Genomic DNA, 288358 nt, shown 5'->3' with positions numbered 1-288358 from the left:
TAATCAATAAACATATATATTATTTTTTTTGCACAACTTAAATCTATTTATTTTTGTTTTTATAGAACTTTTATTTATTTATTTATTTTTATTCATTTTCTTATTACACAAACATCCAAATAAATTTAAGGCAAACACAAATATTTTGGAATGGTTACCAAAATATTTGCTAACAAGGTCTTGGTCTAAATGTACTCTTACATGAACTATTTTTTTTTAAAAAAAATGTCAGCATATTTGTATCAGTCTTCTGCGTGGAGAGTCAGAACCACATGTAATCATTATACCTGAAATATATACCGCTACATTATTTTTCTTCCCTTCTAGCTAAGACCATGTGCCTGCTCGCTGCGCCACTTATTCTATTTACAGGGAAAAAAAAACCCTACAGATAAATGTGAAAAGAGGTAAACAGGCTGCTATTGTCCAGGAATCTGGCAGTTTTGAAAGAACTGTGCCTCTTATCGCTGGACTGCAGCTCTCTAATTCACTGCTTCGCTAAAGTGGCTGAGAGGAAGGAAAAGAAAAAAAACACAACAGACCTAGCATTACATTGCAAGTACAATCCAGAGGCGGATTAATATTTGACACACGCTTCCTCAGAAACTAATCAATCAACTCATGTAGTCATATGAGAAATCTCCTCTTAAAGAGGGTGTTTAATCTCTTCAAGGTTTAGTTCATTTATATATTTACTTCTTTGGCGCAGCGATGGTAAATGTGGCTGAAACATTAAGATGCAAAACAGCAGGAGACTGGGAAACTTTTACAATGTGTGTTTTTTAAGATAAAAATAAAGTTCCAATTGCACTTATGTGATGCTCATGCAAATTAATTCAACTGTTCAGCAATGTAAACGCCTCATAAAGTTTCTGGATGGATTTTTCTCCTAAACCTGACACACGTGAGCGTGTAAATAAATATATATATATATATATATATATATATATATACACACACACACACACACATACACACGTATGCTGTCTACCACTGCTATCACATATCTATCTCCTTCATTTAATCTTACCTATCTTATATCTATATCATTACTATATCATAGGTAGATACAACGATATGAGATTAAAAGGTAGATAGATATGATGTAGATATATATTAGTTTGAGAGAGAGAGGAGATAGTTAGGATATAGCAATGATATAGATACAAGATAGATATGAGATAGATAGGTAGATAGATATGACTTAGATATATAGGAGTTTGATAGAGAGGAGATAGCTATCTATCGCATATATTTCGATCTGCCTATCACCTATATTTCTTATCTCTATAAAACGCCTATATATCTACATCATAGCTATCTACCTCTCATATCCATCCAACTCATATATTTACATCATATCCAACATCTATCCCATATCTATATCATTGCTATATCATAGCTATGTCATAGCTATCCATCTCATATCTTTCTATCTAACTATCTCTCTCTCATATATATCTAAAGTTATATCTATCTATCTATCCATCTCATATCTACATATAATTTCTTTGCGTGGTAAAATACTTGATTTATATGGATGGTATAACATTGTATTGTTGGAACTGTACAATGATGGATTTAATGTGGGGTTAGGGTAGGTTTGGGTTGAAATACGTCTCAATCTCTTTACCGTCACCAGCTAAAGTCTTCAAGAAAATCTGGTCTTGCAGTTGGCCTGATATCACAGATACGACCCCGTGACCCAGGATACCCTTGTTGTATTTAATATATGTGGTATAATACATCACACCTTCCAGCCCCTATCTGTTCCCACATACAGTATATACCTGTGAATCAGGGGTCCCTGGGGCAGGGGAGCTGGAAGCCCAACAAATATTACGTCATGTGACCTGCGTGCTTCTGTTTTTAAGAACCAAATTTACCATAAGTCATTTTCATCAGGTCTTGTCAGTCTTATTATCGTTCAGGAAAACTGTTCTACTGGCAGTATCTGGGATACACTACATAATGGCTTCCGTTCTGTATAGTGTGTTTTAGTGCTGTTACTCTACTTAGTAACTTGTGATTTAAGTCATCTGAACATATGCTGAATTATCAACGTTAATTAAATGCATAACCAAGTACATATTTTTGTAAAGGATACAATGTATTTCTCTTTGCTGCTTACAATGTTTTGAAATATCGATTTGTAATTTCACCAATCTGTGTCCTTAATTCCCATTCACACCTATGTTTTTATATATGGTTACATAATTAAGATATATTTTGTACTCCCCACCACCAAACTGTTGAACGACTACTGAAATTAATCTGCTGACTAAGGGTCGAGGGCCCAGAGGGTAATAATCTATTGTTTGCCCATTTTCTATAAAAAGTATCAACTAATGTATTGTTCTTTTGTTAAGTCTCTTGAAACATGAATTCTATTCTTGAAAAGCTGCACAAGGGATCAGAATATTATTGTAGGATTACTAATGTGGAGTTTTTAGTACATACTTGAAACTGAGAACATAAGAGATGCTAACGGGTCTATAAATTATAATAAGTTATAATAATAAAAACAGAAGTCATGTGACACACAGTGCCACAGATAAACAATGGCTTGGATACAAACTACTGATAAGGATTCTTAAGTAGAAATACTTATAATGTTGACTATAACCACTGAGCCATCTGCTCTTTCCAATAAACAAATTAATGTTTTGTCTTCTGGATAGACCTATACAATTGTCCCAAACAAATTATTTTACAACCGTTTCATCTACTAGTGTCTTTTTGTACATCTCTATTACCGTTTAAAGAATAGAATTAATCCAGAGGTTCCTCCACACCAGCTTCAGCCTGTAAAACCTTTGTCTTGATTATGTTAAATAAAAGCCTCCCCTCTCAAGCCTTGCTGAATCCTTTAATTTACTTTAATAATATTTAAATCTTAAAACAAATTACAATCATACCCAATGGGTATTTCTGATGCGTCACTTGAAAAAAACAGCAACTCGGTAGTAAATAAAAATACAGCGTTGCATTTTATCATTTTCTAAATAAAACGTACCATAGAGCTCAGTATTAGTTTACAAGGGTATTAAGTTTAAATGAACAATTATTGACACTAATTAAAGCTGTCAGCCTTCTGGGTAAGACTTGTGTCTAATTCACATTGCCAGCACTTAATGGGTGCATCTATAAACTCACAGATGAATATCATAATAAACTCTGAAATTAAATATATGACAAATATTTGGACCACAAATTATGCTACTCAAATGACAGTATGCAGACAGTTCAAATGTACAAAACGTTTGATAGTAAACCTATTTGATGCAATAGCTTTGTTACCTTAATCAAAAGGGAGGACTGTTCACAAAATTGCTTTAACCAAGTTGTTTTTTATCCATATCACCTGTCAGGTATAATTTTACCAGCACATTCTGCAATATTTGCTGCCCAAATGTTCTTAAAACAGGTTTAATATCATGGTACTTTTGAAAAACATTACACAGATGAAACTTACCAGATGCAGGAGACACTTCACCAGGAGAATGGAGAAGAAATGCAGCTCCATAATTTTTGCTTGGGGTGTATAAGAGATTATTTAACTTTCATTCTTCACCATAGCCACATTTAGGAGTCTGAATTGCTGATAAGAGACTTTAGTTTTGCGACCTAAAATACCAAACACAACCATACAATAATAAACAGCCAATAAACAGCCAACAAATAATTAAGTACTCTACAGCAAACAGACTACTTGCTAAAACATGCAGAACTCTTTAAGGACATTGCAATATTCTTACCCTTATCTCAGGCTCGGACTCCAAGACAATACATTTCTCCTTCAAGGTCCCATCCAGAACTTAAAGGCATAATGTCCTCTTGTCTGCAGCTAATAAAATATATTTCATCCAATGGAGACAATGAATGGTTTTTTTAATGACGAGTTCCAACTTTCTCTGTTTTTTTGCGTCAATGAGCTTTGCAAGAAAATATTTAGGGATTGTTTTAACTAGGTATAAAGAGGCATTGTAAAGTCAGTTGCAGTTCTGTGGGTCTTTTTTCTTGGCTAATTCCAAATCGATTTTGCACCCAGGCTCATTTCAGGACTACCATCCCCACACAAGCAGCTGTTAGACAGCAGTGCACGGAATTAAAGAGCAGGATCCAGCTCTCCCCCATTCAGTGTAACATTATTGGCTAGGCACACCTCCAAGCCTGTCACTGGCAGCCTGTTCTTGTGCAACACGGTTGCGAATTGGATTTTACAACGTATCCATCTGACCACAGCAATGCACACACAGCCCGACTGCTGCTTAAAGCTTCCAGTACTGACTTTTTAATTCCTCTGCCAGTACATGGTGGAGTCTGCTGATTATCTGGCATCTGGAATTCTGTTTCTGGAGCACAGTTATGCTGGCAAGGCTGTGATTGGACAGTCTGCATCCTAATTGCTGGGACTGACCAACTCTTTATTAATACACCCCAATTTTTTTTTTTTGCTTAAAAGTAAACCCTGTGTTTAAAGAGAAGTGTGCACAAAGGACTCATTTATCTTGATTTGGCATTTATTTTTAAACAAAGGGTTTACTTTTTTTTTAAACAAAAAACTGGGAACTATTAATAAGTAGCTAGTATATAGTAATATTATACAAAACATTGCAATACATTTACTAACAAATAATGCTGTGTGTATATAAATATATATTTATATATATATATATATATATATATACACACACACACACACATCTCTCTCTCTCTCTCTCTCTCTCTCTCTCTCTCTTTATTATGTAGTATTGTAAATGTTTTGCATTGTTTTCTAATATTAAAAAGGGGTTCCTAATCTGAACAGATTGTGACTGCTCATCTAACACCATGATGACCTCAGAATAATCACCCAGGGCAATTTTTTTTTTTTAGTGAATTTACCAAAACATCTCCATTCTCCTGCAGACTACAGCTGCCAAGTTGCACAGAAGCAGGGTTAATGCTTTGCTGATTAAAGCACCTATGCAGAAATGGAAGGGGCACTGAGTTAAATTTATAACACAATATGTAAAATACTGTACACAGAAGGGTGCAAGGTGAGGGATGCTTATCACCCTGTTTTTTTAAAACCTAAGAAGGCTTAATAACACCAGACCAGGGAATAAGGAATACAGGGATCTTAAAGTGCAGCAACATTGCAACAGAGTAGTATATTTGGAATGAAAATTAGGTCTTAATTTTTGGATCAGCTGCCCCTCCCATCAGGGTTCCCACCAGGTTGTGAATTCTGGAAAGGGAAGAGATAAAAGGTCAATTAATGAGGACTCCACCCTAAGGGGCTGCATTCTCCATCTGCTGGATTATACTGGCAAGTTACATTTTAACACTATCATTTCCAGACGGCTAAGGGCAGAGTGAACAGCCCCTCCCATCTAATAGATTTAGGATAATTAGTGTCACCAAATCATTAAATAAATCGGGACACATGTGAATGACATACACTGCATGTCTGCACTGTATATATAGCTCACACGGATGCAGACTGCCTACCAGATATACTGTATAATATTTACTATTTACCATAACTTGTTGCATACAGAATCACTTAGAATCACATAAAGGCAAATTCTGTTTTCCAGAAGTATAGTGTCCAGGATTGTAGCATAAGGAGCTAATTGAACCTAGGTCACCATTACCTGGTAGACTGTCTTCCACAATTTGGTGAAAATGAACCATAATTTGCATTTGAATGTATTGTATGCAATGTTGCAGGTACCACTGTGCTTTTTGTGTGTGATAGGGGCTTAGCACTTTGAGTAGCTGGTGTTTTTATAGCCTGTCGTGCAGTGTGGATGAAACCAAAGTCTATATATTTGTTTTCTGCTAGTTTCCCTGTCTGATGAGGCTACAATTTAGTTTTTGTTTCCTGGGAAGAAAGAGCAAAGGGGGTAATGTACAATATGCAGTGCAGATGCAGAGCAAAGCAACAGCCAACACTGCCTGTTTGTCACATCACTGGATCTGCACTTTTTCGACCCTGCACAAAACACATGAGATGCACAAAGGAGCCTTAGGGGGAGATTCGATCAAACTGCAGGTCTTCCTGCCTGTTGATGTGTGGTTTGTAGTCACAGTGATTTACTAAAAGCCAAATCTCACAGCAAAGGGCATAAACATCAAGGTTTAAACCAGGATTCACGATTTTTATATATGCAAGGTATAGACAGTATGAGACTGCATGGAAATCCGCTAGTCAGCAATTGGGCCCCTGCGTCCAGAGAGTACTGGCCCAATGCTGACTAGTGCTGGGCTCCTCTTGGTACCTCTGGGAGGAATAATACTAGGGTAATACAGTGAAAATATAGTGCTTACTCGTGTGGCACTACAAGTGCCAGCATTCACTGACAGCCTTTGACTGTTCTTCCATGCTGGCGGTAATAGAACCACAAGCGCCAGCATGCACATGGGTGGGAGTGCATACTTGCACTTGTAGTGCCACAAGTGTGCACTACAAGTGATGTCCTCTTAATACAGTAAATAAATAGTATTGGCCCCTTTATCTATATAATAGGTCAATAGGGGCACAATTAATTAAATAATTAATTGTGCCCCCTTAGAATCAATAAATAATCAATTGTGCCTTCTTTTAAAATATAAATAATTTTGGCTGAATTAAAAATGTGATTATTTTTGGCCCCCATAAATTTTAATCCAATGTTTTGTCGCTGCATACATTTGTTCTTTATAAAATCTTCTTCTTTTCATGATCCAACGTAATCCATATGAGGAATAAAAAGAAACAACCAAATGGACGGAACGGAAAGCTAAAGAGCACCCCAATGGGGTAACCTCTGCTGAGACCGCCTACTTAATAGCCGGGCACCAATCAGCAGCGGTCTCCTATCTGTGATTGGGTGATCTTACCTGTGATTGGTTGAGTGGTGTGACGTAATCTCTTTCATGTAAATAAACAGCACTACATTGTATAGTAAACTGTGTCATTGCATGCAGGGATACATACCATTGGATAAATACACATTATTTTGTTATACCCTAAATTTAAATTACACCATACAGAAATGACATGAATTTAAAATAATACATACCTGCCAACATTCCTGATTGAAAAATCAGAACACTTTTAGCTCCATAATCCGCCTAAAACGACTCCAAGATGTGCCCAAAAAACGTCTGTTTTGGGCGAGGCCAAATTTCTTGTGAATGCCAGAAATACACTAACACACACATTAATGCATATGTCATTTCATATTTCATTTAATCAACAGATTTTCAAATAAGTCAATTCTGCCTCAGCATAACATATTGTATATAGGAAACAATTTATTTTGATGACAAACTATCATGATTTTGGCAATACATTATATTTGTTTTTTTTATTTTTATTTAAAGTCCAACATTGCTATGTTTAAAGAACACTCCTATTGTAACGTTTTTGTAGTTGTTGTAGCCTTTCAGTTATATTTTAGTTAATAACTATAAAATATCTTATTCATACTGTATTCTCTGGATGAGATCTTTAGATACCTACAAATAGACAAAGCTCTCTTTCTAAAACATATCTGATCAGTTGTGTGCAGATAGGGTTATTTCCCTTCTCTTGTGTACAGTTGGATTTCTATGTAGAAACTGCTGATCTTTGATTTGCTTGGTAGATCAGTATGTAGTCATTGTTTCTTTCTGTATACCAAAATAAGCAAAGCAGCAGCCTTAGAAAATCCCACAATTGGGCCATCTATTAAAGAATAGTCACTTCTAGCGATGATTTTTCCAGTTAGAAGACATTGTTCCATTTTAAATGGTGCAAAAGGGGATATTAAAGGTCATTTACATCCTGGAAATGATATAGATGCAGTCTGAGCAAGTCCAGAAATAGAATAACCCATGACAATTTGTTAAAGCACCCCCGACTGACGCATTGGGTGACTATTTGTGGGATTGCAGTCTGTGACCAGGTCCAGCTTCTTGGTGAACTGCGTTTCAAGAGCTTTACTCATCTCATATCGTGTGTATAGGAAACAGGCTGTGATTTTGTTGATTGTTGTGGCATTAGGATCAGCGTTCTAAGAGGTGAAACCTATGGGAAATTTATAGTAAAAGCCCACAAGTAGTGGTGGACATCATTATAGTTACGGTTGTTGACTTGTAAGGAGCCACAGTGCTCCGCAGTGCCGGCTAGTGGGGAAATCAGGACATGCATAAAACAGGGACATACAAGGATAACAGTTGTGAAAAAAAAGCGCCGCTCATGGGAGAGCTTACATTCTAATTTGAAGAGGGCACAGCTGAGACAAGAGAAGCGAGGGTGGCTCGGAGTGGAGGTTGGGACAGCAGCGGGGGATCACCACAGAGTTGTATAGTTTGGAGTAGAGTAGGACGTAGAAAAGAGATGGATCATCAGAGTGTTTAATGATTAGAACTCTGGGGGGGGAGAGTCTGTGGCAGGAAATTTAATGGGTGATTAGCGGCATCTGAGAAGTCTTTTAGGTGGGAATGAGAGATGATTATCAGAGAGAAGGTGAGGTGCAGGTCAGAGGTCTAATAGAACATCAAGGAGAGTAATTCGAGAGGAAGTTTGAGATGTATGAGATGGTGGTCCTGTGAGGGTGAGTTATTTGATTTGGATTCTGCAGGATGAAGAAGGGGTGTGGTGGTGGTGGAGAAGGGAATATCTTCTGATACGTTGCTAGGTGGAAGACCAACTATTTTTTTTGGGGAGATTTGAGGCAGTCATTGAACAGACAGCAGGGCAGAATCTCAGGTTACATCAGGTTACTCCATAACTTGCTCTCTACTTCTGAATGGTCAGTAATAGAAAGATTATCGATTCTGCTAAACCCACCTAAAAAATTCCCCTCTGTCCAGCACGGTTAGTGGTCCTCAGCCTCAGCAATGCACCACAACTAGAAATGGTTCAACTCATAACTGTGCATCTTGGGTTAGTAGACAGCAACTATTAGCCGCCAATTACAAGAAAACGAAAAAGATATTTATACAATGAAATAAACGCGGAGGCGCAGGACACACTGTACCTATTTGAGCAATTTCCCCTATTCATCCACAGTACATATAAAGGTACTATCCCGCTGCCCATTTTAAAATGCACCCATGCAGACAAAAATTTACTGCAATCAGGGATGTAATTGAAGTTCTGAATTGAGTAAAGATAAATAAATCACTACAAATTCTGCCTATTATCATGTTTGGACCAACTCCTTAACTAAAATCAATTTGACATTCTTGGATAGTGCAAACAAAACACCCTCAATCTTTTGTAAAGACCCCTACTTGGGTCAGGTAACTGGTCACAAATACAGCAACAAGATATAACAGTCTAGTTGCGTTGGCTTTTGCCCTGTGTTACACCTGCATGATAGAATGGCGCAACTTTCTGCACTTTGTTCATAAGAGAGCACAGCTAGTAAAACCTATAATATGCACAATGGAGAATTATCCCTATTAATTTAATGCTCTTTGTTTACTCATAAGTAGCAAAAAAAATCAGTAAATAATTCAATTTTTTTTAAATTATATTTCCAAGTGTCCGTTTAAAGTGGAATACCTTCTGAAAACATTTTCAGAACCTTGACCCTTGTCAGGTTTATCATACAGTCAGCCAAAACTTCCTGTAATCTCCCATGATCCTCCTGGCTCGCTGTCTGGATAAGTTCCAGCTTAAGTCTATACCATACTTGCCAACATTTTGGATTTTGCTTCCGGGAGCTGCCGTGGGGGAGGTGGGCGTGTGAGGGGCGGGGCTCTGAAATCACGTCATTTTGGACCCACCCCCCCGTGACGTAATGATGCAAACGCATCATTTTACAGCGGGGGGCGGGGGCCAAATGCCGCGATTTCAGGAGAATCGAGGGTATTTTGGTCCTAATTCTGCCCAATGCGGGAGATTGCCATACTCTCCTGGGAGTCCGTGAGACTCACCCGAAATGCGGGAGTTTCCCGGACATTTCGGGAGAGTTGGCAAGTATGTTCTACACTTAGGGCCTGAAGTAGAGTTGTATGCCATTTACACTGATATCGTAAGTGTAAATTGCATCATGTAATTAACACAGTATTCCAGATCCATCGCAACTCAGAATACTATGCAAATTGCACAAACACACCTCTATATCCACCTTATGGGTCGGTGTGCATGACACACTTAAGTCACATTGGCCCTGTAAAGCAGATAAATGAATAATTAAATTAATGTAAACAAAAGCACACCTTTTTTTAAAATGTAATTACTTTTTTTTTTACTTCTTTTTTCAATAAAGCAAGGTCTGTTGCACCAGCAGAAAGCACTCGCTAAAGATGCGTCTCCTAAAGACCTATGTCTGGTTGCTTTCAACTGAGCATAGCATGTAACGTGTGCGTGAAGACGCCTTTACATTGCTAGGCTCGCCCACCACCATCCCCGTTCCGACTCTCGAAGCGCAGAAAGGTATTTGGAGATTTTGCTCACGCTTCGTTCCAAACAATATGTGACTTCAGTAAACTGCTTCAAAAATCCTATGCTGCCTATACATGGGAACTGCAAAGAGACACAAGTACCAGGATCAATGTCCGTGTTGTCTTCACAATATTCAGACTTGTTTGCTCTAGAGATGACTGAAGTTGCGGCAAATTATTGTACGAATCGCATTTTGATGTGAGAGAGGCTGTTTCATAGTGTTGCAAAGTTCCTACCATAAAATCTTCTAGATTCGCTTATATTGGTCATTCTGCAATGAATTTGTAAATTCAACATTTATAGTTAATATATTGAGCTGAGTTGATGGTTATGGTAATTCAGTCTGCTCTGTGGTTTATAAAGAGAGAATTTAATCTGGAAAAAAATTATAAGGAAAATTCCACGTGGCACAATTCGTCTGGAGAAACGGGCAAAATTTTGCACCAAAATGCGGAATGAGCAGATTATTCTGCAGAACAGTTTCGTATCTCTAGTTTGCTTATGTTGCGAACTGTATAGGGCATGAACACACTCTTTAAAGCTGCTAATCTGAACAAGCCCTAAGATAAGGTCAATGCTTAATGTTGTGTAACATAACGGAGAAGCATATTCACTGTGCCAAATATAATTAAACACAATGGGCTGATTCATTAAGGAAAGTAAGGCAAAAAAATTAGTAACTTTGCACCTCGGTAAAACCATGTTGCCTTAGGGCGAGGTGAATTTAAAATGTGGGGACAGATTTATGATTGGGATAGGGCATGTCCTAGGTCAACTTTACATTTCAGTGTAAAAATAAAGCTATCAAGTAATTGTGTGCTACATGAAAAATCAGCCAGTATTTAACTTATGTGCAAAGTAATAAACTAATATTCACCCCTTACATTGTAACATGGTTTGCCCAGCATAAAACTCTCTCATTTTTTGCCTTACTTTCCTTAATGAATCAGGCCCAGTTTATAAAATGATATATCCCCGAAAAAATGTCATCTCTGGTCATCCGGCATTTTACATTTTTTCGTCATGCAAATATAATGCCACAGAAACGCTGTTTGCCTCTAACTGCACCACTACGGGTGTCCCAACAACACACGTTCCATTGTATGTATTCATACTCAGGGATGTGATACACAAAATGGTTTGCTGTTCTTGCTTTTTTCAAAGTTGATTTTTGGAGTGAACAATGTACATCTTAACACTGTAGTACAGCGCAAATTGGCATGTTATCAGAACGCATAGAGCTGGCTTCGACATCACGTGACCTCCTCAGGGAGGTCATATGGTATACCTGGGGGAGGGGGGCACTGTGCAGGGAAGTCACATGGTATACCTGGGGGAGGAGGGAGTGCACTGTGCAGGGAGGTCACATGGTATACCTGGAGGAGGGGGGAGTGCACAGTGCAGGGAGGTCACATGGTATACCTGGAGGAGGAGGGAGTGCACAGTGCAGGGAGGTCACATGGTATACCTGGAGGAGGGAGTGTACAGAGCAGGGAGGTCACATGGTATACCTGGAGGAGTAGGAGGAGTGCACAGTGCAGGGAGGTCACATGGTATACCTGGAGGAGGAGGAGGGAGTGCACAGTGCAGGGAGGTCACATGGTATACCTGGAGGAGGAGGGAGTGCACTGTGCAGGGAGGTCACATGGTATACCTGGAGGAGGAGGGAGTGCACAGTGCAGGGAGGTCACATGGTATACCTGGAGGAGGGAGTGTACAGAGCAGGGAGGTCACATGGTATACCTGGAGGAGTAGGAGGAGTGCACAGTGCAGGGAGGTCACATGGTATACCTGGAGGAGGAGGAGGGAGTGCACAGTGCAGGGAGGTCACATGGTATACCTGGAGGAGGAGGGAGTGCACAGTGCAGGGAGGTCACATGGTATACCTGGAGGAGGAGGGAGTGCACAGTGCAGGGAGGTCACATGGTATACCTGGAGGAGGGAGTGCACAGTGCAGGGAGGTCACATGGTATACCTGGAGGAGTAGGAGGAGTGCACAGTGCAGGGAGGTCACATGGTATACCTGGAGGAGGAGGAGGGAGTGCACAGTGCAGGGAGGTCACATGGTATACCTGGGGGAGGGGGGCACTGTGCAGGGAGGTCACATGGTATACCTGGAGGAGGAGGAGGGAGTGCACAGTGCAGGGAGGTCACATGGTATACCTGGGGGAGGAGGGCACTGTGCAGGCAGGTCACATGGTATACCTGGAGGAGTAGGAGGGAGTGCACAGTGCAGGGAGGTCACATGGTATACCTGGGGGAGGGGGGCACTGTGCAGGGAGGTCACATGGTATACCTGGAGTAGGAGGAAGTGCACAGCACAGGCAGGTCACATGGTATACCTGGAGGAGTAGGAGGGAGTGCACAGTGCAGGGAGGTCACATGGTATACCTGGAGTAGGAGGAGTGCACAGTGCAGGGAGGTCACATGGTATACCTGGGGGAGGGGGGGCACAGTGCAGGGAGGTCACATGGTATACCTGGAGTAGGAGGAGGGAGTGCACAGTGCAGGGAGGTCACATGGTATACCTGGAGTAGGAGGAGGGAGTGCACAGTGCAGGTAGGTCACATGGTATACCTGGAGGAGGGAGTGCACAGTGCAGGGAGGTCACATGGTATACCTGGGGGAGGGGGGCACAGTGCAGGGAGGTCACATGGTATACCTGGGGGAGGGGGGCACAGTGCAGGGAGGTCACATGGTATACCTTGGGGAGGGGGGCACAGTGCAGGGAGGTCACATGGTATACCTGGAGGAGGGAGTGCACAGCGCAGGGAGGTCACATGGTATACCTAGAGGAGTAGGAGGAGTGCACTGTGCAGGGAGGTCACATGGTATACCTTGGGGAGGGGGGCACAGTGCAGGGAGGTCACATGGTATACCTGGGGGAGGGGGGCACAGTGCAGGGAGGTCACATGGTATACCTGGAGGAGGAGGAGGGAGTGCACAGTGCAGGGAGGTCACATGGTATACCTGGAGTAGGAGGAGTGCACAGTGCAGGGAGGTCACATGGTATACCTGGGGGAGGGGGGCACAGTGCAGTGAGGTCACATGGTATACCTGGAGGAAGGGGGCACTGAGATCTCCCTCCTTCCTCTCTGTGGCCCTTTTGAAAGCTGGAGGACCACACATGCAGCCTCCACCTCTTTCACATTGCCCCTCACTGATCCCAGATGATATTAAAATAATTCTGTCAACATCCAGTCTCCATTATTAGAAGTTACTTTTAATGGAACTTAATGTATAGACGTAGAAATATCAACACTTATAAATCCTCTTTTCCAGAATGTTCACCTACAGACTAATACTTTGCATGGTATCAATTTACTAATCTGTAACAGTGTGAGCCTGTTTCATTAAGGAACGTAAACGCGATACATGATGTATTTTATGTACCATTGCTCTGCGCCTGCTCAGACACAGACCATGCGCCAGAGAACGCAAGTACGTTCAATTAATCTTCTAATGCAAAGTACACTCCTGTTACCCTATGATTTCATGGGTGGAACGCGGGAGAGACTGGGTGTGTGCACGTAGTCAATGTACAGTAAGGACGTGCCCAGGATGAGCGCACACAGCAGTGTCCAATTTACGCTCCGGGCATCTCTCAGATACGTGATTTTCAGCCGTACCACTTGCTCCAGCTACAGGTCCGGTGTAGGTGCTGACTGATGACTGTATCGTATTCATGCTAGAACATGTGTTTGCAATAAAGAGCAACTGTAAAAATGTATTTTATGTGCAGAAGGCTTTAATAACGTCCTGATAAATGTATTTCATGTAAAAAAATATGTAAATTTCTTATTTTTTAAATTTTCGTTAATAACTACATTGTTAACAGGTGTTAATGAGTTAAGTGCCGTATGGCCAGAATGTACTTACACCTGTATGTAACTAGAAACGTTTCTGGAGAGCCTCTTCTTGTTGAATTTGGGCGTACCCGCTTCACTTTGCGTTGTACCCACTACCGATGTTTTTGTACCAATTCATAATCGGTGGTAGTCATATTTGCAACGCTAATTATTCCGACGCCACTAATTTAGATGCGAAAATACAGATCCCTAATATTTAGACACGATATATTAGCCGACCCAGTCAATGAAGACACTAATGTATAATGCAGATGTGTTTGACCCATGAGCAATTATCATATTTATATGAAATACAAAATCCAGCAAAATCTTCTCCAGTTATAACTACTTTTTCATGGTTATATATTGGCTTTTTTACACATAGCCCCCAAATCAATCTAGTGAAATGATTTGCTTCCTGAAAATCTGCTTTTTTAATGGAACTCTGTGCCTGAAATTTACAGCTAATGAATTGTACTTTATAAGAACAGCTGCAGCAACATTTTAAATTAACACTTGGGGATTAGGTAAATAGCTAGCTAAGCTCCATCCCAGGATTAGTCAGCCGGCTTTCCAGCTGTTGTGGAACTACAAGACACAGCATGCCATCGATTGGTGTGTGAATGCATATGTGGGCTGCAATTCATCAGTGATCCAAATATGAGCTGAAATAGTACATGTGAACTGAAATATATCTATTTATCTTGTTAATGATAAAATATGGTATCAGAAGATGCATAGAGTATACAATCTGTGTGTAAAGAACTCGTCTGTTGTATCTTTTGACAGCACCATATGCAAAATATGCAAAATAACAGCACATGCAGATACAAATATTTATATACAATATGATTTTTTTTTCTCAATTAATGAGATAAACAACATTGCAAAACTAGCAGATTTCGGAACTCTGGAAGTGGATGCTAATCTGTGACTACAGCGCCACCTGGTGGAACAAGTACCACTCTGCATCCAGTTTCTCATTCAGTATTTCTTGTATCTGTAGAATTACAAACAATTTCTCTATTTAATTATTCAAGATAAATCAAAAGTAGAGTATACAATTGTATATTATATATTTATTGCATTTATTAACAGTTGTATAAGTCACCTAACAAAGATATGCAAATTCATCACTGATAAAAAGATGTTATATTTGGTATAACATCAAGCAGGGCCATCTACTGGGGGAAAAGTAGATTACATTACAGTAACCTTTTGTCTAAGCTTCATGGTCACTGATTAAGGGACATTTAGGGACTGTTAAGGGTGAACTACGGAACTTCTTTATGTATGTAAGTGCACCTACTTGTCTGCATGGTGGATTTCAAGGTACATGCTCACTTCACAGTCTTTGTAAACAACACAGTAAAATAGATCTGCTTTTAGTATTTAAGATACTACGGAAAATATGCAAAGTGGGGTCAATAAAACTATCAGATCAATTTTAGGACTATTTCTTTATTAATTTATTTTAATATTTGCTTCATTTACATCTTAAATTGATCACAAGAGAGAGGGGACACAAGGCCTATGCACTACCTGTTTATAAAGTGTTATTTCATTGGTGTATGTGCACCTAGAAATTTGCTTTCCCCAAAGATGCAAACAGGAAGGTTCTAAATGCAGGCAGTTATAAGTACAGGGTGTAAAAATAAATGCTTGTGTGTATGTCCTTATCTGTGTGGAGTTTGTATGTTCTCCCCGTGTTTGTGTGGGTTTTTTCCAGGTGCTCATCCTACACTCCAAAAACATATGTTAGAGAATTTAGACTGTAAGCTCCAATGGGGCAGGGACTGATGTGAATGAGTTCTCTGTACAGCGCTGCTGAATTAGTGGTGCTATATAAATGGCTGCTGGTGATTATGTGTGTTCTCAGCAAGGGAATGCCGATCCCCATATTTGCCTACACACTCATGCATTTTCCCATAAATCCAGGTTTAATTGTGTAAATGTCGGTGTGTGACGTCCCAAAAGATGCATCAGTGTTCAATTTTTGCAGTTTATAAAAGACGTACTGTTTAGCTAAGTTTTCTCCTGGAAAAAAAACATGTTACAATACTAGGGATGCATATTAGTTTATTATTTTGCACATAAGTTAAAAACTGGCTGTTTTTTAATGTAGCTCACAAATACTTGATAGCTTTATTTGTAAACTGACATTTATGGTATATTTACTAAACTGCGGGTTTGCAAAAGTGGAGATGTTGCCTATAGCAACCAATCGGATTCTAGCTTTCATTTTGTAGAATGCACCAATTAAATGAAAGCTAGAATCTGATTGGTTGCTATAGGCAACATCTCCACTTTTTCAAAACCCGCAGTTTGGTAAATATACCCCTAACAGTTGACCTAGGACATGCCCTTCCCCAACTATAAATCTGTCCCCACATTTTAAACTTACCTCCCCCTCTAATGCAACATAGTTTTGCCAAGATTCAAAGCTACTCATTTTTTTTTGCTTTACTTTCCTTAATGAATCAGGCCCTTACAGTGTAGGTAATATTATTCAGACTGCAAGCTCTTTAGCACAGGGACATCATATTATTTCTTATTATTTGTAGTTTTTCTGTATCCAGTTTTGTGTACTAGCTGTTTACCCAGATATTGTACTCCAGAAATAAATTATGTGCACATCTACATACATTTTTTTATTCGCAAGTGTAATATAATATAATATAAGACATTTCTGACATCCCAGTTACATAGCAAAGCCTGAATACTGAAGCTTTTGCGTCCTAAAATGCAGGTACAAGTTGCATTCACACACATTTACCTGTATATGCTGAGTCACATTAATGTTAATACAATAAACAAAATATGTAAATAAAAAATAGTGTACCCCCCACAACCCCAAATAATGTGTTCTCAACACCAACGCCCATAGCCAACATTGCCTGGGATGGTAGCAACAAAATTGGGGGGGACAAATAATATGCGGTCACCCGCAGAGAAGCAGTTACCAGCACTGGGCTATGATAGGTTGGGCTGTTAACACTATAACATGAAAAGCCGCAGTGTGGAGTCCTCCCTGTGATAATGTCACTCAGCCCCAGTCTATTCAGCAAAGGGCAGACAACCCTAGCAGAATCGGGCCCGCAAAATAAATCGGCCCCCCCCCCCCTACAAAGAAGAAAACAGCCCAGTGCTGAAGCCCTAGTCCTTCAAAAGTTTAAATTGATAGTTCAGTATTTTTTTTTATTGCTAGTGTTCTACTGTACTGGCGCACCTAAACTGTTTGGGCGTGCAGGCGCTTGTAGAACTACAAGTGCCAGCATACTCATGACTGCCAGAGCATACTGTCACTTGTAGAACTACAAGCACCAGTATACCCTGGCATCCAGGACCCGCTTGGACCCGCTTTGACCTGTAAAAAATACTGTAAAATAAAAACACACACACCATGAAAAAAATAGTTTATTAAAAAATAAAAACTCCCCCACGTACCTTCGTTCACCACTTTATTGCTCACCTAAATCCTGAGGGGATTCCTGTGCTTCCAGCTTGCAATCCAGTGGGAAACAAATAAAGAAACCATGTGGAGTGACGAGTACAGGCTCCTAGCAAAGTCAGACTGGGGGGCCTGTCAACCCCTAATCATTCGTGAGGATACCGGGGTAATGTTTAGCCATGCTCACACTGCAAGTTGACTGGTCTGCGGTATCTCAAAGTGGGTTAAATAAATCACAAAGGCAAATTGTGGGTGAGAGGCCGTAACTAGGGCTGTGCGACAGGGGCGACCGCCCAGGGCGTAACGATGAAGAGGGACGCAATTTAGGAATATTTTAGGTTCATTTGGTTAAAATTGAGGACTAGGGGAGCGGCATTTGTCTTTCTCACCCCAGGTGCTAGAATTCTAAGTTACTGCTCTGCACAGCACACAAATTAATAGCCAACATGTAACAATACCAGAGGGTTTAGCACACAGAGAACTACCCACTTCTATACCTCACCAGCGATTTTGTGTCAGGGACTTTGATGCACAATCCTAGCTGCTGAGACATGCTCTGCAATCCTCTACCTATGTGGTAGGGATTAAGTTCAATGTCCTCCTGCTTTTCACAGGTCCAAAAAAAAGCAGCCTGAAGCCCAGTAGTTTCAATATCCTGACAACTTTAGGATATACCCTAATATACACCATAGGAAACATAAAATAAACACCCTCCTGTAAATGATAAGGATATAAGTGGTCATCGAAAAGTCCCAGAGTCATATAAAGGGTTGGAAATCCATAATTCATAATAATATGCAGTTGTGAACTTCAGTTTTCTGCAGAAAATGAAAGTTCACAACTCACCCATTATAAGCGATGACATCAAAACTAACTATTTATACAGATATTAATTACAGGTGTTTATCCACGTACTAGCATCACTTGTGTATTATTATTTTGCATTATCCTCAAATATATTTATAAAAACCTCATACTGTATATAGAGGTTTCTTTGTTTTTTTTAACCAAAAATCCTATGAACATTTTCAATCTATTTTGCCCTTTAAATCACTGAGAAAGTTCAGGTTTCTTTGTACTTTATTAGACTGAAATTTGAGGAATCTTTAAATTCATTTCTGACCTTAGTCTAGGATAACAATTAATATCATATCTGTCTGACTGCTTAGAGGATACAAATTTTATGCTCCATTACATTCTACATTAATGTAACAATTCAAACATTATTAATAGGTTGAGGTAAAAGTTGCATTTCAATGGCCTCATTAATTTCACAGTATATTAATGATGACTCATTCCAAAGGTTTAATTTAAAAGAGATCTGCTGAACAGGTAAAGCCAAATGACTTTTTCCTCTACGCGTTTTACTGATTTATAACACTGGTTGAAAGTCTGTAGAACTTCTTTCAAAGGAGTTAAGTTAATCTGGTTACTTTCCGAATATATTATTTGCCCATGGGTCGCAGCCTTGGATAGAAGTGTACCTGTTACATTTTCACAGGGGAGGCAGTTTTTTTGTAGTATGCATTCCTGAGAACAGCAGAAAATAACCTTTTTTGTGTGTGTGCCCTTTTCTGTGTGTGCTTGTGCTTTTTTTTAGGGGTTGGTGGATATTTTGGGAGTTGTTGTGTTTGTACTCTTTTGTTGTTTTTTCCCTAATATTTTCCAAGTCTACAGCATTATTAAGTTCTGCTCGAAAGGTACATGATTCACAGCTTAAGCACAGTGCCTCAGATAATTAAAAAAAAAAAGTATATATTATTTACTTAATTGATTTATAGCAACTTGTATGATGCACTTAAAGCAGCAATTCCATATAAAATATTAATTTTTTTCTTCTCTAAATAACAAGTTAAATACCTTTTAAGCATGTATCTGTCATTTGACTTAGCTTTCCTCCTACAAATCATTATCTCCATTTCAAAAGTTCTCTGGTTGGCAAATAAAAATGTCTGCCAGACACAGACACAGTCAGTCTGCTACAGAGACACAGGCTCACAGCTCTTGACATGTCATATAATAGCAGAGGGGGAAGGATTTCATAGTGCAGATAAAACTCAGAAGGGCATTCCAAAGACCAGCTGCATCATGTGTCATGTGACTGTGGCTGCCATGGTAGTCCAGAACCATAAATCATTAATAGCAGCCTGAAGAAGAAAAACTAAGGAAAATGGTAAATACTGACATGTTTCTTATAGCCCACACACCTCATTTTTTTCATGGATTGCTGCATTAAACTTTTTGTTTGACTGCAACACAAGTATAGCTATAATCATATGTTCCTCACATTTTAATAAGCAAAACTGGCACAAACTAAGCCAGACCCCCAATCCACACAAGCTTTGGAACTCTTTTGAGACCCTGTACAGTATGCTGGGACACCTGGGGTGGCAAAGTTGCCACTCAAGTTTTACCAATTTTACCCATGCACTCTGTATTTAGTGGTGGCGGTCATAATTCAGACAGTGGAAATGTCAGCACTTAACCTGCCGACACTTCCATTACAGGTTGACAATGTCGATAGTGTGATTGGCAGCATTCACAATGCCGTCAATCACAATTAGAGATGGTCACTGACCCTCGTGTTTTGGTTTTGGATCTGGATTACCTTCGGGTTTTGGTTTTGGTTTTGTTTGGTTTTGTTTTGCAATTTTGTTTAAAAATCAATTTTTTTTGCCCTAAACTAACCTAATTTAGAGCTCCACCTGTTTCTTGGATAAGTAAGGTAATTCTAAAGCTAATCAATTAGAAAAAAAACAGTTTAATCCCTGGTAGGCCATCCTTAATTCTGCACACAAACCTGATTATCTTCCTCTCCATCTTAGCCTATTGGCAATGCAGCCATCGTCTTTGGGTGTATATTACACCCTACACTTATAGTTAAATATAAAAAGAAATGGACAAAGGCAGTTTGGTTTCTGTCCGCATCAGCCCCCCCCCTCCACTTGTAGTAAAATAGAAAGAAAACAGCCAATATAGACTGTACAATACAAATAGAAATGGACAAAGGCAGTTTGGTGTCTGTCTGTATAGCCCTCCCCCCCACTTGTAGTTAAATAGAAAAGAAGCAGCCTCCATAGACTGTAGAATATAAATAGAAATGGACAAAGGCAGTTTGGTGTCTGTCTGTGTATGACACCATACCCTTATCGTGAAATTGACAAAACAACAGCCTTTCAAGACTGTACGTGATATAGAAATGCCCCAAGTCCCTTTCCTATTTGGGGGTAGATTGCACCCTACACTTCTACTTCTACTCATAAGTATACTTATCTTTTTTTGGGTGTGTTTTTTCCCTGATTTAAGAAGACTATGTACTTTTACATAGGCTTTAACAGATGACGTACAGGGAAGACTACCATCAGGACTGGTGCCAGCACCTGCTTGCTGATCCTGCTCATTTGTGGACTGCTTTAAATCCATTTTAATGAGCCCAAAGCACTTGTAGTGCAAAATATTAAATAGATAGTGCTGCTAGATAAGACTTTTTGCAGCCAGAAAAATGATTGTTTCACACTGGGGAATATGAGACACCCCAAAGCACTTGTAGTGGTACATATTATATAGATAGTGCTGCTAGATAAGACTTTCAACACCAGAAAAATTGTGGTTTCACACTGGGGAATATGGGACACCCCAAAGCACTTGTAATGCAAAATATTGAATAGATAGTGCTGCTAGATAAGACTTTTTGCAGCCAGCAAAATGATTGTTTCACACTGGGGAATATGAGACACCCAAAAGCACTTGTAGTGGTACATATTCTATAGATAGTGCTGCTAGATAAGACTTTCAACATCATAAAAAGTATTGTTTCACACTGTGGAATATGAGACACCCCTTAGCACTTGTAGTGCAAAATATTAAATAGATAGTGCTGCTAGATAAGACTTTCAACACCAGAAAAATTGTGGTTTCACACTGGGGAATATGGGACACCCCAAAGCACTTGTAGTGCAAAATATTCAAAAAAATGCCTCCTCTATCCTCCTCTCTTCCTGCTTTAACAATTGCTAGAAGAATTGCTAGAAGAATTTCAATAATAATTGAAAGAATAAGGTATACAATAATTGTTCTGTCCCTGCTCTAATTCTGCCTGCGACCTAACCCTGCTCTCTCCCTCTGTCAAATGGCGATGGATTGCTGTGTAGACGGGTATTTATGTATTTCAAATATTGCGAGAACCGAGCTCTGAGATCCGACGACGTCACAATGACGTTTTGCCTCTATTTTGAATCCGAATGTGCGAGAGGTGAAGTTCGGGCAGGTTCGGTTTTATGGGAACTGAGCCCGCCCATCTCTAATCACAATGCCGACAATAAAACACCAATGCTGCCGATGGCTGTACCTGGGATCCGATGGCATTGCTCTTTTATTGTCGGTATTGTGATTGGCAACATTATGAATGCTGCAAATCACACTATCGACATTGTCAACCTGACGGAACAACGGAAGTGTCGGCATTTAGCCTACTGACATGTTCATGTCGGCAGGATAGGTGCAGACATCTCCACTGTCGGAAATTAGGTACCCTACCCGTTTATAGTGCACTTATAAGGCAAATCATGTCTACTTTCCAATCCCTCCACATGTCTCTGCCATGTAGTAGTGAGCCTAGGTGTGGAGGGCAGAAAAATCTGAAGAGTCGCACTGTGTAAAAGTGTAAATGTTACATTAAAGTCCAACCTAACCCGTGTCGTTAAACTTTTAACTTATTCTCCTCAACTACTGCAGGTTTTAGCCTAATGCATGGCTTAAATTATCATTACATTGTGTGTAGGGAGAGACCTGACCTGCATCATTTCACAGCTGTTGCATAAGTCCATTTGCAGAGCAGAAATTACAGTATACACCTCTGAACACTGTGGAGTACACCAAACTCTGCACTTAGGCTGGGTACACACTACAGAAAATTTCTCCTGAGTCTCATGGAAGTAGATATTTTCTATAATAAATGCACTGCCAAATGTCAGTAATAGGGGGGAAACTTGACAACATCATGTTACTATGTTTTCAATACGATTATGGCTTTCTCTTTCTTTTCTCTTGGGAACACTAACCTCTGAGTTTATTATGTTCAGGAGCAGCTCTCTTAAATGGGATCCTTATGTCAGAGTGCTCTCTGATGAAGTCATCTGTACTTTGCTTTTAATAAAGGAACCTTCATTCAACATTCTAAAAATATGTGTTGGATAATTTCAAGGACGATTAATTGGTGTTCAAACTGGGTGAAGCTGAAGAGAAACAATATATCAGACTGCCCTTAGTCAAACCCAGATGCACAACTAGGTAGGAGAAATGTTCTCTAAGGATTTTGCCTCAGTGACTGCCCTTTGTCTTCCCTCTAACCTCCCAACTGATGTTCTGTAATGTGTTTTATACACCCTGACTTCCCTTGTTCAGGAATCTTTATTGTAATAATATCAGGAATAATTAAGACTTCTCGCATGGAGGATAAAAATAATTGCTATAGGTTATGCTGATATGATGAGTGCACATTGTATCTGTGGGCTGTGATTGTTAATACGGTGACCAGGTCTGGGGCTATACATGGGCATGTCATCATGAATCAAAGGAGGTGTGTGGTACCCTTCAGCCAAATCAAGTCATGTGGGATGTGCTGTCTGGGTGGAACTTTGGGAAAAGTCATATGTTCTGGCATGGCCGGGATATGTCTAACATCGTTAGGCTATAAAAGTGAATCCTGGCTTGCCTTCATTTTGTGGGATAAGATTATTTAAATGAGTTAAAGGGACGGTACAAACACAAGGAGGGTACACTGCCTTTTTCTCCCTGAAAAAGGACTTGATCGGGCCCTACACTTTTAAAGGGATGCATTTCACACCACCTAAGCGCACTTCTGCAGTAAAACGCATTCCTAGGTGCATGCAAACTAATGTAGTAAAAGTCTCCAAACACAAAAGTGACAGGTCCTGCGTAACTAAATGGTACTGAATAACGGAGTGTGGAAGTCAAATAATTGGATGAAGTCGTTCTTAATTAACAAATGTCAATTGTAATAGTTTTCGTTGCGATTGCGATTAGTCCAATGTGTCATAACAGGGCTAATAACGCAATCGAACGGCTGAACACCATACACTTACATTCACACTTACATTTTATAAATTGTACACATTTATAAAAGTTCCAATCCATGTTCATTTATTAGTAAAATGTTTTAGAGATTATTAATACATAGATAATACTACAGTAAAGGTAATTATGATTCAGGTCCGCAGGAATGTGTGGAGTTTGGTCTCATATCTACTATATAAAAGCCTAGTGGCGTGTGTCCTTGTGTGGAAAAAAAAAAAACAAGCTTCAGTGCCACCTGCTGGGCGAAGTTATACACTGACCTATTAAATTCTTAGTGTGTGTGGGGAAAAAAACTCAGAAAGGGCTGAAATTTGGTATACTAAGATGTTTTTAATTTGTTAATTTAATTTGTTAATTGTTAAAAGTGTTTATAAAGATTTAAAAAAAATATATATATATATTTCTTGAAGGAGAAGTGACAGTTGGGAGTGGTTGGTGGTTGCCGGGGGTGACAGTGGGGAGTGGTTGGTGGTTGGGGGTGACAGTGGGGAGTGGTTGGTGGTTGCCGGGGGTGACAGAGCGTGAGGAGTGTGATACTCAGGACCGCTGAGAGAGATCCCTATGTCTGGATAGACATTTGGATAGATGTGGCGATAAAGATGAAGGATGAAGTGATGGAGAAAAATTATGAGGTGGTGACATGTGGACAAAACCACGTTAAAAAAGGGCGCTTACGTCGGGAAGTAACGCTCTTCCCCTGAGGAGGCCTGGCCTAGCCCCAAATGCATGACAATAACCTTTTTAACACCTTAAGTAGCTTGATTTGACTAGAATGCATGAGTATCATGCACGGGTTAACTTGTTAATCTATATTTAACTAGCTGAAATCCGATGTCAATAGGGAAATGATCGCAATTTATGAATGGTATAAGATTAATACTCAACAGTACTTTTTTTATGGGTCAGTTTAAACCGGTTCTTTGGCGGGAAGACATGTAGGCAACAGTTGGGGTAACTTGCCCCTTCTTTGAGAGAAGATCAAATGAACTGACCTATGACCTGCAGTCTACTGGAACATCGTTAACCCCGGACCAATGAAGACCTCTCTTAGTGTTATCTGTGTATATTCGTGACATCATCACTGTTTATGTTAATTCAAACTATATGTAAGCAAGTCTTGGGCCAGTGTTAAATTCTCTTTGACTGCAGACTACAATACTGAATCTGAACCTGGGCCCAGGGAGGCTTGCGTAATGTATTCGGATTATACTTTCCTGTATATTGCTATACCTTTTATGCATCATCATGGCTGTTATCCTGCTATCTTTTGCTATTAAATCTCTTAGTGCTTTGGAACCACAAAAAACCACATCAGACAATATTTATTGGTAGAGACAAAATGAACATTACATGAGAGTTCCTAAAGTGGAAGTAAGTTAGAGTAAAATGTGACCTATTAACTGTGACCACCTTGCACAGTTACAATTGTATTTAATTTCTAGGAGCAGTTTAAAGGATGGGAAACAGAACATGCACAGGGAAACGCGCTGCGCTGACGAATAGGTAGACTTGGACACATAAGAAATCTACAAAAATCCTAGATTGTTCTGTTTAAAGGCTCCATGTGGTTTAATGATAGGATGACTGATATGTTTTAAACACATCCTGCTGGTCCTATCCATGAACTACTACACTCACAACGACTTAAATGGACAAATTCATCTTTAATGTGTACTACACCTATACAAAGGGGGACTGGTATGATGCATATGCATAGTTTTCAAAATTTTAAGTAATTTTCAGTGACGATTTGCTGCATTTTAATAAATCATGCCTGATATTGTCTTGGTGTATGTTAGTGCACAGTAATCCCCATCTCAACGTTTTTACGGAGCGTAATTACAATGTACTTATTGTATTTTTAAAATAACCTCCTTGAATAAACATTTTTAAAGCCTAGACAATAAAAACAGAGGTATGAGAAATATGTCCAACATGCAGAATAGCATTAATGTTATTGTGCTGATGTAGCTAATGCAAAAAATAGGAACGTTTCAATTGACAAATCATTAAAACTTGGCACAGTAAGAGTTAGCGAATCTGCATTGGTCATTTAATTTAAAATGCCACCACATTTGACAGGCGATTATGCGTCCTTCAGTGTTTAATATTTAACAGTACATTGATTGTTTTATTACCCGTGCTATGTTCAGCAAATGGAAAAGAAGTGCAAATCTTTAATTAGTAAAATAATGAATGGTGCATTGCCTGTCTGATTTGTGACAATGTGACTACTTGAGATTTCCTGCTACTTGCTCTTCAATCAGGTCTCTGCTGCCACCTACTGGTGGAATATGATATTGCAGGATCTTTTGTGCACAGAGTTTTGTGCTGATATGGACAAAGAAAGAGGAGTCAGTGACATATATCACCATTGTCAGGCTACCTTTTTTTTTTTTTTTAACCAGAAAGAAAATAGAAAGACATTGATTTTTGTATGGCTGAATGTACATGATATCCAGTCCTGACAATGCAGCCATTCCATAGAGAGGATCTATGTTGCTTGTTATGACCTGTGAACAATTTACTCGGTGAAAGCTCAACTATCTGTATAAATGTCACAGTGTTCAGGGAATATCTTTCTATTTGCAGACTGTGTACATTGCTGTCAGATGACTTTTTTTTTGGGGGGAGGGAGGGAGTGAGGGGGGAGGGGAAGTGAATGTAGCGTTTTTAACTACATGCAGTTTTTACCCACTGCTAGAGATGGGCAACAGTTTCAGCCCACTCTGTGATGGAACAGAAGCAAATTAAATTGTTCCGATTTGGCAAAACTTCAGCGAATAGACAATGCAGACTGGGGAATCGGGCCAATCACAGTCACAGGAGGCCAAGAAGCCAATCAGCAAGCATCAATAAGTGTCACATGTCTATAGCCTTATGAAAGGAGTTTAAAGCCCCTCGGACGCTCAACTAACTGAGACCGCATCCGAGATCTGCCTATCGACTCAAATTACCACTCTGTCAGTCTCTGCATTGGTTATTTGTTTTTTACAGAATCTAATATAAAATTCTTCTATTAACCTACAAGGCCATCAACAACACAGCACCAACATACATCTCCTCCCTTGTCTCAAAATATCTCCCATCTCTACCCCTCCATTCTGCACAAGATCTGCGTCTCTCTTCCACTCTCATCACATCCTCCCATTCCCAGTTACAGGGCTTTTTTCGGGCTTCGTGAAATTCCCTCCCTCGCACAGTAAGACTTTCCTCTGGTCTTCAAACCTTCAAGCTTTCTCTGATAAACCACCTCTTCAGGCAAGCTTATAATATTCCTCAACCACCCTCTTAATCTCCCTCGGTTACCCAATTACCACCCTTTACACAATTCACACAAGACAACAACCCTCTGACCCCAAACCGACATTGCTGTGGGACTGATCATATAGCATATGAATCACTTTTTACCTTTAAAATATGCAATATGCAATATGTAAATTTAACCTTGTCTATCTGACTCCCATTGACCCATAGATTGTAAGCTTGCGAGCAGGGATGTCTTACCTCTCTGCATTACCCAGTATTGCTTATTACTGTATTTGTCCCCAATTGTAAAGCGCTACACAATTTGCTGCCGCTATATAATTAAATGTTGATGATGATGATGATGATGATTATCACCCTTTTTGAGATGGGGACACACTTATTTTCCCAGAAGGTCACAGAAAAACCACCAAATTAAGTGTTAATGAATATGAAGAAATGAAAAAATAATCAGATTTAATCTTAGTGATTATATCCAGTTCATGTCAGACCAGCGCTGGTTGAAAGGGTTAAATGGTCTTAAAGACAGGGCCTGCGAGAATTCCTTGGCATGTTTACAGAGGCTGGATAATGACTGCAGTTATACAACAATACACAGGCGCTGTGCGCTGCGCCGCAGGGATGAGAATAATACAACGATAAAATAACAACACCTGGAAGAAAATCAAGACCGTCTCCTTTGTTGAAGCAATCTCTCCCTCTCCTCCTCGCGCTCATCTCTGAGTGAAACTTTCTCAGTTTTATTTAAGTGGTGATATAAGTCGTTCCAGCAATATGATTGCTTGGAGCGGGAGAGGTAAGCAGTCCCAAAACATATGTACGGTTGTACTAACGAAGGTATTTCAATACCCTGGTCTACGGCACAGAGGCACAAACTGTTTTCAGAAGAGAAACACTTGCGGTTGTACTGGGAAATCTTTCCAGAAACATCTAATTTTTGGCACATTTTGCATAATTCCAAAAATTGACCTAAAGACATTTACATTTTATTATTCTGAGAGCCAGGAGGGAATAACTGGTTTCAGCACTGAAGCTTCAATGCTCATCCATGTTAATCCTGGATAACACAATTATATCGTTGCCGCGAGGATTAATTACAAAAATATCTGGGGTGTTTAGTTCTCTGAGTATTTTATTGTCTTTAATTGAACATAGCATTTGTCAGCCTGTAAATCTGTCTCCATGGAAAGAGTCTGGCTGAACAATTTAGTCATCATTCCTGATGGAAAAAATTGGTTTAATTGTATTGGATCTGATCCTGTATAGTACAGAAACAGGTTAAATGACGACACCAGACATCACTTTATTTTAGGGTTTCCGTATAACCTGGGAATACAGCGGGAAGGAGGTGGCCTGTGATTTGGATATTCCTTATGGAAACTGAACATCCAGATCAGTACAATTTGGACACATATGTGTACTGGGGCCTAACAAGGATCTAGAGGGAACACCCGCTAAAACCCCCATCCATGTTGGCACAAAAGCGCTCAGAGGTGGCACAGCAGCAATGGGGGCACTGCCAGTGTACAGAGGGGGTGTGGCCAGCATGCAAGGGGTGTGTCTAGAGGTTTAGAAGGGCTAGGGCTCCCACAAGTCACCTCCCCCTCCAAACTCCCTGTGCTGGTTTTGTGTGTGTGTATATATATATATATATATATATATGTTGCGAGTTTCCGGGCGGTTTGAAAAAGTGAAGATGTTGCCTATTGCAACCAATCAGATTCTAGCTGTCATTTATTTAGTGCATTCTACAAAATGACAGTTAGAATCTGTTGCTATAGGCAACATCTCCCCTTTTTCAAACTGTCCGGAAACTCACAGCTTGATACATTTACCCCAACTCTTTATATTGTTTAAAATATAACCAGAGTGTTGCTCACACTTTTATCTATTTTGACACCCAAACCCCTTTACATCAGACTGTGTAAAGTGAATTCACTAATGGAAGCTAATGTATATCTGACTCAGTAGATCTATTATTTATAATTATTTGAATTGATGTCATTATATTCAAATACAATCATTTTTTATATATTATAAAGTATAATTTATACATCCAATTATTTATTTATTAGTATCTGGTGTTTCAGTTCACTGGTGTATAATATTCTACACAAGAACCCCCCAGGCAGATACCTGATTTAGGGGCTCATACTTCATTTGCATAATCAAATACTGCAACTTTAATGATGTTAGGTTGTAACGACTAATACAATTCTATCACACCATCATATGTCTAATACTAATAACAGTCCTTACACGGGAACTAATGCAATCAGCACATGATTGTATGAGAGTTTTATTAATATAAATGGGTGACACTCTATGTGGGTTCAATTACCTATTATATGTTATAAAGCATCACTCACACATTTCCTTGATTGATATGTTTCGTATTTCTGGTGCTATAATTAACTTAAATAATTATTCTGACACAGGAGCCTCCCAGACACACAGAATTGTTTAAATGATTACTAGGAAGTGTTACAATAATATTAGGTGGTAAGAGCCAGTTTAATTTATTCAACACATATACTATTTCTAATTATCAAGGCAGCAAGAGATAGTAGAATCTTTTAACACTTCATTGCCTAGAAAGTTTTCATGGAAGCCTGATATGTGATTTCTTTTCTTAGACATGTGGGCACTAGGGATATTCGCTGAACCACGTGTTTTGGTTTTGGATCTGTATTTTTGGGGAAAACAAATTGCTAAAAAATGCTAAAATCACATAATTTGGCTCTTTTTTGTTCCTACATTATTATTAACCTCAATAATATTAATTTCCAGTCATTTCTAGACAATTTTTGGCAAGTGACAAGAACACTGCTACCCCTGTTTCTGTATGAGCAATGACACTCAGCACTGTCACTGGAGACTGGAGAGTGACAAGAACACTGTTACCCCTGTTTCTGTGTGAGCAATGGCACTGAGCAATGTCACTGGAGACTGGAGAGTGACAAGAACACTGTTACCCCTGTTTCTGTGTGAGCAATGGCACTAAGCAATGTCACTGGAGAATGGAGAGTGACAAGAACACTGTTACCCCTGTTTTTGTGTGAGCAATGGCACTAAGCAATGTCACTGGAGAATGGAGAGTGACAAGAACACTGCTACCACTGTTTCTGTGTGAGCAATGGCACTGAGCAATGTCACTGGAGAATGGAGAGTGACAGGAACACTGCTACCCCTGTTTCTGTGTGAGCAATGGCACTGAGCAATGTCACTGGAGACTGGAGAGTGACAAGAACACTGTTACCCCTGTTTCTGTGTGAGCAATGGCACTGAGCAATGTCACTGGAGAATGGAGAGTGACAGGAACACTGCTACCCCTGTTTCTGTGTGAGCAATGGCACTGAGCAATGTCACTGGAGACTGGAGAGTGACAAGAACACTGTCACCCCTGTTTCTGTGTGAGCAATGGCACTGAGCAATGTCACTGGAGCCTGGAGAGTGACAAGAACACTGTTGCCCCTGTTTCTGTGTGAGCAATGGCACTGAGCAATGTCACTGGAGAATGGATAGTGACAAGAACACTGCTACCCCTGTTTCTGTGTGAGCAATGGCACTGAGCAATGTCACTGGAGAATGGATAGTGACAAGAACACTGCTACCCCTGTTTCTGTGTGAGCAATGGCACTGAGCAATGTCACTGGAGAGTGACAAGAACACTGTTACCCCTGTTTCTGTGTGAGCAATGGCACTGAGCAATGTCACTGGAGACTGGAGAGTGACAGGAACACTGCTACCCCTGTTTCTGTGTGAGCAATGGCACTGAGCAATGTCACTGGAGCCTGGAGAGTGACAAGAACACTGTTGCCCCTGTTTCTGTGTGAGCAATGGCACTGAGCAATGTCACTGGAGAATGGAGAGTGACAAGAACACTGTTGCCCCTGTTTCTGTGTGAGCAATGGCACTGAGCAATGTCACTGGAGAATGGAGAGTGACAGGAACACTGCTTCCCTGTTTCTGTGTGAGCAATGGTGCTGGATCTCCTGGGGAGGGAGGTATTTATGGAATCCAAAACCCGCGAGATCCGACGATGGAACAATGATGTTTTGCCTCGATTCAGATCCGAGGAAGCAGGAATATACCGAGCTGGCGAAGTTTAGGGGGGTTCTGTGTTCGGAAAATCGAGCCTAAACAACTCTAGGGGCACCAAAGAGATTTGGACATTGTCATATACTCCTTTCTATGCTTAAAATTATCCCTACTATCCCTATTGTAACGAAACCCACGCAATGTATTGGTCCAGTGTGGTCATGTTGGCGTGAAGGGCTGGGTGTTACCAAGACGTCGATAGCGACAAGCTCATGCTAAGTAATAATGGACCAGGAACAGATTGGGATATTGGCCAAGGCTCAGCTTTGACCCCAGTGGATTAAGATCGCCCTTGCAGACTCATGGTATAATAAGCACAAGACAAGGCACATGTCGTGTTTGTCATCATGAATAACATTTATTCAGGAGTACAGAAATAAACCCAAATGACCCCACTGACAATTAATAAGCAAAAAAGGACCAGCTAAATTCATCTCTGTTTTATATGTATTCATTCTTGGTATTTTAATGAGTGTTTCTAACCCAAATATTAGCATTCCCTGTAAATTGCACTCCCTGGTCTGGGCGGATCTTCAGAATTTTGTGATGGTTTCTATTTTTGTGCCTATTTTTTCTCTTGTTCTGTCGATTCCTGGCTTTCGTTATTTTGGAGGTCCTGGATAGTTGTTTTTTTGTTGCTGGAAAACACTGTGCAGTAGGGGACCAATGCTTGGTGAGTGCACATTATGTTGGTTTGGGGCATTCTGGACCCATTTCCCTTCAAAGAGAATAGTTACGGTTGAAGTAACGCCCTTGTGGGTCGGCTGGTGGTTGCGCTCCTTTCAGCCCAGAGGGGTTGCGGGTTCTGGATTCCCCGGGATAACTGATCCCCGTTGAATGTGAAGGATGATATTTGCGCCCTGGTGAAAATACTACCCACGTTGTTTGATATCCAAAGGGTGGTTGACCCATGTTGGGGTTACTGGCTTAAGCCTTGTCTCACTGCCTGCTGTTTTCTCCTCCACCATGCAGGTTTTTTGGTACCAAAATAAACTCCTTTATTTTGCCACAATTAAAAAGGCAAATGTTAAGAGGGTAAGAGAGGTTATGTAAGGAAAGAACATTGACCATTAAGTTTCTATCTATCTATCTATCTATCTATCTATCTATCTATCTATCTATCTATCTATCTATCTCATATCTATCTATGTATCTCATATCTATCTATCTATGTATCTTATATCTATCTATCTATCTATGTATCTTATATCTATCTATCTCTCTATCTATCTATCTATGTATCTCATATCTATCTATCTATCTATCTATCTATCTATCTATCTATCTATCTATATATCTCATATCTATCTATCAATCTATCTATCTATGTATCTCATATCTATCTATCTATCTATCTATCTATCTATCTATCTATCTATCTATCTATCTATGTATCTCATATCTATCTATCTTTCTTTCTATCTATCTATCTATGTATCTCATATCTATCTATCTATGTATCTATGTATCTCATATCTATCTATCTATCTATCTATCTATCTATCTATCTATCTATCTATCTATCTATCTATCTTTCTTTCTATCTATCTATGTATCTCATATCTATCTATCTATGTATCTCATATTTATCTATCTATCTATCTATCTATCTATCTATCTATCTATCTATCTCATATCTATCTATCTATCTATCTATCTATCTATCTATCTATCTATCTTATAACTATCTATGTACATATCTAACTCATATCTATCTATCTATGTATCTCATATCTATCTATCTATCTATCTATCTATCTATCTATCTATGTATCTCATATCTATCTATCTATCTATCTCATATCTATCTATCTATCTATCTATCTATCTATCTATCTATCTATGTATCTCATATCTATCTATCTATCTATCTATCTATCTATCTATCTATCTATCTATCTATCTCATATCTATCTATGTATCTCATATCTACCTATGCATCTCATATCTATCTATCTATCTATCTATCTATCTATCTATATATCTATCTCATATCTATCTATCTATCTATCTATCTATCTATCTATCTATCTATCTCATAACTATCTATCTATCTATCTATCTATCTATCTCATATGTATCTATCTATCTATCTCATACTTGCCAACTCTCTCGGGATGTCCGGGAGACTCCCGAAGTTCGGGTCGATCTCACGGACTCCCGGGAGAGCAGGCAAGTCTCCCGTATCCCGGACCTGCCTAGCCTAAGTGACGCGATTCTGTCGCAGGGGCGGGGCCAAAATTGTGCCTTTGGCCGCACCCGCCCCCTCCCTCCCTCTAGTCATGCCCCTCTCCCGGAAGACTCTTACCGAAAGTTGGCAAGTATGATCTATCTATCTATCTATCTATCTATCTAGCTATCTATCTATGTATCTATCTATCTATGTATGTATCTATCTATCTATCTATCTATCTATCTATCTATCTATCTATCTATCTAGTTAGCTAGCTGGCTATCTGTATCTATATATATTCATTCCTTCAAAATATTTAAGTCTTAATTATATAAATCATACTTTCCATTCTGCATTTAAATAGTAGCAGACTCTGTACTTGATTTAATTGCACGGATAGCAGTGTTTGATAGTCTTCTGGTGGTAAAGATAGATTAATCAATGTGAGCTATTTTTGCCGCTAGTAAAATGGAATAAAATGTTCCTCTTGAACACTTTTTCTGCAATTTAAATCATAGCAGAAAGAACACCAGTACCTGTGATCTACACCCCTCTTATCTTCAGCTGCACCTACCGTATTTCCTGGGGGTTGTATTTTTACACCGCGTCTGTCTAGACAGTGAAAAAAAAAAAAGAAAAAAAAAGAAAAAGTAAAAAATTACTTTACGAGACATAAAAATGCAGATTAACAACACGAGAAGACCAAACAGAAGTTGCAAAGGTTATACTAGCCCTGGGGCACAGGAGAGTACAGGAGCGCAGGTCTACTTGTAATATCGCCGAGCACACGCTGTCCTTTGTATTTCATTAGCATAAGAGAGTCTATTATAAAAGCAATTGCAGACCATGCCACTAACTGTTTAGATTTCAATGTAGCAAAACTTAATTTTTCTCCAGCCACAATTTCCATGCTCTGCATGTCTCCGATAGATTAGCAGATATTCCTCTTCGGCATGCCGTGCTCAGACAGACAGTAACAATATATTGCCTGTGCCCTCCCTCGCACCTTTTTGAAGTTCTGAGATATATTGGCAAAACAGAGATTTTATTGGACTTTTCATGTTGTATAATTTCCTGTGTTTGAGGGCTTCCGCCAGTCGTGGAAACATGTCCTGGAATTATTTTTTACTAATTCTTAATATCCAGATCCGTAAAAAGGCTAATGATATCGTTCACTGATACTCTCTCTGAGACCCATAATGGGTTAATTATAGCCATTAGCGGCTTTCCCGTTGCTATTTTATAGTGTTGGTTATGTCGCTGTTTGCAGTTTAATTAAAAAAGTCATATTGTGTTATTGTAATCATCTCTTCAAATGCATATTCCTAAACCGTTATGTGTCTCCCTCATACCTTTATAAATACTCAGTAACAGGGATTGTCATTATTAGTCAGTATATGGAGGAACAAACCTACTGTTTGGTGGCAGAAATAAAATTATGTTATGCTATTTCTATTTAATTAAAATTTTTCCTTTTGTGTTTTATTTTTGCTGGTCACTTGTGTTACTATTATGTTCCTGATTCATGTTTGGAAGTCCGTCCGTTTGCCTAGCGCATCTTGTGTGATTCAGCACTGCGCGTGGCCAAAAATGCATGCAATTCATGCCCGCAGCAACTGACACTTCTCGCTCTCGACAACCTGAGAGGCGGAGCAGGGAGGGTGGGGTGGGGGGGGGGCTAATGTAACGGGCTTTTGTAATATAGAAATAAACAAATGATATTGAATTACAAACCACCAGCAGGAAATTAAAGGCTAACTCCACCTAAAATGTATTGTTCAACCTAATATCCCCTTCCCTCTTTCTAGCAGATCTGTAGATTTGCTAAGGGCTCCCACAATTCAAGATAAAAGTCTTGATACTTTTCCAATCTATGCGGGACATTCCAGATTTGAGGGCTCTTTCCCACCGTCAAGACCGGGAGAGAGTTGTCCCATGTACCGGAAAATGTGTATCAATCTGATCTGCCACGAGATTAGTTCATATTAAAAAAGCACCGTGCCAGTTACTAATATAATGGGTGCAGTTCTATCCAGACAGGGTCAATGTTAGAAATCGGCAAATCATAATCTAAACATCCCTTCACTTAGTTGTCTATGTACAGACAATAAACTTTGGGCACCATCGGTGGAGTACTTTCCTAAACTGGTCTTCAGCGAGGAACGCTCACGGTTTTATTAGTTTGGGTGAGGGGGTATGTTAGGTAAAAAATACATTTCAGGTGGATTTATTCTTTAAAGGGTATCCTGTCGTCTCTCTCATGTCATCCCAAGATGCCATCAGAGTGAATACTTACTCCCCACGATAGCGCAGATTTGGCTGACAGTGTAGTAGCTGGAAACGGCCAGGTAATGCCGCTGATTGACGCCATTGGTAGATATTGCTGCAAATCTATACACAGACATGTGTGTGTGCACTTTTTGGGCCTGGTTCCTCAAAGCATGCATCTGCCAATTTTAAGTGTATCGTGCTCAAAATCACTCTGCGTATGCCCAGAACCAGCAGAAACATCCGTGAACGAAGCCCTGTTCCATGCACTGGCGAGCGCAAAGAACACTTCCGGCAGCCTACGATGTTGGGGAGTGAACGTGGTAAGGAAAGGGGCATTTTGCAGTAGTCAAGGTACAATATCGGTGTGCCAAACTTGAGCGGATCCAGCCACGTCCGAAGCAAGCCCTACGCACGTCAAAGTTGCTAATTTTTCTGTTGTATCTCAGCTACAGGGATAGTCTGAGTCCTGATCAGTAGTGATGACAGTCTTGTATGCATGCTATAACATATGTTTGCAATCAGGAGCAACCGTAATAATGTATTTTATGCTCAGTAGACAGTTACAGCCTTCTAAAAAATGTATTTCAATGTGCGATCTTTCGCTAATTTATAATCCACATAGTTATTGGACGTATCCTGCTGTATCTTGGGGTCCGTGCCTTGCTGATTTTGGGGGCACACACAAAGCCCAGGATATGTGCCTTAATGAATCATGTTCTTTGTGCGTATGCACAATACAGGAACAGCGTATATTATGCAAGACAATTCCAATACTTCAAATTCTAAATTACACCGCTAATCATCAGTAACATTCTGAGCTCCCTACAAACGTAAGTGATTCATTTTGGGATTTCTTCTTTAAAATTAATGAGCCCAATCCATCTGTCCGTCTGTGTGTACTTAACAAACAGGCCCCATGCTCTTCTATCATATCAATCTTTCCGAAAGTGATCAATATTTTAAAAGCATAACAAGAACAAATAGACTATTGATTGAGGGTTGGTTCATATATACAGCTTGTTAAAAAAAAAATGGTTTGATAAACTCTCTCTATGTCATTATCATCATTTTATACATGTGATGTAAGGGAAAAATAATATATCTAATATATAAATGCTTAATGGCGTCTGTGTGTGTGTGGAAAAAATAAAACCGAGCTGCAGCGCCACCTGCTGGGCAGAGTTATACACTGACCTACTAAATTCTTAGTGTGTGTGGGAAAAAAATTCAAAAAGGGCTGAAATTTGGTAGGGCTCAAATTCATTTTCGTGAGGTAATTTTACCTCATGAACACACATGTGTAGAGGCGTGCGTTAGTGTGTGTGTGTGTGTGTGTGTGTAAAAAGCTATTTTCTCAGAAAGGGCTCATCTAATTGACCTGAAATTTGGTATACTGACATTATTTGACAAAAAAATTAGAATAGTCAAGTCAGTTAACTTCCACGCCTCCCTTCCCCCCGTGGCAGGGGTAGTAAAGGCTAAATTTACGAGTTGAGGGGTCAAACTCATTTTCGTGAGGTAATTTTACCTCATGAACACACATTAAAAAGGCCGCTTGCGTCGGGAAGTAACGCTCTTCCCCTGAGGAGGCCTGGGCTAGGCCCAAATGCATGACAAGAACCTTTTTAAGACCTTAAGTAGCTTGATTTGACTAGAATGCATGAGTATCATGCACGGGTTAACTTGTATATATATATATGTATATATATATATATATATATATATATATATATATATATATATATATATACTGTATATATTTATATGATAATATAGTGTTTTTTTCAGAACAAGTCATGTTCTTTGATTAAAATACAAAGTAATAATAGCACAGAGTGATGGTTGTCCTCGAGCAACCTTCAGTCACTTTTAAATGGGACACAGCTATTGAAATATCAACCAATTTCTGTGAATTGTCCGCTCCTTGGATTTGATTCAGGGATGAACACCAGCAATACTGGCAATTTTATTCCTCCTGCAAGTCTGGCGCTGTATAAAACCCTAATGTGTGCTTGAACAGAACGCCTCTGTTTAAATTGCAAGTTTTATTAAAGTCACATCTGCTACGGTTCACTGATGTCTAGAGAGGCGCTAACGTTTTAAAGTCATAGATCACAACTTTCTTTTTTTATTTTTTTTTAGAAGGAATTAGGATGTGGTCAGTATTGCTCCGATTACAATGTTATTTCAAAGTCAATAAAAGGGTTTTTAGAAATATTAACAAATACATATGTAAACGTGCAATGCACTGATGGCAACTGTAGATACTTGCGGGAGGAAGATCGTGTCCTATGCACACCAAACTTCCTATCAGCAAACCTATTCAGTCACTTTGAACTTAAGAGAACAGTGGTCTACAATCAGCTAAACACTATTTATTAAACAATTGGCAGGAAAAGTCTTACATATATAGGATACGGGTATAAGTACGCTATGGCTAGAAGTCATTTGCTGTATGCAGCCAGACATCACACACTGCTGGATACAGACCATATATATGTGCAAAATCAAGTTACATCAGACTTGTCACCTGTTAATTATATAGGGCCTGATTCATTAAGGAAAGTTAAGTAAAAAATTGAGTAAGTTTTCTCCTGGACAAAACCATGTTACAATGCAAGGGGTGCAAATTAGTTTTCTATTTTGCACATAAGTTAAATGCTGTCTGTTTTTTCATGTTGCACACAAATATCAACTTTAAATTTCAAATAAGCTATCAAGTATTTGTGTGCTACATGAAAAAACAGACAGTATTTAACTTATGTGCAAAAATAATAAATTAATTTACACCCCTTGCATGGTAACATGGTTTTGTCTAGGAGACTACTTACTCAATTTTTAACTTAACTTTCCTTAATGAATCAGGCCCATAGTCATTAAGAAAAAAAAAAATTCAAATTTTTTTGTTTGTTAACATGACATATATTTTTGGGGATGTTCGCAATACGTACTATACATAAAATTACTTTTTACAGTTGCTCCTAATTGCAAACACATGTTATAGCATACATATACGTCCAGAATCACTATCAATCGGCACTTACACCTGCCCTGTGCAAGCGATGCAGCTAAAAACCTCAAAATGTGTTTAATGCGCTATGCTCTGCATTTGTGGTCTCAAATTGCATTAAAGTGATGGGAGATTGGGGCTGTTATTTTTTCATGCGTCACATTTGTGTACTTGTATATTTTATAATACACTTAGATTTCTGTACACAATAACAAAAATTCCTGTATGAAGAGCTTTCGGTTGGTGCAAAATATGTTGTATTGAAAGCATACTAAGTTGTAAATTTGGGACAAAATATACCCTGTCCCCAATCCACCCAGAAATGACCACTTTTATGCATAACTCCGCCCTTTTTTGTGTGTAAGTCCCACCTCTTTTGAGGTCTACCAATTGGGACCAGCAGGTGGTATGTGAAACTATACGATAACTTATGATTACTTGAGAGTCCATAAAAGGCATTTGCGCAGAGAGGGGGGGGCCAGATTCATCTTCAAACCCAAAAATGAACGCAACTTGCGTTTAAAAAAACTGCACAGGAACTTGTACGCCCACATACAAATACAAGCAGATCTCAAGAATCTGGGTATAACTACGTTCTGGCACTACGTTACTTGCTGTATGTAGACAGACAGAACCCACTACAGAATACACACATGAATATGTGGAATATAAAGTCCTATCAAAACACACCAAATAAAAAATTCTATAAAATACATTTACAACTTTTAATACTATAATCATTAATAAAGATACATATTTATTTTTACATGAAATAAATCAGGATCTCCGTAATGGTAACCGTGCATAAAATGCATTTTTATAGTTTCTCTCACTTGCAAACACATAGGGCCTGATTCATTAAGGATCTTAAATTAAGAAGTTTCTTATTTCAGTCTCCTGGACAAAACCATGTTACAATACAAGGGGTGCAAATTAGTTTTCTGTTTTGCACATAAGTTAAATACTGACTGTTTTTGCATGTAGCGCACAAATACTTGATAGCTTATTTGTACACTGAAATTTAAAGTTCATATTTGTGTGTTACATGAAAAAATATTCAAAATCAGCTCTAGACCCCACCGCTCCCAATCTAGTGGCTTCTTGTCAAAATTGACACATTTACGCAAAAACTAGTCCCATGAGATCATAATCTGGCAATTATGTTACCGATCTGAACTGACGCATTTCGCTTTTTATCTGGAGTTTTAAAAGAAGCGCTTTCATTTATATTTACTTTAGTTCCACTCTAATCTTTATTGCGCTCTTTCTCTGTGCATTTATTACAACAAAATGGATTAATTAAAGCTGAATACTTCTTGCGATTTTTAGCCTCCAGTGACTTTATCTTTTATAACTCTTATGATTGGCGGTTTTTTCTTGCTTTCTGAAAGCTTCTAAAAATAAGTTTCTACAGAACTCGCTCTTCAGAAGCTTTCACGGTTCTTGCAAATTGCTTGACTAGAAATAACAGTCTCCCCAGTTTCCCCATCTCTGAGCAGGTCAGATAATCTCTACAGGTATTCCTGATATACGAGATTCGGCATCAGTATTCCAATTTGACCATGCGTGCGCTGAGAGGGGAACGAAAAATAGGCAAATGTTGTTGATTTGGAAGTGAGATGTTATGTGTGCAGGAGAAGGAAATGCTTTCAGTTCTAAAGAGACACAAAACGGTGTATTTGGTGATGCTTAAAAAGTACCACAATCTATTAACCCCTTTGGGGACATCAAGAGAATTCTAGGAACGTAACTAAAATTTATGAGCATGTAAACCTGGGAAATAAATAATGGGATAGGAATTTAGTCAAATCTTAACATAATCTCAAATCTGTGGTTGATAACCAATTGCTCGAACCCTGGTTTACAGACCCTATGATAGAGATGAACAAAATGGCGGTGGAGTTTTTACGAACATGCAATTTTTGCAGTGTGAAGTTTCGGCGATACAATCTGCAAAGTCTACTTTAACTTCTCCATTATATGGGATGGCATTCCTGACTATTTGATAATTCTGCATTTCACTAAATTTATAGACCCTGATGCAGAGCTAAACGCAACTTGGGCGTCGTTTTTGTGCCAAAAATTGCGCACGCAAAAAATAATATTTCTGCCCAAATGCTGAATCTAACTCATCTCAAGATGCATCTGTAACATATTCGCCAGGTTACGTACTTACACATACATAGAACCAGGGGCTGGCTGGGCCCATAGTGGGCTACCTTGGGCTGGATCATTGGGCTACACTAGATCGCGTCTTCTCTCCCAGCCACTGCTCCTCTTCACGTGCAAGCCGGTGCAAGTGTGGGTGTGCGCAACTTAGGCGTAGGTACTTGCTTTTTGTCTCAGGGCGAAATCAGGCCATTTACGCTACGTAAACAGGGGTACGTTCATCTCTGCGTCAGGCCTCTAGTCTATAAATAGAGCTGCTCTCTGATTGGGCAGGAATAAGGAAATCCATGCAGAACATGTAAGGCCCAATTCGGCCGGGAAATGTGCAAAATTTTGCACCCAAAATGGGGTAATCAGAATATTTCACAGAACAGGTTTGGAAATGTCAATAATCTCTATAGTATAGCATTTTAGTATTGTAATTCAGTGTTAGTGATAAGTAAAAGTGTAACTGTGAAGTGAAAGCCCCGATATAAGTTCTGAGTGGTAAGTATAAAGATAAGAGTAAACACTGGAGGTCTTATACAAAGAGAAAAACGCCCCCTCCGCAGCACAAATACAACTGTTTACCTGCTGTGCGTTTCCAATCTCTGCAAAGGTTTATCCCTGGGGCTCCTAGGCACACATTAGGCCCCAACCGAGCATTGCTTAAATGCCACAGCCTACCTGAGTATTGTTGCCGACCATGTGCATCCCTTTAAGGCCACATTCTACCCTCTTCTAACGGCTACTTCCAACAGGATATTGCGCCGTGACACAGCTAATGTCACCTCAATTGGTGGTATTCGTAATTCCGCTTGCGTCAACACCGACACAGACAAAAAAAACCGAACATAAACAAAATATAGACTTACCAAGAAATAGACAGAGAAGATTTTCAAAACGCCTTTCAATCGGCCTCTATGAATTGTAACTAAACAAAATGCCTGCACCTCAAATTGATGGCAGTTACCATAGCAACATTACCATTTCCTGTTTTAAAGCGGCAATGCCTGGACTTGATATCCCAAACTAAGGGTTAGGGTAAGCGTTACAGTTAGCTCATACTTGCCTGCTTTTGAAGGCAGCTGTCTGGGAGGGGGGGTCTGTCGAGGGGGGCGTGGTCATGCGTGGTGCACCGTTAGGCTCCGCCCCTGTCAATCTTAGGCAATTTTGGCCAATCGCAGCAGGGGGTGGGGCCACAATGGCGCATTTAGCCCCCCGCCCCCCACCATCTTCAACAATGGCAACAGCTGGATCCGGGATTTTTGTCTGCTCTCTCGGGAGTCCGGGAGAACTCCCAAAAATTTGGGAGTCTCCCAGACATTCCGGGAGAGTAGGTAACTATGAGTTAGCTTTAGGGATAGGAATAGGGTTAGGATCAAGATTAGGTTTAGGGTTATGGTTAATACCGTGTGGCACAGAGTCCTGGCATTGCCGCTTTAAAATAGGAAATGTTAATATTGTTATGGTATACTGTATTTATGTATGTACGTATGTATATATATATATATATATATATATATATATATATATATATATGTGTGTGTGCAGTATATATATATATATATATATATATATATATATATATATATACTCACAGTATACATATGTGTACATACACGTGTGTCAAACAGTGGGTCTTCTTGCTCTTTAAGTTGTAACACTGATCACATTTTTTCTCAGAAGTCTATTCTAAAATATAACAATAGTTTGCCTGCACTCTTTTGAATTTGAGAAAGAAATAAAATTTCAGCCCTAGACCCGTAGTAGAATTTCTGAAAATGATCCGTAGTAAATAAAATTCCTTAGATTTGTCAATGCTAAGAGAACTCCGGGGTAAAGGAAGAAATGTGATTCTTAGCTATGATTTACAGCCTGTGCTTCCTGTGGGCCAGCAAATCATTGCACAGAAATGGGCTGCGGACCCTTAGGCAGATATTTTAATAGTCTACGACTCTACATTACTGTCAAACCACTTCATTACGAGTGACAATTTGCAAATAAAGGAGATATAGTGCATTTGGAACAGAAAACTCTGGAGGTTTAACAAGGTCTGTGTGTAGTTTTCATTAACTGTGAACTGTGACATTGATACACCTACAGGTAGTTCACCTTCAATAATTTGTATTAAACAATCAACGATGACCTAAAATATGTCATTATAATGGCCATGTACCTAAAAGGGTCAAAATAGTTTTGAAATTGTAATTATATTACACTGGAGAAGTATAGCAAGCCTATAATTTGACTAAAGCTAATATATAATTTTTATATAACGCGGTTCTAAGGTAGGAAATAATATTGAAGAATGTTCCGATATTTCAAGGTACAATAAATATGTTAGCGACATGTTAATACTGACCTTTCTTAGTACTGTTGGTTTCTTTCTTTGTTCTGCCGCTGGCGATTTTCTGGAATTAAATTTATTAAGAAAAAAAAGAAAAAATGATTGGTTCTGTTTCAATAAAAATGAATTTCATGTTTAGAGACAACCCCCCCCCCCCACACTTTTTTTTATCAATAGCTTTTTTCTTTTATTCTTAATAAAACAGGAACAAGATAAAACGAACTAGTAGTTTGCAAACCAATTATAAAATGCAAATGTAAACTTGTGTAACTTAATTTATACCATTTTTATGTACATGTTGGTTGTTGGCTGTGAATTGCGGGATGTGAGAAAATGAAAATGTTACAAGTGGCGAGCCTCGTGGGATGAATGGAATTCACAGAACAAAAGTGTAGCAATTATCTCCTTTATAGTAACGTTATTTCATAACCGGGGCTCGAAAAAGTTGTCCTGTGTCATTTGAGCGCTGGCTGTGAAGCTGTAATATATCATAAATCTGTAATAAAATATCAGCAGGCATTTTAAACAATTGTTACATGTTATGAGAAATTAATCTAACAATGAGCTAGGAAGGAGCTGGGAGCTGCAGGTGAAGGCTTGGAGGTCTGTCTGTTGTCCATCACTGGTCTAGACAGGGACATTTAACCATCCTCAAACAAACTAACATTAATTCTTCAGAGAAATACAATACAGTTGGCTATGTGTTTATAATTTATAATTCTATTACATTTATTGTCTCACTATGCTCTTAACGGGTCTGATTCATTAAGGCACGCACATGCCGATACGTGCCATATTTTGCGTAATATCGCACTGCGCAAGCCTAGAAACGAGCCATACGCCAGAAAACGCAGCAACATTCCATTAAGCTTCAAGCGCAGCGGACACTTACAGTAGCCTCTGATTTCAGAGGCGGAACGGAGAGGGGACTGGGCGTATGCACGTAGTGAATGTGCCGTAAGGGCGTGACAAGCTCAAGTGCAAGCAGCAGCATTCGAGTTAATCTTTGGGCATCTGTAAGGTACGTGTTTTTCTGTTGTATTGCTTGCAGGTCGGGTGTAAGTAGTGAGTAATAGCGATGGCGGTTTCGTATGCATGCTATAACATGTGTTTTCAATCAGGAGCAACTGTAAAAATGCATTTTATTTACAGTAGACTTTAATAACATCCTAATAAATGTATTTTATTGGAATTTTTTTTATGTTTTGTGGATGACTATATTATAAACAGGTGACATTAGTTAAAAAGTTTTTGGGTTCTTTTGTGACTTTATATTCCACATATGTATTGGACGTATCCTGCAGTGTAATGTCTGTTAGAGCACCTAGAGCCGTATTTATCAACAGACGTATCTTCACATCCGCTCCTTCTTGAATACGGAGGTGCGTATGTCCAATGTACAAGCATTTTTTAAAACACACACATTATATGTTTGTTTTGTGTTTGTTAATGAATCAGGCCCAACATGTTTTTGTCTCTGGTTGTCAGAGTGGGCATTAGATTGTCTGGTGTTATCTGCTTTTGAGGAATTATGATGAACATTGTCATCTCCGTCTGAGCACCCACTTATTCGCGGCAGTAATGTTGAAAATAAAGAATTATGAGTTGCTTTTCCAGAGAATGTTTTCAAAAGATACTACAGCTGCAGGAAACTGAACAAGTCATCATCATCACCATTTATTTATGTAGCGCCACTAATTCCGCAGCGCTGTACAGAGAAGTCGCTCACATCAGTCCCTGCCCCATTGGAGCTTACAGTCTAAATTCCCTAACACACACACACGCACACACACACACACACACAGAGACTAGGGTCAATTTTGATAGCAGCCAATTAACCTACCAGTATGTTTTTGGAGTGTGGGAGGAAACCGGAGCACCTGGAGGAAACCACTAAGCCACCGTGCTGCCCTACAAGTCCAACATAAAACCGCATTTTAGAAGACGTAGGTTGAAAAGTTGACACAAAGAATATACTAATTTCAGTGCTCTTCATTGTTCCCTGTATATGGGCAGTAACTAGATGCTACTTAACTTGTAACAAAATGTAGCAGATATCTTGACCACCCCCTAAGAGTTTCCCCAATTTTTCTCAACCTCTAAAGTTCCAATCACCCACAGAGTTATTCTTTGTTCAAAATTAATACTGAACACTTCAGTGCTCTAAGTATGTCTTTCCCAATGTGAGGAATGGATATGAACTATATATATATTTCTTGCAGCCTTCGTAGCAGTCAAATTTTATTGCATTTTTCAATAAGTCACCTTGCAGTTAGGCTAGGTGGGCTATCCAAATCACGTTTTCCTCTGAGTCTTGACCCATCAATAACACTGAGCCTCATGTCAGCCCTACTGGAGGTACAGACGAGCTAATTCGGTTCATTCACAAATATTTCATTGCAAGTTCAAACACTATCAACAATCTAAGTATATTACATTGCATTTAAAACAGGCCTGTCCAACCTGCGGCCCTCCAGGTGTTGTGAAACTACAATACCCAGCATGCTTTGCCAGTAGACAACCAGTTGATAGCTGGAAGGGCATGCTGGGACTTGTAGTTTCACAACATCTGGAGGGCCGCAGGTTGGACAGGCCTGATTTAAAATGTAAATATGATGTTTTTTTTGCCAAATGAATCGCCAGCCTCACTGGAAGTTGAGAATCTAGAACTTTGCCAACTTGTTTCGCACATTGCCACTCTTTTTGTGCTGTTAGAGTTACACCAAGGGGTCTTAGTAGGTTCTCCGATGACCTAGGACTGACCCCATAAATAACACTGGTAATTGCACATACAAGTAGCACTTAGCAATGAGGATATTTCATTTTACTATCATCATCATCAATATTTATTTATATAGTGCCACTATATTTATAATATCGAGGATTCGTACTAAGCTGTTATTTGCATTTTTTGCTGTGTCAGCTCTTTCTGTTCTATCCTAGTAAATGTTATATTTTTGGTGGACAGATAAGACTTTTCTGACAGTAAATTCATTATATTTTTATCAGCTTATTTTGGTATAGTGCACCCTCCCCCCGCATGCCGGCAGCTTCCCTAGTAAAATGGGTGGTGGCGGGGCTTGGTGACACAATTCACTGTGACCACACGCCCCTACCCTTGGCACTAAGATCGCCCCTATGGTACCTCCCGAGGTGGAGTCCTTAAACTTTGGAATGTATGTTGCACTGTCGTTTCTCTATGTCTGATATTTTATTGGTAGAGTGATGGTTTATAATCTGCTCCATTATAATATTTTACATTGTTATAATATTTTACATCCTGCTTAGCAGGATAAATACCTCATCTAATATTTACTTATTTACCAAGTAAGCGTTAGTTAGTAAATAAAAACAACAATAAGTAGTGATGTGTTACATACCCAAAAAGTCAACATTTTCCTCTTCTCGTTCAGTGTTTCATAACTAACCGTATATTGCTTATTTGTTTAAATCTCCTGTGTTCTATATATTATGTACACTGTATATTGCTCCATGGCAGTATAGTACAAGAAAAACCGTACTATACAGGATTACATTTGTGAGGTGTCCGACCAACTAAAGTGTTGGTCCATTCCATCTGAACATTACAGATTACATCCCTATCTGATTCCTGAGTTGCCGTCCGGTATTATTACTTTTACAGCAGATGTGCAATTTCCGTGAAATCCAATCACTATCTACCAGCAGAGAATTCCCTGGTCATAGATGTCATATCTTTACGTTTTTTTTAATTACAAGAAACTTTTTAATTTTGATATGATGTTTGACCTTGGGTCATCTGTACAGTCTTGGACTTGGTATTTTTGCTCTCCTACTATTATTTATTTATATCGCTCTTGTTGTTTTATTTAGACTCTTGAGTTTGTCACTCATACACTAGTAAATGTTGAATATATTGTGACATGAACTAAACTTGTATCACAAACAACAGGCTTTTCCTAAAAAATCCCCAAAGGGTCTATGAAGACTACAAGAACATCCATTCTTAATCATTCTGCTACAAAACCCAATAAAATATTTTTTCAATTGATTTTTTTGTGGTTTGAACTACAAATATAAGATTTAGAAGTTGAAGGTTTTACTGGTTCAATATTGCAAATATTGCAAAAGTTCCTCTCCTCTCTCTTCTGTGCAGCCTCACCTGTCTCCGCTGCTATCTTGTGTTCTCCATCCTCTGGGATTTTCAAGGGTAAAGACAGAATACTTTTATTTGGTCCAGTGTGGAAGCTGCCAATTGCTGTTGGTGAAAATTAAAGAGAGAGAGAGAGACAGGAGTCATTAAAGCCACACTCAATCTCCATCAACAAGAGGAGCAGGTCGCCATCAGATTTGGCTAGAGAGCTAATAAATGTTTTAGCAAGTGTCTCCCTGAGTGTTCAAGCCAGGAGATATCACGTATCATCATCAGCTATTTATATAGCGCCACTGATTCCGCAGCGCTGTACAGAGAACTCACTCACATCAGTCCCTGCTCCATTGGAGCTTACAGTCTAAATTCCCTAACATACACACAGACACACAGACCGAGAGAGACTAAGGGCATTTTAATAGCAGTCAATTAACCTACTAGTATGTTTTTGGAGTGTAGGAGATAACTGGAGCACCCGGAGGAAACCCACACAAACACGGGGAGAACATACAAACTCCACACAGATAAGGTCATGGTTGCGAATCAAACTCATGACCCCAGTGCTGTGAGGCAGAAGTGTTAACCACTGAGCCAACATGATGCTTGACCTGACGCAGCTAGTGTATATAAGTTGAGACTTGCATCATCTAGAAAACCACCTTGAACACTGAACCTTTGAATACTTCCATATTCTAATGTTCTAGTATGTTTTTCTCCTCTCTCAATAATATACTAATAGATTAATTGGCTGCTGACAAAAATTAACCCTAGTCTGTGTGTATTAGGGAATTTAGAGTGTAAGCTCCAATGGGTCAGGAACGGATGTGAGTGATAAATATTCACTGTACAGCGCTGCAGCGCTTTATAAATAAATGATGATGATGGACATCTGGGGCTAAGAAAAGAACAGGTTAAAGGGAGTTGTGGGACATTTAAACCTCTCTTGGTGATAAAATCCTTTATTAGAGCAATCAGTTGTTGACAGTTTCAAATTTTAAATGCTGGTTATTCATGAGCCGGGTGTCCGGTATACTTGGAGGTCAGAGACCATCTCAGTGTTCCCTCTTTGTCCCTCCCTTCAAAGATCTATGCGGTATATCCAATAATGTAAATACGGAGAGGCCTCAGGACCAGTGTGGAAGACTTAGAGCCAGGATGTCCATTGGCTGCCAAAAGAATGGCAAGTGTTCTTGGAGGTGGGCCACTAACCCATTCCTAGTGGGGACAAAACAAAGGGTGGAACCCTATCGTTAGGATATCTCCCTCTCAATATAGGACTCTGGTCAGAGGAATCTTCTATGTTGAAGGATGAAAGTAGATATGGTCTGTAGGATGCAGACTTTTTGGACTTTATCAGAGATGTAAGGCATCTATTTGACTCATGATCTTTTCTGCCAAAATAAAGTTGGCTCTACAACCCACCGCGTTTCGTGATGGAGCTTCTGTTGCACCTTTTGGTCTGCAGGTCCCATCAGCGTTAGCAAAATCAGTGGGAGACAGGGCTTGCTCCAAGCTATTATTAAAAGTGCTTTTAGAGAAGCCTTCGAATGCTTTGGGAGAAAGGATTTAGGGATCCCATGCTCTGTGTGAATTAAGTCCCCTTTTGACTAAGGCCTCCAGGTGCCTGTACATCATGATTAGATGCCTATGAGAGGTGTTTTGCAATTCCTGAAGAGAATTAATATGCAAGTCACAATCATTTCCCAAGTCTCACAGATGGGCTGAGATTTGGGATCGGATGTCTATGACAGCTGCTTGCAGGGTATTTTTAATATCAGTCAGTAGCTCAGAGATATCTGCTTTAATAAGTAGCTATTTTATATAGTCTAACAGCGCTGGATGGTCAGTGTCACTAGTGAAACATTTGCCTCTCATTCTGCTTTTATCAGGCAAGGTTCTCTCAATGGCATTTCGGAAGGGCTTTGTATACAGTTGCTGACCTGTTATGAGCAAATATCTCGGTAATGTGAGTCACTTTTACCTTTGCAGTCTGGCTGGGCCGACTGCAAATGTAGACTTAACCTCATGTATCAAACTCCCATTGTCCCAAAGATTGTAAGCTTGCGAGCAGGGCCTTCTCACCTCTTTGTCTGTTTTACCCAGTTTGTTTATTAGTTTACTATGTTTGTCCCCAATTGTAAAGCGCTACGGAATATGTTGGCGCTATATAAATAAATGATGATGATGATGATGAATGAAGGGGAATTATTGGCTCGAAGAGGGCTTGCGGGGACAAATTTTAGATCTTTTTAATTTGCCCTCTATATGGCACGGCAGCACGGTGGCTTAGTGGTTAGCACTTCTGCCTTACAGTACTGGGGTCATGGTTCAATTCCCGACCATGGCCTTATCTGTGAGGAGTTTGTATGTTCTCCCCGTGTTTGCGTGGGTTTCCTCCAGGTGCTCTGGTTTCCTCCCACACTCAAAAAACATACTGGTAGGTTAATTGGCTGCTATCATATTGACCCTAGTGTCTGTGTGTGTGTTAGGCAACTTAGACTGTAAACTCCAATGGGGCAGGGACCGATGTGAGTGAGTTCTGTGTACAGCGCTGCAGAATTAGTGGAGCTATATAAATAAATGATGATGATATAGGATACTAATCTAGCTACTTTTTCATTACAGGTTAACTCAGCGCTATTGGGTCCAACCAGCACGGAGCTAAGCCACGCCCCTAATCGACTGGTTTAATGTTGACTAAATGTTGGCTGTTTGCTGAATTAAAGAAAAATATTTGCTTCTGTCATTTAACAAATACAACTTATTATAGATCAGTTAGAAATGTAGATCAGTGGCGCACGCAGTGGGGGTTTCTGGGTCTCCAGAAACCCCCTCCTCCGCTAACTAAGTGACCACCATAGCGGCACTGTCCTATACAGCAGCCGCGGCGCTGTCAAAAAAGCGTCCACGACGTTGCTGTATTGTATACAGCACCGCCGCGGACGCTTCTTTGACAGCGCCGCGGCTGCTGTATAGGACAACGCTGCCGAAACGGAGCTGCTGCGCCCTTCCCCCCCTGACATTCCTGCGTGCGCCCCTGTAGATACTTTCCATTCCAGTGAATGGAATATCGCAACCAGAGCATAACTCCTTGCAACCTTTTTTTTAATATATATGTCTTAAATGTTTGTATTTTGTTATTATAGGCATTGGATTTATCATCAGGAAATCAGTTATCCTGTTTCAAAAAACAAATTAAAAAGGTAAATAATTGTTGCTAGTCAGTGATATTGATCACCTTCAACTACAGCCACTATGAGGAGCTCTGCTACACAATTTAGTGATGAAGGACATAACATTCACACAGACATGATCACAGAGAGCCTCTTTTAGTCTCAGTGAGGAGCACTGCTACACAAAGAAATGAGCAGGGTGGTTTCATACACACAGACATTATCACAGATAGAATCCTAGTACAGCCACTATAGGAACATTACTATTTAATATAATGAGGGGAATGGCATGCACACATGTATGATCCCAAAGAGCCTCCTTCTACAGTCACCTTGAGGAGCACTGCTACACAAAGAAATGAGGAGAGGGATTTCATACACACAGACACGATTACAGAGAGCCACTACTAGGAGTACTGCTATACAATATAACAATGAGAGAAATGGCATGTAAACACTAGGGATCAAAGAATGCTTCCTCCTCCAGTCACTATGAGGAGCACTGCCGCTCGGTATAATCACAGAGAGTCTCCTCTTTAAGTTAGGATCATCCTTACACAGTTTAATGAGAATTTCAATGCAAAATTATCCCTGTCTTTCCCCACGAAAGACAGGGATAATTTTTTGAGTGTACTTGCCATATTCTAGGCACAATATTCCAAATACGGTCCCAAACTTTACAGATTATAGACCTCATACTTATATTGTCTTAATAATAATATATTGGTAAATGTGCTGTGCTTTTTACCTAACAATATTTAGACTTAATAAAGAAATAATTACACTTGTACTTATGTGTAACGTTTATCGAATCATTCTTTAGGGAAATAAATATAGTTACATTACACGCAAAAGAAAATAAAGTGAGGATCAGGTAGAGGTCTTGGGTGACTACACAACAATAATACATTGGTATGGTACTTAGCCAGCCATTATTCAGTATATTAATCATCTCATCATTCATTTCATAACACCTCATCTGTGTAGGTCACCATATCTAATAAAAGAACTATTTATCAAATAAAATCTAATTCCTGTAGAGAAATGAAATTATTTCTAGTGGGTAAAATCCTAAACAAGTTCACTCGAATGAATATAAAAATCCCAGTGCTATTGTACAATAATTGCAGATAATGATGTACTGCGGCTGGTTTACAATAACCTTATAAAATAATTGTACAAGCTTGTTGATTATGCGGTATAAGAATATAATATAAGTATTAAAGGAATCCGGCAAGTAAGAATTTAAAATATTACCTTTATAGCGTGAAACTATTCAGTCTTTTTATGTACTTAATTGCAGTCTGCTACAGTTTCTTCTTAAAATACCTGAATATTGCAACAGGGGGCTTTCAGTTTTCCGGACGGCAAGGCTGGAATTATGTAGCCCCAAAAATGGAAGTGTTATATAAGAAGCATAAAAGTAAAATGCCATTTTCGGTCATACCCTGAGATTCTATTACAGTTGGTGGCTAAAATGGTCCAATCCTTGGGCAAAAATATAAAATGAGAAAGCATAGCATGTCAGTTATGTTTCCTGGGCTTAATAGTAAAATGTAAGAATACCTGGATAATGTTGATATGTTGATATTGATATCTGAATGTTATTTATAACATTGATAGTGATAGACAGACTGTTACCTGTCTGGGTAACCAGGAAACTACAACTTGCTTAATGAAATTGAAGCCCACCCACTATCCTCCATTCATTCCAGGGACCCTGTAAACCAACTTTTACTTGAGCTGAAAAAAGTGGAAAGAAAAGGCAGCTTTTCACTTCCAAACTTTCATTCACTGGAGTTTAAAACACGAACGGCAGAAATCAAGGACAAATGTTGGTTCCATCAAGCAGATTTCCAGTACTTTTCTCACACTCTCTCTGAACCATACTTTCTTCCCTATTCCAGCAAGTAAGGTGCAACTGGCCTGAAACTAATTTTATTTTGCAGGATACGAATACGCAAATAAAATAACATCAAAAATAATTTCTTGGCCTAACCATCTCTAACCAAATATTTCGAATTTCCCTCTATACTATGGAGGGAGTTAGTGCCCAGTCTATCCAAAATAACAATCACAGTAAGCAACTTAAAGGTTACAGATCTCTCACTTATGTTTATCTTCCTTAATTTTTCTCAGGCAGTGAGACAAAGTTTCATTCAGACTGTTAGTTGACTGGATAACTAATAAATTACAGTAGGCTTAATAGAATGGAGGCCCACCCACTCTCCTCATTCATTCCAGGGATCCTGAAAACCAGCTTTTACTTGAGCTGAAAAAAGTGGAAAGGAAAGGCAGCTTTATATTTCCAAACTAACATTCACTGCAGTGTAAAACGCGTATGACAGAAATTAAGGACAAATGTTGATACCATCAACCAGTTTCCCAGAACTTTTCTCACACTGGGGCATATTTAAGACACACCGCAAAAAGTTAGTGAAAGTTAGTTTTCAATCCTCCTGGCATTGATAAGGATTGAACTAACTTTCATATTTATCAAAAAACTTCAACAGGGACAGTGTCATGAAATTCTTTTTGTGACACACAAATCAAATGTTCACTGCTACTTCACTGCTACCTTCCTGTCAGATGTTCTTAGTCTTCTTTATTATTCATGAAGTGTAACTTTCGTAATAGCACATCTGCTACACTCGGGGAAGTGCAGTTAAAAAAGAAAGTTTTTTAAATGTGTATTGGATTCTATTATGTGTCCACCAGGTATAAACTCCAAGGGGTAAAATTACTGAAAATTTTAAGAAAAAAAGGAAAAGTGGAGATGTTGCCCATAGCAACCAATCAGATTCTAGCTATCATTTATCTAGTACATTCTAGAAGTGTTGGCTAACCTGTGACACTCCAGGTGTTGTGAAACTACAAGTCCCAGCATACCCTTCCAGCAATAAGCTGCTATATATTGGCAAAGCATGCTGGGACTTGTAGTTTCACAACATCTGGAGGGTCACAGGTTAGCCAACACTGTTCTAGAACATGATAGCTAGAATCTGATTGGTTGCTATGGGCAACACCTCCCCGTTTCCTTTTTGAAAGTTTTAGTAAATCTATCCACAGCTGTATTAGAATTACAGATAGAAACATGTTTCCTAAACACTGCTTCTAAGCTAAGCTTTCTAGAGGCACTGGTTAACTAGCGGCAACATTTATATCCACTAGCAGCAAATAAAAACTCTCCCTCGGGGCTACGTGACCTTTAGTTTATAGCGCACTCCTTCGAACTATCTTCAACATTAGTACTTATCAAGATAGACGGCCTCCTGGTCTGTGCCTAACCTCTATACATTCTGCTGGTTGTCACCCACTCTCAATAACTATCCTTTTGGTATTACACTTTGATAATGCATTTCTTCCATTATTTCTGTCAACCAAAGTGAATATTTATATTTTTCCAGCCTAGAAATGCCAGAACAGTTTTGTGAAGCATCTGTACAAAATCGCTAATTAGTGTTCAGCCTACAAACTAGGAGAAGAGAGCAAACTTCAGGTATTAAAGCTAGGAATTAATATCACAGGGGTGTGAGAAAAAGGAAATGGATCTCTGGTTGGGTGTTCTAGCGAACTGATAAATAATTTCATAACAAGATCGATACATCCACGGGTGACATTGCGGCACAGTGGTTAGTATTGCTGCCCCGGAGCATTGAGGTGAAGAGTTCGCTTCCAACCAGAGCTCTATCTGCGTGGAGTTTATTTGTTGTCCCGGTGCTTGCATAGGTAAGACAGAATAGTAGGTTAATGGGCTTTTGACAAAATTAACCCTAATGTGCTGGTTTGTTAGGGATTATAGATTGCAAGCTCTTCTGGGGCAGGGACTGACGTGAATAATTGAAAATTCTCTATAAAGCCTATACAGTAGGCACTATATAAATAACAGCGAATAAATCACAAACGATGATGCTTAGGTCTTTTTAAAATATACTTATTTGCTAACAAACAGTGGAGGCTGCCATTTTGTGAGCTTAATTAATATCCATAACCATGCACACTATTGCAAAGAACTAGAGAAATTACTGAGGCATGAGGCATACATGCCTCACTGGGAGGTATTGCCTCATGCCTCAGTGATGTCACTAGTTCCTAGCGGATAGATGAGCTACAATGTCTTAGATATTTGTTCAGCCGAACGTTGAGGGAGAGGGGATCTGTCTTCTCTTTATAGTGAATAATTGCAAGTTTGTTTTTAAAGATCCAGATGAGAGTCCATGTAGGGCCAAATTTCATGTCTGTGTTTGGAAGACGGCAAACAGGGAAACTGCCTGTAGTCCTGAGCCCCTGGCTCATCTCCAAACTTCTTTAATGTCCACTTAATAAAAGTTAGAGGCGTTTAGGCAGCGTGTGCTACCGATCCCGCACCTCCTCCTCTGTTAGCCCAAATAACTCTCAGTGCTGGCAGGTAGCTTTATGTGCTCCATTCTGATGCTGAACTGTGTCTAGATCCAGTGCAGGCAATTACCTGATAGCAGCTGAAGGAGTCAGTACTCAGAGGCAGAGAGTGTGGGAGAGGTCTGTATAATAGTCTTAGAGCCAGATATGACTCTGTATATTAGTCTTAGAGCCAGATATGGCTCTGTATATTAGTCCTGTCACCAAATATGGCTCTGTATGTTAGTCTTAGCACCAGATATGGCTCAGTATATTAGTCTTAGCACCAGATATGGCTCTGTATGTTAGTCTTAGCACCAGATATGGCTCTGTATGTTAGTCTTAGCACCAGATATGGCTCTGCATATTAGTCTTAGCACCAGATATGGCTCAGTATATTAGTCTTAGCACCAGATATGGCTCTGCATATTAGTCCAGTCACCAGATATCACTCTGTATATTAAAGTTAACACCAGGTATACTCTGCGTGCCGTTTACTGAACTGAAGCTGAATCTGTAATCTCCTGTTCGGTGTATATGGTCAGTTCTGGTCCCGTAAACATACAACAAGGCAATTCTATGAGGCAACAAGGAATCTTGCAGATATGGACAGCAACTAATAATTTTATTTTAATGTTGCAACACTGCTCTTTAGCTGCATTTTGGGGGGTGTAGTTATAAAACAGGCGGAGGCACACTAAAATGGGTGGTTTATGGATTGGGGTTTGTATAGTGCACCCGGCAAATTTTATATGTGCAATATGGCTGCCAATTGGGCTGTCAAAGAGGTATGTAAAATTACATTTAGTCGCTGGTCCAGGATTCGACATACAGCGATTTCCACCTTGATTTCTGCCTGGGTTCTATTTTGCCTACAACTAGTCCTACCCAGATTACTTCCATAGTAGCAAAGTAACTTGTGTGTGCATTAATACAACAATTAGCTGACAGTGTAATGTACTGCAGTGCAAATGTTAAAGTTAAGTAAGAAAATGAAACAAGGTTTAATAGAGTCCTGTTTCCAATAAGCCAAAAGGGGGTGTAGTCTACAGGTTGGGGTTGAAGTCAGGCCAAAGTCTCTAGAACACAATGATTATCGTTGCTGGAGAGAGCACTGTCTATATACAGTACCAATGAATACCTCAACAGATTCAAGGAAGTTAGAAGTTTTCTTGTTGACCACCAGATGGCAGTGTATTCATTCTGTATGTACATACCTTTTATTGTACATACACAAAAATACTTGGTTTTGAAGTGTAAATTAGAAGGTTTTAAGAGTGTTAAAAGTCTAGGAATTTTAGAATCGTAATAATTTAAGCACCAATTTCATATCTTACCTTGGTAACCTCCAACTACTCAACTATGGCTATATACAGCGATTTATACAAAGTTAAAGTATTTAAAGGGCTTTTGTGTCAAGCATTTTGTTTGCATGAAAATATCAGGTTTAATGTATTTTTATGGATCTGTAAGTGTATGCATACCTTAGAGATCCTACGCATGGGATAATAAATTATATTACCTACGCAGGTCATACAGGGTAAGGATATTTCACTTAAGAATGAATAAACAGACCTTACAATGTATGATTTTTATTCTTATTATATTTATTATTATTATAGCACCAGCATACTTTGCAGCACCGTACAATGCATATATATATATATATATATATATATATATATATATATATATATATATATATATATATATATATATTATATCACACACATTATATTACTATTGTCAACATTTTTTAATTATGGGGATGCGTAATAAGAAAAATAAAACCCCAAACTACTTTCTACTATTAAGTCATCTCAGTCTCAGCGGTATGTTGTTTTTTTGGCCGCAGTAGCTTGCTGTCTTAGCTAAGATGCTGATAGTACTGTCTGTGGTCTAAGTACCTCAAACCAGGCTCACTGAGTGATTAAAGGAAGAGATGTTATCAAGTTAGACCTGACTGATGTACAGACGCAGCGGATTGCCTTTAAACACATTGCCGTTTTACATTTAGCTGTCAAAGTCATCGAATACCGTTGATTTGCAAAAACCACTCCTTACTGTGTTTACCCCCATGTGTGAATGTAACAGGATGACTTTCATGCTCCGACCCTTTACTGCAACCCTGCTGTTTGTGATAGCAATGCATGGACTATTCTAACTGATTTGGCCTCCGCTTTCCAAAGCAACTTTGTTCTATATAGAATGCTGCATATATGTGGTCAGATCCTCACCCACCGAAAAGAGCAAGAGTCTATGAGTTAATAAGAACCTGATAGACTAATGTAGGTCTGAACTGCAGAGTTATCTTTGGCCAAAGCACATAGCTGTGTGGAGCAAGGGAAACGAAGTTTGCCACAGCCAATGGTAGGCGTGGAACGGAGTGAGGTCGTTCCTGTATGGAGCAGGTGCTTTGGTGCGGCTCTTTGTAGACCGTTCAGTTATGGCGCTTTGCTGTGCACCTTAGGTGTGTTTCACAAATGACCTTCACTATCTCCTATGTAGCTCTGCTCTTATTAGATTAATTACATCCTGAGGCTGTAAAAGCGTCAGGTTGCCTCCTCGTGCTGCAGAAGAGTAGTACATACACATTGAAACCCACATTTTCGTTTTCCCCTTTTACATTATAATCATATCAAAGCTTTTCAAGTGTTTGACTTCAGTCATAATATCCTACTCATCTATTTGTCCTTAAATGGGCTGTGATTAAAGGAACTGTAGCCAGATCGTCAGAGTGCTCACAGTTCCACAGAGTATTTCAGGAGATCAATGACCTGGTCTTGAGAGGGAAGTAACCTCTTTACTTCTGTGATTGTGTTAGTGAAGACAGGGTGGCATATCATAGAGGTAGCATCATCATATGAGGAGAGTACTGGAGGCAAGAAGGGAGCCAAAGACTGACAGATAATGAAAGGAACAGGGTTCTCAAACAGCACAGAATAGAGAAATAAGTCTACTGTAAATCTTCTTGTTATCATTCTTCGTTTTCTGCTTATCCATGTTTCAAAAGTTTTTAATTATGTGGAAATCTCCATTTCCTTCTAATCCATTATGTCCACAGCTTGGAAGTGGGTGGAGCTAGAAACTGCCAGTAGCCTATCAGATCATCAGAATTCGCACAGCAGCACAGACTATTTCAGGAGACAAGTGTGTTCATGTGAAAGCAGTGACCCTTCCACTTGAGTGATTTTATAAAGGGGGGCAGTGGACAAGGGACAAGGCCAGGGGCATGATGTGAAACTGGTAATAGTGGAAAAGCAGGAAGCCGCAGAATTATAGTTAGAATTTGGAAAGAATAGGGCCCTTTAGCAGAACAGAAATTGATAATTTATATGAGACTGCAAATGTGCAGTGCAGTCGTTGCTGTTTGACATGATGTAGGGCCCTCACAGCACTGGGGTCATGAGTTCAATTCCCAACCATGGCCTTATCTGTGTGGAGTTGGTATGTTCTCCCTGTGTTTGTGTGGGTTTCCTCCGGGTGCTCCGGTTTCCTCCCACACTCCAAAAACATACTAGTAGGTTAATTGGTTGCTATCAAAATTGACCGCAGTCTCTACCTGTCTGTCTCCCTCTCTGTCTGTCTGTATGAGTCTGTCTGTGAGTGAGTTCTCTGTACAGCGCTGCAGAATCAGTGGCGCTATATAAATAAATGGTGATGATGATGATGATGTACGTACATTTGCACATATATACTTGTTTTTTATAGGGAACCACATGGATATCCGGGCCAAGAGGTTGTGTGGGTCAAAGGAGTGCAAATGTTAGCACTTCCCAATTGGAGGTTCGTCCTACCTTGCTAAGTGAAAACCGAGATTCCATTCTACACACCAGGATTATGTAAATGAGCTGGCAGGGGTGGATGATGTCCATATGTTTTTAAAGGGATGCAATTTGGAACTTTAGGGTGCACTTTTACACATCTAGTCGCACCTCAAACCAATGTAACAAAAACATTCAAACACATGAAACATAATAAATCACACAAAAAGCAAATGTGTGTCCCATCCCACTTTTATGTGGGTGGTTCTGTCAAAGTCGAATAATTGGATGAAAGTATATTGATCAATATTGTTTTACTGTGCGATTGCATTCAGTACACCACGTGTCATGACGCAATCGCACAATAAATAACGCGCACATACACTCGCACTTACACATTTACTTGTACATAGTTCATATTTATTAAGGTTCCAATCCACATTTATTTATTAGTAAAATGTATTAGATTATTTATTTATGCATATATAATACTGTGGTAAAGGTATTTATGGTTCAGGTGTTTGAAAAGGTAAAGAGTCTCATATTAAAGCTTATTTCACCAGCATTAACCCGGTGTGGACGAATAGCGATCACATCTAGTGATCGCAAGGTACAAGCAATTAATACTCAAAAGTACTTTTGTGTGGGTTAGTTTGAACTGGTCATTCAGTGATAGCATGTGGACAATGAATGGGGGAAGTTGCCCTTTACCCTGTAAAGGATCAAATGAACTGACCTATAACCTGCAGGAACTGGAATATCATTAACCCTGGACCAATGAAGACCTCGCTAAGTGTTATCTGTATACTATATACAAGCATGCTGGCCATTGTTCTCATTCTCTTTGATCCTGGCAACGTGAGAGCATGGCTGCATGCCCTGGACCTGGATGAACACTATAAAGAAAATGTAATGTATTCAATGCTTTTATACTTTCCTGCTTTATTGTAACCTCTTTACGTAAAATGTGTTTGCTGCAAATTCTGCTATAGTTTGCAATTAAATATCTTTGTGCGTTGGAACCACAATAATCGCATTGGACAATGGTTATTTGTAAGCGATAAAATGACTTTAACAGTTCCAAAGACCAGGAAATGGATGTGTTTTTTTCATTGAAAGCCTGGGAACGTGCTTTCGTGATCCAAAGTGGTCATAAAAAAGTGTACAAGGGATGCGGAATGTGGCCCTCCTCAAGAGAGGAAGGGTCCTAGACCCCGACCCCTGGTATCAAAAGTTCCCTTAGGAGGCAAAGATCTTCAGACCCCCTTCGCCGCAAGGCTATGGGGGCCTCTTTAGCCCCTGGGATCCACCGAAGCTTCACCTAGAGCTCAACAACTAGTCCAGCCCCAGGAAGGGAGGACCAACCTGCATGCTCAAATTCGTGAAACAAAAACATAAAAGTGAAAATGACAAACGTGGAGAAAAAATAAATAGTGCCGAGTGGGTACGGCCCCAGCCTAATGGCTGGGCTGGTTATAAAAAAAATTTCGCCCAGCCAAATGTCCAGGGCAAAGAATAAGGGTGGTGCTAAAAGAAAGTGGTCAAAAGAGCACAGGTTCCAACATAATCACGTGATATCTGTTTTAAGGTTCTTGCCCGTGATTTTTGGCACCCCCGGGTCACCACTTCGGAGACTTTTAAAGCGGCCTACCCGGCCCCTGGCCAGAGGACCAAGTGCAGCTCTGCCACAATTGCACTTGATCTTAGGCAAAATGCAGAGAAGCTTGAAATGGGCTGTTAGGCACTTTGATGCATTTGCACAGAAAGAAAAGTACAGGTTGACTCCAGCTACTTCTACCATCCGTTCCTGGCATAACTCTTACAGCAATGATGGAGACAATTTATTAAGTGGTGAAAAGACTTATTGCCACCCAAACATGATAGTACACAAGTATAACGTTGTTACTGCCGATGATAGTAACATTAAGCAAAGCTAGCCTTTGCTGGTGAAGCTTTTGCGGAGCCTTTCTATCAAGTTATCTCGGGAATGGCGTAAACAGAACTATTGGACTGAAAAACAAATTTATTGAAATAAATTATTTTTGCCCTCTGGATAAATGTATGTGGTTATTTCCCTGAAATGAATAATATTTTGTGAAACGCATGTATATACATACATAGATAACCCTTATTACTCAGGATAGAAAGAGTATCGTTCAGCTTCCACAATAAACAAACAATGTTAAACAATTTTTTAGCCTGTAAATTGTGTGCACGTTTAGACTGCAAAATTGAGACAGTAAATGTATAAATTGATCCACAAAGACATCAGATAACATGTTTGCTGGTTGACCCCCACCCACTGATGATACTTTATTCATTAGTGCGGTTGCTATGTTATACGAAACAGCAGACGCCTATTTGCATTGTTCAGTTGAGATTTTCATGTATGACTGTGGCAGGAAAGAAGATTACCATTTGACTTTCAAAGTATTGAATGTAATTAAATTAAACTTAATTTGTAGTTTCATTTATGTTTGCATTCAATTATTTTTTATATAGAAAATGTGATTTTTGTGCGTGCGGGAAGCAAATACGACCATTCGTGGTGCAAATACGCCCAAATCACATGATCCCATTTGCATTTGTACTTCTATTTTTTTAATTTGTGTCTCACATCGTACTTGTAGCGAAGTGCAAACTATTAGTAACACCCATTGCAGATTTTAGCGACCTCTTGCAGTGTCCTTCAACAGATTCACAGATAGGAAAATAAAATATATTCACTACAGTCACAGCTTTATCTTAATCAGTTCTGAAAAGCTCATGAAATGTCGACATATACTTGTGTGACTGTACCTCGTACTTCAGTTCTTTTATAAAATACAAGGTACAGTTTAGCCAGTTTAGTTGTCCTTTAAAGACAAACTGAACCTCTGTCTTGTTTGGTACAACCTGCAAAGTAACTGGACTTCCATTAGTAATTTTGCTGAAGGATCACTGTAGATGTCTAAACTGACTTCTTTGACATATATTCCCCTTGGTGCTTATTTTCACATTCAGAAATAATGGGATCTTGTCGTCACAGGATGAAATTACCCACCAGACACAAATCATTGATAAACACCTTATATTTCAGGCTTCCAAGATTGTCTCTATCTATAATGTCCTGCAAGATAGGGAACTTCAAAGTAAATTCCAGGAATCTGAACATATTATACAGTGTAACACTTAAAAAGAACTAATGCTTTTCTTACTGAAGTTTCTGGCTGCAAATTCTGCTGAAATAGAGTCAGATTATGAACAGAATAGGGTTCCCAAAATTTACAAATGAAAAATCAGGAGACCCAGGTGACCTGAAGTTTGCCCAGGTCTTTAAATCCAACCCATACTTCCTTCTAGGTTCCAAATAATGTATCGGAACTTATTCCCATGTCTAATGTTAATTTAGGTTCATCAGGAGTTTAATTTGTGAAAAAATAATGGGTATTGTGTGTTAAAGATGTTTGGTAGGAAAATGGGGACTGCCCTGGAAAAAGTGGGACATCATCATCATCATCAGCTATTTATATAGCGCTACTAATTCCACAGCGCTGTACAGAGAACTCACTCACATCAGTCCCTGCCCATTGGAGCTTACAGTCTAAATTCCCTAACATAGACACAGACATACAGAGAGACAGAGAGAGACTAGGGTCAATTTGATAGCAGCCAATTAACCTACTAGTATGTTTTTGGAATGTGGGAGGAAACCAGAGCACCCGGAGGAAACCCAGGCAAACACGGGGAGAACATACAAACTCTACACAGATAAGGCCATGGTTCGGGAATCGAACTCATGACCCCAGCGCTGTGAGGCAGAAGTGCTAACGACTAGGAAACCCTAGAATAGAAAGACATGTGAGGTAAAATTCTTTCTGTATTGTGACATAACTCGCTTTCGTCCTGGTTTTATGTCATTGTACGTAAGATGGCAGATGAATGATGCGAATTAGCTGACGACCCATCAACATGTCAATTTTCCCCTCTACAATGTCTGTAGGCAACACAACACAGGTAGGGGATACAGTGAAGGTCCTTATAAGTTGAGTAAAGTGGGTATAGATCTCTTTAAAAATAAAACAGACGAGATACTTGCCATCTCTGATCTGCACAAGCAAATTCCTGAAATGATGCAGACTCTTCAAACTTGAAAGGCATCATTTCTAAAGCTGTAATTGATGCTTAGTGCACGTTTCAGGAGAGTGCCATATTGCTGTGCTCCTTCCCTCTGTCTAACGCATCTAGAAGCCTTAGCTGGTTTGGAATTTTCTCATGGAATTATTATGGGGCAGATTCAATTAAGTGCGAGGTCCCGTTGGAGCCTTGCGTGCTGTGCTCCTTCATGTATTTCCCGGTATTATGGTACATGAAACATTGCTTAATTTTTCTTGCCTCTCTATGAGGTGTGAGCAAAAATAAACTATGCTTCAGTCTTCTACCATCAGTGTGAGGAATATTCTGCTGAGTTATTGGTTGCTGCGTGCATGTGACTCTTGTCACCTGATCATGTGCACTGCTAGCAAAAAATATATATAATAAATACTGGTATATTGTCCATCTTTAGGGCTGGGGCGGATGAGCCAGAGCAGTGGTTTACGCTACAGCTTTGGGCTCTAGGTGATCCTAACATAATCCTTTATTATTAACATTTACGACTTGCGTGTTTCTCCCAAAGGATAATGTGATGACTTTAACTAAGTTGAACCAGGGCTGACGTCCTGAGATTTTCTCGCTGGTGGCCTTGCCTGACCCTTTGTGCACATGCTAAGCACTTGACCAATGTCATGTTATCCATTTCACTGTGTACAAATCTCTAGGCCAACAATTTTCAGTTTGCAGTAGCCACTGACCCTTTCCATCAGGTATGTATTTTATTTCTTCATTTGGGAACTTTCTCTGTTCCTGTTTGTAAGATTGTAGGTGACGGAGAACAAGGGTCATAGGTGATGGAGAACAAGGGTCATAGGTGATGGAGAACAAGGGTTGTAGGTGATGGAGAACAAGGGTCGTAGGTGATGGAGAACAAGGGTCATAGGTGATGGAGAACAAGGGTTGTAGGTGATGGAGAACAAGGGTCGTAGGTGATGGAGAACATGGGTTGTAGGTGATGGAGAACAAGGGTTGTAGGTGATGGAGAACAAGGGTCGTAGGTGATGAAGAACAAGGGTTGTAGGTGATGGAGAACAAGGGTCGAAGGTGATGGAGAACAAGGGTTGTAGGTGATGGAGAACAAGGGTTGTAGTTAATGGAGAACAAGGGTTGTAGGTGATGGAGAACAAGGGTTGTAGGTGATGGAGAACAAGGGTTGTAGTTAATGGAGAACAAGGGTTGTTTGTGATGGAGAACAAAGTTGGTGAGGGAGCAGGCAATTTTTCCTACGTATATTATATGCCGGCTGAACGTTAGCTGGATCTAGTTACACCAACATTTTCTCTTCATCATCAACGATGATACACTTTCACAAACAGTTTCCGACAATAGGCTCTTAAAATAATGTTGATAAGACAAGCTAAGAGTTAACATTTAAACTTTTAATAAATTTATTTTGTAAGTAGATTTTCCATGGATGCAGGTATAATTGTTCCAAATTTATTGTACTAGTTATTATTTCAATGTTTATATATACATAGTTTACTCCTACTTTTTTTGTATCTGTGAGTCAAGGATAGACATTGTTCTTCTCCTGTTTTGCTTAGCTGTATGGTTATTGTCTCCACTCGATAGTGGTAATTTGGCCATGCCCCATATTTGCATATGTATGATGTTACTATAACTATGTGTGACAGACAATTGTAATCTTACTGATTGTAGACTCTATTGCACTAAACTTTATCTTTACAATACCAGGGGGTAAAAGTATCAAGCTGAGAGTTTGCCGGCAGGTTTGAAAAGTTGAGATGTTGCCTATAGCAACCAATCAGATTCTAGCTATCATTTTGTAGAGTGTACTAAATAAATGATAGCTAGAATCTGATTGGATTCTCAAACCCGCCGGAAAACTCTCAGCTTGATACATCTACCCACTGATTTCTAAAGGTAAATAAGTTTTTTAACACTGTAATTTCATTTCCCGAGTCACCAGAATCTGCAAACAAAAAACTAACATGTTTGCCATCCATTACATTTTGTTTTATTGTAAATTAGTTGTGAATAAGAATAAAAGAAATAAGCGCCTGATTGATTTGTAGTAATTATTTGGAAAAAGTCCAAATATAATAAGATGCTCTGTTAGATGCGTACTATATGTATGAACAGTCACTCTCAATAAGTTGGGCAAGCATTCATCACCACTACTTTCGTTTGCTTCTTTACCATTTCCACTAGCATTGCTTCTTTCCTTGTATATTACACTTAGCAATGTGGGGTTTTCTGATTAGAATTGTCCTTCTTTGTCTGTGCCTGAGTTAGGCACTAATTGAGATGACAATGTATTGCCTGGGCATTTTGTAGAAATAACTAGCTAATGCCGATGAAGACAAGTGAAGAAATAGTTGTTTGGACAACTTAGTGCGTTGTAAAAAAAATACATCTGCTGAGAAGACAAATGAGTGGCAGAAAGAGGTGGAACATCCGTGAAGGACAGAAGACATTGGGAAAGAGTTTGACAGAACTAACTTTTGCATATGTGTGCATGAGAGGTAACATGAACAAGCTGCTACTCAGTCCGAAAACAGCCAGGACTCCTGAATTTCTGCTATGATTCGTTCAGTCTAAAACTGGTCCTGTATACATCCTGTTTTTATGTGTTTCACATAAGTTGTATGTATGAGGAGGCATCACCGCTACTTTTCTTTGCTTCATTACCACTGACACTAGCATTGCTTCTTGTAGATGTTGTCTGAACAGATTTGCCCTTTTTATCTTTGAAGATTGAGGTTTGTACCTTTGTGATACATTTCCAACGTCATGTGACCACCATTTAGCTAGGACAAGAAAGCAATGTTTATCCTTCTCAGAATGACTTCCACATCACAATACTACTGTCTCATTATGCTCATCCTACATCTGTTGGGAATAGTGGCTGGCATGCAATTGTAAGTTCAGATATAGCTCATTTTCACCACTGCTAGTACCTGAGACATTGTACTCAAAGTCTGCAAATATGTGACTAAATAAATAAAAGTCTAAATCGTGATTTGAAAAAGGGGATAATAGAAATGTAAATGTTTAATTACCGACGGAACTGCCAACAGTTTTTGTGCAGTGAAGTCAAAACACAAAACTTAATATTAAGACTCCCCTACACAGTAAGGGTTTCAGATAGGAGGGATGGACAGATTGACTCATGATAGTGACAAGTGCAGAAGAAAATCGAGCATTCTGTTGTAAAAAAATACATCAATTGAGATGACAAATGACAGAAGGAGGTGGAAATTCCAAGGGGTAAGGGAGACAGTGGAAGAGAGTGTGACCGGACTAACTTGTGCATGTCTGTGAATGACAGGTAACATGGACAAACTGCTCGGTCTTTGGGATGCAAGAAATGGACAGAAACCAGGACTTCTGAAACTAAGCTGGGCTTTACTAGTCTAAATGTGGTTCTGTCTACATTCTGTTTTTATCGGTTTGTACTGGGTTTATCACATCAATATGGCGGGGTGAAACATTTTGTTCCTACTGTTTGGAAGAGTTTGGCGGTCATATGTTATTTGCTGTAAGGGTGCTCGGTGCAGGACAGGTCCTCACTCTACATTAATAATTGAAAATAGATTTTTTTTTACTACATGGCCCCATCACATTTTAAATTTCTCCCCCCCCGCCAATGCAACATGGTTTTGCCCAGGTGCAAAGTTACTCCTTTTTTTTGCTTTACTTTCTTTAATGAATTGAATTGCTGTGAGCACTCATGATTGGCATGACCTTACAATACATTGACTACGTGCATACGTCCCTTACCCTCACCGTTCCGACCCTGAAATTATAGTCTGTAGTAAGGGTCATTTGCGCTTGAAGATGAATTGGATATTGCGCCGTTCGCTGGCTTATGTTCCCGTGCTGGACATGCGCGGAGCGATTTTGTGCACAATACGGTATGTATCAACATTTACATTGCTTGATGTTTCGGGCCCTAAATGTGTTATTTTATTTTATTACTGAGATTAAGGATAATGTGTGGCCCATTTGAAGCTTAGAGGACGCCCCACATGGCTCCTGGAGTGTCTCAGGTTGTCCGTCAAGAAAGTGCTCCCCAGTCTCTGAGGGCCTGAGTCATTAAGGAAAGTTAGGCAAAAAGAGGAGTAGATGTTCATCGGGACAAACCATGTTACAATGCAAGGGGTGCAAATTATTTTATTATTTTGCACATAAGTTAAATACTGGCTATTTTTACATGTAGCACACAAACACTCAATAGTGTTATTTTTACACTGAAATTTAAAGTTGATCTAGGACATGTCCTACCCCAACTATAAATCTGTCCCCACATTTTAAATTTACCCCTCCTTCAATGCAACATGGTTTTGCCCAGATACAAGGTTACTCCTTTTTTATGCTTTGCTCTCCCTAATGACTCAGGCCCTGAATGTTCATCCATTCCCAAATCATTGCTAAACGTGGCGGAAAGGAGCACATTTCAAACTGCCGCTCTCTTCTCCATTTACATCATCACAGGTTATTTATTAAAAGGAATAGTTGGACAGCAAGAACTGCCAGGGAGCAGTAGGAATCTTGTAGTTCTCCCGCGACTCATCTAAGGAGACAGATATAGTGACGTAGACATAATTGAGAGTGCATATTGAATAATATACAGATACTGTCACACTCTCTACCCTGCACAGCTTTAAAAATAAACACCACTATGATTGATGTAATGTAATATTGTATTATACTGAGTAAATATATACACAGTTTGACTCAAAATGTTCACCTTTATACAGACATTTTTAGAGGGCGATGGCTAGTGATAAGCACCAGGGAGGCTGGAAGAAAAAAAAAGCAATTACTTTGAATAAATTTCAATATCTGTGTGAACTCAGTCCTATAAATCTCCATGGATGTCATCTCTTTTATGGTGCGTGAATCAGTTATAATAAATACGCCTTAGATACAGTGCCTCCACCTTCGCATATTTTATCCCACACGGAAATTAGAATATCTCCTGTGTAAATACGCCACAAATGTAAATTTAAAATCGAACTGTAATATATGTGATCGTAATTAAGATTGTTACCAGTTAGCTTAACCTTTGGAATGTCTTTTTTTCTTTAAATACGGGTGTGAGATCTTTAAAGGTGAGCAACATTTTGCACGAATCAAGTTTTGCACCGTTTCACAAAGGCTTGGGGCTAGATTTACTAAACTGCGGGTTTGAAAAAGTGGAGATGTTGCCTATAACAACCAAAACAAGCTGAGAGTTTTCCGGCAGGTTTGAGAATCCAATCAGATTTTAGCTCTCATTTATTTAGTGCACTCTACAAAATGACAGCTAGAATCTGATTGGTTGCTATAGGCAACATCTCCACTTTTTCAAACCCGCAGTTTAGTAAATATAACCCTTGGAGACAAAGGAACAGACAAAATATTGTAGTTTATTAGAGATGGGAGAAGCTGCGGTGTAACTTCTGCAAATAAAAAAGCTTTGCGCTTTCCCACTTTTGCAAATGACCTTTATTGAGTGCAGGAGAAGGCGCTTGATGATCACGTCTGTGTGTGATATTATCACAGAGCAATTATTTCCCTTTTTTCTGCATTTCTGTTTTTCAGAGCTTTTCAGATAAAGGTTTCTGAACAAGAGATCACATAGACTTGTATGTGAAACAGCACAGAGATAATGTACCCGAATACATCAATTATCAGATTACAAAGACGTAGCTGAGATACGGTAAGAAAAATGGGTACGGCGCCATATTTAAGAAGAAAGATGTCACCCAAATTAAATCTAAACATGCAACTTGGGTTTAAAAAACCTGCACGCAACTTGTACGCATCTATGCCCGTATTCAAATACAAGCGGATCTCAAGATTCGTTACGTTTCCATTTCAATCTGGATATCTGAATATCTGGCTATCGGTTACTTGCCGTAGGTAGACAGAGACAACAGACTACAGGATGCGCACGATGCATATGTACAGCATAGAGTCCCATCGCAACACATGCAAAAAAATATATTTAAATTTTTTTTACAACTCTTAATACTGTAGCCATTACTAAAAATATAAGTTTTAAAAAATAAATATATATATATATTTTTTACATGAAATACATAACTCAGAATGTTCTTAATGCGTACTGCACCAAAAATGCATGTTTCTAGTTACTATTGCTTGCAAACACATGTATGAAAATGTTCTAAGTCTATAAACAATGTGTTGTTGTTCGTAGCAACCAATTAAATTCTGTTATCTTTCTAGCACCGTTAGGAGTTTACAGCAGACAATTGATTGGTTGCTATGGGTGACAGCACCTTTTCTACACCCCGATTGGAGAGGTTTTTTTTAAGTGTCTCCAGCATTTTGTTTGGAATTCTGAACTTTTTTTTTCAGCCTGACTTTATGAGATCATTACATAGGAACTAGGAATTAGAACATCTATTTTGCTTTTGTCTAGTTTTAACTATGCAAATCGTCTTGCTAAATTATTTTTCGCGGAAGTAAAAGCGGTCTGCTCAATAAAGTTGTCTAAGGAGTTGGTTCTAATTCGCCCATGTAATTAAAGTGTGCTTTAAGGTGTCATTTAAGTAGGACCAGAGGACCTTTTTGTTATTGATGTTCATCTTGTGCCCCTCTGTGTATTTTGAGCTGGCATAGACTAACCAATAGGCCAGAGGTTCCCAAACTGTGTACTTAGGCTCCCTGGGGTGCCTTGGAGATCTGACAGGGGTGCCTTCGGCCAAGGCCAGTGGTAAGCAAGGCGGGGGACTACTTGGTAATTATTTTGGCTTAGGGGTGCCTCGAAAAAAATTTGGAGACCCTAAGGGTGCCTTGAACTGAAAAAGTTTGGAATCACTGCTATAGGCATTTAAATCATTGGAAAACTCACTGCAGCACAGAGTATATCAGGAGATGAGGGTGACTATCGTGTGGGAGGCAGTGACCTGTCCACATGGGTGTTAATGAGGACAGGACTGCATGTGACATGGGCAGTGTCATTATGTGAGAAAGTAACAGAGATAGGTTTGGAAGCCACAGTCTGAGAGATAGATAGCAGAAGGAGCAGGGTCCTCCAACAGCGCAAACTAGTGAAGTTAGACTGCTGCTATACTGATGTGGAAAAGAGGTGGCATTCCTCCCACCATTTCAGTACCCGGGATCAGGACAGGGGGACAGGGTCCTAAAATCGGCACAGTTGGGACGTATGGAGTTGTATTAAACACAACTCTATATAAAGTAGGGATGAGCGCGCTCGGATTTCTGAAATCCGAGCCCACCCGAACGTTGCGGATCCGAGTCGGATCCGAGACAGATCCGGGTATTGGCGCCAAATTCAAAAGTGAAACTGAGGCTCTGACTCATAATCCCGTTGTCGGATCTCGCGATACTCGGATCCTATAAATTCCCCGCTAGTCGCCGCCATCTTCACTCGGGCATTGATCAGGGTAGAGGGAGGGTGTGTTAGGTGGTCCTCTGTGCTGTTTAGTTCTGTGCTGTTTAGTTCTGTGCTGTTTAGTGCTGTGCTGTTTAGTGCTGTGCTGTGCTGTGCTGTGCTGTGTTCTGCAGTATCAGTCCAGTGGTGCTGTGTGCTGTGCTCTGTCCTTCTGAGGTCAGTGGTGCTGCTGGGTCCTGTGCTGTGTCCTGTTCAGTCCAGTGGTGCTGTGTCCTGTGCTCTGTGCTTCTAAGGGCATAGTTATTTCCCCAATATTCCCCTGTGTTTAAAAAAATAAAAAAAAGTTTTTTTTATAAAATACCAAAAACTACTTTAATATTTTTTAATTACCACAAAATTTTCACAACCAATCCTGCAGTATAAGCCCATTGGTACTGCAATATTACCAAGTTCACACATTCAGCAGTAAAAGTCCAGTGGTACTGCAATATTACAAAGTTTACACATTCTGCAGTATCAGTCCAGTGGTGCTGTGTCCTGTGCTCTGTCCTGCTGAGTTCCGTAGTGCTGCTGGGTCCTGTGCCGTGTCCTGTTCAGTCCAGTGGTGCTGTGTCCTGTGCTCTGTGCTTCTAAGGGCATAGTTATTTCCCCATTATTCCCAAGTTTGTAAAAAATAAAAAAAAAGTAAAAAAAAATAAAAAAATTAAAAAAAAAAAAAAATATATAATAATTATAACCAAATTTGCAAAACCAATCCAGCATTATAAGTCCATTGGTACTGCAATATTACCAAGTTCACACATTCAGCAGTAAAAGTCCAGTGGTACTGCAATATTACAAAGTTTACACATTCTGCAGTATCAGTCCAGTGGTGCTGTGTCCTGTGCTCTGTCCTGCTGAGTTCCGTAGTGCTGCTGGGTCCTGTGCCGTGTCCTGTTCAGTCCAGTGGTGCTGTGTCCTGTGCTCTGTGCTTCTAAGGGCATAGTTATTTCCCCATTATTCCCAAGTTTGTAAAAAATAAAAAAAAAGTAAAAAAAAATAAAAAATTAAAAAAAAAAAAATATATATAATAATTATAACCAAATTTGCAAAACCAATCCAGCATTATAAGTCCATTGGTACTGCAATATTACCAAGTTCACACATTCAGCAGTAAAAGTCCAGTGGTACTGCAATATTACAAAGTTTACACATTCTGCAGTATCAGTCCAGTGGTGCTGTGTCCTGTGCTCTGTCCTGCTGAGTTCCGTAGTGCTGCTGGGTCCTGTGCCGTGTCCTGTTCAGTCCAGTGGTGCTGTGTCCTGTGCTCTGTGCTTCTAAGGGCATAGTTATTTCCCCATTATTCCCAAGTTTGTAAAAAATAAAAAAAAAGTAAAAAAAAATAAAAAATTTAAAAAAAAAAAAATATATATAATAATTATAACCAAATTTGCAAAACCAATCCAGCATTATAAGTCCATTGGTACTGCAATATTACCAAGTTCACACATTCTGCAGTATCTTGTGCTACATATAATGGAGACCAAAAATTTGGAGGATAAAGTAGGGAAAGATCAAGACCCACTTCCTCCTAATGCTGAAGCTGCTGCCACTAGTCATGACATAGACGATGAAATGCCATCAACGTCGTCTTCCAAGCCCGATGCCCAATCTCGTAGTACCGGGCATGTAAAATCCAAAAAGCCCAAGTTAAGAAAAAGTAGCAAAAAGAGAAACTTAAAATCATCTGAGGAGAAACGTAAAGTTGCCAATATGCCATTTACGACACGGAGTGGCAAGGAACGGCTTAGGCCCTGGCCCGTGTTCATGACTAGTGGTTCAGCTTCACCCACGGATCTTAGCCCTCCTCCTCCTCCCCCCCCCTACAAAAAATTGAAGAGAGTTATGCTGTCAGCAACAAAACAGCAAACAACTCTGCCTTCTAAAGAGAAATTATCACAAATCCCCAAGGCGAGTCCAAGCGTGTTGGTGGTTGTCAAGCCTGACCTTCCATCACTGTACGGGAAGAGGTGGCTCGGGAGGAGGCTATTGATGATGTAGCTGGCGCTGTGGAGGAACTTGATGATGAGGATGGTGATGTGGTTATTGTAAATGAGGCACCAGGGGGGGAAACAGCTGATGTCCATGGGATGAAAAAGCCCATCGTCATGCCTGGTCAGAAGACCAAAAAATGCACCTCTTCGGTCTGGAGTTATTTTTATCCAAATCCAGACAACCAATGTATGGCAATATGTAGCTTATGTAAAGCTCAAATAAGCAGGGGTAAGGATCTTGCCCACCTAGGAACATCCTCCCTTATACGTCACCTGAATAACCTTCATAGTTCAGTGGTTAGTTCAGGAACTGGGGCTAGGACCCTCATCGGTACAGGGACACCTAAATCCCGTGGTCCAGTTGGATACACACCAGCAACACCCTCCTCGTCAACTTCCTCCACAATCTCCATCAGATTCAGTCCTGCAGCCCAAGTCACCAGCCAGACTGAGTCCTCCTCAATACGGGATTCATCCGAGGAATCCTGCAGCGGTACGCCTACTACTGCCACTGCTGCTGTTGCTGCTGTTAGTCGGTCATCTTCCCAGAGGGGAAGTCGTAAGACCGCTAAGTCTTTCACCAAACAATTGACCGTCCAACAGTCGTTTGCCATGACCACCAAATACGATAGTAGTCACCCTATTGCAAAGCGTATAACTGCGGCTGTAACTGCAATGTTGGTGTTAGACGTGCGCCCGGTGTCCGCCATCAGTGGAGTGGGATTTAGAGGGTTGATGGAGGTATTGTGTCCCCGGTACCAAATCCCCTCGAGATTCCACTTCACTAGGCAGGCGATACCAAAAATGTACAGAGAAGTACGATCAAGTGTCCTCAGTGCTCTTAAAAATGCGGTTGTACCCACTGTCCACTTAACCACGGACATGTGGACAAGTGGTTCTGGGCAAACGAAGGACTATATGACTGTGACAGCCCACTGGGTAGATGCATCCCCTTCCGCAGCAACAGCAACAGCTGCATCAGTAGCAGCATCTACAAAATGGCTGCTCATGCAAAGGCAGGCAACATTGTGCATTACAGGCTTTAATAAGAGGCACAACGCTGCCAACATATTAGAGAAAATGAGGGAAATTATCTCCCAGTGGCTTACCCCACTTAGACTCTCATGGGGATTTGTGGTGTCAGACAATGCCAGTAACATTGTGCGGGCATTAAATATGGGCAATTTCCAGCACGTCCCATGTTTTGCCCACACCATTAATTTGGTGGTGCAGCATTACCTCAAGAGTGACAGGGGTGTGCAGGAGATGCTTGCGGTGGCCCGCAAAATTGCTGGACACTTTCGGCATTCAGCCAGTGCCTACCGCAGACTAGAGGCACATCAGAAAAGCTTGAACCTGCCCTGCCATCACCTCAAACAAGAGGTTGTGACGCGCTGGAACTCCACCCTCTATATGCTGCAGAGGATGGAGGAGCAGCAAAAGGCCATTCAGGCCTACACAGCCACCTACGACATAGGCAAAGGAGTGGGGATGCGCCTGAGTCAAGCGCAGTGGAGACTGATTTCCGTGTTGTGCAAGGTTCTGCAGCCATTTGAACTTGCCACACGAGAAGTCAGTTCCGACACTGCCAGCTTGAGTCAGGTCATTCCCCTGATCAGGCTGTTGCAGAAGCAGCTGGAGAAAGTGAGGGAGGAGCTGGTAAGCCATTGCGATTACAGCAAGCATGTAGCTCTTGTGGATGTAGCCCTTCGTACGCTTTGCCAGGATCCGAGGGTGGTCACTCTTTTAAAGTCAGAGGAATACATTCTGGCCACCGTGCTCGATCCTCGGTTTAAAGCGTATGTTGTGTCTCTGTTTCCGGCGGACACAAATCTACAGCGGTGCAAAGACCTGCTGGTCAGGAGATTGTCCTCTGAAGAGGACCGTGACATGCCAACAGCTCCACCCTCATTTTCTTCCACATCTATGGCTGCGAGGAAAAAGCTCAGTTTTCCCAAAAGAGGCACTGGCGGGGATGCTGATAACATCTGGTCCGGACTGAAGGACCTGCCAACCATTGCAGACATGTCTACTCTCGCTGCATTGGATGCTGTCACAATAGAAAAAATTGTGGATGATTACTTTGCTGACACCATCCAAGTAGACATGTCAGACAGTCCATATTGTTACTGGCAGGAAAAAAAGGCAGTTTGGAAGCCCCTGTACAAACTGGCTCTATTTTACCTGAGTTGTCCCCCCTCCAGTGTGTACTCGGAAAGAGTTTTTAGTGCAGCGGGGAACCTGGTCAGTGAGCGGCGAAGGAGGTTGCTTCCTCACAACGTTGAAAAAATGATGTTTATAAAAATGAATAATCAATTCCTCAATGAAGTACAGCACTGCCCTCCAGATACTACAGAGGGACCTGTGGTTGTGGAGTCCAGCGGGGACGAATTGATAATGTGTGATGAGGAGGAAGTAGACACTGTAGGGGGAGAGGAATCAGAGGTTGAGGATGAGGACGACATCTTGCCTCAGTAGAGCCTGTTTAGTCTGTACAGGGAGAGATGAATAGCTTTTTTGGTGTGGGGGCCCAAACAAACCAATCATTTCAGTCAAAGTTGTTTGGTAGGCCCTGTCGCTGAAATGATTGGTTTGTTAAAGTGTGCATGTCCTATTTCAACAGCAGACCTCTCAACTGCAGCTCATCCCTCCTCTGCGGGGATAATGTCTCCTGTGCTCTGACACGTCACTCTGTGTACTCTCAGCCTCAGGATCTGACACTACAGCTACCATGCCTCTTGTAGCAGCCCTCACTCCAGGGCCTCTTCCATGTGCAGTGTCCCCCTCTCTCTTGGGTTCACTATAGTGGCATGGAGTTCTCCCCCTCATCCAGGGCACACATTCCTTGCCCTGGCTCAGTCACCACGCTCAGACTTCCAGGCAATGCTGGGGGAGCCTGGGAGCTTCCACCCCAGGTCCCCAGCTACAACTCTCCTCTCCTGTGTCTTCTCTCTCTTTCTGACACTTGAAAGATCGTGCCTTTAAATGAAAAAGTCAGTCTTGATTGCACGACTATGTGCAAGTGCAACAGGGACATTTTTTTGGGTTTACAAAGTCAAACAGTAACACTACGACCCTGTCTGTCTGGGGTCTGTCAATGACGAATTGTCTGGAGCATGTTTTGAGGAGGTATTGTGGCCCCGGTATCAAATTGGGTACCGGGGCCACCCCACTATGCAGTCCAGATACTTGTTTGGTGGAATTCCGACACGTGGAGGGTTTTTTAATTATATTGTGGCCTCGGTACCAAATTGTGTACCGGGGCCACCACACTACGCAGTCAAGATACTTGTTTGGTGGAATTCAGACCAGTTGAGGGTTTTATTATTATATTGTGTGGACCACTCTATCTATACCACACTACAACTCTATACCACTCTATTTCCTACTTTAATTCTATTTAATTCTATTTCCTACTTTAATTCTATTACTAATTAATTACCATAAAGAGGAACCAAAAAAACCAATTTTACCAAAAGTATAATATGACTTAGACTTACAAACACTACACTTGAAAGATCGTGCCTTTAAATGAAAAAGTCAGTCTTGATTGCACGACTATGTGCAAGTGCAACAGGGACATTTTTTTGGGTTTACAAAGTCAAACAATAACACTACGACCCTGTCTGTCTGGGGTCTGTCAATGACGAATTGTCTGGAGCATGTTTTGAGGAGGTATTGTGGCCCCGGTATCAAATTGGGTACCGGGGCCACCCCACTATGCAGTCCAGATACTTGTTTGGTGGAATTCCGACACGTGGAGGGTTTTTTAATTATATTGTGGCCTCGGTACCAAATTGTGTACCGGGGCCACCACACTACGCAGTCAAGATACTTGTTTGGTGGAATTCAGACCAGTTGAGGGTTTTATTATTATATTGTGTGGACCACTCTATCTATACCACACTACAACTCTATACCACTCTATTTCCTACTTTAATTCTATTTAATTCTATTTCCTACTTTAATTCTATTACTAATTAATTAACATAAAGAGGAACCAAAAAAACCAATTTTACCAAAAGTATAATATGACTTAGACTTACAAACACTACACTTGAAAGATCGTGCCTTTAAATGAAAAAGTAAGTCTTCATTGCACGACTATGTGCAACAGGGACAGTTTTTTTCTTTACAAAGTCAACTAATAACACTTGGACCCTGTCTGTCTTTAACATACTTAATGGGATCTCAATGACGAATTGTCTGTAGCATGTTTGGAGGAGGTATTGTGGCCCCGGTATCAAGTTGGGTACCGGGGCCACCCCACTACGCAGTCCAGATACTTGTTTGGTGGAATTCTGACACGTGGAGGGTGTATTTATTTTATTGTGGCCCCGGTATCAAGTTGGGTACCGGGGCCACCCCACTACGCAGTCCAGATACTTGTTTGGTGGAATTCTGACACGTGGAGGGTGTATTTATTTTATTGTGGCCCCGGTATCAAGTTGGGTACCGGGGCCACCCCACTACGCAGTCCAGATACTTGTTTGGTGGAATTCTGACACGTGGAGGGTGTATTTATTTTATTGTGGCCCCGGTATCAAGTTGGGTACCGGGGCCACCCCACTACGCAGTCCAGATACTTGTTTGGTGGAATTCTGACACGTGGAGGGTGTATTTATTTTATTGTGGCCCCGGTACCAAATTGTGTACCGGGGCCACCACACTACGCAGTCAAGATAGATAGATGCGTATCATAGATAAAGTACATTCAGTGGTGTGGGGCAAATTGAAAAATATTCAAAATGCACTGACATTATCAAAAACAAGAGGTTGTCACATGCTAAAACTCCAACATGTATATGATGGAGAGGATGGAGGAGCAGCCGTATGTGTAGTGTAATGCAGACCTGTTGAAGGTTTTTTATATATTTTATTGTGGTGCCCAGTGCCCACTCCTCTACGCAGTCCAGGTACATTTATTGGTGCGAATCAAACAAGTTGATGGTTTTCTTATTATATATATTGTGGTGACCCACTCCTCTACGCAGTCCAGGTACATTTATTGGTGCGAATCAAACAAGTTGATGGTTTTCTTATTATATATATTGTGGTGACCCACTCCTCTACGCAGTCCAGGTACATTTATTGGTGCGATTCATAAAAGTTCAGGGTTTTTAAGATATTGTGGTGACCCACTCCTCTACGCAGTCCAGGTACATTTATTGGTGCGATTCATAAAAGTTCAGGGTTTTTAATATATTGTGGTGACCCACTCCTCTACGCAGTCCAGGTACATTTATTGGTGCGAATCAAACAAGTTGATGGTTTTCTTATTATATATATTGTGGTGACCCACTCCTCTACGCAGTCCAGGTACATTTATTGGTGCGATTCATAAAAGTTCAGGGTTTTTAAGATATTGTGGTGACCCACTCCTCTACGCAGTCCAGGTACATTTATTGGTGCGAATCAAACAAGTTGATGGTTTTCTTATTATATATATTGTGGTGACCCACTCCTCTACGCAGTCCAGGTACATTTATTGGTGCGATTCATAAAAGTTCAGGGTTTTTAATATATTGTGGTGACCCACTCCTCTACGCAGTCCAGGTACATTTATTGGTGCGAATCAAACCAGTTGATGGTTTTCTTATTATATATATTGTGGTGACCCACTCCTCTACGCAGTCCAGGTACATTTATTGGTGCGATTCATAAAAGTTCAGGGTTTTTAATATATTGTGGTGACCCACTCCTCTACGCAGTCCAGGTACATTTATTGGTGCGAATCAAACAAGTTGATGGTTTTCTTATTATATATATTGTGGTGACCCACTCCTCTACGCAGTCCAGGTACATTTATTGGTGCGATTCATAAAAGTTCAGGGTTTTTAAGATATTGTGGTGACCCACTCCTCTACGCAGTCCAGGTACATTTATTGGTGCGAATCAAACAAGTTGATGGTTTTCTTATTATATATATTGTGGTGACCCACTCCTCTACGCAGTCCAGGTACATTTATTGGTGCGATTCATAAAAGTTCAGGGTTTTTAATATATTGTGGTGACCCACTCCTCTACGCAGTCCAGGTACATTTATTGGTGCGAATCAAACCAGTTGATGGTTTTCTTATTATATATATTGTGGTGACCCACTCCTCTACGCAGTCCAGGTACATTTATTGGTGCGATTCATAAAAGTTCAGGGTTTTTAATATATTGTGGTGACCCACTCCTCTACGCAGTCCAGGTACAATTATTGGTGCGAATCATAAAAGTTCAGGGTTTTTAATATATATTGTGGTGACCCACTCCTCTACGCAGTCCAGAAAGATACCTTGTTGCAACGTTTTGGACTAATAACTATATTGTGAGGTGTTCAGAATACACTGTAAATTAGTGGAAATGCTTGTTATTGAATGTTATTGAGGTTAATAATAGCCTAGGAGTGAAAATAAGCCCAAAAACTTGATTTTTAAACTTTTTATGTTTTTTTCAAAAAAAATCCGAATCCAATACCTTAAATCCGAACCGAGACCTTTCGTCAAGTGTTTTGCGAGACAAATCCGAACCTCAAAAATAACGAAAATCCGGATCCAAAACACAAAACACGAGACCTCAAAAGTCGCCGGTGCACATCCCTAATATAAAGGAAGGTTTATAAATCCAACTCATTCTTAATAGACCTGGAACTACAAGGCAAGTGAATAAAATAAAATTCCATCTCTCATCCATCACTGTCTGATCATCTAGTAAGGATCAAACCCCCGTTCTCACAAACAATATCCCTGACTGATAGGTGTATAGTAAATACAAGCGCTGTAGGTGAAGTTTGCAGGGAATTTTATATATATGTTTGCCACCAAAGAAGTGACTTTAGCCTGCGATGTAATAAACAGCAGATTTATGGAAGAGAATTCCGTTAAATATTATAATTTATTCAAGAAAAGGTCCCATGCCATACATCTCTGTTCCTTGTCACCGTAAGGTGAACAGCATGAAGCATTAGGGTAGTTATAAGGGCAGGGGATATTATGAATTATATGAGGTGGGTTGTGTCTCTTGTGGGCTATTCTATGAAAAGTATCTCACACTACATGATCACCTCTATTAATCAAAGATCCTGTATAGTGCGGAGGAACGTGTGCGCTAAGATCAAAATAAATTCACATGTATGTACTGTACCATAAAACAAAGTAAGGGAAATAATACGTCATCCTGTAATAATTAGGAACATACAATAATATATTTATATATATATATATATATATATATATATTTTTTTATTTTTTATTTTTTTTATTTTCTTACTAGTATATATGTGAGATAACAAAATAACAATATAGATTGAAACTGCATTTAATGTTATTTTAATGTTAACATGAAATTTCCTGATCATTATGACAATTAGAGGTACACTGCTTCCAAATGTAAGATTCAGTCGAACACTAGTAGGGGGTAAATGTATCAAGCTGAGAGTTTTCCGGCGGGTTTGAAAAACCAATCAGATTCTAGCTATCATTTATTTAGTACATTCTTCAAAATGACTGCTAGAATCTGATTGGTTGCTATAGGCAACATCTCCACTTTTCAAACTCGCCGGATAACTCTCAGCTTGATACATTTACCCCTGTGATCCTTTTGCACAGGTTTTGGACTAATGCTATACTGGAGCCGCTAATCTGAATCTTTAAAATTAAGTAGGAGTTGTCTAAATGATGAATATATTAGCTACTAAATTAGACTAGAGTCTGCACATTTTATTATTTCACAGCCAGCAACAAAGTAACAAAATTGTCTTTTAAAATATCTTTCCTTAAAAGCAAATTTTATAAAAACAACAGCAATTTGAAAAATATTAATTTGTAAAGGACTTTTTATGGCCTTAAAATTACTTTTTTTGCTAGACCTGACTTCATATCTAAATTGATTTGCTGACAATAGAAACACTGACAAATTGTTTCAAATCATCCCCATGAACTGAAAAACTGAAACAGAGAATATTTGATCATGTCCACTGTATGAAGTTATATGACTGCCGATAATTCTTACAGGCCACACTGTCTGTGAGCATTCTGTTCCTCCTGTTGTGAATAATGTATATTTACTAAACTGCGGATTTGAAAAAGCAGAGATGTTGCCTATAGCAACCAATCAGATTCTAGCTGTCATTTTGTAGAATGTACTAAATAAATGATAACTAGAATCTGATTGGTTGCTATAGGCAACATCTCTGCTTTTTCAAACCCACAGTTTAGTAAATATACCCCTTAGCCTTTCCCCCTGTACTGTCATCTTCCCTGCTTCCAGAATTGCCCTACGGACTGACTGTTCCTTCGTCAGCTATTTATATAGCGCCACTAATACCGCAGAGCTGTACTCTGAACTCACTCACATGAGTCCCATAGTACCTTACAGTCTAAATTCCCTAATATGCACACATACAGACCGCATGAGACTAAAGTCAATTTAATAGCAGCCAATTAACCTACCAGTATGTTTGTGCAGTGTGGGAGGAAACTGAAGCACCCGGAGGAAACCCACGCAAACACGGGGTGAACATCCAAACTCCACACAGATATGTTCATGGTCGGGAATTGAACTCATGACCCCAGTGCGGCGAGGCAGAAGTGCTAACCACTAAGCCACCATGTTGCTTTCCTCATCCACCAATTGCACACAATGAAATGAGCCACAGCAATTGCTGGCGAGCGATTGTCTGGAAAGTAACGTCACTACTGTAGACTTTTATTAAGAGAATGCACCTTTGTTATATTTATAATCTTCATTTTACTGCCTACAAAACGCACTATCTCAATCTGGCTCATTTTAGGCACACCAAAGTATTACTGATTCTAGAGGAATCTCATTAAAATATTCTGCCCTGTATACATATTTTAGGATGTTTTAGGTCGACACACTGTGTCATCATCTGGCCTAAACTCTGCTCCTTTCATTAGAACTCATTAACCTCATTGCTTTAAAAGCTGTGTAATAACGATCCTCTGAGAACATCCCTGTACTGCACAGGAACGCACCACAGAATATAGTTTTTTTTATTTTTTTAAATAATAATTAATTTTTACAGCAGTATCCGTCTGATGCTGAATTTCTTCCTCCTCATGTATGATGTCAGACAGCCGAATGTGAAAGTAGTGAAAGAATTGTTGATGTTGCTGCAAAAGAACTACAAATTTTACATTATTACTAATAATGCATCACAGGTAAATGCAACAACAGTTTTGTAGATAACTATAGCACGTTTAATTGTTTAAGAATTCCTAAAGAAACCATTGAAGCCGAAAATAAAAACTCTGGACCCTCTAAATAGGAACTGATGACGTACCACTGCCCCGGCAATAGAAAAATGCTGCAATATTCGTCACATTACGCTGCATCATCCAACTGATTATACAAACGATTCCTGTGTACAGATAATTTTAGATAAGCAGGCTTTGTGAAAGCATTGTTTGAATCTGTAGGCTGATTCAATCCTGCTAATGTTTCAATCAAAATAACACAATTCCCCGTCACATCTGGGTAATGCAATCATTCCTAAATTATGACAATTAAAGCTTTGCAGAATCCTAGCCAATTATATATGCTGCATGTACGCTCTTCTCTCTCCTGTCTGGAGTTGCAGTTTCTGTTTCCATCTGGCTGAATTAGATTACTTGTACTCCCACTACACATCCTTGTATTTTGTGTATGTAAAACTATGTAAATCACATCTTCTGAAATGAGAGATGCGATGTTATTCCGGCACTTAATTTTCATAAACAAATGTGATCTGAAAGGCTGTATGAAATGAAGTACATGGCTGCGGGATCCAAGGCCCCTTCTACGCGGCATTCCACACTTGGAGGATGACAGTGACGATAATGGCTATATGATTTTAGGAGCTTAAGACGTCCACTTTGCTGCGTACCATCTGCTATGCATTGTTAATCACCACTTCTTGCTTTACTCCTCCTGATAAATGGAACTGGTACTGTAATAACAGCCGTAGATGAGAGAAGGAGAATTAAAAAAAAATAAAAATAAAAAAATAGCAGAAACATCTTTACTGATATTGTAAGGATTTTTCTTCATTAAACCCGTTTCATCTTTCAGGAGAGGACAAAACACAGCATTGAGGTCTGGTGGATATTTCGATTACCGTAATGGAAATTGTAGATTTAAATGTGCAGTAGATGATGGTATCGATTTACAAGTGAAGTGGTTCAAGGGTGTATGGGACACTATTAACCACTTACCTTTAATTTAGGCAGGTCTGTTTGCTGTTAGGCCTCTTCTGCTCTTAGATTCAATCCATTGCTAAAAATATCTTCTCACTAGGAAAAATACTAATGAATTAACAGAAATACTAATGTACAACGGCAGCAGTGGGTGGATGGACCAGTTCAAATCCGCATGTGTCACTTAATGCCATGGAGACCACTTTTGTGGAGCCTCTCTAGGCCCTAAAAGGCATTACATCTGCTCATTTGTCTGCAAACCATGACCTAATTGCATATTTATCATTAAATTTTTTTTTTTTGCTAGTTTGACCCTAATGTGAGTCTTCACAAACAATTAAGGTGACATTCTTTTAATGTCTGTATACATAATTGTAGTTGGTAATATCAAATATGTTCTTGTAATTGTAATATCAAAGTGCACCTCAAATAAAGTATATTATAGTGTTGCCAACATGGTGCATATAAACATAAAGGTCTTTTGTTTGGTGAAGAAGTTCTGTAGTAACCCGGAATATCAGAAATACCTGCAAGTTTGTACGCTACCCCACGTCTTCCTCATGTAGTTTATTTCAATAACTCGTGTTCATAGAATCTTGTAACAGTACAAACAGGATTATAATTGTGATTGGATAGTTATAATCAAGGGCTTAGTAAATTCACCGTGTTGCTTCAGGTGTATGCTCAAACCTCCAGCTATTAGCCCAATTTGTAGATTTTTATCTCCAGCAACTAGTAATCGCTACCCCTATGCATCTTAAAGATATAACATCAGATTTACAGAAACCTGATGACCTTTTACCAACACAAGGGACAACCATGGGATCAACAGTAGCTGCAACATTTGCCAATTTTTTCAAGCATTCGCTACAGTGTAAATCACATGAAATAAGTGCTGCTACACATTGAACTATATTTGCAGTCATTTTAGCCAGATGGTAGAGGGAGCAAATTTAAAACACCCTACTATTACATTTCCCAGTGAGTATTTTGACTCAATTGTTAATCATCTTGATTTGAAGGTTAATTTACATGATGGTCGCATTTCTACTGAACTATTACAGAAAACAGCAGAATGTAATAACATACCAAGAGTAGATTGTTTTCTATATTCTCTAACGATATGCATTATCCATAAAATTCAGCTTTCATGGCTACGTAGACTATCATTAGACTTTGCAAAATATTTAAAATCAGCAAACTTGTTGATTAATACGTTTTGCTGATTGGGGATATGATAGACAGGATTTATTGTAAGAATAAACTTGTGAATAATTGGACCCTGTTTGTAAGTGTGTTATATTCCCAAGTTAGGTATATTAAAAAAAAAAGTTATTTCTGTTCATGCATTTAAAGCTTGTATAACTGATAGAAATTGTAAGAAATAATGTAAATGTAATCTATGTGAGCATACTGTGAAACATTCAAAGTTTATATGAACCTGTATGTTGCTATTATTAACAGTTTAATAGTAACGACTTATCATTCACATTGTAACTATATATCTAGCTCTCTTATCACTTGATTGGTTTCAAAACAGTCTTAAATGATTTTAAAAGTCGATGTAGAATATGCATTGAATCCAATTAACACGTGGGCCTATCAGCTGAGGTTTCTATTTAATCAAGACGCTTTGATTGACCTATAAATGCTTTATTGCAAGATGGGGTATTTAAACCTGGCCACAGTTGTCTACTCGACCTGTTTCTTATTGCTTGTGTGCTGCAACCTGGTGATTTGAAGTTGAGATGCAGAAATTTCCCACCTGTTAGTTCATGGTGTCTTGGAGTGTGAGACGTATATCTTCTTCAAAGTATGAGCGTGCATTGGTGTAAAGACCAGGAGCAAACTGTGCAAAAGGGGTGACGTGCTGCCACAACAGGGGATCATTGTCTTTTTTGGCGCATAAATAAATCCTGAGTATAATGATTGTGCAGTACAAACAGCTGATTTATGAAAAAATGGCATGTAGATCAGAGTATGTTTTTAGGGGCAATAAAAAAAGTGGCAGGTGCCATACAGAGTCTTTAAGTTACTTTTTGCATAACTTCTTTTTTGCACTAGATAGCAGATTAATAGTTTACTCCTTCCTCTAGAGACCTGCAGAACACCTTCTGTTTCTAGTACTCATTGACAGACTATTTCTATCATTTGCACAGAGCCGTAACTTAGAATTCTAGCGCCCGGGGCGAGAAAGACAAATGCCGCCCCCCCTAGCCATCATTTTTAACCAAATGAATCTAAAATATTCCTAAATTGAGCCCCCCTTCAGCGTTGCGCCCTGGGCGGTCGCCCCCTGTGGCACAGCACTAGTTACGGCCCTGCATTTGCACACTTACAAATCAGTGTTGAAATGAATCAAAGTGGATTTATTTTGACCCAAAACATATACACAGATCTAGCTGCCAAGAACTGTCTAAAGGTTCTAAAAGTCAGTTGGGGGAAGTAGGGTTAGTCTATTAAAGTAAAAAAAAAGTTTAAGCAGGAAAATTAAAATACTGACAATCAATTATCTGTTATTGTTATGAAACCTGAAAGCACATATTATCATTAACAGTACGCCACACATCGACCTAGAAAATGTGTCAGAATTTTATTTTTCTTAGAGACTCTCTCTACCGCCATATCTCTCTCTCTCTCTCTCTCTCTCTCTCTCTCTCTCTCTCTCTCTCTATCTCTCTCTCTCACTATTTCTACCTCTCATTCTCCCTTTCTCCGTTCCTAGATTCCCCATTCTCTTTCCCCCATCTTTCTCTCTCTCTCCCATCTTCCTGTCCCATCCCTCTATAGCTCTCTCTCCCTCGCATATTCTCTGTCACTCTATTTCCTGTGCCCCCCCTCTCTATATTGATCCCTCTAGCTTTCTATCGAAATCTGTCACTTAAATTCTCCCAACCCCTCTCTTTGCCTCTCTCATTTTAATAACTTCATACCCCCTCTCTCTTTCTTTCCCATCTTCCTGCTCTCTATCTTTCTCTCTCATCTTAATGCCCCCTCTCCCTTCATCCAGAGCTGGATTAAGGTTCTGGGGGGCCCGGGGCACTTAAGACAGGAGGGCCCCCTATGTGTAATATGGTTTTCATTTTAGACAAATAAACAGGCAATGCTGTGTGCACTACTGTTAGATGCAGGCAGCTCTGCCACCACAGCATAACAGTGTGAAGCAGGACATACCTCCCAATTGTCCTAGCGGTCAGACCAAATCCTGACTAAGTGAGACAGTCACCCACATTCTGGACTGTCCCACTATATTGAGGTCAGTTAGAAGATGGTCCTGCTCTCTCCTACCTGCTCTTGTCACGTTCACCACCTGTGGCTGCTGGTGTCTTAAGCTCAGTTGCTGCTTGTGTAGATTTTGGGATGTTGGGGCCCTATTTTGAAAAAAACCCATAAAGTTTAGGAGTCCCCAAACAGTCCTGTTAATAAATCAATAGGCCTCCCTTACTGCAACCAGCCCCAAATTTGAAATGAAATAAAATTAATACTATTCACCTTTAATAATAGAACTATTTTTCCCAAGCAGCCCCAATATTAAACTAATAGTGTACACATTTAATAAATAAACTTATTTCCCTCCATACCAAACAGCCTGGCAATAAATTAAATAGCATTTCCATTTAATATAACCATTTCCCACAACTATCACCGGCATTAAATAATTCAAATTTACAATTACAATTAATAAATAGCCCTCATCTTAAATTGCCTCACCATCACCCCACAAATAAAATAGAACTCATTAAATAATTAGCTCCCCCATTTTGCACTCCACCATTAAATAGCCTACCTCCCACACTATATTAAGACCCCCCGTTCCCTTACATATATTAACATACTGAACCCACGCACACTATATTTATATACTGGCCCCCCACACTCACATTCTATAGTTTATATACTGCCCCCACACACAATATATTTACTGCCCACACACACACACAATATATATACTGCCCACACACACACATACAATTTATATACTGCCCACACACACACACACACACACACACACACACACACACACACACACACACACACACACACTAAATACACTGCCCACACACACACATTATATATACTGCCCACACACACACACACACACACACAATATATATACTGCCCACACACACACACACACACACACACACACACACACACACATAATAAATATACTGCCCACACACACACATACACACACACACACACACACACACACACACACACACACACACACACTATATATACTGCCCACACACACACTCTCTCTCACACACACACACACACTTTCCCATCTTCCTGCTGCCCTCCCTCTCTATTTCTATCCTGTCTTCGTGCCCCCTTCCTTTCTCTCCTCTCTCCCATATTCCTGTCCCCCTTTCTCTTCCTCTTTCTCTCCCCCTTTATTTCTCTCTCACACGCTCTCTCATCTTCCTGCCGCCCTCCCTCTCTCTTTCTACCCTCCCCTCTCTTTCTCACTGTCATAACAGAGGAAACTTTTTACAACAACTTTATAAAGTGTTTAAGTTCATAATTTGCAAAGCTAATCTACATGTCTGTCTTCCTGGTGTACTCTCCTTTCTCCTCCTGTATATATTAGCTGTCAACATTTAGTTATTTACAGAATACTGCACATGTCATCCCCGCTTATCTTAATTCTCTTCTAATGTCTGCCTGTTTTACATTTATCACATTACCCATCCTACTTTAACATCTATAATTCCTATTAATTACATCTATCAAAGAAGTGCTCAGGTAATGGAAAACACATTTTACCAGCATATATTATTAAAACAAAGACCAAACTAAGATTACTGTTTATAAAATGTAATTTGTAGGTTTCCAAGAAACATAAACAAATTAGCATATTGTTCCTAGCAGCCATAATATTCTGAATGTATGTTATTATTAAAGCCTATACTATCATAAAAATATATTTATTTAATAGAATTCTAATACAGTTTAATTGTAGCTTTACATTATATTTTATACCAAAATGTCACTGCATAATTTAATTGGCTTTAACGTCCTTTGGCAGTCTACAGGCCTAGCATCACTGCATAATATTGAGCGTGAGTCACCGTAACAACATGTGTTATTAGTACTAATATTGTCAATGATTTGTAAGGCACCACGATGCTCCATAGAGCTGGACAATGGGGAAAATGGTGCCATAAGGATTGCTGTAGACAAAATATGTGTTAGAGCAGTGTTGGCTAACTTGTGAGACTCCAGGTGTTGTGAAACTACAAGTCCCAGCATACCCATCCAGCAATAAGATGCTATATATTGGCAAAGCATGCTGGGACTTGTAGTTTCACAAACACCTGGAGTGTCACAGGTTAGCCAACACTGTGTTAGAGTATGGCTGTCCAGCAGTAAATATAGAACCATTATATTGTATACAGTATAGTGAGAGCACAACCGTTTCCATGACAACGGAATCCTTGCTTTAAGTAGATATTTTAAGTATTATTATTATTATCTTTTATTTATAAGGTGCCACAAAGGGTCTGCAGAAAAATGACCTATACAGAAAGCAGTGATCCATAAAACATAACAAGATACATGAAGAACAAAATACAAAGACCAGACATATTGTAAATATACAGGTAACACGATAATGTAGATTAAATTATAAGATGGACAGTGAGTGAGAGTGATGGTAGTGACCAGCGGGAAGTAGGACTGAGCTTAAGAATACAGGACTAGGGTAGCAGCCTAGAGGTACAGAGGGTGATGGGATATTAGAAGGAGAACACAAGGACAGCGGCCCCTGCTCCTGAGAGCTTACATCCTAAAGGAAAGGGGAAGACAAAAATAGGGTGGTACCGACTGGGGGAGTGGGGTATGACCCCTTACCACAAATGACGAAAGATTATTACATGAATCCATCACTCTTTTTTCTTTCTTATATTATCTTATTATTATATATCTATCTTTTGGTCTTTTCCTCTCAAAACGTGTTTCCTTATTCTAGAAATTCTCTAATTGTAAAGAATACGACCATACTAAACTATTAATATCTTTATGTTTCTATCACTCTCTTCTGTCCTCTAAGCAGTACAATATTTAGCATGTAGTCTCTCCTGATAATTCTTGTTATATAGCGCATGCACCATTTTAGAAGCCCTTCACTGAATAGTTTGTAATTTTTTTGACTTTTTGATGATATGGCCTCCAGAACTGTACAAGTATTCCAGGATCGGGAACTGCGATTTGTCACATCCCTCCATGCTCCCTTACCCACTTAAAAGGATCTATAAGTCATGCTTCCATGACAATGGTGAGAGATTGGGAAGGAGATGTCTGCAGGAAGCTGTGTATTTGGCAGGAGACGGCCAATGTTCTGATTAGGCATGTTGTGTATATTTCTAGTATGACATGTGTTGCACTGCTGTTTACTTTCAAAAAATAGCTTCTGTAATCCATATCCATAACTAACACCCTCTCCAAAAAGTGACCCTGCCCCCTCTTCACTAGGGTCACATACGCTTTTAATCAGAAAAAAAAAATCGGGTCACCATAATATATGAACCCCCATAATACTATGAATATTGAGCATGATTATAATGTAATATTTTTTATATATACTGAAGAGTATTGTAATTAAAATGCACTTACACGGTCAAGGGAAAAAAAGATTGCAAGCATAGGATTCAATATGTAAAATAATTGGAATTATAATGTACACTTGATCAATATTGAAAAATAGGAACATTTTGATGGGACAAGAAAAAACTTTAAAATTTGAGACTGTCCCTAGAAATTAGGGATGGCTGCAAACAGCCACACCCACATCAAACAGCCACACCCATATCAAACAGCCACGCCCATATCACAGCTATTACCTAAGACGTTCGTCACACCAACCAGCCACATCCATTGCATCACAATGACTGACATCATAGTAATAACTTGCCTATATAAGAAACTACCAAGCTACCAACCCTCATTTGGGACTGTGAAGAGAAGGTAAGTGGGGTGGGACAGTGTGGAATTAGTGCCTCGGGGGATACTGTGGGGAATTTGGTCCTCGAGGGGATACTGTGTGGAATTGGTGCTCGGGGGGATACCATGTGGAATTAGTGCCTCGGGATATACTGTGGGGAATTTGGTCCTCGAGGGGATACCGTGTGGAATTGGTTCTCGGGGGATACTGTGGGGATTTTGGTCCTCGAGGGGATACCGTGTGGAATTGGTGCTCGGGGGCATACCATGTGGAATTAGTGCCTTGGGGGATACTGTGGGAATTTGGTCCTCAAGGGGATACCGTGTGGAAATGGTGCTCGGTGGGATACTGTGTGGAATTAGTGCCTCGGGGGATACTGTGGGGAATTTGGTCCTCGAGGGGATACCGTGTGGAATTGGTTCTCGGGGGATATTGTGGGGATTTTGGTCCTCGAGGGGATACCGTGTGGAATTGGTGCTTGGGGGGATACCATGTGGAATTAGTGCCTCGGGGGATACTGTGGGAATTTGGTCCTCAAGGGAATACCGTGTGGAAATGGTGCTCGGTGGGATACTGTGTGGAATTAGTGTCTCGGGGGATACTGTGGGGAATTTGGTCCTCGAGGGGATACTATGTGGAATTGGTTCTCGGGGGATACTGTGGGAATTTTGGTCCTCGAGGGGATACTGTGGGGAATTTGGTCCTCGAGGGGATACCGTGTGGAATTGGTTCTCGGGGGATACTGTGGGAATTTTGGTCCTCGAGGGGATACCGTGTGGAATTGGTGCTCGGGGGGATACCATGTGGAATTAGTGCCTTGGGGGATACTGTGGGAATTTGGTCCTCAAGGGGATACCGTGTGGAAATGGTGCTCGGTGGGAAACTGTGTGGAATTAGTGCCTCGGGGGATACTGTGGGGAATTTGGTCCTCGAGGGGATACCGTGTGGAATTGGTTCTCGGGGGATACTGTGGGGATTTTGGTCCTCGAGGGGATACCGTGTGGAATTGGTGCTCGGGGGGATACCATGTGGAATTAGTGCCTTGGGGGATACTGTGGGAATTTGGTCCTCAAGGGGATACCGTGTGGAAATGGTGCTCGGTGGGAAACTGTGTGGAATTAGTGCCTCGGGGGATACTGTGGGGAATTTGGTCCTCGAGGGGATACCATGTGGAAATGGTTCTCGGGGGATACTGTGGGGATTTTGGTCCTCGAGGGGATACCGTGTGGAATTGGTGCTCGGGGGGATACCATGTGGAATTAGTGCCTTGGGGGATACTGTGGGAATTTGGTCCTCAAGGTGATACCGTGTGGAAATGGTGCTCGGTGGGATACTGTGTGGAGTTAGTGCCTCGGGGGATACTGTGGGGAATTTGGTCCTCGAGGGGATACCATGTGGAATTGGTTCTCGGGGGATACTGTGGGAATTTTGGTCCTCGAGGGGATACTGTGGGGAATTTGGTCCTCGAGGGGATACCGTGTGGAATTGGTTCTCGGGGGATACTGTGGGAATTTTGGTCCTTGAGGGGATACCGTGTGGAATTGGTGCTCGGGGGGATACCATGTGGAATTAGTGCCTTGGGGGATACTGTGGGAATTTGGTCCTCAAAGGGATACCGTGGTGTGGAAATGGTGCTCGGTGGGAAACTGTGTGGAATTAGTGCCTCGGGGGATACTGTGGGGAATTTGGTCCTCGAGGGGATACCGTGTGGAATTGGTTCTCGGGGGATACTGTGGGAATTTTGGTCCTCGAGGGGATACCGTGTGGAATTGGTGCTCGGGGGGATACCATGTGGAATTAGTGCCTTGGGGGATACTGTGGGAATTTAGTCCTCAAGGGGATACCGTGTGGAAATGGTGCTCGGTGGGAAACTGTGTGGAATTAGTGCCTCGGGGGATACTGTGGGGAATTTGGTCCTCGAGGGGATACCGTGTGGAATTGGTTCTCGGGGGATACTGTGGGGATTTTGGTCCTCGAGGGGATACCGTGTGGAATTGGTGCTCGGGGGGATACCATGTGGAATTAGTGCCTTGGGGGATACTGTGGGAATTTGGTCCTCAAGGGGATACCGTGTGGAAATGGTGCTCGGTGGGATACTGTGTGGAATTAGTGCCTCGGGGGATACTGTGGGGAATTTGGTCCTCGAGGGGATACCATGTGGAATTGGTTCTCGGGGGATACTGTGGGAATTTTGGTTCTCGAGGGGATACTGTGGGGAATTTGGTCCTCGAGGGGATACCGTGTGGAATTGGTTCTCGGGGGATACTGTGGGAATTTTGGTCCTTGAGAGGATACCGTGTGGAATTGGTGCTCGGGGGGATACCATGTGGAATTAGTGCCTTGGGGGATACTGTGGGAATTTGGTCCTCAAGGGGATACCGTGGTGTGGAAATGGTGCTCGGTGGGAAACTGTGTGGAATTAGTGCCTCGGGGGATACTGTGGGGAATTTGGTCCTCGAGGGGATACCGTGTGGAATTGGTTCTCAGGGAATACTGTGGGAATTTTGGTTCTCGAGGGGATACCGTGTGGAATTGGTGCTCGGGGGGATACCATGTGGAATTAGTGCTTTGGGGGATACTGTGGGAATTTAGTCCTCAAGGGGATACCGTGTGGAAATGGTGCTCGGTGGGAAACTGTGTGGAATTAGTGCCTCGGGGGATACTGTGGGGAATTTGGTCCTCGAGGGAATACCGTGTGGAATTGGTGCTTTGGGGGATACCATGTGGAATTAGTGCCTCGGGGGATACTGTGGGAATTTGGTCCTCAAGGGGATACCATGTGGAAATGGTGCTCGGTGGGATACTGTGTGGAATTAGTGCCTCGGGGGATACTGTGGGGAATTTGGTCCTCGAGGGGATACCATGTGGAATTGGTTCTCGGGGGATACTGTGGGAATTTTGGTCCTCGAGGGGATACTGTGGGGAATTTGGTCCTCGAGGGGATACCGTGTGGAATTGGTTCTCGGGGGATACTGTGGGAATTTTGGTCTTCGAGGGGATATCGTGTGGAATTGGTGCTCGGGGGGATACCATGTGGAATTAGTGCTTTGGGGGATACTGTGGGAATTTGGTCCTCAAGGGGATACCGTGTGGAAATGGTGCTCGGTGGGAAACTGTGTGGAATTAGTGCCTCGGGGGATACTGTGGGGAATTTGGTCCTCGAGGGGATACCGTGTGGAATTGGTTCTCGGGGGATACTGTGGGGATTTTGGTCCTCGAGGGGATACCGTGTGGAATTGGTGCTCGGGGGGATACCATGTGGAATTAGTGCCTTGGGGGATACTGTGGGAATTTGGTCCTCAAGGGGATACCATGTGGAAATGGTGCTCGGTGGGAAACTGTGTGGAATTAGTGCCTCTGGGGATACTGTGGGGAATTTGGTCCTCGAGGGGATACCGTGTGGAATTGGTTCTCGGGGGATACTGTGGGGATTTTGGTCCTCGAGGGGATACTGTGTGGAATTGGTGCTCGGGGGGATACCATGTGGAATTAGTGCCTTGGGGGATACTGTGGGAATTTGGTCCTCAAGGGGATACCGTGTGGAAATGGTGCTCGGTGGGATACTGTGTGGAATTAGTGCCTCGGGGGATACTGTGGGGAATTTGGTCCTCGAGGGGATACCATGTGGAATTGGTTCTCGGGGGATACTGTGGGAATTTTGGTCCTCGAGGGGATACTGTGGGGAATTTGGTCCTCGAGGGGATACCATGTGGAATTGGTTCTCGGGGGATACTGTGGGAATTTTGGTCCTTGAGGGGATACCGTGTGGAATTGGTGCTCGGGGGGATACCATGTGGAATTAGTGCCTTGGGGGATACTGTGGGAATTTGGTCCTCAAGGGGATACCGTGTGGAAATGGTGCTCGGGGGGATACCATGTGGAATTAGTGCCTTGGGGGATACTGTGGGAATTTGTTCCTCAAGGGGATACCGTGTGGAAATGGTGCTCTCTGGGATACTGTGTGGAATTAGTGCCTCGGGGGATACTGTGGGGAATTTGGTCCTCGAGGGGATACCATGTGGAATTGGTTCTCGGGGGATACTGTGGGAATTTTGGTCCTCGAGGGGATACTGTGGGGAATTTGGTCCTCGAGGGGATACCGTGTGGAATTGGTTCTCGGGGGATACTGTGGGAATTTTGGTCCTTGAGGGGATACCGTGTGGAATTGGTGCTCGGGGGGATACCATGTGGAATTAGTGCCTTGGGGGATACTGTGGGAATTTGGTCCTCAAGGGGATACCGTGGTGTGGAAATGGTGCTCGGTGGGAAACTGTGTGGAATTAGTGCCTCGGGGGATACTGTGGGGAATTTGGTCCTCGAGGGGACACCGTGTGGAATTGGTTCTCGGGGGATACTGTGGGAATTTTGGTCCTCGAGGGGATACCGTGTGGAATTGGTGCTCGGGGGGATACCATGTGGAATTAGTGCCTTGGGGGATACTGTGGGAATTTAGTCCTCAAGGGGATACCGTGTGGAAATGGTGCTCGGTGGGAAACTGTGTGGAATTAGTGCCTCGGGGGATACTGTGGGGAATTTGGTCCTCGAGGGGATACCGTGTGGAATTGGTTCTCGGGGGATACTGTGGGGATTTTGGTCCTCGAGGGGATACCGTGTGGAATTGGTGCTCGGGGGGATACCATGTGGAATTAGTGCCTTGGGGGATACTGTGGGAATTTGGTCCTCAAGGGGATACCGTGTGGAAATGGTGCTCGGTGGGAAACTGTGTGGAATTAGTGCCTCTGGGGATACTGTGGGGAATTTGGTCCTCGAGGGGATACCGTGTGGAATTGGTTCTCGGGGGATACTGTGGGGATTTTGGTCCTCGAGGGGATACTGTGTGGAATTGGTGCTCGGGGGGATACCATGTGGAATTAGTGCCTTGGGGGATACTGTGGGAATTTGGTCCTCAAGGGGATACCGTGTTGAAATGGTGCTCGGTGGGATACTGTGTGGAATTAGTGCCTCGGGGGATACTGTGGGGAATTTGGTCCTCGAGGGGATACCATGTGGAATTGGTTCTCGGGGGATACTGTGGGAATTTTGGTCCTTGAGGGGATACCGTGTGGAATTGGTGCTCGGGGGGATACCATGTGGAATTAGTGCCTTGGGGGATACTGTGGGAATTTGGTCCTCAAGGGGATACCGTGTGGAAATGGTGCTCGGGGGGATACCATGTGGAATTAGTGCCTTGGGGGATACTGTGGGAATTTGTTCCTCAAGGGGATACCGTGTGGAAATGGTGCTCGGTGGGATACTGTGTGGAATTAGTGCCTCGGGGGATACTGTGGGGAATTTGGTCCTCGAGGGGATACCATGTGGAATTGGTTCTCGGGGGATACTGTGGGAATTTTGGTCCTCGAGGGGATACTGTGGGGAATTTGGTCCTCGAGGGGATACCGTGTGGAATTGGTTCTCGGGGGATACTGTGGGAATTTTGGTCCTTGAGGGGATACCGTGTGGAATTGGTGCTCGGGGGGATACCATGTGGAATTAGTGCCTTGGGGGATACTGTGGGAATTTGGTCCTCAAGGGGATACCGTGGTGTGGAAATGGTGCTCGGTGGGAAACTGTGTGGAATTAGTGCCTCGGGGGATACTGTGGGGAATTTGGTCCTCGAGGGGACACCGTGTGGAATTGGTTCTCGGGGGATACTGTGGGAATTTTGGTCCTCGAGGGGATACCGTGTGGAATTGGTGCTCGGGGGGATACCATGTGGAATTAGTGCCTTGGGGGATACTGTGGGAATTTAGTCCTCATGGGGATACCGTGTGGAAATGGTGCTCGGTGGGAAACTGTGTGGAATTAGTGCCTCGGGGGATACTGTGGGGAATTTGGTCCTCGAGGGGATACCGTGTGGAATTGGTTCTCGGGGGATACTGTGGGAATTTTGGTCCTCGAGGGGATACCGTGTGGAATTGGTGCTCGGGGGGATACCATGTGGAATTAGTGCCTTGGGGGATACTGTGGGAATTTGGTCCTCAAGGGGATACCGTGTGGAAATGGTGCTCGGTGGGAAACTGTGTGGAATTAGTGCCTCTGGGGATACTGTGGGGAATTTGGTCCTCGAGGGGATACCGTGTGGAATTGGTTCTCGGGGGATACTGTGGGGATTTTGGTCCTCGAGGGGATACTGTGTGGAATTGGTGCTCGGGGGGATACCATGTGGAATTAGTGCCTTGGGGGATACTGTGGGAATTTGGTCCTCAAGGGGATACCGTGTTGAAATGGTGCTCGGTGGGATACTGTGTGGAATTAGTGCCTCGGGGGATACTGTGGGGAATTTGGTCCTCGAGGGGATACCATGTGGAATTGGTTCTCGGGGGATACTGTGGGAATTTTGGTCCTCGAGGGGATACTGTGGGGAATTTGGTCCTCGAGGGGATACCATGTGGAATTGGTTCTCGGGGGATACTGTGGGAATTTTGGTCCTTGAGGGGATACCGTGTGGAATTGGTGCTCGGGGGGATACCATGTGGAATTAGTGCCTTGGGGGATACTGTGGGAATTTGGTCCTCAAGGGGATACCGTGTGGAAATGGTGCTCGGGGGGATACCATGTGGAATTAGTGCCTTGGGGGATACTGTGGGAATTTGTTCCTCAAGGGGATACCGTGTGGAAATGGTGCTCGGTGGGATACTGTGTGGAATTAGTGCCTCGGGGGATACTGTGGGGAATTTGGTCCTCGAGGGGATACCATGTGGAATTGGTTCTCGGGGGATACTGTGGGAATTTTGGTCCTCGAGGGGATACTGTGGGGAATTTGGTCCTCGAGGGGATACCGTGTGGAATTGGTTCTCGGGGGATACTGTGGGAATTTTGGTCCTTGAGGGGATACCGTGTGGAATTGGTGCTCGGGGGGATACCATGTGGAATTAGTGCCTTGGGGGATACTGTGGGAATTTGGTCCTCAAGGGGATACCGTGGTGTGGAAATGGTGCTCGGTGGGAAACTGTGTGGAATTAGTGCCTCGGGGGATACTGTGGGGAATTTGGTCCTCGAGGGGACACCGTGTGGAATTGGTTCTCGGGGGATACTGTGGGAATTTTGGTCCTCGAGGGGATACCGTGTGGAATTGGTGCTCGGGGGGATACCATGTGGAATTAGTGCCTTGGGGGATACTGTGGGAATTTAGTCCTCATGGGGATACCGTGTGGAAATGGTGCTCGGTGGGAAACTGTGTGGAATTAGTGCCTCGGGGGATACTGTGGGGAATTTGGTCCTCGAGGGGATACCGTGTGGAATTGGTTCTCGGGGGATACTGTGGGAATTTTGGTCCTCGAGGGGATACCGTGTGGAATTGGTGCTCGGGGGGATACCGTGCAGAGGTGGTGCGCGGGGGGTTTTGTGCGAATGATACCGTGCGAAGGTGGTGCACAGAGTAGTATGAATGTCAGTGAAAAGAGACATGAAAAGTGTGGGAAAGGTGTGTGAGTGGTCAGTAACAATGGTTGAAGCCTTGACGTGGCGTTACTGCTCACATGGAGGATATCCATGTGCTAATTCAACCTGTATGTGTGTCTGGAACATCAGTATGGTTTACAGGTACCCGGAGCTGGCTCACGTAGCAGCAAATAGTTACTAGATTCAGAGCTGACTCAGATATAGACAACTATGTATTGCCTACAAAACAGCACAGAACAAAAGCACTCAATATATATTCACTTCTACCACTAAAAACACAACATTAAGGAAAAAATAACGTGTAGAACTATAGCTGTATGCCTCTAACAATGACCATGTGGCTTCCGTACATGGGCCAAACAATAATCTGCAGACGAGAATTGCAGAGCACTTCAGAAACCGTGCAAAGAAGCACAAACACAGCGTATTGGAACATTTCTAGTGTCTTAGCTTTTTGCCCCAAATTGTTTATGTATATGACCTGGGGGAGTGACATGGGGAGAGAATAGTGAGAGCCGTGTGTGACTCTGTCAGTGGAAGGAGATATGAAAGGTGTGTGAATGGTCAGTAACAATGGTTGAAGCCTTGGCGGGGCGTAACTTTTCTTTTCTGTCTTAACACCAATTTGTCTCCATGGATTTCTTATCTTTATCTCTCCTCTCTCTTCCTAGCGCAGGATTAGTTTATCCTGCGCCCGGCTGAGCGTCCCGGCGTAGAACATATTATTTAAATTTTAATAATAGATGTGCAATAACTGAGGCCATCTGCTGCTATAAATAGCATTTTCAAAGTGGAACTTAAATAACCCACACGTGTGAAGCAGCTGGTCATACATGTGAAATGGGTGTTCTACAGCCTGACATACAGCAGGTTTGTAATTGCAGCCTTTGCTGACAGCTTCCAGAATTATGTGCCTGGAATTGGACGATTGTGTAACGTATAACATCAATAAAAATAGTGGATAAACTGAGAGGCGCCAATCAATATGGGAGAAGATAAAACATCTTCAAGACATAAAATAGTGAATAACGGAGTGAAATGTACATGATGTTGCCGTAGAAATCACCAGTAAAGCTCCATAGGTAAAATACTCCTTATGCCGTTCACATACACCAGTATCACATGATAAAAATAAACCAGGGACCTCTCTGTGTAGGTATCTGTTGTCACATCCAAATGTTATGGAAAATCTATGGTTACTTCTCGTGGGTCTGTCGATCAATGCCCAGATCGTATCAGATCATACCAAAAATGGATAACACGGACATCCAAGAGTCCTCTCGTGGATCTATCGATAGGTTCTCAAATCGGGTCAGGTCATACCAGAATTGGTCAACACGGACATCCACGAATCATATGGAGGAAAATAAAAATATCTACATAGTGTGATTCTGTATCATAACATTAAAAATCCTTTAATTGTTACAATAAAATCAAACTAATAGCGACTAGCATCCTTAGCTATACAACATAATGCCCGTACCAGATATATGACAAGAATGAGCCTTGTAATATCAGTCAATGCTTATGCCCGGGATAATGCAAAGAAAGGCACGGGCTCCAGAATTTTACTTGAGGTCTTAAAGAAAACAAAGTCTTTGTCTAGTAAATTGATTCTGTTGATAAATTTCTGATCATTATACAATCTCCTCTCCCGGTGCCAAAAACAACATTTTAATAAATTGTCAGTGTGTTGTTTTGTAACTGAATGCACTTTCTAAGACAGTAAAAAGTGTATGCAAAGAGATTGTATTGTTCAGACAATCTAAGTGTTTGCCAGGCCAGAATTTATAAGAGAAGACTCTTCTGTCTGCCAACTAAGGCTTCATTTTCCAGGAGTGAAGGAGGTATCCCCAGGGGATAAGACCTCCAGACCTCAACAAGAATAATGTGGGGAAATGCAGAAGAAAGAATCTCAGTCTGTGAGGAAATACATTGAGCATGAAAGAGTTGTTCTTCGAGTTAGACTTTAAAGTGGAAGCTGACTTAAGTCATTACAATAGGGCATAAAGCCTATATTAATGATGCCAAGGGACCTCTCCGGAGGCTGCGATTGCCGTATGGACTGTAGCAAATGTCATGGAAATAAAACTCCTTGAGACTTCAAGAAAGTCTCATACAAAGTAGACTTCAAGCAGATGCAGGATGCATACGGGATAGGAGTGCAACTTATATATATATAGAATATAAGAAAAGATATTGTGCAGAAGATAAGTCGAGAGCTGGCGAAGTTTTATAAGCTCGGCTCTCTGTTCCTGGACAGTGGGGAATCTGGGAGTTTGTTCACTTGTTCTGTCCTCCAATAATTACTATCACCTCCAACTATGTCATAGGATTAACAGTGGGAAAGTGAAACAAATAGAGTCTGCAACTATCAGTATTATATGTACTTAAAGTATTTTTTTAAACATGCAAAAGTCGTCAGAATTTCACATGAAGAATAATTACTGAAAAAAATACACATGCTCGTGGAAATAATAATTATTGTTTTAGTAAAAGTTTAATATTATAATTTATAATATATGTTTAATATAATCTTATGTTCTTGGTGTGTTGTCACTTTTCAGAAAACGCTAACTAATCTAGATTTGTGGTCAATTATGGAGCTGCTTTAATAAAGGGCCATTTGGTGACCAAGACAAGCGGCTGACTCTATGGGGCATATTTAATAAAGCACGGTAGTGCTTTTAACGGGTCATTAAGGTCCCACAGTGTCCTCCGCAAATTTATTAAGGGTGCATCGCAGCAGATATCATGGTTATCTGCTGCTTTGCATTCCTCTTCGTTTTTGGGAGCAGTCACCATTCAACAGAATGGTGACTGCTCCTGGCCGCAATCTAACAAGTCCCGAAAAAACATTTTTTTCGGGAACTTGTCATGTTAATGTACGCCAGCTGAATCGAATTGAAGAAATCTAATGCTGTCAGCTCTGCTCCGAAGAGCAGAGCTGGACAGCGCATGTGTGGAGGGATCACATGATCCCTCCCTGTCACTCAGCGCGCTCTCTCTGCAACTATCGTTGCAGAGACAGAGAGGGGATCTGTGTGCGCATGTCCAGTCCTTGGAACTGGACATGCACAATTGAAGAGTGAGGAGAAGACCCGGAGACAGCGCTTCCGAAGAGGGGGGTAAGTATGATTTTTTTTATCACTGAAACAGCAGTTTTTCGGAACTGCTGTTTCTCTGCACGGCTGTACATAAATGTGAGAAGTAGTTCAATCCTTATCATTGCGATAAGGATTGAAAACTACTTTTCACTTTATGTGAATATTGATAAATGTGCCCCTATGACTTAGTAGGTGCGGAGGTTGAGTAGTGGAACCTTCTATATATCTCAGTCCCTTAGTGTTCTAGGATGAAAGGTTCCTCTATACCAAAAAGTTAAACCCCTCTTACAATTGTGGTCACCTAGATGGGAAAGCGAAATAACCTCAAAATATCTTAACCTAAACCCAAATCCTAAATTGTAACATCCATGCTTTACCCCTGGACCTAACTAACAGTAGCCTAAACCAGAACATATCATACGCTTTAACCATGGACCTAACATTAGGCTGGACTCTAATCCAAGCATAAATAGTAACAATTAACTAAAACACTCACAACCATTTAAAAACATAAAAGAAAAACATTTTGTTTGACTTCTACTGCTTTCTTGAGAAATCATATGCTCACATTTTTGGACATTTCACTTGTGTTTTGCAGAAGTGAGAGGACCAACTTATGTCTCAGTGCGTCCTGCAGACCTATGATCAACATTTCACATGTTCACCTTTTATTTTCTGGAGGGATTTCAGTTGCTGGTGATGCTGCACTCGAACATCGCGCATCGCCGGCAATTACAGTAAAAATCTCCACTCATCTTTCCTCGCACCTCTAAGGTTCAAAATCTCCGCTACGAAATGTCTCCGGAACGTCCGTGAGACACTTCACGGATAATTGAATTCCCCCGTCTAAATAGAAAAGATGCTCAGACTGAGATCCTAGCAAACAGCATTTACACTCGCTTAGCAAGAGGGTGTGCAGCTAGTACTCATTATTCTGCATATGTGGATATTGCTGGGATTTCAAAATAAATGTATTTATATAAAGTAATGACGAAAGTGATGTCTGTCATATATTTCTAATGGACATATCCCTTAACATTCCTTAACATTGCGTTACAGAAAGTCACCAAGTAATTTTGCAGCATTCTAATGGGTTTTATCAAACCCAATTCTATCTGTGTACACTTTTAGGTCACACTAATCAGCAATGTTAATAGGAAATTAAAAACTGGCAATTGTCAAACCGGTTTTCTGAATGTTACATTTTTGGACATTTTATGATGAGCAGTTTTTATAACGCAATTATAAGCACTGGTGGGAATCAAGCCCATGACCTCAACACTGAGCCACTGTCCTGCTTGCCATAAAGGCGAATAACAAGGTTATATTTTATATTTTACTTATATGTAGCCAACAATTTATTGACAATCTGAACCTGGGTATAAAGGCATACTTAATGCTCTATGACCATTTGTGCCATTGGTACTTATCATCATCATCATCACCATTTATTTATATAGCGCCACTAATTTCTCAGCGCTGTACAGAGAACTCATTCACATCAGTCCCTGCCCCATTGGAGCTTACAGTCTAAATTCTCTAACACACAGACACAGACTAGGGTCAATTTGATAGTGACCAATTAACCTACTAGTATGTTTTTGGTATGTAGGAGGAAACTGGAGCACCCGGAGGAAACCCAGGCAAACACGGGAAGAACATACAAACTCCACACAGATAAGGCCATGGTCGGGAATTGAACTCATGGCCCCAGTGCTGTGAGACAGAAGTGCTAACCACTAGGCCACTGTGCTACCCAAATGACCAATAATATAGCAACCGTGCTAGTAATACTTAGAGTTCACCAATAATAGTAATTATGTACTTTTCGCCAAGGTCTAGTAAAATGTCTGACCCACTGTGCAAGATCAATGCACCTAGATTTGCAAAAGCTCATAGGTATTGCAGAGCAAACTGAGGGCAACTCTGCAGGAACAGAAAATCGTACTGGCTGAAGGGAAAAGTAAATAGAGGCGATCCTTGCAAAACACGGAATGGCTGCACCACTGGACCTAGTTTTGCACAACACTGCAAAAATGTAAGAAATTATCTGTTTCACATTCCCGATCACAGCACTCACTTGTTTACTTCCTGCTTGGTGCTGCGATCATGTGACTCTGGGTACTATATAAGATCCTTGCACTATATAAGATCCACTCTGACACACTGTCTGTGTCAGAACAATAGGTTGCCAACCCCTTCTTCTGGTTCCCGCTGTGCTTTCTGGTTCTTGGCTCCTAGTGAATTTCTTTTGGCTTGTCCGACTACGTTTCCTGGATTAACCCTTGTGCTGCTTTCTTCAGTGTGTATCCAACCCGACTTGTTAACTGACCTCGCTTTCTGGATCGTCCTTGGCTCCGTGTGCCGAGCCAGCATGGGTCTATCCATCTACCCTCTTTTACATCAGGGGGCTATTCTGAGGGCCGCGAACGGCAGACTCCCGGCAGCAAAATCCATCCGGCCTTGAGGCGGCTCTTGGCGTAGACCGGGGGGGTCTGATAGACTCTGCACCTCAGGAAGGCCTGTGCCAACAGTGATTGTTAGTTGCCCTCAGTGACCGTAACAAAAAATTAGATTTCATTTTCATGGAGTAAGATTATTGAAGTGAGATAAAGGGTTGGAGAGGGGAGGTGCAGGGCGTTCCGATTAATATACATTTCACATGTAATGAAGATTGCTGCATGTACCTCTACCCTCATCTTGAGTCATATTATGCCCCCTATATTCTCTTGTCACATATGTACCCCCATTCTACCCTCCTCACATTTATTCACACACCCTCCTTGACACATATGACAATGAGAGACAGGACTTGGCGGACACGTGACAATGGGAGAATCGTGGGCAAACGTATCTGACAAGGGGAGATTGGGGAGGGCAAATGTGACGTATGCCCACCCCACTGGCATTTGTAGGGGCAGTTACTGCAGTCAGATGGGCTCCTAGCACTTATCATAATGATCTGATCACTTTATATCACTTTACTATTGGGCCTCATTGCGGGCGACGAACCTGTTCGCCCATCATTGCATTCGGTGCAGACATCCCGAGCCGTTTTCATATCCGATATAAATTGTCAGTAAAATTTGATGATTATTTTATAGTACAAGCAATATTTACAGTCATACTTATTTATTCCTTTTAGTTAAACATAAAATGCTACTGTCTTCTTAGGAAAGAACACACGTCCGTCAAGAGCATCCATGGCCAAGCATAATACAATATATCTCACGTTGGAGTCAGGAGGTCATGTCTCCACAGAGCTGCTGTTCAATAGGAATTATCCTTACAATTTAATTCCAACTGTTGTCAAAATGATCGATAGGTCAAAGGTTATTTCAAATTCTGAAAATCATTTTTTGTTTTTCTTTTTCACATCTGATGACATCCCAATGGATACCTGTTTTCTTTAGGTGGAATGTCTAATTATCCCCGCGCTGTTAATTTATTTGCCAACTGACTGAATTTGTGTAAGTTTCAATGACGCTAATTACAAGAGACACCGCAGGAGTGGATCTGAAATTCAATTTAGATCTACCAGGTTGGATTTATTGGTTTGTCAAAGGGAGAAGGAAAGTGATTTTTGTACAAATGCAGATCAATCTGGAGCTCGACAAAGTGAGGGATATGGGATATCATTACTAATAGATGTGTTTTAAATCATCTTACATAGCGTTAGAGAGGCGGAAATCTCACAGGACAAAGTTAATCCCAATTTGAAATGTTCAGTTCTACATTGATTGCAATTTAAGAAACGTTATTCTCTGCCTGAAATGTACCAACTCGAAAATTCTTCTCTGTTGATAAACAGGGCTTTGAAAATACATCTTGTGATGTAACAATTCTGTTTTTTTTTTTTAAATAGCCTTTTAGCACAGTATTTTGTAATATCTGCAATTTTTATTGTGAACTAAAAATTAATCTAAACTAAAAAAAATGATATGTTGTATAGGAGGACGAACAATTGTTTCTTGTCTTTTCTTGGATGTAATAACAACTCTTTTAAATTACAATTTAGAACATAATTTAGAAAGTGCTCGCTGCCGGCTGCCATATTTCTGTGAAAGCCCGGCCTCTCGTTAGCAACATTGTATTTTACTACAGTTTCTTTTTTCCTCTTTTTATCTGAGTGTTTCCATTAATATACAGAACAGCTCCCACATTGAGAGAGATTATAATAGCAGCTAACGGCCAGCAAATTCTGAGGCTGCAAAGATGATTTAAAGAGAAAGCTATGACATTCTTTCACATTAATATGCTGTATGCTAAAAGCTGTGTATTATAGAGCTGAACATTACATACAAAGTAACTGGAGTCTTTATACTTAACTAAATGAGTCAATTACATTATTTTTGTATCTCTTTTGCAGAAGGTTGCCATGCAAAGAAAAAGGTTCTTCTCGTTATTTTATCATCCTGAGCCAGCAGAGTGTGACTGACAGGCTTGACGACTTGCTAAGCAGATATATGCAGGAGGTCATTTACAAACAGCAAAACATCTGTTCTCAGCTTTGGGGCCAACTGTGCGACTCAATTTGCACAAGCAGGAGTAGAGTAGGTGGTCTTTGAGTCTCCAATGCTTTGAATAGAACCTGTTTAAACTGAACAGTATTTTAGGGGAAAATGAAAAGTTCATTATATTGAAAGGGATGGTTCCGTAGTTGTAGGAGGTTGGAGTTTGATGCAACATTTACACTTTTGCACAGTGTAGGACATCTAGGTTGTGGAGCCCTAATAGTGTTCCTAGTGCTTTTATTAAGTTGGTGGCTGGAAGAAAACCTGACACCCCTAAAGGAGAGGGGTGCTTATGACATGCCTCAACCTACCAGCCTTTATCCACATCGATGGTGAAGACTCGTCTCGGATGTAGTCTCAGTCCTTCCCCTGAGCAATAACGCTGGAACAAGACTGTATGTTGCACTGGATGCCACACGGTCATATCCACAATCTTGCCTTGTATGTCCCTTGTCATCATGGCCTGCACTACAACTCACCTCACGGCCTACATTATGACCATACTCCCCACAAGCCGGTGGTGAGGTGAATATACTCGCCTGCACCAGATGACCTTCATCACCTAACCACCCTCCACCCAACCATGGCTGGGCAAGATCTGCTGACTGTCAGGATCTACTATTATATTTGGACCTTCTACCACCACAACCCTCCAGCGATGCAGTGATCTGCTACTGCCTTGGCAGTCAGCCCTGCGGGTCACCCTGTCCGCTGCCCTCACTTCATACTGAGGTCAGCACCCACTCTATGGAATTCCCTCCCAGGCACAATAAGACTTTTCTCTGGTCTACAAACTTTCCAAGCGTTCTCTGAAAACCCACCTCTTCAGGCAAACTTATAATATTCCTCAACCACCCTCTTAACCTCACTAGGTTACCCTATTACCACCCGTTATACAATCCACGCAAGACAACAACCCTCTGACAAACATTGCTGTGTGACTGGATCATATAGAACACTAATCTCTTTTGTTTTTGTTTTGTTTTTTGTTTTTTTACCTCTGTAATCTGACTGACCGAAATGGAATATGTAGACTTAATCTCATGTAACCAACTCCTATTGTCCCATAGATTGTAAGATTGCGAGCAGGGCCCTCTCACCTCTTTGTCTGTTTTTCCCTAGTTAGTTTATTACTGTGTTTGTCCCCAAATGTAAAGCGCTACAAAATATGTTGGCGCTATGTAAATAAATGTTGATGATGATATGAGGTCAACCTTCAACTCTCTGCCTGGACTCCCTCTAAACTAGCTGCCACCACTCCATCATGACTGTATGCTTAGTTTCTTAACAATCTGCTCCACCACTAAGTACCTCTACTTTACCTGTACATCTGCTCCACATTGTATCATAACCTGGCCCACATCCCAAACTTTACTGTCTTTCACATGGTCCATATGCCAAACATAACTGTGCTACCTGTTCCTACAGTCTTTTCACCTCACCCCCATCTAGAATGTAAGCTCTTATGGGCAGGGGTTCTGCACCTAGTGTTTCATGTTTTTCCACCTTCTGTCTACCTTGTATGTCCCTTGTCATGTCTGATGCCGAATTTTCTGGTATGTCATCTGATTTGTTCTGTTAATTACATGTGGATAAGCGCTGTGTGAGTTGGTATGTGTCTATCTGGCTAAAATTAGGACCAATACAACCTTTTTTGGTGGCAGATTTTTCAGGCCTAAACAGATCCAAAAAAACGTGGAACGTTTTCTGTTGTACTTCAAATTTATGAAATTTGTAACCCTGTAATGTCCTCTAATAATGTGCAATCTATAACCTGTAGCATCCTTTAAATAAATACAATATGTAACCTATAAGTCAGACACGCCATCAGATGTATACAATCCCCACCCCTCCAGTTCATTTAAAGAAATGTTATTTTTATGCACATTTGTATCAGCAAGGAAAATCTCCCCATCCTTGTCCAGGCATTGGAAGATACAAGTCTTGTATATTGTGTAATGGCCAAATTCATGGGTGGTCTTGTTTATAATAATTTAATTTGTGAATCTGATGTGCAGCAAGAGGCTATAAATTGAAAATCATTCACAAATCTGGTCAGATCCATAAATAACCTTCAATTTATAACAACAATATATAATTGCTATCTAAATACCATCTAATCTCCTTAAAATTTACTTTCTAGGTTCTACAGCTTAGTAATATGGTATTTAGTTATTTATGTAAGTTTCTGATGAAATAATGGATTTGAACATATAAAGACATTGTATCTTCACTGCCTAACTTTATCTAGTAGACAATGGAAATGAAATGCTTTAATTTTATGTTTTCCCATTCATAAAGAAAAACGATGGGCAGATCTTTAATTTGACTTTATAAGCAATAAGCCATTTGTAGCTCTGTTAATAGTAATAATAATTGTAATTCGTGTCTTGTCAAACTGCATATAATTCATGTGTATGTTGTGATTCCCATACACAATATATATTATATTTTTCATTTGGTTGGAGGTTGGCTGTTAAAATTCAAATATTTGCTTTGAATTCTTAAAAAATTAGCATTGCTAAAGAAACGCGTTATGTTCCATTCTGCTGCATCTGAATTACTGCATCAAACATGACAGGATATCTCCTTTGCACTCAATTTAGGCAATTGGCGTCGGAACACGTGAAAAATGCTTTTCCATTTTAGAAAGTACATACGGATGTTGATGCATAACAAAGTAACTTAAAAAAAGAAGCTTTATGCATTTAGTGCAAATATAAAGTTTCAAGCAATTTGTTATAACAAGCTCTGCTCTCTGTAAATATTGAGGCTGGGAAGTGAAGACTATTAAACAATAAAGTTGACAACTGAAAAAAAAAACCTGCAACATTGACTCAATGTTATCTAAGTGACATTTAAATTGTTAGAATAGAATTGTTAGAACAAGAGGATATAATCTGCTGTTTGAGGAGAAGGAAATTTAAAGGCAACAACAGAAAGCACTTTGTTATGGATGGAACTGATGAAAAAAAGAAGGGGGCACAAGCAGTGTTGAACAGGGGTATCTAAGGCTTAAAAAATGACCATTAGACTCACCCTTGCACATATAGTGATCCCCTTTTCAGGGGCAAACACAGGATTTGTAGAGGGGGGTTTCAACACCACGCCGCCAGTGGGCGTGACCAGCATGCATGGGGGCGTGGCTATAATATTAGACAGTGCTTGGCTGCTCTCCAACTCTTCCTATCCCCATAATATACATGGGCAATGCTGCGTGCACTACTGTTAGGTGCAGTTTGTGATTTTGTCAAATCCATTTCTGAGGATTCAGCCGAATCTTAAAATCGTGTATATAGTACATTCCTAGTAAATGGAAAGGACATTTACAATGTGAACGTGTTCAGTGAATTATTACTTTTAAAATTTTTGTAGAATTTTTTTGATAATGGTAACGAAAAACTTCTGCAAGAGGAGTGAAAACTTGTTGCTCCATCAACCCCTGGTTGCTTTGATGCACAAATGTCTGACTCTATTACTAAAATTTTTTCGTTATCTACAGCCGTATAACTTTACCCAGCATTTCTCGTTATTGAATTGAATTGAGCAATGCATTTTACCAATTACAGTGTCGCTGAGGTCGTGGTTTTGCTTGATAATCACTGAATCAAACTCCTGCCTTAACTTATATTATGTTCAGCAAACACAGACCCACGATTCAATCAAAATAAATGATTTAAAAAGGATCTCACTGTTGCAGGAAATAAATTAACATTATAACATGAATAGAATAATAATGTATCACTGGGATGACCTTTGTGTGAGAGTTACCGACATCACCTTTCCACTGAGATCATCAATTATTTGGTGCTGAATACTTATTTGCAGTTTGTATCCATTCCTGCATTGTACAAATTGGTTAGGAATGAGCACATCCGAGATCTTTTCAAAGAACAAGGATTTGTGTCGTTTGGTCATGAAAATTGTTACAAGCCAGAAGAATCAAATGCACTGAATGAACTGTTACATCAAGGGCATGTATTGTGATAAGAATGTGAGTTTTTATCAAAAAAGCAGAAATATTTTTAGACTTTATAAGTTGTTGATACTAGAGGAATGTGTTGCCTATTACTCTCCTCTATATCCATTTAGATCCATGACCCACTCCTCATGGTTGATAACCACTTCTCTCTCGCGCCTACAAGATTTCTCTATACCCACCACCGTAATTCCTCTACTTCCTCTGATCAAAATCTCCCTCAGCCTCCAGATCTCAGCACGGTGCAGCACGGTGGCTACGTGGTTAGCACTTCTGCCTTACAGCACTGGGGTCATGAGTTCGATTCCTGACCATGGCCTTATCTGTGAGGAGTTTGTATGTTCTCCCCGTGTTTGCGTGGGTTTCCTCCGGGTGCTCCGGTTTCCTCCCACACTCCAAAACCATACTGGTAGGTTAATTGGCTGCTAACAAATTGACCCGAGTCTGTACGTCTGTGTGTATGTGTGTGTATGTTAGGGAGTTTAGACTGTAAGCCCCATTGGGGCAGGGACTGATGTAAATGAGTTCTCTGTACAGCGCTGCGCAATTAGTGGCGCTTTATAAATAAATAATGATGATGATGATGATGAAATCTCGAAATATTCTCTGAAATCCCATCTCATCTCATCTTAGTGGCGCCTAATACAAATTGCCGGCACATAATCATTACCCCCCGAGACGGGGTGCAAACATTAAGTTTTCCTTTGCCGTCGTAAAGACTTTGCGGACATCTGTTAAACTGGAAACACCTCTTTAAATGCACACTCTGCAACCATTGAATAGTATTGGGCTGCTGTATCTTATCCCATTAAACAAACTCCTTTTTAGCATTAGGGAGAAAAATCTGATGCATTACAACTGATGGGAGGTCTGATGGGCATGTAAGGGACATGCGGGGAGGTCTGATGGGCATGTAAGTGGCATGTAGAGAGGTCTGATGGGCATGTATGGGGCATGTGGTAAGGTCTGATAGACATGTAAGGGGCATGTGGGGAGGTCTGATGGGCATGTAAGTGGCATGTGGGGAAGTCTGATTGGCATGTAAGGGACATGTGGGGAGGTCTGATGGGCATGTAAGTGGCATGTAGAGAGGTCTGATGGGCATGTATGGGGCATGTGGTGAGGTCTGATGGGCATGTATGGGGCATGTGGGGAGGTCTGATGGGCATGTAAGTGGCATGTGGGGAGGTCTGATGGGCATGTATGGGGTATGTGGGGAGGTCTGATGGGCATGTATGGGGCATGTGGTGTTATCTGATGGGCATGTGGGTTAGTTTTGGAATAGATGTGGGATCTAAGGGCTTGTGGGAGTCTGAATGCATGCGGTTGCTTTTCGAGTCAAGGAGGGTCCATGGGGCTATTTTGAAGTATGTGGGTATCAAGTGGTAGAATTTTCAGGCAAGTGAGGGGCCTGTGGGGGCATTTTGGGAGTGATGTGGGTATTGTACAGAAGGGGGGCGTGTATTGTGCAGAGGTAGGGAGGCATGTTTTATGAAGGAGGTGGGCACGTACAGTGAAGTGGGAAAAGGAATCTATTTTAATGTTGAAGGGGGGGGGCTGCCACATTAATTTTACTAGGCCCCCCAGTTTCTGATAGCAGCCCCGAGGAAGTTCTAATGAGAATGGAAATAAGAGACATGTGGTATAAACAGCTTCAGGGTTGAGAAAGGAAAGGAGTGTAGAATTGAATTCTCAATTCTTTAAGAACCTGTCTGCCACCAACACAGAATGATATGCAAAATCATGAGCACATAAAATAAAAGACAGAATTTGTAATATATTTAATGATTAATAATAGATTATTACATTTAATTATGTTCAAAGAACGGCTTCCTTCCTGCCATGTGGCTGTCAATCATCCGCTGTGTCATCGAGACAGATATTGGAAACCTCATGAGCTCTAATCACGCGTATTCAAGTGTCATTCATTCTGCATATGTAACTATTGAAGTAAAACGGTTGACAAATAACATTGAAACATTGTAACACTGGCACTCTGATTCTTCATAAACAGACAAATAACACTCCTAATCTAATATGACAAATTCACATCATGCTGAAACTATTTTCCTTTCAATGCAATTCATCATTGTCTGCCACCCGTGCTTTTCACAGAGCAATATTATGTTTCCAAGGTAACTGTTTTTAGATAGAAAATGTTGTAATCAAATGTTTTGTCAATAGATGTTACATTATTATCATGCCAAAATATGTAGCGCATACCATGGGATACATTGCTGCCCTGCTTTGTCCTGGGAACACGATGGATCATAAAAGGATGTTAAAACCTCACATGCTGGAGCATTCGGACATTGTCAGGGCCAAATAGGCAACATTATTGTCACAGTTGTCTACATTTTCTGTACTAATTTGGACACTGGTCTCATTTATGAAACAGACTCACAGTACATCAGTCCTGCAAATGACAATCTTATTCCAGGCACTCGCAGGCTATGTGCCTGGGTAAATGGACCATGCATGTATTTGCACAACAAAATTGCTAAGGAGTGGTCAAATCTTGGGCTTGTAGTTGCCGTACAGGGCTAAGGATATTTATTCTTGGTATGTGCAAAGCACACGATTCACTTTTAGTGAACGGGAAACAGCAGATGGGAGATTAGCATTACACAGAACAAGATATTTAGAAAAATGATTGGGGTTGTGGATTCTAAGGGTAGAGGAAAAAATCCATCACTGAGCTATAGCTAATTGATTAGAGTATGAAGGAATATTGCTAACATCCCTAAAAAAAAAAGAAAGAAAAACTAACTATACGGCGCTGAAACCTCTATAATTATAAGCGCTATTTGGATTAGAAAGAAATAACTAGGTTTAACCATGTCAGAATAATGGCGATAATGCTCAAAAGATTCAAAATAAATACATTTAATAGATATTTGTAACACTTTTATAAGTATAAGGGCGCTATAAATCAGATAGCATATGAAAACAAATAATGGGCATAAAAGATGTTCGGGAATGATAACAGGATGCAGAAATATGTATTGTGAATATGCATAGATCCCAGTTCAACATATTGACATCAATAAAATCCTCCTTAGATTGTAATGAAGTTGATATTGAAGCTTTGTATCCTCTACTTAGGGAAAACCTTTGCTTATATCCGGTCCCAATGCTAGCTCACTCGGGCGTTTTTGTCAACAGAAGCTGAATGAGGTTCCAAGGGATTACTACTCACAGTTCAATAAGTTGTTAAAGGAATATATGCAAAAAAGTATTAGACGTTATAATTTACACCGTTAAATGGGGATATTAGGCAATAGTTTCAGTCATTCGGTATCTACAGAGATAAAATTCTTCTACCAGGAACAAACAGCCTATGACGTGCTTTGCCTAACTTAGTTAAACTTTCTCAAAGATATTGGTCTCACTTCTTACTTGTTGAAACAGAGATGGAAAATCAACCCCCTCCTGATTCCTTATATGTCTTGCTTCAAACAGGTTTTTAAAGCAAAAGATTGGTTATTAGTTCAAGTAGTCCTAACAAGGACAGTTCCCGCGCCAGTCTGTGGTACTAGCGATCTTTCCAGAAGTATAGATGGTACAATTCAGTACAAACCAGTGCTGTTTTATACAGTTTTGGGCACAGCCTAGCAGGGGTTAATCCAGCCCCCTGAAATCTTTGCTGGCCCCAAGAAGTCTGAGTTATTTTTAGTATCAGGATGCAATATGTTTCCCCAAAACATGGCTTTAAATGCAATGCAAAGCTAACAACATTTAAACTAATCTGCTATATCTCAAAACCTTCTGTGTGCATTATTTGGACAGGATCTGAGATGCAGGATACAAGCTACACAGACAGAGAGGCAGCCCCCCACCCCAGCTGTGTATGTATAAATCCAATCATGACATCCTCTCTCAGAAGTTACAAATCAATACCTCAGAAATGAATTCATTTCCTATACATAAATATAACCCGATATAATAAAATAAGTACATTTCTAATACACAGTATCAAGAATCAGTACATTTGCAACGATATAAATTGGCACGCTGTGCTAACAGTTTAAATATGTTATTGCAATAAGTTATTTATAAGTGATTCAGCCACACAGAGAAATCTACAGTACTTTTTTACAAACTTTGGTAGTCTTAGCGGAATGACACCATTAACACACTAGTCTGGGGGTGTGTAATGTTTTGTAAACACCCCTGAGTTGATTAGTTAGCACTTCTGCCTCAGAGCACTGGGGTCATTAGTTTGATTCCCAACCATGGCCTTATCTGTGAGGAGGTTGTATGTTCTCCCCGTGTTTGCGTGGGTTTCCTCCAGGTGCTCCGGTTTCCTATCACACTCCAAAAATATACTGGTGGGTTTATTGGCTGCTAGCAAAAATTAACACTAGTCTGTGTGTGTTAGGGAATTTAGCTGCAATGGGGCAGGGACTGATGTGAATGTACAATTTTATGTACAGCGACACATAATTGGTGGTGGTATATAAATAATCGGTGATGATGATGAATTAAAAAACTGCATAAAGAAACAAAAGCAACTCACAGTAGGAGCATTAACTGTCTTCTTCAATCTATAAAACGTTGGGCAGCTAAGCTTGCTTTCCACCTTGACCTGTGTCTTGCTCAGCTGACCTGAGAATTGTCCTCAGGATTTCTGTAATAAGCCTGGGAGAATATATCTGATTGTGCAGCCTAGCGCTTATGGAACAAATCTCTGCCTAGGTGCAACTAACTGAATACAAATTTGATTAGTGGGGAAAATTTGTAGAATTTCTGGCTGCAGCAGGTTGTTTTGAAAAAAATGCAAAATTCCTGAGATACAACCTTCGAATTCCGCTTCTGCTTCACCATTCTGAGGAATTGCATTCTGCATTGTATTTGGAAATAGCTGGAAGCTGTCTGAATATCCACCATCAGGTCCTCTAGGGGAACAAGATTGTCACAGTGCTATCTGGAATTTGTTACAGTACATACAATTATGTGAAATACCAAGGTACTGTCCTTGAAAATATGTTCTTAAATGACCTCTAAAACAGCAATAATTAACCATCTACAGGATAAGACCGTCATACATTATCATTAAATAAAATACAATGGAACACAAGTGGATACATTGTAACTTTATTGTGATATATCTATGCTGGAAATGAGATGTTGTTTAAAAATTCACAGAGGGAATTATTTGTACCTAACACTAAGAAACTACATTGTGTATTTATTGATTATTACACATGGGTTTTTCGCAGTATGCGAGTTTCATGCAATGGTTGGAAGTCAGGTAGGAATTAACATTGACTGTAATGTACAGAAAACCCAAAAAAAAGCAGAAAAATGTACTTCACAGACAATAAATCAATGTTGCGAAAGACATGTTTTAATTTTGTATACCGCTATGAAAAAACTTAACAATCATTAGATATCCCATTGTCAGAAATTTCCAATTAGTTGCTATTTCTAGCTTTAATAACTTTTCCGTGTCTATTGTTGTTATATAGTGGATATCCTGAGGCAGGGAGAACATACATACTCCGCACAGATAGGGTCGGAATCGAGCTTATGGCCCCAGCACTGTGAGGCAGCAATGCTAACCACTGTGCTGCTGTACTGTCCCAATGGGCTAAGCTTTAAAATATGATTTTCAATCTTTCTCCAATGTACATTTACTGCTGGAAAAGGAGGTACAGACTGATTTTTCAGTTGCAATAGCCAGAATGTGAGCTTGTACTTGGGAATAGTGCGCTCAAAGAAGATAAATATTGCGTGAGCGGTTTGCATTGGCGACTCAGATAGATAGGTAATCCCCAAATAACACAGCAACCTACTGCAGAGGCGTGAAGGAGAGGATTCTGGATATAATATAAAAACATCAAATATTTCATGTATATAATTCAGCTCAGTAATACACAGTGCTTTAAACCCAATGATTTTTGCTTGGCTAGTGAATGCTATGCATCTGTATTGATTGAATAAAGGAACAGTTGCCCCCATTCTTTCTCAAGCCAATTTGTCAGTCCTGTGTAGTAAGCAGTTGGCTGAAATTCTATATATTATTAGCGATCCATTATTATATTATGCATAAACCACAAAGGCTTTTCCTAACACCTTCTTAGGTTGTCGTTACACTCTCCAGTCTTGTAGAACTGTGCTAAATGCCTTAATACTGCACATTAAAGTTTTTTAGCTTGTTTTTTTTGCAGCTGTGCTTTTTTTGTACTGCATGGAATGAATTAAGGGCTTTTATATTACAATAGAGCTGGTACCACATAAAATATAGGATTAAAGGAGCGCACTCTTATCTCTTCTCTGGATTTGACTCTAAATATTGCCTTATGTTATCTTAGCAGTGTCTATCAAGATATTTAAGGCTCATTTGGGTGTTGCCCACAAGCCAGCCCTTGCTAGATGTAAGCCCCTATATGCAGTTAGTGCATCTGATTTTAGCTGCATTTTAATGGTTTTTGAAGCATATAGGTGCATACAATGAGGTTCCCTTGACGAGATGCAGGCTTAAATGTTTTGATCAAAATATGAACTAATGCCTCAAGTATTCATTCACTCAGATATGCAGCATTAAGGATAATTGCTGACAAAAATGATCTTCTTTTAATGAATTAAGTGTCTGGAATTATATTGGGAATTGTCCTGGTAAATATGTGCTATAAAAAAAAATATGATACGTTCTAAACATTCAGTTTACAACCTCTCTAGGGGTATGTGAATCGCCACGGAGAGTTGTTAGACAAAATTTCTTAAAATGCCCATGGTTTATTGATGTTACAAGAAAGAGATACAGAAGATGGCTTTTAAAGAATCTTTACGGAATGATGTTCAGACCGAAAATGTTAAGAGTGAAAAAGACTAAACAGAAGGGCAAACAGCATTTCGCAAACCCTTTTCCATCACATCTTGTATGACATTTTGTAATCTTCAAGTCGAAAACTAGGTTCATGACTCACATGCTGTTTTATAACCTGACTGACTTCATGACGGTAAACATTGCCATTGTATTACCCCCTTTTATATTAGGGTTCCAAGTGAATGTCTTAGGGCATAATCAACTCTATTTATGAGATAATCATGGCTCATAGCCTTCATCTTTTCTACAATACTTAGGCTAAAATTATGATTTAACTAATACCTATCTAATACCTGTGCTATATGTATGTATACGAATGTTAAATGTCTATGTGTGTATATGTGAGTGTGCTTTTGTTATGTGTAGAGATTAGTTATTATATCTTATCTAAATTTTAAAATCTTTAAACACTCTCTGAAAATCTCTTTATTAGAGCTTGCCCTAACCCCACCTATACGTATCACACTGGTACACTCTCACACCTGTCCAAATCTCCACTCTGAGCCACACTCCTCCTGTATCAGCTGTGCCCTCTTCTAATTAGAATGTGAGCTTTTTGCTCAGCAGGACTCTTTGTTTTCATGACAGTATTTATTTTGTCCTCCTAGGATGTCCCTGTTTTATGTATGTCCCCGTTTTATGTATGTCCAGTTTCCCGCACTATCCTGAGCTACAGATCCATGTGACTCCTTAAAAACAATACAAAATAATCATAATAATAATAATAATAATAATAATAATAATAATAATAATAATAATAATACATATATTGTATTATTATATAAATATGCATTTCCGTCTGCACAATCACACAAAGAAAATACCTAAGTGTAAGTCGGCAGACACATCTTAGAGTTACTACTATGACTGCTTATAGAGGTGGAACAGGAGAGTGGAAGGACAGGCAAGCAGAGGGCAAGTACAGTGAGGGTTGGATCACCTGTAAATTTGCTCAAGAGGAGTATCTGTAGCGGGTGCTCAATCCCTGATGCAAGATATGTGATGATGATGATCATCATCATCAGCAGCAGCAGCACTGGGAAAGTAATATTGTGACAGAAGCACTGGTAAAGTAATAAATTGCAGGTATATAAGTCGTGAATTTCTGTCATTTGTGCTTTAAAAACCCCACAGAGATTATTTGTGCTTGGGAAAAAGCTTCCCAATAAATGTGTTCAGCTGTAGGAGTAGCTGGTAAAAGGGTTCTTGGGGTATGAATGGAGAGAGAAGGGCGGGCTCCGTTCATCAGTTAGCGAGTTGCTGGTAATTAGTAGTTGACCCTGTTGAGGTGCTGTTAAAAGGCTGCTGGGCAGATCATTCATTCTCTCATTAACTGGGGAGGAGGTCAGATGCTTCCTGAGAGACACTGAAATTTATGACCAGTAATTTCTGTTATTTTGTATGTCAGTGGGACACTAGGTCCTTCACTTTAGAGAGGGTGTGCCTATGTATTAGTTAGAAGCCAGACAGGCTAGAATTTAGTTTATGTTTTGTTTTAATACTGGTAGATAAAACTAGTTGAGGCTATTTAAACCAAGGCACTGGACTGGTGTGATGTCTTTGGCTGATGCATAGAAGTGCAACTGTTTGCCCCAGAAAATGGCACCCCTAACCCGACTTATGACAATATATTTTATCAATGAACTACATTGTAGCCCAATAGTACTAACCAATACAGGGCAGCTGTCCCTCTGGCCAATCAAACGTATCTTCATGCAGCAGGACCATTTAACGTATTATCTGGAGTCGCACGTGAGATACATTCAGCTCTACAGACACACTTCAATGCCATTTTTGGGACGCACTTTACGTGACATAAAATGCATCTAACTCTACATCACGCCCTATAAGTGAAGCTTGGCAAAGGCACAATACTCTGCATACTTATAAATATATTCTTCAAAAAGAATATACTTGTAATGAAACTGAAAAACCAAGACTATCAGGATATGGTGGCGAGAAACTCAAAGTAATAGACAGCTGCATATTGAAAGGCACGTACAAATAATAGACAGAACATGAAATAATAGAAAGACTATATGGGGTAGAAGTAATTATTAATGATATTCTGGTGCACAGGAAAACAAGAACTGAAGATAATGCAAACCTGCAGGTCCTCCTAGAACACCGCAGAGTGAAACAACTACAGCTTAATGAATCCTGCCAAAATGCAAATAAGAGTACGAGATGTGTCACATTATGGCCACATAATAAGCAGTAGCGATATAAAAACAAATCCTAATTAAACAGAAGCATTATTGTTTAGTTATTTGTTAATATTTACTAGAGATGCTCACTGACTTGTGTGAAGTGGTTTTGGTTTTGGATCTGGATTAGCTTCGTATTTTGGTTTTGGTTTTTGCAAAACCACCCTAGTGTGTCTTGGTTTTGGTTTTGGATCTGTATTTATTTAAAAAAATTGCTAAGATATGCTAAAATCACATAATTTTGCTCTTTTTTTGATCCTACATTATTAACCTCAATAACACTAATTTCAAGTCATTTGCAGTCAATTTTGACCACCTCATAGGTCACAATATTATATTCATACACTTTTGGACAAATACTGCAGCGACCTGGCTGGATGGTAAGCGACAGAGCAATGACACAAACACACGGCAGTTCCTAGCACATCTAGGACACATTGGCACACAGCAGTGGCAGAAAAGAAAAGTGGGGCAAGATGGAATTGTCCTTGGATCATTAAAGCAGTTATAGTTCATTTGATCGCTCCACCTGTTTCTTGGATAAGTTAGTTAATTCTACAGCTAATACATGGCAACGAGCGCTGACCCCCCTGGGATGCGTGCTTTTATCAGACACACACCAATCCAGGGTGCCAGACAATGCACTAAAAAGAGCCATTGTAATTCCCAGCAAAAAGCCAGTTAATCATTGAGGTTCGAATCAGCCCCAATTATTATATAATTATTATAAATTATAATTATAATTTAGTTAGGTACCTTTGATGTAAAGTGCAGATTACAAACACTTGATGAAATAGCAGCAAAGTGGAAGGTAATACATATATACATATATTTAGAAATGTCTTCCTCGTGGAACTTGAAGTTCTTTTTTATGAACATCATCTTTTCTACATTTTGAGGAAGTAGCCTCCTACACCGATCGCTGACAAGGTTCCCGGCTGTGTTAAAAACTCTTTCCGAGCACACACTGGAAGGTGGGCAGCTTAGGCAGTGCAAAGCGATTTGGTACATTGGTCTCCAAATTCCCTTTTTTTTCCTCCCAGTATGTAAAGGGACTGTCTGATGTGTCTATTTTCTATGCTGTCGTGAAAATAATCCTCCAACATCCTTTGGTTGTTGATAGTAGGATCAGGTGTTACGGCAGAGGTTTCACATTTTTTTGGTCAATTCTTTTAGACCAGACCAGATGTCAAAATTTGGTGCAGAGTCATCTGCATCATCCCTGGGTCTCTTGGGAAAGCAAAGTTTTTTCGTAGCAGCAGTTGAGTGAGAAACTGAAGGAGGAGACGCCGTCCTGTCACATAACACTTGAGCTGTCATCTTGCTCAGCAGGAGCTCCTTGCATCTCTTCAGATCTGGGTAGCTGACATAGCTCTTAAACCGAGGATCAAGCACAGTCGCCAAAATGTAGTGATCCGATTTCAAGATTTTAATAACTCTTGGATCCTAATGAAGCGAGTAAAGTACTTGATCTACAAGTCCGACATACTTAGCGGAATTGCTTTGTTTAATCTCCTCCTTCAGTTTCTCAAGCTGCTTTTCCAAGAGTCTAATTAAGGGAATCACTTGACTCAAGCTAGCAGTGTCTGAACTCACTTCACAGGTGACTACTTCAAATGGTTTCAGCACCTTGCACAACACGGAAAGTATTCTCCACTGCGCTTGACTAAAATACATCCCCCCTCCTTTCCCAATGTCATAGCTTGTGGAGTAAGCGTGGATGGCTTTTTGCTGTTCCTCCATACGCAGAAGCATATACGGGGTGGAATTCCACCTTGTCACCACCTCTTGCTTCAGTTGGTGGCAAGGCAAATTAAATTGCTCTTGCAGCTGCTGCAATCTCCTACACGCTGTTGCTTAAAGTGTTTTCAAGACTTGGCTTTGAGGCACTTGGCTGCCGCAAAGATGTGGGAAGCCAGTTTAACAGAGTGCTTGTCAGCGTCATGAAGGTCCAGGGCATGGCAAGAGCGAGGCCAGTAGCTCCCGAACTTTATCCCTGAAAATATTTGTATTGTTAATCACTATTTAAAAAGTATTTTATGTTATAATAATTTGAGAAGTGAACACTGAACTCCATTCGCTAAACCAGCTCAGACATAATGGAACAGACCTGGTCGATCTGGTTTGACTTCTGTGAATTTAGAATCAATCTAAAAATTAAAGAAATTCCACAGAAATTGAAAATGTTTTGTCGAGATTCAACTAACCAGTTTGAGAAATGACTTGCATCCAGTTGGTTTGAACATCTCTAGTTAGTAGGTTGCTTGAGTATAGAAATAGAAAAAAAATATTTTTACGTTAGAGGAGTGGTAATCAGGTAGCGCAGCCTAACGAGATTAAGAAGGTGGTTCGGGAATTTGATGAACTTGGTCGAAGTCAGGACCGCCGTCAGGGTGGAACAGGGTGTACAGCAGTATGTTGTCCAATAGCAGTATGGGGCCAACAAATGTTTTAGGAGAGGGGGGCTCCACATTGAATTAAGGAATGGGGAAGGGAGCCCCCTAAGCAGGAAGTGACTGAGACAGTGTATGGAACATTCTGATTGAGGAAAAAGACCTGCATTATCCTTATTATTATTATAATTATTGATAACCTTTAGTTTTAGGGCTCCACATGAGGTCCGCAGCGCCGTAGAGAGGGCAAACAACAAGACAGTACATGGTATAGCAGCACAATACAGTAAACAAATAACACTACAACTCTCAGCACAGCTACTGGGGTGCAAGGGGTATATTCAGCGCAGGCTGAATCCTGTGCCCATTAACGTGGGCGCAACTCACAGGTTATCTACATAACAGTTTGGGCGACTTTGAGGGTAAGATGAAGACTTTGTTCATGCAATGTAAGATAGATGAAAAAAATGCTGCTGGGAGAATTTAAATGGAATTGCCTTTCGAGGATATACTTTGTATAAGATAGTGATATCGATACAGCAGAAAACATAGCTCTCAGGTGAGTGTTTGATCGCATTAGCCTCCTGCAACCTGTATCATGTATTACACAAAGACAGGCAGCTTGATGATAAGAACGAAACAGCTTTATCATATTTTATGCAGGTACCTATCCCAGCATCAAATGGAATGCACCGTCAGCCTAAAGACACAAGCAAAACATCAGGGTCTGCACGTGAAGCTGACAATTACTGTGATCAGGATAAAGGTCCCAATCCTGCAACTATAGCAGAAATCACAAAAGCAATTGTGGAATAGCCTAATAGACATGAACTTCTGGCTAATACCGTCACAGCGGAGATTGAGGAAGATAGAGGTAAGGAATATATAGGAATGCCAATAACTAATGACAAGATAATGATTGCCAATGCGTGTGGCGCTCAGGAAAAATTGACAAAGAGGCCTTATTGTTAGATTAGATAATATTCTGGAAAATATGGGTAAAGGCGATAGCAGCGTGGATCAGTCCTAAATCAGATCCAGAGAAAAGAAAAATGTGTTTCCAAAAAAGTAGCAGAAACGTGTATCTTTAAAGAATCCTTAGAAATGAAATATGCTGAAGTGAACGGAATCCACTGACTTTATGTACAGTAAAGCGCCATTAAAAATAAAAATAAAAAATAAAAATAAAGAGAAAGAAGAAGAAAGAGAAAAGAAGAAGATGGAAATATTTTTTAATGTAAAAAAAAGGTTGGGGCTTATATTTTACTATTAAGTGTATTTAGAAAATAAGTGTTAGTTAGTGTTAGGTGTGTTATAGTTTATTTAAAGCAATGTTGTTAGATATACATGAAGACAAGCATAATTTACAGGGGTGAATGTGTAATGCCCTAGATGCACGGTGGCTCAGTGGTTAGCACTTCTGCCTCACAGCACTGGGGTCATGAGTTCAATTCTCGACCATGGCCTTATCTGTGTGGAGTTTGTATGTTCTCCCCGTGTTTGCGTGGGTTTCCTCCTGGTGCTCCAGTTTCCTCCCACACTCTAAAAACATACTAGTAGGTTAATTGGCTGCTATCAAAATTGACCCTAGTCTCTCTCTCTCTCTGTCTGTCTGTGTGTTAGGGAATTTAGACTGTAAGCTCCAATTGGGCAGTGACTGATGTGAATGAGTTCTCTGTACAACGCTGCGGAATCAGTGACGCTATATAAATAAACGATGATGATGATGATGATGATAATACAGTAAGTATAAAGTATATGTGTGTATGACAGTGGTCAGGTGAGCTTTCTGGAGCATTCAGGATTGCCGCAATAACAATAGAATGTTAGGCCTTGAGAAAGATAACTAGCGAAACGCGCGTTAGCGGTGAAGCGCGGCGCTCACTAACATACTATATGCTTTACAATCCAGAATGATTTACCTACTTTATTATTAATCTAACGGCTAAGGATACACCTCCAGGGGCTATTTATAATGGATACTATTTAATAAACAATCCAAAATTGTTTATTAAAGAGGTTAGCTCTATAGGGGGTTTATCTGAGACCAGGGGCAGAGATTACATTCTGTGATATGTCATATTAGGAAGGGAGGACTATACATAGGATTACTCCCATGGATATTGTGTTAAGCTACCATTTTTAACAGTGATCTACATTTAAAACATCATACTTACCATTTCCATCTTTTAATATTTTGCTAATCATTTGATTTTAAAGTTTGAAGTTTTCACTAGTATTGATACATTTTAATGCATATCAATAAAATTTACAAGTATTAACATTTAGGGCTAGATTTACTAAGCTGCGGGTTTGAAAAAAGTGGGGATGTTCCCTATAGCAACCAATCAGATTCTAGCTTTCATTTATTTAGTACCTTCTACAAAATGACAGCTAGAATCTGATTGGTTGCTATAGGCAACATCCCCACTTTTTCAAACCCGCAGCTTAGTAAATCTAGCCCTTAGACTGGGAGTACCCTAGAAACACATTTTCCTTTTCTCTCTTTCCAAGTCTAAACAATAGAATGTTGTCCCTTCAAAACGTCAGTTGGAGACCAGACACATATTTAGCAATAGAAAGATTAGGAACTGATGCTAATTTGCCGAGAAGTCTTACATCTTTATCCTGAGGCTCCTTAGGGTTGATGGGAAATCGAGGTTCAAGAACAGCTAAAGGGATAATGTGGGGACATTATGAATAAGTAAGGAAAAAGAGAGTGACCAGAAGTCACAGATAAGATACTTACAAAACTGCTAGGCCATTGTCAGCACTTGGCCCAAGATATAAAGTGGGAGGTAGAAGAGGTGGGATATTAATAACTGCAGAATCTCAGAAGAGATGTACTGTACTTGCACGTTAACGGCACGATCCACCTCTCCAAGCACAAGGTGCCCAAGTGACATGTAACTCTACATGCGGGACGCAAGTTACGTGAATGTGGACACAGCAATTTTACACCAATCATGTCTAGCAAATTCGCTTACGTACATATCCAAATCAGGCCCATTGGGTTTGACATTGGTCACTATATTATGAATGTCTGACAAATAAACATTAATATTATGCGGATAGACTAAAGGTATCCAGTCCAGTGGGACAACTTTCAATCTGTGAATGCTCACCAAACAGCAGAGACATGGCTTTGCATTGATATGAACAGAGGAACCAGTAATGTTGAGGCACTTGACTATAGACAAATATAACTATATAGTCTTTACATTTAGTAACATGTTCTACTAAGCACTTCAGTTTAATGAATGCATCCATCTCCTACAATGAGGGAACATTGTACCCTCTTGTGGTGCAGTATTTTTAACAGCCACTAAATGCAAATAATAAAGACCTGACACTTCAGTGTGATTCAGCGATACGACTGATTAGATGTCATCAGGAGTGAGAGAAAAGAGGCAGGAGATACATTAACTCACAGCCATCAGCGCTACCGGTATATGGAACAGATTATACAAGACACAGATGTCTTGGCATTACTTCTTCACATTTGATGGCAGGGAATTAATGCCAAGTTCTAATTATATACTGTATATGGGAAAAGATATAGCCTGGAAAAATGGCACTCGCAAGTTTTTGTTTATAAAGTGTAAAACAGATGCAGAAATGCTCTTTTATAACATCTTGTGAATACTTTTGTGCAAGTGTATTTAATTTTACAGGGAAGTGCATGGCTGTGCAGTCCAAGATTACAGCATCTGCAAGGGTACAAACATCATCCTCTTCATTTATTTATATAGCGCCATTGATTCTGCAGCGCTGTACAGAGAACTCATTCACATCAGTCCCTGCCCCATTGGAACTTACAGTCTAAATTCTCTAACACACATACACAGAGAGAGAGAGAGAGACTAGGGTCAATTTTGATAGCAGCCAATTAACCTACCAGTATGTTTTTGGAGTGTGGGAGGAAACCGGAGCACCCGGAGGAAACCCACGCAGACATGGGGAGAACATACAAACTCCAAACAGATACGGCCATGGTCGGGAATTGAACTTATGACCCCAGTGCTGTGAGGCAGAAGTGCTAACCACTGAGCCACCGTGCTGCCAGACATCTGGGGGTAAATGTATGAAGCTCCGGGTTCTTCAACACCCGCGAGTTCGGCGTCTTCAGAGCTTAAATTTAAAGCGGCGCTGCCTTGTAAAGGGAAGGGAACTCGCGGGTGTTGAAGAACCCGGAGCTTCATACATTTACCCCCTGGTGTTGGATAGCTGATTAAACTCACAAGTGCACCTAGGTTTGCACCAACTGCAGCAACAAGATTTTGTTTTGTGGATGGTGGTTATTTAAATTAGATGTAGGGTGGAGCAGGCACATTTACAGGGGTGCCCCCTGTTTTTTGGGAGGGTTAACTGTCATTTTCTCCCCACAAAGGGACTTTCATTCTCCGGCACCCTTGCGGTCCTGTACTGGTGCAAGTACTGTACAGCTGCAGACAGCTACTGAAGTGCATCCCTTTGAGATGTAAACTATCTCCAGTTAGACGGATCTAGACATACATTTCCTATGAGACTTTGCTGCTAAATAAACCAGGCACAAGTTTTGGAGTTGAGGATGATGACTGTTACAACTTTGCTCCAAATGCATCTATATATTAGACTTAAGGCTACACATATCTCAAGATGAAAATGAAAATATAAGTATGGAAACACAAGTGTACATACACATATTTGCTCATACACAAACGACCAGCTTTACGTTCAAAATCTAAATCAGTCCCGATAGCTCTATATATGTGTATCATTAGCCCTACACTTATAATAGGACACACGTTACACTTTGCAGTTGAATTGTACTTCTAGATTCACACGAACGTGACTCCAATCATAAAGACAGTCCCAATGTACCCTCACTCATTAATTGAAGGCATAAATAAGACTAAGGGCTAGATTTACTAAACTGCGGGTTTGAAAAAGTGGAGATGTTGCCTATAGCAACCAATTAGATTCTAGTTATCATTTATTTAGTACATTCTACGAAATGATAACTAGAATCTGATTGGTTGCCATAGGCAACATCTCCACTTTTTCAAACCCGCAGTTTAGTAAATATACCCCTAAATCAGAAAGAATATTAAGGAAAAATTGAAAAGAGTATGGTTCTATTTGGTAGGCGGTTGGAGTTTGGTGCGATATTTGGACTTTTTAAACCCAGCGTATTTTTTTGGATGATTGTTCAATCTGCAAAGCTAGATTTTGGCTGTTTTCAAAAACCATGAAATGGACAACTGGAAGAGATGATTGGAGTACATCAGTTTTTGGATTTTACATGTTTTTCTCATTACCTCTTTGTTGTAGCTATAATTAGAATCACAATAAATGCACATCTATATCGCTGTAATCTGCTTCTATGAAAACAGTTATTTCCCCAACAAATGAAATATAAATGCATTAATCTAAGCAATGAGCCATTGATGTAGGTAAAAGTCCTGTGATGATTTAGTGTGAGAAGCCGCGTCCGTTAATCCCCGCAGGCTGTCATTATTTCATGAGAAGTGCAGGTTAAGCTCCTCTCTAATGTGTCATACTCCAGCCGCCACAATAAAACAAATGAAGTGATAACATTGTTAACAAAAACATTACGAACACTTGTGATGAGAATCTTGTACATTTTTAATTTCAAATAACTAGGTGTCTACACAGAAGCAGCAGAAAAGAACTGACCACTCACCAAATTCACTTACACTTTCTTGTTTCTATATTATTTTTATTTAACATGCATTTGTGTTCTTTGCTTGTCCTTTGTTTGTATGTTCTTTTATTGTCTTTATTTAAACTTAACTAGAAGTGTGCCTAGTTGTGCAGTAAGATAAAAAATAAGAAGAAAGATCTGTGCTTATGTATGAACTTATTTTCTTTTCTCTAAATAGCAAATTAAATACATTTTAAACATGTATCCTTCTACAAATCATTATTTGCTTTTCAATATCTCTAGTTGGCAAACGAAAAAGGCTGCCAGACACAGTCAGTCTGCTACACAGACACAGGCTCACAGCTCTCAGCATGTCATTTGAAGGAAGAGGGGAGAGGAAAGGATAATGTCACAGTGCAGACAAACCTCAGAGGGGCGTTCCAAAGCCGCTCTGCTCATTGCCTCATGTGCTTTATGACTGTGGTTGCCATAGTAGTCATGCATCATAAATTATTAATAACAGTCTGAAGAAAAAAAAAAATAAGGGAAAAGGTAAATACCAACATTCTTCTTGTTGCTGGCCACAGTGATTTATGTCCACAGTGATTTATGTCAAAATACACACATCAATTTTTCATGGGATTGTTGTTCTCACTTTGAAATCCAACCTCCTACCACTTTAGTACCTACCCTTTTATTTACTTTTGTTTATTTAATTTTATTTCTGTTAAAATACTGCTTGGTTTACCCTACTTTGAGACAGATTTTATTACATGTGACTTCTAAATGTGTTTAAAGATTTGTTTTACATTGAACAAAATGTACCTAGAAATGGGTTCCATTAAAACTATAGGACATGACCTCATTGCAATCTAGCTGGTGCAAAATGTGGTCATTTTTTGGAGTGGAAGTGGCCATTGGAACCTCCACTGCCAGGAATGTTCTCTATCCATTTATTTCAAGTTCTGCAAATTGAAACCTTACCTTTGCATTGCTCAGCAAAGCTAAGTGCACTAGGAAAGCCTTTGCCCCTCTTTTACTCACTCCATCCAACTTCTCCCATCAGCCAAGAGAAATCTCTGCAAACGCCTCTCTCTTCCTCTGTAAACTTCTGCTTTTCGCAAAGTATCTCAACATACACTATATGACAAAAGTATTCATATGCTTGGCCATTACACCAACAAGGACTGTAATGACATTGTATTCAAATACATATTGTTTAATATGGAGTTGGTCCATCTTTTGCAGCGATATCAGCTTCCACTGTTCTTGGAAGGCTTTCCACAAGATGTTGGAGTGTGTCTATGGGAATTTGTGCCCATTCATTCTGTAGAACATTTATAAGGTCAAGCACTGATGTTGGACAAGAAGGTCTGGCTCACAATCTCCGTTCCAGTTCATCCCAAAGGTGTTCGATGGGGTTGAGGTCAGGGCTCTGTGCGGACCAGTCAAGTTCTTCCAGACCGAACTCATCAAACCATGTCTTTGTAGTCCTTGCTTTGTGCACTGGGGCACAGACATGTTGAAATAGAAAAGGGCCTTCCCCAAACTGTTGCCACAAAGTTGGAAGCATAGCATTGTCCAACATGACTTAGTATGCTGAAGCATTAAGTTTACCCTTCACTGGAGTTAAGGGGCCTAGCTCAAACCCTGAAAAACAGCATTATCCTTCTTCCACTAACCTTCACAGTTGGCATAATGCAGTCAGACAGGTAACATTTTCCCAGCATCCGCCAAACTCAGACTCGCCTATCTGACTGCCAAACAGTACCACGCCTGAAGTCACTAAGCTCTTTAGAATGACCCATTTTGTATCACAAATGTTTGCAAATGGAGACTGCATGGCTAGGCACTTGATTTTATACACCTCTGACAATGGGTCTGATTAAAACACCTCAATTTGATAATTAACAGGTGTGGCCAAATACTTTTGTCCATATAGTGTATATATTTCTAAATATATTTCAGAATTGCAGTCCTCAGGATCTCTTTGAATAATCTACCCATGATTGATGTATCACAGATTTATAATTTCCTGGTTCCAATTATGTTTCCTTTGCAAAGATTGCTTCCACATCTGCCAATCTTGCGGTACTGATTTGGTTATGAGTGTGTCTATATATTTAAGAAATAGTGGTTTAACAATTACTGAACTTAGTTCCTTCAGCACACTGGGGTGGTCCAAGTGTGTTATATTTCTGAATCATGTCGAGGCATAACTGCACTTCTTCCAGCATTAGACAAATAGCATTTAATGGTGTGTATAAGTTATCCTACATAACCTATTTTCTGGTAATTTTTTCTTGGAAATGCAGATAAAATAACACATTTAAAAGTTTACTTTCTTCTATGATTATTTCATATTTATTATTTAGGGGCTCATTATGATATGTTTTATTTTTCTTGCCGTACTTAAAAATGTTTTGTAATTAAACTTATGATCTTTGTAATTTGTTTTTAAGCAGCAATCTTTGCTAACCTAATTTTCTTTCTACATCATTTGCTAAATTTTGCTATATTCCTTGTATTTCCATAAATAATTTTCTGTCCTTTCTAGTTTTAGCAATTTAAATGCTCCCTTTTACCCTTATCACCCTCAGTATGTATGACCACATTATTTCTGGAAATGTAGTAGTCATTCAGTATATACTTGCAACAGTATTTTTTTTTATTAAAGTGTTCTTTTTTAATTTTCCGATTTGGTCTCTGTGTTTCTATTTAAGTGTTACACTTTCTCAGGGCCACGAGCTTCAATGTCTCTCTGAACTTGGGCCTTTGCTCTAAAACTCATAGTTCTTGTAGGTCAGTTACAAAGTATTTTATTGAAATTCAAGTCAAATTTTACCATGTCTTGACGACTATTTCTGATATGCCCCATAATCTGTACATTAGATATAACATCTATTCTACTAGATAGTTCCAAGATCAGCAGAGCTACGTCTTCTACAATTAATCAGTTTCAGGTTCCTTTACAAGAATCACTAGATTTTGTGGCCCACTTTACTTCTGGATATTTAAAATTACCCATCAGGAAGACTACATTTTTATTTGATGGCAATTAATTTTGTAATAATAATTGAATTTCAGTGTAATCATTTATGGTAGGTGACTTATTGCAAACCTTAGTTAACACTTCACTGATGTCTTTCTCCCCATGTATCTAGTCGTAACGACTCTATACTCTTCAGTGTACAACTTCTTTTAACTGTGTTCCAGCTATCTACCTCAGGATCCTGCTTTCCCTTATGACCATCCATCCAACACTCACCTCAACCAGTGACTGCTTGCCCATGTCTGCATCCCCTACATTTGCCCCATCCAGTATCTATGTAGGACCCTGCTATCCCATGTTTCCATCAACTTCTACACTGAGCCATGTTGGCAGTGGACATCAGTAATGCGAGTTGCTCATTTAAATCCAAAATTTGGACCAGAGGAGCAACATTTTCCCATCTTTTCCAACTTAAATGCTTGTTGCAGAAGTACATACATTTCACAAGATGTTCAACTGATGATATTTTCAATCATGGAACACATAATGACTGCAATTAATAATAACACTGAGTCTACACACCCTTCTACACTGGTCCCAATGAGTACCTGCTTAGATAACCGCTCTCACATGTTTTCACATTCTTCTCTACTGGCCCCAATCAGCACTTCCTCAGGACCCTGACTTCCCATGTCTCCACCACTTCTTCATTGGCTCCAACCAGTGCCTCCTCACAGCCTTCTTTCCCATGTCTCAACACTTCTATATTGGCTCCAACCAGTGCCACCTTACAGCCTTCTTTCCCATGTCTCCATCACTTCTATATTGGCTCCAACCAGTGCCACCTCAGAATCCTTCTTTCCCATGTCTCCACCACTTCTACATTGGCTCCAACCAGTGGCTCCTCACAACCTTCTTTCCCGTGTCTCCACCACTTCTACATTGACCTCAACCAGTGCCTCCTCACAACCTTCTTTCCCATGTCTCCACCACTTCTACATTGGCTCTAACCAGTGCCTCGTCACAATCCTTCTTTTCCATGTCTCCACCACTTCTACATTGGCTCCAACCAGTGCCACCTCACAATCCTTCTTCACAATGTCCCCACCACTTCTACATTGGTTCCAACCAATGTCACTTCACAATCCTTCTTTCCCATGTCTCCACCACTTCTACATTGGCTCCAACCCATGCTACTTCACAATCCTTCTTTGCCATGTCTTCACCATTTCTACATTGACTCCACCCATTGCCTCGTCACAATCCTTCTTTTCCATGTCTCCACCACTTCTACACTGGCTTCAACCAGCTCTCCAAGTCTTCCTATCCCTATAATATACATGGGCAATGCTGCGTGCACTACTGTTAGGTGCACGCAGCTCTCCCATTTCAAGCAGAGCTGTGTGAAGTGAGGGCAGGGCCCAGCCACCTCAATTATACAGTGCCCCAGGCTTGGGGGGGGGATTCCAGGCACTAGGAACTCCCCCTTGGTTTGCCTAGGCACGCCACCCTACTCTGTTGTCACCCCTGTACCTACCCTTCCAATGCTTACCTCCCACCTCTATTCCCTCTATTCCTACACTCCACTTTCACAAAAATGCTCATAAAAACTTAAAAACTGGTCAATCTCTGTCCTACATTCCATTTGGACAAAAAAAACCTCACCTATTCCTGAACTTTTATCCCCTCACTCTCAAACTGACAATGCAAGAAAACCCTAGAAGATTTTAAAAATATACGTAATACAGACTGGAATTGTGCATTTGTGTTAAACTATGTACTTATCAGAACAAATGTGTTTTTTATATCATTGTATAAGTCATTAGTTCGAACACATCTTGGGTATGAGATACATTTTTGGGCAGCTCACGTTCAGAAGGACAGAGGAGATCTCGAAAGTATTAGAAAAACTAGGTTTGTTTACTTTGGAGGAAAGAAACCTGATTACTATGTATAAGCAGGCCCGGTGCTCCCATTAGGCAAGGTTAGGCACTTGCCTAGGGCGCCGGGCTCTGGAGGGCGTCTGGAGGGCGCCACAGAATTCTGAAATACTTTAAAACTGTGCGGCGACCGCTGACCATACCTGTCACGGCCGCCGCACAGCATTCAGATGGACGGGGAGGGGGGGAAGAGGCTATTTTGTCACCAACGCCGCCTCTCTGCTCCGTCTCCTCCCCTCCACTTACTAGTGTCAGGCGATTTTTGCGCGGGGGGGGGGCGCTGCTTTTTTAAAAATGCCTAGGGCGCCGTGGACCCTAGCACCGGCCCTGTGTATAAGTATATGCAAGGCTAATACAAAGAAATGCTTAATTAACTTTTCGTAGCAAGGACCATAAAGAGGACAAGGGTCATCAATTGCAAATAGAAGAAAGTGTATTTATTCAGCATAAGAAGAGGCTTTAGTAAGGGCGGTTAAAGGACATGTAATAGTAATGTTAGATATTGATATATATCAAAAGCTCAGTTTTACTGATCTGAATAATATGCATTAAATAGCTAAAGAGTTTATGCATAACTAAATATGTCCACCTTGCTCTCTATCATTTCTTTGCAGCAGGTTGCTATTAGGAGAGTTTAGCAGACTTGCTTTACAGAAATACACTGTGTGAGTTGGTTGCGGCCATGTACAATGTACTTTACAAATGGCTGTACATTGTACATAGCCGAATACTTACATTAACCCCTTAAGAGCAGCGTTAACAGCGTCACCTAAGTCAGTGACGTCATTCAGTCCCGACGCCATCTTCTTTCTTTGGGAGTGCTTCAAATCGCTTCACAGAAGAGTTGTGATCGATCCTCGTCGGGGAAGCAGCCGTCCGGACTCAATATGTCGTGGTAAAATCTTGTCAGTGCAATCAGCACCTTTATTCCGTACCCCACCCAAATTAGCTGGACGGTAATGTTGACTCCCCAGCCTCGTCCTCCCCAAGTTCTCCTGCGCTCTCCATAGTCATGGTCTCTTATCTCCCCGGAAACTTCCACTCTCCAGGAGAGGGTCAACTCAGTTGAGGACTATGGGTCAGATGTACACCATCAAGATGTTTCCTCTTGCCCAAACACACCCCTACAAAACAATCTAACTCCAGATTAGCTTCAAACCTCATATTGTAGAATGTCCATTAAAATGTACACTGGAAGGAAGCATTCACATTTCCTCTCTGAGCAGCGGAAGAGCAGAAGATGCCTAGGAACAGCAGCAGAATGACGGCAAGTAATACTTGGGGAGCTGAGGGGTCAGTGAAGCATGAGAAGGGGCAATTGATGGCAATGAGTTAAAAGGGCAAGAGAGCACTGAGACATGAGAAGGGGCAAACGACATATAAGATGGGCAATGACAGATATAATAGGGGGCAATAAGGTTGATAATGTGAGATATTATAGGGGCAATAACAGTAGCACTGACAGGCATAAGTGAGTGCATGAAGATGGTAACAAAAGGGGCAATGAAAGAGATAAAAAGGGACAATGATTGTGGCATGAGAGAGGTTAGTGAGGGTGACAGTAAGAGGGAATTGGTAATGAGTTTGGCAATGAAAGAGATAAGAGGGGCAATGAGGGTGGCAATGAGTGTGCCATGAGCATGAGAGCTGTTTGTTATATATATAATAGACAATTATTATTTTATTAACATAATAACTACATTTTACAATGTTGGTAATGATTTATTTAGCAATGTGTAATTCTATTTGTAACAAACTGTCACTAAAATTACAACCAGCTTAAAGTGATTAAAAAACAGCAGAAATCACTGTCTGAATAAAGTACACTTGTAATATTAATAAATATATCATATATGATATATAAGTTATATATAATATACTGTATGTCATGTTCTAAACATAGCAAAGTGAATTTGTAATGGGTGCTAGGAATCTAATTATCCTAAGTATTGCATACATTTCCTTTTTACCAATATTTCTATGTTTTTTCATGGCTTCAACAGCTAAACTCTCCAGGGAGCTTCAGAACACTCCACAGTTCCAAGCACTTATTGACAGATTCATATTGATACATTTTGAAGATAATGTAACACATAGAAACCAGTAATAACCCCAGTATTAGATTTACTTTAACCAGAACTTCTATTTTACAGACAAAAATGAGAGCACAATTTTATATGCCCTCTAAAAGCACCCTGCATTATCTTTTATCTGAATTACGGCAATAGGTGTTTTAAGTTTAAACTTTCTGGTGGCAAAACTTACCTGTAAAGACATTGCTGTATTATATCTGCCCTGCAAAGTCAGCGAATGTCGGCGACTTGCAGAATGCGCAAATACGTTTACCCCTGGCATGCTAGACATCAGAAGGAAACTCCTTATGATGTAAATAAGTCCTTAATTATGCAAATAAAACTAGAGGTTACTCATAACAAAGGAATTCGCCAGCCTTTTACAAACAATTACTTTTCTCCTATACAAATGGCGCTGTATGGGTGTTTAGTGTTTGTAAAATCAAAGCTCTCTTAGGACGGGCTACTTTCAGAGCTCGTTGCTTCTACAACTCACCTTGTTAGGGAAGACTTTCCAGGTTTTCCACGGATCCTGTAGGGATGAAACAGAAGCTCTTTTAGACCTTTAAATACCCAGACTCTAGTACTACTAGTAAGTAAAATTGTGTTCCCGCTTCTATCCTGGTGGGATGGGAGAAAATGTCCCCTTTGTCCTTTTAGAAAGATTATCGTCATCATCATCATCACCAATTTATTTATATAGTGCCACTAATTCCGCAGCGCTGTACAGAGAACTCACCCAGATCAGTCCCTGCCACATTGGGGCTTACAGTCTAAATTCCCTAACACACACGCAGTCAGATACACAGACTATGGTCAGTTTAATAGCAGCCAGTTAACCTACCAGTATGTTTTTGCAGTGTGGGAGGAAACGGGAGCATCCGGAGGAAACCCACTGAAACAGTGGGAGAACATACAAACTCCTCACAGATAAGGCCATGGGCGGGAATTGAACTCATGACCCCAGTGATGTGAGGCAAAATTGCTAGCCACTAAGCCACCATGCTGCCCTCTCAGTACTCAATACTCCAGCAGCCACCCATATTCCATCTCTGATCCACTAATGAGTTTACAATACAGTAAAAATACAACATAATTTATTGTATTTTTATATTTGTGTTTGTTGAGGTGTCTATGTAACGTTTGATGTACCCCCCTCTCATTATTTCTGTGGCATTTTGTTTAAGAAAAGTAGCATCAAAGAGTACCTGTTATGTAAACCTAGTGGAGGCAGCCATTTTGTGACCTAGCTAGGCAGTATCCTAAAATGTCTGCTTCCACTCTGTAGAAAGACACAGATTTTAAATAGAGATTTAAAAATTAGGGGGTCTGTTCAATGTGAGAAAATCACTGGATTTGGTGAAAACAGGAATTTTGAGTGAATTTAGGGATTTTCAGTAGTAACCTTTGCTGGGGAGCTCTGGTGATGCTTAAGCTTATTTACGATGGATAATGTCAACACCATGTCAGGATTTTGGGGGACAGGACAAGACAAAATGCTTTATTAGCATTCCCGTGGGAGATGGACATCGCTCAGCTCCCTGGTGACATCTACTTTGCGATAGAAGATTTTCTCAGCGATAGAAAATCTTCATAAGGGAGGCATCCTTTTAAAAAACACTGCTAAGTTGAAAATGTTCCAAATGTCTGCCATGTTGCTTTGTACATATTCTTTAATTTGCATGACTAATTCTATGTATCTTCTGCTTTCTTGCTCATGTTCATCGCTACGATGAACCTGTTCATTCTGTTCATTCATGTGACCAATGTGAGGAGAATGTAAAACCAGTGACCTGAAATTACAACACCTCGTCCCAAAATTTAATGTACGATATCTGTCTCATTTTCAACGGCATTTTGCAAAAAATATAACTGAAGGTGCACAATTATCCCCCGACGTTTTGCATTTAGCAGAGATGATTTACCGGGATGAAAAATGTTTGAAGTGATTATGATCAAGACAAAGAGGCACTTGGAAAATTTCACAGTTTAATACCGTCCTCGTTGGAAACGTGCCCTCATGAAGTAGTGTGTTCTTATCATAGCTCAGATATATTATGCGAAGGATGGTAAACCACACAGACTAATGACTGAACACTTATGGACTCATAGTTAGGAGCAAAGCAAAAAAAAGAGCAAGTTTGCTCCTGAACAAACCACGTTACAATGCAAAGGGGTGCAAATATTACTATTATTATTATTATTGTAGATTTGTAAGGCGCCACAGTGCTCCGCAGCGCCGTACAGTAGGGAATACAGGGAATACATAAAACAAGGACATACAAGGAAGACAAAATAAATGCAGACATGAAAACAAAGGGTATGGAGGACCCTGATCATTAGAGAGCTTACATTCTAAGTGGAAGGGGGCACAGCTGAAACAAGAGGAGCGAGTGTGGCTCAGAGTGGAGAGTGGGACAGTTGTGAGGGTGCATTAGTGTGAGTAGTGTTATCGGAGATAAGGTCACCTCTAAAAAAGAGATGGGTTTTCGAAGAGCATCTAAAGATTTGAAGGATGAGGGAAAGTCTGATTGAGCGTGGTAGGGAATTCCATAAGTGGGGAGCAGCACGGGAGAAGTCTTGTAGGCGTGAGTGAGAGGTGGTTCCCAGAGATGAGACAAGGTGCAGGTCAGAGGTAGATCTAAGAGGGAGAGTATTTTGATATGAGATTTGAGATGTATGCAGGGGTGGTGTTGTTGATGGCTTTGTAGGTAAGGGTGAGTAAATTGAATATGATTCTGGAGGACACAGGGAGCCAGTGTAGTGATTTGCAAAGTGGTGCAGCAGATGTGGAGCCGTGAGAGAGAAAGATCAGTCATCGGACATCTGTATTTTTACACTGCAATTTAGAGTTGAGCTATGACATGCCTGCCCCCAACTAAAAATCTCTCGGCACATTTTACATTCCCCCCCCTCCCCTGCAGTGCAAAGTGGTCTTGCCAAGTTTCAAAGTTGCTCTTTTTTTTTGCTTTTCTCCTAACTTTAAACAAGACCCATAGTACCCACCATATAGGTCATATTTTCTTTGCCAATCTTCACTATAAGGTTGTGTTTATATAAAGATTAACTAACAAAATGCAAAATGCGTGGAGATAACTTGGTAAGGGGAATCATTTAAAACTGTCTTTTAATTTTGAATGGCAAATTCTATAGATGTGACACATTTTATAAAAGAAGAGAGAAAAATAACAATATGAACAAATTCAGAAAGCTCTTCTTGAAAAAATAAGTAATATATATATATATATATATATATATATATATATATATATATATATATTGTTTCTATAGAGTTTTTAAAGTTCAAACAAAGAATTTTTGAGACTAGTTAAGCCCTGCCATTAATAGTGCAATTGTGCTTTCATAGATACAGTACTGATCAAGATATTTTTTTATTAACTATTATTTACATAGTGCCTACAAATTATGCACGCACAATTAATCCAGTTACAGATGGCATCAAACGATTTAAGCGCTAGCACTTTTTTAACTATAGAAGCGCCCATGTCATACTTTACAAGTCTTTCAAACAGCTAATCCTTCCCCCACTGTGTTTTTAAAAATAAGTTATTTTTTGGAGCTATTTGAGTACCATGTGTAAAATGATCCCCCTTAATAAAATGCTTTTCTACAGTTTTGAATGAGTGTATTGGACAAAAAAAACTGCAGGTAGTATATGAAAAAATAGCTCAAGTGATTAAAGAACTTGTGTGACACACTCTGAATCAAATTCATGATGATTAATGAGATATTTGAAAGTGATTATATGCTACTCTTTAAACACAGTGTTTAAATGCTTATGTGATACCACCCTAACTTACTTTAATTAGTCTTTAGCTGAAATAAAATGAACTCCATTTGCAAACATGTTTTAACAAAGTAAAAAAAAACAATTAAAGGAGCTTTTTACAATGTAAAGAACATAAATATTTAATATATATTAAATCTGTGTTTAACGGAGCTTAAAATATTATGCCTGAAATCCTCATCATCATCATCACCATTTATTTATATTGCGCCACTAATTCCGCAGCGCTGTACAGAGAACTCACTCACATCAGTCCCTGCCCCATTGGGGCTTACAGTCTAAATTCCCCAACATACACACATACGAGACACAAACACAGACACACACACAGACTAGGGTCAATTGTGATAGCAGCCAATTAACCTACCAGTATGTTTTTGGAGTGTGGGGGGAAACCGGGGCACCCGGAGGAAACCCACACAAACATGAGGAGAACATACAAACTCCTCACAGATAAGGCCATGGTCGGGAATTGAACTCATGACCCCGGTGCTGTGAGGCAGAAGTGCTAACCACTGAGCCACTTGTGTTTATACTTCAAGCCGATACAGAGCACCAGGCCTGCCCTAAATATGTATTCACACCTATGCTCTCCTGTATCAAATTCCGTCTGTGACCATTGCAGCCTCTTTTTAATCAGGTGTGTGGCAGTAAGGGGGTCAATCATAGCGATCATACGACCTCTTGGCAGGGCTGTGCATGAGGGACGACCGCCCAGGACACAACACTGAAGGAGGCCTAGTGTAGGCCTATTTAGGTTAATTCGGTTAAAACTAAGGTCTAGGGGAGCAGCAGTTTTGCTTCTCTCTCCAGACACTAACATTTTAAGTTACAGCTCTGCCTCTTGGACCCACCATATGGAGCTAACGCTGGACCAAGAATAAATAAAATTGTTTTTTCTCTTATCTAATTGGACTGCACCCATAACTATGTTTTTTTTAGTTTTCTATGGAATTGTTCCTAAAGTGTTGATTACCTTTCTCTTTTAACGCTATAACGCAGCGTATTTGTGTGATTGGCTTTTCAGTGTTCTAGGAAACAGAAATGTTCTGTACCGACAACAGATCAATGAATGTATAAATAAGACAATGCCATTCATGTCCCAGCAAGCAATGAATTATTAGTCATTTCATATCTGCAACCATCATTTTTCAGTGTTGTGTGAGCTCACCAGCGTGTGCGATTCTCCTAACCTGCTGGAACACATTCAAGGAGCAGAAGGCTCTGGTGCTTTTCCAAATTGTTTAAGAGACGTCTGCCTTGTTTGTTAATACAGACCAACAATTTAAAGCAGCACAGCTCTTGTGTCAGAATCTGTCCCTTCTTTGGGTGTTCTACAGTCTAAACTCAATTATATAATGAAAATAAATCCCCCAAAGACAGCCACCTAGGTAGCCAATCACAAAGCCTCAAATATCTCAAGTTGACCTATTATGTTAAAAATGCAATGTTGGGGTAAAGGAGAAGCTGTGTCACTAAGCAATGCTGATATAGCAAATAATAAATGGGTATTTTCTTGCTATAAAAACATTACAGGTACCTGAGATCCCTCAACCCTTTAACAAGCCCACAGGGCACGTTGGTTTGCATACAAGAGCAATATTAGACTTTATCTAGGCTTATATGTGATATAATATGTCTCACATAAATAAAATATATATTTCCTTTAATCTACGTTGATGATAGCATTAAACTTGCCGGTTTAACAATGTGACAATAACTGTGTATTATACAATAAATATCAGTCCCATGGCACAGTACTTAGTACCATGTAACACGGGTTATAACACAGATCCTTGTAATACTACATAATCTCCAGTAGACCTCAGCTTTCCCATAGAGTTGAGGCAAGTATTTCCCTATTGTACTAACATGCTTGTCCTTTGTTCCTTTGACTTGATATGGTTACGCAGATATCACACTGATTGAACAAAGCGCTCTCTCCCACAAGACCCTTGCCAATAAATGTACAGCAAATGCGTATAATCGCAGACCTTCAGGTTCTATCCAGGAACACGTTTCACCTCCGAGACCACTGCTAGTTACATTCCGAATCTTTAGGGGTAATCTAGCTTATTTTTTTTTATTTAGCCACATATAAAAGCCACATTTTAGAGTAGCTATAATATTTGATAGCACACGTTGTAAATCATAGAGCTCATTATTAAAATTTAATATAATAGAGCCTAGGGAGAATTAGAAGTTATCACTAATTCAGAATATATATATTCAAAGCAACGAAAAGCAAATGTAGAAATGTAACTTTGAGGTTTGTTTTTTGTCTTCTGATATATACGAAATAAAGTCTTAACAAAACATCTTTTCTTGGATATAAGGAAAATAGCTTTCTGATTTGTAATGAAATATTAGGTTGTACAGAATCCCTCATTAAACCTTGATGGTTATACCTAGTATAATAAGTTCCAGATGATCTTTATGATTCAGCATATTGTAGGTTACGGCTACTATGCCTTCAGCGCTGAGTACAGTAGTGGAAACTGTGGGGTACCAGCTAATAGATGCCAATAGATTGCCCTAAACTTCAGTGGCTCCCTTAGGTCAAACAGAGGAATACTTTATGGACAACTATGGTGGTGTCACGAGCTGTAAGGTAGCTAGGTAGCTGGGTCATGACTGCAGAAACTTAACCCAACCTAAGGAACTCTAAGGGTGGAGGCCTGTTAGCTTCTGTAGATTATTTAATCATTTCTGACCAGTAGGTGTGGAGTCATGAAGATACCTGAAGATCTAGTGGTAAGCCCCAAGCCAGAATGTGTCCTAAAGGAATGTTAGAAACAAGGGAAACATGAACTAAATGAGTCTGTTTCACTCTGAAATACTTTTCACTCTACAATGGACCCGAAGAACTAGACTTATCGATGACCATGCACACTCTAGTTAATGTGTGGTGAGCATTAGCAGGTAAGTATCTCGCCAACACCCATCTGAGGCAACCCAGTAAGTATCCCAAGCATGGAGCTGGTTATATGATTTAATCAGCGTTTTTAATTCACATTTACTCTTCAGTAGGCAGATTAGGTCGCAACTTATACTTCTGAATCCCTACAACTGGAATTGTGAACTAGGGGAGGCACAGGGAAGGGTTGGACGATGAGAATAGGTAGCACTACCTAGCTGCTGCTGAATGGATGTTTGTGGGTTCACCTGTCCCGCTGATGCTCTTTTATTAATTTATATGATTGTGGTGTAATATGTGAAATGTATTTGTATTACATTTATATTTGCATTCAATTATATTTGATATTTCCCATTTATTCATCACGTTAATATATTGTATAATGCAACTTTCACATTTACCACCGAGCCGGATCTCTACTCTTTCTCCAGGCTACACTTGTTGCACAGAGGTAAATCTGGTACAAATAGATAAGATAGCGCAAAATACTCAGATCGGCATAAAAATTTATTTAATAACATCCATAGAGAAAAACAATACAAATTGCTATAGTGTACACTGGTATTGAATAATGATCAATGATTTATGAAGGGAGATTGCATAACATGACAAATCAAGTAGCGCAGCCACTTTAACAGGCATCACATAATGTCGAGAGTTATATCACAGTGTAAAGTATACCCGGGTTCTGAGAAACCACATGAAATATGCACATGCTGCCAGTAACGATTGAGCCTGCTCGTGATTGTTACACACAGCTGTTTATAAAATCACTCTGCTTAAGTTGTTAATCGTGGGTGTATAGATCCTAGCCGACAGAAAGCAGCGTGCTTTAAGCAGAGATTGCCGGCTTGTAGGCGGGCTTAATGTGCTCCGTTCCCAACTGCTGATTCTCATAAACAAACAATAGTTCTGCCCAGCAAATAACACTTTGTGTTGTAAAAAAGTGTGTATTTCAAACCTTTGTTGCGGGCTCAATATCCTCCACTCGCGGCTTGGTAAGGCCGGTAATCGCTCCGATGTAGTGCAGAGAGGTGCTATATAAGTCACCTAATCAGGGCCGTCTTTCCCATTGGGCACGATGGGCAGGTGCCCGGGGGCCCAGGGGGAAAGGGGGTCCTGGCAGGTCTGCTGTTGTTACCTAAAAAAATCCTGTAAAGAAAAAAAAAAAGAAACTTACCCTTTGCGGTCACCTGACCGTTCAGGTCAGGTGACGATCTGGCTCCCTCCCTGGTCCTCTCTTCCGTGATGCGCTCGCAGTGAATGTCGGGCGTGATGACGTCATCACGCCCGACATTCACTGCGAGCACAGCATGGAGGAGCACAGCGATGAAGTACAGAAGGGGATTCAACGCATCGCAATTGAAAGGTAAGTTAAATTATAAGTTATATTTATATATAGGGGCCCCGGTGCACTGCTGTGCCCGGGGGCACATACTGTTGTTAAGGTGGCACTGCACCTAATGCATTCAGTCTTACCCCGGGGTATTCAAAATAGACAGTCTCCAGGTCTCCAAAATCACCAGTCTGCCTGACGCATTTCTCGGCATTAACCTGCCGTTTCATCAGAGGCAATGATTCTGGTACATAAGCTAGCATTGCATCGTACCGAACATATGCATGTAAATATGCCTTTTCCTTCGTATATCTTTACCTTCTAACATTCGAGGAGCAATCAGAATAATACTTTTTCTAATTATTACCTTATTATTTGCAGAATTTTGTATCTTTTTGTATCTTTTTTTGCGACTGGCTGTATAATAACTTCCTTTTCACAGATTTACTGATTTCTTATTTTATATACTTTTCTTTAGGAACATGCATGGTATGGTTCGGTCTCTGCAATACCATTTTGTTCTTAGTTGAATGGTATATTGTTCTGGAACATAACACCTTGTTTTGCCAGATCTGTTTCCGTCCCATTATCTGCATGAGTATTTTGGGCAGCAGAATTTATTGCTTACTTGATAATTTTTAAGTTTTTCTGACCCTCCACCCTTGCTTGGTAGCATCTGGATAGTGGTGTACCTTAAAAAAATCATCAACGAGGTGAGAAAGTATCTCTTCATTCCGTGGGTCAGAGCTTTCATTGGCCCACGCACATCTCTATAAATCAGATTGAGAGACTGTTGTGCTCTGATGTTGATGGTTTTTGGAAAAGATTTCCTTGTTATTGTCCATTCTAGCCAGCACATTTCACTGTTTGTCTGAATTGGTGAATGTTAATGAGACAGGCATGCTTATATGGAATTGGCTACTTTATAATTTCTGGATTTTAATGCTATGGTGCCAACTATGGTTGTAGTTTAAAGGCCATTCCTCTTTGGCACTTATCATTACAGTTCAACTGGTGCTACTGAAACACTGCAACTGTGATTTTTCTCTTTGGTTGAAAGACTGGGCAAAAGAGATAAGGCTCCTCTATTCCTCGGTTCATTTACTAGAGCAGGCAGAAAGTTAAACCAATCAATTTTGTGGCATAACAAATCGTTTTGAAAATTAGCAGAGCCACTGGATTCCGGACGGACTGCAAAGGGGAATGGTGGTTGAGGGGGAGACCAACCACTTGGAGGATGCAGTAGTCAAACCAGGAGATAATGAGAGAATGAACAAGGGTTTTGGTAAAAACATAGGGGAGAAATTTGTAATTTGTCAATGTTACGAAGAAGGAGTTGATAAAACTGGGTGATAGACTGGATGAACCAATCATATGACTAGTGGCTCCACAGTCAATGCACCAGGCAATTAATGAGAAAGCACCTATTCTGTAGTGGACTGCAAGCGTACTTCCTAAATTCTTTTCTGCTCCCTCTTTAACACATTTGTCATTTTGATGAAGAGCTTGTTTCTTTAGCTGATTCTTATTGACTTTCCAAACTCTGCAGTCTTTAAATGGTCTTTGCACACAAAGCATTCACGTGTTTTATGTTTCTGACGGGTATTTTGAAGCCGATCCTTGGTGTTTAATGCCAACTTGGCTGTTTCTGCTGATTCCAATCCAGGAATATTGTCATTACTTGCATTTTCTGTTTTACAACTGGACTCATCCATAAGCCTGCCTTTATCTGGTTAGGCTTTAAATGCTGTGACGAGACCACATAGCTGTCTGAGAGGCCACTGAGTAGAAGTGACACTTAAAAAAAACTCTATAATTTCTTCTCCTATGCCTCATAGTAATTTTTTTTCCAAAAACATGTATCTAACATAAGCACAACTGATAACACGAGGTAGAGTGCACACAGTTGTGTAGAAAAAAACATGGTGCTAACAACTGATGAAGACACTCCTGTTATTTTCTAGACACTTTCTCAATGGTGTGTTAGTAGTAACTTCGTGTTAGAGTGGGCTGTAGCCAATCAGAGCAATAGAATATTCAGAGGACTAGAACCAATTTGCAACCAATCAGAGCAGCAGAACGTTCACAATGCTAGACCAACCTGTGTACAAAGTTAGTAGCCTCCAATGCTGCTCTACACCAATAAGAAGTCTTGTGCCTTGCTAGCAGTACAAAAAATGAACACCCCCCTTTATACAAAACGCATACCCTCCAGCAGCTGAACACTTGGCATTAGATTAAGCTTTACTCTGTAACAAGAGAGTATTTTAATATCACAGTCCACATTTCTGCATTAGCATATACACATAATATACAATGTGGTACTGCACACTTCCTTGGACAAAGCAAATTAATCCTTTAAGTACTCTGTGTTAGGTTATCACCTCTGGACATTTAGTTTAATCCACTTTGGTTTACATTTGAGAACATTTTCAAACAATGGTACAACTGTTCCTGAAGGTAAAAGTCTCTGCAAAGGACACAGACTGGTGTTGCTCCAAAAAAAGTTTCTGTGAAACCCTGTCCAGGTTTAATGAAGTTATGTCTGCTGAAACAGTGGCATAAGGAGAGGAAGAGCTGGATAGGGCATAAAGTACACTCTGTGCTTTAAGGATAACCTGGCACATTTGGAATTATTAATGATTTAACCACCTACCAACTGTTTAAATTTCAGCGGGGCTGTCCTGATATTAGGGCTCTGTGCCGTTTGCGGATATTTTTTTCCCGCGGGTGGGAATGTTGGGGGATGGGCAACCTAACGCTTTACAACGTTAAGCAGCCCTCTGGTGGGTGTGGCGGCCACGTCCCCTGTCCCACTGCTGGGTACCGACATGTTGGGAGGTATGGATTTACATAGTACCAAGTGCACTATGTCAGTGTACACAGGTTCCAATGTTCTATAATCCCTCTCACCACTGTGTGCTGTGAAACGCTGGGTATGAAAGTCGACCCCCAGTCTGCCTTTTGCACACTCCTGAGCAGCTTTCATTAAGCTGACAGCCACCCAGGAGAGCATATAATTCAGACTGCAGGCAGGGGTGTTTTTCTATGGCTGGGGAGTGAACATAGAAAAACTCAGCTTTGTACGTACCCTCACACAGTGCACTAAGATCATACTTGCCAACTCTCCCGGAATGTCCGGGAGGCTCGTGTGAATTGCATCATTTTGCCTTCCCCTCTGCAAAAAAACGTCATTTTGTCATCGGGGGCGTAGCCAAAAGGACGTGGTTGCTTGCGGCCGACCCCTCCCGCCCTCCAGCCACGCCCCCCTGCCTGGGATCTCCCGGAATAAATTTTTCAGAGGTTGGCAAGTATGACTAAGAGCCGGACTGTTCTGCGACTTGTCCTGTCTGCATTCAAAAGAGAGAGCAAAGTGCAAACAGTCTAATTGCTCTAACCACTGAACAGTTACCTCTGTCTATCAAGTGATCAATTGATCGGAGACTGAGAACTCTGCTCCTGTGTGACTACTCACACAGGGAAAAGAGAGCCAAGGTGGAAAGAGACAGAAGAAGGGGCACAGTACTTGTCTGATTACCAGTCAAAGGGAGTAGTCTAGAGCAGCTCTGAACAACCTGTCACTCTCAAGGTGTTGTGAAACTACAAGTCCCAGCATACCCTGCTAGGTATCAACTGGCTGTGGTCTGGCAAGGCATGCAGGGACTTGTAGTTTCACAACACCTGGAGAGCCACAAGTTAACCAGGACTGGTCTGGGGGAATGCAAAACAGAGTAAGTGAATTAGAAAATAATATAAAAAGTAACACATTAGTCAGAAGCAGAGTAAAGATGACATGTGAGTAAAAAAAACACTAGAGCACTGGCTTCAAATGTCCCCAACTAAGCGGCCTGATGAGTTGATTTCTCATTAGTGTTCTTTAAGTGTATACTGAAAGGAAGTAAATTCCCACCAATCCCCAGCAATAATGGGTTACTACATCAGTGAACCAGGTTTAAAAATTCACATAGAAGAAGCGGAAAGCACAAGGGGCATTAAATGGCTTAGATTATTTAACCTTATTTTCCGTTGATAGAATTTCAAGGACGACCTCAATTCAGCCCTAGCTAGAATTTCAACTCATATTATCTGAAGCATAATATGGATTTTGTGATGAAAACCATTACATGGCACATTACAATTAGAACATTGTGTTTCTCGCCCTGTTATACTAACCATCCGGCATGTTCTACGGCTGCATAACTCCAAGTTCGTGCAAAGTTGTATTATTTTATTCAAGGTCAATGGAAGTGAGCTGTCAGACGTATTTAAAGCCCAATTTCTCAATGTGTTCTTTGTACGGTTTTCATTAGAGGTTAGATGATGGCTTATTCAAGTTCATTTAGTGGACCTCGTTTCCGAAGTGTATCTCCGCCTACCGCATTTAATAGTGCGCGCTTACTCTTTGGTATGTGGAGCCACTTGTAGAAACAAAAGATGGCAACTGCCACTGTTAGAACCATGATGTTAGCCTCACTCATGGACTATTATAATCATAACAGTGTTTGCGCACCAGGGGGTAAATCATCATCATCACCATTTATTTATATAGCACCACTGATTCTGCAGCGCTGTACAGAGAACATCAGTCCCTGCCCCATAAGAGCTTAAAGTCTAAATTCCCTAACACACAGACAGACAGACAGAGGGAGACTAGGGTCAATTTTGATAGCAGCTAATTAACCTACTAGTATGTTTTTGGTGTGTGGGAGGAAATCGGAGCACCCACAGGAAACCCACGCAAACACGGGGAGAACATACAAACTCCACACAGATAAGGCCGTGGTCGGGAATCGAACTCATGAACCCAGTGCTGTGAGGCAGAAGTGCTAACCACTTAGCGGGTAAATGTATCAAGCTGCGGATTTGAAAACGTGGAGATGTTGCCTACTGCGACCAATCAGATTCTAGCTATCATTTTGCAGTATATACTAAATAAATGATAACTAGAATCTGATTGGTCGCTATAGGCAACATCTCCACTTCTTCAAACCTCGCAGCTTGATAAATTTGCCCCAGGACTGGCTTTATTGCGTGCCATATTTGTTAATTTTTAATATTTTCATTCCATTGAATGGAATTCTCTTTCCTGTTTGAAATGTGCTTGAATGGTGCAAAAGACTTTCTGTTATAAGTAATAGCTGGCACATAATCACTGCTACCTGAAAGAATGGGCACAAATCATGGTTCAATTTGTATCCATATAGGCTTTCTAGAACTCTGTTAAACCACAAACATATTAGGCCTGTGTGTTTAATTCACTTTTGTGTGTTTCAAGCTTTTGTCTATATAACCCGCTGTTTGCTGGTGGGGGATGTATTCCTCCATTAAACCTACTTCTGTAGAACTCTTTGGTCAACCACCCGCTGCAGTTCAATCACTCTCACCTTAGCGTCCCTGTAGATACAGGTTTAATAACAGCAACAGCAGGTCTAGCAGTGTGCAGTTACCAGTTTTGAGATAGATTGGCGACAGGCCATCTCTCATGATGAAAATAATAATAATAATAATTTTATTTTTTATATAGTACCAATAGATGGCTGCCTCACCTTTGCAGAAGGGCACGTTGATCTGCTGTCACTTGTAATCATTCACATCAGTCCCTGCCCCATTGTAGCTTAAAGTCTAAATTCCCTAACACACACGCACACCCACACACACACGCCCACACACGCACACTAACACTAGGATCGGACTCAAACACACTCAAGTCACTGCAGCATCTCAGCAGCCCAGACTCAGACGGCAGTCGGGCTTCGTCAGCATAATGTACAATTATTAAATGTTAAAATGTTTAGAACTGGTTTCAGTCTAAACTCAGACTTCATCCCCAACAAAAAAAACTAAAAACACTCTGCACCCCGAATCCCACTTATTAAACACTCCGGTCCTGGTCCTGGTTGTACTCTCCACATGCCCCTTAAAACGTCACATACGACACATAGGTCATAAAGGGCAGGAAAATCTCAGTCATGCCGCAAGTGGTGTTACATTTAAATTGGGCAAAGTGTGCTCACAGATGCGCTTCTCTGCCGAAGTGCAACATATATTTGCAAAAAGAATCTAAGTAGGATGAGATCCACTTTCCACTATTTCTGGGCTGGGTCAAAATTCAAGTGTTGCTGCACATTGAAAAGGGATATATGGTCTTCTGCAATACTAGGGATCAGTGGCCGATCTACCATTGGTGCAGCAGGTGGGGTGCTCCCGGGCACATGGCGATAATGGGGCCCGCTGCACGGGGAACTAGTGATTTGTGGGCCCTGGTTCCCTCCTTCCCGCTTCCTTGCACCCGGGCTCATAGCTTGCTAGTTCCGACCTCTGCCAGGGATAACCCTAAAAATGCAACCTTCACCCTTTACCTTATTTAAAAAGAAATCTGTATTTGCAGTGCACAGATAGGCCTATCCTTACTTCGTAAAGAACACCTACGCTCTACCCATCTCCCTCAACATTGTCATTTTGCTTGACAAGCCAATGAACTCTGGAAGAAATCTCGGTGTATCACCTTGGCTGTTTTTTACGAGTGGCAGCCAATAGGATTGCAGGACACAAAACCTCTAGAAGAAAAGTGATTTCAGCATCTTCAGGGTTGCAATAAGAAATGTGCTTAATATATATAGTGGTATCTGCACAACTATAAAGGCACGTCATTTTTCAGTTTGATAATAAGCCTTATTGCCCCAATCACATGCAGCTCTACCTTGCATATAATATCACACTAGTCACTAGTGGAGGGGTCACTTATACCGCTTTCATACTGCCGCCCAAGCAATATCCCGGGTTTTTCAAGCCGGGTTTTTGCCAGGGCTCAGAGCGTCCCAGCTCAGAAACACCATTCATACTGCACCTTGGACCCGGGAATTTCCCGGGTTGACCCCATTCATACTGCACAAGTCTGTGTCCTGGCAATTTGTAGGAGTCATCACCAGAGCAGTTTTAATTGGCTGAAAAATGGTGATGTCATCCACCATTTCTCCTAAACTCCTTCTCGAATCTTCCACGGGCTCCCACCGATGACATCATCCTCCAGAGACAGGCAGACAGCCAATCAGCTTGTTTTCATTCATAGTGCAGGCAACCCGGGTCCGACCCGGGAATTAACCCTCGATAAATCCCGGGTTGAAGACCCGGGTTTTTAGACCCGGGATTTTTGACTTGTACCATTCATACTGCACCAAGTCCCGGGTCGTTTGAGCTCGCCCCGGCAAAAACCCGGGATTTTGGTGCAGTATGAATGGGGTATAACTTCCGTTAGACCAGTACACTCATTTCCTTACATTCTATGCTGCTGTGAACATTCTAATCATCTGATTGGTTACAGGCTGTTCTATCTCCGCCCACTTCAAAAGCGGAACATACAGACATAAAGGAGCTGAAGACTGAATACTACAAGGTGCCATGACCCTAGTACAATACACATTTAAAGTAACATTGTTTAACAACAAGTTCTATAAAAACAACCAGTTGAACAAATTAACATTGGATACATGTGTTTTAACTTGTTTTAAAGTCACTTTCTTTCTTTGAACCAGTAATAAAATATATATAATTAATTTAGCCCAAAAGATTATTTTTATTGGCCAAAGCAGGAAAATGGGCAGTAGTTAGATTTATAGGACTTCACCTAGCAATAAATGATGATGATGATGATGATTATGAATAACTTATGGATACACCTTAGATGGGAGTACCCAGTGTCGGACTGGGGCATGAAGGGCCCACCGGGAGACTGCAACACTAGGGTCCCACCAGAGGGGGTGTGGTCAGCCATCATAGAGGCGGGACTAGACACTAGAGGGGGAGTGGTCAGTCCACAAAGGACAGCTAGCACCATAGTGTATGATATAAAGAATGCAGTGTGTGTATAAAGAACACAGTCTTGACCTGCCCCTTAGATTGGGCAGAACAGTCAGCAAAAATCAGGATTGTCCCACTAGACCAGGTTTGGCTAACCTGTGGCACTCCAGGTGTTGTGAAACTACAAGCCCCAGCATGCTTTGCCAATATATAGCAGCTTATTGCTGGAAGGATATGCTGGGACTTGTAGTTTCACAACACCTGGAGTGCCACAGGTTAGCCAAGCCTGCACTAGACTCAGAACATTTGACAGACTGTCCTACCTGTTCTTGTCACTTTTACCACCGGTGGCTACTGGTTTCTTTAGTTGCGACTTTTCTGGATCCTGGAATGTTGAGGGCCCTATTTGGAAAAAATAGTGGGTACATTTAGAAATGACAACCATCCCTTCCATTAAATCAACAGCACCCACATTTAATAATTAGGCCTCTCTCCAGATTTGTCTGATGTTGTCAGTGGGGGAAAAGTTCCTCCCCTCTAAATTGTAACTAAATAGCAATGTTAATTTAGGCACCAGTATACTAGCAAATGTTTTCTAGTATTGGGTGGGTCGGCCATCTGAACCTTGGGCGGAGGCCACTTTCAAGGAATGAAGATTGTCAACCGTCTCTTCTTCCAAGATTGCGGTGTCTACGAAGGTGGTTGCAAGGGAGAGTTTGTGAAGATTATATGAGTGCAGGTGATCATCAATCATGGCCTCTTGGTGATGGATTAAAGTTTGTGAAGAATTAAGGTTGTTCAACATGGAGCAGAAGATTTGAAATTCCTTGATAATCAATTCTGGATTGTAAACCAGTTGACTAGCTGAATTTGATGGGAGATGACATTCCGAGTTAGCTGTTGACTGATTTTTTTTGTCTTTTTAAAAAGAAAGAAAGTATTTTTTGGACAGCACCACGTTGAGTTGACCCTGTAAAGCAGAGAGCTGTTCTATATGTTCTGTTCAAAGAGAGCAATAATGCTTGGAAAACATTGAATGTATTTGACAATAAGCTCCTCCTCCTCTCCCTGCCTGATGGCAGCATACTGGTAGATTTACCTCTCATGTGGCAGTCTGCACTTCTGTAGGGGCATCAGCTATTGTATAAACAATATGAGGGACTGATAAATAGTGACCAGGAGAACTGTCTGCTAGACAGATTAGAGAGGTCCAGCTGAAGGGTGACATCGCAGTGATTGGTCCAGGAGAATCCCTGCACACCCGCCCTTCTTGCTTCAGCAGAGGAATATAAACCCGATATGAAAATATTCTCTGTGAGGATGAGTAAAAAGCGAGTCACTTACCTGTGACTGTGAACTGCTCCAGCATCCTGCTCCGACATCCTGCTCCTCTGGGCGGCCGAGGCTGGTGACAGGAAGTCAATTCCTCTTCCCCTGCTGAAGTTAAAAACACACTACCTGCGCAGGTGCAGAGAGCTCTCTGCACCTGCGCGGTAGTGTGTTTGTTACAGACACTGCCACCGCCGTCAATCAGTCAGCTGTTCCCTGCAAGCTCCGCCCTAATACCGGAGGGGGTGGAGCTTAAATGTGGCTGGGCCTACCGGTGGATAGTCCGGCTGGCCGGCAGGCCAGTCCGAGGCTGGGAGTACCATAGTTTAGCTCAGCAAAATAGTGTGGAGTATTTAAGTAACTGGTGCTCAGTTAATTGTGCAGAAAAAGTACTTTAGCCAATAGCAACCAACTAGATTTCATCATTTTTTTGTGGAGTTTATTAATAACAGTTTAATTAAACAATACAGAAGTGGAAGTTGCTCAATCAATTTATAGGTTGATTGCAGGTGCTATTAATTGCTTGATTAGCACTTTTTCTACACAGCTACCTGTCCACCGACTTTCATAGATGTCTCCAATTCAATTAAAAAAATATTTCACATTCATATAACAACCCTTCTAAGATTTACACATTTTTTTCTGGCAGTATAAAGGAAATATTCCTGCAAATGTTCTACAATCCTGCTAAAACTCATTGTAACTGTACAATTTGATTTCTAAATATTTTATAGCAATGCATTTTCTCTATTCCTAACATGTTGTTTATTTTAGCATTTAGGACTTTAATATGAAGAAACGAACATCACCAAAGTATTTGTGCCACAGTATATTTCAAAGGTCAGTTTACAATCAGTGGAAGTTAAGTTTAGAATTTCTTTCCAAATTGTTTCATTAAAACTTCATCACATTTGTAAACTATTGTCTGATTTGCTATGAGCCTCTTTCCCTTTGTCTGAAAAGTATATAATTGCGGAAGATGCTGCAACTTAGTCATTTAATTGGATACAGTTTCTGTGTCAGTAGATTCATCCTGAAATTGCTATTATTGGAGATAACATTTTGTTAGACACAGTAACTCAGGAGTCCTGTTTGCAGAACATGTGTGAAGTCCACCTAATTTGAAAGATAACACTGCTCAGCACTCCCTGACACGGCTTTAAAGCATGTATTCATAAGGGAGGTGAAGTAGTATATGTCAAGTTTAGCACCTAATGACCGCCCCTGACACTATCTACATTACATTATATCCTCATCATATCTCTTCCCATCTCTTTTACCTACCTCAATTATGCAACTAATCTGCCTTACAGCGGTGTGTGAGATGGACTGCAATACATTCACCGGCCAAAGGCAAATAATTACAATTCAATCATACTTTCCATCTGACAATTAAATCTTTATTCCCTTCCTAGAGATGTCAGAGATATATCCTCTATTTTCTCTCATCTCTTCCTTGCCCCATTTTCAAACGTTTACTTTTTTCCTTCAATCTTGGTATTGACAGTTGAATATGGAATTGTTGAATTGTTCATTTTGGTTTATAAATAATTTTAAAACACTGGTCAGGACGAAATCCATATTAAACAAAAAGATGTTTGAAATGCACGATCCGCATGATCAAAAATTTAAAGTATTAATCACACGAAAAAGTGAATGTGTGTGATTCTCAGAGGGCTTTGCATCATGAGCGTTAAAGGCGTTTGTTAGAAAGAGTTATAGACTTAGGAACTTATATTAATTTGAATGGAAATTGCGTTCTTGGTGTAGGATACGCTTTTTTACAACTGAGCATGTGCACAACACACTAATTTCGGAAATCAGTGCCTTGTGCGCTTGTCCAGAAATAAAAAAGCGTATTATACACAAAGGGGTAAATGTATCAAGCTGAGAGTTTTCATCTGGTTTTCAATCAGAATCTAGCTATCATTTATTTAGTACATTCTACAAAATGATTGCTAGAATCTGATTGGTTGCTATAGGCAACATCTCCACTTTTCCAACCAGCCGGAAAACTCTCATCTTGATACATTTACCCCCAAGAATGCAATTTGCATTCTTGCATAAACCCTCATTCACTAACAACATGGACACACGTCTCATTTAGTCTTGTGAACCATCGCCTATTCATACACCTGTCACATACAGAACTTCATACCTCGAAGTACGAACTTCGCTTTGGCAGCTGTCCCAGCTAAGAAAATTTGCTGTTATCATCCGCAGGATTTCTGGCCCACATACTGTATAAATCTAGCATCACTCTAGGACCACACCTTTCATTCATTTCAACTTGTCCATGTTTTGCGCTAACGTTCTTCATTTTGCAGCTTTGCAAATGACCATTATTGTGTCCAGACAACTGTGTACAAGGTCAAGATCAGAAGTTTAGTGTTTCTTGCACATATGGGCTGTTTCACCTTCCTAGTTTCTTGAGAATAAAAGAGATTCTGAGTCCTCGTTATGTACAACTGACAGGCCATGTTTTCAGGATTTCCTTAAAGGGCTACTAAGCTTAGACTTATAAATGATAAAGTATGGAGATTATCTTGCAACACTGTTTTGTATGGAAAAAGTGTTGTGACCTGATAGAAGTTAGGGTATGTCCTTATGGATAGTTTCATACCTGCACGTCATATGTTGCCCAGTTTTTCTTTCGTCAGAAGGTGACAGCATGAAAGGATCAAACGATCACAATGGAAGACATTGTTACAAGATGGATTTAAGAAATTTATCTTCTTCAATAGTGGTTTCTTTGGCATGTACAATTATTTATTTGTTATTCAATTGTAGGTTGCATTATTTAATTATTATTATTTTTATTTTAGATAAAAACATTGCTTTAAAAATTCCTAGGGGGGGAAGGATTCAATTCAACGTGATGCGCCCTGAAGTATCTCCAAAACAGTTACAACATTGTGGATTTTTCCTCATACCCCATAGAGGTGTGCAAGAAAATCCACTATGTTGTTGTGCCATAGTACCCGGGATTGTAAGCTTCCAAACATCATGGTGATGTAGGGCGGCACATTGTGCAGAATTGACAACCCCCCTGGACTCCATGCTAAAACTTCCCACACAAAGGCTCTTTCAAAAGCCAGCAAATTGACACATTGTAATGTCTCAAGATAAGTAATAATGGGGATTAAGGTTTTACCAGTTGTGGATACAGGAAAAATCGCACAGGTGCTGTCTTTTTTTTGCTGGTTGCAAAAGTTCATTAGTAAGTGTAAAAATCTTCCCACAATGTTTTGATTTATTTTGAAAAGCTGTCCCTTTATTGCACTTAAAAACAGACAAGGAGCCCTGATGTAAGTATCACGGGTAATGTGAGATCAATACTTATTAGAACATTCTGCCTTTTGGTGAACAAACTCGATTACCAGCTCTGCAGCTTGGAGGACTGGTAAAAAAGTGGTTCTGTCCTCTATAAATCTTTTTGCCAATGAGGGGAACTAACATACAGAAATCTTACTGCGCAGTCTGACCTGTGTGTTTTCTGGTCTGGGAACAACGTGGTATTAGAGACCCTACAAGTATTAGTCGGTGCTTGGCAGAGCCGGTGGTAGCATGTCTGGCACTACCCTGCAAAAAATAAATTTGCGCCCTCCTCTTGTATAAATTATTTGTTAATTTAATAATGCAAATCATATAATAAACTGTAATAAAGATTTTTGTGTCTTCTCTTTTCATTCTCACTGCACCCCTTTATGATTCTTTATCTGTGACTTACTTTTCTATTGCCTTCTGTCTTCTCTTCTATCTTCCTTTCTTCAAGTTCTCTTCCTCTTCTGTTTTCCAAAGTGGCTCCTCTTTCGCGCGCTCCTCACTGCTCCGTTTGCAATGAATGTCGGGCGTGACATCATCACGCACGTCGCGACCGACATTCATTGCAAATTAAGAAAGGTTGAGGGCGCCAACCATCAGGTGAATAAAATATATATATTTTTTATTTGTTTACAAAAATGTTTTTTTTAAGGTCGACGGAGAAGCAGGGGATGGCAGGTGGGGGGAGCGACCCTCAGGCTTGGCACCCCCCCCTTCCGCCTTGGCTAAAACTGCATCCATCAATATATATCAACCGCCAACACAACAGCGCAGGAAGAAACAAACCACTTGTTTACTGAATCGATATTCATGAAAAAACGCAGCCTGTTAAATCACTAGGAAAAGTGAAATCACTCAGTGGCGCATGCAGGGGGGGTTACTGAGTCTCCAGAAACCCCCCCTGCGCTAAATAAAAATGCCCACTATAGCGGCACTGTCCTATACAGCAGCCGCGGCTCTGTCAAAGAAGCGTCCGCGGCGGTGCTGTAATGTATACAGCACCGCCACGGACGCTTCTTTGACAGCGCCGCGGCTGCTGTATAGGACAGCGCTGCCTAAACAGAGCTGCTGCGCATGCGCAGTAGCTCTCGCGCGGGTTGGGTTTTTTTGGGTCGGGGGGGGTGAAATCCTCCGTGCGCCCCTGTCACTAAGACATGGGGCATAAAATGTAAACTAAACTTAATGTACTGAGCATTCTGGGCGAATCCTGCATCTAAGTCTAAAAACTTCAGTAATGATTTACTATGTTTAATACTCAGTACGTCTTCTAGCTAAGATAAGAGAGCAGACTACAGATGCAAGGGAGTTACAAGTGTAGTGGTGACAACATGATAATATTATGCAGAAAACGCTAATCAGAGCCAAACGTAATGAATCTCAAGGACTTAATTTGTAGTGTAAGTCTTCACGATTCATGATATTTGATTAAAAATGTGAAAACTGTAACATAAGTGTATTGCAGCAAATGAAACGAAGGTGAAGAGAAATCAAAGGAGACGCTAGACTAGATTATATAAAACGTGTAATTTCCCTTCAATGAAAAAAAACCCATCAGTTTAGACTTGAGTCACCCTTTCTGCGCAGTAAAACAAGGGACCTGGCCAGGCTGTACCGTGTGTCGCTTAAGCTGCCCACACATGCTGCAATATCGTCAGGGCTGCCAAGAAGAATTCAGGGCCCGGGTACAACAAATTCATGGGGCCCCCCTCATAGTGAAGTAAGCCCCAAAATTTTTTTGCGCCGCCGTAAGGCGGCGCAAAAAACATTAGGTATATGGTCATATATTCAGGGGCGTGGCTAGCCAAACGGCAGTGCAAAATTTTTGGGAGGTGTGGTCATGCATTTGGGGGCATGGCAAACGTGCCATTGGGGCGTGGCTAACATAAAAACCACTAGGCTCTCAATTCGCCGGAGCGTCACATATGTTCAAGCACTCCTGACTTTCAGGACATCTACCACCACAGGGTAGTATACAAACAATGCAGTGTGTACACAAACAGTTCAGTCTTGGCCTACACCTTACATTGGACACAACATTCACCAAAAATTGGTATTGTCCCTACTAGAATCACAACATTTCACACACTCTGCTGCTCTCTCCTACCTGTTCTTCTCACTTTCTCCACCTGTGGCTGCTGCTTTCTTTAGTTGTGGCTTGTCCGGATCCAGAAATGTTGAAGGACCTATTTTGAAAAAAAAATGGCTACATTTAGAAAATTACAGCCAGCCCCAGCGTTAAATCAATAGCACCCACGATTAATAATTAGGCCTTCCTCCAGCCCCAACATTAAAATAATACTATTCACATTTAATAAATAAACCTATATCCCTTCCTGCAAACAGCCCCAGCAATACCTATTTCCTGCAACCATCACTGCCATTAAATAATTCATAGTCACATTTAATAAATAGACCTCATTCTCCCTAAACTCACCCCAAGATTCAATAGCCCCCAAACCACCCCATCTTAAATTAATAGTCCCTACTATTAAATTGCCTCACCATCACCCTACAAACAAAATAGCGCCCATTAATTAGCTGCCACCTACCTCACACACACTACATTGCAACAAGCCCCCTGTGCCATTACACACACAATACTGTGCCCCTTCATCACAACTACACTGTACTACCTTATGCTCACACTGCGACCTCCATGCTGCTTTTCCCCCTTCTTTTTTACTTTGTGCCTCTCTCCCACTTTTTTTCCTCCTCTGTTCCTCTCTCCCACTTTTTTTTTTATTCCCCTGTGGCTCTCTCCTTTTTTTCCCTCCTCTGTTCCTCTCTCCCACTTTTTTTCCCCTCCTCTGTTCCTCTTTCCCCGATTTTTTTTTATTCCTCTGTGGCTCTCTCCTTTTTTTCCTCCTCTGTTCCTCTCTCCCACTTTTTTTTTATTCCCCTGTGGCTCTCTCCTTTTTTTCCCTCCTCTGTTCCTCTCTCCCACTTTTTTTCCCCTCCTCTGTTCCTCTTTCCCCAATTTTTTTTTATTCCTCTGTGGCTCTCTCCTTTTTTTCCTCCTCTGTTTCTCTGTCCCCTTTCTTTATAGTACTGTCCCTCTCTGTTTTCCTCCCCTTGCCTCTCCGTTTCTTTACTTACCTTTTGTCAACTTCTTTCTTTTCTTTTCTGCTCTTCTGTCTCCTCTTCTGTCTTCTTTCTTCCTGCTGGCTGCGGCGCTCCTCACTGACTGGCAGGCGTGACTTGATGACGTCACGCCCGGCAGTCAGTGTGAATGGAGGAGAGGAGGGACACGGCGCCGCGCGATCACGTGAGTATTTATTTTTTTTTATTTTTTTTTTAATTTATTCTTCCTCCCAGCTCCCAAGAAACCCAAGACCCCCCCTCCCCCCCCCCCCCCCCCCCCCCGCGGGGAAAAAAAAAAAAAAAAAGTTAAAAAAAAAAGCGCAAGACAGAAAAATTAAAAAAAAAAAATTTAATTAGCAGCGGGGGCCCGGCCCGGGCCCCCTGGCATGGCCGGGCCCGGGTAAACTGTACCCGCTCCCCCCCCCTCTCGGCGGCCCTGAATATCGTACCTGACAACTGGAACCTGGGCAATATCGGATCATTACTAGTAGAGATTCGTTAAATGCTTCAATATGGTTAAAGTTTGAAGGTTGCGCTTAAAATCTAAGGCTTGGTACACACTGGAGAATTTTCCGACCGCCGTGTTATCATCATCATCATCATCATTTATTTATATAGCGCCAACATATTCCGTAGCGCTTTACAATTGGGGACAAACATAGTAAACTAATAAACAAACTGGGTAAACCAGACAAAGAGGTGAGAAGGCCCTGCTCGCAAGCTTACAATCTACAACGACTTTACCTTTGACCGAAGGTCCGATCGCTCGGATGATTAATGCGTATACACTAGTGACGTTTTAGATGATTTAGATGATTAATGAAAGACGTTTCGGGCAGCGACTTTTCGCAGCCACATTGTCGTGAGCAAAGATTTGAATTTCGTACACACTGAAATGACTTATGAGGCCCATCTAACGATATCCCCAAGAAATTTAAATAAAGGGCAGAGCATGTTAAATACAGTGGCGGATACAGGGGGGGGGGGGCGATCGGGCGATCGCCCCCCCGTAGCAGGGGCTTGCTGCCGGCGGCTGCACACTATGTGCAGATCCGTTCAGCAGAGAGAGTTAGGGAGAGAGTCCTGCCCAACTGCTCTGATTGACACAATCAGAGCAGCCGGGCAGGACTCTCTCCCTAACTCTCTCTGCTGAACGGATCTGCACATAGTGTGCAGCCGTCAGCAGCCTTAGGTGTCAAAAAGGGGGCGGGGCTAAATCGCCCCCGGTACAATTAACTTCTGGATCCGCCCCTGGTTAAATAGTACCCACCCCAAACCTCATAAAACAGTGAAGGTAACATGTTTTCTTCATACATTCGTTAGCACATGTACAGTGTACGCTCGTTCGCAACTGCGCATCAACAAATTTTTTTACTAACATGGATACGGTTGAAGAACAACAAGCAACTGCTCTTTTCCTCCACCTAATTACCAAATGAGTGAGGTGCAGACACCGCACCGCGTGGGACTGGTAGAGGCATCAGAAATTAACATACACCCCCCAAAGGAGTCGCATCTCGAGGAACTATAAACTGTTGCTCGTGGATCGATCGGAAACTTATACACACTACACACTACATGATCGTTAGGGGATTGGTCAGAAAATATTAAACAGTACGACCAACCAAATGAGCAGACAATCGACACTTTGGAACGACTTTTGACCATCGTATCACTATACACACTAACCCGACTTCCGACCAAACGGTTGTATGTCAGCTAATTTGCCCGACTATTGGACAGAAATAATCCAGTATGTACCTAGCTTAAGTTGATTGAACATTGGGCGCTTAAGCTGGGTACACACTACAGAAATTTCGACCAACTTTTTATGCCGAGCGATTTTACATGCGCTCGATGTTCCGATCGCTCGGTCCATGGACTGCATACACACTAGCCTTGTTTAGGACAATAAAGGGAAGAGCGGACGTCCCTTTAGCAATTTTTTACAGCCATGTTGTCATGAGCAATGACTGTAATTTCGTGCTCACTGTTGTGGATCGGTTGGAAGTTTATACACACTACACAGCGGAAACGAGATTGGAACGAAAATATTAACCGGTACGACCAACCAAATGAGGCGATAATCGTCCATTTGGGCAGACTTTTGACCATCGTGTCACTGCACACACTGACCCAATTTTTGAACGAGCGCTCGTATGTCGGCTGTTAGAGCCGATTATTGGGCGCAAACAGTGTAGTATGTACCCATCTTTAGTCTCCTTCTATCTCACCATCACCCTAATAAGTGCTCCGTGTGTGTACTCTCCAAGTCCTACAGCACAGAAGCTAATTATCCAAATTTGCATTGATTTGCATTGAGTGATCTAATAAAATCAAAACAGGTCATCTCTGGCTTTACTGCGATTTATGTCCTTCCTTCTTTTTCAGAGGAACAAAAAAAACTAATCTGCCTGTCATATGCGTGAATTCAGCAAAGGGTATTTGGGAGTTGAATAATCTAAATGAAATAACTGGACTGTTTATATTTAACTACTTAAGACTATAGTGCTTTCTTTAACACCTCTACAGTAGATTGTCATGTCAGAAGGGAGGTGCTTCTCTACACAGCAGACACAGAGTGACTGACACTCTGACAGTTGTGATTTGCAGAAATGTAATGTGTTGATTAATTGATCCATACACAAGGGCAGTGTCAGTGATGTCACAGCAACTCAAGTGACTACAGTCACAGCTTTTTTTATACCTGTATCAGATCCCACTAGCATACGGTCATATAGATGTGGGAGGAGCTTCAGCTGTTTGCAGAGGGGTGGGGATGCAATACTTTATTTCTTAATAAAGCTGCAGTCAGTGGAATATAGATTAAAACTGAATAATTGGCTGCACAGTAGCACTGTGGTTAGCATTGCTGTCTGACAGCACTGAGGTCCAACCAAGGCCCTTATCTGTGTGGAGATGGTATAATCTCCCTGTGTTTATATCTCCTTCCACAAAATAGTACTACTGATAATATAATGGGCTGCGGAATAATATAGACCCTAGTGTGTTGTATATTATGGTTGATGTGAATGATAAATATTCTCCCTACAGCTCTGAAAAATATTGCTCTATATAAATAAACAATAAGAAATAATGTGTTTTACCTTCATAGTTCATATTTGAAAGCTTCAGTTGTGAGGTTTAAGTCTTTTGACTTGAAATATTATTGTGAAATTGTTAATAAAAGACTGCCCTATATTTAAAAAGCATAAAACACGGAGAAGAAAATAATTATAGTTTCCAACTGAAGATAAAAATCAAATCAGCACGTTTTTAAGAAGGATATATTTTTCTTTCAATTGCTCACATTGATGCCTAACAAATAGCTGTATACAATCATGTACTGTACGTTTATATGGGAACTAGTGGGGGGAATTTATACACCAAGAAAGCCTGAAGATCGTGTGGAGAGACAAACGCCGGAGAGAATTGCCACGTTTCGGATAAACAACTATCACAGATTCCATTTTTTCATCCTCTTAACCTTTATTTCGCAGTAAATGATTTTACAGATTCTGAGGAGTTACCGTTTTGTCACTCTGTATCCACAGAAGTACTTTTAGCTTATTAAGCGTTAATGGGATTTCACAGCAGATGGAAAGAAAAGCTGCTGAATATGCTAAGTTTTTATATAAGTACTCCCAGTGTTTTCTGCTTAATATAGCTTTGAAAATTAATTGCACTTTTATGTTAGGCGAAAAAACAAACAAGAAAAACCAGAATGTAAGCAAATACTTTCAACCAATTCAAATAAGATGGGGCATAGACTGGGCAATAGGTGGCTCTCTGGCTGTGTTTGGGGGATAGGACATGCTGGGAGTTGTAGTTTTACGACAGCGGTGGAGCCATAGACAGAAGTGTGATGGGATAATCATAAGTAGCATTAATAGTATTAGAATTAGTGTAAAAAGTAGATTATAATGGAATAAGAATTTGTTATGTGATCCTTGCTGCTTCCTACAAATGGGAAGGACAGCTGGTGGGGGGGAGGGGTGGCAGGGGAGAGATGGCAAATTTTAGCCCGGGGGGCAAGACTAGACTCAGCAGCCTATTTTAAAGGGCAAAAAACAATGCAGCTGGCCAATAACCCAGCCTAAGAAAAAAGGTGCCGGAATTCACCTTTTTCTGCCCCCTCATTTTTCTGTATTCTTCTCTTTCTGCCCCCCACATTTTTCTGTAGCCCTCTCTTTCTGCCCCCCTCATTTTTCTGTATTCCTCTTTTTCTGCCCCCTCATTTTTCTGTAGCCCTCTCTTTCTGCCCCCTCATTTTTCTGTAGCACTCTCTTTCTGCGCCCCTTCATTTTTCTGTAGCCCTCTTTCTGCCCCCTCATTTTTCTGTAGCCCTCTCTTTCTGCCCCCCCCTCATTTTTCTGTATTCCTCTCTTTCTGCCCCCTCATTTTTCTGTAGCCCTCTCTTTCTGCCCCCCTCATTTTTCTGTATTCCTCTCTTTCTGCCCCCTCATTTTTCTGTATTCCTCTCTTTCTGCCCCCTCATTTTTCTGTAGCACTCTCTTTCTGCGCCCCTTCATTTTTCTGTAGCCCTCTTTCTGCCCCCTCATTTTTCTGTAGCCCTCTCTTTCTGTCCCCCTCATTTTTCTGTATTCCTCTCTTTCTGCGCCCCTCCCTGCTTCCTGTAGTCTGTACTTACCTTCTATGCTTCTTTTTTAGCTTTTCTGCTTGTTTGATCGTGGCTCCTCTCACTGGCAGCGTCATGACATCACAACACTGCCGGAAGCCAGCACAGAACACACACTAAGATGCGGAGCTGCGACAGTGCAGATTTTTTTTTTTATAGAAGTCGCAAACATTTAATGTTCAAAAGTTAATTTTAAAACTTGGAAAATGCGTCGAAAAAAGATGCCGGAACTCAGTTCCGTGCGTTCTATGACAAAAAAAAAGCACTGCTCCAAACCGTTGGAATCCTGGGAGACCGACTAGGATATGACACAAGTGGGCGGGGCTAGGTGATTGACTATATACAGAAGACAGACATCAGCTGAGAGTAAATGGAATAAAAGTTTAGCAAAAGAAAATGAAGAAGCTTACAATAAAATTGAAAGCGAAATGGTAATTTCCGTATTCTAATACTGGAAAGATTTACTTGAACTGCCACCTTTTTATTACTATACCGATGTGTGAACCAAAGCTTCTAGCTGCCTTTTAGTTTTTTTTTTTTTACTAAGACAATAACTATGGCTGGAAATGTCAGTCCTATTATCTGGCACATTCTATGTTCTTCAAAAAGTGCCCTCCAGGAAACTCTCTTGTTAAATTAAACTGCAAAGTGCTGGACTTGATAATTGCAACTTCTCTCTCTGCACTGTGGTATTTGTATTGTTAATTGTCCACCCAATTATTTTCTCTTTATGTTAATACCTTAAACTTTATTTGCTGGGAAAAGATTTGTCAATTACAGAAGCAGCATTAAGATTAACAGATCGGTAATAAAAAAAAGTTCAACATCATATTGACCTAACCATAACATTTTGCAAGCATATATAAAATAGTTGGCATGTTATATTTTGTGTTACATGTATGCCGTCTCTGTGGATGAAAGCAGCATCCTATAGTTTCAAGGTGACTATTTTAATATTCTGCAGCTTCTTGCGCTAATGGTGTGTAATAATGGTGTACAGTGCTTTTCTAGTAAAAGGGAAAAATAAAATGCAAGACTACTTTATTGGCTTGTGGCTCATGCAGACAAATTCATGGAGCGTTTTAAAGGTATCCTGTCATATAAAAATTTCACATCAAGGTTCTGGATAGAAGTATAAAAGCAGAAGAAATGCATTTTGAGATTTGATTGTCGTGATAAACGTCAGGTGGAATTTGTCCCCCAAGAGCAGGAATGTATTTACGTAATCGGTGACAATGAAATTCTCTTCCATAGATCTACAGAGTTCAAATAACTAAACAGAATACAATATTACTTAGGGTCATTGTCATGATTGTAGCCTAAGAAAATAATGCATTAATTTGGTCACGATCACTCACTAAACAATGCTTCAGATAATATGGTTTACAGCAAATCACTGTGTGTAAGCAAACGAAGGGTTAATATAGTTTGATGGAGGATTCAGAGGCCTGTTCTGATACGGCAGAAAAATAATTAACTTTGAGATGCCCAAAGCTTGAATCGGACGCTGTTGCGTGCACTCGAGTTTGGCGCGCCCTTACTGTACATTGATTCCAGGCCCTTCCCCGTCCCGTTCCCTCCCAGAAATCATAGGCTGTAGTATGTGTGCTCTGCACACAAAGATGGATTGCTGAGTTTAGTTTGGTATGGTCCGTTTGTGGGCATGCGCAGATTAACTTTGTGGACGATTCACACAAAGACGGCAGATACGCTCCTTGATTAATCAGGTGCAGGGTCTCTAACAGCAGAGAGTTGTGATCCGCAGCTCTTGTGCCACTAAGGGTAGGTACACACTACAGGTTTTTCACCCAACTATCGGACCAATCACACGATAAACAACCGTTCGGCACGATATTGCATTAATGTGTACGCTCCAACGATCAACGATTATCGCTTCAAAGCACATTGTATGGTTTGATTTGATTTTATAAATGGACTAAAAATTTCTGTAAACGATGGAACGATGTCGTTCCAGTTCTGCAGTGTGTATGCACCGACGGCCAGAAGTGTAGGCAGATCTCCAAGGAGATCTTTACAGCCGATGGTTATGACAGATGAAGAGCACAGATTTGAAGGTAAATCTTGTAAAACGCGTATAGTGTGTACACAGGAATCTGCATGCTGATCGGGACTTGGCAAAATCGTTAACGATATCGCATCAGGAGAATTTTTCCGTAGTGTGTACCCTAAGCCTAAGGCAGGAACATGGAGGTGTCAAAGAATTTTAAGAAAGAATATTTATGCCTCCAACTTTTTTACTTTACTTAGGATTTTCATATGCAAACTAGTTTTAGGTTGGCTGAGCTATAACCAACTGTCAGCCAATCAGAGCATTGGAACCCTCAGTTAAAAGATGTTGGATGCCTGAAAGAAAAGTCCATTTAATAAACTGTTTGCGTGGGTTTCCTCCGCGTGATCCGGTTTCCTCCCACACTCCAAAAACATACTGATAGGTTAATTGGCTGCTAACAAATTGACCCTAGTCTGTGTGTCTGTGTGTTTGTTAGGAAATTTAGACTGTAAGCCCCAATGGGGCAGGGACTGATGTGAGTGAGTTCTCTGTACAGCGATGCGGAATTAGTGGCGCTATATAAATAAATGGTGATGATGATGATGTAAAATGTAGTTTTGTACCAAACAACTTTTATACATCTAACTTATTTAGTTTTAGTGTGTTTGACTAAGGGCAGTACAACTTTTGTATTCATTCTATAAAACTGGTTACACACAGATGTGCTGGAGACTACGTGGGTGTGCTTAGGACAATTTATAGAATTGTCACATTATGACAATTTTACTTTAAGAGGTATAATTACTAAATTACGGGTTTGAGAAAGTGGAGATGTTGCCTATAGCAACCAATCAGATTCTAGCTGTCATTTTGTACAATGTACTAAATAAATAATAACTAGAATCTGATTGGTTGCTATAGGCAATATCTCCATTTTTTTCAAACCCGCAGTTTAGTAAATATACCCCAAAGGGTCTTTGTATCAAACATGAAGTTTACATGTTGATTAATCTCAACAATTTTTGGAATCTGAAGCAATATCTGACAGTGAGAAAATTGGTGAGGAAACAATTAGAACCTAACGTTTTGGAACATGGGCTTCGGATAATTATTCCTCCTGTGTGATGTACAAAGTGTTAAAGGAAATTGATATCTCGATCTTGATGTACCTGGAAGATAAAGTATTTTATAAAATAAACATTTGTTCTCCTGAAGTTTTAGGGGCCTATGACATATTGTACAGCTCGTGCCGGTTTCCTTAATAATTTATACAACACATCAGTCAATTTGGAATGAACTTTTCAACATTGCTTCATCTTTTAACTTTTAAATCATTTTCTTTTTAACTTTTACGACCTATTCAAGAGAGGTGAGTTGTTAAAAAATTATGCTCTCATCCCGAAAAGAGGACTAATACCTCGGGTGGAGCAATTGTTTCATAGGTTCAAACAAAAGCCCATTAAAAATGTACTTTTTTGTGAAAAACTGTTTTTCTCAAAATTCCACTGACAGCCCTCTTAGTACAAATAACTTAAATGACTGAACCATCATTATTCATGAAAGTGCACACATAAAGTGACATCAATGAGTGGCTCATACCTCATGGATAGGAAGAACATTGGTTCAGATCACAAAATGTCTGCCTTGACTACTAGCAAAGTCAATGTCCTCTGGGAGGACAGGTCATGGGACAAAGGTAGGAGGGGGCGTGTCGACGTCTTTGCATCACAATAGCCACTCCCCACTATAAAATGCGTAGATTAACAACATTGAAAGGCGTGGGGGGGGGCTTAATGATGCGATTAAGGACCCCCCGATGTTCAATGCCGTGAATTTCTGCATTTTTCAGGATCCGGGAGGGTTGCCTACTCTTCTGGGAGTTTGGTAGGACTCCCTGAAATTTGGGAGCCTCCCGGGAATTCCGGGAGAGTAGGCAAGTGTAAGTGTTATGAACTTGCTTTTAGAATTGCCCTTATCCAAGATGGCCGGGACTGTCTCCTGAAGATTCCATCTTGGATCTCATTTCCGGTTTGGGCCTAGAAAAGACACTTCCTGTGTTGAAGCCTTTGCTCGAGTATTGTGTTTGTATCTGAACTTAATGCTTCCACAGAACCTTTCTCCCTCTTGTGATTTGGAATACAATTGCTTGATATTTCTACCAGACCTTTATTTGTCTTGAAACTGTGGATTTCACTTGTTGAGATTTATATATATCAAAATAAATCCTGTTTACTACAGAACCACCTGGCTATTGGGTTCCGTTTGTGAAACCAGAAGTGTGACAGTGAGTAATGTTCCGCCGGAGTATAGCGATGAGAGAAGCTTTCAGTTCCATATTAACTAGAAGTGCGCGTAGGAGCAAATCGCGCAAAGCTCCCATGGCAGTTCGCGGCTAATTAAATTCCCCCCGATGTGTAGGGGATAGACACACTTTAAGAGCAGTAGATCAAACACCCAGCAGTTGAACGTGTAGCACACATATACTTGATAGCTTATTTGTACACTGAAATTTAAAGTTGACATTTGTGTACTCCATGAAAAAACAGTCAGTATTGAACTTATGAGAAAACTAATTTGCACCCCTTGCATTGTAACATGGTTTTGTCCAGGAGAAAACTTACTCAATGTTTTTCTTAACTTTCCAAAACGTATTTGGCCCATAATCAATTTTTAACACGTCACTGAGCAACCAACAAGACCTCACTAGACATTACTAATAGATCAAACTAGTGACCTATCAGACAACTGGAAGCATTATCATAATTCATACAAATGGGACCACACCATAGATTTTCACTCTTGTCTCTCAATTCGAAGTCAATCAGAAATTGATCAGACAGGAATGTCAGTTTGGGGCTCACACAGAATAAAAAGTTAAACCATTTTGGTTTAAAATGAGATCCAGGCTGGCTGTATAACTAGTATATTATTGGTCTGACGAGATTATCTCCCAATGTGTTGCTCATGTAATCCCAGGTTCTATATTATTTACAGCCTGCTCTTACCCTCTATATTAGAAATAGGCAACAACACTGTTATCCAAGGCATTTTGCACTGTACATCCAATGTACTTTATGAATAAAGTTCAATCTGTTCAAAAGCTACTGCTTGGTCATGTCAATCGGGAATTTTACAATTTGGGTCATTGGCAAAACTATCTATTCTATATCCTCTGCAGGACAATTAATATAACACTTCAATACATGAAATACATAGAAAGAACAGTGTTTCAAGTACTAGATAACTTTCATCTTTAAGGTAACGAAGCAGCTGCAGTCCTTTACCTATAACATCTATTGTTTTAATGGCGCAAGAAAATGAGTCTCAGAGATGATTTGAGTGAATTAATCCAGTTCCAGCAGACAAACAAATTTATTTAATCAGGTAAGATTCTATTCTATTCTATTCATATGAGGTGCGTAGGTAACATTATATAAGATACAGTATATATCATCATCATCATCATTTATTTATATAGTGCCACTAATTACGCAGCGCTGTACAGAGAACTCATTCACAGCAGTCCCTGCCCCATTGGGGCTTACAGTCTAAATTCCCTAAAACACACTCACACAGACAGAGAGAGAGACAGACTAGTGGCCAATTAACCCACCAGTATGTTTTTGGAGCACGGGAGGAAACCGGAGCACCCGGAGGAAACCCACGCAAACACGGGGAGAACATACAAACTTCACACAGATAAGGCCATGGTCGGGAATTGAACTCATGACCCCTGCGCTGTGAGGCAGAAGTGCTAACCACTAAGCCACCGTGCTGCCCATATATATCTGTTCTTAACATTGCACCTGATCACTAATAGAAAGCAATGGCACTAGTGTGTATCAGACATTACATTATCAGACATTATAGATACAGATTCACCCTAGTTTTTTAAGTCATATTTAGGTATATATTGAATTTGATTCTACTGATACAATATGACCCGCTAGTATAATGTCCCGAGCAGTTGTAACTGTTTTAAGATTTCCACAATGACTGGTTCATGCCTCCTACCTCCATCCTCCACTGTCTCTCCTCGCTCCATCGGTAGCTGCACAGAAACGTCAGTCTTCATTGGTTGGTTTATTATTAGGGGCTGATAATGCTTCTGCCTTACAGTAGCCACACCCACTTTCACCACCAGCAAACAATTATTATTCCACTACATTATGTGCAAAGTGGTCCCCACACCTCTTAGCTTGTTAGTTCATTTGGGCAGAACCATCTTTACCTTTTGTTTCATATCGTTGGAATGGACACCCAGGGGTATATTTACTAAACTGCAGATTTGAAAAAGTGGAGATATTGCCTATGGCAACCAATCAGATTCTAGCTATAATTTTGTAGAATACACTAAATAAATGATAGCTAGAATCTGATTGGTTGCTATAGGCAACATCTCCACTTTTTCAAACCCACAGTTTAGTAAATCTAGCCTCTACAGTTTAATGACAAAAAATACAAAATCATGCACTTGGGTCTCAAAAACCCAAAGGCTGAATATAGTATTAACGGCACTATAAAAGAAACTACTGAGGAGGAAAGGGATCTAGGACCCACTATTCCAGGTGACTTAAAGGCAGGTAAGTAATGTAACACAGCAATGAGGAAGGCAAGTCAGATGCTTGGGTGTATAGGGAGATATATAGAAATAAGCCAATTAACCGAGGACGTATAACGGCAATTGTAATAAAAGGAACTTCGCTGCCTAGACTAATACAATGTAGCACATCTGATTCAGATGTGCATAAAATTTTATTCCTCCAAGAAGTGCCATGTTTGGTACTATTCACACGTAGGGCAGATATGCCATTAAAATTTAATTCATCAACAAAAAGAGTATTGTCTGATATTAAAGTTAGAAAGATTAATTAAAAACAGCATTAGGATATTAAATTCAATGTTGCAGATGGATCATATTTAAATAGCTTTCTGCATTAGGGAATTAATTTAATGTTTACATAATAGGAAGGATTCAATGTTTAGTTAATTTTAATGTTCATAGTTTTATACAGGGGCGTAATAAGGAATTACGAAGATTTATTGCGAAATCCTGACAATACCCCCCTCAGCCCCCACTCTACAGCCAGACATAGAGTTTACTTTATTATCACTATTAGTAGTATTTTTTAAACTTGCTTTAAAACTGACTAATGTCAACTCGTATTGGTGCTTTTTATCTTCGCCTTAGCTGCAGGCCAGGCAGAGTAACGGCCATCAGTCAGAAGAGGCTCTTACAATATTTAGTAAGTGAAGTGACGATTGTATGCCCAGTTTGGCTGCTCTGGCAACTATGGCATTTGCCAGAAGGGCTGGTGTGCTTCTAAGTCGGGGGGTCTATGCTCCCCGACTTTCATCCTTTTCACTCAGTGATGTAACTACTACCTTGGGCTCCATGTATGAGCTGGCACTCACAGCCACCGCACCCCCTTCAATGGAGGTAGTTCAGCAAATGCCTGTGCCCTCTATCATCTTGGCGCAAGCTCAGTAAATCTCATCAGGGCTTCCCCAACTTGTAGTGTAAATTCCAACAACGCACTAAGATAAATCATTGATCCCTTATTGCCTTAAACAAACTAGTACTAATATACCTATCTCTTCTTCATACAGGGAGGTGCACCCACACATGTATTGAGTTCCAAAACAGAGCAAAGAGAAAAGAAAATGTGTGTATGTCTGGCACTCCATGATTAGAGTGATTATACTATATTAGATAAAATATGCATTACGCTTTAGTGATATACATTAAAAATGGAAAATGATCATATCTCATCCCCATATAATTCTGACATAGCGAATTATTTAAAAAAGGAATTTGAAGATTCTATTGGTTAATTTAAGTAGTGGTATGTTAAAATGGTAGTGTTGCTACCTAATCACTTCGCTGCTCATTTAATATAAGCATTTATATTTATATGGATCATCATTACAAAAATGATTCATTTGTCATCAAGATTTTTATAGGTTCTAATATCCACACTGATGTTATTTGTCTCAGGCACATAAATCAAATATTAGGCTGTTTTATTAATAATAGATTAGCCTTTTATATCAAACAAGTTAACCCATGCATGATACTAATGCATTCTAGTCAAATCAAGCTACTTAAGGTCTTAAAAAGGTTCTTGTCATGCATTTGGGCCTATCCCAGGCCTCCTCAGGAGAAGAGCGTTACTTCCCAACGCAAGCGCCCTTTTTAATGTGTGTTCATGAGGTAAAATTACCTCACGAAAATGAGTTTGACCCCTCAACTCGTAAATTTAGCCTTTACTACCCCTCCCACGGGGGAAGTGGGGATGATGGAAGTTAACTGACTTCACTATTCTAATTTTTTTGCCAAATAATGTCAGTATACCAAATTTCAGGTCAATTGGATGAGCCCTTTCTGAGAAAATAGTTTTTTCTTTTATATATTAGATAATGCTAAGAATTTAGTAGGTCAGTGTATAACTCCACCCAGCAGGGGGCGCTGCAGCTTGTTTTTTTTTTCCACACACAGACACACACCACTAGGCTTTTATATTATAGATGTTTTAGCCCTATAATTTATATGATGGTGGTAGACTTATTGCCCCCCGACTTGTACTCAAAAGAGCAGAGAGGGGCCGTTTGTGGAGGGACAAAATCAAGCCCCCCCTCCCCACTCCAAATTATGCTACGGGTCATGTAGTGTTACTCCACCGCTTTCAGTATAAAGTGCTTCCTGGACTTGCAGCCGCCACACAATACAGCCCACAGCTATGAGCTGACCAGTAATTGATGGACTGGCATGTGTACATTGGCGTAGGCTGGCGGGCTTATTAGTCTAACTCTGGCCATGTGTGTGCCGTCCTCTCACCAGTCATTATCACACAGTTACACTCCACTTTCTCAAATCACATTTTCGCACTGCTCTGTAAAATTAGGTGCATTGGTGTATTGGTGCACCAACTCTGAACTCTCCCTCCCATTGGACTGTAAAAATGTTCGCTCCTCTGCAAATGCCGGCACCCTGCTCTGTTGATTTATGCATTTTAGCAAAAAACTAACCTGACCTCAAAAAAAATCGAGACATACAGCATTTCCAAAATATATTTTTGCCTCAACCCTTTGCTTTTGGCACAAATCCCATGTAAAGATCAAGAGCGTCTCAAGCTAATTTTAGACTGATCACTTCTATAGAGTTGTATAAAGTTTAAGGACTAAGAACCACATTTTATTTTAAAATTACGTTGTCTTTCTGGACAGGAAATTCTATAAAAGTCATCAAAAACATGTATATTTTATACCCTTATAAGTAGAGATGCTCAGGCTCGGTTCCTCGAGAACCGAACACACCCGAACTTAGGGGATCCGAGTACCGAGCCGGCTCGGTACCTTCGCACTTTTTAGGATTTGAAAACGAGTCAAAACGTCATCGTTACGTCGTCGGATCTCGCGATTTTTGAATTCCTTTTCAAGATCCAACATCACGGAGGGTGGGAGGGAGGTCGGACCCCCATTTTTCTTTTCTGCCACTGCTGTGTGCCAATGTGTCCTAGATGTGCTAGGAACTGATATGTGTTTGTGTCATTGCTCTGTCACTTACCATCCAGCCAGGTCGCTGCAGTATTTGTCCGAAAGTGTATGAAAATAATATTGTAATCTGTGAGGTGGTCAAAACTGACTGCAAATGACTTGAAATTAGTGTTATTGAGGTTAAGAATAATGTAGGAGCAAAAAAGGAGCAAAATTATGTGATTTTAGCATATTTTAGGATTTTTATCTTTTAAAAAAATCCAAAACCAAAACCAAAACACACGGGGGCAGTTTTGCCAAAACCAAAACCAAAACAAGAAGCTAATCCAGATCCCAAACCAAAACCAAAACCAGTTCATGGGGGTCATTGAGCATCTCTACTTAACCTCTTTTTAAACAATCTTTATTTGGTTTTCCCCAATCACAAAGGAAATCATTTCACCGAAAGCAGAACTGTTGGCCCAATATTGCAATCCGTTCATCTCCGTTTTTCAAGACATGTAATTGTCACTTTGTGTATTAGCGAGAGGAGATTGTATATGATTATAGAGGCTGTTAATGTTTATTCAAATTAAAAGTAAGCAAATGTGAGGGGCTTTTTGTGAATTTGACATTTCTTCCGTACACTTTCTCACACAGAGCTGTGTTATCTATTAAACAAATAATCAGTAATAGTGAATATTGCAAATAATCTTTATGCTTTTGATCTTTTTGTCTGTAATATAACAATTAATGTGCTACTTTTAACATCATTTACCACTTAAAATATCTTTTTATTTTCCATAGAGAACCTAACATGCAACTTTTTCTTTCTATATTTTATTAATTGCTATATCTTGCAGGCTCAATGCTTATATTATTAATCTGTAGCTCCCCAGATATCCTATATAATTTTTTCTGTTGAATCAAAACTCTCTGTCAATATATTTTATATGGCTCTTTAATCCTGTTCTCCAGGAGCAATACACTGTTCGCTGGTACTTAATGAAGCAGATTCATCCTCTGAGTTTGCAAATTGTTAATGTGTTTTGTGTTTTGTTTCTCATACACGAATTTACCCCTTTGATGTATTTTTAATCATCTGCAAACTAGACCTCCATAGTGACACCCGTCTTTGCCTCCCTAAATACAGTGAAATTCAAGCATATTAAACACCAAGTTCATTATTTTAGAATTGTGTTTAGCACACATGTAAATGCAATTAAATATTATAAATTTGACTTTTTGTTTAGAATTCTAAAGAGCTGTGTTTTATAGTAACTTATTTACACTTAAGGGTAAATATATATAAACCTTCTTAAAAGGTAAAAGTGGAGGCATTGCCTATAGCAGCCAATCAGATTCTACCTGTCATTTATCTAGTACATCCTTGAAAATAATAGCTAGAATCTGATTGGTTGCTATAGGTAACACCTCACTTATCCTTTACATTTACCCCTTAGTGTTAGAGATGAGTAAACAGTTTAGATCAGTGATGGGTAACCTGATACACTTCGGGGGCCACATGAGTGGCCCTCTAACGTTCAAAAGGGCCACACATCACCCTTCATCTCAGTACTCAGTTCTTCCCATACCTCCGATACTTTGTCGGTCACACTACACGCGTAGTGAACTTTCAGCGTTATCGATTTAAAGATTTTTTTATTAACTTACTCATTTTCAGGGGGGCTACAGTCTGACTCATTTCTTTAGAGCCAGAAGGCATCTTAATTTGACTCTCAAACCTGGTGCTATTAACCGGAGTGCATGGTCTCTTTTGGGCGTGATTCCATTTAATTCTTTGAGTATAAGGTGAGCAGTGATTAAACTAGTGTATGTGTACCTGTCTGGTAGTTTACTACATAATTTGGGTAACAATGTGCCATTTTCCATGTCAGGGGCAAACGCAGGATTTGTAGAGGGGGGTTTCCACGCCATGCCACCAGTGGGCGTGACCAGCATGAATGAGGGCGTGGCTATAATATTAGACAGTGCTTGGCAGCTCTCCAACTCTTCCTATCCCTATAATATACATGGGCAATGTTGTGTGCACTACTGTTAGGTGCACACAGCTCTCCCTTTTCAAGCAGAGCTGTGTGAAGCGGGGGCAGGGTCCAGCCACCTCAATTATACAGTGCCCCGGGCTTGAAGGGGGGGTTCCAGGCACTAGGAAACCCCCCCCCCTCGGTTTGCCTATGCATGTGCCACTGATAAACACAAATTCATATATCATATATAGAGTCCCGGACACTCCTTCAATGTATTATTGCCGGGTGCAAGCGGTTCTGAAGCAAACCGCATATCATGAAATTAAACCACAGCACACTGCCCATTGTTTTTTGCAATATCTCATTATTATTTATGATTATTATCGTAGATTTGTAAGGCGCCATAGTGCTCCGCAGCGCTATACAGTAGGGAAAACAGGACATGCTTAAAATATCTTGCAGAACATCCCCTACGTTGACACCAGAGATGACTACATCTATTTTGATTATTTAATTCTTGAACATCATTAGTTAGGGAAATGCCAAAAAAGACTACACTTGTGCTCGTCTCCTTAGATTTTCCACAGGGGAAGCAATATTAACAGAAATGTAACATTCTCATATGTTACTGAGTGACTGCAAACCAAGTTTAAAGCAATCGGTTCAGATTGTGTTGAACGCAATTGTTTCTCCTTTCATCTCGCCCGCAGATAAATATAGGACTTCATTTTCTACTCTGATTTTGCCCTCGATAACTGTCAAGAGATTTCAGTAAATAGACCCCAAAGGCGTGTTCTTATTAATTAATGCCTCTGGTTGACCTATTCTAACAAAATCACTTCACACATTTTTACAATGAAAGTGCATTTTCCCCTTTGAATTATTAATCCTCTTCTCTTGGTATAATGAATGTCTAAGGGATTTAAATGAGATACAGAAGCATTTGTTACCAGCTCCCTATGGAACATCTAGGTCTTGTTGTCCTGTTGTCAAGCGTTCAGTCATTGCTTCTGTAATAACATAATAAACTATTGCACATGAAGGTGACCTACCTCGATGTGTAATCGTATCTCCAGTTCAGCGGACATTTTCCTCCTTTGGTTCCAAATTTGCTTCCGAAACATAAATTTAAACGTTGGGAATTTATGCAAATGTCTCGCCAAGTGGAAACAATACTACAGGACAGTGTACATTTTTAATGACCAGCCGGCTTGTATTTTTTTTTTTGTCGTGCTATTTACAGAAGCTGTTTTTTCCCCCGGTGGGTAAAGCATGACCTTGAACAGAGGATAAATAAGAAAAGAGCTGTCTGAATTAAAAGTTTGTTTGCATATTTTGTTTATGTGCTAGAAATAATTAGACATGACCGGTAGCTTCATGGGTAAAGACAGGTAATTATTTCGGAGGTCGTTTGCAAAGTGTGAAATGGTCACACTGCAATGCCAAATATAGCTTTGTGTAAGGTTCTGCTGGTGTCTGCTCCGTAGACTCTGTCTCTCGCTAGGGTCTGTTGGGTTTACTGTCTCTTCCTTGTGGTCTGTCTTTTCCACCCTACCGAGTCCAGCTGCAGTGAATGTCCATACAATCTCTAGGCCTAGAAAAGTTCCTGCTCTTGTCTTGGCCTTGCGCATTGTAGTATCCTCGGGGTAAATGTATAAAGCTGAAAAACCAATCAGATTCTAGCTGTCATTTATTTAGTACATTCTACAAAATGAAAGCTAGACTCTGATTGGTTGCTATAGGCAACATCTCCCCTTTTCAAACCCGCCGGAAAATTCTGAGCTTGATACATTTACCCCCTTGTGTCTGATCTGACGTGTTGTTGCTGTTTCTTTCATTGTTTTGCTGCTCTGGTGCTGTCACCAGGGGCGTAGGAAAGAAAATTTTAATGGGGGAAGAGGGGGGCAAAAGGCCAAGAACTACTATATGGCTTAAAGCCCCTTTTTCTTGCTTTTAGAATCTCGTTTTGTGACAATTGTAACACTGACTGTAGATATACAAGGACTCCCAATTCCGATGTTCATTTTTGTCACTGTTTCAGGGGTTGGCCAACCCCAATTTACAGAGTCTGATAAATAAATGTTACCTATTGTGATTAGCTTGTCCTTAGTGTCTAAAGTGTACTGTATTATATATATATATATATATATATATATATATATATATATATATATGTGTGCATCCTGGTGCCATCTCTTTCCCAGGTAACCGACTCACACGCACCCGGCCATGCACATGATGTAAAAGACAATATGAATCATCAGACCAGGCCACCTTCTTTCATTGCTCCATGGTCCAGTTCTGGTGCTCACGTGCCCATTGTAGGCACTGTCAGTGGTGGACAGGGGTCAACATGAGCCCTCTGACCGGTCTGTGGCTACGCAGCCCCATACGCAGCAAGCTGCGATGCACAGTGTGTTCTGACACCTTTCTATCATAGACAGCATTAACTTCTTCAGCAATTTGTGTTACAGTAACTCTTCTGTGGGATTGGACCAGATGGGCTATCCTCTGCTCCCCACACACATAGATGAGCCTTGGGCGCCCATGATCCTGTCACCGGTTGTCCTTCCTTGGACCACATTTGGTATGTACTAACCACTGCACACTGGGACCACCCTACAAAGCCTGCCGCTTTGGATGCACTGATCCAGTTGTCTAGCCATCATAATTTCGTCCCTTTTCAAAATTGATCAGATTTTTACACCTGCCCGTTTTTCCTGCTTCCAACACATCAGCTTCAAGAACTGACTGTTCACTTTCTGCCTATATATATATATATATATATATACACACATATATATATATATATATATATATTAATTGCAAGGTTGGTGGTGGTAGTTTTCAACCTGTTCCTGCCCTGTACTGTTTTCCTTCTTCAACAGATTGTCAGTTTGCGATTAACACACAATGATTACTTCGAAAGTGAGAAGCAAGCTATTTATTTTGTGATAAACTCTCCGATAAAGTGTTGAATAAACAGAGATCACTTTATTCTTTGATGCTGTGTTTGACTAATGACGGCAAAATAATTTGTTTAATGAGAGGAAAGAACAATTGCTGCAGAAAAGAGAGACAGCTGTATCCGTGAAACTTGCTTTTAAACAAGTTGATAAAAAAAAAAAGTGATCTAATAATTACACCTGCGTGATAAGTAGGAGAGGTTAATATGTATTGGTGATATTGAAAAGAAACATGGTGTTCACAATTTTTTTTTTTGCAATGACAACGTATAGGATTGTTCCTAGTGGAAGTTTAACTTGTTCATTTATTAATTTATTATTTAAAGCTGCGTTGTTTTCACAAGTGTTAATATTAGATCTGTCAGTATAATATTTCATATTTGTAAGTAAAGAGCCTGTAGGTGGCAATCTCTCCTTGTGGCTGCAGCTATTTCTAAAACAGGTTACATATACTGTACTTGCACTAACAATAAAAGAAAATATTTTAAATGAAGTTTTTCTTCCAAATCAGTTTCTGAATTAAATGATTAGTGCAGGATAGGATGAATATTCTGTTTGTGCCACCATAGATGGTAAGGTGGAACGTAGACTAAATACCTTACAGTGTTGTCTACATGCAGAATGCAGCCAGCTTATCAGGGACCAGTGACATGGTTACATGACCTCATACCCAATGGTCGAAGTGGACATTTATAATTGACGGCATGAAAAATGCAATGGGAATGTAAGTGAATGGAATTTTTAGAGCTTTACATTAAAGACAGTAGGAGAAGTGGTGTTATGGCTTACACACCCATAGGCAAACTGAGGGGGGTTTCCTAGTGCCTAGAAGCCCCTCCCTTTCAAGCCTGGGGCACTGTATAATTGAGGTGGCTGGACCCTGCCCCCACTTCACACAGCTCTGCTTGGAAAGGGAGAGCTGCGTGCACCTAACAGTAGTGCACGCAGCATTGCCCATGTATATTATGGGGATAAGGAGAGTTGGAGAGCAGCCAAGCACTGTCTAAAATTATAGCCACACCCCCATGCATGCTGGTCACGCCCACTGGTGGCGTGGTGTGGAAACCCCTCTCTACAAATCCTGTATTTGCCCCCAATACCCCCAATTCCACCACTGTGAACATATACAGTACATATATATATATATATAATGTAGGTTACTGGAATGTGATAGTGTTACAATGAAGGCAGTAGGAGAAGTGGAGGTATAGCGTACTTCCGTATACACCCCCACATCGACCACCGCTCATATCTTAGCATTATCATTGATTCCTATTGAATTCATAGGCAACAGTCACCCACTTTTTTTAAAGGCCAATGAGGAAAGGACTACAGAGGCAATGGAAAACCTGACATTGTAAATTTGTTATGTTATTGTGCCAACTATTGTACAGAATGAATTAATCGCTGTCACCTCGGCGCTATTCATTCCTCAAGACGTGAATGGAACAATGGTGCAGAATGGTATTTTGTAAAATGGCCGAACAAAAAGCGGAACACCAAGATTTTGTCAACGGAACTTCCCACCTCTGCGAAATTACTTGTCCTGCCGCCAGGGTTGATTTTCTTGAAATTTTGTGTATTTCCCTTGTATAAAATACAAGCTGTTAAATGTTACAATTTTAAATGTTTTCATTTTTATAGTGTAGTTGCTAGATAAGGTTTGTGTATTTCTTACTTGTAGAATTTCCTTGAGAAAAGTGTTATGTTGCTGGATAAAATAAGACATATTTTATAAAAATGTGAAAATACTTATGTCGGCCTGCAGTCTTTGAATTCGCAAGAGCTTCCTTTATGGAGGCTAAGAGATCGAAGAAATACTTGACCTTGTATTCATGCTGAAATTCTGCACTTTAACGCATCAGTAAGCAGAAAGAGACCACTAGCATGAGCCCCTGAATAGCCGTAGAAAATATAATGGTCATCTTTATGAAACTATACATGCTTTTATGTATCCATTGAATCTTATTGATGTGCAAATACTTTCAATTATCACAAGCCTTTCACTTATAAAGAGAGACTACATGGGGTGATCGGGTCCCTTATTAAGTGCTTAGGTTATGACCCTGTTTGTCTGACTATTATACAGGTTAATTGCGTAAAATTTCAGCAACTATGGATCATTTTGCCTTAAGAGCTTCTTACTTTATGGGAGACAAACAGAAGAGAGCAGAATACTAGGAAAAGTCAGCAGGGTATTCAGAATAATGGAAGATATATTAACAGCTGGAGGAAAAAGGCTGTTCTATTATGAATTATTAGTAACAATTCAACTTTTTTTCCCTTTAAATGCTATATAAAGTGGCTCCGTGCCGTTACTATGTACAAAGCTAGTCTCTGAGAAAAAAGTCAATGAACCTTTGCCTAAAGGTAATGTGAAACCATTCCTATAAATTAATATATTATGACTCAAGTGTACAGTAAGAAAATACTTATATATCCTACTATGGTTGCGCAAATATTTATTTTATTTATCTGAAGGCCTGCTGTCACACTGTATCGAGATCTCACTGTGTCAGAGGGAATTGTGCATGGTTGGTGATTTTGTTGCAACTTTTTTTGTGATTTTACAATCAACTAAAAAATAAATAGAACAAAATACAGATAAGTAAGGGGCAATAGAAGTAAAAAATCAATACAAGAGACTACAGGGAAAGCAACTATGTAAGAAGACAGAATGAAAGTAAATATTACAAAGAGGATGAGGAGATAGGTGGTAGAGAGCGCCAGACTTGTGAGAGTTAATATTCAAGAGGAACAGGGAAGTAAATGGAGACAATAGGAGAGGAGACAGGTACAGCATGAGTAGGTGATTGTCTTAGAATGGGGTGGGGTAGGCAGTGGCGGATCCAGGGGGGGGGGGCGATTGGGGCAATTGCCCCCCCCCCAAGCGCAAGCATACCTTTAAATTGATAAGATGCAGATCAAAGGGGGCAGGGTCAGTCGTGACCAGTGGGTGGGGCAAACCTGGACCAGCCAGTCAGAATGAAGGATGGGAGTAACTATGCTAAATCAACCCCCCCCTCCCTAAAAATAAAGTCTTCGTCCTCCCATGGTGGTAGGCAAGTGAGAGGTTGACTACAAGTGTGGTCGGGCGGGGCAAGGGGGCAAGGGGACAAGGAGCGGTCATCACGCATCGTTACACCAGGCCTTCGAAAAGACGCACCTCCTATGAAGCATCTGGGGATGCATCCACATCTTATAAGGTCGCATCTCCAGGAGACGTGCTACATTTATATGTACAGGCCGTTCAGAGCTGAATAAAGGCTCTGGGTGTCCGGGGCACTTAAGACACGGGGGGCTCCTATGGTTTATTATGGCTAGCATCTTAGTCAAATACAAAGGCAATACTGTGTGCACTACTGTTAGGTGCATGTGGCTCTACCTTCACAAGCAGAGCAGTGTGAAGCAGGACATATCTACCAGCTGTCCTTGTAGTCGGATCAAATCCTGACTGAGCAGGACAGTCACCTAAATTCAGGAATACCTCACATAAATCAGAACAGTTGGGAGACTGCCCTGCTTCCTCCTAGCTGTTGATTTAATAGGTGCACCTATATATATATATATTCATATTACTTGTGGTTCTTTTACCAATCCAGGTATCGAATGTTATATTTCTATGCTGTATAGTTTTGGTTGTGGATCCAAAGCAATTGTGTGGTTTTTTTATTGCTATGTTTTAATTATATAATATAGAGTAAATAAAATTATTTATTTTTTACCTATCTGCAGTGCACATCTGATTGCTTTAGTGGCGTGGATACCTATTGCAACCATTTTTCTCTACTTTTTGTGTTTTTGAGGTTGCAGACCTCTTGCATTAGTAATTTACGATCACTACTGTAACAGGTACCAAAAGGAACTTTTTTCTTTACTTTGATACCTGCAGATGCATCCACATAATATTATGTCGCAATTATGTGAATACGCCCTTAGTCTACTCAGCCTACAGGCTGATGCATGTCAACGAAATTCAAAATGTATATATGGTTGTATGCTTAAACATTTTTTTGATGCACAGAACGGAAATGTATACATCCAACTCTAAATACTCTCCAGAATGTTTTAAAAATAGCCATGCCTTTATCTACGCTAAATCCCCAGGATCTTCTAAATATCCTCCTGTTTTTTCATACTACAAAGGAACAAGTCAATTTTACTTACAGTGTGAAAATATCCTCTTGTGCCCAACATCTTATAGAACCATGACGTAGATTCTCTATACAGAAGATATAAATCAGAAATTAAAACTTATGTTAGTACTTCTTTATATCTATGCTTTTAAATGTATAGAACAAAAAAAAAAAATCCATTATGGATAACCTTTCTGTTACATTTAAAGTAAAAAAAAACTGAGTACTGTACAACAAAACAAGAACCTTTATTATGCATTAAGTGCCCAGACTTTGTTTATAGAGCCTGTAAAATCATATTGCTATGACAGTAAAATCTCGCAAGGCATATGAAAGGTTTTTGAAATAAAGAGATATGTCTCTCTCACTGCAGTTAGTTTAAGTTGTATTTTATTTCCACTTTTAGGTCCTCTCCACAATGGAATCGCATTTAAATGCTAAAGTGTATGTCTGGGTACAATAGACAATGTTATAGTTTAACTTGTGCTGCAATGCTCAATATTCTTTCTTTATATTTATTGCCCCCTACAGCTATCTAGCATTTTTCTTTTAATTTTTGCATCGGACAAAGGGGAATAATCCTGCCATCAGGTGATGTGCGAATCTCGTCTCACATGGCAAGTTGTCACCTCACCTGCTGGTCACCAATTCAGGACGCAAATCGCGTTGTCACATCCCCGAACTTGTCCTTTGGCACTCCCCTCTCCCTGCAGGGAGATCCAACAAGTAGGTAAGTATGTACTTGTCGAAGGCGTATAATTGGATGAAAGAAAGTATATCGATTAATATTGTTTTACCGTGCGATTGCGATCAGTACGCCACATGTTACGTGTCATGGCGCGACTGCACGATAAAACATGCACACATACACTCGCACTTTCACATTCATTTATTTATATATTTTTATATTTATAATGGTTCCATTCCACAGTCGTTTATGAGCAGATGTTATTTAGTTTATAGTTATATATTATAAGGTTAAATGTACACTTTAGTGATATTTTAAGTTCAGGTCACGGGAAGTATGTCATGTTTAGTGTCATTCTAATCCCCAATTTATTTGCAGACATCCGGTGCAATCGCCAAACAGAACGCACATTGCATATGGTAGTTATAGATTGTAGGGAATAAATGATTAGAATGATATTGTCTGTTTAGTGTATATAGACTAGTTTAAACTGGATTCTGTGCGGGAAAAACGGATTCCATCCCCTGGAGAGCTGACCCCCACCGTTGGATATTTTCATTTGAACTGGCCTATGACCTGCATTACACTGGACCCTCCTGAAGCCTGGCCCAATAGAAGCAAGCCACATCATCTGTATTGTTTTCTCTGTATCACTGAGTGTATATATACAGCTCCCTGGGACCAGCTAAAACAGTCATCACTGACCACAGTCTTCCGGACTGAAGGACTGTCTAGCTGGATCCAGCAGAGGGCGCAGCAGAGCGCAGTGTATGTATGTATGTATGTATGTATTTATTTATTTGGTATCGGCTGTATTGTACTTGTTTATTGAACTGCTTAACTTTTGCTTTTTTGCTAAATAAATTGCTTGTGCTTTGGAACCACATAAATCGCTTAGACAATGCTTATTGGAAAACAAAGAAATTACTTTAACATAATTTAGAAGTGATGGAAAAGACAGAATTTCATTGTGTAATCAAGTTCAGATACCTCCTAAGAGTAACCGGCAAAGACATCCATGTTGTTAGTGTTCCCAATTCATCACTACCAGAGATTGACTTCTCCAATATTCCTTCCTTGTACTTGTGAAATCTTCAGTTGCTGAATTTGCAAGTAGCTACTAGAGTTTGTGTTTAGTAGGTTTGTTATTACAGTGTAACTACCCTAGGTATGTCTAGTTTGAAAGAAGGGGACCAGCATTTGATGGAGGGAACATTCCTCATTCACATAGCGTTCTAAATGCCAGGAATAGGGACAGAGGTTCTAAAAGAACCTCCCCCTATCCCTGGCCTTTCTCATTGACTTTAATATACCGTGCACATACATGCGCAGTTTATGATGCCTTAGTGCACGCATGTTTCTAATCCAGGAATGGTTCCTTTCCTCCACCAGTATCAGAAAACCCACTGGTCACCCACTGGGAAGTGATCTGTGGATTTTCTTAACCTCTTAAACACAGAGGACGAGTGGGAATCGTCCTTACCACTTTAGGGGGTCATGTAGAGGACAGTCCCACTCATCCTTAGCACTCAAGGGGTTAATCAGAGAAAGGCCATCTCACATTCTCAGTTAATAGACAGCTCTGATACTACATTTGCTGTTTTACATGCTCAATTGTTTTATGAAAATAGATCACTAAGGACATTTTGCACAAACTGAGGCCCACGGCATAGCTGGTATTTTGTCATGAGTCCTGACTTTGTTCCAAATGCTCTAATTTTAGTGGGAAGTAGACTGATATTGTTTGAGATGGAGGCATCTGTTTGGAGTTCAAATCTTTACATAGTTCGAATCTTACTGACTATAGGTTAGGCTTGGTATAGGCTTTGTGTTTATAATTAATTAAATTTTATAAGCTAAATGTGACTTTCTTATTTATTAATTACATGGGGCAATCCCTGATTAGAGATTTTTTCACCCTATAAAAGGACCTGATTTTGCACATGCTTCGAAGTGATCATGCCTCAGCCTTGTATTTTAATTTGACCCCTTTCAATGGTTCTTGTTTTGCATATTCCAGGTGTAGTTTATATGGGAAAGTGTATTAAATGAATCATGGGAGTAAAGGGATATCGGGGCTGTCTCTGTTACACATGGAACGTTTGTGTGTTTGAAGCTTTGCTCTACCTTGTGCGAAGCACACCTAGAAACACACTTCTCCACCAAAGTACAACTGCAAGATGCAAAATGCGTCTCATTAAAATTCTAGGAGGAGATCTGACCTCCGCCAACACTGAGCTGAGCAAATATAAAGTCACAAGTTAACCCGTGCATGATACTCATGCATTCTAGTCAAATCAAGCTACTTAAGGTCTTAAAAAGGTTCTTGTCATGCATTTGGGCCTAGCCCAGGCCTCCTCAGGGGAAGAGCGTTACTACCCGACGCAAGCGCCCTTTTTTAATGTGGTTTTGTCCACATTTCACCACCTCATCATTTTTCTCCATCACCTCATCCTTCATCTTCATCGCTACATCCTTCATCAAGCTACTTAAGGTGTTAAAAACTCCCCACTTTCACCCCCGGCAACCACCAACCACTCCCAACTGTCACTTCTCCTTCAAGAAATATATAGGTCAGTGTATAACTCTGCCCAGCAGGTGGCACTGCAGCTTGGTTTTTTTTTTCCACACACACCACTAGGCATTTATATAGTAGATGCTGCGAGGTGGATGTGCACAGCTCCATACAGAACCTCCAAAGAGGATTCTTCCCTGTGCCTTGGGCGATTTCTCTTCATGAATGAGGCACAGCGGAGGCAGTTATTTTGAGGACATTTGTTCAGTCAGCAAAATGTCTACCTTCAAGCAATGCCATTTTCAAGCGTCTGGACATATAACTCTATAGCCAGAAACCAGGTAGAGATTATTTGTGTCCCAGCATAGAAAAAAAGTCCAGGATTAAATGTTCAGCAGCTATAATTAGCAATATACAATACTGTGCATAAGTTTTAGGCAGGTGTGGAAAAAATGTTGCAAAGCGAGAGTGCTTTTAAAAAATAGAAACGTTAATAGTTTATTTTTATCAATTAACAAAATGCACCCTGTACCTTCATCATACACAAGAACAAGGAGTTCTGGAAGTAATTATATGGCCCCCACAGAGCCCTGATCTCAACATCATTGAGTCTGTCTGAGATTACATGAAGAGACAGAAGGATTTGAGCCAGCCTACATCCACAGTAAATCTGTGGTTAGTTCTCCAAGATGTTTGGAATAACCTCCCTGCCGAGTTCCTTCAAAAATTGTGTGCAAGTGTACCTAGAAGAATTAATGCTGTTTTGAAGGCAAAGGGTGGTCACACCAAATATTGATTTGATTTAGATTTCTCTTCCGTTCCTTCACTTTGCATTTTGTTAATTGATAAAAAAATAAACTATTAACACTTCTATTTTTGAAAGCATTCTTACTTTGCAGCATTTTTTTCACACCTGCCGAAAACTTTTGCACAGTACTGTATATATGCAGCTCGTACCCAATGTTGTTATTATATGCAAAGCAGAAGTCACTCATGGGACTGATGTAAAGATCTTCCATGTGCAGATGATTAGTCAGGTAGGGCAGGCCTTCAGGCCTCTGGTCTAACTGCATTCGGCGGTGGAATAGAATCCCAGCAGCTGTTTTTTAATAAATACGTTCCATGGTCTGTCCCAGAAAGCTCCAGTATTGCAGGAGAAGATTCTTATTTGGTATTATGCTGCTTGGAAAAAGGGCTTAAAGTGGTCCTTTTGTGATGGTAATTGATAAATCAAATTCTGGATTTTATCTTTGAGTTACTCAGAGCAAGAGTGGCTGATTTTCTGACAAGTTTCCTTACCAATAAGGTAACGTCTGTAGAGGAATATATTCAGTCGTAGTTCAGCAACCAATATGGTCTCAGAATGACTGTCATTCTGTGCTCCTCATAATGACACAGAACACTTTTTCGGAAAGAGAATGGGAGCATAAGTTTAACGCCTTATAACTATAATGCTTAACAAACCCTTGTATCAAGGAAAGAGTTCAGGGGTAAATGTATCAAGCTGAGAGTTTTCCGGTGGGTTTGAAAAGTGAAGATGTTGCCAATAGCAACCAATTAGATTCTAGCTGTCATTTTGTAGAATGTATTAAATAAATGATAGCTAGAATCTGATTGGTTTTTCAAACCCGCCAGAAACTCTCAGCTTGATACAGTTACCCCCAGGTCTCATTTCTAAATCCACCCCACAGCTATGTTACAAGTATTGTTGAGCATATAACTTTGTCTATTGTATACTCAGTTTCCTCTAATGATTGTTTCTTTCTGTGCACCTTTTTTAATTATTTGATTTCTTAGATGTTAAAAATTATATAAAGACAAAAAACACAGTCCCTCAGGAGGGACACTCCCTCCCCTGGCCCCTTTTTTCTCCCCCCTTTGCTTCACTGGCTCCCTTCTGTGCCTGATTTGTTTCCCCTCCCTTAGGATGTAAGCTTGTATGAGCAGGGCCCCACCTTCCTTTCTGTCTCCATACCTGTTCTTCCGCTCCGTCTCTACTGTATTTGCCTGCCTGGAGTTTCTGGAGAACTGGTACTTTGCGTTTATTGTTCTGTACTGTTTTACCCTGTATAGTCTACTGTTCGTACTGTGTACGGCGCTGCGGAAACCTTGTGGCGCCTTACAAATAAACGATAATAATAATAATAATAATAATTGACATACAGTAAATGTGCTTTTCCAAAGAGTGCGCATCAGTAAAGTCTTCACATAAAGTGCACTCATAACAATGGTGTTTGTTCTGTTCTCTGTGCTATTGCATCACCTAAAAGCCATTCTTCCATGCTGCTACATAAATTGGAGTGTGAAAGCCCAAATATCAAGGTGTTTAAAATAAGAAAAAAACTGAGATGTTGGACAGCTGTCTACATTAAAACTCTAAACCTTCATTTAATTTTTCATTTCAGTTGCTTGTAGAAATTATGTTTATTTTTTTTGTTTGAAAAATAGTACTTAACAAAACATAAGTGAACATAATTCTTAATGTATTTAATCACCGTCAAAACCCACCAAATTAAAATGTTCCTACGTTAAGCATGAAGGCACTGTAGTCTCGCACTTTCCATGGGGTCTTTGTGAAGTGGATTAAGGTCTCCCCTCCATCAATAAGAGATGAAGCCCCACCTGAGATCTTTAGGACACTGTCCTAATGGGATCACATTTAGAGCAAAAGAGTTACAATACAAAGCACAGCATGTCAGTTAGGCTTGTGTGAAATCAGCATATCAGTTTCCTGACTTGGCCGTAAACATTGAAAAAAGTAAAATACAAACATATTTACTTCCTTCTGCAATACATGTGCCATTTGTACTTGTTTTTGTGCAAATGCACCCGATTTTAAGGAACACTCACAGATTTCCATATGAAAATGATGTTGCTCGTGGGAATGAGCAATTTAGCATCTTCTGATGGGAGTCGCTGGGCAGACCAGGATGATCTCTGCTGATTGCAGACTTGGTGCTTACATATCTAGTTATCCAGCCACATGCAAAAACATGTTTTGTGGATCAAGATTACTTAAATGAGATTTGGAAGGTACAAAAATGGGTGTGATATATATGTTTAACAGTTACATGATCGAAATTTACATGGTCAACACTATAAAATAGGCAAGGTTGGTAAGTCGAAAATAATAACATCGACAGTATTATTAGGTTCGAAAATTCTAAAGTAGATAGTATTATTAGGTCGACAATTCAAATATAGTCAGTATTATTAGGCTGATAATAATATCCGTAACCCTATACCTAAGCCTAACCCTATCCCTAACCCTACCCATATAATACTGTCTACATTTGACTTGTCGACCTTATAATACTGTTGACATTTGTCTTGTCAACCTAATAACGCTGTCTATATTTGACTTGTCGACCTAATAATACCGTTGACATTTGACTTGTCGACCTAATAATACTGTCTACATTTGAATTGGTGACCTAATAATACTGTTGATATATGACTTGTCAACCTAACAATTCTGTCAACATTTGACTTGTCGACCTAATAATACTGTCTACATTTGACTTGTCAACCTAATAATACTGTCTACATTTGACTTGTCAACCTAATAATACAGTCTACATTTGACTTGTCAACCTAATAATACTGTCTACATTTGAATTGGTGACCTAATAATACTGTCTACATTTGACTTGTCAACCTAATAATACTGTTGACATTTGACTTGTCAACATAATAATACTGTCTACATTTGAATTGGTGACCTAATAATACTGTTGATATTTGACTTGTCAACCTAATAATTCTGTCTACATTTGACTTGTCAACCTAATAATACTGTCTACATTTGAATTGGTGACCTAATAATACTGTCTACATTTGACTTGTCGACCTAATAATACTGTCGACATTTGACTTGTCAACCTAATAATACTGTCTACATTTGACTTGTCAACCTAATAATACTGTCGACATTTCACTTGTCATCCTAATAATACTGTCGACATTTGACTTGTCAACCTAATAATACTGTCTACATTTGACTTGTTGACCTAATAATACTGTCGACATTTGACTTGTGGAACTAATAATACCATTGACATTTGACTTGTCGACCTAATAATACTGTCGACATTTGACTTGTCGACCTAATAATACTGTCTACATTTAAAATGTCAACCTAATAATACTGTCTACATTTGACTTGGTGACCTAATAATACTGTCTACATTTGACTTGGTGACCTAATAATACTGTCTACATTTGACTTGTCAACCTAACAATACTGTCGACATTTGACTTGTCGACCTAATAATACTGTCGACATTTGACTTGTCGACCTAATAATACTGTCTACATTTAAAATGTCAACCTAATAATACTGTCTACATTTGACTTGGTGACCTAATAATACTGTCTACATTTGACTTGGTGACCTAATAATACTGTCTACATTTGACTTGTCAACCTAACAATACTGTCTACATTTCACTTGTTGACCCAATAATACTGTCGACATTTGACTTGTCAACCTTATAATGCTGTCGACATTTGACTTGGTGACCTTATAATAGTATCTACATTTGACTTGTGGACCTAATAATACTGTCTACATTTGACTTGGTGACCTTATAATACTGTCTACATTTGACTTGGTGACCTTATAATACTGTCTACATTTGACTTGTGGGCCTAATAATAATGTCTACATTTGACTTGTTGACCTAATAATACTGTTGACATTTAAATTGTCAACGTAATGATGTCAACTTTCTGAATGTCGACCAAATGCATGTCTAGCCGTCGATGGCATGCCAAATAAATAATAGGAAATACCACATAGAACACTTAAGGAACGGGCAGATGCACATAATATATTTTTAAGGTTTTGTTTAAAAGTAACAGTTTAAAAATTATGGGGAACAATCAATAACTGTGTCCTTGTACAATGTTCATTTAAGGAGTACTTGTCTCGATCACTAGCGTGCGCTCTGGAATTGTAAGAATTAAAAGCTTAATCTAATTAGAGATCTAGCCTGAGGGGCTGTACTGAGAATATATTGTATCTGTCTGTTGCTTCCATCTAGGGATGTGATAATAAGTACAGTGTAATATTATTCAAATATCCAGTAAGCATCTGCAAATATCTGTACAGAAGTAAAGGGGACATTTGTAAGAGGAGTTAGAAAGTTCAGAATTTTCTAAGTTTATAGGTGAATACTTTCATTTCCAGTAAAACAAATAAAGTACTACTAACCCCAACCTTGAAATTCAGATATGAACTATGAAGGTAATATACATTGTTCCAAATTAACCTAACATCCAATGCAAAGCTGTCAGAAAGAACTAATTTTCCACTTCACTATAGAGAGCTGAAGCCCCTCCTACATCTTTAGAACAGTGTCTTAATGGAAGGTCAAAAAGTTGAGACTACAGTCATTTGAGCTGCTGTGACTCTGCCTGCTCTGCTAGAGAAGCATCTGCCTTCAAACATGACATCCTGATACAGAGTAGCGGAACATGATGATGATATTTTGGTAAGTATAAGTTTATAATTATTTCAGGTGTATCATTCAACTCAGTATTATAAATCCTTTGATATATTAATTATTCTCTCTAATTATAGTATTGCTCTTTGATTCACTTGTACATCTATTTAATGGAAAAATTAAAGCCACAGGTGAAAGTACTAGTTAGCATTAATACATTCACTAAAACATATCACTGAGAAGAATTCAAGAGGACAACCCCAGGGTCGCCTCGATCACGAGATAAGATGTTATGACTAAACAGCCATCGGCACCAGGGAGATAATTATTTAGCAACTAGTAACAACCACTGAAGATTACAACACATTAACCATATGTTACCAGGCAGTACCATGACTAAAACTGACAAAAGAGTCTTGAGGAAACATATAAAGCCTTGAAACATTTGTCGACCCAGAGGGAAGGTATCTAGTACAATATTTTTCATTGTTTTTAGTGCTTCATTAAGGATAAGCACATTTCTACTTCTTCAGTGAGCATATGATGCTGTTATCTTTTTATGGGTGTAAGATATATTGAATGATGCAGTTTACGTATGAGCTACAGTACACACGGTACAATGTGATCGTATTTATAGAGACATTTCACAGCTTGTGCAATCAGAAATCTATGAGCAAGAACAAATATCAGTACATTGCAATGGAAAATAAATATTAAGTTAGTGGTAGAAAAGTGGATAATGTATTATTATTATTAGAGATGCTCAGGCTCGGTTCCCCGAGAACCGAACACACCCGAACTTAACAGATCCGAGGACCGAGCTGAGCCGGCTCGGTACTTTCGCGCTTTTTCGGATTTGAAAACAAGGCAACACGTCATTGCTACGTCGTCGGATCTCGGATCTCACGATTTTTGGATTCCTTTTTAAGATCCAACATAACAGTGGGTGGGAGGGCGGACCCAAGGACAATTCCATCTTGCACCATTTATCTTTTCTGCCACTGCTGTGTGCCAATGTGTCCTAGATGTGCTAGGAACTGCCGTGTGTTTGTGTCAGTGCTCTGTCGCTTACCATCCAGCCAGGTCGCTGCAGTATTTGTCTGAAAGTGTATGAAAATAATAGTTTGATGTGTGAGGTTGTCAAAATTGACTGCAAATGACTTGAAATTAGTGTTATTGAGGTTAATAATAATATAGGAACAAAAAAAAGAGCAAAATTCTGTGATTTAGCATATTTTAGGATATTTTCAAAAAATTCAAAACCAAAACACACGAGGCCAGTTTTGCCAAAACCAAAACACGAACCTAATCCAGATCCAAAACCAAAATCAAAACCAGTTCACGGGGGTTAGTAAGCATCTTTAATTATTATTATTATTAATAATATTATTATTACTACTACATTGCAGTGATTAACATTAAGAAAAGACATTGCAAGTACAGTGGTGACACCTTGTGGCCAAGTCATTGTGAAAAATGATAGAGTACATTTTGATGAGGTTAACATGACACCAGACATGACAGAGCCCTTACTTTACTTTGTTAAACAATGTTTCAAATGACAGAATTGTCCAACATGATGTCCGTTTAGCTTCTTTCTATTTGTTTTTTGTTTTTTTATGTCCTGAAATTTGATGTCTGTGACGGATGCTGGTAAGATTCTTTAGTCCTGCACAGAACATCACTGAGCATATTTGTATTCAGTAACATTTCCAGCGAGTCCTCTGAAGTGAGACTACAAGAATGGAGATCAGTGTGTCAGAGCATCTGAAGATTCACATAAGTGCAACACTTTAAATTAATTCAAATAGCCTTTCAAAGCAAAGTCGATTGACTGGATCCAGTTTAGTTAAAAGGCAAAATTGTGATGTGGAACGGGCCATAACATATCCCCAGTTCTACAGATACCTAACAGATTTCAAATTACCTTAAGTGGAACAAAATGCAAAACACTCAACACATATATTCACCTTTTTGGCGAGAGATAGTGGGGGGATTTATACTGATTGATATCAGTTGTACCATATAAATCTTGGCTGACCGCATCAGCAGACATTACTGTGCTTTATACTCACAGAAAGAACTATTGTAACAGAAGTAAACCCTCATGTGATTGACCGTTAACTCCTTCAAGACCGGAGGATTTGCTCACAGACCATTTTTTTTCACATTTGCAATGTGTCACTTCTTGTTTGGCAAAAATGTTATTTTATTTAGTCCATCTATGTTAATTGCATTTACTTTAATATATCAGGACAAATAGGGGTTTGATTTGGTAGGACATTGGAAGAAACATATTTTACTGTGATGGGGAACACAAACTAAAATATGAAATAATTACACATTTATATGATTCTTCCTGTTGTTATTTTAAGGTAAAGGAGCAACTTTATATACTTACATCAAAGGTTAATCAACTAGATCCCCCAAGTAAAGTATTATTTATTTAAATGGCGCCAATCATATTATTCAGTGCTGCACGGAGAATATGTACGTTCATGTTAGTCCCTGTTCTTTTGGAGATTGCAATATAAATTTAAAACCACCAGAGCACCAGGAGGAAACCCAGGCAAACATGGGGAGGACATACAAACTTCACACAGATAGAGCCCTGTTTCTAATTGTACCCATGACTCCAGTGCTGAGAGGCAGCAATGCTGCCCATTGTGCTACCGTATTTTAGCCATCTGCAATCTCTGTGGGGGTATAGCACGGAAAGGGAAAGCTGGGGAGGGAGTTTAAAGTGTAGCTGTTTTCAGTTAGTTTTTTTTTTTAATTCAAATGAGGGGGAGGCTGGATAGGAAGGAGACGCTTGATAGGAAGATGTTAGTGGCAAAGATGCTTCCAAAGACATCACTGTACACTCTTTGGGCCTGATTTATTAAGGAAAGTAAAGAAAAAAAATTAGTAACTTTTCACCTTGACAAAACCATGTTGCATTGGAGGGGGAGGTAAATTTAAAATGTGATGGCAGATTTATAGTTGGGGTAGGGCATGTCCTAAATCAACTTTAAATTTTAGTGCAAAAATAAAGCTATCAAGTGTTTGTGTGTTACATGAAAAAACAGCCGGTATTTATCTTATGTGCAAAATAATAAACCAATATGCACCCCTTGTATTGTAGCTAGAGATGCTCAGACTCGGTTCCTCGAGAACCGAACACACACCCAAACTTAGGGGATCCGAGTACCGAGCCTCCGGGCTGGCTCGGTACTGTCGCTCACCCTCGGAATTGAAAAAGAGACAAAACGTCATCGCTACGTCGTCGGATCTTGGATCTTGCGAAATTTGGATTCCTTTTTAAGATCCAACATAGCAAGGGGTGGGAGGGAGGGTGGACCCCCATTTTTCTTTTCTGCCACTGCTGTGTGCCAATGTGTCCTAGATGTGCTAGGAACTGCCGTGTGTTTGTGTCATTGCTCTGTCGCTTACCATCCAGCCAGGTCGCTGCAGTCTTTGTTTGAAAGTGTATGAAAATAATATTGTGACCTGTAAGGTGGTCAAAATTGACTGCAAATTACTTGAAATTAGTGTTATTGATGTTAATAATAATGTAGGAACAAAAAAGAGCAAAATTATGTGATTTTAGCATATTTTAGTAATTTTTCTAAAAAATCCAAAACCAAAACCAAAACACATGATGGTGGTTTTGCCAAAACCAAAACAAAAACACAAAGCTAATCCAGATCCAAAACCAAAACCAAAACCAGTTCATGGGGGTCAGTGAGCATCTCTATTTGTAATATGTTTTTTCCAGGAGAAAACTTACTCAGTTTTTTTTTCCTTAATTTCCTTAATTAATCAGGCCCTTTGTCTTCCTCCTGCCCAACATTATCCCTGTGAAAAGGAAGGTCCTGATGACAGTTACCTGCAATCTTTCGAGCCCTGGAGCTGGATACGGATGTGTGTGGGTACAATCTGCATGCCACCCGACTCTGCATGAAGCCCTAAAATAGCAAATGGCACTAACAACAGGTGGAGAAACTAAACTGTTTTTTAATGCCAGTCAAGGCGCTGTAAGAAATACACTGGTTGAAATGACAATGTGTAGCCTGGGTATTTGTACAGTTGGATATCTAATGTCACTAATGACAAGTGCCTATTTTCGATCCTTGCCAATTGGCTTTTTTTTTTCATTGGCTGTGATTGTCCTGATTTTCTAGTGGGCGCAAATTACTCTGCAAATGATGGCGAATCTGCAATTAATTTGCTGGAGTTCAGTCCACTAAGGTTGTACATTTAAGTTGAAATGCTTTTTCCACTTATGGAACTTTACAACTAATCATATCATGTGTAGGAAATTTCTCCTACTCAACTATCTTCAATTCTGATAATTCCTGAAACATTTCATACATGTTTGTGATCTATATCACCAACTCATTTATATAAAGTATTTTATCTTCACTGGTTTTATACACAAGTCAATGGCTTGTAGTGCATTTACTCAAACAAATACCAGGATCCTATATCCAATTTATACATTATTTTGGAAAAGCATAGGCAAACCGAGGGGGGGGGGGGGTTCCTAGTGCCTGGAAACCCCCCCCACCCAAGCCTGGGGCACTGTATAATTGAGGTCGCTGAACCCTGCTCCCGCTTCACACAGCTCTGCTTGAAAAGGGAGAGCTGCGTGCACCTAACAGTAGTGTGCGCAGCATTGCCCATGTATATTATGGGGATAGGAAGAGTTTGAGAGCTACCAAGCACTGTCTAAAATTATAACCACGCCCCCATGTATGCTGGTCACACCCACTGGCGGCGTGGTGTGGAAACCCCCCTCTACAAATCCTGCCTTTGCCCCTGGGATAGTTTACAATGAAGTCAACAGTCAATGTGACATGCCACCGTATACTTCCCCACTTCGACAGTGGGTGCAGCCCAAAAATAGTTAGAATTTGATTGGTTACTATGGGCAACAGACACTTTTTAGAAGATTTGATAAATCTACTTCTATGTCTTTAAGACTGGCGGAGTGGTGTGGAAACCCTCCCTCTACCTAATCCTGCGTTTGCCCCTGAAAAGGCCACATTGACATCTTTGGTGGGGTGGCGTACGGAATCCCGATACTTAGGATACCAATAACCACCATTCCTACAAAAAATAAACTGAATAGTTAAATAACGACCTGATGAAAACATACACTGACCTTCACAGAAACAGCATTGATTTCCGGAGAGTCTGGTATGAGACACCTGGTAATTCCGAAGGTGCCATTGTGAAGTCAAGTAAGTAGCGGACATTTGGGGCACCCTAACCCTAACCCTAACCGTATGATTGACATACCTCTTTAAATGTCTTCCGTGACGTCACAATCCAGTGCCGACATGCAACATCAAGATACCAATTACCATCGCTTTGGAGAGTTAAGAGAATACAGCTTTTAGCATTTTCCTCAGCATGCATCCTTTTAGCTAGTAATATATATTCTTGTATTTGCTGAATGTGTATTGTCCATGGGAAAACAGATAAATATTTTGCATTTTCTCTCTGCATCCTTGACTGTCAGTTTTGCCATCTTTACACATAGTACAGAGGATTTCTTTCTCTGGAGTAACGGGCTGAATCCGTCAATTCTTTTTAATAATACATGGAGGATTCAAACAACGGCTCAGATCTCCCCATTAGTCTTTTGCTGTTTCCAAACTATGAAGTTTTATCGTCTCCTAATAAATGTTTTTATCTTTTCAAAGTGAAGACTGGAACAGAACGGAAAGGAAAACAATGAAAACTGCGGACTAACGTCTGGGTGTAATGGCACATTGAATACCGTATAATCTGTTTGTCTGACAGCCGCATTATTTTGATAATTGGTACTTTAAACATAACAAATATTGTATTGTAGGGAAGTATTTATCTTACAAACTGTGTTTTCTATTTCCATTTTTCCCTGGTGCACTTATTCTCAGCGGGCCCTTGGTGTCAGGTTATGCTGGCGCTTGTAGTTCTACAAGCGCCAACATGTCCAACCACTCGATGGTGGCCAGGAGCGTGCTGTGACCTGTAGCGCTCCATGGACAAAATTATAATTTTCATCTATTTTTTGACAATATTACCCCATTCCCAGCGCACCTATAGGCAGATACCCTTGTGCTGGTATTGGCAATTTTGGGGGCACCTCATTCTTTTTGTCCTCCTGATTTTGCCAGTACCGGCCCAGGCTAGCAGCACTAGAGCTGGTTTGGATCATTGTGGGAGGAGCACGCTCTTTTTACAAAAAAATAAAATAAAAATTTCTCTGGCTTACAGCATATGATAAGTCAAAAGCGAATGATACACTTTTAACATAGAATTGTATTTAAATGTATTTTACAAAATGTACAAATGTTTGCATACTTTTCTGAGTTCCGCATATCATCAACATCATCATCGTCACCATTTATTTATATAGCGCCACTAATTCCGCAGAGCTGTACAAAGAACTTACTCACATCAGTCCCTGCCCCATTGGGGCTTACAATCTAAATTTCTTAACACATACACAGACACAGATTAGGGTCAATTTGTTAGCAGCCAATTAACCTACCAGTATGTTTTTTGGAGTGTGGGAGGAAACCGGGGCACCCGGAGGAAACCCACGCAAACACGGGGAGAACATACAAACTCCTCACAGATAAGGCCATGGTCGGGAATTTTACTCATGACCCCAGTGCTGTAAGGCAGAGGTGCTAACCACTAAGCCACCGCGGTGCTGCATATCTTTAGATACAAGTGGCTCTGAATACTGAGTAAATTACAGGACCTACTTTACGCTTACATCACTCCATCGTAATCACCCATAGTATGAGCTAAAGAAAATTATAGTTAAAATGTTCAGCATTTAATCTCCTCCCTAAATTACAGGGAGGATATTATAGTACATCATAATTACTACTAATTTCACAAACCCACACTTTCGACACATGAAAGTTTTCATCCCAGGAAGATTGAAGGATGACTTGGACAACTGGCAATTTTTTTAACTTTTGAAATCTGTAGTCATATCGCAGAATGCGAAAGACAGATTGAAAATACGAAGCAAAGATTCACTGAGCAAGGTTACCTGATTAGGATCATTAATAATGTAGTTGACAAGGCTAAAGTCAAGTTTGTAACAACAGAGACCCTGACAATAGAAAAGAAAGCAAATAATGTTCCATGCTTTTAGCTTCCTCAAACGACATCTAGTTCTGTGCAAAAGAGCGTTAGGGATACATTTAGATATTTGATGATCAGACACGTGACTTAAAGGGGATGATCGTTGAAAGAGTTTATACCCCACTGAATTGAGTATGGGTCTACAATAAATCTTACCTTCAAACTATACCGATTTAAGATGGACAGTCCCGATTCAAGGAGATTTGGTTGATGTAGAGTGACCCTTTAATGCTGCGCGTACCAGGAGCAAGTGCATTGCAACATCGGAGGGGAGTTTTTAAAGGAGGCTGGAGGTGGCCCAGTACTTCGGAAGCACTGGACGCGCCCTGGGTGGATGTTGAACTTCCCGTTGTTACATGACCACGTCCCCACGTAGTGTGACCACAACTCCTTCTCTTGCGCACACCTTCCCAATTGCAAAAATATAACATTTGTGAGGAATTATTGATAATGAAATACAAGTTTTATTAATATATACACTTGATACAGTACTATCCAAGTTTTCTTTTCTGTTTAATCCAGTGCATTGGATCACCTAGGAGACACATTGGGCAGTCCCTATTTCTGATACTGCACCGATCACAAGGGCACGGGATTTGATTAGCACTTGTCCCATCAATATACCCTGTGTTGCAGTAATTCCCTTGAAAACATTGTTATAAAAGTTTAGCACCTTTAAAATAAGTCCATTGTCCTTGAGTTGTTCCGTTTTGATTACACTGATGCAGTAATTGCTCTAAAGCACCCATTCTAATGGATGCATAGTGCGCATTCCATTTGCTCCTTACCACGGTATATGGACCACGCCCCTGGTCACATGATTTTTCTGGTGCTACTGGAATATCAAATAGTCTGTGCCAACATTTTGCTCTGAGTGAAAGCCCCCCACTGAGGTTAGGCAATTCACGCAGCTGAGTGCACAGTCCATATATTGCCCCCTCCCTTGGAAATCCGGACTAACATTCATAGTGATGTGTGCTAGCTACTCTCTAATGATACAACAAAGTCAGGTATCTGCTTTAAAATTATTCTTAAAGGTAGATTTATCAAACATTCTAAATAGGAAAAGTGGAGGTGTGTCCCATAGCAGCCAATTAGATTCTAGCTATTATTTGATAGAATGCACTAGATAAACGAGAGCTGGAATTTGATTGGTTGTAAGGTTTGATAAATCTACCTCCCTAGGGTCTCGTAATATAACATTTAGTGACAATGGAGGTATTGTTTAAAAGTCTTACAGAATAAAATGTATAACTCAACCAGTAGAGTTTCTAAATATATTTTAGTTCAATTTAGTGGTTTCAACCATTCAAAGCCTCTAAATATACAAAGAGAAATTCTGTGAGGTGCAAAGGGAGGTCTAAGTGGGACATTACTATTAAGACAGATGAATACTGACAGACGTGTGACAAAATGGCAGCCGGGTCCTCAGTAGTAAAGTTGTCAGCTATTGATTTTAAGCCACCCTGGATTGCCATTTTAGTGAAAAAAGGCTTTCTTTTTTTCACTGAAAATCAATTCAAACAGATTTAAACTTAATAAAGTCTTACATCTCTTGCCAACACATTCGTTTTTGAAGACAGGTTCTCTTATTAAAATAAAAGAAAAGGAAAATAGGAAAAAAATATATTTTAAAGCAGGACGGCTGAAACCTTTCACGAGCGGAAACAAAAAGAAAAATGCTTAAAATTGTCAAATCTCTCTCACAGTGGAAGGGAATTCAATGACAATAATGACTTTCATCATGCACACAGGATGGGGAATGTTGGTGAGAAACCATATAGGTATGACATCCTCCCATTCCCGGTTACAGGACTTTTTTCGGGCTGCACCCACTCTATGGAATTCACTCCATCGCACAATAAGACTTACCTCTGGTCTGCAATTTTTCCAGTGTTCTCTGAAAACCCACCTCTTCAGACAAGCTTATAATATTCCTCAACCAACCTCTTAACCTCACTACCTCACCCTATTACCACCTGTTACACAATTTCACACAAGACAACTACCCCCTGACCAACATTGTTGTGTGACAGGATCATTTAGCTTATGAGTCCCTTTTACCTTTGCAACCTGGCTGGGCCGAAATGCAAAATGTAGCCTTAGCCTCATGTGTCAAACTCCCATTGTCCCATAGATTGTAAGCTTGCGAGCAGGGCCTTCTCACCTCCTTGTCTGTTTTACCCAGTTTGTTTATTAGTTTACTATGTTTGTCCCCAATTGTAAAGCGCTTCGGAATGTGTTGGCGCTATATAAATAAATGATGATGATGATGATGATATGGTTTTATAGATACAGTATATTCCCCAAGCTAAACAAATCACCAGAGTTGAATTGCCAGAGCCCAATCCACGCAGTACTACGCTACACCCCCTTCACTGGCCATTTTGATGAATGGGTCACCAATGGCCCACGATCCTCCTTTGATGATCTCTGATGAATTCTTGCTGGCAGCAGATATTTTTCCATCACCACCATGCCTATACTGCCAATCTATACAATACTGATGGCAACAATACACTGCCAACCTATATAATACTAAGAGCCACCAATACTGAAGTGGTCTGCAGATCCTGAGAGGGCACACAAGGCAGTCAGCTCTGCACTCCAATGAAATGAATATACAATATACACACACCTCTTAGGTATACAATTCTCTTTAAATATTTCCATTCTTTACACAATCATATTATTCTTATTCAAATCCTCCTCCCTAGGTGAGCCGTGAGATTTGTTCTGAAATAAATGTTCCTACCAGTGCCCAAATTCACTTTGCTGGAACTTAATAACGGAGGAGTCTAGGTAATGAAATGATCTATCCTACTTGAAAGCAACTCTATTAAAACTAGATCCGATGGCCACTAAGGTTAAGTGACATAGACGTATAAGATATGTATTTATACCTGGGATTTCCTTCAACTAATAGTTCTACTTCTCAATGAGGACGCCCCAGAGAAAATATTCTTCGCTGTGCTTCAATGTGCTGTTTCCTCAGTCCATCATAAAATATGGATAGCTGAAATATTATTAATGCATTATTCCCAGCCCAAAAAGTGTCAAAATAGGCTCAGTGTTGAGAACAACCTCAGTGGTGCGGGGGATAAATGTAGTTAGACATAGAGGGCCGATTCATCTTGGAACGCAACATAAACACAATCTGGGAATTAAATACATTGACAATTATTAACACTGTAATCATTAATAAAGATACATTAAACAATTTATTTTTTTTATGAATATTTTTATATTGTTTTGTACATGAAATGCAGAAAACAGGATGTTTTTAATGTCTACTGTGAATAAAATGCATTTTTACACATGTTGTGGCATGTATACGTGTCCGTCATCACTACCAGTCGGCACTTACAGCTGCCCTGTAGCTGAGTACGGCTAAAAAACACGTACCTAAGAGATGCGCAGAGCTTTAATCGGATGAATGTGCATTCACTCGGCCTTGGCGCGCCCTTACTGTACATTGTCTACATGTATTGGATGCATTTGCGTTCACTGATGTAAAGTATATAAAAGTATAAAGTATACTATACAATAAAAGTTATATTTATCAAGCTATCTCTTAACCGGTGGTGGTCACAGTAACAGTCCTTATAACACCGACACTGACTTCCACAACAAAAAACAACCGAAGGTGACAAGGGCAACATTAAATATATGCAGACTGACCCAAATAATGACAACACAACTATCCGACAGTGTTCTGAAAAATCATGAACAGAGGTAATGACGGCAGAGCGATCGTTATATCAGCACTTTTAAAGCTGCAATGCAGGTTGTCATCTAAGGTAAGTGTCAGGGTTAGGAGTAGGGTTAGCATTAGGGGTAGGGTTAGGGATCGGGAGCTGGAATTGCCGCTTTAAAAATACTAATATGCCCAGCGCCATTTTTAAATGACGTAAAAACGCTGTGCCGTTATTACTAGTTTTGTTGTCATTATTCAGGTCACTCTGCATTTATTTAATGTCGCCCTTGTCACCTTTGGTCATTTTTTGTTGTGGAAGTCAGTGTCGGTGTTATAAGGACCGTTAATTTGTACCCAACCCCTCATAACAATATTGCTTGTCACTAATTATATCAGTCTTTTCAGAAGTAAGTCCCATAAAATATATAGCAAAGACCTCTTTATTATCTTTAACCATATTGCTTATTACTTTATGTATCAGTCTTTTCTGAGGTAAGTCCCATAATATAAATAATAAAATGCTTCGCCGGGATTTTAGCTGGTACAAAGATGTTGGCTAGCTTGTTGGTATACTTATGCTTACCCTTCAGATGTTGGTGATAAGAATCATACTTAATTTATTTCTATGGTGTCATGATTTTGATTACCAACCATGGCCTTATCTGTGTGGAATTTGTATGTTCTCCCAGTGTTTGCGTGGGTTTCCTCCGGGTGCTCCGGTTTCCTCCCACACTCCAAAAACATACTGGTAGGTTAATTGGCTGCTATCAAATTGACCCTTGTCTCTCTCTGTCTGTCTGTCTGTGTGTGTTTTAGGTAACTTAGACCGTAAGCCCCAATGGGGCAGGGACTGATATGAGTTCTCTGTACAGCGCTGAGGAATTAGTGGCGCTATATAAACAGCTGCTGCTGATTATGATGATTGTGCACAGCTTACCTGGGAATACTGCTACTAGAGGTGAGTGAAATCTCCAGCAAATATTGATTTATGGTAAATACAGACCATTTCACAGAGGTGCAAAGTTTTCTTTCCTTTTGCCATTCCGTGGAATGCCATTCCGCACTGTATAGGCTATGAATAGAGCTTGGGCAAGGGTCAATAAAGCCCAGTAGAGTCACCAATGGCTGGTGAGAGCCTCCACAGAATAGGGAAGAAAAGGACAATCGCTGAGAGAGAGGGAACAGACAGCTGATGGAAGCCTGAAACATTTGTAAAAGTCATGATTTTAATGTTGCTATTTAGCAATTAGCTTGAACTTTATAAGTATTGAGTGTTTAACCTTGTAACATACTGAGATTATCTATAACGTGCAACGGTAGTGACATTCTAATCTGGGGAAGCTTGGGTGATGTATAGACAGAGCCGGATTAACAATAGGGCAAAAGGGGCTACAGCCCAGGGGCCTCGGGCAGCTGGGGGGCCCGCCGACATTTATCGGGTCTCTGACTGTCACTTGTTCAAGGAAATGGTAGGCAGCTAACAGCAAATGTTATGCTGTTAACTGCCTGCTGTCACTGTAGGATTTACCGCATAATTGCTACAGGGAGTGGAACAACAGAAGGAGGTAAGTTCACGGGGGGGCCTCATGGGGAGGGGGGGGGGGTCCCTCACAGTATCCTTAGCCCGGGGGCCTCCATTCCCTTAATCCGGCCCTGTGTATAGACCATGCACTCTGGTCACTTTTGCTAGTAATGTTTTTTTCCTTTAAAATGGACCTGTCATCACTTTACCACTATAGAAATAAATATTTCAATAGCATATAAACAGACATGGTCTATTCCCTGTATTAATGAGAGTGTAAGCATCCCACACATGTCAACACTACACAGGTTTCTGATTGACACTGAATGATCACATGAGATTCAGCCCACAGGATAGCCCACACCAACAACTAATCAAAGTAAACAAAAAATTGTACGTGCATTGATACGTTGCATTTAGAATTCTACTCATGCTCTACTATTAATGATATTTTTTTTAATACCTTCATGACAGATCCATTTATGTGCCTAAAATGGGTCAATGTAGATAAAGAGTTAAAAATATTTTATTTCATTTATACATCAAATCCCCCCCCAAAAAACACACTGTGGTAAAGGAGTTGTCAGGCTGACATGACAATTGTAAAGGAAAAAAAAAACAATATATGTGTATTGATAGCAAAGAGGTGAATGTATCCATTAAGGCGATCACTCAGCTGTGAAAATTGTAGCAGAAGCGGGATCAGAGAACAGGTTTACAAATGGCAGTACTGACTGGTTAGTTCAAACATTACATTACTGCAGCTACCAACGTGATATGATTGCAGGTCTTTTCAAAGGTACTCTTCAAGAGTGATAAAATAAATATAAAATAAATAAATGATTTGATTTTACTTTCTGAATTAGACACATTGAACCAATGCGGAAATTCTGTCTGTGTTACAAGAAGTACTTTATGACATTGTTGTAGAACATTCACATTTAGTCTGTCCGATTGTCTAGGTTTGACTCATATTTTGTGATGCCAATCTAAAAAGTACTTTTTGGAATTCCTCTGTCCTGTCATTTAAATGCTAATTGTAACCCATTGTTCTATAAAATGGCATAGGTAGATCTATCGTTCTCTCAAATTGCATTCTCATACTTGTATATGGCATTATTTAAGTGCAGCAATCTTGCATATAAACTCAGAAGATTGCAGTATTAACAATATAGTATTTCAGCTGTTTTATATTGCTCTGGTAATTTTTCAGCAATGTTGAATTATTCTCATTATTTTGTCCTTCCATCAAAACTGGAAGTTTTCAGAGATTTAACTTAGCAGAAATATCGTTTTATGTTAGACTCATTCTTGACAGTATTTAATGCTATCAATAGATCCAACCATTTTACTTTTCAATTAACTATCTAAACAACGGGTCAGTATGTGTCAACGGGTGTTTGCAGAGTTTGAGGCTGAATGGGTTGTTAACACAGTCAAATGACTTCAAAAGACATAAAAAATAAAAAAAGGTCAAACGACATAGATAATAGATGATAAAGCCAAGACATATCAAAGTGCGTTATAGCATTCTGTTTTAAAAACTGCCGTCAATCAAATCAATTTATGTTTTTTGAAACACAAACCATATTATTTTTATAATTGCACTCTGCTTAAAATTGCATTTAATTTGTGGCAATTTTATAAGACAATAATCGAATGCGGTTTAGAGTATTTCCATGCAGACGTAAGTCAACCACTGTACATCTTCAAAGAAAAAGAAAAGCGATTTCTCCTAACAGGGGCACACTAAAACTCACTCATTCCTATAAAATCATACATTTTATTAATTATTTGTTAAAAAAAACTATAGCGACTCTACCATCTATCTCGTCATCTCTGAATGGCGAAATATTAAATTAAAATGATAATAAGAAAAAGATGAAAAAGACTGAATAAGTGTCTAAAATGTTGCAATTTTGCAACAGGGGTCTTCCTCGTGATAAAGGTTTTATAGAAGTATCCAGGTGTTGTTATCGTTCAGATAACCAAAATGTTATTCAATATTTCAATACGTCTAATTTTGTCTTACACGTATCCCTAAGATGTCTTTTAGAAGGCAAAGCTTTAGACCTGGTGCAATGAGGGCTGCATGAGAAGTTTCAGGTCCCTTTACAGCAACTTTTTGGAGCACCTTCCATAGCCATAGAAGGGGGCCACACCAAGTTGGTGACTCCTCCCACTACACAGGCAATTCGAGGCACCCCAGTACTTTCTAACTGTCCCTCCCCCCTCTTGGCAGCCCTGGGTGCAATTGTCACCGGCAGTGTCCATAGATCTCTATGGAGTGTGCAGAGTCATTGTTTTCAGCCGATGGTTATGACAGATGAGGAGCACAGATCTGACGGTAAATCATGTAAAACGTGTATATTGTGTACACAGGAATCGGCTGCTGATCGGCAGGGCCATCTTAACAACATTATGGGCCCCCGGGCAAAGCAGTGCACTGGGGCCCCAAGATATAGATATAGATATAGATAAATAGATGTATACAGATACAGATATAGATATAGATATAGATATATAGAGATAGAGATAGATGGATATACTTGGTCAGTGACCCTTGTAGGTTTTGTTTGCAGGTTTTTTTCTTATGCAGGATTATTTATTCTCATTAAGAGTCGTGCCTATGGGGCCCCCTTGCCCGTGGGGCCCCCGGGCAGCTGCCCATCGTGCCCAATGGAAAAGATGGCCCTGCTGATCGGGACTTTTTTTTCCAGTCGTTGATAAAATCGTTACTGATATGGTAATGGGAGAAATTTTCTGTTGTGTGTACTCGGCCTTAGGCAGTCGTTTTACAGCTGAAATTCTCTTCTGTAACAGGGAAACAACATTTCCCACTAAATAATTTGCATCATTGAACAAACCACTGAATTATACGTACTGCCTGGAAAAATAGGGAGTCCTAAAACACCTATTTTACATCAGGGTTATGTTTGATAAAGGGAGTTAAACATACAACAAAAGCTTTTGCAAAACATAAGTTATTCACATGCTCCCTCCTGTGAAAACGACATTGTCTCAGAAAAATAAAAATAGGTAGTTAATCCTCAAATAAGCAGTCAATAAATTGTGGAAGGTGGCAAAGCATTCCATATGTTATTCTTGACTCTATACATGCTCTTTTAAGGGGTAGCTCTACTTAAACACCTTGTGGCCTAATTAAAACTATTGCTAGTACTAGAATGTAAGCTTGCCATAGATTGTAAGCTTGTGAGCAGGGCCCTCTTACCTCTCTGTCTGTATGTATTACCCAGTATTGTTTTATTACTGTTTGTTCCCAATTGTAAAGCACTACTGAGTCTGCTGGCGCTATATAAATAAATGATGATGATGATAATTGTGATGATTATGTAGTCACTAAGGACTGATTGTTATTTTCTGCTGATTTCAAGTATGACAATGTATATTGTATGTAACCTTGTAATGTAATCTCAATTTGTGCTTTACTAGATGACATGAGTTTAAACTTATGCAAGTGTCAGTTATCTGTTGAAATTAGCCAGACCAAGATTGATAAGGATGTTGGAGGAGTTTGAAGCCCCAAAGTTGCAAACCACTTAAGCAGAATGAGCAGAGGTGAGAGATTCTCTGAGGTGCCCAAACATATATCTTAGTGATAGATAATGTACTTTGGAAAGCTCTGTGTCATTTTGGGAATCAATCTGACTTAATTGAAAGTGTAATTCCTAAGGTGTTGGTGAAGAGCCTGTAAGAAGGGTTTAAAATCTTCTGCTTTAGACATTACATTGTGCATTTTCATGAGGAAGTCTATCAAGACTGAAATGTCCCATCTTCTACCATTGTGTTCCCTCACACACATCAAGTCTACCTAGTAAGTAGTACTCTAATTTTATTTCCTATTTTATTTTCTGAATCTCATTTGTCGAACATATTGTATTTCTTGTTATTAATTTTTGTAAATAAGACTTGGAAACATTTTTCAGATTAAATAAATTTAATCTAGTGTATTCTCCGTGATTCTTTGTGAATTTACGAAGCCCAGGGAGGCTCATGCTACATGTGTATGTGATTTAAGTGTGAAACATTAATAAGTGGTTCTGGTGAATGTAAGTACACCATAATAAATCCTTCATGGTGGCAGAAAAGGCGTATTTATTGCTAAGTGACTAAGGTGACGCCAGTCACGGCCAGCTGTTCAGATTGCTGTATCTGAGACAGGCTGGGCGTTCTTGACAATGATGATGAGTATACTCAAATGAATCCTGGTGATGTTCACATAAGATCCAACCTGAGCAGCAGCAATTCATTAGCAACCTGTATCGGATATTCTGTCCTGTTCCAGAATCCATGTGAAATAATAACCAATAATACCTCTGTGGTAAATGCATCCTTACTGGGCATATGAAATCTAATAGTGCCGCAGAGGACTGCAAAACTGATAATGATGTTATTTGTTCACTGCCGGTGAGAACCGTTTAGGCTGATTGACCGATTAAGAGTGTTAAAGTAATTTACAGACGATATTCAGATAGGCTTTTAAGCCCATAGATTGGAATATTCTGTAAACTAAAAAAAAAACAATATGTATCTATGAGTTACCATTACTCCCTATCCCCTGTTCCCAGCAGCATAAGGAGTTCAGAGCATGGTGATCCCTATGGCATCCACATTGTTACCCAAATATTTTTGTGGTTGGTCTGAGGGATCAGAGCATGGCAAACTCCTATGTTAATATACCTTCTAACTCATTTACATATTCCTCAATGGCTGTCAATAGAGATGAGCGAAATTTTGGCAAATTTTCACAAGTGCCTGATTAAGGCTGTTGGATGATCTAGGATAATACAACCATAGCGCCTTTTCACCCCCCCCCTCAACCCCCCCAATGTTTACCTTTGTATTCAGCAACAATCAAAATTATATTGCACATGAACAGCAAATAATTAATGCACATTGGGAGCTCTATGTTGACATTCAGCATGTCATATAAGGCATATATATTCATTAATGGATATTCAGGACTGCTCTCCAGAATTACAATTTAGACAAATTATGTTGTTCTCTCTTCCTTCCTTCTAGCTCTTCTCTCTTGCTTGTTCTTGCAGCTTTGTTGTCTTCTCGCTGGTCTCTAGAAAGTTGGGGCCCTGTTTTGAAAATCTGCAAAATTTGTATTATAATGCAAAATGTTTACAAACCCAGAATGGTTAGGCTCTTTTGTTCTAACACAACGCTCTATTATGGCCAGATAAAACTACCCTTAGCACGAGCATATATAGACAGCAAAATATATGAAAATTTGTTGTCAAATACAAACAACTACCAGCACCATCTGATGAGTATTTAGCATTCTAGTGACCGCTGAGACATCAGAGAGCACAGATTTGAAGGTAAGCCGTGTAAAATGTGTATAATGTGTACACATGAATCGGCATGCTGATCGTGACTTTCAGTCGTTAATAAAATCATTAACGATATCACATCGGGAGAAATTTTCTGTAGTGGGAACACAGCCTACGAACAAGGGCCCACACTGACAGGCAGTCTGATAAGTCTATTGGTTGAACAAGCCGCCATACATCTGGTTAGGCTATTTCACAGAGGTGCGATGTACCAGCGATACAATATTCGAGTTCTGCTTTTGCTTTGCATTCCACACTCTATTTGTACATTTCCATCTCACAAAAAGTCTACACTATAAATAGTTGGGACAATAAAAGTACAAGAATTCAGCTGTGTCCTCTGGTCGGAGTAGAACTGGGAAAATTTTGGCCTAAATTCCGCTGGCAAAAAGAACCAAATTCCATGGGCAAATGTGGATCAGGGCAAATATTCTGTGCTACAGTTTTGCACATTTTGTTCTTTTTTTTTCTACCTGAGCACATGTACGCTCCTTTATAAGCATCATTTTTCAGGCATCTTGAAGTATACTTCAGCCTTTATGAGTTTGCTGTTTGATGGCTTAAAAACAAGATGCAATCATTTCAGACGTGAAAATAAAATGTTGCCGTGTGTGATGAAAAAAATGCATCCAAATCAATCTCTTCAACGTCCTGCTGTTTTGTTGTTTTAAAAGCAAGAAAAAAAGTAATGAGCATTCAGTTCCTTTTGAGAAATGGAAAAAAAAAATGACTGCAAAGAGCATAGAAACATAATTTTGATAGAGCAAGTGCAGATAATATGTTTTAACTACCACATTGAATAGCGCGTGATGCCAAGCCTGCATTTATCCTATAAAAATAAAGATGCATTTTAATTTCACCCAACTGTTGTGCTTTCAAAATTGAATAAAACAGGTGGAAGTGGACGAAATGTTATTTAGGGATTCAGCGAACAGGACTGAATCCAAAGGCAGAGCGGAGATAATGTTCAGTTCCCGCAGATTTCTCTCTAGATCATTTCCACAAATATAGAAGTAAATTGCTAAAAGAATTCTGCTTAGGACCTATTATTTCCACTGGGCTATGATAGTTACGAAGCTGCAATTGAATTGCCGTCATCTACAGCAGGTGTGTCGACACAAGGAGCTTGGTCATTTTCGAATAACACATGGAGAGCCTTGGCTCCCTGCCGCTGTGTTTCAGAAAACGACAAGGGTTTTGTCACTAGATCTGTTCTCAGTTGTTGCCGTGGATTAAATCATGAAATTTATGCACTGTAATATTGACTTGGGTTCGGCTTCCAGTTTTAGTGATAACATATGTCACTTTGACAGAACTGAAAGATTTGCCAAATTATATTTAATTGTTTTCGCTTGTTTTGCTATTTAAAGCTACAAATTGAAAAGCTACAACATCACAGATGCCAATGATTTCTTAGTCACCAATTCCGGCGGTTTGTGAAGCCATGCATGAAATACAACCCTGATGCATATTTCCATTTAACTGCCTCTATAGCAGTGTTTCTCTACTCCAGTCCTCAGGACCCCCTAACAGTACAGGTTTTCCATATCTCCTTGCTGGAGCACAGGTGTATTCATTACTGACTGATACATTGTAGCAGGCGGTATAATTATTTCACTGGTCACCTGGCAATCCTGCACTGTTAGTGGGTCCTGAGGACTGGAGGTGAGAAACACTGATCTATAGGTTCAAAGCGCCCCATTAAAGCCCAAAATGAAATTAGTGCTACGGTCTCTCAATTTTGCAGATTTGTTAGTGAGTTGTTGTGTCCCAATAACCAGGTCCTGTGTGGTTAATAGGCTCCCCCCAAAAAAATCAACCTGCTCCTACTTTTGTGGGATTGTGAGTCCGACTGGACATAGGCAATGAGAAGAACATCAAAGTCCATTCTGCTGCCACTTTAGCGTAGTACACTTCATTTCTTATCCCATTCCTCTACTAAATTACTGCTTGGTTTAGCTTAGTTTCTCATTTAAATTAATCATCAGAGTGTGTGGGAATTATGGCTGCCTTTTATATGTTTCACTTTTGTCTGTTTTGATGTATTACATCGGTCAGAGTGCACAGAGAAATGTTGCTTTGCTTACAATGTTCTCCAAAATAGTTTATATGAAAGTATTGTTATGTGCGTTTAGTCGCTATCCAATAGCGATTGTCCACTTCCAGTGATGTTGTTCCAAAGCACAATGTGATTTAATAGCAAAAAGTACCAATCCAAATAAAATAAGTACAGCCGTTACTTAGCAGGCGCCCTGGATCCAGCATACAGTCATTCAGTCCTGGAGTCTGTGGTCAGAGAGACTGAATACTTTTCCCAGAGCCCCTGCTTATATACAGTCAGTAATACAGTGAAAACAATACAGATGACTTGGCATGGTTCCATAAGTTCAGGCTTCAGGATGGTCCAGTGTAATGCAGGTCATTGGTCAGTTCAAACGATGCCCTCCAAGGGTGGGGGTCACCTCTCCAGAAGATGCATACTAATCATCCCACCAAGAACTAGTTCAAACTGGTCTATTCACATTACACAGACAATACCATTTCAGATCATTTATTCCCTATCATCCATAACTAGCATACGCAAGGTGCGATCCTTTAGGCGAATGAACTTGACATCTGCGAATAAATAGAGGATTAGAATGATACCAGACATGATTTCCTGGGATCTGAACCTTAGATCTCACTAACGTGTACATAACATTATATCGTTTAACCATAACCTTTGCTACATTTCATTACAAATAACTATGTGTTGCAACTAATTTTAATATGAGCTAATTACAAAAGTATGTGTTCGGGTAAATGTGTGCATAAGTGTTTGCACGTGTTGCGGTTGATTACGCTCCTCCACTGCGTAGCGCGCTATTCGCATAATTTCGGACATAGACAATCGGATCGATAGATATTAATTTGAAATGACCATATCCAATTGTCTGACTTCGACAGTATAGACCGGTGTCTAGTTTCCATCACCTCTGAGGACTTGTAAAATCCGACCACCTTTTGCAGAAAGAAAAAAATGTCTGCATCCCCCTCCTCCACTTAGCGCCCGTCTAATTGTGCCCTTTTCCACCACTTCAATCTTAATTAAATAATTGCATCCCATAAGACTAAGGGGTAAATGGGGGACTTATGGGGCAGCACGGTGGCTCTGTGGTTAGCACTTCTGCCTCACAGCGCTGGGGTCATGAGTTCAGTTCCCAACCATGGTCTTATCTGTGAGGAGTTTGTATGTTCTCCTTGTGTTTGCGTGGGTTTCCTCCAGGTGTTCTGGTTTCCTCCCACAATCCAAAAACATACTGGTAGGTTAATTGGCTGCTATTAAAATTGACCCTAGTCTGTGTGTATGTTAGAGAATTTAGACTGTAAGCTCCAATGGGGCAGGGACTGATGTGAGTGAGTTCTCTGTACAGCGCTGCGGAATCAGTGGCGCTATATAAATAAATGGTGATGATGATGATGAAATGTATCATCCTTCGATTTCTGAAAATCGCCGGAGATCAGCAACTTTGCAGTGAAAATTTGAAGCGCCGATGGCTTGTAAAGGCAAGTTTACATTTACCCCCAAATATCATTATTGTCATATGGATACCTAATCAGCACTCAGTGAGGAACGGCTCAAATTGGTCCAGGTCCTCCCATAAGAGGATGCAAAATACGCTCCTACAGATGCCCCATCTTTGTCGGCAAAGCCATGAGCTTCCAAATAAAATTGGGGGGGGCATACATTTTTGAAATATGAAATATAGGTACAGGGGGCGTAAGCACTCCCGGAGGCCACTGTTATGTACTATCGTGAATGGCATTTAGTACATTAATTTTAAATTATTTGGAGAACTATACACATGGCATCTGAACTAATAGGTGAAGCAAGATTACTAAACCAAGAGAGAACAAAGATCTAAGTAATTTATTTTCAGATTTAACTAATTGGATTGGTAATGAAATTGTGGCTACCTCCTTACTGACTATATAAGACTACTGTGTGTATTGAGATAACATACAGATTACTGGGATTTGACAAATACACTTAACTCAATCCTCAACCAATCACTAGAAATAAGAGTTTCTGTCCAGCAGAAAATAGACCATATCAGCTTTTCTGCAGTGTGGAGAGATTATGCAAACCAGCGAGTCTGCAGTCACTCCAGCTCTCTCCCTATATCACATTAGCAACACTCTAGTGACCCAGATATATGTACAAAAAAATGTCCTCCGCAAACAGATACTAGTTTAGGACTAGGAAGGGGCATTGTAGAAGTTGTTAGATTCGAAGACAGAAAGTCAGTCACATTACAATGCAAAGGAATTCAGAGTTGATTACTATGGGCACAGAAATCACAGTTGTTGCTAGAATTCTATTCTAGAACCTTGGCTGTTCCGTACATGTCTCCCCCTCCCCTCTAATACAATGTTGGAGATGTGGGACCCTATATCTGTATTTTATGTTTCACACTGCTTGACCGTAGGGGGCTCAGTTTAATTTAGTCTGTGCATGGTAATTATCAAGCAGCTTCCACCCTGTGTAAATATCCCTAACTACATTATAAGCGGGCACTGTACTTCATTGTGTCAAGTTGATGACTTTGACTGTCACCTTGAGCAGAGAACCACTTGATGAGTATCTTAATGCGCTTTAAACATGTCGTCATGTGGAGGTGCGACTCAAAATAAATGCGTAATTCCACCATTTTTTGCGGCACACACTAGATGTATGCGTTGAGGATGAAAATAGAGGTAAACCCAACTATACCCAGCAATAGTAATAGGTCGCCACTGGGACCATCAGTGATAATAGGCCATGCCCTTCACTATGGCACCAATATGTCCATCAGTAATAATATACAATAATAATAATAATCAACATCAGCTATTTATATAGCGCCACTAATTCCGCAGCGCTGTATAGAGAGCTCACTCACATCAGTCCCTGCCCCAGTGGAGCTTACAGTGTACATTCCCTAACACAGACACAGACTGAGAGAGACTAAGGCCAATTTAATAGCAGCCAATTAACCTACTAGTATGTTTTTGGAGTGTGGGAGGAAACTGGAGCACCCGGAGGTAACCCACGCAAACACACGGTCTGTGTGTGTGTATGTTAGGGGATTTAGATTGTAAGCTCCAAAGGGGCAGGGACTGATGTGAATCAGTTCTCTGTACTGCGCTGTTGAATTAGTAGCGCTATATAAATAAATATATTTGTTGATGATGATGTTGATGATATTATATGGTTAGGGATAGGGTTAGGGATAGTGTTGTTAACCTGCAAATACTGTCTACATTTCAATTGTCCACCTTAAAATACCATCTGTGTCATGTCACTGTCTGTATTATGACGTTGCCCAATAAAATGTCAATCATGTAACTCTCCAACATATGTATCACACCCATCACATAAAGTCCCTGATCAGGCTGCCCCTCAACGCGTTTGTCAGCTTCTTGGTTCCAAATGTGTTCCATAAAAAATGCTACTTTTGCGCAGTGGTGTATGACATCATAAAACAGCGTTACCCTGCACTTTTGCATCTCATTAATGACCTATGTTGAGATTATCATGTGCCTACGGCAATCTAAAACATATCAGAATGGACAAAGCCTAAAAAAATCTATAATATCTTAGTTTTTACAGTAGGCAATAATCAAGTTATTTGATATGGGTAAGGTAAGTTTGGCAAAATGTTGTTGACATCCCCATCATCTTCTCTACAGATCTTTGCTTTGAATTATGAAAAATTCCAATACTTATAAGTTTGCAAATACAACTTTCCACATTACTTGATGAGTCTGTATTATTTTCTTTCTTGAAAAAAAATATGCATGTTATGAAGACCTTGATATTGAAAATGGCTATTGAGAAATTACCCACGCAGACAAACACTCAGAGACCGAGGCTGTCACCAGTAACATGATTTCAATTTGAACAAGCATAGCTGAGAACTGTTCCACGTTTGATATAGTACAGAAGTGTGCAAATTTTTCCCAGTTGCTGTGACTGACTTTCTGGAAGGATCAAAGGAGAGAGATTGTTTGATTATATAAACTGCTGCCAAATCTTCTGCCTCACTGAGATAAAAGGATCCGTGGGTACCTATGTAGCTCTCCAGGACATGTCGGAATGAGCCATCCTTAAAATATACAATAAAGTGAATGCAGTCAGTGTTTAATTATTGAGCAAAAATATGTTTCAATAATATAGTAAAAATATCAACATATCTTGTAACTTTTAGTTTACGCATCAAAGTACAACTTGTCGAATGATTGGACAAACTGATATCTCTTGTGTAATGAGAGCCCATAGTCTGCAAGACGCTGTTTTCTGATTTATACATTGTGGGCCTCATTTGGAGCAAATTAAAAAAGGTGCAAATGTGCTCCTGGACAAACCATATTGCAAGGCAAGGGGTGCAAATACATTAATTTTGTTTATTGTCATGCATGGGAAATACTGGCTGCTTTTGCATGTAGCCCAAAAATATCGGACAGCTATATTTTTACAGTGCAATTTAGACTCACAACACACACCCTACTCTAAATCTGTTTGCACATTTTAATTCCTCCCATACCCACCCAGCAATGCAACATGGCTTTGCCATTGTGCAAATGTGGTACTTTTTTTAATTTTTTTATTTGCTTTGCTGGTAACAGTATTCTACAAGGAGCGGTTCAGTATTCTACAAGGGCAGCACAGTGGCCTAGTGGTTAGCACTTCTGCCTCACAGCACTGGAGTCATGAGTAGATTCCCGACCATGGCCTTATCTGTGTGGAGTTTGTATGTTCTCTCTATGTTTGCGTGGGTTTCCTCCAGGTGCTCCGGTTTCCTCCGCCAAAAAAACATACTGGTAGGTTAATTGGCTGCTATCAAATTGACCCTAGTCTCTCTTTCTCTCTCTGTGTGTCTATGTTGGTGAATTTAGACTGTAAGCTCCAATGGGGCAGGGACTGATGTGAGTGAGTTCTTTGTACAGCGCTGCGGAATTAGTGGCGCTATATAAATAACTGATGATGATGATGATGATACGTCTGTTGATGAATACGGGTCTAGGTCCGCTCAGCTATGTAGAATATCAAGTCACAAAAGAATGCACAAAAAATTTAAAAAAACTATTCAAGTAATGTTACCTGTTAATAATATAGACGATTGCCTGATGTATTGATTTTGACTCTGGTTATACTAAGTTATGTTTGATAGTAAGTAGATGTTCCCTTAATGGAAACATCTCCTTCTCAATTCAAGTTTGTATCTCCTATTATAATCAGTTTGCATTGTTACATGATTATTTGATGCATGCATTCGCTGCTTATGAGTTGTATTGCTATCTGAAAATCATATGGTGAAAATCTACTATATGTTTTGTGTTTGGACAAAGCAAATAAAACACTTTGAAATGTATTTTAGCAGTTGCTAGTGATTGCGATTGTTCTATCATGCCATGCGATCGTCAACGCTAGCAATTGGCACTTACACCTGACCTGTAGCTGGTGCAAGAGATACGACCGAAAATCCATGCTTGAGGGACTGCTGCGTGCGTTCGAGCTTGGCACGCCCTTATTGTACATTGACTACCTGAATACGACTACTGCCCTCGCGGTTCTGCCCATGAAGATAGAGGCTGTAGTAAGGGTCGCTTGCGCAAAAGATGAATTGGACATAGCTGCGTTCTCTGGCAAATGGTCCGTTTCTGGGTATGCACAGAGAAATTTTGACACAATAGGCAACGTATCGTCTTTTACGCTCCTTAATGAATCAGGCTCTAAATGAGGCCATATGAGAGGTGCTGCAATCATGAATCTGTGGCTTTTCCACGTGAATTGGATTGGCTAAATGCTCATTTTTTGGCTCCCAATCAATAAAACACTATAGTTATCATAAGATACATGAGCGTTAATCATAATTTTAGCATAGAAAACAAGTAACTCTCTAATGGAATATAACTGGTAATCAGCAAAACATTACTTAGTCTGCAACAATTGTTTACTTTTTACTGTCTTCCTAAACTGCAAATTTTCTGGTTCATTTGCTGTTCCATAATGTCTAATAATAATATATATTTGCAATCTTATGTGGTACAGTAGATCCATTTTAAATTTAAACTAAGATCCTTTTTAATGAATTTTTTGCTGTGTGCTAAACAAAGAGAGACATAAGTTTAAAGTATTATATTTTATGTCAACATTTGTAACATATCAGGGAATAAAATAGAGGGGTGGTTGGATCTGGTGTGATTAACCAAGATTGTACATTATTGGATATGACAAAATTGGCCACTGGTGCAGGACAGTACAGTAAAATGCTGATGTCATCAATATGGATTGCAGATAATGTCACATATGAATCATTTGCATTGAACAGTGAATACTGATTGATTTGAGGGGTGTAGACTAGTGATGACAATTGGCGGCCCCGGGGCTGTATGCGGCCCTCCGACCCATGATCTGCAGCCCCCAGATCCATCCTGACTTATTGTCAGATTTGTTTGTTATAACTTGTACTACTGCTGCAGACCATCACTAAGGACAATATGACCTTGAACAGCACCTCAAGCAGCATTTTGTGCCCTTTCGTTTTGCAATGACATTACATAGATTCATAGCTCTGTGGCTCAGTGGTTAGCACTTCTGCCTCACAGCACTGGGGTCATGAGTTCGATTCCCGACCATGGCCTTATCTGTGAGGAGTTTGTATGTTCTCCCTGTGTTTGCGTGGGTTTCCTCCGGGTGCTCCGGTTTCCTCCAACAATCCCAAAAAATATACTGGTAGGTTAATTAGCCACTATCAAAAAATTGACCCTAGTCTCTCTGTCTGTCTGTGTGTGTTAGGAAATTTAGACTGCAAGCTCCAATGGGGCAGGGACTGATGTAAATGAGTTCTCTGTACAGCGCTGCGGAATTAGTGGCGCTATATGGATAAATGATGATGATGATGATAGCTCATACAGCTGAAAAACACTGCAGGTCCATTCAGTTGAACCTTTCTAATTGTGAAGTTCCTGAGGTTGGTAAAATAAAACCCACAGGGCCGATTCATGTTCGGACGTACGGCCATTTTCATGACGTATTTCAAATGATTTCTCACTGCGCATGTCCAGAAATGGACAGTGCGCCAATGAGCGCCATTGATAGCTATTCATGTCTGCACACAACTGATACCACTGTCTACGACTTGAGAGGTGGAGTATGAGAGGGAAGGAGTAGATTAATGCAAGCCATGTACAGTTAGGGGCGTTCCGATACGGATGCAGTCGATTCAAGTCCCGTCTTTACCATAAGTACACTTGTTTTCAGCCAAATGTTTTACAACCACTACAGGGCAGGTGTAATTGCCGGTGATAGTGATGACCGACACGGCATAGTCTTTGAATTAAAAACTACACGTATGTGTGACAGTGGCTATCACAGAACAGCTTTATGCAACTAAGATATACAAAAAAATTAATAATATGTACATTACACTTTATTTACGTAATTAACATAAAATAAATGTTAAAATTATATATGAAAATAGTTAGTTTTATAAATGATTACTGTTAGCAGTTGTCATTTTACATTTTGGTGAAAACACGTTTTATGCATTCTGATGTGAAGTTTAATTTACTTTCTCATGTGCGTGTTCTGCAGTCTGTGCTGTGTGTCTACATCTGGCATGCACCGTTTACACCCATATTCAAATCAAATCCTATCTTGTTTGAGATCCGCTTGGGTTTGAACACAGCAAGAAAGTTGTTTGCTCCTTTAAACACACAACTTTCATGCAAGTTGCGTTAGGACAAGAATCAGGCCCTCAGTCTACAGATATAGTTTCTTGATAGAAAGGAATCCAATCCATTGTTAGTCAATTTGGCATCACTACCCTATCTGGTAATAAACTTTACAGTTTAACCACCCTTACAGTTAATCACCCTTTCCTATCCTAGAATACATGTGAAAGGACTATGGGGTCCATTTATCATTGGCGGGCAGTATGCGGCAGGGAGAATCATCTTGGGACAGGGATTCCATTAACAAGATAAGCTAACTCCATCTCAAGATGGTTATTTTTTTAAGGCTAGCAAAGCTTGTTAAGTTTGGGTCTATGGGGACCAGCATTAGACAGGTTAAGGAGGAATCTCTGATTTCTCCTGCTTTAACCCCTTGATATATTAAAAGAACAGCTGCGATGGCCATTCTTGGGAAAAAACAGGTGTTATCTGCAGATTTTTGGCTCATTGCAGATTAGTAAATAGACCCCTAAATCTTCTATTGAAATAAATAAGCCGAAAATGGCGCATAGATAGAGACAAAAATGTAATGCATGTACAAAATAGTGTATGAAAACGGTTTATCTCTTCTAAATTACTTGTGAACTTCTCAGGAAGTGAAGTGATCGGCAACTTTCCAAGATCAAATGATCTTGAGCAATTTGTGCATAATATCTATAAATCAATGCAAAAAATAAAATCAAATAAATTAAAAGAGCTTACTGGTATACACCATAGCAAATTGTAATGTTTGAGTAGTTTGACTTAGGCTGGGGACACACTGCAGGTTTGTCACCCATTTAACTGGCCGATCAAACGATAAATGACCATTCAGCCCAATATCGCACTAGTGTTCAAACAATCAACGATTATCTTTCCAAAGCACAGTGTATTAATTGATTCAAATTTATAAACGGACTAAAAACCTTAGTCAAAGATGGAACAATGTTGTTCCAATTCTGAAGTGTGTACCAGCGGTGTAGGGAGATCTCCATAGAATTTACAGAATCTATTTAAATCAACAGTTATGACAGATGAAGAACAGAAAGTAAATCTTATAAAACATTTATAGTGTGTACACAGGAATCATTAAGCTGATGGAGACTTTCAGTCGTTAGTAAAATTGCTAACGATATCGCCTCGGGACAAATTTTCTGTAGTGTGTACCCAGCTTAAGCCTTCATCATCATCACCATCATTTCTATAGCGCCACTAATTCCGCTGTACAGAGAACTCACTGACATCAGTCTCTGCCCCATTGGAGCTTACAGTCTAAATTCCTTAACACACACAGACTAGGGTCAATTTGTTAGCAGCCAATTAACCTACCAGTGTGTTTTTGGAGTGTTTGAGGAAACCCGAGCACCCGGAGGAAACCCACGCAAACACGGGGAGAACATACAAACTCCTCACAGATAAGGCCATGGTCGGGAATTAAACTCATGTCCCCAGTGCTGTAAGCGGAAGTGCTAACCACTGAGCCACTGTGCTGCTCATAAAGCCTTCCTGTTATAGCCTGAAAATAAGCCTGTAATTTCTCTTTCCCATCCCCTCCTCCCTTCCCCATTACACCTCTTGAATTTTGTTGGCTGTCGTGCACCTCTCCCTTATATGTGTCTGCCAATCAATATAGCTTCAGGGCGGTGATTACTCTCCCGTACCTTCATGCACTACCTCACACACTGCTCTTTGTTGGACAGTTGTCTTGTTGAAGTGATGGATGAATAGTGCAGTACTTGATGTATAGTGTAGGATCTCCTATTGTATGCCGTATGTCTTGTATTGTACTACAACATATGTCTGATTTGTTTTACAGTGTATTGTGTTTTTGGCTGCTCTGTGAGGCAGTACCCTTGAATGTTATGTCTATCTTTTTGTATATTTTTATGCAAAAAATATATAAATTTTTCAGTAAAAAAAATGGGTACTTTAGCAGCTCCAGATAGTAGGATGAATAGGAGAACCAGAGGTTGGCTTGTGTTAAAAATTCAGATACAGACTTCATGTGTTGTGTTGTGCTGAGACCAATGGGGGCCTTGTGTTATAATCGTGTTAACACACCGTTTTGTGCGGCCTAACATGAGTGAAAATCACATGTAGCCTATTGCTCAACAGAAAGACAGAGCAATAAGTATGTCAAAATGATTTCTCAGAATATCCTATATAGTTATCTTTGGAACCATTGATTTAGCTATATTCCTAGAGTAACATAATGTCTCAAAATAAACTGACCTTTTTATGCAGGATATTGTATGATCTATCTATATACTGTTTATGGAGAGAGACTAGAGGGTAAATGTATCAAGCTGCGAGTTTCCGGCAGTTTTGAAAAGTGGAGATGTTAAACTTGACTTTTAACTTGAATGAACAGGCTATTATTGGAAGAAAATTGTTCATTTAACAAAAGTGAGCAATATGTTTATCATATGGAGCTACGTAATACATCTAAAACGTAGGTGTACAGGCAATGTCACACCAGAGTTTAAAATGTTGGCTTTTCAGCTCAGCTCTTAATTGCTAAAGGTCTGATACATAATGAATGGTGACTTAGAACAAGTTATTGTAGAGGGTATAAACGCTAGTAGTCCCCATTAGTTATTATGTACCAGATTTAGAGATTAAGTGCCGCGACTAAAAGCATTTTAATCGCTTTCAAGGATTCTGTAGGCAAGCTAAGAGCAGACTTAGTAACACATTTAATAAAGCTAAGGATATTTCAGCAACATAAATAGTATTATACAATTAACTGTTATTGTTATCATTAGACAGATAATAACAAGAAGAAAAAAAATAGGATTAGTATATGTTTTAACAGAGTTAAATGATGTTTGATTAACAGAGTAGAAATACAACAGTGGTGATTGTTATTACTTTGTTTCTTTTTTTGTTAGAACGTTTTTGACTTCTCTGACAGTTGTGTTCTTCTGCAGCAAGTACAATAAATAAGCCATTCACAATACAATGGAGACTTGACTTGAAATCTTTTTTAAAGGGTGAACAGTGTGGGACACTGCGGCTAAACAATGGGGCGAGAAAGACAATATATAAACAGGTTGGGATATTGTTTCACAGCTTGTTCTCCAGTGTCCTTGAAACCGATTAACGAGACAATAATCACTGCACATATTACGGAAAGGAGTGGATTTAATATTGGAATGTGTATGGATGTGTCATTTTCTTTCTTGTAAGTGGGTATTACAATGTAATACAAGCCCCAGTGAATCATGCATGTATTTAAATTTTGAAGGGTGAGTGGAAGGAACACTATCATTTCGAAATGAAAAAAAAAAACAGGACATGATAAGGCTGTGAGACCTTCTTCTTCTCAGTATAAAGTGGACTATAACAACTATCATCATCATTTAATTGTAAGGTGCCACAGATTCTGTAGTGCAGTACAGTAAGCGTACGGATGCATGAATACAACATAACAAGTATAGGAAAAAACATGAATAAAATAAAATAATAAATATAACTATTATGCCATTAAGCATAATTGCAGATGTGTGCTAAATAAAACAAGTACGAGCTATACGCAAGCAATTACAGGTAGCGCAAAAACATTTACGTATTCCGTTTCTACGAGTACACAATCAGCATAGCGGTCACACAAATAAATGTGGTAGACAGACATGAGGCATAGGGTGGACAGGACCTGGCCCACAAGAGCTTACACTCTAGAGGGATGGGGAAGTGAGATACAGTAGGAGCACATGGGACATAAACATGGTGGGTAGAGGAAGTGGAATTGAGTTATGTATTTCCAGTATGATTGTGAGTTAAGTATTTCCAGTGGAAAATATCCAGAGTGTCTCGGAAAAGTAAGACTCGAAAGGACCCTAGAGAGGGGGAAGACTTCGGGACAGTACAAGGTTATCAAATGACCTCCACAGCCACCGTACAATCTAACTCACACCATTTATTTTCTCTCCTACCATGCAGCATAAGGGACAATGATAAAAGAAGACATCATCATCATCACCATTTATTTATATAGCGCCACTGATTCCGCAACCCTGTACAGAGAACTCATTCACATTAGTCCCTGCCCCATTGGAGCTTACAGTTTAAATTCTCTAACATACACACACAGACCGAGAGAGAGATTAGGGTCAATTTTAATAGCAGCCAATTAACCTACTAGTATGTTTTTGGAGTGTGGGAGGAAACCTGAGCACCTGGAAGAAACCCACGCAAACATGGTTAGAACATACAAACTCCACACAGATAAGGCCATGGTCGGGAATTGAACTCATGACCCCAGCGCTGTGAGGCAGAAGTGCTAACCACTAAGCCACCATGCTGCCCGTTTAGCATAACTACACCGGTGGTGGAAGTCATTCAACAGTTAAAAACAATAATTATAATAATTAGAGACAAGTGAAGTTGCAGTGAAAATCTCCTCTCCAAACATGGACCCAACATTTGGTCAAGCACCAACTGAGCGCCACAGTCTGCCAACTGTACAATCCTGAAGGTACAGCCCCCTTTTTAGGGGACTATCCTGCATGATTTTTGCCTTGGTTGCAGGGACAGAGGTATTTTCCACTTCATGCTGCCCGCAAATGAAGGGGGAGCGGTGTGCGCCCAATCCACCCCTGCTATTTGATGAGGGAGCATTTTGTAGTTGTAGTAAGCTGAACTGTATTATGACACCTGTTGTTGTGCAAATTCAAGATACAGCATGTCTGGCATGGTGGGGATTGCAGTTCTGCATGGCGGGGGAGGGAGGAAAATAGTTTTTGGGAAGATGATGATGTCTGAGCGGGATGCTAGGTTTATGCCTATATGATCAGTGCTAGCTGCTTGGAGGACTATATGTATATATGTATATATGTATATATTTGTTGTAGAGGATTCAAACCTTCCAAAAATGAAAAGTGGAGTTGTTGCCCATAGCAACCAATCAGATTCTAGCTGTCATTTATCCAGTCCATTCTATAAAATGATAGCTAGAATCTGATTGGCTGCTATGGGTACCACCTCCATTTTGTCTGTTTAGAAAGTTTGATTAATCTACCCCTTCATGTTGAATACGATGAGCTAAAAGGAGAAATCATTATGGGAGCATGTATTGGTTAATTGCTGAAAATAGAACGGAATGGTGAAAAGCTTCCTGGGGAATTCCATGAGAAAGGGATTTTAGCATGATCGTATTAAAGGTGGTGGGGCCCGAAACAGTATCTTGCCTACGCCACCTTGGGCGCTGTCACTTATTCTGGCTCTGGTTTATGTTGCTAACCTTAAATTGAATTTTTGTTCATCCTTTATGTTGAAAACAAGCTGTTTTTTTAAGTTCAGCTGCTGAAATGAAGCTGATTACATTTGTGTTTCTACTTCCTGAGGTTGGGGAAATAAAGTTTTTATCTCAGCAAGCCTCTAGACTCCTCTCAAAATCAAAATGGTTACATTTATAATCTTTATTCTTTGCTGTCCGTTTTGTTATTGTTTGAAAGCCCCGATTGGTGAATGTGGTATTGGAGTTCTTTTTCAGCTTTGTGTAGTGTGTAAATAGAAAAAGAAAAAGAGATGGAGTGAAAATGTAATCTGCAGAAGCCATTGATTTTTTAATTGCAGTTTTTTTTTCCAGCACTCGTTAAACGTACACCTTACAATATGCTGAAAGGACAACGAGAAGTTTATAAAGCACAGCGCACTGCTAATTCCATTGTTCTGTAATTAGTTATGGTAGTCTAGTGTAAATAACACACAAGCGCTAAATAGCAAACTGATTCCAGAAATTATATTATTTACATTTTTTAAAAAATTATGTTATGTGGTCTGACGCTGATTAGCGTTAATTAAAGGCTAAAAGAGGTGCCCATACTGGCAAGATCTGGTCAAATTTGGGGAAATATGTCCTTTTTCCCCACTGAAATCAGCTTCTATGGGGCTAATTTTTAGAATGCGATAATGGCTGCATTAACTGTTAGATTGTTTATCTTGTCCTATCCACTGGTCAAAGTGGAAATTTTGAAGTGGCGGTATGTAAATGTAAGTGAATACAATTGGATAGTTTTACAATGAAGGCAGTAGGAGTAGCGACGGATCCCAGCTAGCTTCTACCAATGGTCCTATCACATTATCTAGTAGTCCCGAAAAATATATTATTATTCTTAATCAGGGGCCTGATTCATTAAGGATCTTAACTTGAGAAACTTGTTATTTCAGTCTCCTGGACAAAACCATGTTACAATGCAAGGGGTGCAAATGAGTTTTCTGTTTTGCACATAAGTTAAATACTGACTGTTTTTTCATGTAGCACACAAATATCAACTTTAAATTTCAGTGTACAAATAAGCTATCAAGTATTTGTGTGCTACATGAAAAAACAGTCAGTATTTAACTTATGTGCAAAACAGAAAACTCATTTGCACCCCTTGCATTGTAACATGGTTTTGTCCAGGAGACTGAAATAACAAGTTTCTCAAGTTAAGATCCTTAATGAATCAGGCCCTGTATGTTTATCCGGGTTGGTGGTCCTATTTATTGTTCCACATTCATACCTACAGTACCATAACCAGATCTGCCATTAAAATCAATGTGTTAATGGCATATTTGACTCATGAAACACACCTGAGAAATGACTTTATCCTTTCGATATTTCAGCCTAAATATAGCTAAAACTTGTTTGTGTTCTTAGAGGTAGATTTATCCAATCTTTAGCTATCATTTTTCTAGAATATATTGAATTAATGATCGCTAGAATCTGATTGGTTACTATGGGCAACACTTCCACTTTTCCTTTTTTAGAAGATATGATAAATCTGTCCTCAGATTGCTTAAAGAGTATGTACAGGACCCTTTCTTGGCTTTGAAATAGTAACATACAAAGTTTATGTTTTAATGGATGTGCTGAATCAACATTGTGTTGAGCATTGACAATTACCTGCAGAATCCATTGCAACATTGTTCGTTCAATGACCTTTCAGGTTCCTGAGTTGGCAATTGCCGGAAACCATAATACTCTTGAAACCACTCGTAACAGTGTCAGGATCTCTTTGAAGTATGTAGTTATGTGTTTTCTCCAAACATAACCTCTCACAGCTATGCCAAAATAAAACTATTTTTATGTCATCTGTCCTTAGCACACACAAGCATCCAAAATCCTTTGGACCATTCAGGTAGCCCTTGGCAAACCTAAAATAAAATGTTCTCCTAGCTATCATCCCTAGGACATCACCCTTGTTTAGAGTTGTCTTTATGGTACACTCAGGAAATTGACATTACACAATACAAATGAAGTCTGCTGATCAGTATATCTTTGTGACTTGCTAGAATATGATATCCGTTGATCCTGAATTAATTTTCTTGGATAACTACTCCTTGGAAGATTAACAGTGTTATTGAATTTTTCAGCTGTACACTATCTGCTTGATGGTGGATTAATGAAGGTCAAAGTCTTTAGCAATAGTTTTGCAAACCTTTTGTAATGATCATCAACAGCCTTCAGATGTAGCACTCAATAAATTGTCTTTTAACAGTGAGTGATTTCATTAATCTTCCCCGTGCTGCGGCTTTAAGGAAACGCATAGCATCAAGCCTATTTCCTATTTTAATATTGAAATTCTCTACAAAACATTTTCCTAGGCACATTGAGAAAATCGTATGTCAGATGAATGAAAAGTATACAGCACATGGGTTCTGTACTTTGGGAATCAAAATACGTCCAAGTTTAAATCAATGAAAAAGCAGAATCTCTGGTCAGAAGAGAGGTAACTGTCAGTGAGAACTCCAAGTGATTGACAGGTTCCACTACACCTCAGACCACAGATGCACAATGTAAAGCAGCAGTAGGTGGACTGAGTTGACTTTTATTATAACATGGAGACTATGAGTGTGGGGTATCCATGCTACACTTAAAGTCAGGTTGGTCAATGCAGAGTTGGTAATTCTATAGGGAAGACATGAACGGGAGATTGTAGAGCCTACAATGCAGAAGACAGGCCAATATGTTAGTTATTGTTGATTGTGACTTATTGTGATTAGTTGGTTGACTATTGCAGTTATTTATATTTTTTTCATTTATGAAATGCCAGCATTTTGTGCAGCACTAAATAAACTCTGGCCAGCTAAGTGGTTTATGATTTACATGGTGTAAGTGCTGCATATTTTCTAGTGGAAAATTTGTAACATAATCCCAAAAAATACCAAGAGGCCTATTCATTATATTATTATTTTTTTGCAGTGATTTCTTTATCTTAAAATTATCACCGCTGCACAGCTGCCCCCGCTACAGTCACCTAAAGCGGTAATAGTAAATTTACCACATCACCAGGCCGGTCTGTCGGTCTGTGCATGGGTGAATTGGTTTGCCAATGTGATGTCACAAATCCTTGGCTCCCGAATAGAAACTCCTTATTTTTCAATGACTAAGTAAATAAATTGTTGGGTTGCAAAACTTACCCTATAGTCATTAGAGGAGCTTGGCGGATTGGAAGCGGGTTAAATCCGCACACGTTTACCATACATGACCAATGGCACCCCATGATTTGCGGATTGGCCGCAGAAGCATTTTTTGGCCCTTATCAGGACTTGTTTTTTTTTTCATGCCTTTAGAGGTGACAGAAATCAGGCCTCAGACAATATATTAAATGACAAAACTTTTTTTATCATCTAGGCAGACTTTATAAAGGAACGTGTATTTCTAAATATGTAATAAAAGCATTCAAATGTGCAGTAGTGAGACCTTATAAACAGCCTCCCTTAACTAATTCATTAATTCCTTAATTAGGCTAAAACAAACATTATATTAGTTGAAAAATGGAAGGAAACGTTAACATTCACAAGAAGATAGACCTAAAGTGCAGTTGGCAGTAGATTGATGTGAGTTCTTTTCTCTTAATGCCATGAGAATTTGTAACCAGACCAGTGAACTCACAAGGTGTCTATAGTGTTCTTAAAGGGCAAGGTCCGCCATCTGGAATGTGGGCATGCTCTCTGCTATGCACAAGGCAAATAAATATATATTGCATGAATTTTACTCTTCTCTGTTTTCTTTTAGCTCTCGTTTATTCAAAGTGTCTACATGGGATTTGGGAGCAAAATGACTAGATTAAGACTAGGCTTCAAATCGCTTGTTTTAATATAAATAGTTAATCGACCTTTAGGAGCTGATTAAAGCGTAAGTGTTACCTAAATCCAACTGCATACTCAACAGTTATCTGAGCAGATATCACATGACTACACATATGTTAAATTTACTGTGTGTGTGTGTGTTACATCTGTATAGTTTCTTCTATATTTGCATTTTTTACATGTCTCCATAAAGTTACCCTTCTTCTTGGCAGTCAGTAATATTTATAAGTAATAATGATAAAGGGAACAGCCCACGTTTTGGCAGGAGCGCGCTCACTGTGTGTTCCTGAGACACAACCTGTGACATCATCAAGCGGCCAGCTTGCAGTGTATTGGCTCTAAATGGTCACATGAGCTCAGTGTCACCGAAACTTCTGCCCACTCCAACAGTTAATGTACATGATGCCTTAGGTATGTAGGACACAGAGTGGTTGGGAGCCCTACATTAACGGGCACCATAGCAACATTTTGAGGGGTGAGCAGCGATATAGTCCCTACAGGGAAGATTTTTATAAGCAATTTTTCCCGATAACGTTATAACTAGACATCAATGGGACATTATGACCTTATCCCCCAACCAACCTCCCCCACAAACACATGACTAGAACTTCCACATCAAACTCTGCATATCCAGCAATTCTTAGTTCCATTTTTTATTTTATTGTTCAATTATCCTCTTTTTAACCATGGGAAACAGGTAGCATGACTCAATTTTTATTTTTAACAATCAGTCTTTGACTTATCCAGCCTTTGGAGAGACCTCTAGCTTGATTCCCCCTTCCAATCATAGTAACAGACCCTGGGTTGGTTCAGGCAGGGTAGGTTACTTAACTAGTGGCCAAAGTATGAAAGGGGGGGTCATCTTGGGGCTGGCATTGTCTAGGATTATTAATTGAGATAGTCAGAGTAGAAAGAGATTAAACATTGTGTCGAAGTTGTATAATTGGATGAAAGAAAGTAAATTGATTAATATTGTTTTACCATGCGATTGCGATCAGTACGCCACGTGTTACGTGTCATGGCGCGATTGCACAATAAAACACGCACACATACACTCGCACTTTCACATTCATTTATTTAAATATTTCATATTTATAATGGTTCCATTCCACAGTCATTTATGAGCAGATGTTATTTGGTTTATAGTTATATATTATAAGGTTATATGTACACTCTAGTGATATCTTTAAGTTCAGGTCAAGGGAATTATGTCATGTTTAGTACCATTCTAATCCCCAATTTATTCGCAGACATCCGGTGCAATCGCCAAACAGAACGCACATTGCGTATGGTAGTTAAAGATTGTAGGGAATAAATTATTAGAATGATATTGTCTGTGTAGTGTAAATAGACTAGTTCAAACTGGATTCTGGACGGGAAAATCAGAGTGCATCCCCTGGAGAGCTGACCCCCACCTTTGGATATTTTCGTTTGAACTGGCCTATGACCAGCATTACTCTGGACCCTCCTGAAGCCTGGATCTATAGAAGCAAGCCACATCATCTGTATTGTTTTCTCTGTATCACTGAGTGTATATATACTGCTCTCTGACACCAGCTAAACAGTCCTCTCTGACCACAGTCTTCTGGACTAAAGGACTGTAGCTGGTAGCAGCGGGGAGCGGCGTATGTATGTATGTATTTGGTATCGGCTGTATTGTACTTATTTATTGAACTGCTAAACTTTTGCTTTTGCTAAATAAATTGCTTGTGCTTTTTAATCACATAAATTGCTTAGACAATGCTTATTGAAAAATGATGAAATTACTTTAATAATTGCATAGAATGTTGATAAGTATCAGATTAATTTAGAAAAATATATTTTTGCTTTGTCTTTTTCTCCCCACTAGTTTGTAGGAAATTGTATGCTGGTCAAGGAGTTCAGTTACCTCATTGACCAATATATCTTATTCTATATCCCAGGATAAGTATTGTAGGATCCTAATTTGTTCACAGAATGGTTGGCAGTAAAACTGCCAAAGGACTTAAAAATGCTCATTTATAGTCAATATATTAGCAAATATTAACAGCTCTAGTATAAATAGTAATTATTTCTCAACCATGGCAGGAACATATGAAATTTATTTTCTGTGCTTTCAAAATTAGTTATTTTATAATGTGATTACAGAAAGCAGCATTACGGTACATAGGAAGTTTACAAATCAGTAATAAGTCAGAATATTTTTTAACTTGATCTGATTATAACAGAGTAATACAGCATTTGTTAGAGTTGATTGAGCTTTTCCAGATGATCAAACAAACATTATCTTTCCTTCAGTGTTGTCTGCCAGAAAACAAATACTAATGGCAGGGGCACAAATAAACTTGAATAGATAAAAACAATAAAACTTGTGTGGAATAATATTTTATTACAGTTATTTCTGTGTTTTTTGTTTTATTTTCCTTGTAAAAAGTGCGAAGCGACTTGTCGAGTTTAATTTGATGGGGTGTGAGAGGGGCTGTTTTCACTAACAAATCGGTTCTAAAATTCAAAAATTCAATGTAGTTTCTAGAACTTAAGATTGTATTAAAAGACTGAGCTACATTCGAGAAAGTTAAACTGAGGAAGTAATGAAGCAGAGAAGCTGTAAGTATTGCTTACAGACAGCGTATAAACAAATGTGAAGTATATTGTCTTTGTCACTCTCTGACATAATTAATGTCATAACATGACTACCATAGTAAAATATAAAATTATTTTTTGGTGATTAGTAGAGAGTGACATAGAGCAGTGTTTCTTAAACCTGGTCCTCAGGACCCCTAACAGTGCATGTTTTCCATATCTCCTTGCTTTAGCAAAGGTGTATTCATTACTGACTGACACATTGTAACAGATCCACAGGTGGTCCTAATCATTTAGTCTAATTATTTCCCTTGTCACCTGAGGACTCGGTTTGAGAAACACTGACTTAGCTAGGGCTATTGGAAACCAATAATAGATAATGACAATAAAAACTGATAACAGATGACAACAGATTGTATTGAGATAGATTACTTAGTTACTAAGAAAAATATCTTAATATCTGTCAGCGTGTTTGAAATTCTACATACATACTTCTGATTGTCTCTTATTGCACTTTAATCTGCCACTGAGGTTATCAATCCCTATCATATGTCTTAATGTACTCAATTAAAAAATGTGATCTCTTATAACATGCCCCTGGACTGCACCCCCCTCTTTATCCACGTTGCCAACCGTGGGGCCAGTATTCGCACCCCACACCAGGTTGGCCAGGAAGGATCTTTGAAGATTGTCGGCCGGCTGCCAACTTCTGCCTCACAGCACTGTGGTCATGAGTTTGATTCTCGACCATGGACTTATCTGTGTGAAGTTTGTATGTTCGCCCTGTGTTTGTGTGGGTTTCCTCCGGGTGCTCCGGTTTCCTCCCACACTCCAAAAACATACTGGTAGGTTAAACGGCTGCTGACAAAATTAACACTAGTCTGTGTGTTTGTGTGTCTGTGTGTGTGTGTGTGTATGTTAGGGAATTTAGACTGTAAGCTCCAATGGGGCAGGGACTGATGTGAGTGAGTTCTCTGTACAGCGCTGCAGAATTGGTGGCGCTATATAAATAAATGGTGATGATCATCCGATTGTCTTGAACACTCTACCAGATAACTAAGTAATGGCCCTGTGGGACTATCCTCTGCAAATGGGACAGTTAATTACTGTGGTATAAATTATATTAGGAAGAAACATCCACAGACCCACTGTTTACCTCACCAATGGGAACGTGCTCTTGTTTTGCCATTATCCAAACAAATAATACAACTAATAGGCCCAGTGATATACTGAAATACAAATAGGGAAATTTACTGAAACTACAGTACCACATGTGTTTTTTACCCGGGGCTTAACAAACTCTGTGAGAGTAGAAACATCGTCATTTGCTTTTGGAGTCTCAATAAAGATTTGATCCTGTATTTCAACAAATTACTGAGAAGCTCCTCTCTTTCTTTATTCATTAATTGTAAATTATAAGGATATTAAAAGCTTGGTGACCATAAAATGAAGCCTCAGGCAAAATCTTACATTAAAACTAGGAAACTGCTACTATAATTTGTTCTTTCCCACATTGATAAATGATGTTTAGTGACAAAAGTTAAATCATATTCGTTTTTCACACAAATACTTCTAGTATTCCTTTTCAATTTTTTTTCTCCTAACGTCTGGGTAACTTTTAGTAATTAGAACCATATGGAAGCGTTCATTGTTTAGCGGTAAGAAATATTACCCTAACATATAACTATTCATATTCCATTCAATGGGAGAAATTCTGATTGATGCTTTTTAGCTGAAGAAAATGACACTTTTAGATGTTTGCAGTATATTACAAGCAGGCTGATTAATGACCGCTGCTGAAACAATGCGCAGTATCTGCTGTCAGTTATTGCTTTACTGGATGAATACATTATGTTACTAGAAATTATTGCTCTTTTGAGCCAAATATATATGTTAGCGCTTACATTTATTGTTCCAGTTGACACTCCACCTTATGTACAATGTACGCACAGAGGTCATCATTGATGCATGTGTATTGTAAATCGATTTCTCATGGCTTCAGTTAAATGGTGCTCATTCAAGCTACCGCATATCAGTATTCTGCATATGTATGCATCCAGAAAATGTGCTTAACAACAATACAGGCTTTAAAGCAATTGCAAATAGTCAAAACGGATCTGTATTTCTTGAACATAGACTATACAACATGCATTAGAAAAAAACAGTATTATTAATTCTACGCTGTATATCAGATTTGGAGGGCTTGTTTCACCCTGCTATATTTTGTATTGACGTTGCAAAGCCTTTTGCAGACATGCTGTTTGCCAGCAGAGACATCAGGTTCTACAATATATATATATATATATATATATATATATATATATATATATATTTAGCATGACTAAGATTCCTCTTGGCTTGACTTACTCTTTCCTTTCTGTTCCTGCTCTCTTCATCCACATCCGTGTGCTTTCTGACACTAACATTCTTAAAATAAATTTGTCACTTTTGAACTAATGGGCCTGATTCATTAAAGAAAGTATAGGAAAAAAAAGGAGTAACTTTGCACCTTGGTAAAACCATGTTGCATTGGAGGGGGAGGTAAATTTTAAATGTGAGGACAGATTTATAGTTGTGATAGGGCATGTCCTAGATCAACATTTAATGTCAGTGTAAAGATAAAGCTAGCAAGTATTTGTGTGCTACATGAAAAAACAGCCAGTATTTTCCTTATGTGCAAAATAATAAACTAATTTGCACCTGTTGCATTGTAACATGGTTTTGAAAAGGTTCAAAGTTACTCATTTTTTTTGCTTTACTTTCCTTAATGAATCAGGCCCAGTGTGTTTTTCCCTGGTGCACAATGCAAATACAGCTGTATGTGAGTGAAAATAAAGCAGTATGTAATCAACTCTCAAGCTGAGTTTATGCATTTGCACATAGGGAATGCATAAGTACTAATGTGAACTTATTTGCTCAAAGGAGACAGGTCCTCGTTAACCACACTTGGCGATCTTGAGCTTCACTGAGTCAGAAGGAACCCAGGTCACATACATTACATACAGGGAATGGGTGTCCTACTGGATGCTAGATTTCCTGTATTGTGCACAGAAGCCATCTAGGATTCTATAGAATAACGGTGATCAATACTAGGGATATCCATGGTGAATGGGAAGAGTCAGAGTCTTCTAATACCTAGAGAACATTTTCTATAATGTCCCGGTGTTAACAATCCCCAATACTATATACACCAGGAACGGCTGCTTAGCAACATAAAGCTGGCATGAACGGATCAAAACCTGTGTGCTAAGAGAGTAACTGCCAGTCTTGGGAGCCTACTGTCATGAGGGCCAAAGGAGTATGAGTGAAATGGGACAGGTTTGAGAAGAAGTTACCTCAGAATGTGGGTGTAAGATAGAGAGGAGAGCTCAGTCAGGGAAACTATACCAGATTACTTCAGAATATAATGGTATGACTGAGAGATTGCAGCATCTGAGTAAGTGAACCCAGAGACATTCTGCTAGGAGTAAAAAGGCAGTAAACATTGAGAAGGGCTGAGAGAACACAATAAAGTATCTGTCAAAGCCCCAATAAATGTGTTGGTATTATTATTATTATTATTATTATTATTATTATTAGTAGTAGTAGTAGTAGTAGTAGTAGTAGTAGTAGTAGTAGTAGTAGTATTTATGTTCAATATTTCCTGATAAGTGTGTCTCCCAGTAAGTGAGAACAGAAAATGAAATATATGTTAATGATTATTTGACATGTTTGGTTGCCATGTCAGCTACCACAAGCAGATGATTTTTGATTTGTATTTGTATGTGCTGAGACCCAGTAGCTCTAATTTCTGTGATGGTGAAGTTCTGTATAAGATGCACAGAATTCTATTGAATGTTGCACATCCCTGATAGCGAGGCGAGGAAGCGTTAATAATGGTCCTTGGCCCACTCTATGGAGCCCGCAGCTGCACTCATGAGCACACAGTTATTTCTAGATGCCGTAAATACATGGCGGCTGGGAACAGAGCCATGCCTTAACAATCGTAGAAACACAAGAACAGGGTGAGCATTAATGTGTTAAACATTTTACTGAACACACCCCTCTCTCCCTCCCTATAGCCCATAGAACTGCGAGGGTTCCGGATAATTCTGTTGTCCACCAGGAAATATTTAGTGCAGCTGTTTGGAGCATTTATCTAAATGATTGACCGTCCTGAAGTTTTCTCAAATCAATTTCTGAATAAAATTTTTAGTAAGTAATTTAAGACAAAAAAACCCCAATTAAGGTAAAAGGGAATTAAAATAGTTAAAGAGAGAATGAGAAAGATTAGGCACAGGTGTTTCAGATGAATGGTGAAATCAAGCTGTTACAAGTTATTTTATAAAGGACATCTTTCAAATTGCATTTATTGAAACCTAGTAAAAGTATTGCCAATCTGCGCATTATTTATAAATGCTAGAAATCCACATTACAGGCCACTTAAGCAAGATTTAAGCAGTCCAGTAGATAACTAATTGGGGAAAAATATAAACTGCCCTTTTTAAAGATCTACTAACATTTTTCCCATCTCTAGAGATTGTATGTGCCGTATTATTTTTATTCAGCCAAATCAGCAGTCTGTCACAATTCCTATGCACGTAGATTGCCTTAGATATAATATCAGCTGTGATCCATTAATATCAATTATTTCATGCAAACTCATAAAAACAAAAAGAATGATGATGCGTAGAAAGAACATATAAGTGGAATAATCTAGCAAATTGAAAACATGAGGTATTAGCTCATATTTTGATCAAAACATTTAAGCCTGCATACCAACGTCAAGGGCACCTCATTATATGCATATGAGGTGCCCTTGACGCTGGGATGCAGGCTTAAATGTTTTGATCAAAATATGAACTAATACCTCATGTTTTCAATTTGCTAGATACACACAGATAAGCAGTGTAAACGATAAGCGCTGACAACTGTCTTTTTGTTTTGTATACATATATGGGCATTTATATTGTCACGCAGTGGGTACCATATACAATATGGGATATACCGAGCGCGGGCTTGATTTTTCTAGAAGTGAAATAATGCAGTCTCTACTGTAAATTATATGAGTTTTAGAAGTCACATAGGGGTCAATCTCTAAGGCCATATAGTCCTTAGAGATTCAATGAAACACAATGGGCCAGATTCATGTTTGGACTCAAATTGTGCTTTAAAAAAGAGCACAGAATTTGTTTTCAGTTCTGACCGAATTCAAATCCAAACGCATCTCAAGATACGTTTCCATTTGACTCTGGGTGTAAGTACGCTCTGCCTAAACAGCATTCTCTGTATGTAGATACACACAACAGACGGCAGTACGTGGAGAAGAGTCTGTTCACTAAAAGGTCACATCAGAAGACATGAAGAAAAGTAAATTATAAAATAGTGTGCAACTTTTAACAGTATAATCATTAATACAAATACTGATTTTTTTAATATACATTTTCTTTATTTTTTTTTTAACATTAAATACATATATGAAGATGCTTTTAATGAATACTGTTGACTAGCGAGGAGCGGTTCGGATTTGGAAAGATCCGACAATTCCAAGTCGAACCGAAACATGACTCAGTTTTGCGCCAACTTCGGATCTGAAAACGAGGCAAAACGTCATTTCCGGTAAAATGTGGGATCTCACAAGTTTTGGATCGATGTCTTCTATATATAGCCCTCCCCTTGTTCTCATCTGCCCTTTTAGAAGTGATAGCATGTGGGTAGGAGGTTGGCTGCACTTCTGTACTAAGAAAATTGCTTGTTGAGGGTTGGACAGGGTGAAAGAGGCAATTTATATATCAATAAATGTGAATTTTGTTGCGGTTTACTTAGAAATCTGTCTGCTAGAATTGTGTGCTGATAGCAAGGAAATAAAGAGAGACAGACAGAAGAGTCTGCCTCTGAAATCTACAGAGCCAGATGGTAGAATGTAAGTGTGGGGGTAGGGCACTTACTATAGTTGAGGGGGAGACTGCGTCTTAATTTAATGGTGTGGGTGGGTGATAATCATTTAACAGTGAGTAGGAAATATTAATCTATTTGCGGCTGCCAATTTAATTGATGATGGGAACTATTTCATTTATTAGTGGGTCATAGTAATGAGTATTAATTTAAGGTGGCGTGACAAGTGTAAAGGGATGGTGATGATGATCCTGTATGTATGCTAGAACATGCGTTTTCAATTAAGTGCAACTGTAAAAATGCATTTTATGCACAGAAGATATTAATACCATCCTGATAAATGTATTACATGTAAAAAAGAGAAAAAAACAGTCTATGTATTTTTATGAATCATTTTATTATTAACAGGCGTTTATGTATTTAATATTTGTTTTTCTGTACGATCTGATGGGACTTTACATGGCAGATATGCCATATAAATAGACATACCCGAATTCAACTATGAACGTTTTCCACTATTATTTGAATACAGGCGTACTTATTTGCAATTTCTATTCGTTTTAGCAAAAAAAATTGCTTTGCTTATTGACTCAGACCCTTTGAATTTAAGTCACTTCAGCACGAAGCAACAATGTTTCCTCTTTTTCTTTTTTTATGTTCTTGACAACAGTTATAAACATTTGATAAAGTCAAGCTAAAGGAAACATCTAGTACAACAGCGAAGATGGAAAATAGCACAGAAGCATTATTGATTAATTCTCCGAGAATTCTCTTATCATCAATATTTCCTAAGACACTAAGAAATCAAGATGAACTATAAAAATAGCTTTTCCCAATGCTTCGAATATAAGTCTATGTCACCTAAATCCGACAGTGCCTTTGTTAAAGTCACAAGGAACGTCTTTCAAAGACAATGCATCGCAAGTATTATGAAAGTCAACCGAAATGTTTTAGTGCTCAAGAGCCTACATATCGATTTACAAATGTACACTAAAAAAAAAAAAAAACCCCTTCATTTGTCATGTCCTAAAACGCTAAGCACTTTAGGTGTGAGCCCACAGATCAAAGATATAAATGAAAGCAATTCAAACTGTGTCAGGACAGCGACTGCAGGTGCAAGGATAATTTGCTGATTTAAACTCATTTCACAAAATGATGAACAACCTTTGCAGAAAAGACCAAAAATAATACATAGAACAAACTAAAACTACAGCCTCCGTCTATTGATCATATTCAAGCCGAGTGTGAAATGTATCTGGACAATTAAGATGACATTCCCTCCACATCAGCAAATTCTTCCTCGTTAACGAGGTTCTTGAAAGTGAGTTCATCAACCTTATTTACCAGGTACATTTGAACACACCCGTAGCTAAGCCTGGGGGCTTGATTTCATTTTTAACATCTGCTGCCTAGATCTCAACAGGAAGGGCATTATTAAATCTCCAATTAGTAGCATATTTTAGTAGAAAAACACGAATCATGAGTTGGGATCATGGGATTATATTTTAGGCTTTATGTTTTAAAAAGAGTTGACTGCTAGTAAGCGAGCAAATATACAGTATATACTGTGGTCGGAAATTTAGAAGAGTATGGAACAGTATGGAAAATATTACAATGAAGGCAGGAGAAGTGGTGGTATTGCATGCCACCGTATACCAGCCCACTTCATCCGCTGTATATATATATATATATATATATATATATATATATATATACATATATACATATATACATATATTTGCCACAGTTCCCCTATAAGGGAACTGTTAAAAACATAACTAGTCTGTAGCAGCAGGCTGCAGACAGGGCTAAAGGTTCCCTGGGATCCTCTTTTAGCACACATACACACAGGTGTTCCACATGGGTGTGATTGGTTTGGAGGATAAAGACACTGTCTGTATGTGTTGGTGGGTCCACCGATGCCAGTAAGTGGCCAGCTTGCAGACAGGGAAGTAATGTCTAGTGAGAATTTTGTGTACTGTTTCTGGATATGATTGCTGAACCATCGTTAGAACTGTTTACCATCCTGACAACTGCTAATAAACAGTTAAATGGTTCAGCATACCTGTGTCGGATTCCTGTGAATGCTGTACTTTCTCTCAATATATATTTATATGTATATATATATATATATATATATATATATATATATATATATATATATAAAACAAAATAAGTAGGAGGGGGCGCCACATAGTATAATACTGTATTCAACAATACAGATAGGTGTACCGCAAGCCAGAATTTAAATCACCAAGTGGGCATAGGCACTCAGGTATTAGAAGTGAATCAGTAAGGATAAAAACACACAGAGGAGGAAATATTTCCAAGACCACCAACACCATACCAATATGCGTACCAGATAAAAGAACTTTAAAGCTTATCTGTAGGTATAGTCGGTCCCTTCATAGATAGAGTAGCTTTGATTCCCCTTCAGGTTGGTGGAGTGTTATTCTCAACACTTACAGGAGCATGAACAGACACTTCAAATATCCTCAGTGGTAGCCACATTTATATAGAGGAAAAAAGTGGGAAGACTCTCATAGTGTAATACCATATGGTTACACATTTATTGCAGAGTAAAATACAGATGTACACTTACATTAAAAAATTAAGATATATGCTTATCTGGGTATCTTTGAGCTGGAACAGGACAGCAGGATTCAGTAACTATCACGCTACCACATTGCCAAAGATCCAGATCACTGAGTCCTTAGGAAATAATCCTCAGCCAAGTTCAACACAGAATGCGCTGCCACGCTTGTCATTGGCAGCTTGTTTCTTTAGCCACTAAGGTATACTTCAGATGGAAACACCCACACCAAACTGCACATGACATATTTTCATTCGGCAGAAAGGGTTGTTCACGGGGCGAGGATTCCTCCTGGGATGCGGCAGCGTCTCTTGTCCCTCTGTTGTGGATTTGAGAGAATCGCAGGCACGCAGCCTATGTATACAACGGAGGTGGCGTATGCAACGTATGCACGCTCTCTTGTTTATTTCGCGCCCAACCAATACCTGATCAGTGATGTTTCAGATGAATGAATGAAAATCTAGCATGCTAGATAAAAAGTCCTTAACTGGAAGATATATGTCGCTATGTATCCAACGCGTTTTGCTCGTGGCTAGAATGCCGGTGAGCATCCCTGAGGAAGCTCACCGGCATTCTAGCCACGAGCAAAACGCGTTGGATACATAGCGACATATATCTTCCAGTTAAGGACTTTTTATCTAGCATGCTAGATTTTCATTCATTCATCTGAAACATCACTGATCAGGTATTGGTTGGGCGCGAAATAAACAAGAGAGCGTGCATACGTTGCATACGCCACCTCCGTTGTATACATAGGCTGCGTGCCTGCGATTCTCTCAAATCCACAACAGAGGGACAAGAGACGCTGCCGCATCCCAGGAGGAATCCTCGCCCCGTGAACAACCCTTTCTGCCGAATGAAAATATGTCATGTGCAGTTTGGTGTGGGTGTTTCCATCTGAAGTATACCTTAGTGGCTAAAGAAACAAGCTGCCAATGACAAGCGTGGCAGCGCATTCTGTGTTGAACTTGGCTGAGGATTATTTCCTAAGGACTCAGTGATCTGGATCTTTGGCAATGTGGTAGCGTGATAGTTACTGAATCCTGCTGTCCTGTTCCAGCTCAAAGATACCCAGATAAGCATATATCTTAATTTTTTAATGTAAGTGTACATCTGTATTTTACTCTGCAATAAATGTGTAACCATATGGTATTACACTATGAGAGTCTTCCCACTTTTTTCCTCTATATAAATGTGGCTACCACTGAGGATATTTGAAGTGTCTGTTCATGCTCCTGTAAGTGTTGAGAATAACACTCCACCAACCTGAAGGGGAATCGAAGCTACTCTATCTATGAAGGGACCGACTATACCTACAGATAAGCTTTAAAGTTCTTTTATCTGGTACGCATATTGGTATGGTGTTGGTGGTCTTGGAAATATTTCCTCCTCTGTGTGTTTTTATCCTTACTGATTCACTTCTAATACCTGAGTGCCTATGCCCACTTGGTGATTTAAATTCTGGTTTGCGGTACACCTATCTGTATTGTTGAATACAGTATTATACTATGTGGCGCCCCCTCCTACTTATTTTGTTTTAGATTATTCCAGTCCACCAACTGGCTTTGTGGGAACTTTGGCAGCCCCCTGAACATAGGATATCCACTTCTTCCAAAGGACAATATTTGAATTGGAACTTGTTTATCTTCTCAGAGTTACGCGCTGTACTATCTATTGTATTTGTTTATATATATATATATATATATATATATATTTACACTGTATATATCCACAGTGATTTTGTGCTTGTGTTCCATGTCTTAGGGAGTTTAGATTGTAGGCTCTTCAGGGGAGGAACTGAAGTAAGCGAAGAAACATTTTGTGCAGCACTTTATTAATAATGGATAATACCAATCACATTGTCATGGGCAGGTATCTAGTGTAACAAAACTATAGGTACTGAAACTGCTGTTCTCATTGAAACGAATGGACAAATATGGTGAGAGCCCTGTTAGCACGAGAACCTAATCTGGAAGAACTAATTGAAGCCTCACTCCATTTCTTTCAGGTTATGTTCCTGTATTGTAAGTGATGTTTTCTTTTTTACATTTACAACTCTGTAGCCCTGCCGAATATGTTGCGGCTGAATAATGATAACAACAATAATAATAATAACAATAATAACATAATTTTCCCTCTTATAATCTCCCAGCAGCCCTTTCCACAATCCATTATAAGCTTGTACGGAGGTTTCAGGAGATAAATGTCTGCAATCCTCACATGTTACTAATGACATCCCATAGCGCCATTGATCAATACCATCTTGTGATCAGCACATTTGTTATACATATTGTATACACGCGTATATCTAATACAATGTCCGTGTTACATCATGACAGGAAGCCCTGTGGACATACTGAACATTTGTAAAAAAAAAATCCATTTCAGACGGGAGACTCAGTCCAAACTTTGACCATTAAAAAAACCCCTTCAATTCACATTTGAAAATGAACAAACATGCGATTATTTACTGTGCAGTGACGCAGGGAAACAATATGTTTGTATTTATTTATACACAAAGGACTTTATATAGAGTGAGACGTGCGCTCATTGTCGTAGCGTACATGTATGTTTTTCGGACTGAACATACTCAGAAAGGGAACGCAGACAACTGTCGCTATTTAAACCTGCAATTTTTTGCCACTTACAACTTCTTATGCTTGAAAAGGTATCAAGGGCGAGGTGAGAAGTGTTCTAACGCAGGCAATGTACACACGGGGAAAGAAAAGCCATTTAAACGGAAAGCAGCACTGTCTGTTTAAAGTACTTTCTTTCCTCTTTGTTTTGAGCATAAACAAAATAGTGATGAGAAAAGGCACCTTCCCTTAGGTAAGAATTACATAAAGAATATATGATGAATAAAAATTGAAAATTACTCTTATAATAAGGAAGATACATCTGTATGGTTTTGAGGATATGCAAAACGGTGCAGTATTTTTCCCTTTTTTGTTTAGTTTTTCAATTTTTCTTATATTTTGTCCTCTCCCCCTAGGCAATTGTGGGCAATGCACAGTAAGGGCGTGTTCGAGCTATTGTGTACGTGTTCAGAATTGGGTGTAGTACGTTTGAAAAAGTAGTTGAAGATACCTCCAGGTCTGAATGAGTAGCAGTTGCATGTACTTGATAACATACACATCCCTCAAACATGTCTAACTTGTGAACATGTACAAAAACCTTTAACATACCTATCAACACGCCCACCCCAGGCAGGAACAACATGCCGGCAGGCGTCCAAAGAGATTTTGTTTTATTATCTTTGCTACAACACGCTCGTCAAATTCTAATCTATAACTGATTGACAATTAAAGTCTCAATAAGTGTCAGGGAATCATTCACAAACCTCTAATTACAAGCGGACCGCCAGTTTGGATCTTTGTCATCATCATTATCTGCTGCTTATTCCTGCCCTGACGGCCGCGTATAAAAACAACTTTTCAGCCGTATCTGCAACTGCAACCCAGTCTGAATCTGTGTGCAATTGGTTGAACATGCTCTTACTATACATTGCCTATGTTACAACATCCCTGCCCCCTGCCACACCCTCCCCCCAAAGGGCCAACGCAGGATTTTTAAGGGGGGGTTCCCCCCACTCCAATAAACAAATAGAGAGAGCTGCTGCGCATGCGGCCGCGCATGCGCAGCAGCTCCATTTCGGCGATTCTGAATTGTACAGTAGCCGCGATGCTGTCAAAGAAGCATCCGTGGCAGTGCTGTATTACAATACATCCCCACCACGGACGCTTCTTTGACAGCGCCGTGGCTGCTGTACAGTACCGTTCGTTTCCAGAGGGGAGGGGTTTCTGGAGAAACAGAAACCCCCCCTGCGTGTGCCCCTGCCCCATCCCCCGTCACGCCTCTATAAATTGTAAGGAGTCGTAGGTGTCAAAAAGGTGCAGGTCTGAATAGGAGCAGTAAGTTCACTCTCTGAGCATTACCAGAAACATGCGCTATGCAAATGGACAAACATCTCACTCTGAATCATTTTCTTTGTGTCTGTTACTATGAAAGTAAGTCTAGATTTCTGCAGAGCTTGCCTAATTGTTGTACAAAAAGGCTCATAGTGCACCTTGAAAGTGGCAAAATCCACAAAAACAATATCCCATTATCCTACCGGTAAGCCAATGTGCCTTTGTAAATAACCCTTACAGTGTGTGAACGGGAGGGGAGGGGGGGGGGGAAACAGGTAGCTGTGCTGCTGAATACAGAATATAATGCAAGCTGCTTCATATAAAGAGACTACGAGACTACTGGTAGCATCCGCTAATATGTATGTGGAAGTTCAATGTGTTTATCTGAAGCAGAGATATTTCAGATAAGCCTTTGATCATGGGAGAGGCATTTTCCTGTACACATCAAAGTGACTGTCAGAAAGCCCTATTGAGAGACGCTACGGGGAGACTCACATATATGCAAGCTCTACTTTGTTTACAGTTATTTAATATGATTAAAGAAAGGAAAGAAAAACTAGTTATATGAAACGGCTTTTAGAAGAGGTTTTCCAGAACTCCTATGGCACAGTTTCCTACCTGATTTCCAGTAGCAGTCACAATTTTTTAAAAAAGACATCCCTGAAAGTTTCGGCCCCTGGAATTGTTCCTGTCTTCAGTTGACCATCTGCATTATACAATTCCTGTTATTTTGTATGCTGTTGCTATTCTCACTGTCCGCTCCAGTTCTCTGGGCCTGTCAACATTATATTTATTGAATAGGAGCCTTGAAAAGGCAATGAAATTACATTATAAGCAAGTCCAGTAAACATACCGGGGGATGGGGGGTTCAATCCTTGGTTATCTACCTAGACTGGTGATTGGCAGCCTGATACACTTCACGGGCCACATAGTGGCGTTAGCTGACAGATACAAGCTTGTTAAACTGGAGTTCCCATAGAGGATATAGGATTGAGATACTAGTGATAATTTAGTGAACGCTGAGATATCTCAGGCCGTACACTGCTAGTAAATGGCTCACATACTAAAAATTACCTTAATCCTCGGGAAACAGCTGTTTCCGCAGGATTTATGGCAAAATAATGTTTCATAAATAGACCCCTAATCTCAGTAATAAGGTAGAACAATACATTTACTCAAAGAAAGAGACACCTATCTGTAATAACATATTAACAGACATTGTAAACAAGGTAATAAAGCAGGAAGGAGCTGGGGGCCGCAGGGGAGAGTTCAGAGGGCCGCAGGTGTGCCCATCGCTGACCTGTAACCGTACTGTGCGTGATATGCTTAGTTATACTTCCTCAGCTCCAAAGTGGAACTTACTTTAAAATGTTTAAGTTCCGTTATTGCTCATGATGTCATGTTGTCGTGGCTGACACAACAGTCTGCACAATGAAACCGCAACATATAAAGCAACTGTATGTAGGCAAAACCTGCTATAATATTCAAATGCTCATTAACATAACAAATACACTTTAAAGAACATACAATCAATTATTTCAAACTCCTTTCCTAGGTTCTTCTAAAACTATTGTCCACAGTAATATTGGATGTATACTGTATATATATTATTGCTAGGTCAGATTTTATATGATGTTTTTACCCAAAAATTGGAAATTAATTCTAAAATAAACTGGATAAATATATATAATTCCCCACATTCTAGCTGTAACCAGAAGTATAACTTGGAGCCGTAGCGCCCGGAGCAAGAACATGCTGAGACACCATCCCTTTCCCCAAGACAGGGAACGTGACCAGTATGGGAGGGGTGTGACCTTTATGTGGGGGCAGGGAGGGGCGTGACCAGTATGTGGGGGCAGTGAGGGGTGTGACCTTCATGTGGAGGAAAGTATAAGTGAAAAAAGTAATCGGGGGCAGTGTTGGACTGTTGCATGAAGGGCCACTGGGGGAATGTATGTGACAATGAAACAGTGTTTGTGTATTATGTGTCTGGACGTTAAACAGTGTAAGCTATGGCCCTCCAGCTATTTTAGAACTACAAGTCCCAGCTTGCCCCCTGGTAGGACATGCTGTGCCTTGCAGTTCCACAACACTGAAGAGTGAGGGCACTGATAAATGTAAAGTATCATTGACTGAAGGCCCACTAACCTTGCAGCTTGCATACTGCCTTGTCTGCTTCTCCTCTGTAGCTTCTCTGGAGTAGTTCAGAGGAGCGGAGTTCATCCACGTGGGAAGCTTGTATACTGCCTTGTCTGCTTCTCCTCTGTAGCTTCTCTGAAGCAGTGCAGAGGAGTGGAGGTCATCCACGTGGGAAGCTTGTATACTGCCTTGTCTGCTTCTCTTCTGTAGCTTCTTTGGAGCAGTTCAGAGGACTGGAGTCCATCCATGTGGGAAGCACAAAGTATATATGCCATTTTAATGTATCTTACTGGGTTGGGTACGGTATCCCGATGCTTGGGATACCAACACCCAATACACCTACAAAACAAATCCGAAGGCTTAAATCAACTACCTATTAAAATCTACAATTACCTTTTCACCAACCGAGAAATGAGCTAAACAACTGGTATGTGACTGGTGCAAAATGCGAAGATGCTGGAGTCCGGCGCTTCATTGTGACGTCACCGACGTTTGCCACAGCCACAGGCTAACCCTAACCCCTAACCCTAACCCCTAACCCCCAACCTTAACCCTTAATATTAACATACCTGTTTAAATGTAGATGTCGCTGTCCTCAGTGACGTCACACTGAAGCGCCGGCATTCAGCATGTTCGGATTTTGCAGCAGGCGCATACCAGTTGTTCCGGTAAAGTCCTCTGTCGGTGCAAAGGTAAGTGTAGATTTTAACAAGTCATTGATTTAAGGCTTCGGGTTTGTTTTGTAGGTGTATTCGGTGTCGGTATCCCAAGAATCGGGATACCGATTACCACCGATCTTGCTGTACTAAAAAAGTCATGTCACAAGAACTACATTTAAATAATAAATAAATAATTTATTGATTGTTTCTGTTATTATAGCAAAGTAAATTTGGTACTGCTTGTCTAAACTAGCGTTGTCAAGATGGCAGGGAACGTGACTCATTTTATTTCTGTTAAAAGCAGGTGATAAAATTCAAAGATATAGGACTGTCCCTCTGTGTTAATATGAAACTTTTTTATCACCACTAATCACTACGCCCTTTATAATTCAGGCTAAGAGCTGAGGCCAAGAGCCTGGGGGCACTAGTTTATGGAGGCCTTAGCACTGTTATATGTTACCAGTTCTCTCCCCCTTCTCTGCTGCCCAGGTAGAACCCTCCCTCCTCTCATAGATTGGAAGGATCTCTCTTCCTCAGTTCACTCATTAATTTCTGGAGGGTGTTGGTGATTTGGGGCAAGGTCTCGTTCTCTCAATGGACGCTAGTGAAAAAATCCCTTCTCAGGACAGCCGCGGAGGAGCTATCTTCATAGATGTCTTCCAGAAGATCTCCTGAATGGTCTCTCACTTGCATGATCCTGCGAACAGCTCCCTCCAAGGAGCCCAGGGCAAGTTTCACCTCCATCTGATCCATCACCTGGTAGAGGTGGGCTGTTCCCTGTACCCGCTTGGTGCAGGGCCAGAAGAAGCTGCAGCTGCTGGAAGCTACTTTATACAGTGTAGTCTTGCTTGAATGAATTGAAATAAAGTTTGATAATTTATAGCGAATTTTAAACTTTACAACTAGTTTGTAGAACTGATTCGAATATCACTTTGAAATACTTTGAGCATCTCTCCCGTGAGTTAGATTAAAATTATATTTCAAATTATTTTTTGCTGAAACAATTTGGGGTTTTGTTTTAATATTTAGGGCAGCACAGTGGTTAGCAGTATTGCTTCAAAATGCTGGGGTCATGGGTTCGATTCCGAACATGGCTGCATTGGTGTTGGAGCATGTATGTTCTCCTCATGTTTGTGTGGGTTTCCTCTGAGTGCTCAGGTTTCCTCCCACAGTCCAAATACCTACCGGTAGGTTCGATGGCGCCTGACAAAATCAACCCTAGTGTGTGTGGTAGAGAAGATAGATTGTAAGCTCCACTGGAACTAATGTGAATCATTAAATATTCTCTGAAAAGCACTTTGTGATATGACAGTGCTATATAAATAAATGATAATAAGAAAATAATACTTACTGTTCTCTAAATACCTAAGATATTCAATCACCGAAGATGTGGGATTTACCCAGTCACACACATAGACTGTAGATTAGACTATAGACTGCACATATGCTGAATGCATGCAAACATTAACATGTCAAAGCAGCGTTTAAAGTTACATAAGTTGCTTTATCATTTAAAAAGCAACCTAGGGGAATATTATGCAGAAGATCAGCAAAATTCCCTTATACAGCAAAACAGCTTGGCCCAAGGACTGTGCATTTCTAAGACACTGAAAACCCGTTTCCAACAAACATACACTAATCCATTCCTTACACAGGAAATTCTATTACAAAGTTAAAAAAGTAGAATTTTCATTTGCTGTACTTTTCTTTTTTGCCTATGTTTATAATTTGTCTCTGAATTGTTGCCTTGGATTTTTAAAGAAACTTAAACTAGGACAGTATCATCTGATTCAAAAGAAATTGAGTGACCTAGTTTTTTTTTTGTATTTTTTAGACTTTCTGGATCTCTATCCCCCAGGATAAGAACAGCCCCCTTGTGCTATGAGTATCATTTTGACATTAAGAACTTGAAACAATATAAACAATAAACAGGCAAATAGAAACTATGTTAATCCCAAATCAATAATAATAGGAAGGAGAGTATAATATGTATATAACTGTATTACTCAGAATGGAATCTCTGAATTACTTCAATTAAAATATGAACATGAACCTACATTTCTTAAAAATGTAAGAGATTCCCAAGGAGATTACTTGATTAAAGTATGTACTTAATGCTAGCAGACAGCACAGTGAATCTCCTTTTATAAAGTCATACATGATAAATGTGTATGTACTATGTGGGGAATTATTTTTTACTATAAAGAAACGGTGAATATATTATGCTAAGCAGTTCTTATGACCTTACAAAAATATGACAGGCAAATTTGCAGAGTTGCAGTGATTGAATTGTAAGAAACAGGCGACCAACTGCCCAGATTTAGGTGGATAGTCCGGGGGGTAAATGTATCAAGCTGCGAGTTTCCGTCAGGTTTGAAAAGTGGAGATTCTGCCTATAGCAACCAATCAGATTCTAGCTGTCATTTTGTAGACTGTACTAAATAAATGATAACTAGAATCTGGTTGCTATAGGCAACATCTCCACTTCAAAGCCACTGGAAACTCGCAGCTTGATACATTTACTCCTTGCTATCCAGACAGTTGGGAAGTTGTAAGGTATGACCCCACCTACACCTGAGGGTGTTTTCAGGGAAGGGGTTTGGGGGTGGCCCCACGTAAATAGGGGGTCCAGGGGCAAGCACAGGATTTGCAGAGGGGGGTTTCCACACCACGCCGCCAGTGGGCGTGACCAGCATGCATGGGGGCATGGCTATAATTTTAGCTAGTGCTTGGCTGCACTCCAACTCTTCCTATCCCTATAATATACATGGGCAATGCTGTGTGTACTACTGTTCGGTGTACGTAGCTCTCTCTTTTCGAGCAGAGCTGTGTGAAGTGGGGGCAGGGTCCAGCCACCTCAATTATACAGTGCCCCAGGCTTGGAGGGGGGTTTCCAGGCACTAGTAAACCCCGCCCCCTTTTTCGGTTTGCCTATGAGGTTGGTGAATGCCATAATTTTGTTCAGAGGTGTAATGCTCCATTACCAGACCCCATAGCAGCGAAGCCGCAAATGTTTCTGCACTGATCATGTGCTGGTCCCTGCGCATATTCAGAAGAGCAGTGTGGGGGGGGGGATCAGCAGCCAATGGACCAACATCACCGGGACACACCTCATCTCCGGGCCCCATAGTAACCGCAGCTCCTGCAATGGCTGCAGTTCCCAACCGCACTAACGGGGCCCCTGGGACACACTATTTCAGCCTTCGCACAGTTAGGTTCATTTATATTTGGACACTGGCACAATTTTTGTTATTTTAGCTGCTTATCAATTCATATTCAAATTACAGTGATATAATGAACATGGGCCTAAAGTGCAGATTATCAACTTTAATCTGAGAGTATTCACATCCAAATCGAAGGAAGGGTTTAGGATTTACAGCTGTTTAATATGTAGCCCCCTCTTTATCAAGGGACCAAAAGTAATTGGACAATTGACCCAAAAGCTGTTTCATGGATAAGTGTTGGCCATTCCTTTGATATTTCTTTAGCAGTTAAGCAGGATAAAGGTCTGGAGTTGATTCCAAGTGTGGCATTTACATTTGGAAGCTGTTGCTCTGAACCAACAACATGCGGTCAAAGATGGCATAAAAAAAAAAAAACCTTCACTACATCAGGACAAGTGAAGAACCCACTCCAGGAGGTAGGCATATCATTATCCAATCTACCATAAACAGAAGATTTCACGAGAGCAAATATAGAGGGTTCCCCACAATGTGCCAACCTTTCATAAGCCTCAAGAAAAGAAAGGCCAGATTAGACTTTGACAAATAAAAATATCTGAAAAAGCCAGACAGTTCTGGAACAGAATGATGGGAAGAGTGTCATGGCAATGACATGAATGGCTCCCAATGGCACTGGTATTTATTGATGATGTGACAGCATACAGAAGCAGGCGTATGACTTCTGAAGTATATAGAAATATACTGTCTGGTCCGATTTGACCAAATTCAGCAAAGTTGATTGGATGGCGATTCACAGTACAGATGGACAATGATCCAGCTCGGTACTTTTGAGCGTCTTCGACTCTGAAACGAGGCAAAATGTCATTGTTGCATTGTCGGATCTCTCGGGGTTTGGATTCCATAAGTACCTCCCTCCCCAGGAGATACAGCGCCATTGCTCACACAGAAACAGGGGTAGCAGTGTTCCTGTCACTCTCCATTCTCCAGTTCCATTGCTCAGTGCCATTGCTCACACAGAAACAGGGGTAGCAGTGTTCTTGTCACTCTCCAGTCTCCAGTGACATTGCTCAGTGCCATTGCTCATACAGAAACATGGGTAGCAGTGTTTTTGTCACTCTCCAGTCTCCAGTGACATTGCTCAGTGCCATTGCTCACACAGAAACAGGGGTAGCAGTGTTCTTCTCACTTGACAAAAATTGAGTGGAAATGACTGGAAATTAATGTTATTGAGGTTAATAATAATAACGTAGGAACAAAAAAAGAGCCACATTATGTTATTTTATTTTAGAAAAGAAATAGGGATCCAAAACCAAAACAAAAGCCAAAAACTAAGTTAACCCAGATCCAAAACCAAAACACGGGGTTCAGTGAACAACTCTACTTATGGTAAATGAAACATTCAAAGACACTAGTAAAGATCTGGGATCAGTCTTCAGACAGGTAGGAGAGTTCCAGTATTAAAACACACAAAGGAGACAGTTACAAACCTCCCAATAGATTACATTTTGGCAGGACCCTCCCAACTCTTAAAGCTGTAGAAGGATGTGGCCTATCAGAAGGGACTGTGGGATAATGGGTGTAGTTGGGTAGATCGGGATGGGTTTGGATGGATCGGGGAGCAGGGTTTGACATAGTAAATTGTTTAATACTTTGCACCCTTTTTAAAGTGATCACCAGACAAATTGGGCGAGGGATTTTTAGTGGACAACGGCACAGTAAATAATACCCCAGGCAGCAATAGCCCTGAAGCTACTGGCAATTTTCCAGGACATTAGGGGCCTGAGTCATTAAGGAGAGCAAAGCATAAAAAAGGAGTAACTTTGTACCTGGGCAAAACCATGTTGCATTGGAGGGGAAGGTAAATTTAAAATGTGGGGACAGATTTATAGTTGGGATAGGGCATGTCCTAGATCAACTTTAAATTTCAGTGTAAAAATAAAGCTATCAAGTATGTGTGTGCTCCATGAAAAAACAGCCAGTTGCATTGTAAAATGGTTTGTCCCGGAGAACATGTACTCCCTTTCTACCTTACTTTCCTTAATGACTCAGGCCCTAGATGTCCAGCATTAACCAACAGAGTCTGGTATGGCTATAAAATGTACAAATTCCAACCCTTATTGGCCATTACAATGTTCTCTGTTGCAAAATGAAATGTTTTTTACATTTGTGCAAAGAATCAAGTGCATTTTAGCACTATATATGGTAAGTCCAATTCTTCCCAATTCTACCAGGTCCATCCATTAGGTTGACCGAAATTCAAGCATCCAATGTTATGTTGTCAAGCTAATTTGTGTATGTCTCCATGGAAACATGTACAACTGTTGGCAATGGCAAGCTGTTTTAAATGATCCCCAGTGTAAGTACTGGCTGATTTAGATCCCATCACGGTAGGAAATAAATATATATGGATAAAAACAGCAAGTTTTTCTGCTTTGCCACGTTACACGTTGCCACGTTACAGTTAAAGAAAAACAATCCCATATAATTTTAGAAACGATATTTACAAATGATTTAAAACCCATGGTTCACAGTCACACTAATCCCAAAAGCAAATCAACACTCCCCATCCACTTTATATGCCCCCTGTTCAGTTTTAAATTGATTTTAACATTCTGCTGATTAAATGCACAGTTTGTATGGGCTAAAGAACTCACGGTAACATGTTAAATTATCAGAAGGACAATTTGCAACAGCATTGAAGCAGTTGTTAACGCTTGAACAACAATGTTAAAAAATAAATCCATGACCCCTCCGTACCGTAAATTGCCTCTTCCCCAGCAGGAACCCCTCTACCTACCTGAAGCCAAGGACCAGCTCCCTCCATGGCATTTAGTGCAGGTGGACTAAGTCCGTTCATAGTTCATAATGGAGCTCTATTTAAGTTATGTTTGTTTTGAGCAGAATTATGTTTGGTCTGGAATCTGGGGGTGAGGGTGACGGGCAGGGGTTCCTTCCGATTTGCTGTGTAGAGGGGGCTTTATTGAAATAAATGAATAAAACAAAATAAATAGCTCATACACATATGAAAATCCTTAAAGCTTTTAAACAAAATTAATTAATCTAACAAGTACAGTGTAATTCTTATAATTCTTCCTTTCTTTTATTTAAATTAATTAGGCACACAATCATAATTAAAACTTACTAAGCAGCTTTATGGTACTAAAGATTGTTTTTGACTGGTAATAATGCATGTTAATATATCAATATTTGACATATTAGATTCTCTAATCAATTCTGCAATAACTTTATTGAATACTAGATGGACAATCACGCAGAAATTCTGCAATAACTTTATTGAATACTAGATGGACAAAACAAGGTTGGACTTATGCTGATAAAACTGCCTGGTTTTGCAAGTTCTGTTAGTTTTTCTGCATGTATGGAATTGTTGTTATCAGTGGTGGAACTGCCATTGGTGCTGCAGGGGCTCATGGAGATAATGGAGCCCACTGCATGGCAGATGCAGACGGTCGGGGGCCCTGGTACCCTCCTCCCTGCACCGAGGCTCATAGCTAGCTAGTTCCACCTCTGATTCTTATTGTTTTTTTGCAAACTTCTCCTTTTCTAACAAGCAGAAAGGTGGGGGCAATAAGAAACCAAGATCAGCACTCCACAATTTAGCAAATTTTCCTAGTTGGGCTCAAAACAGCACAGTGACATCTATCCTGCCCGCTCAGCACACATCAGTAGACAGACCCCATTCACAGTAGACATCTATGATCTGAAAAGTGTAGGCAGCACGGTGGCTCAGTGGTTAGCACTTCTGCCTGACAGCCCTGAGGTCATGAGTCCGACCATTGCCTTATCTCTGTAGGGTTTGTATGTTCTCCCCGTGTTTGCGTGGGTTTCCTCTGGGTGCTCTGGTTTCCTCCCAAACTCCAAAAACATACTGGTAGGTTAATTGGCTGCTATCAAATTGACCCTGTGTGTGAGTGTGTATGTTAGCAAATTTAGACTGTACGCTCCAATGTAACAGGGACTGATGTGAGTTCTCTGTACAGTGCTGCGGAATTAGTGGCGCTATATACATAGATGATGATTACTAAGCCCTAAAATATTAATTTCCAGATATAGATGATGAAGGTAAAACGTATCGTTCATTGTTTAGCTTTGTTTAAAAGTACCCGTTAATAGAGTATTATGTCCCCACTTCATTACAGAAGACTATTTCCTTAAGGAAGTGCAATCTAAAAACATGACACTATAATCATTTAAGCTGTTTTGACATCACTGCCTTTGACCCAGTGTATGAACCCACAAACCCACCAATCCAGAGAATGTATTTCTGCAGAGTAGATCTACAAACCTGTCATTCACACTCTGTCTGTCCAGTTACAGAATTTCCTCTTTACTAACATGTCAATCTGCTGCAGAAGGGCAAAAGACAGCATAATAGATATATTTAAGCATAAACAGTTATTTCATCCATATTATTTAGCTCACTATACACAGCCTGACACACACACACACACACACACACACACACACACACACACACACACACACACATACAGCCTTGAACATGAACCTTCAGAGGTGAACACTAACAGGAAACTCTGAGCACAAATAATGAACAGTGAGTGCGAATGACGAAACTCAATTGGACAATGCGAGTGTGTGTCATAAATTTCAAGCCCCCTAATTCGAATTGGGGTCTAGTAAATTATAGCACGAACATGTTCATAGCCATCAAACTGGTGAAATTTGAAAAGGTTAGACATTTTTCAAGCTTCTTTAATAAGAGACAAATGCATCACGTTACAATGAAAACAGTTGTGCTTTTTGTGCATCATATATTAAACAGTTCATTGATCATCTGGTGTAGGAGCTTCACACATCGCACTTCCTGTGAATGATGTTTCAGTGAATGATTGCTGTATGCGAGAAAGGAACAGGGGAATTTGAGTATGAAAAACAGGAGGAAATTTTAAACGGTGAAATGGAATTTCAGACAATACCTTAATCAACACTGTCAGCAAGACCATTCATGATACCAATAACTTTTGGGCAAACATGGCATAACTATTTTCTTTTTAGCTGCCAATTATACAATATGAAACCACAAATGCTCATTAACTCTTAACCACCAATCAACAATTAGCTTTGATTGATTTACTATGAATTTACGTTTAAATAAAAACATCTAATTGGTTGCTATGGGTATTTACACAACTTTGATATAGGTGATCTATTCCAGAAAAAAAACGATAAATTACATAAGAAAATAAAAAAATAGAAACAGTTTTACTGTGCTGCGGGAAGACACAAAACAATCCAAACAAGAAGGTTTCTCTCCGAGTGAAAGACAACGTACATTAACACCTAGAAAATGTCCCAGCAGCAAACTGCTAATCACAGGAGCTTTGTACTACGTTTCAACAAGCTGTTACTCAAAACACCTATCCCTTTGGCAGCAAAAGCAGAACTAACATCTGCTGGAAGTTCAGCTGTTTATTTATCGGTTGGGATGGCGCTCACAGCTACAGCCGCGCCACTGCCGGGGAATGTGTGCCAGAGGATACCGCCATCCGTCTGTGCAGCATTCAGGGTCCTGTTAAACAACGGGAAGATTATGTCTTGATTTTGAGGCTTTTTTTCGTTTTTTTGAACGTAGTGTTATATTTAGGTGAATATCATTTTATCTGTATCAGATAAAACCTTTGTACTCCTTCAGATTTCATTATACCATATTTCTAGATGATTTTATTTTTTTACAACACTAAAATATGTTTTTAAAGAGTAATAAAAGAATACATTTTTGTTTATGTAAATGCAGGATTTGCAAAGGGAAGTTTACACACCACGCTGCCAGTGGGCGTGACCAGCATGCATGGGGGCGTGGCTATAATTTTAGAGAGTGCTTGGCTGCTCTCCAGCTCTTCCTATCCCCATAATACACATGGGTAATGCTGCGTGCACTACTGTTAGGTGCATGCAGCTCTCTCTTTTTAAGAAGAGCAGTGAGAAGCGGGGGCAGTGTCCAGCCACCTCAATTATACAGTGCCCCAGGCTTGATGGGGGGTCTCCAGGCACTAGGAACCCCCCCCCCCCCCCTCGGTTTGCCTATAACAGAATGGGTTGGACCAGCGTCACCAACAGGCTAAAGACTTTATTTGTGCTTTCAACTGAGTGAAGTACTTGAATTTATTTTATACCCATGGACTACGCTACGTTCTGCCTGCAAAAACATTATCTCCTATATATGGATTTACTGCTGCGGCTCTGGAAAGGGAGATAAGGCACTGACACTCCAGGTTCTTATATGTAGTCAGGTGGGCTGCACGTGGCTTCTTTGGATTTACAAAAGTTTGACATGTTATTTCCCGGCTGGCTAATCACTCCCACTTTGAAAACAGGAAGTTCAAAGAACCTGAAGTTCTTTCCAAGTCACAAAAGCATGGAAGTTGTTAAAACAGGGAGTTGCTCTCAATCAATTGGAATTAAGTTCTTCATCAACTGGTTTGAGAAACTGTTTCCTTGTATCAGGGAAAACTTTGTTCCAATTGGAGCTGCTTGTGAGTTGGCCCTCCAGGTGTGCCTACTGGAGTAGAGTGACTGGGGTCCACACTCTGACCAAAGCAGTAAAGAAGTTAAGGCTAAGTGGCCAGGACCAGCAAGACACAAGAATCAGGACTGTAGTTTGACCAGGAGTTGCCATTCAGGTCTATGGAACTTACAGCTTAGCATTGAAACCTCGTAGCTTTCAGAAGCCGTACCTGCTACCTCGCTGCAGCGCAGGGACGGTCCTCTGCCTTTCCTTGCCATCCACACCCTGTTGCTCGGCAGTGGGATGCCTTCCCCTCCTGACATCCTTCCGGCACTTTGGTGCATGCACGTCCCATTTCCAAGCAGCGTGGTGCGATCTTGAGCTCTGGTGGCTGTAGTTGACGATACCGGAGACTCCCAATTAGCTACTGTATTTAAACAGGACTTTGGCACCATTAGGATTCCAGATTGTTAAGTCTCACCTTCCTCCAGAGTACATTCCTGTTCCAGTTTCCTGTACCTGCTCCCTGTTCCCAGCATCCGGTATCCATTGGTTTCTCACTCGACTTGTTTGTGACCTCGGTCCTGGATTTTGATTTCTGTACTGCAGCCGCCTCTCCGCTTTTGACCTCTGACTTCCCTAACCACTCTATGGATTTTAAATCTGAACTTAACCTCCAGCTGGCTAGAACCAGGACTGTCTGACAATTCTCTGTTCACCTGTCTACTTTGCTAGTAACTGACTTGGAAAACAGCTAAGGCAAAACCTCCTTGCGGGGGTCCCTGGAGAACACCAGTGGCTCGTTAGACTCTGCACCTCCTAGCTCAGTAATGAAGAGTCTGGCAAGTAGCTGCCATCTTCTGCCTAAATACGTAACAGTGGCTACTGCTTGTCTGGTTACTGTTCAACCGTTATCCCATAGGATTTTACTGCTTGGCCCAAAGAAGTAATTTCTATTATATATATATAAAATGGTTATTGTCATATTGACTCTGGGATACTGGTGATTATTTATCATTATTTTTATCATAGTGATAGCTTTTACTTATAGTTGTGTTATTTTGTGTAATAAAGATACAGTTGTATCATCCTTCTCTTCTTGTCTGTGTGATCCAAAGAACCCTAAGGTGCCAGGGGTATTTAGTGAGCTCAGTCTCTAACCCCCTTGTATCCTGACAGCAGTATAAAGAGGGCCTTTATTAGTGTTATATAAGTCATATAAGAAGTGTCATATAAACAAGAGAGAAGGTCTTGTCAATGTTATTAATAAATGTCAGTCACATGTTCCATATAAAATGTAAGTAAATGCAAACATAAATACAAAATAAAAATTAAATTAAATACAAACAAATGTGGCATTCCTTTTTACGAATAAAATACTATCAGCTTGACCCTTCAACCAGCAAATCAGAGGCAGCCAGATAGAAGTCATCATCATCAGTGCGTATTGTTAAAGCAGTATAACGTCTAATTGTGTCTCACGTGAACATGCCTTTACTTTAGTTTAGAACATGCCAGTAAATTCCGTAGCGCTTTATGATTGGGAACAAACATTAATAAACAATACTGGGTAATACATACAGACAGAGAGGTAAGAGAACCCTGCTCGCAAGCTTACAATCTATGGGATGAGCCTGTTGGATCTCTAATATTTATATAACACAATTCTATAAGACTGCATGTATGTTATACTTCTATATAAAGCTCCTGTTGTAAAGGATTCTTTGTTCTAGCTAAGAATTCTGCAAGATGACTAAACATCTCGACAAGTTAGTAACAGCTCAGCAAACTGAAACAGTGTCTGGGGATAACTTCAAAGAATTATTATCCTGTACCCAGCCAAAATTTGTACGTAAGCAGTAACACAGAATAAAGAATAGAAGCAGTGAGAGTCATAAAAATAGATGTTTTCCCTCTATTGTGGTCACTATGAATCTAAATCTAAAAATTCCCAGTATACTTTATTGTTCAAAGTGCACCAATAACACAACAGTGGAGGCAGACATTTTGTATTCTAAATCAATGTTCATGAGCGTGCAGCTTATCAGTTCACTAGCGACTACAGATATCACTGGAATTGAGTTAGGTCACTATTAACTGTCCATAAAATAAACCTAAAAAAATATAATAGCCAAATCATCTAAAACAAGCTCTCAGTCATAGATAGCATGATTGAATTTTTCTTTTATTTGGTATGTTATATTCATTAAAACATAGACTGCAAATTTTACCTTCAATCGTCATCTTCTGCATGTTCGTTAAATATCCCCAGTTTTGAAATGGAAGGGCAGTGGCGCACGCAGGGGGGGTTTCTGGTTCTCCAGAAACCCCTCCCCTCCGCGAACCAACGGTACTGTACAGCAGCCGCGGCGCTGTCAAAGAAGCGTCCGCGGCAGTGCTGTATTGTAGTATAATACAGCGCCGCGGCTGCTGTAGAATTCAGACTCGCCTAAATGGAGCTGCTGCGCATGTGCCTCTCGCAATATTTTTTTTTTTTCCGGGGGGGGGCGGAAACCCCCCCTTCTAAATCCTACATTCGCCCCTGAAGGGGAGAGAATAACTTGTAACTATTAGATCAGACGGAATGTTCATAACATCACAAAGTCTTTCAGAAGACGAGCTGATTTTGTGGAATGCAGTGACTCATCAATGTGTAAGTGAAGACTGGGCTGCATGTAACAGGGGCGGTGTCATAATATGGGCAGGGAGGGGTAGGGAAGTAAGAGGGATGCCACAGACTGAGAGTTAGATAGTGGAAGGAGCAGGGTGCCCGACAGTGCAATGATTTGAGGCTCCTGTCACACTTATGCAGGAAGGTTGTGGTGTCAAGAGCACCTTTGCCTGAAATTAAGTTATTGCATCCAAGCTCTCGAAATCTGACCTGGAGTAAAAACTGTATATAGATGTACACAAGACAGTACAACTTGTATAGTGCTCTAGTGTTTGTAAACAAAAATAATGAATGTAAACTACATGATATCTTCTATGACAATCAAGTGTGCATCTAAAGTATAGCTTTGTCAATTTCTCCCTGCATATTTCACTCCTTCTAGACTACCTGAAAGCAGTAGTATATCAAAAGGAACCAGGGCCTCAGTGCTAAATCCATACTTGCCAACTCTCCCAGAATGTCCGGGAGACTCCCAAAATTCGGGTAGGTCTCCCGGACTCCCGAGAAAGCAGGCAAGTATCCCGCATATGGGAACCTACTTCCCAAAATGACACAAATCGCGGTGAATTGCGTCAACATGACAAGTACAGGACCAAATTTTCATATGCCAAATGCCAAGTAAAGCTCTGGTACACCCCCAATGTCCAGTGCTCACTTGTCCTTGGTGCTGCCATTTAAACTGACAGATGAATTAGAGAGGGGCTGTGTACTTCCAGGCAGCAGTGTGCCCACTAATTACAGACAATGTAGAGCCCCTAATTAATTAATTCTAGCATGCAGTCTGTTACTTCTGCTGGGTGCAGGAGTAGACTGTGAAGCAGCTGTCACCAGTTAGAGTGCAGATTATAAGCAGTTTCAGATCATTTGCCTCTACCATGCTTTGGCAGTAACAAAAAAGGGTAGGTGGGTACCTTCAGTGAGAGACTGGGGGTGGGGTTCTGCATGATAGGTGGTTGTTGCTAGACTGGACTGGATGCAAGTGTGACCATCTCAGCGGTTATTTCCATCCCAGTCACCACAAGCAGAAATAGTGAAACAAAACAGGGCAGCTTGCAGAATCCCAGATTCCTGTTCATGCTCTCCTGTGTTGATAAATGTAAATAAATGAAATAAATGCAATAAGTAGGACTGGCCCAAGGTTGTGGCAGGGGAGGCTGGTAACAGGCACAGCTGCCTCCCCTTCTCCTGAGTGAGCAGCGAATACTGACTTGTGGAGTGGTCTCCTCTCCACCTCCTAAAATTGCTTTCCATGCTTCAAGAATGAAATGACAGCAAGAAGCAGGAGGATAGGGGGAGGGAGATATAACGCTCAGATAGTCACAGCTCACCAATCATGGAAATGGGGTCCATTGAATTTGCTTTATCATGTACATAGACTCATGAAGTCACCACAGTATGTGTCACAATCACTTACCTCTCCCCGCGCCAGTTTCGTCTGTTCAACCCCCTCTGTCTGTGAGGTCGCTTGGCACTTCCGGGCATCGGCACATCACATTACGCAATCAGGAGGCGGGCAATTCCTCTGTGCTGCATTATATAAACTTGCTCTGACACTACAGCAGTGTCAGAGCAACAGGTTCTCTCATTTGTCTGACTCCCCTGTTCTTGTAAATTGTGCCTGGACCCTTGAACTTCCCTGTGGTCTTCTCTCTGGTTCCTATCACTTAAGTTGACAGTCTATGTGCCTGTTCCTGGTTCTCTTTGACTCTCCTATTGGATCCTGATTTTCTACCACACTGATCCCCTGTGTACCAGTTCCCGGCTTGTTGTCTTGCTTTGGCTCTACCTATCCCCTCAAGTCTTCGCTATAGCAGTGTTACATCTAGAGGCAGGCCAGAGGACCGCAACATGCGTGTTCTCAGCAGCTACGCCAATCCCTCCTAGTGGCTGTTTTTGGTGAACACAGAGGAGCTCATTAAACTCTGCACCCCCGATCAGCCAGTGCTTATCTAGATTAACACTTAGGGATAGTTGTTGCCTATAGCAACCAATCAGATCCTAGCTTTCATTTATTTAGTGCATTCTACAAAATGACAGGTAGAATCTGATTGGTTGCTATAGGCAACATCTCCACTTTTTCAAACCCGCAGTTTAGTAAATATACCCCTTGGAATCCTATCTCCTGTCGGTTGTTACACTATGATAGTCATCCCTGGTTTAGAAGCAGCCACTTCGAAATTTGGCTATCGTCTTCTTATTTTGTAAAGTTGAGGTTGCGATAGAGGGCTGGCAGTTAGTGGGCACAGAACTGGTACAATCAACAGGGGCTCAGTGCTGAAACATTAATTAGGGCACCTATTTCCATTCATTAAGGGTAAAAGCGTCTTTGATAGACAATTTGGTTATGTATTATGAACTGCACGGTGGCTCAGTGGTTAGCACTTCTGCCTCTCAGCACTGGGGTCATGAGTTCAATTCCCAACCATGGCTTTATCTGTGTGGAGTTTGTATGTTTTCCCCGTGTTTGCGTGGGTTTCCTCCGGGTGCTCCGGTTTCCTCCCGCACTCCAAAAACATACTAGTAGGTTAATTGGCAGCTAACAAATTGACCCTAATCTGTCTGTCTTTCTGTGTGTGTATGTTAGGGAATTTAGACTGTAAGCTCCAATGGGGCAGGGACTGATGTGAATGAGTTCTCTGTACAGCGCTGCGGAATTAGTGGCGCTATATCAATAAATGGTGATGATGATGATGATGATGACCTACTTCTAACTGGCTCACTTTCCAATAAGTTTAATATTCATAGAAACGCAAAATTTTAAAAATATTTTGCTTACCTGTATTGGTTATAAATGGAAACAGAAGGAAATCCCAATCAGCAATTTCGGCTTTCGTTAAGCGCTGTTCCCTCACGGCCTATCACATATGACCCTTCTTGTACATGTATTGTGGTCAGCATTCTATAAATTTTTACATTCATAAGAGACATAAAATGACAGAACTTCCTGTATATCTCATATATATTCATTCTTACGGTAAGATAAAGATATTCACTGACCATGCTAATGAACCAACAGATGATTTTGCAGAGCAAAATTTCAACAATTTCCATCCTTTAATTTATATTAAATTTCTTTACGTTATGTTCTAAGTGGGATATTCAAATGATAAAAAAAAGCCATTACAATAAGTGCATAGATTTGTCAAAACCCATTAACAATGACTGTTAGCGGAGATGAGTATTCCAGAACCAAAGGACATTAATAACCCCATTTTCAAAATCAAACACAGCTGTTAGGTCAGGCCCAGTTGTTACATTACTTTTCATTTCAGATATATATAATATTTTCTGAGCTTCTCTGCTGAAACGGCTGCATTCAATTTCTGAAAACCACTAGAAGGATATTCATCTTCCTCAGCACATAGTGAAATAGAGAATTTGTCACATTCCGTCCATTATGAAACTACTCTGTCGTAAAACAAACCACAGCAGAGAAAAGAAGGACCTGCGATTTCAGGGTGACTTCTATTATTACCTCTTTGTAGCTTAACCAAGACCGGCGCCGGCAGACGGAAGATATTAAAGCGATGAAAAGCCATAAGGGATAACTGCAGTATTTGAAATAAAAAGTTTAACAGAAAGTTTAAAAGAGCAGTTTGTAACTGAAGTCACGATGTAGCTGTCAAACACTACCTACAGTATGAATGCTTACCTCTGTAAACGGCTTAAAAAATAAAAGTAAAGTTAGCTAGTATCAGCTATGAAGTTCTGACACCAGAACTGCGAAATCTATAACAGCTTTGATCAAGAACCAAACGATGCATCCGTTTTTACTTAGCAACATTATGCAATTTCTTTCTTCTCTGTGCCAATAATGTGGAGCTCTCTACTGCACGCCTGGTGGTAATTTTAAATTGAAAAGCGTTTTCAAAATCGATGGCTCTTCAAGATGTGAAAATAATGGTATCTTGGGCAAAACACGTCATTAACTAAATGGAATGTACAGTAAAACATGTATTTATTATCCCTTGGCATCTGACTTAAATGTAAATGAAATATAAGACCATTAAAGAGAAAAAGTAAATATTAACCTCCCATATACGATTGTTAACAAGACACTTACTGAGTAGTGCAAAGACTTTATCCGATATGTCTATCTAGTGGTTTTTGATATTGTCTATATTAGTAAACATAAACAACATGAAACTCCAAACTATTACATTTTTCATTGCCGTTCTCTCACCAAATACAATTTGTTAATTTCAGACCTTTGTTTAGCGGCGATTTATAAACTAGACTTCTGGAAGTTACAGCACAATGGATTTATAAAGTAAAGACACATAGCCCTTCTGATTTAATGAAGAATCACAGTGCCACATGTTTTCATAGGTTTTAATTTTTTTTGTAATTTGTGGAGGTTTCATTCTTCTATCTCCCAATTGTTAAGAAATAGGATCTCTCCTTTTTTGTCTGATCTGTCAGCTGTGCATTACTGCTGCAACCATGTGTAGGATCATTCTTGCAGTTCACTGATTCAGCTGGTTACTAGGTAAATAGCAACAAGCTTCTCTTCCACTCCCAGTCTGGCAGCATCAGCTGTGCTATTATTTACAACACTCATGCAGCTAATTATCCTGCAGTTTATGATTGGTGCTGCTGTCTTTATAAACCTCTTCCTGGCAGCATACCAATGCTGATGATAGTCTCAGCTTCATCGAATGTGCCTTGCATCCTAACCTGTTTGACCTGGATTGTTTAAAGGATTCTGCTGTCTTCTCCATTCCTTACCCTTGGCTTGTTAATTTGATATGCAAACACATCTCTACCTGCCCTAAACTCTGGCTTGCTTAAAGGATTCTGCTCTCTTCTTCTGCTCCAGACCTTGGCCTGTTTATTACTCTGCATTTACCCCTGCCCATCTGCTTGTGAGTTCTGCTGTTAATATTTTGGTTGCTCACTACCTCCTACCATGTTCTGTCCATTCCAATTCAATTGCAAGACCAACAACTGCTACTAACCTGGCTTAACTCCTGTGGAACACATCAAGTTCCTTGGAAAGTCAGCTGCTAAAGGTGAATATTAGCTAAGAATCTCATGCTACTCTGCCCTTAACACCAATGAATTCTTTAACCTGTTTTGATGTTTCCCCACTGATGAAGCATTCATTTTGGAACATGTGCGGTGTAGGCATCATATGGTACAATGTCATAGACAAGAGTGGAATTGTTTTTTTCCATCTGTTTTGTGCTTCCCGTCCAGTCATTGAGCAGTGTCACACAGATAGTCCATTGCACAGTTATACCACTCATGTTCCAAATCAGTGGCTAACAGCACCATCGCCAGGGCTTTCCACTATCTACACATATAGAGTCTGATTCATGTTCTTGCAAGAAATAGCTCTGCATACGTCTAGAAACGGACCTTACACCAATGAACTCAAATGCATGCAATTCATGTCTGAAGGCAAATGGCAAACTTAAGACTGCCTATGACTTGAGAGGTGTAACAGGGGAGGGAAATGGCGGACTAATGTGGGCCATGTACAGTAAGTGTGTTTGATGCAGATGGAGCCCCTACAGAGCTTGTGTACGTGCCGACTGATAGTGATGAGTTACACGGCATAGTCTTTGAATGAAAAAAATTACATGTATGTGTGCCAGTAGCTATCACAGTGTATGCAACTAAGATATACTATTAAAATATATTGGGCCTGATTCATTAAGGAAAGTCAGGCAAAGAAATGAGTAAATGTTCTCCTGGACAAAACCATGTTACAATACAAGAGGTGCATATCAGTTTAGTATTTTGCACAAACATTAAATACTGGTTGTATTTTCATGTAGCACACAAATACTTGATAGCTTTATTTTACACTGAAATTTAAAGTTGATCTAGGACATACCCTACCCCAACTATAAATCTATACCCACATTTTAAATTTACCACCCCCTCCAATGTAACATGGTTTTGGCAAGGTGCAAAGTGACTCATTTTTTTGCTTTACTTTCCTACATGAATCAGGCCCATTATATATATACAGTGCACATTGAATCATCTTAAGTAGCCTACTTAAAAAAAACAAAAAAAACCCAGTATTATATTTGAAAATAAATATTTTCTATAAATGAATTTACTGTTAAAAGTTGCACTTTCATGATCAAATAAACAGCTTATGCCTTCTGTTTTGAACTCTTTTTCAAAATATGCCAATTTGATTTTAATGACACCGTGAACATCTTCATATATCTGCCAACTGATTTTACATACATTGACTGGATAGTGGATTGACTGAAATTTTTATATTATATGTTAAGTCATTCGGTCGCTTTTAGTTATTTTGGTCATATTTATTTACCCGATACAACCATCTCTGTAACTCCCCCTCCCCCCCCACCACACACACACACACCAATATGAGGTATGACCTTGTGTGTCATGTTTAGTCTGCAGCCCAGAAAACGCATTCTGATCATAGAAGTTACTTTTAATCACTTTTTTACAGTAAAGCCAATCTCTAAATATATTAAAGAATTGATGAGATAAGAAGATAGACTCGTCAATCTAGTTGAATGCCAACTTATTTTGATTTGTTTCAGTCAGTTATACACATCAGTCAGTTACACACATCAGTCAGTTACACACATCAGTCAGTTACACACATCAGTCAGTTATACACATCAGTCACTTACACACATCAGTCAGTTATACACATCTGTGGGCAGCACGGTGGCTTATTGGTTAGCACTTCTGCCTCGCAGCACTGCGGTCATAAGTTCAATTCCCGACCATGGCCTTCTCTGTGAGGGGTGTGTATGTTCACCCCGTGTTTGCGTGGGTTTCCTCCGGGTGCTCCGGTTTCCTCCCACACTCCAAAAACATACTAGTTGGTTAATTTGCTGCTATTAAATTGCCCTTAGTCTTTCTCGGTCTGTGTGTGTATGTTATGAAATTTAGATTGTAAGCTCCAATGTGGCAGGGACTGATGTGAGTGAGTTCTCTGTAAAGCACTGCAGAATTAGTGGCGCTATATAAATAAATAGATGATGATGATTTTGTAAAATATTAAAATACATTTTTAGGTATCCTAAAATTAGATCTGCAATGTTAGGTTTACAATCACATGAAGGTCAGGTGATAATACAGACAGATGGAACTATTGTCTAAGGCCCAAAGCCATAGGTGGCCAGAACTTCATCATTTTTCTCTGTTGTTGTAGACTAAACAGTCTACTGTAGTGTGATTTAATATCATCTAATTGGAGTGGGGAGAGTGAAACTTTGTGGAATACAACTATGTCAGTTGGGTGATTGATTAGTTATGATAAATAATAAGTATTTAGTTGTTTGGGGGGGTGGCTATTTGTCCTTATTCACCAGTGCCTGGGATATATATGGGTTATACAGTCTTCACAAATCGATTTTATTCATATATCCTCACAATATAGAGCACACTTGGATACCTCATAAAGCTTCCTCTTTAAAGTATTCTTTAAGTTGGTATTTAAAGTTGAAAACAGTTTGTGGCTCTATGCCTGCAGTAAGATAAAACACTGTATATCCCGCCAACAAGTAGATTTTCTGCTATATTCCCAAAGAGAGTAATTTATCAAAGCATTGTAATTAATTTTACCCTTGCATGAATATATGTCCTCATTTATAACACAGAACTTCTTTGTCTCGCTGCTATTTTAGTAGCACAACTCGTTAAAGTCTGCAAATTTCAGAGGCACATTAGTATATTTACACATGATGTGAAAAGGCAGCAAAAACTATATTTGCCCAAAGTGTTTTCAATAACACCTTCTCCAGCACTGTGAAAGTCACTCCTTGACCTGTTGAGTCAGAGTTGGATGACTAGGATAAGGACTCTGAAAATGCTATGCCTACCTCGAGTTTTGTATGAACTTATTATCTGAGTTATTTATTTTGGGGGGAACTTGCTTGTTAAAAACGTAGCAACAAAAATATTATATTAGATGTAAAAAAGAAGATACAAATGAAATGGGACCTAATTAATGTGGCGACTAAGCCTAAAACTCAGGTTGGCTTATTTAAAAGACCTATTAATAACATTCATAAATAGTTATGATGAAATTTTAAGAGATTATAAATAAAGAGACTGAATTTTAAATGATTCTCGAACCCGTTCATCAAATCGACTGCAAAGTTCAATAAATTGCTCAAAATTCTCAAACTTTGGGCAGACTAAAAAAAACGTACATTGAACAAAGTGAGCAGGCTTGTCCCAGCTTAATGGACTACATTGTATAGTTTTATTTGCAATGTTTTTTTTAAATTAGAATAACAAAATCACAGTATTGTCCACCGATTCAATTAATTTTTTTTTATAAATGTATCTCGAATTTCGAACAATAAAAATGAAAAACGATCTGGCCCAATAATCACATTGTAACACAGAAATTTCAAACCAGTTTGAATAATTCAATCATCCTTAATTATAAGAGCAAAAATTTAATAAATGTCTTCTATGACCTTACACATGTATACATTCATGCAGCATATAAATAAATACTGGTAACTATACCTCACATTATCTATCTATCTATCTATCTATCTATCTATCTATCTATCTATCTATCTATCTATCTATCTATTTATCCATCTATTTATCCATCTATCTATCTATCTATCTATCTATCTATCTATCTATCTATCCATCTATTTATCTATCTATCTATCCATCTCATATCTACCTATCGAGCTACCTATCTATCTCATATCTATCTATCTAGCTACCTATCCACCTATCTCATATCTATCTATCTATCTATCTATCCATCTAACTCATATCTATCTATCTATCTATCTATCTATCTATCTATCTATCTATCTATCTATCTAACTCATATCTATCTATCTCATATCTACCTATCTATCTCATATCTATCTATCTAGCTACCTATCCACCTATCTCATATCTATTTATCTATCTATCTCATATCTACCTATCTATCTACCTATCTCATATCTATCTATCTAGCTACCTATCCACCTATCTCATATCTATCTATCTATCTATCTATCTATCTATCTATCTATCTATCTATCTATCTCATATCTATCTATCTATCTATCATATATACATACATAGAAGTGGTACTATGTGTTTGTATTAGGGATGTGCACCGGCCACTTTTGATGTCTCGTGTTTTGTGTTTTGTATTCGGATTTGCTTGAGGTTTTGGGTTCGGATTTGTTTCGCAAAACACCTGACGAAAGGTTTTGGTTCGGATTTAAGGTTTTGGATTCGGATTTATTTTGAAAAAAACATAAAAAGTGCTAAAAAGCAGTTTTGTGGTTTTTTTTTTACTCCTACGCTATTATGAACCTCAATAACATTCAATAACAATCATTTCCACTTATTTCCAGTCTATTCTGAACACCTCACAATATTGTTTTTAGGCCAAAAGGTTGCACCGAGGTAGCTTGAGCACATAATGCCAAAAAAAGAGGTACAAGATGGAATTGTTCTGGGCCCTCCCTCCCACCCCTCGCGAGATTCGACGCGAGACTTGGACGACAGAGCCTCGTTTTCAATTTTTTGCCCGCCGGAAATATCCGAACAGTGCTCGGATCCCGTTCAGATCCGCACTGTTCGGGTGGGCTCGGATTAGCGGAATCCGAGCCCGCTCCTCTCTAGTTTGTATGCACATCATCGCAGCATGTGACTAGTGTTGTGGAATAATATCCAAGGAAGGATTTTTGTACCAAAAATCTTTATTTTCAAAATTAAAAGGAATACAGATCTGTAAGTCAGAGTATCACATGCTGACTTCTGCCAGGCGGTGTCTTACATAAACAAGCAAAAGGTGAGCAGGCTTGTTCTTATATAGACAGATTTTAATACAGAAGTGGAAGTTGCTCAATCAATTTATAGGCTCATAGCAGGTGCGTGAAAGGGTGGGGTTATCCTGAAAGGAGCAAACACAGAGAAAAATCCCCCAGCACACTGCTATAGCCTGCAAAGGAGCTGCCGTTTCTACTTGTACATAAAAATGCAAAAGTCTCAGTTGCACACATTTGCAAATATATGTTAAAACACCCGTCACTCCACGACGCTTTTGCAAATAGGGTGGTCCTAACTCTAGATGTCTGATCTTTGTATTCTTTTGTTTATCCTGTATTATGTAATGTATTGATGATTGCTGTCTGTGTATTGTATACTGCTGTAAATGTACAGCGCCTTATAAACAATAATTGTAATGATAATAATAATAATAATTATAAGGTTCTAACATGTAGGCCATGCTTATCTGCTTTGTATATGTTTTATTGATTTGGAATTGCTGTTTGTTTAGGTCCACTGCTCAAATCAATTAACCTGGTTCAGGCTACCTAGGCTTTAGACAACAATATCCGCTAATTAGACATAACACAGCTACCTAGTGCTCTGCAGCAGCAGTGATGTATGACAAGCCATTGAGCAACTATCTTGGCTAAGACTGATCTTTACGGAGATGCAGGAGGAAGTGTGTGTGCGGTGTCAGTTTAGTTAAAGTAATTGTCTAACTACCAATTCTGCAGAGGTACACATTTAGTTTTGTGTAATGTGATACTTATCTGCAACCCATTTCCAACTCTGGGAAGTACCCTTGTGGAATCACTCGGCATGACCAATTATATCCGTACTTTTGCATAATATGGGAATGTGCGTCCTGCAAAATCTCTGCCTACTATCACTTTAGGATTGCTAATGTTATCAAGTCAAATGTTTCCTTTTTTCTCCTAAAATATTACTTATTCATGTCTTAAATAAATTGTGTCTGTAATTTAGAGAGAGACGGGGCCTGATCCATTAAGGAACGTAAACGGCGATTTTGTGTGTGCAATCTGCAAATTTACTCTGAGCATGCCCAGAACTGGCTCGAACGCCACAGAACACAGCAACGTTTAGTTCAGCTGCGAGCACAGAGGACACTTAGTACAGCCAAAATTTAAGGGAGAGAAGGTGGTGGGGAAGGGCCGTTTGGCCGTATTCTCGAGCAGGCGCAGCAGCATCCGATTCAAGCTCTGCTCATCTCAGTCTTGCTCCAGCTGCAAGGCTAGTCTAAGTGCCGATTACTAGTGATGACGGCTGTGTTTGTATGCTAGAACATGTGTTTGCAAATAGGAGCATATGTAAAAAGTTATTTTAGTACAGTACACATTAAGGGGGGAATTCATTTAGCCGCTAATTGTCTCACGGACGATCCACAGACACTTCACAGTGGAGATTTTGACGGAAATCTCTGTTCATTTTTCCTTGCACCCCATAAAGGGGCGAGGAAACATTAGCGGAGATTTCTACTGTAATTGCTAGCAATGTGCACGGCGCGAAGACTGCACGCCACATCACCGGCAATTGAATCCCCTCTAAGAACATCCTAATAAATCTATGTTATGAAAAAAATTAAAATAAATTAAAAACTTTTTTATATTTAATATTTTGTCATTAATGACTAGTTTATTAACATAGAGCATAACATTATTATTATTATTTTTTTTAATCTTCTGTGTGTTCTTTAGTCACTTTATATTCCACATAGGATGTATCCTGCAATTTCCTGTCTAGTTGAGCAGACCTACATCCCTATACATCAACGCATGTATCTTCACATCCGGTCCCCGCATTTTTACCACACTGTTGAATACATTTCCGAACTTATTTCACATGCTCTGAAACAAATGTGAGGACAACATTTAGGTTGATGTTTCTAATAAACATAGCAATAATAATACATTAAATACAATTAAACAAAACATTGCAAATATACAAATCACACTAAATTACAAAGAAGAGCCAATGTGACGGTGTCTACAGTTCAGAAAATAGTCATATAGCAGCTTTATTTCTTTCCATATTTTAAACAGTCAACATATATGCATCCATAATTCTCTCTGTGTTTGCTTATGGTTTATGGGCAATGAAGCACCTTCAAAGAGAGCTTGGTGGGGGGGTAAAAAGTATGTGGCCTGGGTCTTTTGACAGCTCATTGCATTGAAAAAAAAGGATGTAAAGAAACACATGTAGGTGTGGTTTGTCTAACTAGTGATATGATGTAGCCAATGAAACATTGGAGAACAAGTTTGGCTGTTTTGGGATGTCGTCATACCCACTTGACAGCTTCCTGCAAGCTGATTGGTGAACAATCCCAGACATCCAGCAGTGTGTGGCAACCTCATGACACTGATTGGTGAATCACCAATACTATGAACCAATACGCTGCTAGGAGCAGTTTACTAGATATGACAGCCTACCCAGTAGACAGCTTGCTGCACTCTGGTGAAGAGTGTCAGCCATCCAGTAATCAGTGTGTGGGGACCTCCTGACGCTGATTGGTAAATGGCCAGATCCATCCACCAATACGCTGCTAGGAGCAGTTTACTAGATACGACAGCCTACTCAGTAGACAGCTTGCTGCCCTCTGAATGGTGAAGAGTGTCAGCCATCCAGTAATCTCTGTTTTATGGGGACCTCCTGACGCTGATTGGTAAATGGCCAGATCCATCCTCCAATACGCTGCTAGGAGCAGTTTACTAGATACGACAGCCTACACAGTAGACAGCTTGCTGCACTCTGATTGGTGGACAGTGTCAGCCATCCAGCATTCAGTGTTTTTGGATCTTCTAACCCAGACAGGTGAATGGCCAGCACCCTGCACCAATCAGCTGCTAGGAGCAGTCTACTGCATATTAAAACATATCCAGTAACTGTGCAGCCGAACAGTACATGGGCGCAACTGGCGGCTGACAGGCAGACAGAGGACACTCCCCGGCCGTTACAATAGTGTTTTCAATAAACCACAACCAGAATGGCCGTGGAGCATCCTCTGTCTGCCTCATGAACACAGCTGCGTGTAGGATGGCCCAAAATGAATCACTTATGTCCAAAACTGTTTTTTTTAAAATCTTTATTCTTTATTGAAGAGTTTTCCAAAACAAACAAACATAACACACAAACAAAATTACTCAAATCTTACTAAATATTTATAGAAAAGTATAACTAAACACTGCTTATAAAAAGAGCATGTTTCCCCTTTAATTATACATTTGTAAAACCACACACAGCTGGATACTCAATAAGAAACTACAGATGTCTACTGTAGACACTTTTGTTCCGACAGTCTCTCACGCTCACTTAAATATTTACATTTCCTCAAAAAGTAAAAACTAAAAAAAACTAAAATGAGAAATACTAATTAATACTTTGTTTCAGGGGAGGGTAAGTGAGAGATCAGACAGAAGGCGACCTCAAATATTCTGAAAAGACAATATTTCTCTGATCCCTAAATATCCAGAGCCGCAGGGTTCGAGATAAACAGAGATCTGGATCGGAACGCATGGCGTGTAGCGAAAAAAACACTTTCCATGATTCCGGGGGAACTTGCAGGAGCAAACACATTTTCAAAATATATTACATTGTTCAGATTAACAGCTCAGCTGTTTCCAATTGCACTGCACTCATTAGTTACATGTATTTTTAATTATCTTCCTCCTTATTTGAATGTTCATAAATCTGCGTAAGGAACTTGCTAGAAGAGGAACTGTAGGAATGTGTGAAAGTGCGGAAGATACTGTAGCTGTCTGTCTTATTTCCAATACCGTAGATTCCCAATTCTGTTAGATGCGGCTAGAAAGTCAGTAAGTCATACTCGCCTTTTACAAGAAGGAGATGTACTCTTCCCCCACTGTTATCTATTATTGCTTCCAAGTGAGAAACAATATCCCATAAAACAAAAAAGATTTTTAAACCATAATTTAACTTTGGTGTTACCTGGAAGAGATGGTGGCCTGCTGGGATACGGAGCATTAAAGAAGGACGCAGCTTGCTGTCACATATGTGGACAGAACAATCAGTTAGACACGGAATAGGAAAGCTGAAAGAACCTTAAATGGTCAGTACTGTATAGGACAACAACATAGATAAAGTTGGTGTAAAGTAGGCATATTTTGTAGCCTTCAATACTATAAATATAGGACTTAATATCTGCTGTAGGCTGAGAATAGTCACACTAAAAAAGTAAATGGTTTGACAGCAAATTACAGTCATTTACAAAAAGATAAAACTGCATGTTACATCACAAATCCTATGACGGAAGTAGAGCCAGACTCAGGGATAGAGACAATGACAGCCCCAGCTATACCTCTGCATCTCAGGTCAATTAGATTGTTTATTGATTGCCTTGACACTTTCACTGTGTCAAGCTGCCATTTTCTGGCGGGTTTGAAAAATGGAGATGTTGCCTATAGCAACCAATCAGATTCTAGTTATCATTTATTTAGTACATTCTACAAAATGACAGCTACAATCTGATTGTTTGATATAGGCAACATCTCCACTTTTTGCAGCTTGATACACTTACCCCCAGGGGGTGAACAGGTGCTAGGTAATCATTCATTAGTGCTGTCAGGGCTGGGCTGATTGATTCCTTAGGATTGGTCTCAGATAGATTTATAAGACTGTCAGCAGACCAAACTCATTGCCAGTGATAGAGTTCTTGTGCCTGGCTTGTATGCTTTGTTCTGTTCTTCTGCTTATTACTGAACAGGTTCGTTTTTGACCATCCTTGTCTGCTGCCTGCACTGACCTCAATCTGTTATAGATTATTCTTGTCTGCTGCCTGCCCTGACCATAGTTTGTGACCCCTTTTTATTACTGTGTGCAATGTATTCGTATTTGTACCTGACTATTCTTTATTTTATTTCTGTGCTGTTTGCTGCACCTTCGGTCTCTTGGTTTATTTTCTTGTCGTCACATATTGTAGGGAATCTTCCTCCAATATTCTATACAGTTACTAGTAAACATATACTAAATTGCATACAAGACCTGGGGCCAACTAAGTGTAGGAAATAGGGGATGCTCTAGGACTGAACACAATTCTATACGTTGACCTGGGGAGCTGGTGGAATCCATTACATGTATAGACCAAGATGAATTCTCAACTTTGTTACTTGTTATTTTGCTGAAGCAAAATATTGTAATGCAACCAACACAGGGAACTCGCACAATGGAATATTTACATAAACATCTTCCTGGTGATCAATGGTGTATTTACGTACATTTTATGCTTGTTTGGCCTGAAGGTCATCTCTTCGCGTTTTAACTGATTTTCTACTTTTCTTCTGCAGTTTTTTTATGCTTTACAATTAGACAATCCTGTCCAACCCAAGATCGCTCCTTTTCCTGGGATTTAGGATGAGGCACAAATCAGTTTAATTACCTTTTTTGAGAGGTTTATTTTTTGTTAAAAAATATATTTTGCCTAGCATAAAATACATATAAAAAATTCATATGGCATGAGACATCAATTATTGTATAATTTATCACAGGCAAGCTGAGACACAATACACCAAGTATCATAAATCAGGACTATATACACAATACATCACACAATGTAAAATCTACACTATACATCATGCACTAAGCTACGCAGACATAACTGAGAACAACAACATTTCCAACAAATGTATAGATAAGATGCTTGAGAGGGTTACGGTGGGGAGACAGAAACTCTCCAATGTTCAGACAACTATATTTTATTCAGTGCCTGCCAATAAAATGAAGTTGGGTATATTAACTTTGTTGCATGTAGAGGACACCTTACACATCTACTTCTATATACAATGACGTCGGAAGGAAGAAAATTGGAGGCCAATAGTTGCATAACTGCATTCGATTCAGTGGATGCCGTCCTGCTCAGTGCATTAAAAAGGTGAGAAAAGCACACAAACACTTCTGAATTGAAGCTTGAAAATTTCGAACCGGTTCAAAATTGAGTCTTATTTCACTGGTTTCATTGCAGCAAAACATGTTCAAGGTACAAAATACCACTGATTCAAATTTGTGGTCCAAAATTTTCAGCTTGCATTTGCCGTTCACGGTTCATGTTTGTTGATCACATTCTACTGCAGGATCAGTAATCACTTTTGAGGTTCGTCATTGTTATTAAGGTTAGTGTTTTTCATCTGTCCCAGCCCTACTATTTAAAAAATATTTGTAATTAATAGAAAGTTTTTTAACTATTCCGTAAATGGAACCTCAAACATTACTGTGATTGAAGTTTGCCATTCAAGGTTATCCGTTTGCATACAAGGATCACCCCCCACAATTAAAGAGCAGCAAAATGTACCAATTTGTTGGTGTCAGTTTGCACGGGATCAGACAGGTTCAAACATTGTCAAAATGGCTCGAGAATGGCGCCCTTTTCAACATTCTCAAATTTAGCTCAATTTTGTTAGAAACTGAGGGAAACTTTGGAAATTTTATAACCGATTCCTCAAAATGATGCAAGAAGCCAAAATGTGATTGGTTCGAGCATCACTGTTCCCATTGAACTCATTAAAACCATATCAAAAGCACATTTTCCCTTTCATTTCTGATTGGCTCTGTATACACACAATTCTAAAATATGGACATCCCAAACATCACCAACTTTAGATCAAATCCAATAGGAGACAACACCTTACTCTCACGCACATATAAAGATATTATTGTTTGATGCTGATGATGCAGAAAGAATGCAGAATGTTAGCTGGCTGTGTGGACAATTCAGAGAAAGGCTTTGTAGCAAAATACCCAACTAATGTAAGTGTAGAATTTAACAAAGGAATGGGATATAGATAGGGGCACTGTGGCTCAGTGGTTAGCACTTCTGTCTCACAGCACTGGGGTCATGAGTTCGATTTCCGACCATGGCCTTATCTGTGAGGAGTTTGTATGTTCTCCCTGTGCTTGCGTGGGTTTCCTCCGGGTGCTCCGGTTTCCCCCAACACTCCAAAAACATACTGGTAGTTTAATTGGCTGCTATCAAAATTGACCTTAGTGTCTCTCGGTCAGTGTGTGTATGTATGTTAGGGAATTTAGTCCGTAAGCTCCAATGGGGCAGGGACTGATGGTAATGCGTTCTCTGTACAGCGCTACGGAATTAGTGGTGCTATATAAATAACTGATGATGATGATGATATGTATATTGTTAAGACTTTTAAATAATAATTGTTAAGCAGCTATATTTGAACAAAACATATAATATATATTCTTAACAATACTGTACTTTTAGACAACAGTTAAAAAAGCTAAACTGGAAGCACATTATCAATGCAACATCAAACCATACCACCTCACCCATATTTAATTTGGTTCCTGAGGAAAAAATGGTTTATGTCATCAAATTCTATTTGGATTTCGATTTTTGCAAACCCTTTTCAGAAACCTGTGCAGTTGGGAGACAGAGAGACGCAATCTGACTCTACCTCTCATAAAAGAATTTTAAAAACGCTTCTAGATTCCGTAGAGCTGTTAAAAAAAAATATAAACTGACATGTGCTATAAGACAGGATGGGTGCAGCTGGTAGACTTTTAAAGACATATTTAAAAAGGTCACGTTAGGTTTCAGTTAAGATAGAATTTCCATATAAGAACACTTCCTTCATATGAATTTTTTATATCCATATTTCACTCCACAGCCTCAAATTGAGCATTTTTTTTCCCAGTAGTTTTGAAGTTATCCAAGTCTAGCTGAATTCTCAGCCAACCAAACCCCATTAGGTAAATAGCCACTTACTTGTCTTGAAATGTTGTGAAGTTTCCAATTGTAGCGATGCAGAATACATTTCCTCAAGTGCAAGACAATATGCCTATCAGTTCAGCCACTAAGTTCCTTCACTTGTCACTATACTGACTACATTTCCTATGCAGTAGTTAGGAGTCTAAACTCAAACTTCCTAATACTTTTGACAGCTGTTTCAAACAATTTAAAATGTTGCATTTATTTGACTGGGGTATCACTGGTAAGCCATCTTTTTATTATTCATGTATTGTTTGCATTGTCAGGTGACAAATATCAATGTTTATTCAATTGTTGTGCACTCTGACACAATTATGATTCATATTTAAGCTAATAAACTGACCCAAATGTCCATTTTGATTAACTGCACCCTGGCTGCAAATTCAACGTGGGCATAAGTAGAGGTCAAGAAATTGGTGCAAGAATTTGTGTTTTAAAGTGTTCCCATTACCTATACACAGGGAGTGCAGTAATTTTATGGAGTTAAATAATAATCAGCAGAATGCAGCTTATTCATTAACCAATACAAATATAAGTCAGGTCTAATGCATATTGGTCAGGCAGTGTCTCTGTCTTGTTACTATTTCTTTGTACATTGATAAGGTGATTCTGTGCACACAATGGTTGTCTAAACTGAAGGTCATGTACAGGGCCGGATTAACCGGGGGCTTTCTGGGCTAGAGTCCAGGGTCCTCGGGCATCTGGGTGGCCCGCTAACATTCATCGGGCTGGGGGCGTCCCCAGCAGTTAGCTCTGACTGTCAGGTCATGAAGAATGGCAGGCAGCTAACAGCAAACGTTATGCTGTTAGCTGCCTGCTGAAACTGTAGTGCTTCCACGGTGCACAGTAAACTCGTTACTGAGGAGATCTCGTGAGAGTGAGACTATGACTCATAGTCTCACTCCCACAAGATCTTCTAAGTGAGGAGATTACTGCGCACCGCTGAAGCACTACAGGGAGAAACAGAAGAACGCCTGCTGCAGCCTGCAGTGAAGAAAGGACCAATCTGGACCACAAGGAATAGGAGCTAAGCGCCCGGGGGGATGGGGGTATAGGAGGAACGGAGCAGAGCTATTATATTATGCTGTATTATATATATCGGGGGGGGGGGGGGGGGGGCTCACAGTGCCCTTAGCTGGGGGGCTCACTGTACCCTTAGCTGGGGGGGCTCACTGTACCCTTAGCCAGGGGGCCTCTGTTCCCTTAATCTCTCCTGGCCATGTACAAAGTGCACAATGCACAAGTCAAAATGTTTTTGTTTTGCACAAGTGTACTCGGATGGTCCCACGGAGAGGGGGCATCGGGGTCTGTTGCCTGCAGTGGACTTGGCATTAGGCTTGCCCTCCACGGTGCAACAGGAGGGAGCAAAACAGGTCCCATTAAAAAGTATAGTACAAGACCCCAACCAGCGAACGCCAGTTATGAGCTGGTGGAAAATTGAAGTCCCCCCACCCCTGTTCATGGCAAGAAACAGCCCTAAAAATGATCCTTCTGCATCCCCCATGTGCCTACTCTATGCTTTGTTAGGAAGAATTCTCTCCACCCAACTCCTCCCATCTGTCTTTGTAAATCTCTGCCCATCTGCAAATGCCATCATCTTGATCCGCAAACTTATAGGCCTTAGTGGGTCCTAAGATGGTTCTGCACTGCAGAACAGAGGACGTTTTACACTTAGTGACCTCCCCTATGTACAAGTGACAGGTCCACTTTAAATATTTTCAAGAACGCAACAAGTTGGTCATTTTCTTTAGAAGAAAAGAATGTATGATTTGTGGATAAAAACACATTTGTTTTTTTGACTGACAAGATATCTTTCTTTCATTGCACAGGCTGCCATTTAAATTGTTTGAATCATTTGATGGATAAAACATAGGTGGATAGTAGTGAAATTAAGATGATTAAGCTTTGTTGCAGCGAAACAATTTACTCCAAAATAAAGCATTACATTTCAAGGTTTCTATCAATCAATACTTTATGTCTTTTATCCATTTAGTGTATTTTATGTATTTTAAAGACATTAAATATTGAAAGTATTGCCCTTAGGTAAAGGACACCAAAATTCATAATATTTCTTAACCTAAAAATAAGAAATATTCTCCTTCAGTTTTAACTTGAAACGTTACAATAATGATGTAAAACCAGGTCACAGCCAGAACTGTAGGAGCTTTCAAGTGATGGGAAGCAGAACATGTCATTTTGGGAGACAGGGAAATATAAGTGGACTGAAGCTGTTCTGGGTACGCCACGCCCCATTCCAAATCTCCATTAGCACAAATGCTAGCAAATTCAATGTGGAAAAATCTGTTTAACAAAAATACAAAGTTTTCATAACTTTCTGCTTCTACAGAATACAGGACACATTGCATTCTTTACCCAAAGTAAGCCAATCACCACGGGAGGAAATTTACATATAAACATTTACTCTGGAAACATTTATATGTTAAATTCTTTGATTGATCTGTCTTGTTCCTCTTTACAAGAAAATAAGAAGCACAAACACAGCTTTGGTACTGTTACTTTGCTAAGAGGTTTTAGCTCACAGTCAATGTCACCATCATTTCTCAAGTTCTTGTTAATGGAACCCAAAAATACATATTTTGAGGATTATTTTTTTTTTATTATTTCTATTTCGCACTTCACCGTCTGATCATAAATCACTTCCCCAGAAAAGGAGAAAAAGAAACATATTTGCTATTAGGAAGGCATGTGGTGTTAATCGAGTGCACAATTGATCAGAGCACTTTTCCTTTTGTTTATCAAAGAAAAACTCTCACCTGGGGGTAAATGTATCAATATGCGGGTTCTTCAACACCCGCGTGTTCAGCCTCTTCCGCGATTAAATTTCAAGCGGCGCTGCATTGTAAAGGGAAGTTAACCCTTTACAATGCAGCGCCGCTTGAAATTTAATCGCGGAAGAGGCTGAACACGCGGGTGTTGAAGAACCCGCATATTGATACATTTACCCCCTGATCTCTCCATCGGTCTGTCTGCACAGTAACACTTAATATTCAATATTTTATCATGTAAAATATTGATTAGATGTTGAATGATAAAAAACAAACAAAAAGAAAGGTCATCTATGCAATTTAAAAGTGAGTATAACCCATACATCTAGTAAGATTTAGATGAGAGAAGAGCCACAAAAACCCTCCGCTGTAAATAAAATACTTTTAATTAAGTGCTGATCAAGGGGTCAGGACCCCTTATGCTAAGGCAATGAACAAGCGCTACTGAGGGTGAAGGAGGAGGGGGCTTTAACGCCCTTTACTTGTTGCTGTCCTTGTCTCTCCTTCTCGTTTATCCTCAAGCGCCCGCCCAAGGATGACTCATTGTCTGCAGCCTTTACCATGGGAATACGGCAAGATTGAAACCTTACTATATTTTCCTTTCCCACTTTCTTTTTACTTTGGAGATCAGCTATTCTCTTATATTTTAAAATTAATTTCAGTTTATACCTCTCACTGTCACAATTTTGCAACCCCAAAAATGTTGTTATACCTATAAATAAACACAAAAGAGAACAGTGTCATAATAGTGTTATTAGTAAATGTGCAAGTCATATTTACCATATAAAATACAATATAAAACATAATTAATTCATGATAAAAGTGTCATCATTACACATTCGTTGCCCCAGCCCTCCAGCACCTGGAAGAGATACGACTCCTGACAGGTGTGCATATGTACGCATCCAGATCTACCGTAGTCTGAATTACGTGAACACACCCTTATTGTAATCGCCTCATACCTTCCTTTCCCTATCTATTCATAAAGAGTCGCAATAGTAAGATGTAAATAAATCTGCATATGGACGAATGGGTATGTATTTTTGGTGCGCATGCATAGTAGGTAAAACAGATAAATGCTCAACTCTACTGAGCCCCTCTGTGCTGGTGGAGTACCCTGCTCCTTTTGTATTATTATTTTAGATTTGTAAGGTGCCACTGTGCTCCACAGCGCCGTACAGCAGGTAATGCAGAACATACATAAATCAGGGGGAAAAAAGGTAGACAAAATAAATACAGACATGAAAAATAAAGGTATAGAGGATCCTGCTCATTAGAGAGCTTATATTCTGACAAACGTTAGACAAGTGTTAACGGTTCTCCACGCTTTGGTGGTGTCTGAAACGAATGATCCCACCCTTTTATTATCCCTAGATGCTGAAAAAGTATTTGATCTTGTGACGTGGGATCATCTGTTTGGGACCCTCCATAGATTTGGCTTTCTTAATAGATATATTAATACTCTGAAAACTTTATATCAATCCCCTACCACACAAGTTTTGGCAAATAATTTTATTTCCTCTCCGATTGTAGTAGAGAGAGGCACCAGACAGGGATGCCCGATATCCCCGCTGCTGTTTGCGCTAGCCTCAGAACCCCTGGCAGTGGCGTTGAGAGCTAATTTCGAATATCGCGGCTTTCACACCTGAGACCCCTGATGGTCTAAATGCCCTACTCACCTTTTTAAAGTCTTCACCTTTGTCGTGAACATAGAGATCTTACAGTTATTTATAAGGGTTAACCCATCACATAATTGTGGGGGATAAGGCCTAAATTATAACTGCAGTGTAAATATGGGATATTAATTGAATCCATTGATAAATTGAGCTACTAAAGTGTAAAATGTGAATACAGAAAGTCTGTTGTATGTATATTTGATGGCTCTGCCCATTCCAGTGTGAGAAGATAGAAGTGTCACCTGGGGCAGCTTCAAAGAGCCCCTGCTGTGAGATATATCCTGGCCTGGGATGGAGTTTTGACACCTGAATAGACTTTTAGGAGCTGCACAGCATAGTGTCTGGCTCAAAGAGCTCATGTGCCGACTTGGCTATATGTGATATGAACAAAAATAATTCAGTTTTAAAATATGACACTTAAAATCAATAAAAGTAGTGATCAACCACATATTCCTCAATAGCATAATGAATGGCAGCTCATATGTCAAATTAAGAATTCCGCCCCACAAAGAAGTTAAGGAAATGAATGTAAGCTCTACGAATACACTGTATTTAGGCGTGTTTGGTTGATGGACAAATTCATAGGGGATTTATTAATAATAAAATTGGGTCTGTGTGATGCTCCACAGAAAAGTTAGGTCACATAGTAGAATTGGGTAGTAAATCAGGCAACATGCAAATGGTAATTGAAAAAAGTATCACAGACCACAACCCCCAGGAGATGGGAAGGTGTAAAGGTGTCTTTAAAAAGACCAGTTACAACAAATTGTCAGTCTTTTGGGAAAATCAATCCACATTGATAAGCTGTCCATCTTCCTAGCCAATTTCTCATGGCACAGATTGTTTAACTCATGTTAGTGATACTCTGAATGTAACCCCTTTTATTTTAAACTGCTTTGCTTGTGTATGTTATATCAGTTGTTTATTATTTTCTTTATATCTGAATGCCCTGTACTTTTGTATATTAAATCTATAATTTAATATGTGGTATCCTTGATACTCTAACGAATCCATTAGCCTGTTAAGAAGAATATAGCTCAACCAAGTTAACCCTTTGAATGCTGGTGTGTGATTTGTTGATACATTTGATTAACAAGCTTAGTGTGTGCTTACATAACAGTCTGGAGGTGTGAAGAGTTAACCCTTCCTTTGTTTGCTGGTGGGGACCTTGTTGGTCTGTGGTAGCTAGAAGCCTTGTGTGCCAGTGTGGAACAGTATATCGGTGTCCTATTGCCCATATTCAATAGGTGGTGGCAAACCTGAAGTGTGTGGGGATGTGAGCGCTGTCTGGGGGTGATTCAGTTGGCCTTTAACCTGTGTGAGAAGGAGAGAGAGACTGCGGGCTGGAATCATGTCCAACCTCATACAGCAAACACCCAAAGGCAGCTGGGAGCGTGTTCATGACAGCCTTAGAGAATTCAATACCTATATGCGGATATCATTCATGTAGAACCTACAACTATTTGGAAATGAGCTTTGGAGGCTTGGCAAAAAGATATCCCAAGCGGAACTGACTTGGGCACCTTAATTTGTTTCCTCGATTCCACTTGGAAATCTCTTGAGCTGAGACTACACAAGTCCTTCCCTTCTGATTGTTGACCACTAGTAATTTCTGATCTTTGGTAAACATGCTTGTTTTCCATGTTGTGGAGGTCCTCCACCCCCCCCCCCCCCCCAGTATATGTATATGTTTTTTAACTGGAGGTCCCACCCTCATTGACATACCTTGGCATAAGCAATTACCATTCCTTCACTATCCCCTTCTCCCCTATTACCCCATTGGTTTCTTTTTATTTTTTTTTCTCGGCTGTGGGAAAGCTTGATTAGGCGTGGTAGGGAATTCCATAAGTGGGGAGCAGCACGGGAGAAGTCTTGTAGGCGGGAGTGAGAGGTGGTTACCAGAGATGAGACAAGGCGCAGGTCAGAGGTAGATCTAAGAGGGCGGGAAGGAGAGTATTTAGATATGAGATTTGAGATGTATAAAGGGGTGGTGTTGTTGAGGGCTTTGTAGGTAACGGTGAGTAATTTAAATATGATTCTGGAGCACACAGGGAGCCAGTGTAGGAATTTGCAAAGTGGTGCAGCAGATGTGGAGCAGTCAGAGACTCTTCTACTATCTAATACATAGTCTGTTGATGCTCTCTTACCTCCATATCTCCTTGCATCATGACACATATCACTGGAAAAACTGTTTTCCTGTAAACTACATTGCTTACACACAATGGTGGCATTTAGAGACTTATCAATTTACTTGCAATCAGTAACATCATCGAGGCAGTGAAGATCCTCAGTGATAACTCTGAGAAACTGGCTGCATTTTTATAAAAATTGGTTCAGCTCACAAAACCGTTGCTTATGCTATTGACACAACCTTACACCTTGACTCCTTATCTCCATGAGTTTTTTTTTATGGACTGGACCCTCAAAAATCATAATCCATTAATCAAAACACAAATGCTCATTTTTTGGGATTTTACTTACCAATTATAGTTGTACTGAACTGATACGTCTATTTTTTTTTTTTTAAGCTTTATGCTTCTGCACACCTATCTACTTTCGCACATGAATAAACAAGTAAAAATGCATTAATAAATGTGACACATTACTCTTTCCTGCTGATTAGTCCGCTGGGTTCTAGAATTTTAACGCCGCCTTTAAAATATTACAAAGTGGCACAACTTACTTCTCATGCATTATCCAACGATATCCGAATAATAGATTTTATTGGCATATCACAAACGCATCACTAAAGTGTCTAAAGTGCTCAGTAATTTTCATGTGTTTTTAGCCATTTTAACCAGCAGATATGAGTGAGTGAGCCTTTAAAAATGTTTTATAGTGCACTGTCATGTCTGTCTTGTTCTTCCCTGTCCATAACTAATCCTTAAAGCAAGAGTATTATTGTATACAGAAGACTGATGAGCCAGTCTGAGGCTTGAAGCATGTTTTGAAACTTTTTTCTCCCTACCATTTATTGAATTACGCATTGCAGAATTCAAATATGTTAAAGAATAAATGTTGCGAATAACTAGGTAACGTCAGAAGATAAAGGACCACCTGGATTAGTTTTACAAAACAAACAGTTTATCTGGCAGTTGTTCAGCAGCTAGCAGACAAAATACTGGCTTCTCTCCAAGCTGTAAACCCAAAGAGAATTTAAATTAATGTTGTTTATAAATAATGCAAAAACTTACCCAAGATGACTTGAAGAAAAAAGACAATGCAATGGTTTGATTTTAATGAACATGGGCATTAAAGTAAACTTTAAATGAGTCTGTAGCGCTGGCTCTTTTGGACACGCTCCACCTGATAACAGCAAAAAGGAAAACTTTGGAGAAGACAGCGGTTAACACTATAAAAACTATAACACACATAGTTTTAGGTGCAGCATGAAAATATTTTGTGCAGTGTTTCTGCAAAATAATTTTTTTTTTTAAATGTATACTAATGACACAATTCAATTGTATTTAGAATAAAAATTTCAAGTTTATTTATTTTAAAGGTCTAAAGGTGTGATGTTGTTGGTATTGTTGTTTGTATATGATTATTGCATATCAGGTGCAATGTTTTGCTGCAGACAAGAACTTCCTGTGGTATTCTAAATCACTTTAGGGGGTAGAGCAACTAAAACTGCTAAAAAGGAAAAGTGGATTTTGAATCAGAAACAGATTCTAGCTATCATTTATCTAGTACATTCTAGAAAATGCTTACTAGATTCTGATTGGTTGCTATGGGCAACACCTCCACTTTATTGCCATAGAAGTTTTAGGGATTCTACTCCATAGACTGGGTACACACTACAGTGTTTTCAGTCAATCAGACAATAAACGACCCTTCAGTCCGTTATCGCATTAGTGTGTACACTTAGACGATGAACGATAGTCGTTCCTTTGATTTGATTGTTCAGCAGAACTATAAATCTCGATTAGCTATGGAATGACATCCTTCCAGTCCTGCAGTGTGTACGCACTCACCACCAGGATCTCCATAGATTTTACAGAGCCATGATGTTTTCAGCAGATGGTTATGACAGATGAAGAGCACAGATCTGAGGGTAAATCTTTTAAAACATACAGGGCCTGAGTCATTAAGGAGAAAGTAAAGGCAAAAAAAGGAGTAAATGTTCTCTGGGACAAACCATGTTCAGATGCAAGGGGTGCAAATTAGTTTATTATTTTGCACTTAAGTTAAATACTGGCTGTTTTTTCATCTACCACATAAATACTTAATAGCTTTATTTGTACACTGAAATTTGAAAGTTGAACTGGGTCATGCCTCACCCCAACTATAAATCTGTCACCACATTTTACATTTACCTCCCCCTCCAATGCAACATGGTTTTGTCCAGATACAAAGTAACCATGCTGATCGGGACTTTTTCTCTTACGGTCGTTAGTAAAAATTGTTGTAGATGACACATTGGTCGGAAAGTTCTGTAGTGTGTACCCAGCCTAAGTCTACACAGAGTGAGGGAGGGAGTTGGTTATTCACATGTAGCTAGTCCACAAGAGTACATGCATCATCAATTAACTACAGAAGAATATGAGGATTAGCAAATAAAATATGAGAACAGCGTTTATCTAATACTGATGTTTTCTGAGGCCAATGTCTAGGAATCCTAAGGTACAACTAAAGATAATTACTTCCATCACAATTCAATTTGTGCATCACTTTGTTGCCTAAAGGAGAACTCCAAACAAAGTTCCCCGTCATCAGTAAAACAGCCAGATGGCTGTGTATTACTCCCATAGTTTGGTAGCCGTCTCCCTGCTTCCGAACACATGTACTAAATGCTACGCCAGGGCTAATCGCCTGGAAAATATTGAAACAACTGTGCGCAGTGTAAGGATGTCAGGTGCCGGGCGATAAGACAAGACACAGCAGACGTCTATTCAGTGGAATCAGCAACCTTACACTGCACAAAATTCTCATTCAAACTTAGGCTGGGTACACACTACAGTATTTTCAGCCGAATATCAGGCCAATCAAATGATAAATGACGTTCGGCTCGATATCGCATTAGAGTGCATGCTGTATCGATGAGCGATTATCGTTCCAAAGCACATTGTATAGTTTCATTTGATTCTATAAACCAGACTAAAAATGTTGTTTAACAATGGAACTATGTAGTTCCAATCCTGCAGTGTGTAAGCACTGAGGACCAGCGGTGTCCATAGATCTCTATGGAGTGTGCAGAGTTAGAATCTTTTCAGCTGATGGTTATAAGAGATGAAGAGCACAGATGTGAAGGTAAATCGTGGAAAATGTGTTTTATGTGTACATATGTGTGAAGATACCGGGTTTTCTGGCCCAATTCTACCCACTTCACGCTGCCTGGCCACCCTGGGGTGCCATATTATGCCAGGGAAGCCTACCTAGTACCTCCTAGGATTCCTATAGTCACTCAGGCAAAAGCAGTTAGAAAAGTACAACAGTACATTTATTATAATAAAACCAACACTAGAATATTATATACACAGTAAATAAATGCCAGACAGGTTCACCACATCATCTGTCCTTTACCCCACTAGCTTAAGCAGTTACAGACACCTCGCTGTCCGGACTTGATGACCCATGGATCTGCCAATGTATTTCACTGGTATAGACTGTCAACTCTAAAACCAGCCACCCTGCAGCTTCCAGCCATCAATTCCCAGAATAAACATTACTTTCCCACCTGGAGTGGCTCCTTATATCTAGGGTCAAATTTCCAAAGTGCTTTCACCTTCCTAGGCAAACCCCTGGGTCTCTCCCTGTCAAACATTGGTGAGTCCTGGACTAGGGGGTTGGAGAGGGGAGTGGATATGAGCTGTACTTCCACAGAAACTCCCCTGCCAGACTGTAGACCAAATGTCTGGAGTAGTCTTGTGAGAACAATGGATACTAATTAGCCATCCCCCTCACCAGTATTTTGCAAACTGATCCCTACCCATAGCCCACCTGGCTTCAGTTTAAGGACAATAAATAACAACCTCTCTGCCACATCAACAATATACAATAAACAATATACATATTTACAATGAGCTACAATGTCCCCTTAATCACATGGAATTAGACACTGCAGTTGTAGTCTGTTGAGCTGGGGAACAAAAGCAAGGGCTATAAAAAAAAAATGCTGTAATCCACATTTTGTGGGAAACGAGGGACAGGCTGGTTAGGGTGTTATCAAACTCGTTTTGTCACAGTATGAATCAGCATGCTGATCGGGACATTTTGTATTTTAATCGTTTGTAAAATTGTTAAGATTATCGCATCGGGAGAAATTTTGTATAGTGTGTACCCAGCCTTATTTAGACTTTACTACTTGTAGAAGTACCTGTACCAGCAGACGTAAGTAACCTGCTTGTTGCATTTGTGTAATTCATTAACAATCAGCTAATTTTTTCACATTTTGTATGAACCAATATTTTGAAACACAAGTTAACTTATATCTCTCCTTTTTGTAAGGAATTTTCAGGTCAGGAGTCACCTATTCTTCAAACTTATACTTATACTATTACTTATTACTTAGCATTATAATGAGTTCCATCTCTATGAGACATGTGCTTTGGTTTGCGACAATGAGCAAACGGTTTATTTATGGCTAATGGGAATGTGCAGACGGACACTGACTGTTCAAAATTTAATTCATTGGCAAGCATTATATGCCCCCTCGCCTTTATTTTGATGCAAATAATAATATTGTAAAGAATAAATAGCACCTTTCATACAGCCTTGAAAAATCTAACATTAATATCACAATCTATGTAAAAAGCATATTGCAATGCACAGCTATTAAAACACATTCTATTATGCTAATCAAAAAACTGGTTATAAATCTGAGCCCCTCCCAATCTAACTAGCAATTCCCTCTGTAGTACCAATGCATTATTTACAGCTGTTCTCCACTTATGGATAATCTGCCCTTAATACAACCTACCCCCCATTGTGTAGCAATTAAGAGCCAGATTGCAAAGCAGTTTGCTTATTTTCACTTTTCAGACTTAAAGCCAAGTATTAGAATCCATCTAGTTTGATCAGTAGAGTTCTATAGAACTTTCATCTCCGTTGGAGAGAAGTGGATGGATTCAATCATCCAGTGCTGTGAATTGCAGCGCCACCTGGCTGCAGGTAAACAGGGAGCTAGAATCTGATTGGACACTATGAGCAACACCTCCTCTTTTCCTTTTTAGAAGTTTGCTTTATGCTGTTAAGGGAACAGGTTACATTTAGGTGGATAATCCATTTAAATTAGCAGTTGGGCAATCCTGCACGCTGCAACTTCTGTGACAGTAGTACCATGTGATCGTTCAGGACCAATGAGCTGGAAGCTGGCAGGCTTCCTATATTTCCCTGATGTCACAGAAAATTCTTCAACTGCAGAACGCTTCTGCTCCTACATGTGAAGTCATTGCATGTAAACGTTTGATTTTAGGTAAAGAATCATGACCATAACACAATAACAAACAACATTGACGTATATTGTTGTCCCTTCTGATATGTCCAGTTGTGTATATGTGAATTGTCTTCTATAAATTCTAACTTGGATCAATTATACATATTGTTGCAAAAGACAAGAATGCATGCTTGCAATTTTGTTGAACAAAGGCTTTTGCAAAGTGTTACGTGAGCCAAGATGTCTTTAATAAGATACACGTTCAAACAGATAAACATATAGAACTTGGCGTACAGTAGAGGGTTCAGTTGGGTCAATATCCTGCCTCTTGTAGATTAGTAGTAATATAATAATTAAAGTAGATAATGTATAATAGTAAGTTTGGATATGATAGCTATTGAGATGTATAGGGATACCCCATGGTGTAGAATATAGACAAATGAGTCTTAAGTATATAGCCAGGTGGCCAATAAGGATTTAAATTGAAGAACATACAGTGCAATGAAGGTTAATATGAAGTGGATAATTAAGGTAACCTTTCAATAAACTTGAAAAGAACAGTGCTATAAATGACAACTGTAGTTTGAAGTGGCAGCAAAATAATTTAACCAACCATTAAATGCTGTGTGGTTATTTGAATATTTTATTTTTCTTTCTATTGGCCTAACAATAGTATTAACCTTTAAATTTCAAATATCCAATTTGCTTGCAGGACAGTATTTGCAAAAAAATATGTACATTTTCTTTAAGTTCATATTTTTTTTCATGCAGTAAAAAGAACATTTTTCACGTCCAACTTGTCATAAACTTTTACACATATTATATTTTATTTTGAATAGTACTGTATAAGCAAAAGTATTTTAATCTACTTGATACTAATTTTGAAATTACGTTCCAGAGAATAATGAATGTATTTTGTGCCTCAATCGTACTCATCCTGCAGGCAATATGGAAATTCTCAGAGTTTTAAACATTAAAACACATAACGAGGTTGGCAATATTTGCATGAACTCATTGTTTTATTATTATTTCTTTTTCTTTGTGAAAAGGTAAAATTCACAAAGTAGTTAACTAGAATTATTATGGTATCGTCCCAGGTTTAAAGATTTGTCGAGTAAAATTTCCCTTTTGAATGATTGACCAACTCCACAATAAAAACATTATTATTATATTTTATTTATACGGTACCAAAAAGATTTATATAGCGCCAGCATATTCCATAGCACTGTACAATTGGGAACAAACATTGTAATAAAACAATACTGGGTAATAAATACAGACAGAGAGGTAAGAGGGCCCTACCCACAAGCTTACAATCTATAGGACAATAGGGATTGATACATGAGGACAGGGGAGTAAGAACAAAAATTTTCACGGAGGGCAAAAGGCCAAGGACTACTATAGGGCTTAGAGCCCCTTTTACTTGTGTTTGGTATCTCGTTTTATGACAGTTGTAACAGTGACTGTAGATATACAAATCCCAATCCAATGTTTATCCTGTGTTCCAGGGGTTGGCCAAACATGTATTTATACATTATTAATATTAATTACCAATTAGTACAATAGCTCTTAGAAAAATAGATAAATTCAATTGTTCATCTCAAAAATGTATATTTTTCATAGTCATTAACCTAGTGTTTATTTAGATTTCGTTGATAGCATAATCTCGTTTGATTGGTGGTATTTTTTTTTTTTTTAACTGAAATAAAGTTTATTGAATTTTTTAAGATAATTGCAAAGGATACAAAAAAAAAGGAAATAGGGAAAGGGTAGGACATAAAGGGGAAAGGGGTACATAGTGGGGACGAAACACAACAATATGTCATAAAACACCAGAAATCTAGACATTTATCACTTTGTAGTATTTAAATATAATTATAGTCAGTTGACTAGTAAAACTAAAGATTGGCACTCTAAACATAAGTCACTTTAACTTTACAATACGGAGACTAGTCCATTCCATCCTTGTACCTAGGCCCAAAAGCAAATATTTCTTAGATCAAGGCACGAGACACTGAGTCGGAGATATCCAGCCTATGGGGGGACTGGGATGGGGCCACACCTCCGTCTGTGACATAATTATGCCAGCTACGCCATTTCACTAATGGGGAAGTAGCTGCCGTGGAATACGGAACTCCTAGGGTCTCCATCTCAAAGATGAAGTTTACTTTAGATATCACCTTAGCCAAAGACGGGGGAGACAGTTGGATTGGTGATATTTTTAAATCTATAGTCACTGCCTCGCTGGTTATGGTATGTGCTATATATTTATATTGCTATATCTCATGTTTGTTACTGGACGCACTAAACGAAATTCAGGGTAAAAGTAAAGTGAATAGTTGTTCATCATCAATATAGGTTATTTATTAAATGTTTATGAACGGAACACTTAGGGGCATATTCAATTCCGATCCCGATCCGCGGGATCGCGCCGGAACGGCCTCGAACCTAATCCGCGGTACTGCAATAACGTGGATTTTCGTACGCAGCCCTATCCACGTTATTGCGGTACCGTATTACCGGCAATACTGCGCATTTTCCGCGGTAACGCGCGTTACCGCGGATCGGATCGGAATTGAATATGCCCCTTAGAGTTTTTTAAAAATAAACAAATCAATCAATCTGTATTAAATCTTTGCTAAGGCAATCTATATTAAAGAACATTTGGTAGTTATACTAAGACAATCTATCACTTAAAAAAGTTTCACAAGTTTAGAACCGATACCATGACTTCAGAAAGTAGCATGAAGGCTTTTGTGTAGAAGTTCATGGAGAAGGTGGGGGGGCACAGTCTTTGCCTACCCGGCAGAAATCATGGGAGGTCAGCTGCCCCCTCTGCCACCTCCGGTTCCTACAGCTCTGAGTGTATGCACTGGTTCAGCAACAAAGTGCACTTATTATTATTATTATTATTATTATTACCAGTTATTTATATAGCGCCACTAATTCCGCAGCGCTGTAGAGAGAACTCACTCACATCAGTCCCTGCCCCATTGGGGCTTACAGTCTACATTCCCTAACATACACACACAGACACAGACAGACAGACACACACACAGACTAGGGTCAATTTGTTAGATGCCAATTAACCTACCAGTATGTTTTTTGGAGTGTGGGAGGAAACCAGAGCACCCGGAGGAAACCCATGCAAACACGAGGAGAACATACAAACTCCTCACAGATAAGGCCATGGTTAAGAATTGAACTAATGACCCCAGTGCTGTAAGGCAGAAGTGCTAACCACTGAGCAACCGGTTGCAAAATATTTGAACATGTTCATAGTCCTATTTTAGAGTCTGGACTAGGAAGGAGACACAAATGTTCATGCACAAACATCACATATATAAATCAACAGAATTACAGATCTGGGTGGGGTTTAGGTCTCATACAGACAGGATACGTGTATAAATGCAACAAACACATATGCATTAAAGTTAAAAACTGCGTCACAAAAATGTTTGATATGCACTTCTATAAACATGCATTTAATTTTAAAATGTCACCTATCCCATGTTCAGTTTCCCCTTTTCCAAGCGATGTTTGTAGTGAGTCATTTGTTCGATATGGATGTTATTCTCCTAAACCTGACACTGCAGGCATTGAAGGTCTCAAGTATGACCACACAGACCCTTCTGGGGAAGATATTGGCTGCAATTTCCAACTTTCCAGCATCTATCAAAAGGACATTTCACACTGCACAGCGATTTGTGAAAATATCTGTGAAAAATCACAAGTATGCAAGGCGGGTCATAGGGGTATATTTACTAAACTGCAGGTTTGGAAAAGTGGAGATGTTACCTATAGCAACCAATCAGATTCTAGCTGTCATTTTGTGGAATGTATGAAATAAATGATTACTAGAATCTGATTGGTTGCTATAGGCAACATCTCCACTTTTTCAAACCCGCAGTTTAGTAAACATACCCCTATAGTCTATTGTCTTCTGGAATTACTGGGTCGAAGTTTCTGTTTCAATTGTGGAGAAGCGTTCTAGCGACAGAGTGGCTCCTGGTGACTTTAAGTATGCTTTTTCTACTAACTTTATTTATTAAATAATTTGGTTTAGCTATCTCACAATAGACTAAACTAGATACGTCCAACACATAAATTAACCCTCTCTGCACCATTCGGCTGTACTACCACTCTTTCTTCTATTAGATGGTGGCAATGTGTCCCAATTGCCACAATATATACATATCTATCTATCTATCTATCTATCTATCTATCTATCTATCTATCTATCTATTTATCTATCTATCTATCTATTATATTATAATAACATATTATAGATTCCTGCCTTTCTTCACTATATCCATTTGTCTGTAATACATAATTATCCTCTTGATGGGGGAATCAATTTATTTGCAGTTGAGCCAAATACAGTTTGCAATATCTTTAGTAAAATAAATTACTGCTGTCTTGATGCAAAATTCCATCTAATAAAACAGTCGTTCAAAAAATAGCAACAAATGGTAAATAATTAAACTGAAAATGACACAAAATATCTAGGGGAACTGGTGAGTCGCTGCTAAGGAATCTAAGGATTGCATATTGTATGTGTTTACGACTTTCCCAATAACAAATTCTTGGATGAATTGCATCTTAGGGAGCTGCATCCTAAAGGAGATGAACTCTGAAGATCGATAGCTGATAACTTCTCAAGAAAGTTT

The 288358-nt window shown here is 39.9% G+C and overlaps 1 protein-coding gene across 1 annotated transcript in view; it reads right to left on the bottom strand.

Annotated features, from left to right (window-relative positions):
- NXPH2 (neurexophilin 2) overlaps positions 1-4321 on the bottom strand; it is a 76005-nt gene extending 71684 nt beyond the window's left edge. Inside the window, exons 1-2 of the mRNA XM_075180939.1 lie at positions 3759-4321; positions 3476-3627 (exon numbers count right to left, since the gene is read on the bottom strand). Of these exons, the coding sequence (XP_075037040.1) occupies positions 3476-3526 (51 nt within the window). The 5' untranslated portion in view covers positions 3527-3627; positions 3759-4321. The remainder of the gene's footprint in view (positions 1-3475; positions 3628-3758) is intronic.
- Between the last annotated feature and the right edge of the window lie 284037 nt (positions 4322-288358).

Source organism: Mixophyes fleayi, chromosome 7 (genome assembly GCF_038048845.1).
Source record: "Mixophyes fleayi isolate aMixFle1 chromosome 7, aMixFle1.hap1, whole genome shotgun sequence".
Classification (NCBI taxonomy): Eukaryota; Metazoa; Chordata; class Amphibia; order Anura; family Limnodynastidae; genus Mixophyes; species Mixophyes fleayi.
Note: the sequence above shows the minus strand (reverse complement) of the source record. Positions and strands in the feature narration are given on the sequence as shown.